The sequence below is a fragment of the Mercenaria mercenaria genome, chromosome 2, assembly GCF_021730395.1.
Source record: "Mercenaria mercenaria strain notata chromosome 2, MADL_Memer_1, whole genome shotgun sequence".
Lineage (NCBI taxonomy): Eukaryota > Metazoa > Mollusca > Bivalvia > Venerida > Veneridae > Mercenaria > Mercenaria mercenaria.
Window position 1 is genome coordinate 38,906,570 of NC_069362.1, and position 285,335 is coordinate 39,191,904.

A 285,335-nucleotide genomic window follows, 5' to 3' on the forward strand; every position below is an offset into this window, starting at 1 on the left:
GCAGTTGGCGGCTATGAAATATTCATCAGTATTTAAATTTTATATTACAAAGTTATAGCAATTTGAATATATTTCAGACTTTAAATTTCAACGATTATTAATAGACCATGGAGCATTATAGTGTGTGTAAAACCACGCCCTTTGATAAACCAAACACCATACATAGCCGTTACCCGAACTCACACCAGGAAGGCAGTTCACACTTAACTCTAATTTTGGTAAGTATTGCTCAGGTGGGCCTCGGCGAGAGGACCTTGCAGGTGAGTGGAGTTCAAGTGTCATATGCATAAACCCAACTTCGACTTATTTTTTTAAAATTTTCATTATACACATTTGAATGAATTTAGCGGATTATAACGGTGTTCAGAATGACAATAATTAACATCGAATGTGTGCAAAATTGCTGATCGTTATTTTCGTAGATGTATCTGGCCAGGTTGTCATGGCTTGTGCGTATGTTTGTCATTCCGTCCGGCTATTTGTTTCATTATACGTCCGTCCATTAGTCAGTCAATATACTAATCTGTTTTAGTAGAATGAAAATGTATTAAGTACGGTTTATTTTTCACTGAAATTGAAATTATTTATTATTTTAACTGAATTACAAAGCCAGCCTGCATTGCAAATGATTGATCGAGCCACTCCATTAGAAAACCCACACAGTGGCTTTGCGACCAGCATAGATCCAGATCACTCTGCGCATCCACGCAGTCTGGTCAGGACCCATGCTGTTTGCTTTCAAAGCCTATTGCAATTAGAGAAACTGTTAGCAAACAGCATGGATCCAGACCAGACTGCGCATAGACCCGGACCAGACTGCGCGGGCTGGTCTGGATCCATGCTGGTCGCAATGCCATTATGTTGGTTTTCTTATGGCGCGGCTCATATATCATTTTCCAATGCCATTTAAAAATAAGATTTAATAAAATATAGGTTTATGACGCATTACATTGGACGGAATTTTTCTCAGTATGAAATAACTGATTGCTTAATAGTTTGCATCAATTTAAATCTGGTCTTTTATTATTTTTTTCGTTTTTGTTGTCTTCAACAAAAGGTATAGAAAAAGAACACAATTACTTTTTTTCTAAAATAGTGAAAAATACCTTGCACAAATATATACTTTCGTTTTAAATACACACTTGACACCGTAGTCTTTCCTTCAAATGAATTAAACGTTGTAAATCTATTATCTTGCATTACAATATTGATATAATATTATAATGATATTTGAGAAACATTCAAGTGTCCTGAAGCCCTCCTTCAACATTCACTAACTTTGGGGAGTTGACTTGACTGTCACCCGCCTTTATGTCCTAAGTAAAGACTAACTGTGGTGTTGGAGAAAATGTATATGAATATAGCCCATGATATGTAAAGGTAATGAATTGTCTAACCACGGTCGAATGCAACTGCAGTTACGACAAGAGCTGCCACAGGATATGGCGAGCTCGACTATTTCGATGCTGGATATAGTGTCAGTGGGTACATCTGAGGAATCTGGAGCTTAACTGAAGTGTTTAATGGCTTCAGTGTGTATGAATATATTGGACAGTTTCAAATGTATTTAATAATAACAGAGATAGAGGAAATTGTGTATTAACACTATAATAATTCAGGGAAAATTTCTGCAATAGTACTGCAATATGTGTCATATCATGTGGTTAATAATGTAGAACAACTGTTTTAAGTTTGAATCATAATTATTCAGTGTAACTGAGATAGAGCAAAAGTGCATCAAAACTTTAACCTGAAATTCTAAGTAAAAAAGTGGGCACCAATCATAACATTACTGCAAGAGTTATGGACCTTTTTGTCACATGATGTGGGTGATGATGTGAAACAATCATTTTAAGCTTAAAGCATGTCCATTTAGTAACAACAAAAATTTGATCATAATCAAACTGAAATTTTAAGTAAAACAGGGACACAATTCATTGAATGTTGATGCAATAGTTATGGCCCTTGTGTTATATGATGCGGGTGGTGTCAAGTTTGAATCAAATCAATTTGGTAATAAGAGAAAGTGAAAATGCATCAAAACTGACACTGATAAAACAAGTGGAAATATGAACTCTAAAACTCCTTTCAGTACATTGTAGGATAGATGTATGAAAGAAGATAGGAAAAAATTAAGTCAGTCAAGAGCGGATACAGTCGTCCAGTGGTAACACTGTCTTGGCTACCAATCCAGGGGTCGTGAGTTCGAGCCCCCACTCCTCCAACTAAAAATTACTAACACTTGGATAAGAGCCCCATGTATGGCTGCTGTACTGTGATGCACCTGGCATGCTAAAGAATCAGGGAAGCTTCTGGAATCAGTGTCTTCTGTATCTTGCACTTTCCTGCAGCTAACATTACTAAGTCTTCTGGAGGAGTCGCTCGTATGGGTTACCAGTGGCGACTACATACACATGAAACTGAATGCATCGTTCATTTGATTTGAGAATGTGAAAACAGACTGGGAATTAATTAGTAATGATGAGAAACAAACAAGACCAAATGTATTCAGTGATGAAGGCCATAATGGGTCTTTAAACAGTGCCAATGTACTTCTTTTTTTAATTTCAGGTACATATTCTGTTTTGCCTCCTAATATTGTTGTTCCCTTTTACCTAATAAATTTGGTAAAATCTACCTAGCAAAACCTACTTTAACAAAATTTGTAAAACTGAACAAACATGTATATTTGTCAATAATATTCTTATAAACAGTTCAAGTTTTCTATTACTTTTTACATGAGTCATAGAAACATGTGGGAGTTACCAGGTACAGGGGATAAATAGCACAGTTTAGCTAAATTCTCAATTTCAATTTTGTTGCAAGTGTAACACCCTCATAGTAAACACAAACCCACACACTGGGCGACACATAAAAGATCACTGGCAGGATAAACAACATCAATCTATGATTTCAATTTTAATGCATTTTATTACAGAATACAAGGTACCATCATTATCAATTCATATTCAATGGCGTGACATATAAATATTCATAAGTTAGGATAAATATTCAAAAGTTTATCAAGATTTGCAATTACTGATCACTTATTGACCATAATTTAATAACAAACAATTAACATTTTGTTGAATATTCTGATATTTTACAATATTCTGATATTTTACAGTCAAAACCAGACCTTTAAACGTGTAATTTACCTACGTTGTTTTTGTTTTTGTGTGGTCTAAAATCACACCGGACACAATCATAGGTCATTATGGTGACTAAATTTATCTACATCAGGTAATATGACTAACTGTTGCTACACATGACAGAGATAATCCTTTGTAAACAACATTGCTGACCTGAAAAACACTGACCAAATTTGGATGTCAAATATTGGACCATACCTATAAATAGGTACTATTGAAAACAGTCTCCTGTTTTGAGATATTACCCTTTTGACAATAACATTGCTGACATGAAAATTGAACTATATATTATAATAACCTCATGGTTAAATACATTGCAATTATATCACCATGGTGTACAATTTTACAATCGATTATACAGTCAACTATAGTTGCTATTATTGTTTGAGTTCTACCTGTATTAAATACTGTCCATAAATTTTCATTTTCAGAAATATAAAGTAGGTCAATTTTTGAAAATCATCCTAATCCGATGTTACAAAAAAACAGATAAAATGAAATGAGCCATGCCATGGGAAAACCAACATAGTGGCTTTGCGACCAGCATGGATCCAGACCAGCCTGCGCATCCGCGCAGTCTGGTCAGGATCCATGCTGTTCGCTAACAGTTTCTCTAATTGCAATAGGCTTTGAAAGCGAACAGCATGGATCCTGACCAGACTGTGCGGATGGGCAGGCTGGTCTGGATCCATGCTGGTCGCAAAGCCACTATGTTGGTTTTCTCATGGCGTGGCTCAAATATACATAAATCAAACAAATCTCAAAAAGAAACAAAATTATTGAAAAAGTACAATCCGGAAGTAAACAGTATTGTGAAAATAAATTACGGTAAGTGCTTTGTACTTTCTGAATAAATTTCTGAAAATCTTTCACGATTTCTTCTTTTTAGAAAACACCCAACTAAAGACTTCAGCGTTAATCATCAGTGCAAGGGTGAAAATTCAGAATTTACAGAAATTAAGTGAAAAGTTCAAATTCAAAGATTTACGGAAATTAACAAAATAGTTCAAGTACTTTGTCTACATGTATACTTTTTGAACTTAAAGCACTTTGCACTTTTAAAATTACTCCACATCTGCAAAAAATATCAATTTTCAGAAATACATGAATAATGCATGATATGTATTATACACAATGGTAAAAAACAAGAATAAATAATTCTATCTGGAAACTAAAATTAATATATTGCACATTAGCCCTGACTAGCATGCAAATATCCATGCCCGCTAGGAACATGACTGTTCGCATACTAACATACAGTACCAAACTTTATAAAACTGGGTGCCATTGGCCAAATTCATCCCTATTTTGCCACATTACAACATATTACAGCGCACTGACAACTGTGGTAGCAATGATCTAGTTGTCAAGGTGTTGGCAGTTGCGGGTTCAAGCTCCACTGGGGTCCTCATAGTGATAATTTAACTATGACAGAAAATTTAGTATTTCTGTATTAACTAAGTACCGGTACAAATTTAAGACTTACAGCTCAGTGGATTAATCAACAACCCCACCCCCCCCCCCCACCCCCTCTCTTTTGTACATATTCAAGGTTTCTGTTTTTGGGTAGATTAGGGGCAGCAAACTCTAATTTTTGAATTACCTGTCCATTTCTTTTTTTTTTTCAAACATCTATTTCCTACTTGTCAGTATAACGGTTATATTGTAAAATGGCGATGCACTGCTATTTGTACATATGGCCACCGGTACAGTCAAACAATTGATTTTGCCGATCCTGTAAATTTAACACTACCAAGTTCACATAAAACATCCACCAATCAATAATGACAAAGTGCATGGTAGCTAAAAGCATACATCTTTCGGTAAAGGGCAGTCAGCTGACCAATACAAATCAAAGTACATGCAAGTCATTGTCTCAGGATCAACAGAATTGATTTTTTGTTAAAATATATCTTAAAAACTTTTTTTATGTGTTAATAAATTTTGTCTTTATTTGAAACTAAATTTCAAAATTTACAAGTATAATGAATATTTTACTTCACTTTGAGAAAGGATGATATTTTACAAATTTGAAATCACTGAACCTTGTAAAATTCTACACTTAATTATGATGGCCCACACACAAAAGAAATGTTTCTGAACACTTAACAAAACCATTGTTCAATTAATAAACTTCAAAAGACATTGTTCATTAAAAGTATCTGATACTGAGCTATGCACTAATTTTGTATAAAAAAACCTACTTAAAACAAAGGCTGTTTTGTGTATTTTTTTCTCTGTACTTGAAGAGAGATAGTGATTTCAATATCAAGTAAGGCAAGATCGTTAAGGAAATTTAAGATAACTTATTTTCTCAAAGATAGAAGACATATTTTTCACTTACCTATCAGCGAAGGGCAAACTGATCTTTTTTCAGGACATGTGACATGCATTGCATTCATATAGTCAAGAAAATTACAACAGCTTTTAAGAGCGATAACTTATTTTCCAAAAGACAGAGGACAAATTATTCATTTACCTAGCAACAAAGGACAAACTGATCAATTTTTAGGACATGGGACATGCACAAGAAAATTACTTGTGCAGATGAATGTGTAGGAATGAAAGTCGATAAATGTATTACGAATATTAAAGATATTTTCAGAGATTTCAGAAAACAAATATAATTTTTCACTTTACATGAACAAAGATGACCTTTGTGTTTTCAGTAAAAATGGTTAATTTGTGGGGACATCAATGTGTAGAGGTAAATGTGAATGGGAAATTTATCTTGAAATCCAAGAAAAATAGTCCTGGGCAATACAGCTGAAATTGCCTTAGCCACTACCTGTTTTAAGCAAACACTTGTCTTGTTCCTTTACCCTTCTGAGTTTCTAAAATGGACTGGTCAATCATTCAATTTGGGCAGTACCACTTCTTATTCAAAGGGGTGTCCACTGAAAATATACTGATTGAATAGCCAACAGTGCAGGCACGGATGTGCAGGCCGATCTTGGTCTGCACTCGTCGCAAAGGCAAAATTGCTTGCCGTCAGCAGGCTAAAGGTTAGGCAACCAGCAAGCAAACTTCCCTAACTGACTTTTTATTTCAACTAAATGTATTTACCGGCCACCTGCCTTAAGCAGAAAGTTTGTGTCATTCTCCTAGTTGGCTGCTTAATACAGGTTTGACAGTAGAAGAAGTAGTTTTTCCTAAAATTTCCTATAGACTCAAGAAATTTACAAGGGGAACAATAGATCAACATAATTTTCAAGTATCACAAAGTCACCTTGACTGGGGAAGCGGTATTTCTCAGGAAGAACATTACTGTGTATTTAATTTCTTTAATCACATTTCCTCAAGAACATGAATTTGGAGGTTAGAAATAGTATAACTACACACAGTTTCTCAGAAACAAATTATTTTAACATGGTAGAAAACCTACCTCTAAATATTTTCAACAGGCATAACTTTTTCTAAAGGGGCAAAGTCTAACTGTATCTCTCTAAAATGTAATACTGTCTATCCTGCCATAATGGCCACCTCCGAATAAAGGCTGCTACTGTAAACCCTGTTTATAATGGCCGATATTTTCTTTTCCCCGTTAAACAATTTATAGAGAAAATTTAAAAAAACTTGTGTTGAGTGACCACTTGTCAACAAAGACCATTATTTTTAATTCCCCAAGCGAGGTCAATACAGACTGGGTTGACTGTATTTCTGACCTGAAATCATTTACAACTTGCACTAAATAATTAATGTATATGTCTATGTATCATAATAACTGATGGAGAGCAAAGTTCACTTTTTCCACGTTTAACTTAAATAATTCATAATAATTGATGGATTTTCCATGTGGGGGTGGAGGGATGGCGGATAACATGCTTTTCACTCATTTTTTTATGCATTTGCTATAAAATGCAACAAAAGATCTGTATTCCATGTTAATTTTGACATTTATATGACTGTTCAAAACTACATTTATTTAGATTGCTATCTTTCCCAAATGTTCTCTAGGCATGGGAAATAGAGATCAATATAATTGCACCTTTACTAATCCTACCAGGTGTTCTGTATTACAAAAGTGGATCTATTGTGACATTTTGATACAAGCAAAACTGTATTATCTGCACTATAATTTACCTACTGGTACTTCGTTTTATTATTGGCTTGTTAAAAGTTAATTTTTTACCATATGTAAGTTGACAGAATTATAGGAACCATGTCTTGAGGGGTAAATCAAACACAAATGAATAAATCTTTAATGATTTTGTTGTGCAAAAAAGTATGATATTGTGTCTGAAACAGTTTTCATTTTCCACTTAATTGTGTAATTGCAAGGGAAGTAAACTAATAGATCTCTACTTATAAGTACTAGCCCAAGGCAAGAGTTGTCATTCTTTGTGGATCACAACTTTAAATTAAAAATTAAAACTTCTGTTATTGATATTAACAAAACTATCATAAACTTCACATTTGGGAAATCATTTTTGGTTATTTCAAGGACTTGGAAATTAATTTCTAGACTTTATTTAATGTAATACTATCATTGAAAATTATAGGGCCTATCTCTATGTTCTCTGATATTAAAATTAACAGTACACAATATAAATGCTTTCGAAAGTAACAAGTAATGGTAAACATAATTTTTATATTTTGATTAAATGCCATGTAGTTAAATGTTAAAGTAATATTATCTTTGACAGCAGGTGAAAGAGTGTGGGAGGCATTCTATTTTTGTATTAATTGCCTGCAAAAGGTTTTTGCAAAACAGACGATGTTATTTCATCTGTTGGCCCACACTTTAAAATATAATCACAAGAACTAAGAATTTGCATTTTTTTAAATAACAAAAAACAACAACAAAAAACAACAGCAACAAAACAACAACACCACATCACTGAAATCAAGGAATTTCATTTCACAGCCTAAATAAGTTTTAAAATGGCTTAAACTTGTACTTCTTGGAAGGTTAAAAGTATTCCTTATTAAGTATCTAATATCTCATTTATCTTTGTGTTTAAAACAATGCATCACCATAAAACAAAAGTTTTATCAGGCAGAAAATGCTTAGTTAATGTTGCTTGAAAAACAGCTGTCAATAATTCATGTCCCATGTGTATGTACATTCAAAATGCTATAAAAATGTTAATTGGCAGAATTTTATTTGTGCCTACAGAAAAAAATGGTTTACATGGTAATTCAAGGTGTTGGAATGGTTTATTTAAGAAATAATCATTAATGTAAAGGAAAAATGTGTTGCAACATTATCAATACATGAAAAAGACTGTTACAGGGCATAGCCCAAGTGAATTATTCTGGCAACATTATGACCAATTTTGAGTGTATTTATTTAAGTAAAACACAATTTTTCAGAGTTTAGATGTGCAGAAATTTAACCATAAGTGTTTGCCCGACAGTTAGATATCAAAGAATCTGAAAAAATGAACTGTTAAAAATCAGATGATAAAATGCAAGAAGGCATTGTTTATTTTCATTTTAGCATGCTCTGTAAAACATCATGATAAAATTATGCTTAATTTAATTAATCCAAGTTGTAATGAACTGGACATCATGGGTTATCTGACATAAAACAAACTTCATAACATTTTCAGTCATGTGCAGCAACCGTTGTTTATTGCGGATTTTACAATGCTTGACATCCTTCTTTCTTTAATAAACAAGAAAGAAACTGAGCAATTTTAGAATACCCTCAATCCAGTACAATAAGTCTGAACTAAGATATAAAAAATTTTATGCAAATTAAGCAGTGGGAATACAGGCTGCATAAATGTACTTTCCTTTTACATCCAGTATGACAGATCAGCAATTTGATATGTTTCTCTAATAAACAGATGTTACAAATGTATCAATTTATATTTCTTGGAAATTTGATAATACATTACTGAATTATATCATTTCTCGTATATCTTGGTGTACATAATACTGTAAAATAATTTAATTTCGTGGGCATAAAATTTCAGCTTTGGTCAAAAGTGTCATTTCGTGGGCATAAAATTTCATGGTTTTGGCCAAAAGTCCTATTTCAGGGGCATAAAATTTCACGGTTTTGGTCAAAAGTCCTATTTCAGGGGCATAAAATTTCATGGTTTTGGTCAAAAGTCCTATTTCAGGGGCATAAAATTTCATGGTTTTGGTCAAAAGTGCTATTTTGTGTGGATATGATCTCATGGATTTAAAATTCAGAAGATGAAATTAAATGGGAATATTACTTGCTTTTTAAAAAAAAAAAAAATCTTATTTGGTGGATTGAATCAACTATGAAATTTATGTAAATTAGTGTTCATAAAATTTCATGATTCTGCAATATATCATCCTAAACATTAAGAGATATATCATCATTTAGGGATGTAGAGTCTGAGATATGAAAATTATAACTATTTTTCAAGAATTTGTTATACCGGTAATATAAGAAAGACATACCTTCTCCTACAATAAAAACTCTTCTAAAGTATTTTGTGTATCGAGTACCCAATATTTTTAATCTAGCATATTACTCTTAATACATACACACAGGACATTACATTTTGCAAAAGGGGACTTTTTATTCAGGAGCCAAATTTCACACACACCAAACCCCTACGCCCAAACTTCTTATATTTTTAAAAAAAAATCCTAATAAATGTATCAGCTATAAATCAAACTTCTCATGAATGATACGGGGTAGGGAATGGAGTAATTATACAGATAATACGGTAAGTCTCAATCAATCAAATCAGTGGTAAGGGCAATGGATTGGATGTCTGTAAGACTGACTACTTCTAAAATTCTGAAACTTGATTAAAATGGACAATTACTTTTTCATTTTCAAAATGTTTAGAACTTGTATTACATGAACACTATTTATCAACAAGAGCTGTCACTAATGGTGACAAATGCCCCCGCAGCACCTTGACCTTTGACCTGGTGACCCCAAAGTCAATAGGGGTCATGTACTCAATAAGTACTATCAGCATGTGAAGTTTGAAGGCCCTGGGTGCAGTGGTTCGCAAGTAAAGTGCCTTCATGCAAAAAGTTAACATTGGCCCCTGTGACCTTGACCTTTGACCCCAAAGTCAGTAGGGGTCGTGTACTCAATAAGTACTATCAGCATGTGAAGTTTGAAGGTCCTGGGTGCAATGGTTCGCGAGTAAAGTGCCTTCATGCAAAAAGTTAACATTGGCCCCTGTGACCTTGACTTTTGACCTTTGACCCCAAAGTCAGTACGGGTCGTGTACTCAATAAGTACTATCAGCACGTGAAGTCTGAAGGTCCTGGGTGCAGTGGTTTGCAAGTAAAGTGCATTCATGCAAAAAGTTAACATTGTGACGAACTAACGAACAAACGAACGAATGGATGGACAGTTGAAAACTAATATGCCTCCCTTCGGAGGCATAACAAATTCACTTATTTGCTAGGAATGTGAGCTAATGATGTAAAATTTCACACAACACAATGGTGTATATATTTTAATCTGAATGAAATACTATCTGCTTTCTATAAGTTTCCAGAAACCCAGTACTCTGTACACAGAATATTTGAAATTTTTAGGTCCAAGTTTTAATTTCTGACGCTGAAATTTGATTAAAATCAATTAAGAGCAGTTAATATCTTCAGTTTTCCTTACAAACTTTTTTGACAATACAAGTGATAATACAATTTATATATACAGTGATTTTCAACAAAAAAAAGATTTTACATAAAAGCTCATATTTTGATTTCTTGGAAGGTCAAAAGTATTCCAAATGAAGTATCTTTTTCCTCATTTGTCTTTTTAATAAAATAAAACATCCTCGTAAGAAGTTGATTAATTACATGAAAATGAAGATCTCAAGGCTTTTGTTATAAAACAAGTTCTTCACTTAGAAAAATAAACACCATCCATTTATCAAAAAGTATAATTGAGCCGTGCCATGAGAAAACCAACATAGTGGCTTTGCGACCAGCATGGATCCAGACCAGCCTGCACATCCCAGAAGTCTGGTCTGGATCCATATTGTTCGCTAATGGTTTCTTCAATTGCAATAGGGTTTGAAAGCGAACAGCATGGATCCTGACCAGACTGCGCAGATGCGCAGGCTGGTCTGGATCCATGCTGGTCGCAAAGCCACTATGTTGGTTTTCCCATGGCACGGTTCAATTATAAAGACAAATTATACTATAAATCTGGTATGCAAGCAGCTACTTCCTTCATATGTTTGATTTAGAAATTCAGATATATGCAAAACCTTTATATGAAGTTTTTATGACTATTTTATTAGTCAGATTAATTTTGTGGTTTTGAGCTATCATTGCGGTATGTTACATTACAACAACAAGCTGTGTAGATCAAATGAGCTTGACACATCAATTTCTTAACGGAAATTACATAAAACGAGCAATTTCACTGTATATAAAAATCACTAGTTCCGTGAAAATTGACAAGATTATCTGTCATTTCCATGAAAATTGACATATATGTGCAATAAATGCATAGCCTTTCTTAGAAAATAGATGCAAAAGTTCAGAAACCTGTAACTTAAATGCCGAAGGTTGTTTGCATACATTATAGATATTCAAAATAGGTCATGGGTTAATTGCATTTATAATCACATGTATCAAAATATGACAATGAAATAATAGTTTCAAAATGAATCCTTAATATGCTTACCAAAAAAACAGGACACTGCACTAGAATGCTGATCTTGATGACACAAGTATTACAGTCAGTTTGGTTTGCCTAAGGTGGAACAACTTCATTCTGTTATTTACAGATACAGTTTTGTCTGTCTGTCTGTCTGTCTTACACTATTTTCAATATTATTTTAACCTTTAGCCTGCTGGTGGCAAGTGATTTTCCCTTCGCAATCAGTGCAGACCTCTAGAGTGCTTCAAACCTATTTATTTTTAACTTTCCACGTATGTTGCCCTAAAAATAGCCTAACACTAGATTATTGGCAAGTACTAAATCATTAAGTGCAGTTACAGCAGGACCATGATGAATGCTCAACAAAATATTTAAAACCCGTGTGCAACAAAAACCCCTCGTGCAGAAACATCTGCTTTTGTTTGAAATTTGTGACATTTTGCCTAAATAGTTCAATTTTCCGATTTCCGCACTTACAATGAAAAATTCAGGTATTTAAAGAGGTTTAAATGCTTACAGAGGCTTGTCTACAGACAGAAGATCATGGACAGAGGAAAAATAATGATCAGCCGATACGAGATGATCTGATAATATGACAGTAATCGAGAGACTGACATTTCGATTTCTTCTGCTGCCGACATTTTAGCGTCTTGCATTTCTGTTGGTCATGAAACTTTATGTGCAGATCAAATATATTGGATATTGGGTTAATAAACGTTTGATATGAATTTTCATTTTTAAACAAGACTGGCAGACTGTCACAAAATACGCCCATCATCGAAACTTGGCCTTATTCATGGGCCATAATCAAAGATTGCCTGAGACGATTTCTCTGGTTATCAAACTTGGCCAAGATATTATGCCCACAAACATTGTAAGCAAGTTTGGTGAAGATCAGATAAAAACTGTTCAACTTAGAGAGCAGACAAGGCTAATATATATTCCCAGATTTCGAGAAATTAAAGGGCCATAATCCAACAGTGCCTGGGGTGATTTGGCTGATTATTGAACTTGGCTGAGATATTATGCCCACAAACATTATCTGCAAGTTTGTGGAAGATCAAATGAAAATTGTTCGACTTAAGAGATCGGACAAGGCTAAATTTGCAGTTTTTCGAGTAATTCAAAGGCCATAATCCAAGAGTGCCCGAGGCGATTTTGCTGGTAATAGAACCTGGACGAGATATTATGCCCAAAAACATTGTCACCAAGTTTGGTGAAGATCAAATAAAAACCGTGTGACTTGGAGAGTGGACAAGGCCAAATTTGCAGATTTCGAGTAATTCAAGAGCCACAACCCAAGAGTGCCAGGTGTGTTTTTGCTGGTTATCGAACATGGCCGAGATATAATGCCCACAAACATTGTCACCAAGTTTGGTGAAGATCTGATGAAAACTATTTGACTTAAAGAGCATACATGCTTTTGGACACCACCCGCCCGCCTACCACAGGTGTTCACATAATACGCCTCGCTCTTTCATAGACGGACATATAACAAGAGCACCGCCTTTCTTTTTTTTTTGTATAATAGAAATATTGTCCTACAGTCTAAAAAGGGCCATCATTCTTGCAAAAAGCAGGATAGAGTTATGTTTCTTGATGTACAGTGTCCACTTATGATGGTGAAAAACTGTTGCAAGTTTTAAAGCGATAGCTTTGATAGTTTATGAGAAAAGTTGACTTAAACATAATATTCAACCAATAAAAGGTTTTTTCTAAGTCCAAAAGGGGCAATAATTATTGCAAAAAGCAGGATGGAGTTATGTTGCTTGCTGTACAGGGTCAGCTTATGATGGTAAACAAGATTTGCAAGTTTTAAAGCAATAGCTTTGATGGTTTAAGAGAAAAAGTTGACCTAAACATAAAACTTAACCAAGAAATCTGATATTTTCTAAGTCCAAAAGGGGCCATAAATCTTGCAAAAAGCAGGATGGAGTTATGTTTCTTGCTGTACAGGGTCAGCTTATGATGGTGAACAAGTGTTGCAAGTTTTAAAGCAATAGCTTTGATAGTTTAGGATAAAAGCTGACCTAAACATAAAATTTAACCAAGAAAACTGATTTTCTAAGTCCAAAAGGGGCAATAATTCTTGCAAAAAGCAAGATGGAGTTATGTTTCTTGATGTACAGGGTATGCTTATGATGGTGAACAAGTATTCCAAGTTTCAAAGCAATAGCTTTGATAGTTTAGGAGAAAAGTTGACCTAAACATAAAACTTAACCAAGAAATCTGATATTTTCTAAGTACAAAAGGGGCCATAAATCTTGCAAAAAGCAAGATGGAGTTATGTTTCTTGCTATACAGGGACAGCTTATGATGGTGAACAAGTATTCCAAGTTTCAAAGCAATAGCTTTGATAGTTTAGGAGAAAAGCTGACCTAAACATAAAACTTAACCAGGCAACACCGACGCTGACAACCGCTCAAGTGATGACAATAACTCATCATTTTTTTTCAAAAAATCAGATGAGCTAAAAATGGCTGACACATTGCTGGTATGGACCATCAATGAAAAAGTAAAATAACGGGTAATTGGCAAGATGAATCATAACACAATTTGTTGCTGACCATATACACGATATATTCTGTACAGAACTTTAGCTTCCCTTTCGTCCAATAGGTATTTCTTTGCTAGCTTATATCCTGTATCTTGTCATTAACCTTTAGCCTGCTGGCGGCAAGTTGCCTTTGCGACCGCACTGTTCGCTATTTAGTCAGTAAATTTATATAAACTCCCCTTTGAATAATAAGTGGTACAGCCCAAATTGAAGATGGACCAATCCAATTTAGAAATTTAGCAGGGTAAAGGTTAGTTAACCATACATCTAATAAATGTTTACCAGTACTTGTATACATGTAATGTAACTTATAAACTAGAAAATGCTTTTGTAAAAAAGCGCATGTCTCCCCAAATGCAAAGTCCTATAGGCAAGAAGTCAATAGGGGTCAGGAGGGAAAGTCAAAGAGACACTGATGGTTGGCTGCAATAGGGATCATCTACTTGGCATGTCCAGTCATCCCGCTAAATTTCAACACTCTTGGCCTAGTGGTTCTCAAGTCACTGTTCAGGCTCCTGTGACCTTGACCTTTGATCAAGTGACCTCAAAATAAATAGGGGTCATCTACTCTGCATGTCCAATCATCCTATTAAGTTTCAACATTGTAGGTCAAGTGGTTCTCAAATTATTTCCAAAAAATGATTTTACATGAACAGGCCACTGTGACCTTGACCTTTAATTGACTGACTCCAAAATCAATAGGAGTCATCTACTCTGCATGTTCAATCATCCTATGAAGTTTCAACATTCTGGGTCAAGTGGTTCTCAAGTTATTGATCGGAACTGGTTATCAATGTTCAGGCCCCTGTGACCTTGACCTTTAACGGCGTGACCCCAAAAACAATAGGGGTCATTTACTCTGTATGAACAATCATCCTATGAAGTTTCAAAATTCTGGGTCGAGAGGTTCTCAAGTTATTGATTGGAAATGGTTTTCCATGTTCAGGCCCCTGTGGCCTTGACCTTTAACAGAGTGACCCCAAAATCGTTAGGGGTCATCTACTCTGCCTGACCAATCATCCTATGAAGTTCCATCATTCTGGGTCAAGTGGTTCTCAAGTTACTGACCGGAAATGGTTTTCAATGTTCAGGCCCCTGTGACCTTGACCTTTAATGGAGTGACCCCAAAATCAATAGGGGTCATCTACTCTTCATGATCAATCATCCTATGAAGTTTCAACATTCTGGGTCAAGTGGTTCTCCAGTTATTGATCGGAAATGGTTTTCAATGTTCAGGCCCCTGTGACCTTGACCTTTGACGGAGTGACCCCAAAATCAATAGGGGTCATCTACTCTTCATGACCAATCATCCTATGAAGTTTCAACATTCTGGGTCAAGTGCTTCTCCAGTTATTGATCGGAAATGGTTTTCAATGTTCAGGCCCCTGTGACCTTGACCTTTGACGGAGTGACCCCAAAATCAATAGGGGTCATCTACTCTTCATGACCAATCATCCTATGAAGTTTCAACATTCTGGGTCAAGTGGTTCTCCAGTTATTGATCGGAAATGGTTTTCAATGTTCAGGCCCCTGTGACCTTGACCTTTAATGGAGTGACCCCAAAATCAATAGGGGTCATCTACTCTTCATGACCAATCATCCTATGAAGTTTCAACATTCTGGGTCAAGTGGTTCTCTAGTTATTGATCGGAAATGGTTTTCAATGTTCTGGCCCCTGTGACCTTGACCTTTGACGGAGTGACCCCAAAATCAATAGGGGTCATCTACTCTTCATGACCAATCATCCTATGAAGTTTCAACATTCTGGGTCAAATGGTTCTCTAGTTATTGATCGGAAATGGTTTTCAATGTTCAGGCCCCTGTGACCTTGACCTTTGACGGAGTGACCCCAAAAACAATAGGGGTCGTCTACTCCAGCAGCCCTACACCCCTATAAAGTTTGAAGGTTCTAGGTCAAATGGTTCTCCAGTTATTGCTCGGAAATGAAGTGTGACGTACGGACGGACGGACGGACAGACGGACGGATGGACAGGGCAAAAACAATATGTCTCCTGGGGGAGACATAATGATCAAACCTCTGCAAAAAATTAGCTACAATATCAAGCAAGTGGCTTAAAAATACAAGTAAAAGAACATCATTTAGGTTTTAGAAGTGTTTCATTACATTTGATGTCATATTCTAGAAAAAGAAATAGTAATGCACTGAATATAGCGTTTTTTCCCCACAACAAGCTGATGATGAAATTTATGGGTTTTGTATTACGCTGTTTTTAAATGCAGTTTGATCAAGAACAAGGTTTTTCTTTTCTTGGAAAATGAAAATTTCCTTATCCATTCATAAAATATTATGACACACATAACTATTGTATTACAAAATCCATTATACTTAAACATATGATACAAAGTATGTCAAATGAGAACAAAAAGGCTTGACATTGTTTGACGGACAAAATGTATTTCACTAAAATAATACTTAGTGGGTTAATTTTGACTTTTAAACTAGAGCTATCATTGGAAGTGATTAACTCCCCTGCAATATTGCTTTTGTGAAAGCAAAAAAAGAGCCCTTTACTAGGCAGCCTTTAGACTGACCCCTGGAAAAACTTCTAAACATCTACAGTACATTGTGATGTGTGCTGGAATTCCCTTGGAAGTGTGGAAGTTGTATGTACCACAATTTTTAGCAACAGACAAACTAACTGTTATCTGACTCCTATAATATACCAGCTTCAGACTTTGTTTGCATGTGTCCAAGTTACAGGATTAACATTTTAAATATAAAACTGCCCCATTGTCTACTTTTAAGATTGTGTTTGTTAAAAATTTTGAGTTGCAAAACAATATTTTCCATCAAACTTAGAAACTTTTTGAAACCTGACCCAGATCACAGTATATTCGTAACTTGTCACCAGAAGGTAAGTTTTTATCATGACAACTTGAAAATTTTAAAACTGATTATGAATTAAGTTTGTTTATCTATATCAGTTGTCACCTCTTCTTCCCCTTCAAAGTTATACTGTTGCACCATTTGAGCCAATTGTGTAAGTCTATCTGATGCTGTCTTACCTCCGGTAACTGAAGGTGGCTTCAGAGTTTCCACTGTAACAGTGGCATTGGTCATTTCTGCCCCAGCCCCCATTGGGGTATCCAGCCCCAGATTTGGGGGATTCAAACTGTCTGAACTCCTACCACTACTGCCTAACGATGACATATCGTTTTCACTACTTGTTTGCGAAACATCACTAAAACTTCTACCTCGATCTTTATCCACTGGTGGCATAAGTTTTGGTGAATCTTTAATCTGAGTTTCGAAATCTGTCTTCGGCACCAGTGACACAGGTGGTGAAGGTGCTGGTATTAATGTCTTTGGTGGATCTGCTTTGATACCACTAGAACTTTCATTAGAATCCACATGCAATGAATCTAAGTCTGCATTTAAACTAGTTTGGGTTTGGCTTTCTTTGGATTTTTTCTTTAATCTATAGGAATGGTTAGAACGGGAACTATACGGTAAGGGACTACTTTCACTATGTACACGTCTTTCTGGAGTGCCACTTCTGCTTCTACCACTGCTATCATGTGTATCAGTAAGAGATGTTGACCTTCCTCTAAGTTTGACCTTTGACAGATTCTCTGAGCTGGGTTTTCTTTTTGGACTCTGAGAACTACTTCTTGACTGATCTTGTTGTATTTTTAGCTCTGCTGCTAATCTCGACTTCGTAAGTTTTGCTCGAGTAAGCTGTTCTTTACGCTTTGATTTCATTTTCCTGGACATATCTTCCAGTGGTATCTCCTGAGGTGCAGGACTACCTTCATGTGAGCTGGAATCATGTCTGTTGGCAATTTCGCTTGGTGGCTGGTGCAAGGATTGGAAAGCCATTTCAGAAGTCGCTTCTTCCGCCACTTCTACCTCCTCGGCAGTAGTATCCTTATTCACTTCTGCATTTGAACGTGGAATGGTCGAACTTGATTCCGTACCCTGCTCAACGTAGATGGACTGGGTCCGTTCAATACGACGATCTTGCTGATCACTTGAAGCAGAGGAAAACTGACCAGGACTGGCTCCTGATTGGATGGAAGTATGATCATGTGACCTACTCTCTGATTGCACTGAAGTTGAGGACTGTGTCCTCCTTTCTGTGGTACTGCCTGATACCCTGACAGCATGAACCCGACCTGAAAGATCAAACAACCTTCTTATCAATTAGGTTTAATTAGAAAAAAAATATTTTGGAATTTTACTTTTAAGTCAACACTGGAAAACCTGGTTATCTTGAAGAAATGTTTAAGTCCCATCAAAACTCTGTCTTTATAATAATGTATTTTCACTCTAAGTCAAAGTCCATACATTGTGATTTTACACTGTATCATCGTGTGTTTATGTCCCTTCAATCAAATTCGTAAGTATGCAAATACATCTTGATGTGTGGAAGTAAAAAATGTTGCCTGCATAAAGGTGTGATCATGTGTTGAAGACATGAGTAAAAAAAACTGGAAAAAAAAAAATGTTTCAAACTACTTAATACTCTCAAAATGTATATTAAATGTACATGTCTTATCTGCATGTATATGAAGCTTTGGCAATAGATTCAGTTATCTTGAAGCAAATGGAATTCAAGATATCAAACTAAATAGGGATAATTTTGTAAAAACTGATTTTAACTTTGTCGAGTGAATTCTGTGAACAGTTCCCATAAAAACACTAAGACTTCTGTAAATAAAATGATATCTGTCAGAACAGATTTAAAGCCCTATACAGCTTTCCAAGCACAGCAAGATAACAATTTTTATAAAATTACCAACAACTATGTAAATCCTAAAATTTACATAAATGATGAAGCTCTGTGGTTCAGTTTTAATCAGCATGACAGTTTTATGTCTGGGTAACAGCAAACTAACCTGGTATAGGACCTGATCTACTGAATGTTCCATGGCTAGCTGCCTCCGACGGAATGTCCAACAATTTCTCAATCATCTGCATTTTCTGGTGTCTTGCCTTCATTCGACCTTTTGTCAGTCTCTGCTTCGCTGCCATGCAGCGTATGTGATCATCAAATATAAACCTTGCGGCAAGTAAGGGGACAGGACGCGCATGGTGGGACGAAGCGGGTTTATGCACAGTAATGTGTAGTGATCTGCTATCTTCTTTATCACCCGTAACTTCAATATTCTGAATAGACAAAAAAATTGTTATTTATCTGTTGTGTTTTCAAAAGAATTTTGGTAAGGTAAAGCAAGTTTCAAAATAATTCTGATCAGGTAAGGAGAGTTTCAAAACAATTTGATGAGGTAGTTGGGTTTCAAAACATATTTTGATTAGGTAAAATGGGTTTCAAAACAATTCTGGTGAGGTAAGGTGGGTTTTAACACAGTTTTGATTAAGTAAAGCTGGTTTCAAAACAATTATGATAAGGTTGGACAGGTTTCAAAACAATTTTGAGTTGAAAAGGTGGTAACTGTTATATATGGTATCTGTAGTGTTTTGAAAAGAATTTTGGTAAGGTAAAGCAAATTTCAAAATAATTTTGATTAGGTAAGAATGGTTTCAAATTATTTTGATGTGGTGAAGTGGGTTTAAAAACAATTTTGATAAAGTAGTTGGGTTTCAAAACAAATTTTGATTTTTAAACAATTTTTATGAGGTAAAGTGGGTTTCAAAACACTTTTGATTAGTTAAGGTGGGTCTGAGAAGGTATTAAGGTTGATTTTAACACAGTTTTGATTAAGTAAAGCTGGTTTCAAAACCATTTTAATAAGGTAAGGCAGGTTTCAAAACAATATTGAGTACTTAAGGCAGGATATCAAAAAAAATTAAAACTATTTTGATAAGGTAAGGCAAGTTTCAAAACAATTTTGATTAGGAAAGGAGGGTTTCAAAACAATTTTGATGAGATGAATTGTGTTTTAAAACAATTTTGTGAAGTAAGGTGGGTTTTGAAATTTTGATTTCTAAACAATTTTGATTAGGTAAGGTGGGTTTGAGGAGGTAAGGTGGGTTTTAACACAGTTTTGATTAAGTAAAGCTGGTTTCAAAACCATTTTAATAAGGTAAGGCAGTTTTCAAAACAATTTTGAGTAGTTAAGGTGGACATCAAAAACAAAAAAATTTTGATGAGGTAAAGTGGGTTTCAAAACAATTTTGATTAGGTAAGGTGGGTTTTAACACAGTTTTGATTAGGTAAAGCGGGTTTCAAAACAATTTTGATTAGGTTATGCAGATTTCAAAGTGATACTGATGGGATAAAGTTGGTTCCAAAACAAATTTGATTAGGTAAGGCAGGTTTCAAAGCAATTTTAATGAGGGAAGGTGGGTTTCAAAACGAACAAAAATTTAAACTTAATAAAGAAACCAACATTTTTTACTGTTGCCTTTTGTAAAGGACAACAAAGCGAGTATCTATTATCGGAGTTAATTAACAGTACTGGTATTGTTATCTACTAGTGCTTTTTTCTAGGAAATTGACTTAATCGGTCAAAGTCAGCCCTCCATAATAGCAAAACAAATCTACATTTTGAAGCGTTATTAGCCTTACAAATACGTAGAAATGTTCGCCTTCAAAGAATAAAGGTCATTTGATATATATCTTAGATGTACATGACCCCTCATAATGGTTATATACTTGCAAAACAATACAATTGTACATACAAATCTAACAAATTATCAGATATCTTTAAAACTGCTTCACTCGTCTAGTTTTTTTTTCAAAAGATTTTTTGTTTGTTTCATGTATAATAAAGTAATCTGTCTAATGGTATATTTTACCAGTGTGAATCAATTTTTTAAAAGACTGAAATATAATACATTCTTTTCTTTGTCACAGAAAATTGATATCAATTAATTTCATAGAAGTAAGTATTTCAAAGACTTCCCATAAAACAGTCACGGCAGTGATTCACTTAGGCCTAAAAAAAATTCTTTGTTTCCAGTAACATGCTCAAAAAAGTTAGGATAGGTAGGTCTGAAATTTTTTTGTTTTTTATTTATTTTTTTTTTATTAAGTGCGACTTCCCGGAAATTATTTTTGTGTAAAAGAATGAATACAAATAAGGGGGTTATGCCTTTAGAGCATCAGAAAGTTGATTTCTAAAATCACTGACTATGTTTAAAGCATAAAAAGTGCAGTTTTGCAACTTTTTGTTAAAATGTTGAAAAAAATATTCTCCAAGGCCATAAAAACATTTAGGGTCAGGCCAAAAATTTAGGGTAGGTCAGGATACCGGAAACAAATAATTCTTTTTTTTTGACACCTTATATTAGTTTTTCATGAAAAATAAACAAATTCCTAAATCATAAAATAAGAGTTGCAGAAAGACAGTCATAAAAAAATCAAAATGAAAAAAAAAAAAAAACAAACAAAAAACAACAAATTAAAGAAAAGGACATTACTTAATGGAAAAGCATAAGGTGTTATGGAACCTGTACACCGCAAGTCAGATCATTACACTGAAGTGTGTGTGTGAAGTTTCTACATGTAGTTATTCAGATATCAGTTTCCGTATAACTACATGTATTTACAAAAATCTGGATGCTGACAGGCAGGTCGGTGCAAAAACTCTACCTTATAATTGTTCAACTTGTTGCACTGAAAAACTGACTTTGGTACTAATAAATGAGCTGTGCCATGAGAAAACCGACATAGTAGCTTTGCGACCTGCATGGATCCAAACCAGCCTGCACATCCGCGCAGTCTGGTCAAGATCCATGCTGTTCGCTTTCAAATTTCAATTGCAATTACAGAAACCATTAGCGAACAGCATGGATTCTGACCAGACTGCGCGAATGCGCAGGCTGGTCTGGATCCATGCTGGTCGCAAAGCCACTGTGTTGGTTTTCTCATGGCGTGGCTCAATTTATAATAAGCTGTTGCAGGAAACTAAAATGAGGAATTCAAATGAACAAGTAGATGTTCAAGTCCTCAATTTGTAAAACACTCTCTTACAAATGTAACTGAGTGTTTTGTTTTATCTCATTAGGATCATTCAAGAGGCATATTTTTTTTTTCATGGAAATGACTCAATTTGTATGTACTCCTTAACATGTGTTCCATTTTTTTGTTTTTGTTAATTAACATCAGTATGCAATGAACATTCAAGAAAAAGAAAATATCATTTTGTTTTTATTTTGTTTCGGGGAAATTTTCATGAACGGTACCTTTTATTCAATTCCAATGAAAAGTGCAGTTTTTAATGTTTACCCTGCTAAATCTCTAAAATGGACTGGTCCATCAATCAATTTTGGCAGTTCCACTTCTTATTTAACCCTTAGCCTGCTGCAGGCGAATTTAACAGCCTTTGCAAACAGCTTGGAACCAGATCAGACGCCGATTAAATCGGCGTCTGATCAGGTTCCAAGCTGTTTGCTACTCTGACAATATTTCTTCCAATTTTGGAGCAAACTGAATGAACTTAACAATTTTAGCAGACGACATTTCCAGCAGACGACAATTTACCTAGCATGCTAAAGGTTAAAGAGGTGTTCACGGAAAATTAGCAAACAGAGCTGACTAAGATCAGCCTACACAGACATTGTCTGTACTGGTTGCAAAGGCAAAATCACTTGCCACCAGCAAGCTGAAGGTTTAGTACATTTGGGTCGGTCCTCAATTTGTGTATACACATTGACAAAATATCCGAACCACACCATGAGAAAACCAACAGTGTGTTTGAAACCAGCACGGATCAAGACCAGCTTGCGCATAAAATAATTCAAATTTGCATTTAAAAGTTACTTGAGCATCACTAAGTGATAATAAAATTTAAATAATTATTATTATGCAAGTTATGTGAATTCAATTTAAAAGCATATTAAAGGAAGTAAAAACACCATGATTTATTTTTCTTAGAAACATATGTCGTTTTCAATAAATATACCACCTCAGAATTATATCATTGAAGTTGAGGGTGCCAGGTGCAGATAGAAAATTTTGTCGAAGAGGGTTCCAGTGCTGGGTGCAGAGAGTCAAGCGGGATCCTGTGAGGCAAAATTGCACCAACTGAGAGGGGTCCCGTGCATTAACGAAATCGAAAATAGTAATGAAAATAACCACATAAAGTGTATTTACATGATTGTAAGATGGGATCAACGACTTCGCATCTTAGGTACTAGATATCTGCTATATTCAAGAAAAGTCGTATTTAAGTTTCATAAACATTGCATGATGTTCATCCAAGCCGATACCCTCCGTCTATATTCCATCTTCATTTGGACTTGTGTCAATTGATAAAACAAATGTAACTATAAAAAAGCTACGTCATTCCGTGGTTCATATGTTTTTTATGCACAAAACTGCGTTCAGGACAAAAAATTTGATTTTCCAAGCTCACTGCATTGTTTACCACAAAGACTATCCTGTGCGCGAACAGAGAGGGATCCGTTTTCTCATTTTCCACAGAGAGGGATCCAATATGCATATACACTTTGATACTGAAAAACTTTCTTTCGTTTTCATCATAAGACTAAAGCTGTACGAATATAACTTTATTTACTTCTGCAAAAATATTTATGTGATTATCGGAAACTGCTTTTTGTTTGTTTTGGGTTTAACGCCATTTTTCAACAGCATTTCAGTCATGTAACGGCTGGCAGTTAACCTAACCAGTGTTCCTTGATTCTGTACCAGTACAAACCTGTTCTCCGCAAGACTAACTGCCAACTTCCCAACATGAATCAGAGGTGGAGGACTAATGATTTCAGACATAGTGTTGTTTATCAAATAGTCACGGAGAACATACGCCCCGCCCGAGGATCGAACTCGCAAACCCGCGATCCGTAGACCAACCCTCTTACCTACTGAGCTAAGCAGGCAGGCTATCGGAAACTGCAGTATGCAGCTTGAAGTACATCCCTTTAATAATCATGCAAAAATAGTTGTGTGTGAAAATATGCTAAAACCTCTAAAAAGTGGAACCCATGAAAACCAGAAACCTATCAAAACTGGATATGTTTTACGCTTCTGACATTTTTTCTTCTTCTTTAAATACAACAAGAGCCATGTCAGACATGGCTAATCCCCCCGCCGGGCATATATTATTATTGAAGGATGTGGTCTGCATCAGGGGTTTTAAGATGTGGAAGAAAGAATAAGTCAGTAGTGAGGTGGTTTACTGCTAAATTTTATTAATTTTCATGAACACTAGTATAGCTACGATGTTTTTCTATATGGCTACTGTAAAAAGAAGGAATGGAAAGCTGACAGGGAATTAGAGTGCCAGAATGTCACAATATATGCCCGTCAAAGCGAATTTCTTTACTCTAGCAGCTGTATTTGCAAATGGAATGTTAATTCTGTGGTTGTTTAGTAATCATTGTAGGTCTTTTGCTTTTTAAAGTCCACAAAAAAACTCCTTACTAGGTAGAGATACCTTATATATAATAAAATTAATAAAATACACCTAAAACTGGAGAGTAACATCTATGTTGTACCACAGAAAAGTGGTCTTGTTTTTTCCCTAGGGTCAATTATAAAAATGTTACAATATAAGTTATTTATAGTAACAACTAAGGGAAGTTAATCTTTAAAAAAAAAAAAAAAAAATTATAAGTCCACACAGAAATCTTTATCAGGAAGAGATTGGTCAAAATACACCTCAAATTGGATTTTGCATGCTTGTTTGTACTACAGAAAAGTGGTCTCGATTTTTCCCTACGACTAGTAATGAAAAAGTTACAATAAAAGCTATTTAAAGTAACAACAAAGGGAAGTAATTCTAAAGAAGGGAACTGCGCATGACACTTCATCTCATGATGGTGTATAATTGTGCCAAGTAACATCAAAATCCCTCCATGCATGAAGAAGAAATGCTTCGGACAAAGTCATTCTTGTATCTGACCTTTGGCTTCTGTGACCTTGACCTTAGGACTAGTGACCTGGATCTTGCGCATGACACTCCGTCTCGTGGTGGTGAACATTTGTGCCAAGTTATATCAAAATCCCTCTATGCATGAAAAAGAAATGCTCGGGACAAGGTTTTTATTCTTGTATCCTTTGACCTCTAAGTGTGACCTTGACCTTAGACCTAGGGACCTGGTTCTTGCGCAGGACACTCCGCCACATGGTGGTAAACATTTGTGCCAAGATATATCAAAATCCCTCCATGCATGAAGAAGATATGCTCCGGACAATTTTTTTTAAGAAAATATGATAAAGGGGAATAACTCAAAAAATAGGCAAGGTAGAGTTATTGTTCTTGCACACTGCACTTCCTCCTAATGTGTTCTATCAGTGTATGAAGTTCGAAGAAAATCCCTCCAGTACTTTTGGGGTTATGCTCTGGACAAAATGTTTTAAGAAAATATGATAAAGGGGAATAACTCAAAAAATAGGCAAGGTAGAGTTATTGTTCTTGCACACTGCACTTCCTCCCAATGTGTTCTATCAGTGTATGAAGTTTGAAGAAAATCACTCCAGTACTTTTGGAGTTATGCTCCGAACAAATTTTTTTAAGAAAATATGATAAAGGGGAATAACTCAAAAAATAGGCAAGGTAGAGTTATTGTTCTTGCACACTGCACTTCTTCCCAATGTGTTCTATCAGTGTATGAAGTTTGAAGAAAATCCCTCCAGTACTTTTGGAGTTATGCTCCGGACAAAGATCGTTGCAGACGCACAGACGGACGGACAGACGCACGGACAGAGAGCATTTCTAATATCCCCTTCGCCTTTGGCGGTGGGATAAAAAATATCTCTGTAACGGTTCAGACCGAACATCTGTATATCAACACAAAGATGTCTCCCGATGAACAACCTTAAAGGACACTTGCCCTTAACAGGTATATTGAAACAATTATTGGTTGATATAGTAGTCGCAACTTGACCGCGATGGTTGACCTTAGGCTGATTATTCATATCGATTATTTCATTATAGAAATCAAGGGTGCTTTGGGTAGCCGTAAGGTCAACCATCGGGGTCAAGTTGCGTCCACTATATATTCAAACAAACTTGGACAACAATTAATCTGGCTCAGGATTTTAAATGTTTTAAAACTTTGGAGTGAATACGATAAATTAATTATACATTTCAATGACAAACCCTCTCTAATCCAACAGGGCCCCATTTGCAACAACTGTTTCATTGTTGGAAGAACAGCATGCTAGACCAGTTGAAAATGTTTACATTAATATAACCAAGTATTATTAAAGTGAGTGAGAACAAGAGCTGTCCGTAAGACAGCCAAGCTAGACTATTCGAAATATTGTCCCAGAAGCAGGAAAATATTACCCAAAAAGGTTAAATAATATCAAAAGAGTTTTAAGTTCAAAAGGGGACATGATTTGACCTAAATGCATATCAGAGTTATGGGACTTGCTGCTATCAACTAGTTTTATAACCCCAAAGGCACATGTGAAGTTTCAATTCAATATCTGCATTAGTTTTGGAGATAGTAACTTGAATGTAAAACTTAACTTTAACCAGAATTTTTTAAGTCCAAAAGGGGGCATAATTTGGTCAAAATACATGTCATAGTTATGGGACTTGACCCAGTGAGGTTGGTTATTGATCTAGAAAAAAAGTTTCAAATCTATATGCCTTTTAGTAATAGCTGTATGTACTTGCAAGCAAAACTTTAACCAGCATTTTCTAAGTCCAAAAGGGGGCATAATTTGGCAAAAATGAAGGTCAGAGTTATGGGACTTGGTGCTATCAACTAATTTTATAACCCCAAAGACACACTTGAAGTTTCAATTCAATATCTGCATTAGTTTTGGAGATAGTAACTTGCATGTAAAACTTTAACAAGAATTTTCTAAGTCCAAAAGGGGGCATAATTTGCTCAAAATACATGTCAGAGTTATGGGACTTGACCCAGTGAGGTTGGTAATTGATTTAGAAAAAGGAAAAGTAAGTTTCAAATCTATATGAATACTAAGGCAATGATAAAGCCGTGACCTACAGTCCAGCAAGAAGATTAAATTTCTTGGGTAGTATACTAAGTGGGTGGGATATAATTATGCATGTTATATTTTTTGATTGAGCTTCAAGCTCCTGCTCCTTAACCAAACCTTTTTTCTAGTGTGATGTTCACTTCTGAGGGCCTCCACCATTTAAATAACGGTCTATATAAATAACAGAATGTACTTACAACAATAGCATGTACAAAGAGAAAAAATAGATTGAAATTCTAGACAAGATTCTAAGAAAGAGTTTCTAAGAAACACAGAATTTACTGGAAATAGTTCACTGCTATAATACCTGCAAGAATCCTACAAAAGTAACGATTCCCCAGCCTAGCCGTCTGATATCCGGCTCAACTAAGATCATCTGCAGTGCATCTATTACCAGAAATCGTTTCTGCTTCCTGGAATTAAAACATAAATTTTCAAAATAAACTGTACAAAATAAAAGCAGGAAGCTTCCTCCTTGCTGTTTTTTTTTGTTTTTTTTTTGATATGTAAGTTGAGTTAAAACTATCAAACCAGCCTATAAATCCTCCTTTATAAAATGTAGTTATTCAACATCATGTGAGCAAAATAATGCCACGTCATATTTTTAATATTGCGTAAGCATTCTGATGTTGACATTGTTTCAAGTATAGAAGACATTGGTCGAATTAACTGTAATTTCATTGTTCAACAGAAAAAGCTTATGTTTTTGCATTAAATTATATTATTATTATTATACCAGATTTATATAGGACCCTTTTCATTATAAACATATTCAACAGAGCTTTACATATAGGAAACACTTCTTTTTTTTTTATATATATTATTTAAAATTCTTATGACAACCACACCGCGACTACGCCCTCATGTTTTGAGATAAATCATATGTCATTGTACCGACTTGGTCACGTAAGGTATCGACAGCCGGTTAGCTCAGTCGATAGGGCACATGCCCTGTAAGCGATGATGTCCTGGGTCTGAGCCCCGGACTGACTGACCACATTTTTCTCACCCTTTGACATTGGACACTATTTTGATGGTTCAGCCAAATGCTTGTTGACACAAGTCGTCTGATTGGTTCAAATAAAATAAATTTGTGAAAATAAAAATAGCAATATTGGAAATCCAAAATATACAGAACACGAATGTGAATGGGTCATTCTCAGATCCTCATTTAGAAGACCAAGTACTTAAGTCAGATTGGCTCAAGGATAATGTCCCTCTTCTTTCACTGGCTTTGCTATTCATCAGTGTAAGATATACATACCTGACATACATAATAAGGAGATTCAATTCAACTGTGAACAATTAACAATAGTTGAATGCTTATTAAGTCAAACAAAGAAAAAATTTAACATGTCAGATTTGCTTTCCTGTTAAGGGCTAAAAGTGAGATGTAAAAAGGTCATAAATTCATTGCAAATCTACTCTGCCATAAATGGACCCAATTTTAATGTCACTGACAAAAATTTGTAATTTGCTAATCAAAGCTATATATATCCCAGAACTGTTTTAGATACCATATACAGTGATTATAAAACAAGAGCTGTCTGTAAGACAGCCAAGCTCGACTATTCAAAATATTGTCCCAGAAGCAGGAAAAGATTACCCAAAATGTTAAATATCAAAAGAGTTTAAAGTTCAAAAGGGGACATAATTTGACCAAAATGCATATCAGAGTTATGGGACTTGCTGCTATCAACTTGTTTTATAACCCCGAAGGCACATGTGAAGTTTCAATTCAGTATCTGCATTAGTTTTGGAGAGTAACTTTTACTAGAATTTTCTATGTTCAAAAGGGGGCACAATTTGCCAAAAATAAGGCTGTTAAATTCGCCTGCAGCAGGCTAAGGGTTAAACTGATAAAACAATTCTTTGAAGAGTCAAGTATTACTTGCAAAGAAGACATAACCAGGACACTTGACCAAAATAATATAATCCATACTTACAAAGCTAGAGCTATCACTGAAGATGATGAATATACCCCCCTCCACCTACCCCTGCACACACTGACACAGTACATTGCAATTTGAGGCACACAAGATTGCGTAATTATGTGAAAGTACTAGCTGTATGTATTTTATTATAATAAAAAAACAACAAAAAAAACGAAGTCCAATAACTTTGCAGATTTTTTTTCTGAAAGAACATAACATGCACCATGCACAACTAGGGTTGGTACTGATCACTTGTGTGCAGTTTCATTAAATTATGTGCGATGGTTTGGGAGAGTAGGTTTGCACAATACTGCATATGCAGACTTTATGTATACAGATTAATTACAAAAAACAAAGTCCCATAACTCTGCAGATTTTTTTTTTCTGAAAGAACCTAACATGCACCATGCACAACTACTGTTGTTACTGATCACTTTTGTAAAGTTTCTTTAACTTGTGTGCATGGCTTCAGGAGATTAAAGGTGCGCACAAGACTGCATAATTATGTTGACTCTATGTATATAGTGTAGTAACAAAAACAAAGTCCCATAACTCTGCAATTTTTTTCCTGAAAGAATCTTACATGCACCATGCACAACTACTGTTGTTACTAATCACTTTCATAAAGTTTCATTAAATTGTTCCAAGGGGATGAGGAGAGTTAGTGTGCAAGATTGTGTCTACGGACAGACAGACAACCTGAAACCAGTATACCCCTCACCCCCTTACAACTTCATTGTCAGGGGGTACAATAATGTCTCCCACTACTATTTAACCCTTAGCCTGCTAAATTTCTAAAATGGACTGGCCCATCATTCAATTTGGGCAATACCATTTATTATTCGAAGGGGTGTTCACTGAAAATTTATTGACTGAATAGCGAACAGTGCAGACCATGATTAGCCTGGTCTGCACTGGTCGCAAAGGCAGAATAACTCGCCGCCAGCAGGCTAAAGGTTAAATTCTGCACATAATTATTATAATTATAAATAGAGGATTTGATAAACAATTTACAAGATTATAAATTATAAGGTTTTGCGGAGTATTTCATCATTTTTATTCAACAATTTTAATAAATTCCATATACTAGGAAGACACAAAATTTCATGAAACATGTAAACTCTTTTTTTTTACTTTTCATAGTAAGAAGAAGTCATTTTTTTTTACCAGTGTCTTGAACTAAGCTTCATAAGGCCAACATCATGATCAAAATGTTGTTATGCTACACCCATGACATAATTATGTGATAAATTCTTTTTTTTTAATTCTATTTAAATTTAAATTAATTAAAATATAAACTATACAGAGTGGTTTTCCAGCTTTTATGATGGAAGAAGATGCGAGGAATGGGGCAAATGATTGGAAGTTAGACAAAGTTTGGTGAAGATACATGAAGTGGTTCCTATAAAAGGAACTATCTTTCTTTTACTCTTAGCAGCCCAAAAATGCATTTGTGAGAGGTTCTTGCAAGAATTTTACACACAAAGTTTGGTGACTATCTATTTAGCAGTTCATAACAATTTAGCTCATTTGAAGGAAAAATTTGTAACACGTAGTGGTCAGTACAGATAATATGCAACCTCCAGCCTTTCCCAGGTAGGCAACATACTGTATCTTTTGGACATATAAATTAAATCTTTTGACTTATTTATTAACAACAAGACGCCATAGTTACAAAATACGCCCATCAAGAGCTTGTTAGAAGAAAAGTTTTTGTTACAGAACTGCCCATATGATTCAAATATGACAGATCGAGGGTTCAATGCAATAAGGGCGTATCTACATATAATAACTATATGTAGATATGCCCTTATTGCGTTGAACCCTCGAGATGGCAGCTGAAAACAAGGGCTGTCATTAAAAACAATGGATACTGCTCAAATTGCATATTTGTCAGTGAATTTATAGCTAAGAATTATCAAAATCCCTCCATGCATGAAGAAGAAATGCTCCAGACAAGTCATTCTTGTATATGACCTTTGGCCTCCAAGTGACCTTGACCTTATATTTAGAGACCATGTCCTTGCAAATGACACTGGTGGTGAAGATTTGTGTCATTAGTTACATCAAAATACCTCCATGCATGGAGAAGAAATGCTCCACACAAAGTTGTCATTTTTGTATCTGACCTTTGATTTCCAAGTGTTCCCATAATACACCCTAGCCCTCCATGCATGAAGAAGAAATGCCCTGGAAAAAGCTTATGGATGCCCCCTGCCCGCTTGAAGGGTGCTTCCATAGTAAGTCCGATCTTTCAGACGGACGTATAAAAACTTGATTTCATATAAAATTTAACAATACTCTGCTGATCTGCTTATTTTGGACAAATGATACTTTACCACATACTGAAGTTTAAATGAGATGAAAAATGTTCTTTGAGATTTAACCCTTATCATGCTGGACAAAATTCTACCTTTGCAACCAGTGTAGATCATGATCAGCCTGCACATCCATGCAGTCTGATCATGATCTGCACTGTTCGCTATTCAGTCTGTATTGTTTCTGGTAAGCACCCCTTGTAAGAGTTAATGGTACTGTCCAAACCAAAGATGGACAACTTCATAATAGAAATTTAGCAGCGTAAGGGTTAATTTAATGGACTGACACAACAAAGAATTCCACGAACAATAGTCCCCCATGAATATTAATGACTTAGTATTACATATGACCCCTTTTTCATAGAACTCAGACATTGCACCCTGAAATCGCATGGCATGCAGAGATTAGGTTAATGATCTGATCCGACCCACTGAAACTGTATTTGTTCTAATACATTAAATTTTAATCAATCTTTTTGGAAAAAAATTATTACACATTAGGTAAAGGAAATGTTTTTTGGAAGAAGATTAAGTAGCAATATTTTCCACCCTTTGTCTTTCTTGTTTATAGTACCGTGTCTATTCTTAACTATAATCTATATTTATGTTTTTCAGTTATTGAGCATTGGATAAATAAAATATTATAGTTTCAGTACTAAATTTTTATTGAACTTTTTGGATAAAAGAATATAACGCTTGCTTGAAAACTTTAAAGAATTCAGTACCCAAACGATGACCATTTGAAATCAACTATGTTCTTGTATTAACATGATGTTAGGTATGATTGAATTCTATGTATTTTTTTTACAGATCTTATTAACTATCACATTAGCAATCTTTATGTGGTGTATGGCAGCTGTAAAAAGTCTCCCCCATACTTAGATTCAGTGTTTTTATTTTTTCTGGTCATTTGGGATCAGGGAGTCCAGTCAACAGATGTGCAAAAAGAGTTTCGCTTAAGTCAGTGCTAGGGAGCGTGAGGTGTTGCCCATTTCATTACCACTAATGAACAGATTCAATCATACTGAGTCTGCTATTGTTCTTGGTTGCATTCTTTGCTTCCAAAGGCTCTTTTTACAGATTTTATTCAATATTTTTGTCAATGCAATTAAAGTTATTGCCCTATATTTTATGCAGGAAATCAGAGGAACATTTTGTTATCTTTATACAATTTCACTGAAGACAAAATCATTTTAGCAAACATTATGCCGTATTTAGCATTAGGTTAATCACTCAACCTCTAGCACTTCTGTTAAACATGTTAGCCATTTCCTAGAAGCCATAACACAAATCAAGATTCTTTTGCCTTATTTGGTTATTGAGATATTTTATCTGCAGGAATTTCGCAGAAATCTTGATTAGCGAGGGAACAGAAATTCCAGGAAGTTCCATGCAGTAATTGTCATTTTCGTTCTTCTCTCTTGTGGAAAACAAAAATAGAAACATGATTGTTATAATTATAGTAAATTGTATAAGAGAACGTCCTTAAATTGTTAACTTCTACCACTTTAATTAGAAAGCTAATATTAGTATAGAATATAGTTCTATTTTTTTCTGTTTTAAAGGTTAGTACAGTATTGGATTTTATAGCAATATAACCATCTTTGAGGTAAAATTAATAGTTTTTATAACAATCTGTAAAAACCTATTTATAAAACAAGAGGGTCCTGAAGCTCTTGCATCGCTCACCTGACCCAGTGCTTATCCTACATAGCATACTATGTAAAATGGCCTTGATTTCATTAAAACGGACATTCATACCAAGCTTTTTGGACATCAAATAGGTCATTAACCCTTACCCTGTGAAATTTCTGTAATGAACTGGTCTATCATTCAGTTTGGGCAGCATAACTTATTATTTAAAGAGGTGTTCACTGAAAATTTACTGACTGAATAGCAAACAGTTGAGACCATGATCAGCCTGCATAGACTGGTCACAAAGGCAAAATCGCTTGCCCCCAGCAGGCTAAAGGTTAAACAAGTTTTTCCATGATTTAACCTTGTGACCTAGTTTCCTTACTGAAGTGACCCAGTTACAAATTTATTACAGATTTTAAATAGCAAACCTCGTGAGGTCAGGCAGAAAATACAGCTTTTTGAATGTTAACAATAACAAGGATTTTTTATGATTTTAGCAATTTAAGTCTAAGATTTTAGATTAACGAGTTTCAAACTTATTAAGTAGGCACAGTTTACTATTTCCTAATCCTTTTCTATAATTAAAGTGGGGCCCTTATTCTTTTCCATACTTTTTTCTCCTTTTTTATAAATCAGTGTGACCCTTAATATTTTCTATACTTTCAAATATTCTCCACCTGCTTTTCTATATTTCAGTGTAACCCCTAATCGTTTCCATTATTTCACCACTTCCTATTCTGTAATTTCAGAGTGACCCTAATCTTTTCTATAATTTCCCCCTCCTCCTTTTCTCTAGAATCAGTGAGGCCCCTATCTATTTTTTTCCATAATTTCAGCATAGCCCTTGTTCTTTTCCAAACTTTCCCCTTTTCTGCACTTTGTGTTGCCCCTATTTTTTCCTGTAATCACTGAGGTTTTTAATTCTGTTCATTTAAATTTCAGGCAGGTTTACTTATTTCAGATTGCCATTCAAGAATCCTTTTTAAACCTTAGTTAAAGTCTATTATACTGCCAGCCATCAATGTATAAGGATTAGTAAATGAAACCCAAAAGCAGAGACATGTATGGGGTAGGGTCTAAAGTCAGTGTCCTTATCTATGACCTTGACCTTGGAGGCAAAAACAAGAGCTATGAGTGACAAACATCAACATGCTTAACATTGGAGTGAAGTTTCATTGAAACAACTCTGTAAACTGAGGCCCCTTCGATGATGTAACAAGAACAAGAGGGCCATGAAGGCCCTGTATCGCTCACCTGACCTACTGACCTAAAGATCATCAAGATTAACATTCTGATCAAGTTTTATTAAGATATGGTCATAAATGTGGCCTCTAAAGTGTTAACTAGCTTTTCCTTTGATTTGACCCCGTGACCTAGTTTTTGAACCGATATGACCCAGATTCGAACTTCACCTGAAGATCATCAAGTTTAACATTCTGACTAAGTTTCATGAAGATACAGTCATAAATATGGCCTCTAGAGTGTTAACAAGCTTTTCATTTGATATGACCTAGTTTTTGACCCCACCTGACCCAGATTTAAACTTGACCTAAAGATCATCAAGATTAACATTCTGACCAAGTTTCATTAAGATATGGTCATAAATGTGGCCTCTAAAGTGTTAACTAGCTTTTCCTTTGATTTGACCTGGTGACCTAGTTTTTGATCTGACATGACCTAGATTAGAAATTATCCTAAAGATCATCAAGTTTAACATTCTGACTAAGTTTCATGAAGATACAGTCATAAATATGGCCTCTAGAGTGTTAACAAGCTTTTCCTTTGATATGACCTAGTGACCTAGTTTTTGACCCCACCTGACCCAGATTTAAATTTGACCTAAAGATCATCAAGATTAACGTTCTGACCAAGTTCCATTAAGAAATGGTCATAAATGTGGCCTCTAAAGTGTTAACAAGCTTTTCCTTTGATTTGACCTGGTGACCTAGTTTTTGACCCAACATGACCCAGATTCGAACTTGAACTAAAGATCATCAAGTTTAACATTCTGACTAAGTTTCATGAAGATACAGTCATAAATGCGGTCTCTACAGTGTTAACAAGCTTTTCCTTTGATTTGACCAATATCGAATTCTTCCAAGATTTTATTTAGGGTAACATTCTGACCAAGTTTCATTATGATTGGGCCAAAAATGTGACCTCTAGAGTGTTAACAAGCTTTTCCTTTGATTTGACCTGGTGACCTAGTTTTTGACCCCAGATGACCCAATATCGAACTGGTTCAAGATTTTATTGAGTGTAACATTCTGACCAAGTTTCATTAAGATTGGGCCAAAAATGTGACCTCTAGAGTGTTAACAGTCAAATTGTTGACGAAGGACGGACAGACAGACGGTGACAGACACAGGGCGATCACTAAAGCTCACCTTTGAGCACTTTGTGCTCAGGTGAGCTAAAAAATTACAAACATAACCTGACAAGATTTTTTTTAATGCGGGTGTGGTTGGGGCAGGGGGTTAAAAGCTTACAAATGAACAGACAAAAAATACTACTCAGTGTATGCCTTTTTCTATGTGCATGTGTGCGTGCGTGCATGCGTGCGTGTGTGATGCAAAAAATGACACTGTTTTGTATACAGGACAGATATCTGACTTACTTGTCTTTGGTTACCACTGTACAGGCAATCAGGTCACTGTTATCTGAAAAAACAACAATCTAGTTAAAAGACATGACGCAGTATTAATGACATGTTACGTATACTGAAATTTAAGTAATAGATTCTATATCTGACACAGCAATATAAGTATATAACAAGATATCTGCACTTGATCGCTGCTTAAGATATATAATATCCAAAACCAAAATACAAGCATGCAGCAATCCTAAAAGATTGCAGCCATGTAATATAATGCTTGCGGATGCTAGCACAGAAACTAAGTTCGCAGAGTAGTCTTTCTTTGCAAGCTTGCAGCGGGGCATCCTGCGATCTTGATGCTATTTAAGATTGTGACTTAGCTTGCGATAGAAATTAAGTTTGCGGATAAGTCTTGCTTCGCAAGCTTGCAGCGGGCATCCTGCGATCTTAATACTATTTAAGATTGTGACTAGCTTGCCATCCTGTAACCTTTTTAAAACTCTTTTAGTTCACTGATTAAACATATAAAAGACAGGTAATATATTAAACCAAAATAGGAGAGATCGCCGTGACGTCACGCGTTAACATCTGTTTATCTGGTGGTTGGCAAAACAAATGATTTTAACACCGTTTGCGTACTGAATCAGAATTTTTACTTTTTAATAACTTTTTTGCTCATTTATGGATTTTCAAAATTCAAAAAGATTTGAAATACTAACAATCTTCATATTTTTGTTTCCAAATATCTTTTTTCAATGAATAACCGTTTTAAATGACATATAATTTTAAAAGCGGCGTAGTGATTTTCACAACCTTTAGAAAAACAGTGTAAGTTAAGCGTTCATAATTAATCCATTTTATTTCGAAATAACAATTAAAAGTAATCAATAAATTGCTTGTTTTATAACCTTTCCATTGATCAAAAAATTATTTATGTAATTTTTGTTTTAAGAAAGTTTAGACCGTTAGAAAAACATCACTGTTTACAAAAAACATGGACGGTCGGCTTCTGCCCACCTGATCACTGTCTTATCAGTTCTAAAAATAGAATTTGTATACAAACACGATCTCTCCTATATTAAATTTTTTATGTCAAAATACGTTGTTTTAAAAAATATTGTCCCTGATTTTTAAGTCTTTATCTACTGATCACAACAAATATTGTTTCATGGAAGTGCAGAAGATTGTGCAAGAATGCAATCTTAATAATAATATTTATGATTGTGCAAACTTGCAAGGTTGCAATTAAGATCCCTAAGGTTCTAAGCATGCACAACCTTACAAGCTTGTAAGATGTTAAATAGGTTGCAGGAAGCGCATGAATTAGTTTGCGCAAGATTATACTATGGTTGCGATGGTTTCAATCACAATCTTGCTGCATGCTTAAACAAGTTTGCCGCACTGCAATCTTGCTACGAACTTAATGCAAGCTTAGTTAAGCTCGCCATTTTGGTTTGTGTATTAACCCTTACCCTGCTAAATTTCTATAATGGACTTATCCATCTTTCAGTTTGGACAATACCATCAACTGTTTAAAGGGGTGCTTTATTACCTCAAATATCGTAACTGAATAGCGAACAGTGCAGATCATGATCAGACTGCAAAGATGTGCAGCCTGATTATGATCTACACTGGGTGCAAAGGCAGAATCAATCGTGTCTAGACGATTGTGGAGATTTTTGACATTCCCAACTTCTTTAGGACTTCAAACCTATGATCTCCAGATCCAGTGCAATTGTTGGAAACCAGTATCTGGACAGGACAAGTTTCGGACACAATTAATAACCACTTTTTTCGGGCATACTACAAAACATGGAGTGGAGTCATGGAGTGGAGTCGTGGAGTGGAGTCAAAATTGGAGTGGAGTCATGGAGTGGAGTCAAATTTGGAGTGGAGTGGAGTGGAGTGGAGTCAAACTTGGAGTGGAGTCATGAAGTGGAGTTATTCACGCAATATTGTTTCATCTGGATCATTTGGATGTTTTCTTCTCATGTCTACAACAATCCACTGTTTCACAAGTCTGTATAATGTTAGGTTTTATGCTGATACCTCACCTGTGTTTACAAAACACCATGACACCAGAACATCAACATATATATAAAATGCTGATTAAAGTTTGGTTGGGAGGAAATAACTTATTGATCCATTTAAGTACAGGGTAAGAGGATATACCTCTATCAGCATGTTTCACATCACTGTAGTCCTTCGCAGGCAATTAGGTACTTAATACGTCAGTAAAAACAATAGATCAACAGATTTCTTAGAAACAAAATTAAGGCACCGTGTAAAATATGGAGTGGAGTCGTGGAGTGGAGTGGTGGAGTGGAGTCTGGAGTCGATTTTGGAGTCAATTTTGGAGTCAAATTTGGAGTGGAGTCTTTTTTGGAGTCAAATTTGGAGTCGATTTTGGAGTGGAGTCTTTTTCGGAGTCAAATTTGGAGTCGATTTTGGAGTCAGTTTTGGAGTTGATTTTGGAGTCAAATTTGGAGTGGAGTCTTTTTTGGAGCCATTTTTGGATTGGAGGCATGCGGGTGATTTCTCTCAGGCCTGTAGTCACTAAATATATGTAATTGTCTCTTATTGAAACAGTCTTGATTGATAAAATGGGTCTTAAGACAAATGGTCTCTAATTTTATGTGGCCTCTCAAGCAGGATTTTTTTTTAAATGTTAAGGGATTTTGTGAGTGGAGTCTCATTGATGCTTAATGTTACTGAATTGTTTGGTCTATATTAATTATTATTATCATTTTTGTGGTGAATTTAGGAATGGAATTCCTTGATTTTATGGTCGAGGAAAAAAAACAACAACACTGGTTATAACTGTTTTCATCACGGTTTTCCTGGTTATAAAATTTCTGTTAGAGTCTGTGTTTTAAGACAATGGTCATGTCATTATTGGTAATATTATGGTTTACCAAGGGTATTAAAGTCCCAGAAACACTTTGGATATTATAATTTCAAGTAGCATTTATTTAACGAAGAAAGAATTCAAAGATATCAGCCTCTCTACAGATCTTGTTCGGTCTTTAGCATTGTTTTCATAAGAACGTCTGTAGAAATCTGATCAAACCATTAAATTAAGCATAGAAATTTCCAAACTACAAAAAACAACGAGGGTTATTGCAGGCTTAACGTGAAAGGGAACGTAATAGCAATAATTCTAAATAAACACTTAGAACATTTTTTCGATATCGCCCATCAATATGCCTTTGTTGATTTATTTTAAAGTTACAACAAAAGCCTGCGTTTTTTAAATGATCGGTCAGTTTGTATAGAAAAGGGATAGGTGATTTGCTCTGTTTTAGGGTGCATATTGGCTCGATCCTATTATATGTACTGAAAAATATCTGTAATAAAAATGTCTCTTTCACATGTGTGTAGGTCTACTAAAATAATACATTTTGTATGAAATTTATTAAAAACAAAACAAACAAAAAACAAGAGGGCCAAGATGGCCCTAGATCGCTCACCTAAGAAACACACCATAACAGTGTAAAACATGTTTGACCTAGTGATTTCATGGAAACAAATATTCTGACCAATTTTCATTAAGATTGGACCAAAAAATTGGTCTCTTGTGATAAAACAAGCATTTTCTTTGATTATGATATGACCTAGTTTTTGACCCTAGATGACCCATGTTCAAACTCGACCTAGATTTTATCAAGGCAATCATTCTGACCAAAATTCATGAAGATCAATTGAAAAATACAGCTTCTATCACATATACAAGTTTTTTCTTTGATTTGACCAAGTGACCTAGTTTTTGACCTCAGATGACCCATATTCAAATTCGACCTAGATTTCATTAAGACAATCATCCTCACCAAATTTCATAAAAATCAATTGAAAAAAACAGTCTCTATCGCATACACAAGATTTTTCTTTAATTTGACCTAGTGACCTAGTTTTTGACCTCAGATAACCCATATTCAAACTCGACCTAGATTTCATCAAGGCAATCACTCTGACCAAAATTCATGAAGTTCAATTGAAAACTACATCCTCCATTGCATACACAATGTTTTTCTTCGATTTGACCTAGTGACCTAGTTTTTGACCCCAGATGACCCATTTTCGAACTCGGCCTAGATTTTATCAAGGTAACCATTCTGGCTAAATTTCATGAAGATCAGTTGAAAAATACTGCCTCTATCGCATACACAAGGTTTTTCCTTGATTTGACCTAGTGACCTAGTTTTTAATCCCAGATAACCCATTTTCGAACTCGGCCTAGATTTCATCAAGGTAATCACTCTGACCAAAATTCATGAAGATCAATTGAAAAATACCGCCTCTATCGCATACACAAGGTTTTTCTTTGATTTGACCTAGTGACCTAGTTTTTGACCCGAGATGACCCATTTTCGAACTCATCCTAGATTTCATCAAGGCAATCATTCTGACCAATATTCATGAAGAATAATTGAAAAATACAGTCTCTATCGCATACACAAGGTTTCTCTTTGATTTGACCTAGTGACCTAGTTTTTGACCCGAGATGACCCATTTTCGAACTCGGCCCAGATTTCATCAAGGCAATCATTCTGACCAATATTCATGAAGATCAATTGAAAAATACAGCCTCTATCGCATACACAAGGTTTTTCTTTGATTTGACCTAGTGACCTAGTTTTTGACCCGAGATGACCCATTTTCGAACTCGGCCTAGATTTCATCAAGGTTATCATTCTGACCAATATTCATGAAGATTAGTTGAAAAATACAGCCTCTATCACATACACAAGGTTTTTCTTTGATTTGACCTAGTGACCTAGTTTTTGACCCGAGATGAGCCATTTTCAAACTCGGCCTAGATTTCATCAAGGTTATCATTCTGACCAATATTCATGAAGATTAATTGAAAAATACAGCCTCTATCGCATACACAAGCTAAATGTTGACAGACGACGGACGACAGAGGCCGGACGACAGACGACGGACATTGAGCGATCAGAAAAACTCACCTGAGCATTGCTCAGGTGAGCTAAAAAGAACAAGGTTTACGTTCACTGTATTTACTTCAAATATATCCAAAATGCACCATTTGCTGTTCTCATTTTAAAAAATTCTTGGGGGAGGATACCCCCGTACCCCCAACACCACCCCTGCATACTATGAACAAGGTCCTGGCTACTCGCCTGCAATCTTTATAGCTGACTCGAGAATAACATGGAAATTTATAAATTCTGACCTTGTTATTTTCACAATACGCCATTCATTATTTGATATAGGTATCGTTTATAAATTTTGGATTTTGACCAGCGAAGACCATGGCTGATCATGGTCTGCATTGTTTGCAGTAGGCAGACCTATTTACATGTTTACTATTTCACAGTCTGAACTTAAAATTTACAAAATGCAAATCTTTAAAAACGCAGATGTTTTGTCTTTATTCATAGTTGAGCCACATCATGAGAAAACCTACATAGTTTACTGCATTTGCATCGAACTAGATCAGCCTGCACTATTCTCATTCATCTGATGTTCGACATGGTACCCGAGAACGGTGGTAGAGCTCTTGAATGCGAGAATGGCCTGCACAGGCATGAAGTTGATCAGAATTCATATAGTTCTTTAACAATTTGTCTTACTCGAATATGGTTTGAAAGCAAATTTTGTATGGAATGAGCAGACGGATCAAGAACCAGACTAGTGCAAATGTATTTTTTTTTTTGTTAATTGTACTATCTTCTATTATAAACATATGCATAACACACAGTATTCTATCCTGCATTAATTTCATCAAGTAATATCATGTCTTATTATGTGTCTCATTATATTATGCCGTTTGTAGTAGATAGTAAATATTTAATTACCTAAGTTTTTTTTCTTGTTTTCATTTTCCGGATTCATTTTAAAAACTTAAAACAATACTTTCTCATTATTTCACATTTCAGGTAAGAAATGTTTATCAATTCTCTCTGAGTAATCTTCAGGCAACATCTGACCCAACATCATAAATAACAAACCATGAAGGAACTAGGGGTCAAGTCCTGATAAGAATGAGATATCATGCTGAGGTGCTGTACCAGTACCTTCTCCAGCAGAATTTTGTAGAAATCTGTCATACAGTAGAGAGTGATTTGTTGTAATTAACTATCCAATGTAATGACAAGTTATTCTTACCAATCTGATTAGGGTCATTTGAGAAAACATTAGTAACTGTTATTGTTATTTCTAGAGGAGTATGATATTGAGCCCATTTATGATTCAACAGTTTACTAGTACATGTAAGTGTGAAATACTTATGTGGATAATTATTTGGAGGTGACATATAAACGTAGGATCATTTAATGAATTTTTTAGGTTTTATTAACAATTGAAATAGTTCAATTAATGTTGTTGAGGTCAGTTTTTTTTTGACTCCAAAACTGACTCCAAATTTGACTCCAAAATTGACTCCAAAAGCAACTCCAAATTTGACTCCAAAATTGACTCCAAAATCGACTCCAGACTCCACTCCACCACTCCACTCCATGACTCCACTCCATATTTTACACGGTGCCCAAAATTAATGAAGCAAGTGCATACAGAGTTCAGGCATTACAAGCTGCCCTTTCCAAGGTCACAATCTCTCATAAAGTGTTTCTCTGATGCTTTCCAATTTAACTGCACTAAAATCTATCATATTTCATTACATATTAACCTTTAGCATGCTAGATAAATTGTCGTCTGCTGGAAATGTCCTCTGCTTAAATTGTAAAGTTCATCCAAAACTGGAAGAAATATTGTCAGAGTAGCAAACAGCTTGGAACCTGATCAGACGCCGATTTAATCGGCGTCTGATCTGGTTCCAAGCTGTTTGCAAAGGCTGTTAAATCCGCCTGCAGCAGGCTAAGGGTTAAAGCAACTTGCACACAGCTGTGGCAAGGTTTTTTTAAAACATGTTTCAAAATGTCAAAGTGAAAATAACAACAAATACTGACAAGTTATACAATTGAGCCGGTACCATGAGAAAACCAACCATGGATCCAGACCAGACTTCGTGGATGCATGATCAGGATCTATGCTGTTCGCTTTCATAGCCTATTGCAATTAGAGAAACTGTTAGCAAACAGGTCGCAAATGCACTATACACCATGCTGGTTGCAAATGCGATGTGTTGGTTTTCTCATGGCATGGCTCGTTTGTTATTTTTTGTACAAAGACTGTGAAACCTAGCTGAAAAAAAACAAACATACTTATTATAACAAACCTACAGAAAAGTATTTTTCAAAAGGAATGTTGATGTTTTTATTTAAATACTGATCTCCATCCCATTTCCAACACCCTTTCCTCAGAAAAATTGAAAAACCTTTATGACTACCAACTGTTCTCTGACTTGGGTGTAAGTATAACAGGGGCAATCACATGACTGTCACAGATCTGATGCAAGATTGTTGACACTGCACACTAGGGCCAGAGTTTTTTTATTTTTCGTTTTACGGGAGCGCCGGTCCTAAATATTGCAAAAGTGGAATAAAATTAAAATTCATTTTCCCGAGTTTTATTTTATTTTTTCCGCCGGTCGGCTGTTTACAGCCCCAAAGAAAATAAAATTAGTGTATTCACCTGGACGTAATTTCACAGGAAGGGAGTTTAACGCGTGCAAAATATCGTGTTTTGCCCCACATTTATCGGCATTAACAGGGTGTAAAATTCCACTCGCCTGCTCGCATTGGCGAGTTAAGTCTGAGTAGGACGAGTGGACCTCGCTGTGTACTCGGACGATCGGGCGAGTGGTTTTTTTACGTCCTTACTTTACCAAAATTCAGAAATTACATCTACAAAACGTCAACAAACTTCGAGATGGTTTAGTCGCTACCCGGATTGACTGGAATTTACCCGCGAATCGTAAAGATATCAAAACGTCATGCCGGTAATTTTCCATTCCATAAGCACGTGTGACCTTAGTATCGTAACATCTAATTTACATGGACACGTACACAAAAACCGTGCGTAGTGCATTCATTATTTAATATTTTCGCTTCAAGTTTTCAACACCCCTTGAGAAATAATACTTTTTGATTTCTATAATGATTTTAATAAGATATCGACAGAAATGTAGGCAAAATTCTATAAAAACGGTCGAATTTTCATATAATCATTTGTAAAAATTCAAACAGCGCGATCTTAGTTACTTATTTTTTTCTAAAAGTAAATAAATGATGAATACTATGGGCTTAAAATTCAGACTTTTGACCAGAAAGTACAAAAAACAGAATAAAAAATCTTAAATAATGAAAAAGCGGCTGCGATTACAATACATGGAGTAAGACGATTTTTGGCAAACAGATTTCTGTTAGTGCGGCAGAATAGGTTACGTGACCTCGTGAACGTAAGTAGAAATGCGATTTTAAAATAAAGCAATGTGATGTCACTGCGGGTTTTAATAAGTTTTAAATGAATCTTTGTACATGTATTTTTTGACCAACAATTTAAAACGGTTTTTCTTGTCAAACAATAATGTAAATTCCTCGAGGGCAAATAGGTCACAGAGGTAGGATATCCACTATAGTAACTATCGTTTGAGACATTTACCTTTTATACGGGATATAGCACATTCGCTTTTGATAACAAATTAAAGAAGAAATTTTTTATTGATTTCTATTTCTCAGCAATTTTAAGAACCGATGTGGTACGATCAGACAGTGATACATGCACATGGCGTGAAAACATGACGTAATGCCATGACAATCTCGAGCAAAAATACCGCTTTGATCTCCGCTTCAGATGTCAAGATACTGACACACTTCTTTTAGCTCTTAGAGGGGGTGTAAATTGATCATGAAAACAAGGTCAACATTACTTAGTTTATCACTGAATAATTACCGATAATCTTTAACGTTTTTTTCTCTCTCTTTCTACACGGGTGGATGGACGATGAATGTGTCCAAAATTTTTTAGACACTTTTCAAAATATATATTTTTCGGGAAATAATACTATTGTACATAATACTCATTTCATAAAAGTGACAATATTAAAAGTATTAAATTGTCTAAAGATTGTCTTACTCGCATTTTGTTTTCAATAGATTCAACTTACAAGTTTGCCATAGAAAGGTAATACAATATCAAAGGTGCTTTGACATTAAATTTTATTCAAAACTTTAATTAGTTGTTTGCAGAACAAATAAATGTTTGTAACAGCAGAATTTTTTTACATTTTTATTTCAATGGTGACCCCTCACACTTTACACAGGCTTGGGACTGTCTGGCATAAAGCAGCTGGTAGTGTTGGCAAAATCTCAGACAGATGGTCCATTTCTTTTGTAACTTCAATAGAATTCATAAGTGTATAAAGAATAATAAAGAATACTTTTTATTGGAGACAATATTTTGACAAAAAGTGATGCAACTTCAGTACTTGAACTTAGTGTAGTATAAAAAGGTGCAAATTACAGAAGCAACTTTAGTACTTGAACTAAGTGTATTAAAAAGGTGCACATGAGTTAAATGAGGTAAATTTTCAGATTACTTTTTGCTAGATTATCATTCGTTTTTCATCACTGAAAAAAAAATCTTGCCCTCTGCACTGTGACTGTTATTCAAAGTTATTAAATACTTTATTTTGCTGATAAAATCCAGTATATTATGAGCTGGCATAAACTGTAAAGTTAGCTCGTTAAAGATGATATTGGTGAAAGATACAATAAGTAAATATTATGTATAAAAAGCAGAGGTTACACAGCAGAAGATGCAAGCAAACCAAACCACCAAAACCACTACACTACTGGGCCACTTTACACCAGATGTGTTTAGTCTCTACTTGCTGTCACTGAAATTTACTGTGGCTGTTGTAACAGATAAAATAATTTTTGTCTTCCACTTAAATTAAGTAAAACAAGCTTTCTGAATTTTAAAGACTTGCCAGTGTGAGTTACAGTGCCTGAAGCAGTTTATTCACAAGTATGCATGAAACTTTTATTCAATGTTCATCCTGTATAAATGGCTTTTATAGTCTTAAAACATAACAATACATCACAATATTAAATACTGGACACAAACACAAGTAAACAAAACTTGAAACGAAAGTTCATCAAAATAAAAAAAATCTTAAAAAATTCTATTTTATTTTTATTTTTTTCAGAGATGCTGACTTTCAAGTTTTTTATTTTTATTTTTATTCCCTCCTCCCCCTGCTCATTTTTCAAAAATCTCCCGTAAAACGAAAGATAAAAAAACTCTGGCCTAGCCTGTTTTCACCAACATCTTGACAGTGACATCATGTGGTATACAAAACAGGTATTAAAGTTAGTGTATCAAATATCAATTGTATTAAAGTATTCAGTTGCAATGGTAGCAGGCATTTACTGTGCTTGTCACTTTTTAAAGTACACCTAAGCTCTGCAAATGGAAAAGACTCCGCCCAATAACACTGTACCTGTACCAGAGACTAACTGTAAGAAGGTCATAAGTTGAATACAGCAATTTTAAGATATTAACTTCGAGCGAGCGACTGACTTCGAGCGAGCGACTGAATATACAGTCAAACTTAGTTTGCTCAAACTCAGATAATTCAAACATCACCCTCTGCTTGAACTCATCTTCAGGTCCCAGCAAAATCCCTGTATAATGTATATTGCTTTATGACTCAAACTGCTGATAACTCGTACAAAATTTAATACTGACAGACAAATACTTTAAGTACAAGTGCAGAAAAATTCAGACATGTTAAGAATAATGTTATGCACCACAAACATTTTTTTTCTCATTTCCTGTGATGTTCGGCCAAATCTGGCACTTTTGACAGAAACCTTAACTTTGCCTTGGTTGTTCAAGGGAGGTAATCAATTGCACTTGAACTGCATTTAGTGTTCTTTGTTGTTATTATATGCATGTACTGAAAGACAATTTCTGCTGATGGAAAAATATGCTGACTTTGCACAATTATTACCACTCCAGGAAGGTAATTGCTCACAAGGAGGCAGTACTGAATCTTACTGGATAAAATACAGGGCAAACTTAAACAGTAAACTCAAACTTCTTCATATCTGTTTCACAACTGTACTGTATGCTGGACAAGATTCTTCAAGTGTTTATTTCGCTGTCACTGAAGATTACAGCCAAGTGCATGCAGCATCTGACCTTGAATCTCAAAAATAAAAATTAAAAACTAGAGATGCTTTTGAGAAAAGCACATGTCTCCCACAACTGCCTAATCATCTAAACAGTAAGTCAGTCTGCGCTTTCTTGGACCCAAACTGTACCCTATACTACTTGTGCATGCGCTTTCTTGCACCCAAAACACCCCTTATACTACTAATAAAAGTAGTATAGGGTACGGTTTGGGTGCACAAAAGCGCATGCGCTCCGAGGATTTTTCGGTAATTCAAGGGCCATAATTCCGAAGTGCCTGGGCCGATTTGGCTAGTTGTCGAACTTGGCCAAGGTCTTATGGTCAGACACATTTTGTTCAAGTTTGGTGAAGATCGGGTGAGAAATGTTTGACAGACAGACACACACACACTGGAGTAAATCAATATGTCTCCCACACCACTGTGTGGTGGGAGACGTAATTAACCAATACAAATTTGCTGCTCAGTTACCACTCAAAACTCTTTCTTTCTAAAGAACTTTCCTGAGGTATCCCATGCACATATATATGTAATATTTCTATGCCTGATGAACCCCATGTTTTTTGGTATCATTCGAAAGATGTTCGTCTGCCGAACAAGAATAAGAACATAAGATGACCATAATATTTACATGAATCCCTACAGTCATGTTTTTTGACTGCGAAATGATAAATCTTACACTGTATACAATAACTGGATTTCTTTTGAAGTATCACTGAAAACTGTTAAGTAAAAAAATAAAAATTCTGTAACATATTTTGTCACCCAATTTACATTTTCATCTTCAGTAGACAGTACACTTTCAAATGATACCAAAATTATATGAGCTTACCTGGCATCAATATTTGAGATGTTTTAAAAACATAATGTTGATTTATTATCCATTAATGTAGATGAGATAAAACTCTATTGTATATAAATATTAAATAAAAATATATAATTAATTCTAATTTCAGTTTTTCATTTTTTCTTGTGTTTTCATTCAGAATACAGAAATATCTCAAATAATTAAAAGAAATGTATTAACTAAGTAATAGCGCAATCACGGGTAATACCGACATTGGTCCAATTCCGACACCCTTACAATTAATTGAAAGAAAGAAACATAATTATTCTTTAATACAATGTAGACTAATTTGAATCATGACATCATATATCAGTATGACGTCACTTATCGCTCTGTGCTCCCGAGGCGCTTTCTTTTTTCCGAAAAAAATCGTCAGCGTTCGGTGACCAAATTATTTTTACGCAAAAAGTATCATCTTACAAGAATCCATAAGAGAGGACGATAACTGAGGTACGTAGATATCTTGTTGAATTTGCTATTTCGTTCCATCTCAAATTTTTGATATAAGTAATAAGGAATATTTCATGTTTCTAAACAATATTACTCCTATTTTATCAACGCTTGACACATAAAGGCGTGGTGTCGGAATAAGCCGACAAAATATCCCCCGAAGGGCAATTCCGACACACACATACAGAAAGCTGATCTTTTTACTTATGAGCATATTGTAACAACTTATTTCAATATAAAACAATTCATAGATAACCAACAGATGAAAAAATATTTCTTTTAAACATGATACTAATATCGCAGAAATATGTTAGTTCTATATAGATCTAATCAAAAACTTTTACAATTTGCAGGTAAACATGTCAAGACAAATAGGTGCTTCGAAAAATCGAAAGTACTCTCCATCTAAGATGGAGGCTGCCGTGCACATGGTGGAGTCCGGTAGTATGTCTAAGAAGAAAGCTGCGCTTACGTTCGGCGTTCCACGCACTACCTTGATAGATAAACTGTCTGGGAGGTACAAGCTTGGTTCCACACCTGGGAGAAGTACGGTGCTGACAAAAGCTGAAGAACAAAATTTAGTGGACTACTGTAAGCTAATGGCCAGTGTCGGCTATCCTTTGAAAAAGGATGAGCTTCTTCATGAAGTTAAGAAAGTGCTTGATCATGATAAACGCCCAACGCCATTTAACAATAACTTGCCTGGAAAAGACTGGTTTTACGGTTTTAAAAAACGGCACCCAGAAATTTCCCAAAGGACGGCCATGACCCTTGGCCACCAACGAGCTGGGATTAATGAGAGCATGATCAATGGTTGGTTTGATGGCCTACAAAGTTTTCTTCAACAGGAGGTGACCGACTGGAGGAATATGGTCAACGATCCACGGCGTTGTTTCAATGCCGATGAAAGTGGGGTTCCACTTTGCGTGAATACCGGAAAAGTCCTTGCTGAAAAGGGCGCAAGACATGTGTACCAAGTTACATCAAGTACGAAGCAGCAACTCACGGTCATGGTTTGCTTTAATGCGTTTGGTGATTATATCCCCACTCATCATATTTCCTGGTGAACGCTTCCGTGACTGTGGTATCCAAGACTTTCCAGAGGCCATTTACGGCCAAACATCAAACGGATGGATGGACAGTGAATTGTTCGTTGAATTCCTGAAACATCTCAACACATTTGTTATCGAGAAATGTATACAAAAGCCTGTTATCTTGTACGTAGATGGACACTCAACACATATGTCGCTGGAAGCAGCTACGTACTGTCACGACAATGATATTGTTCTCTACTGCCTTTTTCCAAATGCGACACACGTGCTACAACCCTGTGATGTGGGATTTTTCGGACCTATGAAGTCTGCTTGGAAAAAAGAAGTGAAGGAATGGCACTTAGCAAATATGGGACAGGCCTTTACGAAGCGGTATTTTCCAGCGGTGTTCAAGAAAGCTTGGCTGAGAGTTGCCAAACTAGAGAATGCAATCCACGGTTTCCAGCATTGTGGCCTGTTTCCGCTGTGTCCAAATAATGTTGACTTCACTAAGCTTAATCCTTCGAAATTGCACGAGCAAAGAAAAACCGAGTTATCCGACTCTGTTGAAACTGAAGCTGCTCCTGTGACGCCCAGTACAACTGCCACATTCAACTTACCTGCTGGATCCAGCCTCTCTGTGTCACCTACGCCTGTGAGCGTAGCCGTGACGCTTGCATCTCCTGAGAAGGAAAGTGCACCTGTGACGCCGGACTTACCTGTAACGGAAGGTTTACCTGACATTCACACCGTACCAGTGATCTCAGCCCCACATGTGACACCAACTGAGGTCGTGACTTCACCTGTTGTAAGTTATTTACCTGCTTCCTCTGCGTCTCCGCCTTGTCAACTTACCTCGTCCGCTAATGTGTTTTTCTCAACAGCTGCTCCGGCACCTACAAGTAGTGCACCCGTGACGGTTCTTGCTCCATGTGCTTCTCTTGAGGTTCCTGGACCAAGTGGTGCATGTACTTCACGCCAAGGTTTGAACTTTGTAAATGACAAGGAAAGTTACGTGTCACCATCATTTGCTCTTCTAGCTGTCCCGGAGATTGCAGCCAAAAAGAAAGCCAATAATATCAGACAGAAACTACCAAAGGCTTTGTCTGGGTCTGTGGCATTAAACATGCTGAAGGAAAGAGAAATTAAAAAGCGCACAGAGGAAGAGGCAAAGAAAAGGAGGAAAGAGGAAAGAGAGGCAAAGAAAAAACAGCGTGATGAAGAAAAACAACGAAAGAAGCAAGAGAGAAGAACAGAAAAGGTTGAAGAAAAAGAGAGACTTGAATAAAAATAAAAAATCAAAGAAGCGAAAGCTGGATGAGTCATCATCTGACTCCGACGGAGATGTCCCTCGGTACGCCGAGACCGATGATGATTACGACGAGATGTCAATGTGTCCAGGATGCCTCACTGATGATGGAGACCAAGATGAATGGTTATTATGCACAGCATGCCAAAGAAAATGGCATATTTCATGCACAGGAGATGCTGTTTTGCTTGAAATACCAGTTGAACAGATTGACCAATATCCATTCGTATGCGAATATTGTGTTGACAAATAAATAAAAATATTGTAGTCAGACGGTTAGGTACATTTACATGAATCATTATTTGTCAAAGTTAAAAAGTACAAGTAAAATGTTAAATGTTAAATGAATTTGATGGAATAATCAGTATAAATTGTATCCATTTCTGACAAAGCGAAAGCAAACATTAAGAAAATTTATTGTCTGTTTTGTAAAATTGTTCTCATTAGTTCATTTTGTGGAAATAAATGCCTTTTATATTACAGCGAGTGTTAGCCGCAAAACTATATTATACAGCTAGAATAGTTGTTTTGCCAACATTTGATCGTAATATTTTCAGACTGCATTTTTTTAAAACTCCGGTAGGGTGTCGGGTTTGTGCGAATGGTGTCGGTTTTAGCCGATAATACTCGAATGCGATAGTAAAATGTAATATGTAAACACTGAATGTTGAAAGCTTATGGAGTATACGGATGTGAAGTAATGGAATTATTCGGGTAATTCCGACACCCTTGATATCACTTAATGTTAAAGTATGTTGAAAATTATACTTTGTCTCTTAAAGTGTCGGAATTACCCGAAATTACTCTACTGATGTATAACGGAAATAAAATATATGTACACTGTCAATGCTTTAATTGTGGTGACGTATTCCTGCCAACAAAAACAGCTAAAATAACGATACAGAATATCAAATTGCGAAAATTAAATTGGTGCAAATAATGTTAGCTCAACAGTAGGAATCATAACTTCCTGGTTCCATTTAGTTTCATTTTTACGTTTTAATTTCCTGTTATCAATCAAGTTTAAACTTTCAAGGTCGCTAAATAAAAATACCAAAGGTAAGGATGAGATTATGTCTATTTAAAATAACTTGTTAGGTGATTTCCACTACTTTCAAGAGACGGATCAAGATTTACTCCATAAAATTATAATACTTGGATTATTTAACGTAACTGAAAAGGAAACAGACTTAGGCTAGAATCTTTATAATTACTTCCTAAACAAGATGGCCATGATGGTCCTAGAAAATGCTCACAATCAAGTCATGACTTTAATTCACAGCTGGTTTGAACACTTTTGGTTAACGGTCATGCAAGGAAAATATCCATGAATTATTTTGAAATAGAACCAGTGTATTGTGAAAGTTTCCATTACATTAAGATGGGTAATGTGAACATTGCGGACTGGGGTGGGAGTTTGGGGCATACATTGTGGACTGGGGACAGCGGGATAATGACTAAGAGAAATTAAGCAAATACAATCAAGAAACAAAATAAACTAAAAGCGTGGAGGGCACATGGGGGAGAGGGGTGCAGGTAGGGGATGATACTAGAAGATAATATAAAGAAACACAAGAAACTAAAACTTTAAACAAGACAGCATGATCCACTATTTGGGAATTTGATCGACATTAAAATGAATTTATGTCTCAAATATACTGTACTAAAGTTATATCCAGAAAGTCAAGTTTATCAAAAAACTTTATGCATGAAAGGGGCATAATTTTGTCAAAAATTCAATAAAAGTTATGGGGATTGTTACCACACAAGCAGATGATGGTTATAAAGAAATATTTTTAACTTTTAAGCCATTATCTTTTAAAATACCAAAGATATGTCTATAAAATGAAGCTTTCGAAAAATTAAACATGATAATAATTCCAAGTATAACACCTTGGTGACCTTGACCTTGGGTATAATTGGCCCAGTCCCTGCACATACTTTGTTTGTATGCTGGACAATGTTTATGTGAACTTACAGTAAGATATAGTGCATATTTTCTGACCTGGCTGAGATATTTATAGAAAGGTCATAAATGGGCCATTCTATCATTTAGTTTAGGGTAATCGGCTACATCATTAGATTTAGTTTCATTCCGTACGAATAAATCCGATATGCACCAAGTTACCTATTGATTATAATGCTACAGCCTGTGCTAAAAATATCTCCGCCAGGTCAGAAAATATGCACTATACAGGCAATGGTAACAAAGATATGACAGAAAAACAAAGGTTGCCAAAAACCTTTAACCTTAAAAACAATCCAATTTAAGTACAGTCGACATCGTACTTGTGACCACCTCTATTAAGCGATTTTTTTATTAAACGACCACATTAATGTAGTCCCGGCAGGTAAAATATTAGACAAAGTATCTATTAAGCAACCGTGTACCAAATTCCCGTCGGGCATTATTTCACCTGTGTAATTAGCGAGTACGTTTTGCATCTAACTAAATGTAATTAACCTTTGTAACAGCTGAACTGACAAACAATCCCGCTTTAATTTTCACTGTTTGTGGACTTGGAAAAATGTTAATGATCCTAAAACTGATTTTAGTTACATTAACAGTTAAAAATAACTTTTCTCTTCACCTGACTGAAATTTTGACCATTCCATTAAGGGACCACTTTTTAGCAGTCCCTTGGGCAGTCTCTTAATACAATGTCGACTGTATAACACCTTGGTGACCTTGACCTGATGTATAATGGGCCCAGCCCCTGCACATACTTTGTATGCTGGACAATGTTAATGTGAAGCTACAGTACAATATAAGCAATAGTAACAAAGTAATGATAGAATAATGAAGGTTGCCAAAAAACTTTAACCTTAAAAATAACCTAAGTACAACACCTTGGTGACCTTGACTTTGGGTATAATGGGCCCAGCACCTGCACATACTTTGTTTGCATGCTGAACAATGTTAACATGAAGTTACAGTAAGATATAAGCAATAGTAACAGAGAAAAACGAAGGTTGCCGAAAAACTTTAACCAAGAAAGCTCAAGCTGACACGGGGGCGATCAAGTAGAATAACACCCCTATTCTCCGAATAGTGGAGCTAAAAAGGGTGGGATAGGGGGCGGTAATGTGGACAGAAGCTTGAAGGAATTTTGCAAAGGAACATTTTGCATGAAATTATTTTGAATACAGGCCAGCAGTTTTAGATAAGAACATTTTCAGAGTTTCTTCCATATTGCAATATAAACTAGCCCACTCTTCCAGGCAACAATGTTTTTTTTCCACAAATCAATAAGGCTTAAAGGGTCACCCAAAGAATATTGCTGTCAAATGATGATAAACCAGTGGTTTCGGAGATTTTTAAACCTTTTCCTTTTGGTTGCCATGGCAATTAGAACTAGAAGGTGTTTTTGTCACAACAAGAGGGCCATGATGGCCCTATATCGCTCACCTGAATTTAATTGCTTTCTTGAAAAATATTCTTCGCTAAAGCTAAACAAGTAACATTTTCCTACATAAAACCAAGTGACCCCTGGGGTGGGGTCAATTTTAACCACAGGGGTCATGATTTGAACAAATTTTGTAGAGGTCCACTAGGCAATGCTACAAATGAAATATCTAAGCTCTTCTGGTTTATTTTGAAGATTTTTCTATGTACAATCAAGTAACCCCATGAGGCGGGGTCAATTTGACCCCGGGGGAATGATTTGAATAAATTTTGTAGAAGTCTACTAGGCAATGCTACATGTCAAATATCTAAGATCTAGGACTTCTGGTTTATTTTTAGAAATTTTTTGAAGATTTTCCTATGTAAAATCAAGTGACCCCTGGGGCGGGGTCAATTTTGACCCCGGGGTTCATGATTTGAACAAATTTTGTAGAGGTCCACTAGGCAATGCTACATGTGAAATATCTAAGCTCTAGGCCTTCTGGTTTATTTTTAGAATTTTTTTTAAGATTTTCCTATGTAAAATCAAGTGACCCATGGGGTGAGGTCAGTTTTGACCCCGGGGTATGATTTGAACAATTTTAGTAGAGGTCCACTAGGCAATGCTACATGTCAAATATCTAAGCTCTAGGGCTTCTGGTTTTTGAGAAGAAGATTTTTTAAGATTTTCCTATGTAAAATCAAGTGACCCCTGGGGCGGGGTCAATTTTGACCCTGGGGTCATGATTTGAAAAAATTTGATAGAGGTCCACTAGGCAATGCTTCACACCAAATATCTAAGCTCTAGGGCTTCTGGTTTTTGAGAAGAAGATTTTTAAAGTTTTTCCTTTTGGTTGCCATGGCAACCAGAATTCTGTATGGAATTCAATTCTTTGAACAATTATTAAAGAAGACCATCCAAGGAACATCCCTGTGAAGTTTCATCAAAATTGGCCTGTTGGTTTAGGAGGAGATGTTGTTTAAAGGAAAGTGTGGACGGACGGACGCCGGACGGTGAGCGATCACAATACCTCACCCTGAGCACTTTGTGCTCAGGTGAGCTAAAAACATAATCATGTCTCCTCCTATGTATTCTATTTTTAGCTCTGGTGGCCATTATGTGCAGTGAAGTGGAACATGCCAGCAATATGCACAACTGGGGTTGGTACTGATCACTCCTGTGAAGTTTCGTCGAAATCCAGCCCACAGTTTGACCTGTGAAAGACAAGAGTTTTCTTCCTTTAGCTCTTGTGGCCATTTTGTGCAGTGAAGTGGGACAAGTTGGCAATATGCATAACTAGGCTTGATACTGATCACTCCTGTGAAGTTTCATCGAAATCTGTCCAGCAGTTTGATGTGTGAAAGCCAGACAAGATTTTTCTATTTTTAGCTCTCCACGCCATTTTGTGAAGCAAAGCGGAACGTGCCAGAGAAATGTACAACTAGGATTGGTACCTGAATCACTCCTGTGAAGTTTCATCGAAAACCAGCCAGCAGTTTGAACTGTAAAAGACGGACAAGATTTTTCTATCTTAGCTCTGGTAGCCATTTTATGCACAACAAGGCTTGGTACTGATCACTCCTGTGAAGTTTCATCAAAATCTGTCCAGCAGTCTGACCTTTGAAAGTTGGACAAGCTTAATGCAGACAGACGGGCAGACAGCAAGGGCAAAAACAGTATGTCTCTCCCATAATTCTGCATGGATTAGCTAGATAGAAAGAAATATGAAAGAGGGCAACCAAAGGAACATTCCTGGCTTAGTGTTTTAGGAGAAAAACTGTTTTTTTTTTAAGAAACTGTGGATGATGGACAGACAGATGATGGAAAATCTACAATCACGAAAGCTCACCATGAGCTAAAAATGCATGTAAAATACAGCTCCTTAAATTAGGTTTAAGATAACACCTTTCTAGTTGGAGTCTGGGCAAGTGTTTTTTTTTTATAACTTTTTTAGTCATCCAAGTGCATATGTATGGCTACTTGTATAGTTCTGGCCTGAGTGGAATATCACACCACAGACAAATGACATGATAAGCCACACAGTTACATTATGCTGTCACCTTACTGAAAGATCCTATATAAACCTATCCTTTTTGTGTTGACAGCCCCAAGCCATGTTGCTGTTAAGTACCCATTTTTATAATTTAAAGTATTTAATGTACAAGTCTGTAAGGGGTTGAAACCTGGCCTACCGCAAAGCGATCAGTGTGATTCCCTTTGTCAGGCTGTCTAAATAACATTTGTTTCATTCACCAATATCCCCTTGATAAAAGAGAGAGCATTAAGTGATTGTGTATTTTATTCCTAAACTTTCCACAAAGGCATTACATTATCTTGTCTGCATTTTTACAATGGATTCAAAACCATAGTTCTAATTAATGCATTGTATCATTTCAGTTACAGGAAACTGACACAGAGGAACTGATTACAGATATAACATGTCTCACTCAAATAAACACAAAGAACATTCCAATCCCCCATCAACCCATTCAAAAAACACAATGAATGAACTTGCAACCTTTGAACTGGCAGTCTGATAACTCATTCATCAAAGTGACATTACTGTTAGGATAATTTACCTTTTTATAATCATGCTTTCCTTTAATGGACAGAGCCTAAAAAGATGTATTTTATATAATGCCTAGCATTGTGTGTAAGGAGTTCACACAATGCCTTATCCTTTCTTTTGAATATCAGCTTAACCTTAGACTAGCTCCAAGACTAAAAAAAAACTTTTATTTTTTATAATTTTTATTTTTTAAAATTGTGAATACAGCCAGTCTATATCCTGTGTCCAATATCATATATATAATATTACAGCCAGTTTTCTAAAATTGACTTGCACTAATGTCACTATCACATAAAATAAGAGAAAAATTACAAACGTTGAAATTTTGTGACAAATTCTTTATTATCAGTCTAGCAGCCAGTCTAGCTTAATCATTACCCTACTAAATTTCTAAAATGGACTGGCCATCACTCATTTTGGGGTGTACCACTTATTTATCAAAGGGGGTGTTCACTTAAAATTAATGTCCGTGCAGGTTGATCATGGTCTGCACTGGTTGCAAAGGCAGAATCACTTGCCACCAGCATGCTTCAGGTTCAGCAACTTTTAGGAGTTTAAACATCATGCATTTTCCAAATGGGTACTATGAAATTATAATTGTTGCTTTTGAAGGACAATGCTTTATAGATTTTCCGACGATGCAGTGATAGACACAAAAGTCAAATGAATCTCAGGGGCAAAAGTAAAAATCCCCTCAATTTTATCCTCAAAAATTTCATGTATTCCCCCTAAAACTGCCATTAGGTGCATGAGTTTAAACAAGACCTGCCAAACAAGTACACAACCGAAAAAACTTTTTGTTGATACAGGACCCATAAAAAAATTCTATATTCAATAGCTGAGATAATTTTCTCTTTCAGTTTATAATAGAAAGAATTTCTCTTTCAGTACATAAAAATATTTAAAGTACCGATGTCTCTATCTGTTTAAACCATTGAATTCATTCAATCATAGATATTTAACTTTAAACAGGAAGATTATTCAACGATTCAAATGGAAAACACCGATATCAATTAAATTTTAAAATAAGTTCAAGACGTACAGATTTCTTTGTGATAAAATATACATAATCTATAACAATACAACAATAAAGGCATAATATCAAATGCCTATTGCATGAATAAACTGAGACAGTATAATAAAAGTACACCTTTAACACTCTCATTGATAAATTCTAATGCATGAATTATTCAATGTATTAAGTAGTTTTAATGCTAATTAAAAACTTCAACATTTACGAGGATAAACCAACATGCAGTTATTTCTTTTTAACCAGTATCCTGCTGGATACGACTGATTCTGCCTTTGCCACCAGTGTAGATCATGACTGGCCTTAAATCCATGTAATCTGATCAAGATCTGCACTGCCAGTATCTTTTCGGTTAGCATCCCTTTTAACAGGTAATGGTACTGTCCAAATTGAAAGATGGACAAGTTCATTAATCATTATAGAAATTTAGTAGAGTTTTAAAGTAATGCACTAATTCAAAATTGTATGTAAAATTGTACCACGCTAAACAAACATGCAGTCATTTCTTTTCATAACCCTTATCATGCTGAAATCGATTGATTCTGTTTTTGCAACCAGTGTAGATCATGATCAGCCTGCACATCCGTGCAATATAACCGAGACCTTCACTGTGTTCACCATTCATTCAGTATCTTTTTGGTCTAAGCATCCCTTTTAACAGGTAATGGTACTGTCCAAATTGAAAGATGGGACAAGTTCATTATATAAATTTAGCAGGGTAAGGCAAACTTCTGCACTGAATAAACTCAGCAATCGCTTTGATTATATCACATCACACCAGAAATGATTAAGAATTGAAGACCTTGTGTTAGCTCCATTCTGAGAAATGTGAATTATGAGCCGCAGCATGAGAAAACCAAACATAGTGTATTTGCGACCAGCCTGCGCATTGCAATAGGGTTTGAAAGGCTGGTCTGGATCCATACTGGTCGCAAATGCACTATGTTGCTTTTCTCATGGTGCGGCTCAATTATTATATCAACAAGTGAGGTCATATTCTAACTTCAACCACAGCCAAAACTAATAAGGGGAGAAATTTTGTAATAAATGAAATGGGAGCATCCGCTTTATCTTAAATTAAATCTAAATGATACTTTCACAGCAGTTTTGTGTTAACCTTTAAGCAAACAAAATGTCATCGTAAATAAAATCTTATAAATTCTATAGCAATTTCTTCTAAAACCGGTTCACAAAATAATTCGGAGTTCTCAAAATTAAAAAACAAGTACCAGGAAATCGTATAAATTAAATTTTATCACTTAGTTATCTTGTATTGGTAGGTCAAATGCAATGGTTCAGGTCTTCTCAAAATTAAAACCTAGTTAACAAGAAATGGTATATTATTTCAATACATACAGTCATATATTTTAATCTTTTTTATAAAAAACTTCCTCCTCAATGACATTTTTATGAACTTCCTAACTAAGAATTTTTCAGGAGCTGAATCATTGATTAATAGTTAGACTAGTGGCCTGTAAAATTCCATGAAAATATTTTCGTTCCATGAAAACTGGCTTGATCGAATGGGGATTTATTTTTTGTCCATTGTGAGACCAGTTTTTATTCAAAACAGGCCCATACTGAATTCAAAGGTTAAATAAATGGTACAGCAGTACAAAATTTTCAAGTTCACAAACATTAAGAAAAGAATTCAACTCTTCAACTGAACTGTTACAGAAAACAAAGGCAAAAAAAAAAGAGGTCCATTTCCGGTCTCCTGTCAATAAAAAAGAGGGCAAGTAGGTGTAGGAATCTTTGAATCTTTTTTCTTTTTGAGACCTTGAAATTCTCCAACGATGTAGAGCTGCCAGGAAAGTCAAGATACTGGTGAAATATGTCATCAACTAATTTGTGATCTGGAACAATTGAAAAGTAAGTTTTTGGCCGTTTTATGATGCAAAAAAGCTTTATATCGAAGCCCCAAACCTCATGAAGCCGGCAGCACAGGCTTTGCCATCTTTGATATAACTGCTAACCAATCAGAATCGCATATTTCAGCAAAACGACGCAAAATTATGGTTTAAAATGAAACGGATATATTTTTCAAAAATCGAAAGGCGGAAAATTATCCCCGATAAAAGGTTTAGGGTAGGGGGTAAAAAATGAGGGTAGGTAGGAAGACTGGAAACAAACCTTTTTTTTTTTTGACCTTAACACATGACAATTTTCAATGAAAAACAACATCATAGTAGTCAGAATTTTTATGCCCATAAACAATGACCTTTAACTGTTACCCTGCTAAATTTCTAAAATAGACTTGTCTATCATTCAACTTGGACAGTACCATTTATTATTCAAAGGTGTGTTTACTGAAAATTTACTGACGCCTGCATGGATGTACAGGCTGTTCTAGATCTGCACTGGTCGCAAAGGCAAACCCCTTCCTTAACATATAGCCTGCTGGCGGCAAGTGATTTTGCCTTTGTGACCATTGCAGACCAAAACTAGAAGATGCTTTTCGAGGGTTCAACGCAATAAGGGCGTAACTACATTTTTGAAAACTTTACAAGAGAAGAAAAAAACTACTTTGTTTTCTTCTGTGTTCAGTCACATACAAATTTACCAAAGTTTTTCACTTAATATTAGACATGTTATATGAAACATTAAACAACATGAATGAAATTTTACAAAATAACAGTATATTTAAAAATATTTGACTTAAGCCCTTATTGCATGATTTTTCATGTAAATCTGGAGTAATTTTATATGCAAGATGGGCGTAAGTGGACTTACGCCTTTATTGCAGGAAATTTTCTGTTGAAGTTGGTAAAATTATGTCATGCAACAAGGTAGTATGTACAAAAAAGTAAATACAACTAAAGCATACTAGCACTTTATACTCATTTTAAATGAAACATTTAAGAACATAATTGAAACTGAAGAATGTAACAGCCTATTTTAAAGTATCAGACTTAACAGCAAGATTTTTTCATGTAAATCCGGAGAGATTGTATTTGCAAAATGGGCAAAAGTGTTCTTTTGCAGTAAAATTTCGATTAAAGTTTCTGGTGAATTTAATATTTTTTTCACGTAAAATGGTATTACTATACAACAGAATAGAATCATAAAAAAATAATTTATGTCTGCATTTTCTTTAATTAAACTTAATATTACACATCTCATTTTTTTTCCTCCAGACCTGAATGAATATCTTTCTATTTGGCACTATAATAAAGGGAAAACAACAATAACAAAAAAACTTTAAAATAGCAAAGCGGTATATAGGGAGTCTATCAAATATCAAATAGGACAAATGAAATCTGTCAGTCACTCTATTTCTTAAATTTCAGTCTTGCAAGCTTTATCAAAGACAAATGACATTAATTGTATATCTGACAAAATGAAAACACCACAAAATACAGGACATGACACACAGGAGATGGCCTCAGTTACCACAGCACAGTAACAGCATCTTTGCTGCATGTTATAACATGGCAATTTTCCTTGCCTATTAATTAATAAACTGAAATGGGGAGCGGTAGTCTAGTGGATAAGGTGTCAACCGCTCATTCATGGGGTTGTGGGTTTCAGCCCCACTGGGGTCACAACCATGACCTCTCATATGACACCAGTATTGGATTTTCCAGAAGCAGACACAAGAGTGGTTCCAAACTGAAAACTAGATGTGTATATAAAGGTCACAGGTGCCCCCACCTCCTGTCACTGTACATAATTATTATTATTATACCAGATTTATATAGCGCCCTTTTCATGATCAATTTCACATTCAAAGGCGCTTTACATAGTTCCAGTGCAGCCACACAGGGCGCATAATTCGTCCTCTACTAGTACAGACACAGAGCGATCTGACCAGAGGGACAGAGTGAGACAAAGTCCCTACGACAGAGAGATTTGAAATCAGATACAGGCTTGTCCGGCTAACTTAGCCTAGCTCATTGCGAATAGACAGCCTGGTTCTTTAACGTGCCCAGTGTATGGCACTGATACACGCAAGGATTGCCTGGGTTCCTGACCAGTACACCTCTAGTTGGGTGGTGTGTGTGTGTGTGTTTGGGTTTAACGTCTTTTTCAACAATTTTTCAGTCATATAAACGACGGTGTCTACTTGTAGCAGTGAGCACAATGCCCAACTTTATAGTGCTGCCTCACTGGAATATCATGCTGTAGACACGTGGCATGATACCCCACCCAGTCACATTATACTGACACCGGGCTGACCAGTCCTAGCATTATCCCCTTAATGCTGAGCGCCAAGCGAGGAAGCTGCTAGTACCATTTTTTTACGTCTTTGGTATGACGCGGCCGGGGATCGAACCCACGACCTCCCGCACTCGAAGCGGACGCTCTACCACTAGGCGGTCTAGTTGGGTGGGAAACACTGAAAAGCATTTCTGAAAATTCCAGAGTAGCTGCCGGAGATCGAACCCCCGACCTCAGAATTGGAAGGCCAGTGTGCAAACCATTGAGCTATCCGTCCACCTATACATCATGGTTTCATGACTCTGGGTGAAATATCTTAGATACATGCAACACAATTATGATAAATGTTTCACCACTTTATATAATGTGTATTTTTCGCTAAGTCAAAGACCATAACTCCTGACTGGCTGAATGAAATCCCAAACAGAACACCCAAATGTACAAGTTCACATGTTATAACAATCCCCTGCTGTTTTCTGACTCTAATTCAAATACTTCTTGAGATACAGGCATGAACACAAACTTGTTTGCACGTATGCATTTGTTTTTACTTAATCAAGGCCCATAACACTAGTATGACCAAAAGAAATCCTGAATGAAACCTTAGGTGCACAAATTTCCATGCTGAATAATATTCATCCTCTTTGACCCGTGGTCAAATACGTTTTAAGATAAAGTGTGACACAAACTTTTATATTCATTTTATGCATATTTTTTATTAAGTGAAGGGCCATAACTCTGGTCTGGCTGAATAAAATTACAAACAAAACCCAAGGGGGCAGGCACAGAACTTCTGAATAATAATCCTGTAATGTTTCATAATCTCTAATGTCAAATACTTTCTGAGTTACTGTTATATGACACAGACTCCATCCAACCCTTGCTTACGAAATTTTGGATGGCTCAAAAATCACACAGTGATTGTAACAATGTTAATACCAAAATAATCTGTATAGTTGCAGATTTAGCATGCCTATCATTTGACATATTCCATCTGAGCACAATGCAAGAACCACAAATTGGTTTATAAGTAAATATAAGAAGATAAAAACGCCCAGGAAATTTGCTGAAATGGCATAGAAAATATGTGGTAAGTACCAGTATACAAAACAAGAGCACAGCCTTGCGGGTGCAGACGCTCATCTGATTTTATTGTCTCTGTATAATAGAAATATTGTCTACCCATGATTTTCTAAGTTCAAAAGGGGCCATAATTCTTGCAAAAACAATTTAAAATTACGGTACTTGCTTTGCAGAGTCAGCGAATACCTTCACCAAGAATTAAAGCAATAGCTTTGACCTTTAAGGAGAAAAGTTGACCTAAATGCAAAATTTAACTAAAAAAAACAAACAAAAAAACTGATATTTTCCTATTCCAAAAGGGGGCATGATTCTTGCAAAAAGCAGGATGGAGTTATGTTTCTTGCTGTACATAGTCAGTTACTGATGTTGAACAAGTGTTGCAAGTTTTAAAGCATGCAGACACTGACGCAGACATTGACGCCTATCATGCGATGACAATAACTCATCAATTTTTAAAAAACAAAATCAGATAAGCTAAAAAGCTTCGAATATTACCAAACTGGCTTCATGTATTATTATGTTACTGAATAATACAGTCACACTTACATTTCAAAGAATGTATGCTGTATGTCTTAGGCTGTGGCTGTTCACTGTAAACTATAGCCTGAAGTACTGGCTTTTGATGTATGACACCTTTTTGATTTTCATTTTATTATTAAAGTAACTAAATTTTTAAAAAAATTGCAATTCTACCTCATTTTGAATATTTTGTTTCTTTTGGTGCCATACAACTAAAATTTTGGTACAGATTATTGAGGAGTTTTTCCTAGGCCAGACGCCTTTCATGTATTATCACATTTCATTGCTGGACTTCCCCTTTTATATGTATAATATGGAGTTTCACCTACAGTTTTCGTGGACTATAATCCTTTTGCAATACTGTACCGAGTAAGCAGGCACAAGTGTAAAAATCTTCAAGTAATTGGTACTGCAATTTATTTGTTTTCAAGAAAATCATTTTTTAACTCCCTTACATTTTTCAAGGGCATAAAAATATTTTTAAACCATGATACAACTTAAAAAGCCTGCAAGGATATAGAACATGGACTTACTTCGACCATGGTACAACTTTACAAAATTCAAGGAAATTGAAATATTTCCTACCATGATACACCTTTAAATATCTTTAAGAAAAAGGATACACCTTTAAAAATCTTTAAGAATACAGAATATAGACTTTCTTTAATCATGATACACCTGAAGTCTTCAAGAATAGAGTATAGCCTTTTTATAACCTAGCCCAATTAATATTTCAAACTGTTAATTTTGGATAAAATGTTAATATATTCATTTTATTTTACGAGTATAGAAATCTTTCTATTTGGCAATAATTATTGTGGGGCAAGTATGGCTTTCACTTTGAAAGTATGGGCTATTAGTGTATTAAGTAGCAGTAAGATGAATGGTGGTCTATCATTTAACTGTAGCTAAATTTGATATTAACATATCCATGCACACAGGATGAATCTACCATTTGTAAGTACTGACTCTCATAAGCATAAAAAAGCTTTTCTTGACTTCAATGTCATAAAATGTGACAATATTACATTTACTTTAAGGGTCATGCATCAGGATAATGCCCTTGATACCTTATGATGTCATCAGTATGTTATATTATGACATCACAGAAATTATCTGATTACACAAGCCTGTATTGCAGGATAAGATATTAAGACTACTGGATACATTTTTGCATGCAATAAGGCAGTAAGTCAACTTACTTCCATATTGCGCATAAAAATCAAGGCAATCTGAGATACGCCCTTATTGCAATATCAAAATAATGATATAAATAACTGAAACATCTGGTTTAAATTTTCACAGAATATAAATTAGGTCAAAATAAAGTGAAAAATCAAAAAAAGTGATTTTTGGTAAAATATGTAGATACGCCCCTATTGCGTTGAACCCTCGTTTTGTAAAAAAGCGCATGTCTCCCCCAATGCATAGTCGTATATGCAAGAAGTCAATAGGGGACAAGAGCAAAAGTCAAAGAGACACTGATGGTTGGCTGCAATAGAGATCACCTGCTTGACATGTCCAATCATCCCACCAAGTTTCAACATTCTGGGCCTAGTGGTTCTCAAGTTATGAATTTGATATTGTTTTCCATGTCTGGGCCCCTGTAACCTTGACCTTTGATCAAGTGACCCAAAAATCATTAGGGATCATCTTCTCTGCATGTCCAATCATACTATTAAGTTTCAACATTCTGGGTCAAGTCCTTCTCAAGTTACTGACCGGAAATGGTTTTCCATGTTCAGGCCCCTGTGACCTTGATCTTTAATAGAGTGATCCTAAAATCGATAGGGGTCATCTCTTCTGCATGACCAATCATCCTAAGAAGTTTCAACATTCTGGGTCAGGTGGTTCTCAAGTTACTGACCGGAAACGGTTTTCCATTTTCAGTCGCCTTTGACCCTGACCTTTGACCACTCAGCATGTCCAATCATCCTATAAAGTTACAACATTCTGGGTCAAGTGGTTCTCACGTTTCTGATCGGAAATGGTTTTCAATGTTCAGGCCCCTGTGTCCTTGATCTTTAACAGAGTGACACCAAAATCCATAGGGGTCATCTCTTCTGCATGACCAATCATCCTATGAAGTTTCAACATTCTAGGTCAGGTGGTTCTCAAGTTATTGATGGGAAATGGTTTTCCATTTTCAGCCCCCTGTGACCTTGACCTTTGATGGAGTGACCCCAAAATCAATAGGGGTCATCCACTCAGCATGTCCAATCACCCTATGAAGTTTCAACATTCTGGGTCAAGTGGTTCTCAAGTTATTGATGGGAAATGGTTTTTCATGTTCAGGCCCATGTGACCTTGACCTTTAACAGAATGACCCCAAAATCATTAAGGTTCATCTACTCTGCATGACCAATCATCCTATGAAGTTTCAACATTCTGGGTCAAGTGGTTCTCATGTTACTGACTGGAAATGGTTTTCCATGTTCGGGCCCCTGTGACCTTGACCTTTAATAGAGTGACCCCAAAATCGATAGGGGTCATTTCCTCTGCATGACCAATCATCCTGTGAAGTTTCAACATTCTGGGTCAAATGATTCTCAAGTTACTGACCGGAAATGGTTTTCCTTGTTCAGGCCCCTGTGACCTTGATCATTAATGCAGTGACCAAAGGCATCTACTCTGCATGAGCAATCATCCTATGAAGTTTTAACATTATGGGTCAAGTGGTTCTTAAGTTATTGTTCGCAAATTGTTTTCCATGTTCAGGCCCCTGTGACCTTGACCTTTGATGGAGTGATCCCAAAAGCAATAGGGGTCATCTAGTCAATAAGCCATGCCATACTATGAAGTTTGAAGATTCTAGGTCAAATGATTCTCCAGTTATTGATCGGAAATGAAGTGTGACTTACAGATGGACAGACAGGGTAAAACAATAATTATGTCTCCCTCATAGTCTGCACTGCTTGCTATTCAATCCGTAATAGTAATGGTACCCCCAAAATTGAATGATGGAGCAGTCCATTCTAGACATTTAGCAGGCTAAAGGTTAAGCAAACTTGATGTCTTTCTCACATGAAAGAATTCCATACCCAAAACAAGGTTTCCAACCCACAGAAGTGAGGAACAAGACTTAGTGAGCTGCGCCATGAGAAAACCAACATAGTGCGTTTTTTCTGGATCAAATTTGGCACAGTATAGCACTTATTTAAAGCTTTTTATATACCGGTAATGTAACAATAAAAAAACCCCAGTAATCATTAAAACTTACTTCCAGTTTTACTTACATCAGTTTAAATTATACTTTTTTCCCTTCATAGAATTGCCACGTTTTTACAACTTCCTAATTAAGAAAATGTTTGTGGTGAAATGAGGCCAAATTTTAAATTAATCCTGTTGGACGAATAACTTAACTGTCAATTATCCCAGCCAAACATCTCATAAACATTACCACAAAATTCCATGAAATACCAAAACGAAACCATTGCAACTTTATTTTGGAGATTATTTACCACTATGAAAACAACAGAAACACAGAAATTCAAGTTGACCATAACGTCTGTTACCTGCAACACAGGACTTTCACTTGAAACTAATTAGTTGCGCATTAAGGTGAACTGGAATGTGCATTATTAAAGATAATCCTGATGTCCAATCAAACTCATCAACATATATTACTGGTTTAATTCCCTCCATTTCTGCACTCTATTTATTTATTTTAAGAACTAAGAAACCATGTTTTGAACCATGCTTCTGTGCATACTGTGCTCAGTAGTTTGTACAAGCTGTGTGCAGTTTTGTTGCTACAGACCACGTTAATGCTAGTTACTGGACTTACCCGGTTTAAAAATTCAAAACAGAAATATTATAAGATTCTTTCACTTGCTGTAGGAGCAGATGGGAATATCTGGCTTGCGGGTAACTGTTTAAGCGGTAACGAGGCTCTGCCAAGTTTCCCAAAAGCCAGATATTCCCATCTGCACCTACATAGGGTGATTGAATCTTTTTCTTGCATACTATATTCAAGAAATTATTGTAACAAGAGGGTCATGATGACCCTGAATCGCTCACCTGAGTAATAAGAGCAACATGTTTAAAATGGCTAACTGATGCTAAAATATTAGAAAGTAGATCAGAAGTTCACATTCATGGTCAATGAAAGTCAGATTTAAGATAAGTGTGCAAACCTGAATATGTCATCCAAATTTCAAGGCTGTATAAAAAAACAAGAAAGTAGGTCAGTAGGTCAAGGTCACAGTCAAGTGACCCCCTAATAACTTGGGGTCATCAAGGAAAATAATGAACAACTTGAATCATTATCTCATTAGTGTCTGCAGACTTTATGACCCTTCTACAGGTAAGGCCATAAAAAACCAATTAACTACTTGGAGGGCCACTGGATATAAAATCATATTAGAAATCAAAACAAACAAGCAAATTTGATGAATTGGTATCCCCCCCACCCAAGCCGAAAGGGTTTGTGGTGAGGAATGGCAAAAAGATATATCCGGCAAAAAGTTAAGGATGTTAATAAGAAGCAAATAATTTCATTAGTCAAAATCAATTTAACAGAAAACAAATGTTTAATTAAAGAGTAGGAGGAAGGGGTGTGACCAAGGCAAGTGGGTGACCAGGTGTGGGTACACAACTTCACATGTTTACAATAAATGTTGATGGAAAAGAATGAAAGAAATTCAATGAAATTCTACCAGATGGTAAGTTTGTTATGTACAAATATGTGGATTTTTATACAATTAAAGGGCAATAACTCTTAATTTACAAATAAATTTGAATGAAATTGTGTGTACACAACCAAATTATGGTGATCTAAATTCTGTATAAGTTTCATAGTTCTAGGTCAAATATATCAAAAGTTATGATGCAGATATTGCCATATTTATAGTACCCTATATAGTTAACACTAGAAACTTCTAAGGGCCATAACTCTGGTGTTACTTGGGCAATCTGACTGAAACTTGATAGGCCGCAAGAACTCATAGTGGTGAACACGTATATGAAGTTTTAAATAAATATTCCCAACCATTTCCTAGATATGGCTCCGGACGGACGGAAGGACGGACAACGCCAAAACTATATCCCTCCGACTTTCGTTGGGGGGAAAACAAAGGGCCATAACTCACTCAAAAATTGTTGAACCAGTCTGATTTTCTGGGGGACAAAACTAGGGTACCAATACATCATTCTGACAAAGTTTGGTCAAAAACCCTCCAATAGTTTCTGAGGAGATGTGACAACGAGAAATTGTTAACGGGCTGACGGAAGGACGATGGACTACAGAGGCAGAGTGATTTGAATAGCCCACCATCTGATGATGGTGCGCTAAAAATGAGGAACTGTCAAGGTATTGCAATTTTATTACGTTTAATGAAATAAAATATAAATTTCTACAAGTCTTCTATATATATGTAGTTTGTAATACGTCATTTACAGCACAAGAGTCATCTTACTAGATGTATGTTTCCAGCACCAGCAAAAATACTGGACATCCCTGTCTGGTATGCCAGAAACCTATATAAAATGTTATAAAGAGTACCAAACTTTCACAATATATGCCTGTCACAGCATTAATTACTTTTAACATTTAAAATCGAATTTTTAATTTCAACTTATTCAAGGACAATAACTCCAGATTTACAAAGATTACCAAACTGTTTTCTGAACTTGAAACAAAATAATATACCAATAATCATTCTGACTGATTTTTGGTGAACACTGAATATGAGCACTGCATAAGTTATTAAACAGACGCTGTCAGTTAATGCAATTTTAAGTAAATCAAAGGCAATAACTTGTGAGTGACGTGGAGTATCCTGCTGGTTATCAAACTTATTGTAGATATTATGCCCCAAAAACATTGGAAGAATAATTTATTTATTCATTTGGGTTTTACGGCACACCAACACAGTATAGGTTATATGGTGCCGAACAGGAATACAAATTTTGGTTTCACATCTCATTTACATCGAAATAAAAACATGAGGTATGGAATGAGGCACACTGGATAAGAGACTATTAATTTTCACCATTTTTCGTAATTCAAAGGCAATTACCCAAGAGCCTCAGGAACAATCTGGCTGGTTATAGAACATGACCAAGATATACAGTTAATAAACATTCAAAAGTAACTAAAACAAGAGCTCGTCGAACACGAAATGCCCCCCTTGATGCATTCATAATTGCACAAGGAACAGAAATTATATGCTCACTGTAAACAAAAGTTCTACCATTATGGTTTAAACTGACCTTGACCTTTAACCTATTAACCTAACAAGAGATTACAGAATGATCTTGGCGCCATCCACTGAGCCATTTTTGAATGTTCCAAATTTCAATACTAGCTCAAGGTCAAAATCAAGGTCAAATTTCATTTAGGTACAAAACAATGTGTATGTGGTCCAAATTTGAAAGGGGTGGCTTAAAAAATGTGAAAGCAGGTCACTAGATCAATTTCAAGGTAAAGTTCATTTCGGTAGACAGAACTATGCATGTGCTTCAAATTTGGAGGCTGTAGCTTGAGAAATGTGAAAGTAGGTAATAGATAAAAATCAATGTAAAATTTCAATTCAGAACACAAAAATATGCATGCAGTCCAAATTTGAAGCATGTACCTTCAAAAATGTGACAGTAGGTCACTAGGTCAATAACAAGATCAAAGTTTTTTTCAGTACACAAACATATGCATGTCGTCCAAATTTTAAGGCTGTAGGTACAGAAATGTGAAAGTAGGTCACTAGGTCAAGATCAAGGTCAACTCATGTCAAGGTTCATCTTGCCACTCAAAACTATACATGTGGTCCAAATTTGAATGATGTAAGTTATGGACATGAAGATTCTAAGTTTTTCCCTATATAAGTCTATATGAACCATTTGACCTCTGAGGCAGGGCCATATTTGACCCAAGAGGAATAACTTGAACAAACTTGGTAGAGAACCACTAAATGATGCTACATTACAAAATACCAAAGCCACAGACTTTGTGGTTTGGACAAGATTTTCAAATTTTTTTCCTATATAAGTCTATATAAACCATGTGACCCTAGGGGTGGGGCCACATTTGACCCCAGGGAAATAATCTGAACAATCTTGGTAGAGGACCACTAGATTTTGCTACATACCAAATATCAAAGACCTAGGCCCTATGGTTTTGGACAAGAAGATCAGAAACCATTTAACTGTTCCTAGCCAATGTGACCTTGACCTCTGACCTAATGACCTCAAAATCAATAGGGGTCATCTGCTGGTCATGGCTAACCTAACAATCAATTTTCTTGACACTAGGCCCAAGCGTTCTTGAGTTATTGCCTGGAAACCATTTTACTGTTCCTGGTCACTGTGACCTTGACCTTTGACATACTGACCTCAAAATCAATAGGGGTCACCTGCTGGTCATGATTAAACTCCCTATCAACTTTCGTGACCCTAGGCCTAAGCGTTCTTGAGTTATCATCCGGAAACTGTTTTACTGTTCAGGGTCACTGTGACCTTGACCTTTAACATACTGACCTCAAAATCTATAGGGGTCATCCTCTGGTCATTACCAACCTCCCTATCAACTTTCATGATCCTAGGCCCGAGTGTTCTTGAGATATCATCCGGAAACCGTTTTACTATTCAGGGTCACTGTGACCTTGACCTTTGACATACAGACCTCAAAATCAATAGGGGTCATCTGCTGGTGATGACCAACCTCCCTATCAACTTTCGTGACCCTTGGCCCAAGCGTTCTTGAAATATCATCTGGAAACCGTTTTACTGTTCAGGGTCACTGTGACCTTGACCTTTGACATACAGACCTCAAAATCGATAGGGGTCATCTGCTGGTGATGACCAACCTCCCTATCAACTTTCGTGACCCTTGGCCCAAGCGTTCTTGAGTTATCATCCGGAAACCGTTTTACTGTTCAGGGTCACTGTGACCTTGACCTTTAACATACTGACCTCAAAATCAATAGGGGTCATCCAATTGTCATTACCAACCTCCCTATCAACTTTCATGATCCTAGGCCCAAGTGTTCTTGAGTTATCATCCGGAAACCGTTTTACTATTCAGGGTCACTGTGACCTTGACCTTTGACATACAGACCTCAAAATCAATAGGGGTCATCCAATTGTCATTACCAACCTTCCTATCAACTTTCATGATCCTAGGCCCAAGTGTTCTTGAGTTATCATCCGGAAACCGTTTTACTATTCAGGGTCACTGTGACCTTGACCTTTGACATACAGACCTCAAAATCAATAGCGGTTATCTGCTGGTGATGACCAACCTCCCTATCAACTTTCATGATCCTAGGCCTAAGCGTTCTTGAGTTATCATCCGGAAACGGATAGGTCTACATTCCGACCGACCGAGCGACAGACCTACCGACCGACCGACCGACATCTGCAAAACAATATACCCCTCCTTTTTCAAAGGGGGGCATAAATATCTTGCTGGTTATCAAACTGGTTATGTCTGTGAACATTGTGACTTAGTTGGTGAACACTTGATAAACAAGAGGACCATGATGGTCCTGAATCGCTCACCTCTTCCCACATGACCCAGTTTTGAGTATGACGTCGTTTTTTCTATTATTTGACATAGTGACCTAGTTTTTGAGCTCATGTGACCCAGTTTTAAACTTGACCTAGATATTATCAAGATAAAATTCTGACCAATTTTCATGAAGATCCATTAAAAAATATGGTCTCTAGAGAGGTCACAAGGTTTTTCTATTATTTGACCTATTGACCTAGTTTTCGAAGGTACGTGACCCTGTTTTGAACTTTACTTAGATATCATCAAGGTGAACATTCTCACTAATTTTCATGAAGATCACATGAAAAATATGGATTCTAGAGAGGTCACAACGTTTTTCTATTTTTATACCTACTGGCCTAGTTTTTGATCGCACGTGACCCAGTTTCGGAACTGACCTAGATATCATCAAGGTGAACATTCTGACCAATTTTCATGAAGATCCATTGAAAAATATGGCCTCTAGAGAGGTCAAAAGATTTTAATAATTTTAGACCTACTGACCTAGTTTTTGATCGCAGTTGACCCAGTTTCAAACTTGACCTAGATATAATCAAGCCGAACACTCAGACCAACTTTCATACAGATCCCATGAAAAGTATGGCCTCTAGAGAGGTCACAAGGTTTTTTTATTATTTGACCTACTGACCTAGTTTTTTAAGGCACCTGACCCAGTTTCAAACTTGACCTAGCTGTCATCAAGGTGAACATTCTGACCAATTTTTATGGAGATCCATTCACAAGTATGGCCTCTAGAGAGGTCACAAGGTTTTTCTATTTTTAGACCTACTGATCTAGTTTTTGACCGCACATGACCCTGTTTCGAATCTGACCTAGATATCATCAAGATGAACATTCAGACCAATTTTCATACAGATCCCATGAAAAATATGGCCTTTAGAGAGGTCACAAGATTTTTCTATTATTTGACCTTCTGACCTAGTTTTTGATGGCATGTGACCCACTTTCGAACTTGACCTAGATATCATCAAGATGAACATTCAGACCAACTTTCATACAGATCCCATGAAAAATATGGCCTCTAGAGAGGTCACAAGGTTTTTCTATTATTTGACCTACTGACCTAGTTTTTGAAGGCACATGACCCACTTTCAAACTTGACCTAGATATCATCGAGGTGAACATTCTGACCAATTTTCATGAAGATCTCATGAAATATATGGCCTCTAGAGAGGTCACATGGTTTTTCTATTTTTAGACCTACTGACCTAGTTTTTGACCGCACGTGACCCAGTTTTAAACTTGACCTAGATATCATCAAGATGAACATTCAGACCAACTTTCATACAGATCCCATGAAAAATATGGCCTCTAGAGAGGTCACAAGGTTTTTCTATTATTTGACCTACTGACCTAGTTTTTGAAGGCATGTGACCCAGTTTCGAACTTGACCTAGATATCATCAAGGTGAACGTTCTGACCAATTTTCATGAAGATCTTGTGAAATATATGGCCTCTAGAGAGGTCACAAGGTTTTTCTATTTTTAGACCTACTGACCTAGTTTTTGACGGCACGTGACCCAGTTTCGAACTTGACCTAGATATCATCAAGGTGAACATTCTGACCAATTTTCATGAAGATCTTGTGAAATATATGGCCTCTAGAGAGGTCACAAGGTTTTTCTATTTTTAGACCTACTGACCTAGTTTTTGATGGCACGTGACCCAGTTTCGAACTTGACCTAGATATCATCAAAATAAACATTCTGACCAACTTTCATAAAGATCCCATGAAAAATGTGACCTCTTTAGTGGTCACAAGCAAAAGTTTACGGACGGACGCACGCACGCACGCACGCACGCACGGACTGACGGACGGACGACGGACGACGGACACCGCGTGATCACAAAAGCTCACCTTGTCACTTTGTGACAGGTGAGCTAAAAAAGTATATATGCTTAGGAGTGAACAGTAAATTCTTGCAATTTTTTGTAATTAAAGTGTTGTAACTCCAGTGCTACTGTGACAATCCATATTGTTATCAAAACCTGGCCAACAGATTAGGACCACAGAAAGAATGGTAAGAACTTCGAAAAATTCAGGACAGTGACTCCAGAGAGACTTGAAGGATTCAGCTGGTTACAGGAATTGACTGAGATATTATGCCCAAAACAGCTGGTGAATATTGGCCATGAACTGCTCTGCTATGGGAGCAGACAGTTTTTGTGGAAACTGCCTGACTAGTCGCAGATGATAGGATTATATACTCTGTTTAGCAGGCATATGAAAATCATAATACAGGATCATCTAAGGAGTTTGATATAATATAGAAATACAAAACTAAATTTCTTCTATTTCACATCACAATTCTACTGTTCAACTAAAAGCTTCTGAGTGCCTTTCTCCACATTCCATAACTACCATAGGAACACTCTGCTGGAACATGACTGTGAAGTTTTCAAATAATCCAGAATTTCAGTGAGGCCATGTCAGATGCCATTTATTCACAATTCTTTAGCCACGTAAAAGGAAAAGTCTATGTGAAGGACAAAACTACTGCTAGCCAAACCCTCCAGATGTTATGTGACCTACTGGAGGCAAAAATTGAGCAGCACCAAGACAAAACCAACATAGTGCATTTGCAACCAATACTGACTCAGACCAGCCTGCGCTTCTGCGCAGTCTAGCTAGTAAGGATCCAATACTGTTCACTTTCAAACCCTACTGCAATTAGAAAAACCCTCAGTAAACAGTATGAATCCTGATCAGACTGCGCGGATGCACAGGCTGGTCTGGATCCATGCTGGTCACAAATGCACTATGTTACTTTCAGTGAAAACCTCTTCTAACAATGAACCAGGTATTGCCCAAATTGAATGACAGACCTGTCCAATTTTGAAATTTAGAAAGATAAAGGTCAAAAACTCATTGGAGGGGTTATGTCCATGAGATGTTTTATACTGGAAAGTGTACTTACTAAGATCAAGTATGTTGTCGATTCTAACGCAGTCCTTGTCTTTGGTAAGTGGTAATTGTTTCTCTTCCTCTTGTAAGAGTGACAGCGAGAGATCCCGTACCAGGAAAAATACACGTATTGCCTGAAATAAATGAAGAGGAAAAATCTGAAGAGGTTTATTCTTGAGTGAATATTGTAACTTAAATTGTAATAGATTTCATGACAGACAGAATACACTAATTCCCACTCCAACCCCATCCAACCTCCAGGTATATGTTTGTTTGTTTTGGGTTTAACAGCGTTTTTCAACAGTACTTCAGTCATGTAACGGCGGGCAGTTAACCTAACCAGTGTTCCTGGATTCTGTACCCGTACAAACCTATTCTCCGCAAGTAACTGCCAACTTCCCCACATGAATTATCAGCGGTGGAGGACAAATGATTTCAGACACATTGTCTTTTATCAAATCGTCACGGAGAACATACCCACCGACCGGGGATCGAACTCGTGACTCGCGATCCGTAGACCAACGCTCTCCCTACTGAGCTAAGTAGGCGGGCTTCCAGGTATATGTTTCATGAAGAAATATCTTGTACTTTTTAAGTTATACAGGTTCTCATTTTTCCTGAGAAACAGACAGATAGGTGTGTGAAACTGAAAGATGATGGTTGGGTGTGGAAGGGGTAAGGACTGGTGCGCAAGCACCAGTATAGGACTGAAAAAAAAAAAACAACAGAAAATTACTTTTGAAATATGTGAGAAAAAATGAAAAATAATGACAGTATACTCAAATGGCTGTCTTTGCAACTGATTTCACATTTTTTCCATTTCATATTAAAAACATATTCTATAAACTCCTGTGTGGCACACGTACAGTCTTAACTTTGAAATAAATGTCAGTATCAGGAATTTTTAAACAAAAATCGAACCTGTGCACTGGCACTGGTATTTGCGATAGAAAGAATTGCTATACTTATCATGGGGAAAACTAGAACAGGCAAAATACAACGCAAAACCAATAACCTACTGACACACATTTCATTCCTAGAAAACCAGGATATTCTTAATCTGTTCTGTGAATTTCTAATGTAGGGTTTTCTAAATGGAGTAATTGCATTAGCATCAGTATGGCTTAAGATATGTTTCATATGCAAAGTGTAGGTTTAGCTAATCTTTTAATTATACATTTTTATATCACTATGTATGTAAGTAAAGGTTTTGACATTTTTACAAAATGGATTAAAGAAATCCATTTAATTCCAAAATAATTCGATGTTAAAGACTTCTTGGTTTTTAACCCTTACCCTGCTATATTTCTATAATGGACTGGTTCATCTTTCAATTTGGACAGTACCACTTATTACTAAAAGGGGGTTTCACTGAAAATTTACTGACTGAATAGCGAACAGTGCAGACCATGATCAGACTGCACGGATGTGCAGGCTGATCTTCGTCTGCACTGGTCGCAAAGGCAGAATCATCTGCCGCCAGCAGACTAAGGGTTAAAGACATTGGAAGCAGCTTATGATAGTACTAATAACTTAATAGGTGACTGAGTATTGCAGTGGCAATACAGAAGTCCCCTACCAGTGGAAAACTTTGTTAGTGCTTGTTGTTGGCAACAGTGTTAGGATTAAAAATACTTAAATGCGTATCTTTTGAGGGAGATGTAATGAGAGTAGAATAATATTACTACTATAGGAGTTGGTAAAGCATACGACTTGCCAGCTGGTGGTCGTACTGTGAATTTTATTTATTTATTTATTTGGGTTTTACGGCTCACCAACACAGTATAGGTTATATGGCGCCAACAGGACTACAAATTTTGGTTTCACGTCTCATTTACATCGAAATAAAAACATGAGGTATGGAATCAAAATTTGCATACCTGCCGGAATCACAGAGTTACAGCAAAACCAAGTGTTAAGACCCTATTAGTCGCCTCTTACGATCATGCAAGGGTAAGGCAGTGGTTCCAATTCTATTCATACTGAGATTGTCCCAGAACCACATGAGGCTCGTACTATGAAATCATTGATATTTCTGGGGAACTAATTTTCCACGAACTTTAATCCCATTGCACACATAAAATTCCCATTATTTAATGTTCAAATGTTGAAATCCACAAATTCATATCCCCACAAAATTGCCCTTTTGACAAAAACCACGAGATTTCATGCCCATGAAATTAAAAGATTTTACAGAAGGTTAAAGTCCTACACTGGGTAAATGCTATTCAGACTAAAAATATAACATTGGCAACAGGGTAAACTGGAAAGTGTGGGCTACAGTGGCCAGGTTATGTAGAGCATGGAAATCAGGGGCACAGTGGTTAGCAGGTCGGACAGTAACACCAGCAGTCAGGTTCAATTCCCTGTCGCAGCTGATATCCCCACTAGTGTTCAGTGCTGGGTGATTTACTTAAATTGAAACCGTTTCCAGCATTATCGGCCTAGACTGGATGCTGGGGAGGTAAATATGACACCTGCAGTGGGCTCGGCTGGAAATAAATTTCTGTTCCATCCATTCCAGGTGGGGACTTTCGTTGACTACCCACTTTACCTTTTAAACTTTAATGCAGTTTGCAGAGGTTATACTCTGTTGGAAGCTGAACAACTGAAAGTACAGACCTTGTGGCCTTAAATGTACAGACCCTACTAAGTGTTGCAGTAGGACAAACTAACAATTTGAAACATGTCTCCCTAAACAGGCGTGAAAACAGGGTAATTAGAAAACAGGCAGCAACAAATGGTAATATTTTCATAAGAACAAAGTAGAAAGAAAGGCCGAAAAAAAAACACAGGTTGATATTTATCATTATTAAAAGAGCTGCCAAAAACCTAAATAATAAACATTACAAAAATTATAATGATGTGTAAAATATTAATCTGTTAAACCTGTAATCATATTTAGCAGCCAGACATTTGGATATATAGGTCAGAAGTATTAACTTCTAACAAACGGATTAACACATATTTGAAATAAGACCTTAATCCTGAACAATGTAGGTTTTGTTTTGAAGGAACAGATCCTGTGGCCTTGGAGGTAAAGATAGTGTGTTCCTGAAGGTACATACCCTGTGACCTGTAACTACAGACCCTGTGGAAGTGAAGGAGTGTAGCAGAATGACAAACTAACATATTAGTAGGTAATTATATGCCTCCCTAAAAAGGCATGAAAAATGGGTAATCTTACCTTACATAACGTTCTTTATGTATATAAGATACCAGATTTTAATATTAAAAAAAAAAAAAAAATTCATTTAAGACATTTATGCATAAGACTGTCAAATTAGAGGAGAATTAGCAAATACATGTAGATTTTACTCTGAACTGTTGGAGCAGGCATGGTAGAGGAACTACCTAAGGTGTAAGGGAGGCTATGTGGAAAATATTTTGAATAAAATTTTTTACAAGAATACAGCAATTAGCAATTTGATCAAATTAATGTGACAGCCTTATTGTTCACTGGTGAGTGACCTCAGTGGATTTAACAGTTGTCTTTATGCAAAAAATTAAATCTCAATAAATAAATAAAATTCCCACTAAACTAGAGTGTGGAAGGGGTAAGGACTGGTGCGCAAGCACCAGTATAGGACTGAAAAAAAAACAACAGAAAATTACTTTTGAAATATGTGAGAAAAAATGAAAAATAATGACAGTATACTCAAATGGCTGTCTTTGCAACTGATTTCACATTTTTTCCATTTCATATTAAAAACATATTCTATAAACTCCTGTGTGGCACACGTACAGTCTTAACTTTGAAATAAATGTCAGTATCAGGAATTTTTAAACAAAAATCGAACCTGTGCACTGGCACTGGTATTTGCGATAGAAAGAATTGCTATACTTATCATGGGGAAAACTAGAACAGGCAAAATACAACGCAAAACCAATAACCTACTGACACACATTTCATTCCTAGAAAACCAGGATATTCTTAATCTGTTCTGTGAATTTCTAATGTAGGGTTTTCTAAATGGAGTAATTGCATTAGCATCAGTATGGCTTAAGATATGTTTCATATGCAAAGTGTAGGTTTAGCTAATCTTTTAATTATACATTTTTATATCACTATGTATGTAAGTAAAGGTTTTGACATTTTTACAAAATGGATTAAAGAAATCCATTTAATTCCAAAATAATTCGATGTTAAAGACTTCTTGGTTTTTAACCCTTACCTGCTATATTTCTATAATGGACTGGTTCATCTTTCAATTTGGACAGTACCACTTATTACTAAAAGGGGGTTTCACTGAAAATTTACTGACTGAATAGCGAACAGTGCAGACCATGATCAGACTGCACGGATGTGCAGGCTGATCTTCGTCTGCACTGGTCGCAAAGGCAGAATCATCTGCCGCCAGCAGACTAAGGGTTAAAGACATTGGAAGCAGCTTATGATAGTACTAATAACTTAATAGGTGACTGAGTATTGCAGTGGCAATACAGAAGTCCCCTACCAGTGGAAAACTTTGTTAGTGCTTGTTGTTGGCAACAGTGTTAGGATTAAAAATACTTAAATGCGTATCTTTTGAGGGAGATGTAATGAGAGTAGAATAATATTACTACTATAGGAGTTGGTAAAGCATACGACTTGCCAGCTGGTGGTCGTACTGTGAATTTTATTTATTTATTTATTTGGGTTTTACGGCTCACCAACACAGTATAGGTTATATGGCGCCAACAGGACTACAAATTTTGGTTTCACGTCTCATTTACATCGAAATAAAAACATGAGGTATGGAATCAAAATTTGCATACCTGCCGGAATCACAGAGTTACAGCAAAACCAAGTGTTAAGACCCTATTAGTCGCCTCTTACGATCATGCAAGGGTAAGGCAGTGGTTCCAATTCTATTCATACTGAGATTGTCCCAGAACCACATGAGGCTCGTACTATGAAATCATTGATATTTCTGGGGAACTAATTTTCCACGAACTTTAATCCCATTGCACACATAAAATTCCCATTATTTAATGTTCAAATGTTGAAATCCACAAATTCATATCCCCACAAAATTGCCCTTTTGACAAAAAACCACGAGATTTCATGCCCATGAAATTAAAAGATTTTACAGAAGGTTTAAGTCCTACACTGGGTAAATGCTATTCAGACTAAAAATATAACATTGGCAACAGGGTAAACTGGAAAGTGTGGGCTACAGTGGCCAGGTTATGTAGAGCATGGAAATCAGGGGCACAGTGGTTAGCAGGTCGGACAGTAACACCAGCAGTCAGGTTCAATTCCCTGTCGCAGCTGATATCCCCACTAGTGTTCAGTGCTGGGTGATTTACTTAAATTGAAACCGTTTCCAGCATTATCGGCCTAGACTGGATGCTGGGGAGGTAAATATGACACCTGCAGTGGGCTCGGCTGGAAATAAATTTCTGTTCCATCCATTCCAGGTGGGGACTTTCGTTGACTACCCACTTTACCTTTTAAACTTTAATGCAGTTTGCAGAGGTTATACTCTGTTGGAAGCTGAACAACTGAAAGTACAGACCTTGTGGCCTTAAATGTACAGACCCTACTAAGTGTTGCAGTAGGACAAACTAACAATTTGAAACATGTCTCCCTAAACAGGCGTGAAAACAGGGTAATTAGAAAACAGGCAGCAACAAATGGTATATTTTCATAAGAACAAAGTAGAAAGAAAGGCCGAAAAAAAAAACACAGGTTGATATTTATCATTATTAAAAGAGCTGCCAAAAACCTAAATAATAAACATTACAAAAATTATAATGATGTGTAAAATATTAATCTGTTAAACCTGTAATCATATTTAGCAGCCAGACATTTGGATATATAGGTCAGAAGTATTAACTTCTAACAAACGGATTAACACATATTTGAAATAAGACCTTAATCCTGAACAATGTAGGTTTTGTTTTGAAGGAACAGATCCTGTGGCCTTGGAGGTAAAGATAGTGTGTTCCTGAAGGTACATACCCTGTGACCTGTAACTACAGACCCTGTGGAAGTGAAGGAGTGTAGCAGAATGACAAACTAACATATTAGTAGGTAATTATATGCCTCCCTAAAAAGGCATGAAAAATGGGTAATCTTACCTTACATAACGTTCTTTATGTATATAAGATACCAGATTTTAATATTAAAAAAAAAAAAAAATTCATTTAAGACATTTATGCATAAGACTGTCAAATTAGAGGAGAATTAGCAAATACATGTAGATTTTACTCTGAACTGTTGGAGCAGGCATGGTAGAGGAACTACCTAAGGTGTAAGGGAGGCTATGTGGAAAATATTTTGAATAAAATTTTTTACAAGAATACAGCAATTAGCAATTTGATCAAATTAATGTGACAGCCTTATTGTTCACTGGTGAGTGACCTCAGTGGATTTAACAGTTGTCTTTATGCAAAAAATTAAATCTCAATAAATAAATAAAATTCCCACTAAACTTTATCTTTAAAAATCTGAAATTCTTAAATTAATATCCCCCTAAATTAGTTAACAAAATTTTAATGCAAGGAAATCTGATGATTTGAAAGTATTAAAGGTATTTAATTCATGTCTTTGACTTTATAAAGTACATAGTCTGGCTTCAGTGTGTCTACTAATTCTACAGTATTTAGCCTGCTGGCGGCAAGTAATTCTGCCTTTGCGACCAGTGCAGACCAAGATCAGCCTGCACATCTAAGGTGGACAAACAGCAGACCTAAGGAAAGTGCCAATAAATTACTACTGAAGAAGCAAATTCGATGAATTGGTATCCCCTGCCAAAAGGATCTGTGGTGAGGAATGGCAAAAAAATATATCCGGCAAAAAGTTAAGGATGTTACTAAGAAGCAAATAATTTTATTTAATTAAGTCAAAATTAATTTAACAGAAAATGAAAGTTTTAAGTGACTAATGAAATTATTTTGAATGGAATTATGTTTACTGTAATAAGCTTAGCTTTTAGAATTAAATGGAGTTATTTGAAATGTGGGCTTGAAGTGTAACTAGAATGAAATAATTGTCCTCCAGTAGTTTGGCACCAAGTGTTGCTATTTAACATTAACTTTTGAACTTAAAAGAACAGATGTCCTTAAGAGAGCACAATCAAGTAAGATATCTTGAACATGGCTGGCAGCTAAGCAGGTGTGGAACATTTTTTTAAAAGAAGGAATGGATTTTTTTTTCCTTGGAGGGGGGTGGGGTGGGCTGGGGAGGTGCTGACAGGCTGAGGGTACAAAACTTCGTATGTTGACTATAAATATTGATGGAAAATTTAAAATTAAAAAAACAAACAAACTTATGGGGGGGGGGGGGGGGGGGGGGGGAATGCATGATCGGGATGGTGGGCATGACTGGGTGGAGTAGCAAGGTTGGGTGGGGAATGGTACAACTTTGCATATTGATAAAAATTCATGGAAGGTTTGAAAAAAAATTTAAAATTAGGAATGAAATTTTTGTATATATATATATATATATATATTATTTTTTTTTTTGGTGGGTGGGGGGTGGGGGGAGGGTATATGATCAAGGCAAGGTGACCAGGTGTGGGTACACAACTTCACATGTTTATAATAAATGTTCATGGTAAGGAATGAAAGAAGTTTAATGGAATTCTACCATTTGGTTATTTTGCTATGTACAGATTTGAGGATTTTTAAACAATTAAAGGGCAGTAACACTAAAGTTAGTTAAGAGATTCGGACAAAATTGTGTGTGCTCTACCACATTATGGTGATCTAAATTCAAATTAAGTTTCATAGTTCTAGGTCATATATATCACAAAATTGCCATATTTATAGTACCCTGTATAGTTAACACAAGAAACTTCTAAGGGCCATAACTCTGGTGTTTCTTAGGCAATCTAACTGAAACTTGACAAGCCACATAACCTCATAGTGGCGAACATGTACATGAAGTTTTATTTAAATATTCCCAACCACTTTCTAGATATGGCTCCGGACTGATGGATGGATGAATGGAAAGGCGGACGGACAATGCTTAAAACTATATCCCTCCGACTTCGTCGGGGGGATATTAATGTGCACAGATTTAAAAATATCTTTAACACTTTCAAATGGGTTACAAGTATTGACATAAGTTAACCACAAATACATAAATTACTCTATAACCAATAATATCAAGATTTATAGTTGCCAGTCTGAGAGTGACAAGTAATTAGAGAATAGGTAGCAACAAGCGGTGATAAATTTATAAGGGAGAAAGGCCGAAAGCCCACAGGTTGATATATATTGTTAAGGAGCTGCCAAAAACTTAAATTACTCATGTTAAAATAAACATTACAATATAATGATGTGTAAAACTTTAATCTGTTATGCCCATAATCACATTTAAAAGCCAGATGTTTAGGTATATAGGTCAAAAGTATTAAATTATTAAAGAAACGGATTGACACAGGTTTGAAATAAGACCTTTATCCTGAACAATGTAGGTTTTGTGTGCTGAAAAATGCATTTTAATACTTACTCTAAATTTGTTGATTAAAAATGAGTACATACTTTCACATTGATTTATTGGCTCTGTATGTAGGTTAATGTAACAGTTAGTCAATTAGATAAATAAAAATAACAATCAAAGAGACATAACCTTCTCAGATCTTGTTCTAAAGTTTTCACTTATTCCTTAACTTAGTTTGATTTGTATATTATCAAAAAAAGACCGAAATAACACTGTATTATCAGTAAAAAAATTGATCCTGAATTGCTGTAAGGTTTTGCACCTAAAGTTCATACTATTCATGTGTTCTGCACCTTCTACCCACACTGAACGACTGGAATCGAAGGGTTAAGTGTTAAGACTGTTCAGATTTGACTTTGGACTTGATTAAATGATTAAATTCATTCTGTTGATTTAAGCACCGCTTTTTGTAAGCTTTTCAGTTTAGAAGGTTTGGCTAACCTAGCAGTATATCACAACTTACATATATCGCGGACAAGGGACTCTAGAAGAACAGGCTTTACTGGAATTGGCAAGAAATACATCTATCTCTCTCAGTCTGTGACATACCTGTCAACCTTTTGACTATTCATACAGTTGCTAAAATTAGCATGGAAGAGTTCAAAACAATAGATTGAACATTATTAGTATCACTTGAATTTCATTTTTAAACAACAGCTGTCAGTGGAAAGCGCGCTCGACTATTCTCAGTGCTTGATAGTATAATATAAGCAATGAGTAAAACTTTAACATTACAATAAGCATATTCTAAGTCGAAAAGGGGCCATAATTCAGTCAAAATGCTTGATAGAGTTGCCACCTCCTTTTTACAGACTGGGGTCATGATGGTATACAAGTATGCAAAATATGAAAGCAATATCTCAATGGACTTTGAAAATATTTTGGGTGGTATGCAAACTTTAACATTTATTCTAAGTCGAAAAGGGGCCATAATTCAGTCAAAATGCTTGATAGAGTTGCCTCCTCCTTTTTACAGACTGGGGTCATGATGGTAAACAAGTATGCAAAATATGAAAGCAATATCTCAATTGACTTTGAAAATATTTGGGGTGGTACGCAAACTTTAACATTTGTGTGACGCTCACGCTAACGCTCAGGCCGACGCCGGGGATAGTAGGACAGCTCCCCTATTCTTTGAATAGACAAGCTAAAAAGTCTAAAGCCTTGTTCACTTATTAGAAATCTCGTGAAATGTTTGGACATAATTCTTGCTAACATTTTTGCTTATCTAAAATTCAGGAGTTGCTATTAAGGAATGATTTTCGAGATAAAATCATCACGAGAAATATCAAATCTAAAAGCAAGTCTATTTTTCAAAATACAAGGTCATGTACTAGATTTAAGCAGCATCATGAGAAAACCAACATAGTGCGTTTGCGCAGTCTGGTCAGGATCCATGCTGTTCGCTTTCAAAGCCTATTGCAATTAGAGAAACCGTTTGCGAACAGCATGGATCCTGACCAGACTGCGCAGATGCGCAGGCAGGTCTGGATCCACGCTGGTCACAAAGTCACTATGTTAATTTTCTCAAGGCGCGGCTCATTTGTTCTAACTACATATACATTGGACTGTATGCTAGACTTACCCTTCTTGCTCTCTCAACTTCCCCACATGGTAGCCTCTTGTTGAAGTCTATACCAGTCAGTGGAGTACCAGTGGGTGGTAGCAAAATAGAGGCATCCATTGTTAGGTACTCTACATTAAGGGGACGCGACTGTAAATGAAAATTACAAAAATACTATAGTATTAAGTAAAATTTAAACAAAAGATATGCTAAAGTATTTTTAACTGTTACTATCAATATTTGCCCAAGCCAATAAATCTATAGGCAGAACAAAACAAGAGGGCCAAGATGGCCCTAGGTCGTCCATCTGAGAAACACACCATTACAGTGTTAACATGTTTGACCTAGTGACTTCATGGAAACAAACATTCTGACCAATTTTCATTAAGAATGGACCAAAAATGTGGCATCTTAAGTGTAAACATGTACTTTCTTCCTTTTGACTTAGCCAAGATGACCTACATTTGAACTTGACCTAGATTTGATCAAGGTAATCATTCTGACCAAATTTCATCAACCTCAATTGAAAAATACAGCCTCTATCACATACAAATCGTTTTTATTTGATTTGTTCTTGCGATCTAGTTTTTGAACCAAGATGACCCATATTCAAACTTGACCTTAATTTTATCAAGGCTATCATTCTGACCAAATTTCATGAAGATCAACTGAGAAATACAGTCTCTACTGCATACACAAGTTTTTCTTTGATTTGACCTAGTGACCTAGTTTTTGACCCCAGATGACCCATCTCAAACTCGGCCTAGATTTCATCAAGGCAATCATTCTGACCAAATTTCATGAAGATCAATTGAAAAATACAGTCTCTATCGCATACACAAGGTTTTTCTTTGGTTTGAACTAGTCACCTACTTTTTGACCCCAGATGACCCATATTCAAACTCAACCTAGATTTTTTCAGGACAATCATTCTGACTAAATTTCATGAAAATCAATTGAAAACTACAGCCTCTATCAATACACTGAATTTTTCTATAATTTGACCTAGTTTTTGATGCTAGATGACCCATATTCAAACGCAACCTAGATTTCATCAAGGCAATCATTCCGACCAAATTTCATGAAGGTAAATTGAAAACTATAGCCTCTATTGCATACAAAAGGTTTTCTTTTGATTTGACCTAGTGACCTAGTTTTTGAACCAAGATGACCCATTTTCAAACCTGGTCTAAATTTTATCAAGGTTATCACTCTGACAAAATTTCATGAAGATTAACTGAAAAATACAGCCTCTATCATATACACAAGGTTTTTCTTTGATTTGACCTAGTAACCTAGTTTTTGAACCCAGAAGACCCATTTTCGAATACTTTCAAAGTATTTTGTTCACTCGGTTATGTTTAGTCTCTCCAATATGCAATGTGGCAACTTGTCAGCCTCAATGGCGGAGAAAAATGCTTTTTGTTTGGTTATTGTTGGTTTTAATGATGCACCGGCACAATTATAGGTTATATGGTGACTTTGCAGCTTTAATGAAAGAGGAAGACCTTCTTCGTCCATTATTTCATTGCAGACAGACACATCTGTAGAACCATCCACCTTCCGTAAGCCAGCTGGATGGCTTCCTCACATGAAGAATTCAATGCCCTGAGTGAGGCTTGACCCCACACTGGTGAATGGCAAGTGAATCGAAGTTAGCAACCTTAATCACTCGGCCATGGAGGCTTCTGGGTAGCCCTCTAAGTATTATTTCAGGCTTAGGGAGTCATGTGAGTACAACCAGCCACCTCTCTTAGATAAACTAGATGGATTCTTCACACAAAATAAATTCAACCTCAACAAAGCTCGAACCATCGGTAACGGGCAAATATACAAAATCTAGTCACCTTTATTACTTTGTCAGAGCACCTGATAACATTTCAGATGCATCAGTGAAACTGTTCATATGAAATTCAAAAAAATCTCTCATACTCAATTTGACAAATGCAGAAAAAATCCCTTCTTTGAATTTATTAAATAAAACTTTAAAAAAAAAAAAAAAAAAAAAAAAAGTATGATCTGAACCAGAGCTATCACTGAAGGTGATTAATACCCTCAGACACTGCTTTGATACAGGGAAAGTAAAATGTTGAGATCATAACCTTTGACCTTCAAGTGTGACCTTGACCTTGAATCTATTAACCTGGATTTTGTACTCTGTATGTTGTGAGGATAAGTTTAAACAATTGGTGCTAGTTTTATGAAAATTCCAATAGTTAGGTAAGAAGACCTGGAACTGACACAAATTTGAGCTAATTTATCTTTCATCTCTAAGTTTGACCTTGACTTTGGACCTAGTGACCTGGGTTGTGCAAACTGCATATCATCTTGATGAGGTTAATAATTACTCTTAATTCATGAAATTCAATCCTAATGGTTTAGAAGATATGGAGTGGACACACATTTAAGCTATTTAAACTTTGACCTCTGTGACCTTGGACCTAGTGAATCTGGATGTGTGCTCTGCACCTAGTCTTGAGGTAAATAATTAATGTTAGTTTTATGAAAATCATTTCAGTGGTTTAGATGATATGGAAAGGACATGAACTGAAGCTATTTGACCATTGACCTTCAAGTGTGACCTTTACCTTGTACCTGGTGATCTGATTCATGTGCTCTACATCTAGACTTGATGAGGCAAATATTTGATGCTAATTTATGAAAATCTTCCGAGTAATTTAGGAGACATGGAGTTGACACAAACTCTTTGAATTTTGACGTCCAAGAGTGCCCTAGATTTTTGACCTTGTGACCTTAATTGCATGCTCTGCATTTAACTTGATGAGGAAAACAAGAGCACCGCCTTGCGGGTGCTGACGCTCATCTGATTTTTTTTGTGTAATAGAAATATTGTCCTACCCATGATTTTCTAAGTCTAAAAAGGGCCATCATTCTTGCAAAAAGCAGTACAGAGTTATGTTTCTTGATGTACATTGTCCACTTATGATGGTGAAAAACTGTTGCAAGTTTTAAACACATAGCTTTGATAGTTTATGAGAAAAGTTGACTTAAACATATTACTCAACCAAGAAAATGATTTTCTAAGTCCAAAAGGGGCAATAATTATTGCAAAAAGCAGGATGGAGTTATGTTGCGTGCTGTACAGGGTCAGCTTATGATGGTGAACAAGTGTTGCAAGTTTCAAAGCAATAGCTTTGATAGTTTAAGAGAAAAAGTTGACCTAAACATAAAACTTAACCAAGAAATCTGATATTTTCTAAGTCCAAAAGGGGCCATAAATCTTGCAAAAAGCAGGACAGAGTTTTGTTTCTTGCACTACAGGGTCAACTTATGATGGTGAACAAGTGTTGCAAGTTTTAAAGCAATAGCTTTGATCGTTTAGGGTAAAAGCTGACCTAAACATAAAACTTAACCAAGAAAACTGATTTTCTAAGTCCAAAAGGGGCAATAAATCTTGCCAAAAGCAAGATGGAGTTATGTTTCTTGATGTACAGGGTCTGCTTATGATGGTGAACAAGTATTCCAAGTTTCAAAGCAATAGCTTTGATAGTTTAGGAGAAAAGTTGACCTAAACATAAAACTTAACCAAGAAATCTGATATTTTCTAAGTCCAAAAGGGGCCATAAATCTTGCAAAAAGCAAGATGGAGTTATGTTTCTTGCTATACAGGGTCAGCTTATGATGGTGAACAAGTATTCCAAGTTTCAAAGCAATAGCTTTGATAGTTTAGGAGAAAAGCTGACCTAAACATAAAACTTAACCAGGCAACGCGGACGCAGACGCCGACGCCGACAACCGCTCAAGTGATGACAATAACTCATCATTTTTTTTCAAAAAATCAGATGAGCTAAAAACTGATGCTAGCTTTAAGAAATTTTCCTAGAGGTTTAGACAATATGGAGCAGACACAAGGCTGAACTATTTAACCTTCGATCTCTGTGTGCCAATGACCTTGGAGTTTGGGACCTTGGTTGTGTGCTCTGCCCATCATGTTGATAAGGTTAATTGATACAAGACCTATGAAAATCTTGCAAAGAGTTAAGAAAATATTGAGCAGCAGGAATAGTGGACTGAAAGACATGCCAGACTCCAACACTGAACCACTATATTTGGTATCCAGGGGTATAATTAATTAAAAACTAGAAATTGCTTTTGTAAAAAAGCGCATGTCTCCCCAATGCAAAGTGCTATAGGCAAGAAGTCAATAGGGGTCAGAAGCGAAAGTCAAAGAGACACTGATGGTTGGCTGCAATAGGGATCATCTACTTGGCATGTCCAGTCATCCTGCTAAGTTTCAACACTCTTGGCCTAGTGGTTCTCAAGTCACTGTTCAGGCTCCTGTGACCCTGACCTTTGATCAAGTGACCCCAAAATAAATTGGGGTCGTCTACTCTGCATGTCCAATCATCCTATTAAGTTTCAACATTCTAGGTCAAGTGGTTCTCAAGTTATTTTCCGTAAATGATTTTACATGACCAGGCCCCCCTGTGACCTTGACCTTTAATAGACTGACCCAAAAATCAAAAGGGGTCATCTACTCTGCATGTTCAATCGTCCTATGAAGTTTCAACATTCTGGGTCAAGTGGTTCTCAAGTTATTGATCGGAAATTGTTTTCCATGTTCAGGCTCCTGTGACCTTGACCTTTAACAGAGTGACCCCAAAATCGATAGGGGTCATCTACTCTGCATGTTCAATCATCCTATGAAGTTTCAACAGTCTGGGTCAAGAGGTTCTCAAGTTATTGATTGGAAATGGTTTTCAATGTTCAGGCCCCTGTGACCTTGACCTTTAATGGAGTGACCCCAAAAACAAATAGAGGTCATTTACTCTGCAAGAACAATCATCCTATAAAGTTTCAACATTCTGGGTCGAGAGGTTCTCAAGTTATTGATCGGAAACGGTTTTCGATGTTCAGGCCCCTGTGACCTTGACCTTTAACAGAGTGACCCCAAAATCGATAGGGGTCATCTACTCTGCATGACCAATCATCCTATGAAGTTTCAACATTCTGGGTCAAGTGGTTCTCAAGTTATTTATCGGAAATGGTTTTCCATGTTCTGGCCCCTGTGACCTTGACCTTTGACGGAGTGACCCCAAAATCAATAGGGGTCATCTACTTTGCATGACCAATCATCCTATGAAGTTTCAACTTTCTGGGTCGGAAGGACGGACAGGGCAAAAACAATATGTCTCCCCCAGAGGGGGAGTAATTATAGGACAGTTTGTTTGTAAAATAACTGAAGGGGTATTATTCACATTTTTACAGCAGGGATATTTTTTTTAGAATTCCTATGGGGACACCTGCTTAAATTCCAGGTGTATTTAACAGTGGTATGATTATAACAGCATACTGTAACATGTGAAGCATATACAGCCACAGAAGAATTTTTCAACAGACGACCTAAACTAAAACAAGAGACCCAAATGGGCCTAAGTCGTCTCCAGACCTTGACATAATTAGATTTTGCTTGTGACAAAGTTTAGATGACATCATGAAGCAGTTTATGAAAATTTATTAACTGGTCCATGACTGATTCCGAAGACACTTGATTTACTGTTGCTGATGGTAAGCTAAAATGTGTGTACTTTTAGACAAGAGTAATCTTTGAGGCATTCATCTGCATAATTTAATGTATTATCAATATGTATTATTGACAGAAGTAATGGAGTTTAAAACAATTTAACACAGCAGGGAACTGTGCCTTTATATGGCGCAGAATGATGCTAGTGTATTTTACTTATGATTCAAGGGAATTAATTCTTACTTAGTAGAACAGGGCACTGTTTAGCAGTTATCTCCCTTGTTCAAAATGCATTTATCAAAGTTTATCTAGTTTTTTCTATTTTTAGCTCTAGCAGCCCCTAAAAGGGGCCAAGTGCACCCATTTGAACAAATTTGGGAGAGGGCCATATAGTTATGCTACAGACAAAGTTTAATGCAGATTTATCAAGCGATTCATGAGATAAAGACTTTTAAAGGTATTTCTCTTTTTAGCTCTAGCGGCCCGGCCCCTACAAGGGGCCAAGTGCCCCCATTTGAACAAATTTGATAGAGGACCTTGCCAGGATGCTACAGACCAAATCTGGTGTTATTCTGACACGTTGTTTCAGAGGAGAAGATGTTTAAGTGAAAATGTGGACGCCAGACCATCCACCTATACTAATAGCTCACCCTGAACATTTGGTTCATGTGAGCTAATAAAAGTGAATACAAATTCTTTTTATCTGATGGAGATAAAGATTTAATCATTGATAAACTGTGGCAATGCCATGATTATTTCTAAATATCAACATGAAACGTTCATATTTTCATGTATTATCAAAATCAACAATGTATGACAACTTACCTTCATTTCGTTGTACTCATCTTCAAACATATCCAGGAAAATCTCTTCACTCTGAAAAATATAACTTTTATTAAAGTGTGAGGTATATATATATATTTCTAAGATATCCACTTAATAAACAGTGGTCGGTTGCATTTAGGCAATGTTTTTGATCCCGATTAGCAGAAGTGAATATTTTATCAATATTCACCAATTTTAGGTTACATGTAATATCTCTGTTATAGTAGAATACTCTTGCAAAGTTTTGATTTAAACAAAATTTTCTGTCGCTGCCCTGTTTGACACTGATTATTTAACAGCAGTAATCTAGACTAACAAATGTTTTTGTACTTGTACTGTTTATAATTCATTCAATTTGAAGAACTGTACATATTTAGATTAAAGAGTCTGTTCGTTTGTTTTGGGGTTAACATTATTTTTTAACTGTATTTCAGTTATGTAATGGCGAGCAGTTAACCTAACCAGTGTTCCTGGATTCTGTACCAGTAATACAAAATTGTTCTCCAAAGGTAACTGCCAATTTCCCCACATGAATCTGTCGTGGAGGACAAATTATTTCAGACACAATGTCTTTTATCAAATCGTCACAGAGAACATACCCCTTACCCGGAAATCGAACGTACAACCCCGCTATCTGTAGATCTGAGCTCACCCTATTGAGCTAAGTGGGTGGACACTTATTTGCACTGAATGTAGAGGAAGTTCCCTATACTGCTTCCAAGACCTTTGACAAGTACTCGCAACTAGGTAAGGTATCAAGGAGACTGGTCAAATTCTGCTCTTGGCAGGACCGGCAGCCTGAAGTTCAAGTGCCTGGTATTCTACTCCTGCACCTCCCAAATGTTTCAAACTGATCAATATCAAAATATGATTTACCACGTTTTAATGAAACTGGTGTGAAGGATAGGTTTACCAACAGTTGTAAAGCAATTTTTTTTTTATTAATGTGTTAATGTATGGCAGTGACTAAACTCACCCACACTCAGCTCTAATAGCAGCTGCTGTGTTCTTAGATTTGATGTGATATCACACTTGTGAAATGCTTATGCAAAATCTGTCAGTGGACATAGATTTGCTATTTAAGAGCAAATAAGTTCCTAGTAGAACATTTTATCAGCAATTCTTACATGATTCCCAGCAACTGCTACATATGAGCCATGCCATGGGAAAACCAACATAGCGGCTTTGCGACCAGCATGGATCCAGACCATTCTGCGCATCTGCGCAGTCTGGTCAGGATCCATGCTGTTCGCTAACGGTTTCTCTAATTGCAGTAGGCTTTAAAAGCGAACAGCATGGATCCTGACCAGACTGTGCGGATGCGCAGGCTGGTCTGGATCCATGCTGGTCGCAAACCCACTATGTTGGTTTTCTCATGGCACAGCTCAATTATGTATATATTTAGCTACCATTCAGCAATGAATTCTCAAATAACAAGAGCTGTCACAGGAGACAGTGTGCTCGACTATTTCGATGCTGGATAGTGAAACTGGGCATATTTGAGGAAACTGGAGCTATCACTGGAGAGATTAATGACTCCAATGGTGGATGAAGATATTGCACACATAGCTTAAGTCTGTGTCAAACATATTAAGTAATAAGAGAGGTAAATATTTAGTGTATCAAAACACTATATAAGTATAATTTTTAGCAAAAAGGCGAATAACTCATAAAATATTGGTGCAAGGGTTATGCACCTTGTGTCATATGATGTGGGTGATGATGTGGAACAATACTTCAAGTTTGAATTAAATGCATTTCGTAATAACTGAGATATAGTGAAAATGCATCAAAACTAACCTTAAATTCTAAGTAAAAGTGGGCATAATTCATGAAAAATTGGTGCCTGAGTTATGCACCTTGTGTCATATGATATGGGTGATGACGTTGAACAACTATATTAAGTAGGAATCAAATCCATTCAGTAACTAGAGCTATCACTAAAGGTGATGAATGTACCCCCCGCATGCACTGACACAGTACATTGCAATTTGACGCACACAAGATTGCATAATTTGTGGACTGTACGATATAGACTGTATGTATACAGTATAGTAACAAAAAACAAAGTCCCATAACTATGCAGAATATTTATCTAAAAGAATGTAACATGCACCATGCACAACTAGGTTTGGTACTGATCACTTGTGTGAAGTTTCATTAAATTGTGTATAAGGGTTTGGTAGATTAGGCACGCACAAGATTGCATATGCAGACTGTATGTACATAGTATGTTAACAAGAAACAAAGTCCCATAACTCTGCAATTTTTGTCGCTGAAAGAACCTAACATGCCCCATGCACAACTACTGTTGTTACTGATCACTTGTGTGAAGTTTCATTAAATTGTGTCAAGGGGATGAGGAGAGATGGTGCGCACAAGATTGTGTCTATGTATACAGTATAGTAACAAAAAAACAAAGTCCCATAACTCTGCAAATTTTCTTCTGAAAGAACCTAACATGCCCCATGCACAACTACTGTTGGTACTGATCACTTGTGTGAAGTTTCATTAAATTGTGTCAAGGGGATGAGGAGAGATGGTGCGCACAAGATTGTGTCTATGTATATAGTATAGTAACAAAAAAACAAAGTCCACTAACTCTGCAAATTTTTTTTCTAAAAGAACCTAACATGCCCCATGCACAACTACTGTTGGTACTGATCACTTGTGTGAAGTTTCATTAAATTGTGTCAAGGGGATGAGGAGAGATGGTGCGCACAAAATTGTGTCTATGTATATAGTATAGTAACAAAAAAACAAAGTCCCATAACTCTGCAAATTTTTTTTCTAAAAGAACCTAACATGCCCATGCACAACTACTGTTGGTACTGATCACTTGTGTGAAGTTTCATTAAATTCTGTCAAGGGGATAAGGAGAGATGGTGCGCACAAGATTGCGTCTTCGGCCAGACGGACAGACGGCCAGACGGACAGACGGACAGACAGACAGACAGACAACCTGAAACCAGTATACCCCCCCTTACAACTTTGTTGTCGGGGGGTACAATAACATAGAGTGAAAGTGCATCAAAACTTTAACCTTAAAATCTAAGTGAAAAGGGGGATAAATCATGAAATACTGGTGCCAGAGTTATGGCCATTATGTCAGATGATGTGGGTGATGATGCGGAATAATATTTTAAGTTTGAATCAAATCAATCAAGTAATTACAGAGATAAGAAGAAAAATGAGAAAATGTAAAAAAACTTTAACCAAGGTGGGGACGCGTAGAGATGCTGATGCCAATGCCGGCTCAAGTAGGATAGATCTCCTTATACTTTATATAGTTGAGGTAAAAATGGGGCAGTTTGATTTGTTATACCTACTTTTCAGTTTCCGTTGATAATTTGTTATTTATATACTAATTAAAACAAAGTTCTAAAATTGTTCAAATTTCAGTAGAAAATGGTCTTTTCCTGAATTAAAGATATATTACCTATGTAAACTAGAGCTATCACTAAAGGTGATGAATGTACCCCCCACATGCACTGACACAGTACATTGCAATTTGACGCACACAAGATTGCATAATTATGTGGACTGTATGTATATAGACTGCATGTATACAGTATAGTAACAAAAAACAAAGTCCCATAACTATGCAGAATATTTATCTAAAGGAATATAACATGCACCATACACAACTAGGGTTGGTACTGATCACTTGTGTGAAGTTTCATTAAATTGTGTGCAATGGTTTGGTAGATTAGGCACGCACAAGATTGCATATGCAGACTGTATGTACATAGTATGTTAACAAGAAACAAAGTCCCATAACTGCAATTTTTGTCGCTGAAAGAACCAAACATGCCCCATGCACAACTACTGTTGTTACTGATCACTTGTGTGAAGTTTCATTAAATTGTGTCAAGGGGATGAGGAGAGATGGTGTGCACAAGATTGTGTCTATGTATATAGTATAGTAACAAAAAAACAAAGTCCCATAACTCTGCAATTTTTTTTCTAAAAGAACCTAACATGCCCATGCACAACTACTGTTGGTACTGATCACTTGTGTGAAGTTTCATTAAATTGTGTCAAGGGGATGAGGAGAGATGGTGCGCACAAGATTGTGTCTATGTATATAGTATAGTAACAAAAAAACGAAGTCCCATAACTCTGCAAATTTTTTTTCTAAAAGAACCTAACATGCCCCATGCACAACTACTGTTGGTACTGATCACTTGTGTGAAGTTTCATTAAATTCTGTCAAGGGGATGAGAGATGGTGCGCACAAGATTGCGTCTACGGACAGACAGACAACCTGAAACCAGTATACCCCCCCTTACAACTTTGTTGTCGGGGGGTACAACAAAGTATAATGTTTTAATGGCTGAATCTCTAGATAATTGTCAGAGGGTTTAAAATGTAACAGCCATGTATATTTCAGCTTTTTGTTCTCCTTGTTCAAAACTGTTACATTATACAATTATTGACTCTTGAGCCACTGGATATGATGCGATATTCACTGGAAGTGTTGCAACCTTTCTAATGTTTGAAAGGAAACAATTTCTGTGTGAAACTTTCATCTATTTTTAGAAAGTCATGTATACTGAGGAAATTCCACTAACCATTTAACATGAAATATATTTTGAAAGATGATGGGCAGTTTCGGCCAATGAAATTTAGGTTATTTTTAGAACGTACAATAAATCTGTTAATGTATACAGGTGACAAGGTTTGCTGTTTATTAGTAAGGATCTACCGAGATGAAAAATTCCTCCTGTACAAACCTTGTAAAAATTTCTCAACAATTGGTTACTACATTCTCTTGCATTTTCAATGCATGCTAGATGTCGATCCTGCAGGTACGACTTTCCTGGTGTATACACTAGCTGTTTTAATAGTCGTATACTAAGTTCTAATGTTGACAGCCTAACTTTACTGCCGGGTTGCGATGCGAGGGTGATTATACGTATCAGTCTCTCTACTAGTAGAATGTTGTAGTTATCTTTGGCCTGTAAAAAAGAAACATTTACTGTACATTTAAGCGGCATCACGAGAAAACCAACACAGTGCGTTTGCGACCAGCATGGATCAAGACCAGCCTGCACATCTGCGCGTATGCGCAGGCTAGACTGGATCCTGTGCTGGTCTGGATCCATGCTGTTCGCAGAGTCACTGTGTTGGTTTTCTAATGGCGTGACTCAAATATTCACTGTACATTTTAATTCTGGCTAATAACATTTTATTTCATACCTTTAAGCGAATTATTGTGAAAAATATATTTGATATTTAATTTGTACGGAATAAGAGGTCAGTGAATTATGGTTAATTCTATTGATAAAACATGAAATAACTCTTAGCATACTACATGTAGCAGCAATTGTATCTGCCTTTGCAACCAGAGCAGATCATGATCAGACTACACTGTTCAGTCAATAAATCTTCAGTGAATACCCCTATGAACTATAAATGGTAATGTCCAAATTGAAAGATAGAGTAGTTCATTTTAGAAACTCAGCAGGGTAAGAAATAAAAAGAATTCATATCCATGCAGTCTGATCATGGTCTGCACTATTCGCAATTCAGCCAGTAAATTTTCAGTGCCCAAACTGAATGATGAACCAGTCCATTTTAGAAATTTAGAAGGTTAAAGGTTAAAATATCGCAGCTTGTGTTCACTTCTAACCAAACTAAACAAGAGCTGTCTGTTGACAGCGCGCTCGACTATTTGAAGAATTGAGGGAAGTATGGGGTCAAAATATTACCAGAGATTTTCAGACAAAAGAAAAAAATAGATAAGACGAACAATGTTTCTGTATTTTTGGATTTGGATAAGTCTTGGACTATAATGTTCAAAACTTTCAAAGCCAAATATCAAACAGTTTAGACAAAATATGGAATGGTATGAGAAACTTGACTAATTTTTATGTCAAACAAGAGCTGTCTCCATAGGATGACACATGCCCCCGATGGCATTTTGAATGAATAGTTATGGCCGATGTAAGAGTTTAGGACCTTTGACCTACTGACCTGGGTCTTGTGCGTGACACGTTGTCTTACTGTGGTACACATTCATGCACAATAATTTTAAAATCCATGCATGAATGAAAAAGATATAAACCGGACACGCCCATAAATGCGCTATCATGAAATATGACCTTTAACGTCTAAGTGTGACCTTGACCTTTGAGCTACGGACCTGGGTCCTGTGCACGACACGTCGTCTTACTGTGGTACACATTCATGCCAAGTTATTTGAAAATCCATCCATGGATGACAAAGATATGGACCAGACACGAATGCACTATCATGAAAAATGACCTTTAACGTCTAAGTGTGACCTTGACCTTTGAGCTACGGATCTGGGTCTTGCGTGCGACATGTCGTCTTACTGTGGTACACATTCATGCCAAGTTATTTGAAAATCCATCCATGGATGACAAAGATATGGTCTGGACACGAAAGCACTATCATGAAAAATGACCTTTAACGTCTAAGTGTGACCTTGACCTTTGAGCTACGGACCTGGGTCTTGCGCGCGACATGTCGTCTTACTGTGGTACACATTCATGCCAAATTATTTGAAAATCCATCCAACCGATGACAAAGATATGGACCGGACATGCCCATCATTTGTACTTACAAATTTTCCCCTGAATGATCTCATTAATGTATACAAGTCCACGTGCATTCAGATAATAAGAATTTAAGATCCACTGTTTAATTTCAGATTGGATAAAATCTAACATAAATAAAGAGGTCGAATTTGTTTGGGTTGCATGTTGACCTTTGAAATGTTTTTCTTTGTAATACAGGTAATAGACCTTTCTAACGTGAACGTGATTACGAATGAATCTGTAGGGTTTTGGGCTAATTTGTGGTCTACGGGAGACAATTTCATCCAATAGTAATGCAATAGTTACCTCCCTTCGACCATTATGTGCAAATAACATTTGCGGATTCAGTGGTCGGTTTCCGATTTGCGTTGGAAATGTCTAATATACAGCTATACAAAGTTGTCAGGTGTACAATTTAGGCTGTTCCTGGATAAATTGGTTCGCGCAATGTTATTTGCAAACTTATTTATACAATATCTTTTCAGCATAGTTTTTAAAGGATAGATGAATAATTGCCTAATATTGGAGAAACAAAGAGTGATTGAAATGTAACCAAATACATGGATGTAGATCTACACACATATTGCTATATTAATTCAATAAAATGTTAAGACATTAAACACACTGTCTTGGCCTAGAATATGTCACGGTCAATTTCAAACTAATTCTTGTGTACCTTTTATTTTTCATGCAAATCGTGTATAGTTACTGTCATTGAATACAAACGAATACAGTTCTTTAATACATAGTTATAAATAGAAAATAATAACGTTATTAGAAAAGTTGATTATGCTTTTCTTTTCTTTATATTAAATCGGGTTTTTCTTTACAGTCAGTCAGTACGGTTCAAAAGTAGTACAACTGTTTTGTAATGGATAATTGTTTCAACATTCGATTCCCCTTTTATCAAAGATATCGTTACAAATAATCTTATTTTATCTTTTTATTCATATCGACGTCAAATGCTCACAAGAGGTATTAAAACAAAATGCATGCGGTCTTTTGTGTTAAGAAGTTGAAATGTATTTAACAGTTTCTTTTTGTTTGGTGTTTTGGACCCATCCGATACCGGAGAATGTTGCATTAGTGCGCTTTTGTTCTGGAGTTGGACAGGAATTTTTTTGTCAAAGCGCAAACTTTCGTACATGTATCCATTAGCTACATTAAATGTTTGAGAGGCTGTTTTGCATTTTCTGTAATACATAAAGTTTAAAGTAAACAACGCTCAATTGGCCTTAAACATTTCTTGGATAAAAAAAAAAAAAAATCTGGGGCGGACAGAGTTAGTAATGTTATGAACTTGTGGTCCGGCCCAACCATTTCATTATTCTTAGAATGTTTTGTTTTGTATATACAGTAAATGTATCTGTTTTTAAAAAAGGAAGGAAGGTTTAATTGAATTAAGTCAAATCACCTTAATTATATTAATTAATATAGCTTGGGATTATATCGGTATGACCGTGAGAATATTAGAGTAAAAATAAATAAATAAATAATGTGGTTAGCTTTTCTAAAAAATTTAAGGATTGTCATTAATTCTTGATAGACATTTGTTTCGAATTCTAACATACAGCTGTTACATATTTATTTTGAAGGGCTTTACTTCTAAGGTTACTTGTGTCAGGTAACATGTTATTTTGGATGGTATTCACGGGGGATAACAGCATATATAACTGTTTTTGGTGGCTGCTGCCACCAGTGTTAAAAAGAATACTCTGTTTGAGAATTCTTGTCAGTTCTTAAGACCATCCTAACAACACAACCAAAAATAGTTCCAGGCTTTCCAGGGAAATGATTATCTACACAACGTGCAGAATATGCAATGCTACAATATATGCCTTAATACCATTTTTAATGTAAATTCGGCAACTAAAATCAATACAAACTGAAATCAACATTTTAATTAAAACAACCACGTGTATGAATACAAATATGCAAATTTATGATCACGTGAATAAACGTTGACCTCATGTCACCTGAACTGAGCGATGATATTGATTAGCTATTGCAAGTACTGCCCTAGAGGTCACGTAGCTTATAACGTAGAAAAGATAGAAAGCTAGCCAGGAATCCAGACTGACAATTCAAACATGTTTCCTAACCGCATTGTCACATGTATAACTCCCGAAATATAAGACTGTATTTGATAAAGAACGATAACTTCTAATAGCAATAATCTACAGATAATCCACGGCTAAAAATAGAAATGGAATTTCAACGGAAAAGTTCCCGAACATTTCCGGTCTATAGACAATACCAGTTTGTACCTACCATAGCTTTTCCAGCAAGTTGTAACAATTTTCAAGAATGTCAGAATAAACATTGGCTTCATGACTGGCAATGAAAAAAGGATTAATTTTGAAACCAAAGCTGAATATTTTGCCCCCCCCCCCCCCCCCCCCCCCCCCCCCCCCCAAAAAAAAAAAAAAGTTCTTCTCAGGTTTATATTAAGAATTCCTCAAATGTCACTTTCTTTGTAATATTTTGCACATTGATTAGCAGCCACCATCAGCGCTTTGAGCGCTTTGATTTTTTTTTTTTTTTTTCAATTGTTCCCCATTGACAGTGTCACTGTTTGTTTTGTAATTAAAGATTATTATAAAATATCATAGTTGTAAATATAAGATTTATAAGCAGGTATGTTTTAGGCCAATTCCAACATCGCGTATCATATTGTTCTTAACAATTCTTTAAAATTATCAAATTGTATTACAACATACTTGGCTGTTCAGGACAAGTTTATCATTTGTGTAGCAAATTTAGAAGGTTGTCGCAGGAACAGGTAATACTGGGTTTAGCTGATCTATACCAGTTGTCCGTTAAGTTATATATATATCTATATTTTGAAAAAAAAAAGAAAAGAAATAAATAAAAAAAAAAAATTTCGTTGTCTTATTTTTGGTCTGGTCTGAGTAGGCGAATTGTCAACACCAAATCATATTCAAATAAATCATATAACACATGTCAACGATATAAATTTGTATCACGATAATCGGTATTCGATGCTTGTAAGTCACATCAGACATCAAAAGAGCAAACCAGTTTTAAGCTTCTGCTTAATAAAGGTCAATTGTAGCCGCAGTCTAAAACTTCTGGAATTCTTTTAGAAATGCGACACAACATTGTCTAAGTTTTGACAGGGTTACAACGGGTTTTTAAATCAGTGTATATAGAATTTACAAATTAGTCAAAATTATTCGATGTTCAGATTCTTTTATATTTATGACAGGGCAATCTTAGCGAGTAGGGATATTGCCTGTTATGAAAACTTATCTCAATAATTCCTGGGATCGCGCAAAATTTGTTGGATTAAGATCATCATTACCGAATTTGCTATATGAACAATTTAAGTCTAAATTCATTAAATATTTCTTTGAATTGACAAAACTTAACTGATACTTTTACTAAAGACAGACATGTCAACGTCATTTATAGGCATTGGATTGAATCTGTATTCGTGTGCGTGTTGAAGATTTTGAAACACCATAAGTTTCAAGTTTATTCATAAGTTCTCAGTTATATACATACAAAAATACGAGATAAATACAAGTTTTCAAAGAAAACATTTCATTTAGTCACGCAAATATGAAAGCAACACATTGACTTTGTTATGAGGAAACTATTTATAGATATTCAAACACTATTACAAGGTTTAAATTAGGTCAGATTATGTTAGTCAGAGAAGTGTGTCACTAACCGAAGCGAAGTGTAATATTGAAATAGACACGTGCTTGCCTGACCATTTATTCATAATGGGACTTCAGTGCGATTGTGCAATCTATTTATAGAATGGTTTGTTGGTGCTACTGGACCGAGGAAATCTATTGTATGTACTATTAAGATTTGTATAGAAGTGTACTGTATTATATGGTCATACCTAATACGACTAATTTCCGAACTCATTGAAAAGAGACAGTTTTTATCGCCTAAATTAATGGGGTAAAATGTTGGATTCAGATTTTAAATTGATTGATTGGGACATAATTCTTTAACTCAAATTTGTATTCAAAGGAAATAAATTTTACCTAATCTATTACTTATTTCGTTCAAAGTTTGAACCTGAGTTGTATTATACACCATTATCCTGAAAACAACGATTTGGTTAAAAGTTTTTTCTAGATGAAAAGGTCTCATACACAGGTTTAACGTGATTTAATTTAATCTGTACGTGATGTTGGCAAGATTTGCCGTGCATGTCATGCCTGTTAAGTTGCCAATTTATTTATATTTAAAGTTACATGGTTCAATTAGGTTCGTTTATAGAACAAATGTAATTGTGATAAAGGTACTATATTTGATTTAAAAAATCTTACTCAGAATTTTTGGGGGATAAATTTTGGCAAATTTATTGTGGCCGAGAAAAATTCTGTCGACCGCGGGGGCGATCGGGCGTGCTTAGGAACGTTGTCATAGTATGGATGTTACTGTGTAAAAGGTATTGCTCTAGTGCTCTGGCAATATCTGACTAGCCTTGCTTAAATGTGTCATAGCCTTGCTTATGTCATAGCCTTGCTCATTACAGCCTTGCTTAGAATTACAGTACGTTGCCTTGCTCCGTTGGTCCGCTAAATATTCCTTCATTACTTTGGCAGCCAACTGTCGAGTTATGGGGAATGTTTAATTATTGTGGTGTACTGTAGCCTTGCTCATTATAGTATTTGCCTTGTTTAGAATTAGAGTATGTTGCCTTGCTCCGTTGGTCCGCTAAATATTGTGGTGTACTGTAGCCTTGCTCGCTTTGCTTAGAATCACAGTACGTTGCCTTGCTCCGTTGGTCCGCTAAATATTGTGGTGTACTGTAGCCTTTTCCTCCCTTTGCTTAGAAACACAGTATGTTGCTTTGCTCCGTTGGTACGCTAAATATTCCTCATTACTTTGACAGCCAACCGTCGAGTTATGGGGGTGTTTGGTTTACTTTGGTGTACTGTGGTATCCCTTGCGTTCGTGTGGTGCTGATTGTTGCTTCCACAGCAAACCATGGAGTGATGATGTGGTGCTTTACGGGCGCGTCTGGTTTCCTCCCCGTCGACAGGGTTACTACAAACAATGGAGTGGCCAAACTTTGCCATACTATTTATAATAACTTTTATATATAAGTGTGAATTACATAATTAAAGTTGTTGCTTGCAGTATCATATGCACCTATAATCTGTATAGCCTATGTGAATGTCATAATACCTAAAATGTATAAATAAACATGTAGTAAACTGTGAATATTGCAGTTGTTTCTTGTGTAGAATTTCGGGTAGTAAAATAAATTACTATGAAAACTGCATTTTAGACATTTTCTATTTTGAGTTTTTCATGACAAATTGTATGTTGCTAAAAATATGGCAGCTGAGTATTCTACGTACAGGTGGCTACCCCTCAGAACACGATAAACCGTTCTGAGATCTTAACATTTGAGTACCAATATGAGAACTTATGTTTGTTTGTTTTTGACACAAGGGCAGGCATCAGATAATAAGCCATAGTTTGCTTCCTTGTTCAAAAATAAGATTTTTATAAATATTTGGGTCCCGTAATGTCCTGTCTCATTCAGACCTGGACGGTAATTAAAGCTTAATTTCCCTTACCTCTGATCTGTCTGTCGGCATGAATACAGAATCCATCAAGCCTTGGTGAATTCCTGAAATATATATAAAAATATATAATATTATCGAATATACAATGTACAAAGAACAGTTTTTGAACAAAATAGAAAATATATAAAAGTTAAGTGATCAACCGGTTATACATTGTGACATTTCGTCAATTAAATCTGTTCTAAGAGAAGTAAACTACAGTTTTATCATTTTTTAATATATTACAATTTTCAAAGACAAAACATTTCCTTTTATCTCCAGCAGCAGTAGGTAACTGAGCGCACCATGAGAAAACCAAAATAGTGCGTTTGCGACCAGCATGGATCCAGACCAGCCTGCACATCTGCGCAGTCTAATCAGGAGCCATGCTGTTTGCTAATGGTTTCTCTTATTGCAATAGGCTTTGAAAGCAAACAGCACGGATCCTAACCAGACTGCATGGATGCGCAGGCTGGTCTGGATCCATGCTGGTCACAAAGCCACTATGTAGGTTCTCTCATTTTTCCTGCGCATCCACTCAGTCTGGTCAGGATCCATGCTGGTCACAAAGCCAGTATGTTGGTTTTCTCATGTCGCGGCTCAAATGTTTCTGAGCTAAGTAAACTAAAACCTGGGTTTGCTTCTAAGCATAAGAATATGTAATCTAAATTGTACCCAAAGTAAAATAAATACCTCTATTACCAGGGTGGTCAATAAACTCCCAAGTGTTACTATTTTTATTTCCGAAGTCTATTTTAAGAAATATCTTTTAAGCATATTAAAAGAGATTTTATATTTGCTACCATACTGATCACCCTGCTATAACATGCATGTGTAAGAAAATTATGAAACAGATAATTGTGTATTACAAACACATTAAAAACACTACACAGAATAAGATAATGTCATAGCGATGTTCTATGGGTACACAAACAATAATTTCCATAGCAAATCTATGACCCTTTACAGGCTCCCATCCCTATGTTTGTTTATATGTACATATACCAGTTTTCTTCATTGAGAGGGAAGTAACTCCAGCAAGTTGTTTCTACATTGACGTTTTTACTGCCCCTGGCTCAAAACATAGGTAAAGTTCAGCAATCAGATCAAATTGTGCTATTTCAGAGGCTCAAAATTTTCTAATAAAATTTTTCCTGTATTTATATAAAAACAGTAAGAATGCAGCCAGGGAACCAGGCTAGAACTGAGCATGTAGTTATCACTTTTGAACAGCTTGTGATTATTACTCAAATAAAGATAAACAATTGATGAAAACTGTGATCCACCTAGTTATGTGAAATTTCAAAGCTTGCACGCTATTGCAAATGCATCAAAATGAACATTTGTAACAGTTCTTTGAAAATGGTAGGTTTTTTAAGTCACTTGACTGTCCGTAAGTTGGGCCCCTTTAGGCAGTCCTTTTCCCGGAATTCAATGTTTGTATCAGTATACTGACACTAGTCTTGTTGTGTAAAGTAATATACACATTTTACAAGCTGTTCAATTTTCATGTTTAACAACTCTTTCTTTCTATGATTTGATTTTTGTTTTTCAAAACGTAATTCTAAGCCTTAAGTACTGAAGAATACCATATTGTGATTTTTATGGTGTCTTCAGTCTTTCAACTATTGGAAATATGAAGCAAATTCATCAAGTAATTACACTAAAGAGATACAGTGAAAGTGCTTCAAAACTTCAAAAAATCAACGAGCTGCGTTCAATAAACGCTTGATGCCCCCAGTGGCATCTATGTTGATACAAAGCAAGTCCAAAACGAGGTCGAGGTCAAACTGAGGTCAGGCGATGTCTGAAGATGAGGAATGGTCACAGGTTTCATCTGTATTAGTATCAATTCATTCTTGTAAGTGGTATTGATGCTAGACGAAACAGTCCCATTTGGTTAACCAAGAGGTGGCCCATATTAAAGCAACCTAAGTCCAAAATGAGGTCAAGGTCAAATTGAGTCAGGTTATGTTTGAAGATGAGGAATGGTCACAGGTTACATCTGTATTAGTATCAATTCATTCTTGTAAGCGATACTGATGCTAGACGAAACGGTCCCATTTGGTTAACCAAGAGATGGCCCATATTAAAGCAACCCAAGTCCAAAATGAGGTCAAGGTCAAATTGAGGTCAGGTTATGTTTGAAGATGAGGAATGGTCACAGGTTACATCTGTATTAGTATCAATTCATTCTTGTAAGCGGTACTGATGCTAGACGAAACGGTCCCATTTGGTTAACCAAGAGATGGCCCATATTAAAGCAACCTAAGTCCAAAATGCGGTCAAGGTCAAATTGAGGTCAGGTTATGTTTGAAGATGAGGAATGGTCACAGGTTACATCTGTATTAGTATCAATTCATTCTTGTAAGCGGTACTGATGCTAGACGAAACAGTCCAATTTGGTTAACCAAGAGATGGCCCATATAAAGCAACTAAAGTCCAAAATAAGGTCAAAGTCAAACTGAGGTCAGCTGATGTCTGAAGATGAGGAATGGTCACAGGTTACATATGTATTAGTATCAAGTCATTCTAGTAAGGGGTACTGATGTTAGATGAAACGGTCCCATTTGGTTAACCTCGTATGTACGGACGGACAGGTCGATCACTATATGCCTCCTGCATCAGTAGATGCCGGGGGCATAAAAACAAGGGCATCAATGGAGATAGGGATACCTTGGACAGTAGGATAATTCTACATGTGCTGCACAGAGTGAGCTTTGTGAAACCTGCCACTAAAATAGCCTGAGAGTAAAAGTGAATGTGACTCCAACATCAAGGCAAAAACAGCAGTTCTTATTAAAGTTATACATTTGGAAACAAGAGTACCAAACTGTCAAGATATAATTTTGCCTGTCACAGATATTGACTTTCTACTTTTCTACCCAAATTTGGAGAGTACAGGACAAGAACTACTCAAGTTACAGAGCTGACACATAACTTGTGCAATTTTGAGTAATTAAAGGGCAATAACTCAAGAACACAGGCTTGATACAACATGTATCAAATCTGGACAAAATATTATGCCCATAAACACTGACAAGATTTGATTAGCACTTGATAAGAAATGCTCATACTGGGGAACAGATATAGTTTGTAGGCATCAGCATGTTACCAGCATACCCACCCCAGATAATCCCTTGTACCTCCCTTTTCACATATAAAATGGATATGTAATGGCCACTGGGGTAGAGTCAAGGGACAGTACACAAGAAAAAACTCAACATGCCTGTAAATACAATTTCTTCCCCTGTAGACCTCAAAACCACAAGAGGGTTTACTTCCTACAAAAAACATGTATTTCTTAGAGTAAGCACAGCAAAATATTATTCCCTAAATTGAGGAAATTGTAAGAACTTTATCCAGTCATGTAAGTATGAATACCAATAGAAAATACTGCATAATAATAATAATAATAATAATATTAATAATAGAAGTCAGATAAATGGTACATATATTTAAGTTCAAGTTTATTTTAATTTCGATCTTACAAAGTCTTAGTCTCTTACATATTTCATAGTGCTGTGGCTACAAAAATATCATTTCCTTAAGAAGTTTTGATTGAACACAGAGTTCAAGCTAAAAAGAGTGTAACTGAATGTTTGTATTGAAAATAGGCCTTACATAATGGCATATAGACATTTTAATAGTTGACAATTATACTGATTTTTTTTCAGTATGTATCATATTCCTGACTACCAAGAGAACCTGTCTCTGAGACTGTCTGAGGTTCTTGATGGTATTGGAGTAAATAAGCAAATGATACTCAAGAGGAGAAGGTCAGCCCTAGTGGAAGAAACTATGGAGACAATAACATACAGGCCTTTACTCAATCAGTCAATTCATAGGTTTGGCAGTCGTTCTGAGGGCACAACAACAACAGGACTTCATTCAGATTTTGACCATCTATACTGTAGACATGATTGTAATGTGATACAGGACTATGCAGAATGGAAACACAGCTTCACTAATCTGTTGATGATCCAGGATAATACAACATCCCCAGGTTACTGTCTACTTCAACAGATCCACAGTGATGTACCTCTTCCTGGTACATATGTTCCAGATAAGAACTCTGTTACAGACGCAAGTGGGAGGGTGTTGCTAAAGAATACTTTATGTAGAGATATTATGCCTGCAGGTGCTGTACAGCATGGTCCATCATGGGCTCAACAGGGAGGACCTGGATTTGCAGATGCCGACAGTGTTCCTGCCTTCCATTGTAATTCATGGCCATATGAAGCAAAAGCCTGGTTAGACAGACAAGGAATAGGAAATTGGCCTACTGCAGATATGAAGAGATTTGCAGCAAGTAATGGATGTTTTGTTGTTCCTGTTGGAAGTAAAGTCGGCCAATATCCCACCCTTGAATGGAGAATTTCTACCTCACAAGCAGAGAGATGTTTAATGTTTAGTTTAAACATTACACAAATACGCTCTTATGTGTTGATGAAAATGATTCTGAAAACATTTCTTCAACATGCTGGTGAAGGTCACATTTCAAGTTTTATGTGTAAAACAGTTCTGCTGCATTGCATTGAAAAAACACATTCAAATGCATGGCAGGAAAATAATTTATTTACATGTTTATCATGCTGTTTACATGTACTATACAACTGTTTACAACAAGGAAACTGCCCACATTTCATTACACCCAGAAATAACCTGATGGGAGGACAGTTTTCAGCTGAAGTCAAAGCTCTGTTGCTAGAAAGGCTCTTTCACTTAATACAAAGTGATGGTGAAGCATTGCTTGAGGTTCAGATTGATGACCTCGGTCAAAGACTACAAACCAAACTGAGCATGTTATATCAGATACCAGGAAATATTCCTTCTAAAAAGGAAAAATGTCTCAGGATTTCAGGAGGATTATTACGACAGACAGCTCAGACAATCACTCATTGTACTAGTGAAATGTTATCAAAAATAATTCATAACAGTCCTGTAACAACTGCACAGAACTTGCTCAATGTCTTAATGAATTACGAGAGATGCTATAGAGAAGGAAGTAAGTTAGAACAGAGAGCAAGCAGTCTACTAGTGCCGTCAATCTGCTCAACACTGGGAAATATAATAGCCTCTATAAATATTCAGACATACAACAACATACCTCCCAAAGCACTGGTATGGTTATTTGCAGGTTTGAATTCTGATGTCACTTCTGGTAAACTGAAACTTGCATCTGTTCTACACAGAGTGGGAAATATGTTAGAAACAGAATTAATATTAAGAGATACAGTGGGACATTATGTCCTCTATAAAGTTGAGCCTGTATGTGGCTGCTATGAATTTAGCAGATACACGTTGCTGAGAATGTTTGCAGAAGTGGCAAATCATGAAAGTGAAAAAGCTGTAAGAAATGTCTGTGCACTTTGTGTCAAGTTCATCCCTGCTGAGATTCATTGTGTTCCAAAGGAACTGCAGTATGAAATGTACCGATCAACTCAAGATGACTTGCTGCATAGAAATGAAGATGAGGACTACTGGATGGATTGGGCAGTGGTAGATTCTCTCCCTTACCTCTATTTTCTACAATACAAGACCTACAGACACCTTCAGAGGTTTGATGATCAGCAACTAGCACTTGCTAATCTTGCTAAAACAATTACTGAAACAGGGAGAAACCTTGGTCACAGGGAAACAATCCTGAATCTACTGGGACAGTGCATGGAGCAGGAGAACCAACCTAACAAAGCTTTATACTGCTATATGATGTCACTGAAGGTCAGAGAAAGAAATAACATAGCGAAAGTCCACATCTGTAGGCTTTTAGCAAATTTAGTGGGAGCCCAATCATGAGATTTTAGACTGACTTTAATCTAAATCTACCTATCACCTTTACTAGTGGGTCAAAATTTTGTTTCTAAGCTGCAATATCTAAGCATACCTTATGTTGGAAATAACGCGCTAACGTAAAGTACTTTGATGCCAATGTCTGCATTACGTTACATACGTCATATCCTATGTTTTTGTATGATGGTTAAAAGGGAGTAACAGAAGTAGAAAACAGCCACAATGTGTTGTACATTTTTTAGTAGTCCCATACCCAGCCGACACTGGTGAAGTGACGAAACAAACATGAAGATAGAGAAGTTGTGTTTGATCTGAGAGGGATATTACAGAGTTATTTCCAATCAGTTAGCAAAAATCGAAAGCAGCAAAGGAGAATGCGAAATGAATAGAGTTCAACAACATTATCGATGCGATATCGCAGAAACTAGAAGTAACCAAATCACTCAATGAGAAGATTCTAGATTCAAAGTTATTTAAGGATTTGCCCTTACACATGCAAACTACATTCAAGCAGTTGATTTGTCGAAAGAGATTTGGACATAAAATAATTCATACAAGCTTTGCTTAATCTACCAGCCCATGTCATACACTTCAGAGCATAAGAAACTATGTAGACAAGTAAGAGGCTAATATTTGAGGGCTAGAGTCACTTTGCCGATGCCAGAGTATGTACAGAACCCTATTAGAGCCAGTGATTATGGATAAACTTCCATTGGATGTGCGCAGATTTATTGCGAAGACATGGTCAGTGACAATCCTGCATTGTTGGAAATTTACAGAAAAGTTTATACTTCGTATGACATTAATGGAATGATGGCAGGCCCAAGGAGCAAGAGTTACTAGGAGCACAGCGTCTTATTCACGCCGACAATCTAAATCTAAAACTGAAATAGACAGAAACCGACATAAATTACATACAGGGATTATAAACAGTGTATTTACTGCAAAGAAAATCATCATGCCAAGGACCGTTCAAAGTCCCGGATGGAAAACGTTAAAAACATTTATAAGAAGAAAGTGGTGCTTGTTGCTATTTTAAAAATCATAAGTCGTAAGTGGCTGAACTTTTGATGTCTGAAATGTAAAAGGAAACACCACACTAGCATTTGTGAAAATAGTCCAGATACAAGAGTAAATATAGAGCAAGATAATAAAGCAGCCACATTTATGCCTGCGGCAGTATTTTGCATTCTACAATTGAAACCAACCACAATTTTATCAACTAGCACGCCGTTGCAACAACCGGTGCTGGAGGGAAATGCCATGCAAGCAATATGTTGTCGATGAAGGGGACACTACAGCGTTCATTCTATTGGAGAAGCTCGTCAAACACTAAAACTAAACCCATCGTAGCGTCATCGTCTAGCAATATTTGGGAGACCAATCACAGAGATCTGAGACACTTGAATCAACATTATATTACCTTAAGATGCTGGAGCCAATATTCCCTTCAAGTGATGATTTTCCTGACAATTGCTGTCTCCTTACGTGTATATTTGATATATGGTCTGCCTGTTACCACATCTAAGAAACCTGAAGTGTAGGCATAATCAAATAGATAAGACAGTTGATATTTATACTGATAGGAGCTGTACATTATACACGTAGTTAAACCAGATGAATTCGAGGTAACGAGCCTACAGATAAGTTCAACATAGTTATTAATGTTAGGTACCATTAATAACCAGAGTTAGACACAGTCTTTTTTTGCCTTGAACGTGAAACTGAGATAAAGACCGATTTGGAAAGAGTAATATAGACACTAAAGTACTTAAACTACCATTGGAATTAAGACCCAGCCACTCTCCATACAAACTATGAAGTAACCAAGAGAAGAACTGAATCCCTGATAAGATGATTACGATTAGAGTCCAAGATCCTTGAGAAGTATGCAGAGATAATACAAGAACAAGGAGAAAGATTTCATTGGAAAACTTGACAAAGAATCAGATATTCATCAAGAAAACAGTTCCCAATCATGCAGTTCTAGAAAGATTCCGCACCTGCCATTCCTATAGTAATACATGATAGTTGAGAATAAGATTCATTCACAGGGTTAGAACAGATGCTTGACTCAAACCACCACCTCAATGCCCTATCACGAATTCTAGTAAAATTTGACTTGAAAGTTGGAGCTTTTAGCAGTTATAGAGAAATCAATCCTGAATGTAGCTAGAAAAGAAGACACAGATTATATGCAAGATTTAATGGTTAGTGACAAAGTAAACCAGATAGCCCGTAAGGTTTAGAGTTATCACAAACCAACAGAAATTTTATAAAACGAACAACATCGTTAGATTTTGCCATGAACCATTACATGTTCTGTCCGTACTGTCCGTACTGAATATTTGAAAAGTTGTCCCCTTTGAAAATAAAGCCCATTTGTAAAGAATATAAATATAAACAATCGCTGAAAACTTGGTACAACCTAGTTATGGTTGTGAAATTTCAAACACTCGCTACGCTATTCTAATCATGCTACAAAAAAACATGAGTTAACATTCCTTGAAAATGGTGAGTTTTTAAAAGCGCTTGACTGTCTGAAGGGCCTGTTTAAACAGTTCTTTTTTCGGTAATTTAAATGGATTAATTATCAGTTATACGGTACACTTGTTTTGTTGAGTATATAAGTAATATAAGCATCATTACAAAACAAAAAAATGCCCTAGAATACTAATACATAAAATGAATTCCGAAATAAAAAAGACTGCCTTAAATGGACCCACTTGGCAGTCAAAGCCTTCAGAATTCCCAAATTTACAAAGAACTGTACACATGTAGTTTGATTCATTTGCAATCGAATGCGAGTGTTGAAAATTTCACATATTAAGTGGAAACAAGATTCGTCCCAGCAATTTTTATTTTTATTTTTTACAAATGATTCATTTTCAAGAGGGGACAACTTATCAAGATATTTTCAGTAAGAATTTGACTCGAAATGTATAGTATTAAGTTATAAATAGTAATCGATGTGATTCGTTATAAAAAATATTCTGTGTTTTGGTGATAACCATAAACCTACTTAATATAATCGGCATACAGATTCAAAGCAGCTTTATTCGATGTAACTTGCTTACCATTTATACTCAGTGCTACACTACTCAAGCATCTTGACAACACGCTAACAGCTGGGTCAGCAAATTCCTGAAGAGAGACTTATATGAAGACAACATATTATCCAGTTTCTTAACAGAAAATGAAGTTTTGTGGTACTTCTGAGACACAAGAGATCTGATGCTACAAGGAGGATTCAACCTGAGATCATGGGCATCAAATAGTTGATGTGTGCAATTAGCTGCTACAGAAGACAATGTCATTGACAGTGAAAAAGTAATGAAGATTCTAGGCATGCTTTGGACTACTGACACAGACGAGATATCATACCCGAACAGAGATGTTCCAATAGCACCAAATGTGACTAAATGCACTACTTTGCAGTGCACATCCCGAGTATACGACCCACTTGCCTTACTTAACCCAGACTGGTATTAATATGCACAAAAATTGTACCCAAAGACCTATGGAAAGGCAAGTACACATGGGATGAAGTTTTACCAGACGTCTATCAGAAATGGCTCCATATTGCATGTGACGTCAATGACATAATGGAAATGAGAATCCCACACCATCTCTTCAATTCATCCAATACAACTGAAAATACCCAACAGCAGATGACACTATCCTACACATTTTTGTTGATGCAAGTGTGCAAGCTTGCGGTGCGACAGCTAGCTTACCTTTGCAGACGACAAGAATCAACTCTAGTAATGGCAAAATCATATGTGGCGCCATTGAAGAAAATCACATTACTGAAGATAGAAGTAATGGCAACCGTGATCGGAGCATGTTTAGCGAGACACATTCTTCAAGCGATAGACGTACAAGATGTGACATTATGGTCGGACAGTCGAATCCTGTTACAATGGCTGAGCATCTCAAGACCAGTAAACAGATTCCTCCAAAATAGAGTTACAGAGATAAGAGACCTAACCTCGAACTGGAAGTGCAAATACTGTCCAACAAAACAAATCCTGCTGACCTTCTCAGAAGAAGTATCACAGCACTCCAGTTCAGAGACAATCAGCAATGGATGAATGTCCAGACTTGTAAACTAGCCAAACTCAGTAAACCCTCACCATGGCAACCTTGACAGACGAGACGCAGGAAAAAGATGAACACCCACTTCCAGGCAGTCCACTTCAAGATGGTCTACACAATTTAACAGACTTGTCTGGTCACAGCAGCTATATAAAACTTATTCGAGTCACTGCATAAATCCTTAGATTTACCAACTGCAGAGCCATTGCCACATGGCAAAGAAACCCTTTAAACATTACAGAACTACAGAACACAGAGCATATTTGGCTACAGAATTGCCAGCACACTGTATATGCCAGAGAAATATCCAGCTAGAAGACCACTGAGAAGACAGTACCCATAGTGCAACAGTTGAAACTACTTTTTGATGACAGAGGAGATTTACGTTGTGGCGGGAGAATACAAAATGCCCCATTAGAATATGCAACCAACTTCCTGTACTTACTTCTCCCCAAACACACCCTGACAAGCCTGATTGTTCAAGACCTCCATACCTGCCAGCTACATATGGGAGAGAACGCTACCATAACTTACCTATGTCAGAAGTACTGAATCCCTTCCATTTGCAGTTGTGTCCAGACAGAGATATGAAAATGTATGACCTGCAAAAGAATTAATGGTAAACCATACCCAGCCCCAGATCCCCCACCCCTACCAAAATTTCGACTAAAAGACCACCCAATTTATGGTTACAGGAGTGGATTTTACCAGTGCACTACATGTAAAAGATCAACATGGAAATATGAGTAAAGCATGCATATGCCTCTTCACATGCACTTCTACCAGAGCATTACATCTAGATGTCGTCCTGACTATGACTGAAAGTTCCTTCATGCAAGCATTCAGAAGATTTTGCATCACAAAATCATTACCAAACATAATGGTTTCTGACAATGTGGCTACATACCAGGCAGCATCAAGGCTCTGCATATTCGATTCCCAGTCCATGAAAGCAAGAAGGAACACAATGGTATTTCATCCCAGCTAGAGCCCCATGGTATGGTGGATAGTGGGAACGCCTGATAGGTTTAACAAAGAACATGCTAAAAAAGTTCTTGCACGTCGATGCATTAATTTAGAAGAACTTCAGACGATAACAACAGAAGTAAAAACTGAACTCAACAATAGACCGATTACATATGTGACATCAGATGATTCAGATCCACAACTATTAACGTCGGCACACTTATTATACGGTTGGCAGGTGAAGAGTTTACCAATAAAGAATGTACTTATCAAATCGGTATCAGATCAAGCAGTAGGCAACCATTCCAGTATTACCAGATGAGCCAGGGTACAGAAGGAACTAATTGAGCACTTCAGGGAACGGTGGCACCATGAGTATTTAATGGTGTTGCGTTAGTATCAATGAGTGATGGGTAACAACCAGCAGAAGATATCAAAAGGTGACGTGATACAGATCCATAATGACACACCCAGTGCATGGTGGAGATAAGGTGTGATACATGAACTTATATATTATGGGAAAGTCATCACGGACTAATTCTTGCAGCCAAAGTAAAATGGAATAGTGGAATTTCAGTGAGACCAATGGTAAAACTGTATCCGTTGGAAACTAGGTGACACCATGTCTATCGGTAAAAGACAAAGTGATTTAGTGTTCCAAATTCTTGAGTTTGAATGTCAGTGAAAGTTTAGCGAGACTCTGAGACTTTAAGATTTCTGTGAGCTTAAATAGTGATGAATTTTCATATCAGTGTTATCAAATGAGAGACATTAACATGACAGAGTTAAGATATAATTTATAGCAAAAGAGTGCTTTATCACTATTTATGTACGATGGGTGGTCATACATCGGGCGTAATAATTTCACAAGGGTGCAGCCCAAGTGAAATTATTTCGGACGACGTATAATCGCCCATGTGTATAAATAGTGATAAAGCACTCTTTTGCTATAAATTTTTTCATTCTTAAATGTTCTTTATTGTAAAATTTATATCAAATACAGTCGAGACTGCCTTAACAACCCCCTGAATTTAGCGACTCCCTGTCATATGCGACCCTATTTTATGCTCCGGAAGCAATTTACTATTAAAAGAGTCTGAATTAAGCAACCCCCTGCCTTACGCGACAAGCGACTGTGAAATCGGGCTCCCGAATCGATATTTAGACCGTTTTCAGTGACTTTGAGACGCTCCCTCGCAAGTTTTTACATGCTAGAGTTACCGTTCTTTATCTCGTGTGAAGTTGTCTGAGACGAGAACTTATTTGTTTACAAAAAATGGCTGATGAAAAACATAAAAAATAACTGTTTTGACATTAGAACAGCGCGTTAAGGCACTTGAATTGCTCGATTAGGGAAAACTAGCGTGTAAAGTCGCTGAAAAATTCGGAGTCGGTGCATAAATTAACTTTATTCCTAGTGAAACAAAAATATGGCAGTATTTAACAGGAAACGACGAAGTAAACACAGATTAAAGATGCAGTCAATAATCAAATAAATGTCAATGAACAATTAGTACACAAAAATATAAATATCATAAACCTCAGTGTGTAAACAGTTCAAATGGAACATTTATATTTTACTGCTCCCCTTTATTTTCTTGCCAGATCATGAGCTTAAATTTGTTTTATCAACATCATGCGAATGATGCAAATTATTTGAAATTTATATTTTATCAATATGCAATTAAAGAAATAGTATTTAATCATTTTCCACTCCTACCTTAAAAGAGGCCAATATATAAGTATCCGATATTCATGTACTCTAATTGGAAAAAAATATATGAAACCAGCGTCATCCTGTTAAGTGAGACTGTTTTAAGAGACTCCCTGTCATATGTGACCTTTTTCGCTGCTTCCCAAAGTCGGTCTCTTAAAACAGTCTCGACTGTATAATGGACCTGTCTCTTCGCGCAAGCATGACGCCAATAGTAGTCTTTGTTTATACACGTCAGGGCCAGAAATGGTAATACGTCTTGCAGCAGAGTTCAGTTCGGGTAAAAATTATTGCGAATTATTCAGCAAAGCGAATAACTAACACAGTATGTTTGTAAATTAATCAACACATTTATGCAATCTGACATTTGGTTTACTTTGTTCAGGCCCCTATGACCTTGACCTTTAATAGTGACCCCAAAATCAATTGGGCTCATCTCCTCTGCATGACCAACCATCCTATGAAGTTTCAACATTCTGGGTGAAATGGTTCTCAAGTTTTTTATTAGAAGTGGTTTTCCATGTACAGGCCCGTGACCTTGACCTTTAATGGAGTGACCCAAAAAGCAATAGGGGTTGTGTACTCCATAAACCTTGCCACCCTATAAAGTTTGAAGATTCTAGGTCTAATGGTTCTCCAGTTATTGATCGGAAATGAAGTGTGACGTACCTACGGACACATGGACGGGACAAAAAAAAAAATTCTTATCAGCACCAAGCACTGCATACGATAACAAGTTATGTTTGTGAAACCTTACACGAATGTTTGTGAAATATCTGTTTTTATTTAATTTGTGAAATTTAAAAATTTCAAAGAAAGTTCTGTATATCCTACTCCTATTTTAGAATAAGTTGACAACCCTTTTTCATTTTCACTAAAACTTTTTATTTTCATGAAAACTTCAAACTTAATAGTTATCATGTTATCTTTTCCCAGTAGTGGGCACTATTTTGACATTTTTTTCTCAATGACCAGATAATATTTTTTGTAAAAATTTTCAATAAAATAAAATAAAATAATTTTTTTTCGTGAAAATGTTCATTCTTTTCACCAAAGTTATCTGGTTTATATGATATGCAGACATATGCCACCATATATTATGGAATGATTGATGATAAATATCTGTTACAATCTCATCTGTTTCACACATATGATAAATGCATTGACAAATAAATGATAAAAAACAATATATTGGATTTAATTAAACTGTTAAAGTACATTTATTTAGTTGTTGGGTTTAACGTCACATCGACACAATTACTGGTAATATGGCAACTTTCCAGCTTTGGCAGTGTAGGAAGACCCCAGGTTTGAACCTTAACCGCTCGGCCACGGAGGCCCCCAACAAAACAAGAGGACCATGATGGTCCTGAATCACTCACCTGTCCCCACGTGACCCAGTTTTGAACCGAGTATGATGTCGTTTTTTCTATTACTTGACATAGAGACCTAGTTTTTGAGCTCATGTGACCCAGTTATGAACTTGATATCATCAAGATAAAAATTCTGACCAATTTTCATGAAGATCCATTGAAAAATATGGCCTCTAGAGAGGTCACAAGGTTTTTCTATTATTTCACCTAATGACCTAGTTTTTGAAAGCAAGTGACCCAGTTTTGAAGTTGACCTAGATATCATCAAGGTGAACATTCTCACCAATTATCATAAAGATCCATTGAAAACTAGAGATGCTTTTGAGAAAAGCGCATGTCTCCCACAACTGCCCCTATGAAAAATGTCTAGTGTCTCTAGATGGCTTAGATGAGTGGATCCAATCAGTAATTCAAGTGCCATAAATCAAAAAAGCCTGGGCGGATTTGGCTAGTTATCGAACTTGGCTAAGGTCTTATGGCCAAACACATTTTGTTTAAGTTTGGTGAAGTTCGGATGAGAAATGTTCGACTTAGAATGCGGACAAGAGTAAAAAGGCAGATTTTTCAGTAATTCAAGGGCCGTAACTCCAAAATGCCTAGACCGATTTGGCTAGTTATTGAACTTGACTGAGGTCTCATGGTCAAACCTTTGTTCAAGTTTGGAGAAGTCGATAAAATGTTCGACTAGAATGCGGACAAGAGTAAAAAGGCGATTTTTCAATAATTCAAGGGCTGTAACTCAAAATGCCTGGACGATTTGTAGTATTGAACTTGTGAGTCTCATGGTCAAACACATTTGTTCAAGTTTGGTGAGGATTGGATGAGAAATGTTTGACTTAGAGTGCGGACAAGCTTTGTGACAGACATACACACAGACTGGAGTAAATCAATATGTCTCCCACACCACTGTGTGGTGGGAGACATAAATATGGCCTCTAGAGAGGTCAAAAGGTTTTTCTATTTTTAGATATACTGACCTAGTTTTTGACCAAAGTTGACCCAGTTTCAAACTTGACCTAGATATCATCAAGATGAACACCCAGACCAATTTTCATACAGATCCCATGAAAAATATGGCCTCTAGAGAGGTCACAATTTTTTTTTATTATTTGACCTACTGACCTAGTTTTCGATGGCATGTGACACAGTTTCAAACTTGACCTAGATATCATCAAGGTGAACATTCCCACCAATTTTCATGAAGATCCATTCAAAAGTATGGCCTCTAGAGAGGTCACAAGGTTTTTCTATTTTTAGACCTACTGACCTAGTTTTTGACTGCAGTTGACCCAGTTTCGAACTTGAACTAGATATCATCAAGATGAACATTCAAACCAACTTTCATACAGATTCCATGAAAAATATGGCCTCTAGAGAGGTCACAAGGTTTTTATATTATTTGACCTAGTGACCTAGTTTTTGATGGCACGTGACCCAGTTTCGAACTTGACCTAGATATTATCAAGGTGAACATTCTGACCAATTTTCATGAAGATCTATTTTTAGACCTACTGACCTAGTTTTTGATCGCAAGTGACCCAGTTTTGAACTTGACCTAGATATCATCAAGGTGAACATTCTGACCAATTTTCATAAAGATCCCATGAAAAATGTGACCTCTAGAGTGGTCACAAGCGAAAGTTTACGGACGCAGGACGGACGATGGACGCTGCACGATCACAAAAGCTCACCTTGTCACTTTGTGACAGGTGAGCTAAAAAAGTGACAAAAACTGCCCTATCATGTGAAAACTTCCAAATTGTTGAGCTGAAAATACAACCATACCCTTTATCACTATGAAATTATCTTACACTATAGTATTAACCACTGTAACATCAAGCGTGCATGGACAAGTATGAAAACAGGAACAACAACAACAACAACAACTGATACTACCAACCTTCTGAGAGCAATACAAGGAAATAAATTTATATGTAAATTTTTGGGTAAAAAAAAAATCAGAATTATTATAACCTAATATAGCTACAAATGCCAGTCAGAGAAATTTATTTGATTTTGTAGGGTTTAATGTAACAATGACACAATTTTAGGTCATATGGCGACTTTCGAGCTTTTAATGGTGGAGGAAGACTCCAGTTGCCCCTCATGTGCATCATTTCATCAAAGGCAGGAACCTGGGTAGAACCACCAACCTCCCATTAGCCAGCTTGATAGCTTCCTCACAGTCATGAAGAATTGAAAACCCTCATTAAGGCTCAAAACCGCACTAGTGAGGGGCAAGTGATTCCAAGCCAGCGACCTTAACCACTCGGCCATGAAGGCCCCCATCAAAGGCATTAAACACAACAGTTTTTTGTATATTGCAGAAAATAGGCCAATAAGGTACTTGTTTTATGGGGAAAATACTGATGTCAATTAAACTTTCTTTCTTTATTTTGTCCAGTTTAAAGGTAGTTCTGCATAGTCAGCTAAATGTTTTTCTACAATTTAAAATTTGACTGATTAGAAAAATTTGGACCTCGAATGAGTTTTCATTATCGTCGACAATGGGAAAATCCCATTTTTTCGTCACATTTTCACATTAGAATTTTTTCCACAATGTAGATTTTAACTAGAAGATGCTTTTGAGGAAATCACATGTCTCCCCCAAAAGCACAGTCATAGGCAAGAAGTCAATAGCCCCAGGAGCCAAAGTCAAAATGACTCTGATGGTTGGCTAAGTGATTGAAATGTAATAGCGATCATCTAGGTCACCTATATATGGAAATGGTTTTCAATGTTCAGGTCTTTGTGGTCATGGAGGGGAGGGGGGTGGGGGCGGGGTAGACGTACTACTCAATAAGTCTAATCATCCAAGTAAGTGTCAAGGTTACTGGTCAAGTGGCTTTTCAAGTTATAGATCGGGAACAGTTTTCATGACTCAGGGCCCTGTGAGCTTGACCTTTGACCTACAAACATTAAAATCAATAGGGGTCATCTACTCTGCATGTCCAAACATCCTAAGAAGTTTCAAGGTTCTGGGTGTAGTGGTTTTCAAGTAATGGATCGGAAACTGTTTTCATGTTTCATGGCCCTGTGAGCTTAACCTTTGACCTTCTGATGCCAAAGTCATTTGGGATCATCTGCTTGGCATGTCAAATGATACTTTGAAGTTTCAAGGTTCTGAGTCAAGAGGTTCTCAAGTTATTATTCAGAAATGGTTTTCCGTGTTCTGGACCCTCTGACCTTGGCCTTTGACCAAGTGACTTCAAAGTCAACAGGGGTCACTCGGCATGTCCAATCAACGTGTGAAGTTTCAAGATTCTGGGTCAAGTGGTTCTTAAGTAATGAATCAGAATTGGTTTTCCATGTTCTGACCCCTTTGACCTTGAACTTTGAAATAGTGACCCCAAGATCAGTAGGAGTTATCTACTCTGCATGTTTAAACATTCTATCAAGTTTCAGTTTTCTGGGTCAAGTTGTTCTCAATTGATCGGAAATGGTTTTCTATATTCTTGCCCCTGTGACCTTGACCTACTGAGTGACCCCAAATATATAGGGGCCATCTACTTGGCATATCCAATCATCCTACGAAGTTTCAACCTATGCATAGAGCAGTTCTCAAGTTATTGATTGGAAATTGTTTTCCATGGTCTGGACCCTGTGACCTTGACCTTTGATGGAGTGACCTTCAATGCAATTGGGGTCATCTACTGTAAGCTATCACTTTATGAAATTTGAAGGTTCTGCATCAAACAGTTCTCAATTTATTAATTTGGAAAGGTGTTCTATGCTCTGGCCCTGAGACCCTGACCTTTGACCTACTGACCCCAAAATCAATAGAGGTTATCTACTCTGCGAGTACAATCATTTGTAACTTTCTATAATCTGGTGGAATAAAATGTTTTGGGTTGTGTACTTGGTTTTGAGATATTTGCCAATGATGAAAGAGATCTGTACATTACAAGCTGATTTTAAGACATTATTTGGAATTATTTAACATGTCAAACATTTTAATATCATATTCTACCTTCAGAAAGATGGACCTTTAAATACATTTACTCACCAGTTTCCATTGATTCATAAATCAATTTTCATTTCTGTATACTGAATCCAAGCTTTATTCTACATTATCTGGATAAATGATGCTTTGCCACTACTTCCAGTTTATAAAAGTGCAGAACTACCTTAAGTCACACGACACATTTCAGGCCATATGGGTACCTCGCAACTTCAATGGTTGATAAAGACTCAGTGTAAGCCTATGAAATTTATCTCAGGGCATGCACAGGCACTCAGTAAAACAATCAGCCTTCTCTAAATCAGCTGGATGGCTTCCTCACATGCAAGAATTCTACATCTTGTGTGTGATTTAAACCCACAGCTGTCAGGGTATAGATAGTTATTTATCAAACTGAACCGATACAGGTACCTTTACTGGCAAACGTCTGGCACAAGCATCAATTAAGGTAAAAAGACAAATAAATGTGCAGCCACATATCAAAGATGTGACATTTTATAACTAGAGGGTCATGATGACCCTGAATCGCTCACCTGAGTAATATGATCCACCTGTTTCAAATGTCAAACTGATGCTAAAATATAAAGAAAGTAGGTCACATTCATGGCCACTGAAAGTCAGTTTTAAGATCGGTTTGCAAAACTGTACATGTCATCCAAATTTCAAGACTGTATCTTAAAAAACAAGAAAGTAGGTCAGTATGTCAAGGTCAAAGTCAGATGACCCCTAATCACTATGATCTAACAAGGCAGTCTGAAAGACAGCTAAATCCCCCGCCACTGCTATGGATAGTGAAAGGGTAAACCTTTGATTTTAGCTGTGACCTTGACCTTGAACTGACATGGCTGACTCATAAATTCTGCACAACGTCTTAATGAGGTGATCATTTGACCAAAGTTCCATGAAAATCCTTCAAGGGGTTTAGGAGATACAGAGCTGAAACCTTTGACCTTCAGTTGTGACCTTGACCTTGAGTTGACATGGCTGACTCATGAGTTCTTGATGAGGTGATCATTTGACCCAAGTTTGATGAAAATCCTTCAAGGGGTTAAGGAGATACAGAATGGACACCAAATGGAAGGCTCAAACCTTCGACCCTTAGTTGTGACCTTGACCTTGAGCTGGCATGGTTGACTCATAATTTCTGCACATCGTTCTGATGAGGTAATCATTTGACCCAAGTTTTATAATATTCCTTCAAGGGGTTTAGGAGATATAGAGCGGACACAAAATGGAAGGCTTAAACCTTTGACCTTCAGTTGTGACCTTGACCTTGAGCCGACATGGCTGACTCATAAGTTCTGCAGATCGCCTTGATGAGGTGATCGTTTGCCCCAAGTTTGATGAAAATCCTTCAAGGGGTCTAGGAGATATAGAGCGGACACAAAATGGAAGGCTCAAACCTTTGACCCTAAGTTGTGACCTTGACCTTGAGCCGGCATGACTGACTCATGGGTTCTGCACATCGTCTTGATAAGGTGATCATTTGACCCAAGTTTTATAAAATTCCTTCAAGGGGTTTAAGAGATATAGAGCTGACACAAAATGGAAGGCTCAAACCTTTGACCTGGAGTTGTGACCTTTGACCTTGAGCCGGCATGGCTGACTCATGGGTTCTGCACATCGTCTTGATGAGGTGATCATTTGACCCAAGTTTTATAAAATTCCTTCAAGGGGTTTAGGAGATATAGAGCGGAAACAAAATGGCAGGCTCAAACCTTTGACCTTGAGTTGTGACCTTGACCTTGAACCGACAAGGCTGACTCATGGGTTCTGCACATCGTCTTGATGAGGTGATCATTTGACCCAAGTTTCATGAAAATCCTTCAAGGGGTTTAGGAGATATGGATTGGACACAATTTTGTTACGGATGGAAGGACGGATGGATGGATGGAAGGATGGCCGCAGATTAATAATTTTTAAGTACATTTTCCTATATAACTCGTATAACAAGTGACCCCAGGGCGGGGCCTCTTTTCTCCCTAGTGGTATAATTTGAAAATCTTATAAGAGATCCACTAGGCAATGTTACACACCAAATATCAAAGGCCTATGCCTTGCAGTTTCAGGCAAGAAGATTTTTAAAGTTTTTTTCCTATATAAGTCTATGTAAAACTTGAGACCCCCCGGGACAGGACCTCTTTTCGCCCAAGGGTAATAATTTGAACAACTTTGGTAGAGGACCACAAGGTAACACAACATATCAAATATCAAAAGCCTATGCCTTGCAGTTTCAGGCAAGAAGATTTTTAAAGTTTTTTCCTATATAAGTCTATGTAAAACTTGAGACCCCCCGGGACAGGGCCTCTTCTCATCCCAAGGTAATAATTTGAATAATTTTGGTAGAGGACCACAAGGCAATTCTACATACCAAATATCAAAGGCCTAGGTCTTGTGGTTTTAGACAAGAAGATTTTAAAAGTTTTTTCCTATTTAAGTCGATGCAAAACTTGGGACCCCCGGGGCGGGGCCTCTTCACCCCAAGGGCATAATTTGAACAATCTTCTTAGAGGACCATTAGATGATGTAACATGCCAAATATCAAGGCTCTAGGCCTTACGGTTTTGGACAAGAAGATTTTTAAAGTTTTTCCTTTTGGTTGCCATGGCAACCAAAGTTCTGCATGGAATTCAATTCTCTGAACAATTTTAAAAGGGGACCACCCAAGGATCATTCCTATGAAGTTTGGTGTAATTCTGCCCAGTGGTTTTCAAGAAGAAGATTTTTTAGAAAATGTTGACGGACGCACGACGCATGACAGACACTGAGCGGTCACAAAAGCTCACCATGAGCCTTTGGCTCAGGTGAGCTAAAAATGAGCAAGCAAAACAGAAAGACTCAAGCAGAGGAATGCAAGAAGAAAATTACCTTCATTATGTCCCATTGCATACAGCAGGCACAGCGCAAACAGAGCCTCATAATCATTCTCTGTACATTCTAGTGCATGGAATATAGCTTCTAGGTACGGCCTACAACAGAATGTAATGCATGGAATATAGCTTCTAGGTACGGCCTACAACAGAATGTAATGCATGGAATACAGCTTCTAGGTATGGCCTACAACAGAATGTAATGCATGGAATACAGCTTCTAGTACGGCCTACAACAGAATGTAATGCATGGAATATAGCTTCTAGGTACGGCCTACAACAGAATGTAATGCATGGAATATAGCTTCTAGGTAAGGCCTACAACAGAATGTAATGCATGGAATATAGCTTCCATGTAAGGCCTACAACAGAATGTAATGCATGGAATATAGCTTCTAGGTGCGGCCTACAACAGAATGTAATGCATGGAATATAGCTTCTAGGTACGGCCTACAACAGAATGTAATGCATGGAATATAGCTTCTAGTACGGCCTACAACAGAATGTAATGCATGGAATATAGCTCCTAGGTACGGCCTACAACAGAATGGAATACAGCTTTTAGGTATGGCCTAGAACAGAATGTAATGCATGGAATATAGCTTCTAGGTACGGCCTACAACAGAATATAATGCATGGAATACAGCTTCCAGGTATGGCCTACAACAGAATGTAATGCATGGAATATAGCTCCTAGGTACGGCCTACAACAGAATGGAATACAGCTTTTAGGTACGGCCTACAACAGAATGTAATGCATGGAATACAGCTTCTAGGTGCGGCCTACAACAGAATGTAATGCATGGAATACAGCTTCTAGGTATGGCCTACAACAGAATGTAATGCATGGAATATAGCTTCTAGGTACGGCCTACAACAGAATGTAATGCATGGAATATACCTTCTAGGTATGGCCTACAACAGAATGTAATGCACGGAATATAGCTTCTAGGTACGGCCTACAACAAAATAAAACAAGAGCTGTCAGTGGACAGCGCGCTCGACTATTCTCAGTGCTTGACAGTATAATATAAGCTATGAGTAAATCTTTAAAATTACAATAAGCATATTCTAAGTCGAAAAGGGGCCATAATTCAGTCAAAATGCTTGATAGAGTTGCCTCCTCCTTTTTACAGACTGGGATCATGATGGTAAACAAATATGCAAAATATGAAAGCAATATCTCAATGGACTTTGAAAATATTTGGGGTAGTACGCAAACTTTAACATTTATTTTAAGTCGAAAAGGAGCCATAATTCAGTCAAAATGCTTGAAAGAGTTGCCTCCTCCTTTTTACAGACTGGGGTCATGATGGTTAACAAATATGCAAAATATGAAAGCAATATCTCAATGGACTTTGAAAATATTTGGGATGGTACGCAAACATTAACATTTGTGTGACGCTCACGCTAACGCTAACGCCGACGCCGATGCCGGGGCAAGTAGGATAGCTCCCTTATTCTTCGAATAGTCGAGCTAAAAAACAACTAGAAATGTGTCACAGACAAGGATGCCCCCGCAACATGAGAAAGGTTACAGGCATAAGTTATTTATAGTAACAACTAAGGGAAGATAATCTTAAACAAGAGGGCCAAGATGGCCCATGGTTGCTCACCCGAGAAACACACCATTACAGTGTAAACATGTCTGACCTAGTGATTTAATGGAAACAAATATTCTGGCCAATTTTCATTTAAATTGGACCAAAATTGTGGTCTCTTGAGTTTAAGGTAGTATGCGCCCTTTCTGGAGATTTTTAAAACATCGTCCGATTCTACTCAAATCTGGATTAAATACATGTCACACAACTGCCGTTGCGTAAATATAGTTTTTATTTTATTTTGACATCGGTAACATAGCATACATGTGATCTCCCGCGCGGGAGGGTCAAAATCCCGATTTTTGCACCTTGCCTCCCGCCTCCCGACCAAAACCATATTTCTCCCGCTTTTCAAAAAAAAAAAAAAAATCAATTATGACTGGATTGATAATTACCAAGGAGTGCCAAACATGTTTACACAGTAAATCAAAGTGTCACCGACTGTTGCGTATTATACATGTTTGACACACATGTAGCTGGAGGAAAGAGCTGTTTTTCACAGGTGAATCATTAATTGTTTGTTTTGATAAGGGATTAGACAAGCAGGGCCTTTTCCACCTGTCTCACGGGGCCGAATATCTGCCCCTTATCAATGCCAATTAAGCTCCATTTTTTACCAATTTGAAGCAAGAAACTCCCAGTCATAAGAAGTAATTCCCAACTGAAATGAATTTTAATTATTCAAAGAAAAATTTTCCTCGGTAATAAAATCACATAAATGGAAAAACCAACCCATTACTATTTTTAGAACAGGAGTGTTATTTCCCCTTATGGAGTTACGCCATTTTCTTCCAATGTTTACCAAATTAATTTGCTACTAAATCAGACATATTTCATTGAAAATTGGATGAAAACACACACTCATTTATTTGATAATATCAATCTACATTATTTTGGTAAGGGTAAATACATGTTGATGCATTTCTGTTTTCCATTTTTCCTGTCAAAATCATCAGTATTTTTATACGAAAGTGGGTGGGGTAAGGAATTTACATAATTTATGAGTTGTGTTCAGACCAATTTAGAGCTTCGTTTTTTTTAAGTCCTCGAGCAGAATAATGTTAGTGTATGTTCACCTTCATTTCAGACCTAAATTGAGACTTTGTTTCTACAAATTTAATCTGTTAAGAAAGTTTAAAGTTAGAACAAGGGGGGGCTTCTGTAAGATAGCATGCTCGACTTTTCTCAGTGATTGACTCTGAATTAAAGCTTTGCCAGTAAAAGGGGCATAATAGTCAATAGCTTTGGTTGTAACAGAGATATTAGACATTATATAAAACTTTAACCAAAAAAAATGAAGTTAAAAAGTGGCATAACTCTGTCAATATTCAAATCAAGAGTTATGAGGATTGTTTCTTCTGGTGGAGACTTATATACATTTTTTGTGGCCAAAAATGTTGGATTTTGCCTCTAAGTTATGTGTCCGCGCGCTTAATTTATGTCAAGAAAAAACTCCAGTTCTGAGACCCCAACTCCAGCTGAAAAATGGCAAACCTCCAGTTTTGGGATTCTGAACTTATCACATGTATGAACATAGCAACATAATGACGTCAAAGCGCCATCTGGCAGCTCTTACTGAAATCGGGGTGTTTCTGTGTTTTTTCGTTGTATCTTTTTTATTAGTGCATCAAAATTTAAAATTCAAACTACACTGTAATCACGAAGAAAATATCTGTGAAAACATTACTATATATTTGTCGTTAATTCTTCGAGTGTGTGTAAATCAGTAAAAATGCAACGTGAAAACGTTATAAACGTACTGTTGCATCTTTGACTGCGTATAACGAAAAAACGGCGTGGTAATTTTTTTTCAGAAATTTGCTGTGAATTCCTCTATCATTTCTGCACTAAATGGATTAATAAAAAACATATCTTCTCGATTTAGATTTTTCAGCATTCAGCTCGATATGAAACGCGATGCATTGTTTGTGTAACGTCAAATATTTATCATGTCACTTGGCAGTGATTCATATCAGTTTAATTTCTTAAAATTTCGATATCCAAAGACTTAAACAAATGTTTAAAATGAAAACTTATGAAAACTGTTCACTTATGTTGGGTATAAACCAATGAAAACAACACACATACACTTCAATTTACGGACATTTCATTGTCGTTATAATATTTAAAAAAAGAAACAAAAAAAAAAACAAACAAAAAAATAGAATTATCTACTACAACCAGCTATTCTTGAAGCTGTTCATTTAGTAGTTGTAATCCATTGGAATAATTTTTTTTCACTACTAAAATATGTTTGTTATCATGACAATTTCGACAACGGTCTGTTGACTTCCTCAGATGTATCATACTACGAATATCGGCTATCTTCGGCCTTGTCCGTCAGTTTCCGTAATATGATTTATCTAATGAAGACAACAGACCATTGCCAATACTGTGATGGTAATAAACATATTTTAGAAGTGAAAAAAAACTTCCAATAATACCAGCTATTTCTATTTGTCATCCTTGTAGAGAGTAGAACAGTGCAAGAACAGTAGAACGCCTCTAAATTAGGCGTCCTTTTTGTAAAAATAAAATGCTAGTTAGTAAGTAACTGATTTACTGAAAAAATGATGATACAAGGCATAGGAAACATTTTTTCAAAAAAAAAAAAAAAAATTCGTCCGGTATCTGGGATACAAGGATAGCCAGTTCAGACGGATAAGTTTCGTATATTTATTCAAAGATGTGTATAACGATGCGCAGTGATATCTATTTTGAGGGTAACATTGAAATATCACATGCGCGAATTTTATGTGCTACGGCTCACTGATGAAAGTAATCTGAATCCCAGCGGTCGCTTGCATGGAGCGCTGGCTGATAAGAGAACATGCCCAAAGGGTACATAACAATAAAAGAAATTTTTCTTTGTTTCATATAAAATTCAGCTACTTCAAAACAATTTAAATACAATTTCTAGATTTTCACCCCGTCGTAGATCTATTCTTTCCACAAGATATCCACACAAGAAAACGAAAAGAAAAAGGGGTGTTGAATAGTTTGCAGTGAAATACAAGTCAACTGAAATCATGGTACCCTCATATTGCCGCATTTCAGAAAGCGAACTGCAAAATAAATACCCTGCTTTCATTTTCAAGGAAACAACTCGAAAACATGCATGAAAAGTTTCTTATTTCATGTAAAATTCAGTTCATGAGTTAAATAATGCGCATTTTGGCCCCGGTTGACGCGAAAATGCGCGAAAAATGGGAAAATCAGGATCAATTTGTTAGTTTATATTTCATTCACTGTTATAAATGTACACATACATCATAGTTTGAACAATGTAAGTAGGAAAAGATAAGAATGAAAGTCACATAGTCTTAATCTTAAATAATTCTTCTCTGATTAATCTATTAGAGACTTCTTTCGACTGAATCACGGAAGCACATTTTTCACCCAGTTACTGCTATATACCATATGGGTTTTGTTCGTCTCATAATTATTTTATGACGATTTCTGTCGGTATAATAAAATATTGCATTCGAAAGTGTGACATGAAAATCGTTCACCCCTCTGAACAAGAATATCAAGCCTTTATTTCACTTTTATGAGAAATAAAGAGGGAAAAAAATGAAATTTCCTTTAAAATCATTAATATACCTGTGTTATTTTTTTGTTGTTTTTTTTGGTTGTTTTTTTGTTGTCTTTTTTGTCATTTCATCGACGATCGGATTTTTTATATCACCCTCTCGTGAGAGCAAAATTTATATATTATTTTATCTCACATAAATATCTAATGCAAATTTTCCATTATATTTCCGTTAGCTTAACTCAATGATATATCATACCCACCAGTGATTTTTTAACTCCTGCGCAAAGCCGTTATTTTCAATTTATGCGCATGTGATATGATACATAATTTCATATCACATGCGCAACTACACTATTTTGGTTTGAGTGTAGGACAAAATCCCCTGCGGACAAAACCCCCTTTGCTCATTTTTGCATAGGCGGACAAAATCCCCTTCATGTTTTTTACAAGGAGGACAAAACCCCCTTCGCACTTTTTTCCAAGGAGGACAAAACCCCCTTCGCATTATCTATAGGGAGGACAAACCCCCCTTCATCCTAGAATGAAAAGAGCAAATTATATATTATATAATAATACATAACTAATCAAAGTATCTGAGAGTTATTTAAGAATTTACTTTAATGAACAGTTCAGTGAGAAAAACCTACAATTAACAGGTCAATTAATTATGAGATATTTTACACTTATTTATTTCAACAAACTAGTATAATTGTATATGTATAATCTGATTAATTTCAAAGTCATTATGGAACAAACTGTAATAATTGTATATAATAGGATAAATACATCAATTATCCATATTATAAACATTAATTATTATTATCTTCAAGACATCTCTTTCTATAAATAAAATGAAAAATCTTAATAATCTATATTATTGTTTTCCCTTTATTTCCTTATAATAAAAAAAGCAAAGGGGGTTTTGTCCTCCTTGTAAAATATGTGAAGGGGGGTATTGTCCTCCTTGTAAAATTCAGCAAAGGGGATTTTGTCCTCCTTGTAAAAAACATAAAGGGGGTTTTGTCCGCTAATGCAAAAATGAGCAAAGGGGGTTTTGTCCGCAGGGGATTTTGTCCGGATCCCTTTTGGTTTTCTATGCATGTGATATTATTTTTTCATATCTCCTATTGAGATATCTTTACTTTCACATTGATAAAAAGACTGAGATGATACATTTTCATACGAAGCGTTTATAGATATTTCAACCATCAACAATAACGTCACACGCACAATGCGCCGCGTTTCAAATTGAGTTGAATTATGCAAAATCTAAATCGGGAAGATATGTTTTTTATTAGTCCATTTAGTGCAGAAATGATAGAGAAATTCACAGCAAATTTCTAAAAAAAAAATTACCGCGCCGTTTTTTCGTTATACGCAGTCAAAGATACAACAGTGCGTTAAAAACAGGTACGTTTATAACGTTTTGACGTTGCATTTTTAGTGATTTACATACACTCGGAGAATTAACGACAAATATATAGTAATGTTTTCATAGATATTTTCTTCGTGATTACAGTGTAGTTTGAATTTTAAATTTTGATGCACTAATAAAAAAGATACAACGATAAAAGACAGAAACATCCCGATTTCAGTTAGAGCCGACAGATGGCGCTTTGATGTCATTATGCTGCTATGGTACCGACGTCAGAATAAAACAAAAAGTTCATAAAACCAATGGCAGTTGTATCAAGTTTATTTAATCCAAATTTGAAAGGAATCCGAGGACTTTTTAAAAATCTCAACAAAGGGCGCATACTACCTTAAACAAGTATTTTCTTAGATATGACCTAATGACGTAAACTTTGACTCCAGATGACCCATATTCAAACTTGACCTAGATTTTACCAAAGTAATCATTCTGACAAAATTTCATGAAGATCAATTGAAAAATACAGTCTCTAACGCATACACAAGGATTTTCTTTGATTTGATCTAGTGACCTAGTTTTTGACCCTAGATGACCCATATTCAAACCTGACCTAGATTTCCTCAAGGCAATCATACCGACTAAATTTCATGAAAATCAATTGAAAATTACAGTCTGTATAGCATACACAAGCTTTTTCTATAATTTGACCTATTGACCTACTTTTTGATCCCAGATGACCCATATTCAAACTCAACCTAGATTTCATCAAGGCAATCATTCTGACCAAATTTCACGCGGACCAATTGAAAAATACAGTCTCCATCGCATACACAAGGTTTTTCTTTGATTTGACCTAGTGACCTAGTTTTTGACCCTAGATGACCCATATTCAAACCTGACCTAGATTTCCTCAAGGCAATCATACCGACTAAATTTCATGAAAATCAATTGAAAATTACAGTCTGTATAGCATACACAAGCTTTTTCTATAATTTGACCTATTGACCTACTTTTTGATCTCAGATAACCCATATTCGAACTAGACCTAGATTTCATCAAGGCAATCATTCCGACCAAATTTCATGAAGATCAATTGAAAAATACAGCCTCTATTGCTTACACAAGGTTTATTTTTGATTTGACCTTGTGACCTAGTTTTTGACCCCAGATAACCCATTTTCGAATTCAGCCTAGATTCTATCAAGGTAATCATTCTGACAAAATTTCATGAAGATCAGTTGAAAAATACAGCCTCTATTGCATACACAAGGTTTTTCTTTGATTTGACCTAGTGACCTAGTTTTTGCTCCCAGATGACCCATTTTTGAACTTGGCCTAGATTTCATTAAGGCAATCATTCTGACCCAAATTTCATGATCAGTTGAAAAATACAGTCTCAATTGCATACACAAGGTTTTTCTTTGATTTGACCTAGTGACCTAGTTTTTGCTCCCAGACAAAATTTCATGAAGATAAGTTGAAAAATACAGAATCTATCACATACACAAGCTAAATTTGACAGACAGACAGACGACAGATGCCGGACATCGAGCCATCACAAAAACTCACCTGAGCAGGTGAGCTAAAAAAAGTCCACAAAAAAAGTTTTGCGCATGACACATCGCCTATCCATGCTTACTATTTGCATCAAATTATTTTGAAATCGGACCGGACACGAATACCATATTATCAGTATATATGTAATGAAAATTGTCTAAGTTCAACCAAGGACTGTGACATTGACCTTTGAGCTAGGGACCTGGTTTTTGCGCATGACACAACGTCTATCCATGCTTCTTATTTGTGTCAAATTATTTTGAAATTTGACCATGTATGTCAAAGTTATGGACCAGACACAAATATCACCCTTTCACGAACATACAAACGGACAAACTGACCAACGGACAAACACACACATGAACAGGGGTAACACTATATGCCCCCCATTTTATGTAACTATGTACAATACAAAGTAACCTGTATAATTTCTGATGATACTTATTTAGAGCTCTACATATTAAGCAAATGCTATACAGGACTCCTGCTTTGCCTTAGTCCTAGAAGTCTATTCCAAAACAATATCAATACTAACAAGGGTACCATAGTCACAAAATAAACGAGACCTTATTTGAAAAAAACGGGTGTCATGGGTGACCTACATATAAAGTTTGGTTACAACATGTGGAAGCATTCCCCTTTCATATGCAGTTTTATAATAAAGGTCACAGTGACCTTGACATTTTACATACTGACCTTGACCTCCAAATGGGTGTCATTGTTGACCTAACAAAGCTGTTAAAAAGGGGCATCACTCTGTCAAAATTCAAACCAGAGTTATGGGAATAGTTTCTCCTGGTGCAAACTTTGATAGCAAATAACTATTTCAAGTTTCAAGTAAACAGCTTTGATATTAACAGAAATATTTGACTTTATAGAATACTTAAACCAAAGTGACGCTAACACTGTGGCGAGTGCAATAGCTCTACTTTTTCTTCAAAAGTCGAGCTTAAAATGAACTCTGAAGTTAATAAGTGGAATCATTCACCTTTCATATGCATTCTAATAAAAGAAGTCACAGTGAACTTTACATATGACCTATTGAGCTTGACCTAGGAACCTGGTTCTAGACATGACAATCAATCTCATGATGGTGAACAATTGTGCCAAGTTACATCAAAATCCCTCCATGCACGAAGAAGAAATACTCCAGACAAAGTTTCAATTCTTGTATCAGAACTTTGACCTCTAAATATGACCTTTTCCTTAGACCTAGTGACCTGGTTCTAGACATGACATTCTGTCTCATAATGGTGAATAATTGTGCCAAGTTGCATCAAAATCTCTCCATGCATGAAGAAGAGATGCTCCAAAAAAAAGTCATTCTTGTATCTGACCTTTGGCCTCTAAGTGTGACACTGACCTTAAACCTAGGGACCTGTTTCTTGCATAAGACACTCCGCTCATTGTGGTGAACATTTGTGCCAAGCTACATCAAAATCCCTCCATGCATGAAGAAGAAATGCTGCAGACAAAGTTTTCATTCTTGTATCCAACCTTTGACCTCTAAGTGTGACCTTGACCTTAGACCTAGGGAACTGGTTCTTGCACATTACACTTTGTCCTATAATAGTGTACAAATGTGCCAAGTCACATCAAAATCCCTCCATGCATGAAGAAGAAAGTTTGTGGATGCTGCTCCCGCCCACACACCATGGGCGTTCCCATAATACGTCAGACCCTGTCTTTCAGATGGGCGTATCAAAAAATTGGTCACCAAACTTATTCTTTAGTCATGGTGACCTCAAAAATATTACCATTTACTCAATTATAAATTAAGTTGTGGCAAACTTGGGTTTTGGCTTAGGATAACTTTGCATTTTATGAATATATTTGTGAGTTACTGTTTTGAACTGGTTGATGGACAGTGACTTAGCGAGTATCTTATTACACAATTGTGGTGAAAGTTTTAATGTTATTCTGAATGACATTCATAAAGTTATAGGCAAAACAAACTGCATATTTGTCCTGACTAGGAACAGTTACTGTAAACAATTACAACTAGAAGATGCTTTTGTAAAAAAGTGCATGTCTCCCCCAATGCAAAGTTGTACAGGCAAGAAGTCAATAGGGGTCAGGAGCGAAAGTCAAAATAATGCTGATGGTTGGCTGCAATAGGGATCATCTACTTGGCATGTCCAGTCATCCCATTAAGTTTCAACATTCTTGGCCTAGTGGTTCTCAAGTTACTGTTCAGGCTCCTGTGACCTTGACCTTTGATCAAGTGATCCCAAAATAAATAGGGGTCATCTACTCTGCATGTCCAATCATCCTATTAAGTTTCAACATTCTAGGTCAAGTGGTTCTCAAGTTACTGTCTGGATATGATTTTACATGACCAGGCCCCTGTGACTTTGACCTTTAATAGACTGGCCCAAAAATCAATACGGGTCATCTACTCTGTATGTTCAATCATCCTTTGAAGTTTCAAAATTTTGGATCAAGTGGTTCTCAAGTTATTGATCTGAAATGGTTTTCAATGTGCAGGCCCCTGTGACCTTGACCTTTAATGGAGTGACCCCAAAAACAATAGGGGTCATCTCACTTCAGACCAATCATCCTATGAAGTTTCAAAATTCTTGGTCAAGTGGTTCTCAAGTTACTGACTGGAAATGGTTTTCCATGTTCACGCCTGTGACCTTGACCTTTAACAGTAACCCCAAAATCAATAGGGGTCATCTACTCTGCATGACCAATCATCCTTTGAAGTTTCAACATTCTGGGTCAAGTGGTACTCAAGTTATTGATCTAAAATGGTTTTCAATGTTCAGGCCCCTGTGACCTTGACCTTTAACGGAGTGACCCCAAAAACAATAGGGGTCATCTTCTCTGCATGATCAATCATCCTATGAAGTTTCAACACTCTGGGTCAAGTGGTTCTCAAGTTGTTGATTGGAAATGGTTTTCAATGTTCAGGCCCCTGTGACCTTGACCTTTAATGGTGTTACCCTAAAAACAATAGGGGTCTACTCCAGCAGCCCTACCACCTTAAGTTTGATAAGGGTTAACATTATTTGGGACAGTCTTATGCAGTGTGTGGAATTTTCTTACAGTACTGTCACTGTGTATAATGCAGCATTATAAAGGAAATTTGTGTATACAATTTAAATGACATTTTGTGACTGTTTATATTTACTGATATATATTAGACAAATTAGAACTTTGTAGTTATGAATATGTTTTGTGAGGAAAAAATAGATTTATAAAACTGCACTTATTATTGTGTGTTCATGTAAGAAATATGCTGTCTAATTTCTCAATATCAAAGTGATGTGATAATAGAATTTTCTCATCAAGGTAACTTACCAGTACTATTGTCTAATGAGAATGAACCAAGTGTAGCCAATCCTCAATGACTGGCCAAGCGTTAACAAAATCTTTTTCTCGTCTGTAAAATTCTGTGAAGGTAACTTACCTATTATCTAATGAGAATGAACCAAGTGTAGGAGAGGTCCCGCCTCCCATCCTCAATGACTGGCTACGTGTAGATAAAATCTTCTCCTCGTCTGTAGAGTTCTGTGAGGGCACAGTCTCATCAAAAACTTCATCCTGGTCCCCTGTAGCACCAGCTTCTGTAATGTATACAAAGTCATCTTTCAAACTTCAGAGAGAACATTTATGAATACCCAAGAAGGCACCTTTAAATATCCCCTTGAGGGTTCAAATAAGCAAACTAGGATTTTCAATTTATTAACAGGTTACAGAAAAGAAATTCATATACAGTTGAAAATTATTAATATTATTGTTTAAGCAACCATCTGTATAAAGTGAAGCTTTAAATTTCGCCAAAACGTTTTACTTTATGAGCCGTGCCATGAGAAAACCAACATAGTGCGTTTGCGACCAGCATGGATCCAGACCAGCCTGCGAATCCGCGCAGTCTGGTCAGATCCATCTTGTTCACTATTCAAGCCTATTGGAACTGGAGAAACTGTTACCGAACAGCACGGATCCTGACCAGACTGCACGGATGCGCAGGCTGGTCTGGATCCATGCTGGTCGCAAAGCCACTATGTTGATTTTTTCTATGGCACGGCTCATATATCAACAGTTGAACCTGCCTTAGTGGCCACCTGTATTAAGCGGCCACTTGTCTTAAGCAGCCTGTCAGTTTTCTTCAGATTTTATTCTAATTTCAACTGGTCTTAAGCGGCCATTAGTCTAAACCTTTAGCCCGCTTGTGGCAAGTGATTTTGCTTTTGTGACCAGTGCAGACCAAGATCAGCCTGCACATCTATGAATGAAACTGAATGACGGACCAGTCCATTTTAGAAATTTAGTAAGGTAAAGGTTAAGCAACCTGACTGGGTAGTTCAATTAGCTGGAAGGTTTGACTGTATATACAGTTAACTTTAATTACAGGACCATTCCCACCAGTGACCATACAAATCCTCAGCCCAAGCAGGTAAAATTGTAAATTTCTGCAAACTGTCTAATTGAAATGGATACAATTAACTTTTCTAACAGTCCAGCCAACAAAAAATATCACAGCCAGTGACTTTTGGAAGTGTTACCTTTAGCCTGTTGGCAGCTAGTGGGTTTGCCATTGTGACCACTGAAGACCAAGATCACCATGCACGTCTGTGCAGGCTGATCATGGTCTGCATTATTCGCTTTTCAGTCAGTAAATTTTCAGTGAACACCCCTTCAAATGACAAATGGTATTGCCCAAACTGAATGATAGATCAGAACATTTTAAAACTTTAGCAGGCTAAAGGTAAAACAATATCTATCAATTTCAAACTTTGATTCACATAGGTTATCAACAGTTCAACATATTTCTTGTCTTTCTAAATTTACTGAAATTTTTATTAGGAGGCTTTTCTATTAAGACTGAACAACTTTCTAGCAGTCTCTTCTGTGGTCTCTTCATACAATGTCGACTGTATTGTATTTGCTTTTCAACTGAGTATGAAACAAGAGCTGTCACAGAAGACAGCGCGCCTGACTATTTCGATACTGGATAGTGAAACTGGGCACATCTGAGGAAACTGGAGCTGTTACTGGAGTGTTTAATGACTCCAATGGTGGATGAAGGTATTGCACAATAGCTTGAGTCTGTGTAAAAAATATTAGGTAATAAAAAAGGTAAAGATAAAATGTATCAAAACACTACATAAGTATAATTCTAAGCAAAAAGTAGGCATAATTAATAAAATACTGGTGCAAGTGTTAAGCACCTTGTGTCATATGATGTGAGTGATGATGTGGAACAACTAGTTCAAGTTTGAATCAAATGCATATCGTAACTAGAGCTATCACTAAAGGTGATGAATGTACCCCCCACATGCACTGACACAGTACATTGCAATTTGACGCACACAAGATTGCATAATTATGTGGACTGTATGTATATAGACTGTATGTATACAGTATAGTAACAAAAAACAAAGTCCCATAACTATGCAGAATATTTATCTAAAAGAATGTAACATGCACCATGCACAACTAGGGTTGGTACTGATCACTTGTGTGAAGTTTCATTAAATTGTGTATAAGGGTTTGGTAGATTAGGCACGCACAAGATTGCATATGCAGACTGTATGTACATAGCATGTTAACAAGAAACAAAGTCCCATAACTCTGCAATTTTTGTCGCTGAAAGAACCTAACATGCCCCATGCACAACTACTGTTGTTACTGATCACTTGTGTGAAGTTTCATTAAATTGTGTCAAGGGGATGAGGAGAGATGGTGCGCACAAGTTTGTGTCTATGTATATAGTATAGTAACAAAAAAACAAAGTCCCATAACTCTGCAAATTTTTTTTCTGAAAGAATCTAACATGCCCAATGCACAACTACTGTTATTACTGATCACTTGTGTGAAGTTTCATTAAATTGTGTCAAGGGGATGAGGAGAGATGGTGCGCATAAGATTGTGTCTATGTATATAGAATAGTAACAAAAAAACAAAGTCCCATAACTCTGCAAATTTTTTTTCTAAAAGAACCTAACATGCCCCATGCACAACTACTGTTGGTACTGATCACTTGTGTGAAGTTTCATTAAATTGTGTCAAGGGGATGAGGAGAGATGGTGCGCACAAGATTGTGTCTATGTATATAGTATAGTAACAAAAAAACAAAGTCCCATAACTCTGCAAATTTTTTTTCTAAAAGAACCTAACATGCCCCATGCACAACTACTGTTGGTACTGATCACTTGTGTGAAGTTTCATTAAATTCTGTCAAGGGGATAAGGAAAGATGGTGCACACAAAACTGCGTCTACGGACAGATGGACAGACAGACAGACAGACAACCTGAAACCAGTATACCCCCCCTTACAACTTTGTTGTCGGGGGGTACAATAACTGAGATATAGTGAAAATGCATCAAAATTAACCTTGAATTCTAAGTATAAAGGTTTATAATTCATAAGAAAAGTCCCATAAGTATGCAGAATATTTATCTAAAAGAACATGCACCATGCACAACTAGGGTTGGTACTGTGAAGTTTCATTAAATTGTGTGCAAGGGTTCAGAAGATTAGGCGCGCACAAGATTGCATATGCAGACTGTATGTACATAGTATGTTAACAAGAAACAAAGTCCCATCACTCTGCAATTTTTGTTGTTGAAAGAACCTAACATACCCCATGCACAACTACTGTTTTTACTGATCACTTGTGTGAAGTTTCATTAAATTGTGTCAAGAGGATGAGGAGAGATGGTGCGCAAACTATTGAGACCAACAGCTGCTAGTTTTAAGTATCAATATAAACTCCTATCTTGAGATTTGTTTGTTTGTTTTGGGTTTAATGCCGTTTTTCAACAGTATTGCAGTTACATAACAGCGAGCAGTCAACCTAACCTGTGTGTCTGGATTCTGTACCAGTACAAACCTATTCTCAGTAAGTAACTGCCAACTTCCCCACATGAATCAGAAGGTGGAGGATGATAAATGATTTCAGACACACTGTCTTTTATCAAATCTTCACAGAGAACATTGGTCTCGCCCATAAATCGAACCCATGACCTCGCGAACCATAGATCTGTGTTCTCCTTTTTTAAGCTAAATGGGCGGGCTCCTCTCTTGAGATACTGGGACACTTGCAAGTAAAAGGCCTACTATGTTGGTACAAGAAATTTTAAGATATAGATAAGATGATACATGCTTGAAATCACACAATCATCACCAGGGAAGAAAAATGCCTGCAATGTTGAAACGGGAAATTTTACAAAACATATAACATAATGCTTCCTGTGTTAAAGCAGTTGACATCTCACACCGGGAAGTTAAACGCCTACAATGTTGGAACAGGAATTTTACAAAACATTAACATAATGCTTCCTGTGTTAACGAAGTTGACATCTCACATGGGGAAGTTAAACGGCTACAATGCTGGTACAGGAAGTTTTATAAAACGCACAATGCAATACTGAGATGCTTTGAAAACCCAAATGAATCACTATTCGAAGTATCATATTTCCATAATGGCATTATTTTTACTGAAGAGAAGGTAGTACTCTCGGTGGTCTATTTTCGCTACTTTATGTGTAAAATACCACTCGAGAGAGATTTCAACATATTCTTAAATAATAATCTGCAAGACATGACCTAAACCACCAACACTCTCGTTTTATCAATACTTTACACCAAGTTAGGCTTCTAACTATGACATCACTAAGTAAGCCTATAGAAAATTACCCAAACATTTTCGGTGGATAAAGTTTATTTTCCATGCAAGCTGATCATGGTCTGCACTGTTCGCTATTCAGTCAGTAAATTTTCATTGAACACCCTTTTGAATAATAAGTGGTATAACAACAAGAGCTGTCTGTGGACAGTGTGCTCGACTATTCTCAGTGCTTGATAGTAAAATATAAGCAATGAGTAAAACTTTAACTTTACAATAAGCATATTCTAAGTCAAAAAGGGGCCATAATTCAGTCAAAATGCTTGATAGAGTTGCCTTCTCCTTTTTACAGACTGGGGTCATGATGGTAAACAAGTATGCAAAATATGAAAGCAATATCTCAATGGACTTTGAAAATATTTGGGGGGTGGTACGCAAACTTTAACATTTATTCTAAGTTGAAAAGGGGCCATAATTCAGTCAAAATGCTTGATAGAGTTGCCTCCTCCTTTTTACAGACTGGGGTCATGATGGTAAACAAGTATGCAAAATATGAAAGCAATATCTCAATGAACTTTGAAAATGTTTGGGGTGGTAAGCAAACTTTAATATTTATTCTAAGTCGAAAAGGGGCCATAATTCAGTCAAAATGCTTGATAGAGTTGCCTCCTACCTTTTACAGACTGGGGTCATGATGGTAAACAAGTATGCAAAATATGAAAGCAATATCTCAATGGACTTTGAAAATATTTGGGGTGGTACGCAAACTTTAACATTTGTGTGACGCTCACGCTAACGCCGACACCGGGGCAAGTAGGATAGCTCCCCTATTATTCGAATAGTCAAGCTAAAAATTGAATGATAGACCAGTCCATTTTAAAAATTTAGCCGGGTATAGGTAAAAAGAAATCTTAAACATAAAATTTATGTCTGCACAAAGCAATAGAATGACACCATGATACTGTGTAACTTAATACTAGATGCCCACGGGCAACATGTCAAGCCTGCCAGCTGTCAAAAGGACTAACGTTTATAATACTATCTGGCTGCTACAGAACTGATTGCTGCAAACATTTCTGCCCAGATATTTGAGAACATGTCCATCCATGACTAAGATACAGCTCAGACAAGAGAAACTGCATCATATTTTGACCTTTGACCCCTAAGTGTGACCTTGACCTTTCAAATACTTATGTGACAGACTGTCTCATTGAGGCAAACAATTAAGCCAAGTTACCATATGATAGCGTGTTATTTCTGCGGTCAAAATATTCTGTTTTGGCTCAAAAAAATATGGAACAAATTTCTGTGCGTTTAATATCTGCATTTTCACATAAAAGGAAGAGAAATTTCTGCGTCTTCGATGCCAAGGAGCATGATCAGGCGGCGTGAAAATGATGGCGTATGAAAACAATAAACTAAATTACAGGTAACTGCTGTAAGGTAACTTTGCTTTTAATGAATACATTGTAGGATACAATAACATGTGAATTGAAAAAATATAAGTCCAACAATAATTGTACAAACTACAACAGTTACTGCAAACTACGGTATATCGACATAACGGTTACTCATGAAGTATAGTTCAGAAGATCTTCACAAGGGATTAATAAGAACAACTCAAGTGAAATTCACTCGGTTTATTTCATTCACAAAAAAACCCAACGTTTTCTGAGGGGTTAACAGTTAGGACTTTGACTGGCCATCACACCTAATTATACCATTATCGGTAATTGTTAGATGCCATTGTGAACTTCGGATTACCTCGGGTAACATATCGTGAAACAACGTTGGTGAAAAAAAATGCAGATTTTTGCGTTTTAAGTTTTTGCTGGATGAATATTCTGCTGGAAATATTTTGCGATTCTAACAAGAGACCGCAGAAACGCAGAAATATTCCCCCCCCCCCCCACCTTGATGCATTCAGTAATTGCACAAGGAACAGAAATTATTTGGTCACTGTACAGGGAAGTTCTACTGTTCTGGGTAAATGTGACTTTTACCTTTGACCTATTGAACTTAAAATAAATGAGGTCATCTGGTCATGACCAACCTCCCTACTAAGTTAGGTGATCCCAAGTGTTCTCAAGTTATCATTCAGAAACGGTTTAACTGTTTGGGTCACTGTGACCATGACCTTCTGCCTACTGACCTTAGAATCATTACCCGTCATCTACTAGTCATGACTAACCTTCATATCAACTTTCATGATCCTAGGCCGAAGTGTTCTCGAGTTATCATCTGGAAACTGTTTAACTGTTCCTGGTCACTGTGACCTTGATCTTTGACCTACTGACCTCAAAATCAATAGGAGTCATCTGCTGGTCATGACTAACCTCCCTATCAATTTTCATGATCCCAGGCCCAAGCATTCTTGAGTTATCATCTAGAAACTGTTAAACTGTTCAGAGTAACTGTGACCTTGACCTTTGACTTACTAATCTTAAAATCAATAGGGGTCATCTACCAGTCATGACCAACCTCCCTGTCAACTTTTATGATCCTAGGCCAAAGCATTCTTGAGTCATCACCCGGAAACCGTTTAACTATTCTGTGTCACTGTGACCTATTGATCTCAAAATCAACAGGGGTCAACTGCTGGTCATAATCAACCTTCCTGTCAATTTTAATGATATAAGGCTTAAGCATTCTTGAGTGATCACCCGGAAACCGTTTTACTGTTCTGGGTCACTGTGACTTGACCTTTGACAAGCGTTCTTGAGTTATCACTTGGAAAGGGATTGGTTTACATACTGATTAATCGACTGACATCTGCAAAACAATATAACCCTCCTTCCTCAAAGGGTGGCATAAAAAAGATTGCTCCATACTTATCAAAGTTCTGGCCTGGACTAGTTCTAAAATAACCTTTGACCCCAATCTGTGACTTGACCTTTGAGATAGGTACCTGAGGTTTGCACATGACACTCCGTCTCATTGAGGTTAACATTCATGCCAAACATAAACAAGATTACTCCATGAGTATCAAAGTTATGATCCAGACAAACAAATCCTGATGGATGCATGATACATGTACATGCACATTCACCAAACAGCCATTAGGACAACTATGTCTTCACTTCCGAAAGCGGACTTGACAAAAAATCAAACAAATTTGCTGTATCAGCATTTTTGATATTGGCATTATCATCAAATGTCATTGCTGTCAAAATATTTTTTGGTTGCCCCTCATTGAGGTTTTGAAATGTCAAATATAGAGGAAGGCATCAACTATCAAATACAAATCTAAATTGCATAGAATAACAACTGATTTAATACTTGAAGACAGCTATCTAGTAAAACTTTCAATTTACATAATAACATTGTCTGGGACTTTAAATTAAAAAACAATTTTGTGAAGAAAAAAAATTCCAGATGATGAAGCAAAATCGAAATAGCTGTGAAATTATAACATTTTTTACTTATTTGGATCTCTGTATTTATGCTTAGAGAAAGTATCAGTAAGTATTTATCTGCCTTGATTCCTAAACATGTACATAACAACAAACAAATACAAACATCTCTCAACAAGACTGTTTCACAAAAGGAATGAGAAACAAATAATACAGCGAGACTGTTTCACAACAGGACTGAGAAACAAATAATAGACTGAGAAACAAATAATACAGCAAGACTGTTTCACAAAAGGACTGAGAAACAAATAATACAGCAAGACTGTTTCACAACAGGAATGAGAAACAAACAATACAACGAGACTGTTTCACAAAAGAAATGAGAAACAAATAATACAGCGAGACTGTTTCACAAAAGGAATGAGAAACAAATAATACAGCCAGACTGTTTCACAAAGGAATGAAAAACAAATAATACAGCGAGACTGTTTCACAAAAGGAATGAGAAACAAGTAATACAGCGAGACTGTTTCACAAAAGGACTGAGAAACAAGTAATACAGCGAGACTGTTTCACAAAAGGACTGAGAAACAAGTAATACAGCGAGACTGTTTCACGTAAGGACTGAGAAATAAATATTTCAGCAAAACTGTTTCACAAATGGACTGAGAAATAAATATTACAATGAGACAGTTTCACAAATGGACTGAGAAAAAAATATTAAAGCGAGACTATTTCACAAATGGACTGAGAAACATATGTTAGACTATTTCACAAATGGACTGAGAAACATATATTACAGCGAGACTATTTCACAAATGGACTGAGAAACATATATTACAGCGAGACTGTTTCACAAAAGGAATGAGAAACAAATAATACAGCAAGACTGTTCCACAAAAGGACTGAGAAACAAGTAATACAGCGAGACGGTTTCACAAAAGGACTGAGAAACAAGTAATACAGCAAGACTGTTTCACAAAAGGACTTAGAAACAAGTAATACAGCGAGACTGTTTCATAACAGGAATCAGAAACAAGTAATACAACAAGACTGTTTCACGAAAGGACTGAGAAACATGTAATACAGCGAGACTGTTTCACAAAAGGAATGAGAAACAAATATTACAGCAAGACTGTTTCACAAAAGGACTGAGAAACAAGTAATACAGCGAGACTGTTTCACAAAAGGACTAAGAAACAAGTAATACAGTGAGACTGTTTCACAAAAGGACTGAGAAACAAGTAATACTACAAGATTGTTTCACAACAGGAATCAGAAACAAGTAATACAACAAGACTGTTTCACAAAAGGACTGAGAAACAAGTAATACAATGAGACTGTTTCACAAAAGGACTGAGAAATAAATATTTCAGCAAAACCGTTTCACAAATGGACTGAGGAATAAATATTACAATGAGACAGTTTAACAAATGGACTGAGAAATAAATATTAAAGCGAGACTATTTCACAAATGGACTGAGAAACATATATTACAGTTAGACTATTTCACAAATGGACTGAGAAATAAATATTACAGCGAGACTATTTCACAAATGGACTGAAAAACATATACTACAGCGAGACTATTTCACAAATGGACTGAGATACAAGAGGGCCATAATAGCCCTATATCGCTCACCTGTTATCATTGCACTTAAGGACAAGAAATCATAATCAAGATCAATCAAAAGAATTATGAGAAAATATCGTTGAAATTTTCTTAAAGTTACTTCAAATAAAACTTATTTTGAAATCAGGTCTGTAGTTTCATACAAGAAGTTTTTTAACCAAAAAAAAAAAAAAAAAAAAAAAATCTTACAAGGTACAGAATTATGTCAAAATACACCTAAAAATTGGAGCTACCATCCATGTTGTACCACAGAAGAATAGTGGTCTCTGTTTTTCCCTACGGCCAATAATAAAAAAAAGTTACTAAATAAGCTATTTATAGTAACATAAAAGGGAAGTATTTAAAAAAATTATTGTAAGTGACCAAAGAAGGATCTGCCAAATAAAAACAAGAGCACTGCAATGCAACACAAATGCAGAGCAATATACACACAAAACAAAGTCAAATGACCTTTGACCCCTAAGTGTGACCCTGACCTTGAAGTGAACCATCCAAAACATGCGCTCTGCAGGTTGTTTCGATGAGGTGAACATTTGTGTCTGGTTTCTTTGAAATCCTTCAAGGGGTTCAAGGGTTACAGAGCAGAAGGGAAATTGCTAGCCAACAGACAGACAGACAGACACAGAGGCAATAAAATAATACGTCCCTTTGAACGTATAAAAAAGAATCAAGATCTTATGGTGATACAAGTTGTGTGCAAGTTTGGTTAAAATCAAATCATAAATGAAGCTGCTATTGTGCAGACAAGGTCAAAATAGCTTATTCTGGCCCTTTCAGGGGCCATAACTCTGGAACCCATTATTGGATCTTGCCAATTCAAGAAAGGAACCAAGATCTTATAGTGATAGTTAAGTTTTGTGCAAGTTTGATAAAATCCAAATCATGCCAGTTCAGATCATCTGGCCAGTTCAATAAAGGAACCCAGATCTTATGGTGATACAAGTTGTGTGCAAGTTTGGTTAAAATCAAATCATAAATAAAGCTGCTATTGTGCAGACAATGTCAAAATAGCAAATTTTGGCCCTTTCAGGGGCCATAACTCTGGAACCCATAGTGGAATCTGGCTAGTTCAAGAAAGGAACCAAAATCTTATGGTGATACAATTTGTGTGCAAGTTTGGTTAAAATAAAATCATAAATGAAACCACTATTGTGCAGACAAGAAATTTTTGACGCAGGCAAATTTTGGCCCTTTAACTCTAATGGACTGAGAAACAAATATTACAGCGAGACTGTTAAAATGGACTGAGAAACAAATATAACAGCAAGAATATTTCTCAAATGGACTGAGAAATAAATATTACAGCGAGACTGTTTCACAAATGGACTGAGAAACAAATATTACAGCGAGACTGTTTCACAAATGGACTGAGAAACAAATATTACAGCGAGACTGTTTCATAAATGGACTGAGAAACAAATATAACAGCAAGAATATTTCACAAATGGACTGAGAAACAAATTTTACAGTGAGACTGTTTAACAAATGGACTGAGAAACAAATATTACAGCGAGACTGTTTCACAAATGGACTGAGAAACAAATATTACAGCGAGGCTGTTTCACAAATGGACTGAGAAATAAATATTACTATGAGACTGTTTCACAAATGGACTGAGAAATAAATATTGAAGCGAGACGTTTTCACAAATAGACTGAGAAACATATATTACAGTGAGACTGTTCACAAATGGACTGAGAAATAAATATTACAACGAGACCGTTTCACAAATGGACTGAGAAACATATATTACAGTCAGACTGTTTCTCAAATGGACTGAAAAATAACTAGAAAATGCTTTTGTAAAAAAGCGCATGTCTCCCCCAATGCAAAGTCCTATAGGCAAGAAGTCAATAGGGGTCAGGAGCGAAAGTCAAAGAGACACTGATGATTGGCTGCAATAGGGATTATCTACTTGGCATGTCCAGTCATCCTGCTAAATTTCAACACTCTTGGCCTAGTAGTTCTCAAGTCACTGTTCAGGCTCCTGTGACCTTGACCTTTGATCAAGTGACCCCAAAATAAACAGGGGTCATCTACTCTGCATGTCCAATCATCCTATTAAGTTTCAACATTGTGGGTCAAGTGGTTCTCAAGTTATTTCCAAAAAATGATTTTACATGAACAGGCCACTGTGACCTTGACCTTTAATAGACCGATCCCAAAATCAATAGGGGTCATCTACTCCGCATGTTCAATCATCCTATGAAGTTTCAACATTCTTGGTCAAGTGGTTCTCAAGTTATTGATCGGAACTGGTTATCAATGTTCTGGCCTCTGTGACCTTGACCTTTAACAGAGTGACCCTTAAATCGTTACGGGTCATCTACTCTGCATGATCAATCATCCTATGAAGTTTCATCATTCTCGGTTAAGTGGTTCTCAAGTTACTGACGGAGTGACCCCAAAAACAATATGGGTCATTTACTCTGCATGAACAATCATCCTATGAAGTTTCAACATTCTGGGTCGAGAGTTTCTCAAGTTATTGATTGGAAATGGTTTTCCATGTTCAGGCCCCTGTGACCTTGACCTTTTACAGAGTGACCCTTAAATCGTTAGGGGTTATCTACTCTGCAAGACCAATCATCCTATGAAGTTTCATCATTCTCGGTTAAGTGGTTCTCAAGTTACTGACCGGAAATGGTTTTCAATGTTCGGGCCCCTGTGACCTTGACCTTTAACAGAGTGACGCTAAAATCATTAGGGGTCATCTATATATATCTACTCTGCATGACCAATCATCCTATTAAGTTTCAACATTTTGGGTCAAGTGGTTCTCAAGTTACTGACAGGAAATGGTTTTCAATGTTCAGGCCCCTGTGACCTTGACCTTTAATGTAGTGACCCCAAAATCGATAGGGGTCATCTACTTTGCATGTACACTCATCCTGTGAAGTTTCAACAATCTGGGTCAAGTGGTTCTCTAGTTATTGATCGGAAATGGTTTTCAATGTTCAAACCCTGTGACCTTGACCTTTGACAGAGTGACCCCAAAATCAATAGGGGTCAACTACTCTGCAAGACCAATCATCCTATGAAGTTTCATCATTCTGGGTCAAGTGGTTCTCAAGTTACTGACCAGAAATTGTTTTCAATGTTCTGGCCCCTGTGACCTTGACCTTTAACAGAGTGACCCCAAAATCTTTAGGGGTCATCTACTTTGCATGTACAATCATCCTATGAAGTTTCAACATTCTGGGTCAAGTGGTTCTCTAGTTATTGATCGAAAATGGTTGTCAATGTTCAAGCCCCTATGACCTTGACCTTTGACAGAGTGACCCCAAAATCAATAGGGGTCATCTACTCTTCATGATCAATCATCCTATGAAGTTTCAACATTCTGGGTCAAGTGGTTCTCTAGTTATTGATCGGAAATGGTTTACAATTTTCAGGCCCCTGTGACCTTGACCTTTGACGGAGTGACCCCAAAATCAATAGGGGTCATCTACTCTTCATAACCAATCATCCTATGAAGTTTCAACATTCTGGGTCAAGTGGTTCTCTAGTTATTGATCGGAAATGGTTTTCAATGTTCAAGCCCCTGTGACCTTGACCTTTAACAGAGTGACCCCAAAATCGTCAGGGGTCATCTACTCTGCATGAACAATCATCCTTTGAAGTTTCAACATTCTAGGTCAAGTGGTTCTCAAGTTTCTGACCGGAAATGGTTTTCAATGTTCAGGCCCCTGTGACCTTGACCTTTAACGGAGTGACCCCAAAATCATTAGGGGTCATCTACTTCGCATGTACAATCATCCTATGAAGTTTCAACATTCTGGGTCAAGTGGTTCTCAAGTTATTGATGGGAAATGGTTTTCAATGTTCAAGCCCCTGTGACCTTGACCTTTGACGGAGTTACCCCAAAATCAATAGGGGTCATCTACTCTTCATGATCAATCATCCTATGAAGTTTCAACTTTCTGGGTCAAGGGATTCTCTAGTTATTGATTTGAAATGGTTTTCAATGTTCAGGCCCGTGACCTTGACCTTTGACGGAGTGACCCCAAAATCAATAGGGGTCATCTACTCTTCATAACCAATCACCCTATGAAGTTTCAACATTCTTGGTCAAGTGGTTCTCTAGTTATTGATCGGAAATGGTTTTCAATTTTCAGGCCCCTGTGACCTTGACCTTTGATGGAGTGACCCCAAAATCAATAGGGGTCAATTACTCCAGCAGCCCTACAAACCTATGAAGTTTGAAGGTTCGAGGTCAAATGGTTCTCCAGTTATTGCTCGGAAATGAAGTGTGACGTACAGACGGATGGACGGACGGACGGACGGACAGGGCAAAAACAATATGTCTCCCCCAGAGGTGGGGGAGACATATATATTGAAGCGAGACTGTTTCACTTATGGACTGAGAAATAAATATTACAACGACTTTTTAACAAATGGACTGAGAAACATATATTACAATGAGACTGTTTCACAAATGGACTGAGAAATAAATATTACGGGACTTTTTCCCATAGACTGAGAAACAAATATTACTGTAACAGCGACTGTTTCACAAAAGGACCGAGAAACAAATATTACAGTGAAAAAAATATTGAAGCGAGACTGTTTCACAAATGGACTGAGAAACAAATATTATAGTGAAAAGCAAAATGCTGCTAGAAAGTGTTAAGGAAATATTACTTCAGCGAAACTAATTCAGTTAAATGGAAAATTTGAATGTTTCAAGAATACAGTCAATTGTTCGTGAGGTCATGACCACTGGCATTAAGAGTTTCTGATTCCTGTTCCTGTTTGTAAATTGTGTTGTAGTGAGAGACCAGCTGAGTTCAGAGACCACTTTTTGTCCTTCCCGTATTGGTTTCTTAATCCATATTGCAGTGCACTGAGTAATAAATGTAACCAGAAAAGCACAATGTGTCACAGGAGAACAAAATGATTCATGTAACAGGGAAAAAACGTATGTTTCACAAAAGGACTGTAAGTTACAGCAAAAAAAAACAAGAGGGCAATGAAGGCCCTGTAGCGCTCACCTGACCTATTGACCTAAAGACCATCAAGATTAACATTCTGACCAAGTTTCATTAAGATATGGTATAAATGTGTCCTCTAAAGTGTAAACTAGCTTTTCTTTTAATTTGACCTAGTGACCAATTTTTTTACCTGACATGACCCAGATTCAAACTGGATCTTGAAGTCATCAAGATTACCATTCTGACCAAGTTTCATGAAGATACAGTCATAAATGTGGCCTCTAGAGTGTTAACAAGCTTTTCCTTTGATTTGACCTAGTGACCTAGTTTTTGACCCCACCTGACCCAGATTTGTTTTTGACCTGTAGATCATCAAAATTAACATTCTGACCTAGTTTCATTAAGATATGGTCATAAATGTGGCCTCTACAGTGTAAACTAGCTTTTCCTTTGATTTGACCTGGTGACCTAGTTTTTGATCCTACATGACCCAGGTTCGAACTGGACCTTGAGAATATCAAGATTACCATTTTGACCAAGTTTCATAAAGATACAGTCATAAATGAGGCCTCTACAGTGTTAACAAGCTTTACCTTTGATATGACTCAGTGACCTAGTTTTTGACCTGACATGACCCAGGTTCGATCTTGACCTAAAGATTATCAAGATTAACATTCTGACTAAGTTTCATAAAGATACAGTCATAAATGTGGCCTCTAGAGTGTAAACAAGCTTTTTCTTTGATTTGACCTATTGACCTAGTTTTTGACCCCACCTGACCGAGATTCAAACTTGACCTATACAGCCTCAAGACTAACATTCTGACCAAGTTTCATTAAGATATGGTCATAAATGTGGCCTCTACAGTGTAAACTAGCTTTTCCTTTGATTTGACCCGGTGACCTAAATTTTTACCACACATGACCCAGATTCAAACTGGACCTTGAGATCATCTAAATTATCATTCTGACCAAGTTTCATAAAGATACAGTCATAAATGTGGCCTCTACAGTGTTAACAAGCTTTTCCTTTGATTTGACCTGGTGACCTAGTTTTTGACCCCAGATGACCCAATATCAAACTCGTCCAAGACTTTATTGAGGGTAACATTCTGACCAAGTTTCATTAAGATTGGACCCAAATTGTGACCTCTAAAGTGTTAAAAAGCTTTTTCTTTGATTTGACCTGGTGACCTAGTTTTTGACCCCCAAATGACCCAGTATCAAACTCGTCCAAGATTTTATTGAGGGTTACATTCTGACCAAGTTTCATTAAGATTGGGCCAAAAATGTGTCCTCTAGAGTGTTAACAAGCTTTTCCTTTGATTTGACTTGGTGACCTAGTTTTTAACCCCAGATGACTAAATATCGAAATCGTCCAAGATTTTATTGAGGGTAACATTCTGACCAAGTTTCATTAAGATCGGCTCAAATTTGTGACCTGTAGAGTGTTAACAGTCAAATTGTTGACGCCGACAACAGTCATTGGGTGATCACAAAAGCTCACCTTTGAGCACTTCGTGAGCTAAAAACCACAGTGAAATCATAACCCTAGATTGAATAATATTCACAATGGTTTTATTTTCATTAATATTTACGAATAATGTCACTTGCAAATTTAAAATATTTGTGAATAATGTCACTGGCAATTCAAAATATTTGCTGCAATTCCAAATTATTCCTTAATATCGATTTGCACCATGTTCAAAACAAGAGCTGTCAGTGGACAGCGCGCTTGACTATTCTCAGTGCTTGATAGTATAATATAAGCAATGAGTAAAACTTAGACATTACAATAAGCATATTCTAAGTCGAAAAGGGGCCATAATTCAGTCAAAATGCTTGATAGAGTTGCCTCCTTCTTTTTACAGACTGGGGTCATGATGGTAAACAAGTATGCAAAATATGAAAGCAATATCTCAATGGACTTTGCAAATATTTGGGGTGGTACGCAAACTTTAACATTTATTCTAAGTCGAAAAGGGGCCATAATTCAGTCAAAATGCTTGATAGAGTTGCCTCCTACTTTTTACAGACTGGGGTCATGATGGTAAACAAGTATGCAAAATATGAAAGCAATATCTCAATGGACTTTGAATATATTTGGGGTGGTACGCAAATTAACATTTGTGTGACGCTCACGCTAACGCTAACGCCGATGCCGGGGCGAGTAGGATAGCTCCCCTATTCTTTGAATAGTCGAGCTAAAAATAAAAACCTGTGTTCCATGAAGTCTTAACATACTTATTGAGGCTGCTAAACATGTAACCACTAAACAAAACCCATGCAAAATTACCCAATATAAAGTTGTCATTTGAGCAAGACTAGTTTTTAGGTCTTTCTTTCATTTCATCAAATGTTATTTTTATTTACTGGTTCGAGTCGTAAATTCGGCCACTTTGTGTTTTTTCATAAATATTTCTTTCTTTACACAATAATATTGATTTGCACAAAATTTCTACCATATGTAATACATTTAATACAAGCAACATTGATTGTTATCATTACCGGTCATTTACAGTATGGTAAACAATAAAACAGCGCTTAAAATAACGGACAGGTTTAGCCTCCACATTTTACCTTCTAGAGGTTGAAAATATTCAGCCACTTTTTAAACATAAAGTTGATTATATTTTCAACATTGTCTTGGAAATAATTCGACACTGCATTGCAAATCGTTCTTTTTTCAACAAACTGCAGTCAATTTTTAATAGCATACCTCGTTGGAAATATTTGCCATCACAGATTTAAAAAGCACCTGTCATCCTTCTTACAGGAGCATGACGTAGTTTTAATTTTTACGTCACTGTTTATCACATATTCTAGCATAAAACTGCTGTCCTTGTCACATTCCGGGGGTATTTTAACAGGAGAGTAAAGAGATTCTCGCGCTCACGTGCTGTTATATATCACCTTTTTATATATGCGCGTTCCGTAGCAAAGCATAAACGTATTACGGCTCCGAAATGGATAATTCAAAAGGAAATGACGTCAACGTGAAACAAGAGCTGTCCGTAAGACAGCCAAGCTCGACTATTTGAAATACTGTCACAGAAGCAGGAAATTATTACCCAAAATGTTAAATATCAAAAGAGTTTTAAGTTCGAAAGGGGACATAATTTGACCAAAATGCATATCAGAGTTATGGGACTTGATGCTATCAACTAGTTTTATAACCCCGAAGAAACATGTTAAGTTTCAATTCCATATCTGCATTAATTTTGGAGATAGTAACTTGCATGTAAAACTTCAACCAGAATTTTCTAAGTCCAAAAGGGGGCATAATTTGCCCAAAATACATGTCAGAGTTATGAGACTTGACCCAGTGAGGTAGGTAATTGATCTAGAAAAAGAAAAAATAAGTTTTAAATCCATATGCCTTTTAGTAATAGCTGTATGTACTTGCACGCAAAACTTTAACCAGAATTTGCTTAGTCCAAAAGGGGGCATAATTTGGCCAAAATGAAGGTCAGAGTTATGGGACTTGCTGCTATCAACTAGTTTTATAACCCTGAAGACACATGTGAAGTTTCAATTCAATATCTACATTAGTTTTGGAGATAGTAACTTGCATGTCAAACTTTAACCAGAATTTTCTAAGTACAAAAGGGGGCATAATTTGCTCAAAATACGTTAGAGTTTTGGAACTTGACCCAGTGAGGTTGGTAATTGACCTAGAAAAAGAATAAATAAGTTTCAAAGCTATATGCCTTTAAATGATAGCTGTATGTACTTGTCGAGCTAAAAATGTAGACATGAAAATTCAATGACATTGAGGGACTATATACTCATTTACTTTGTTTTAAACGTGTTTTATGCTAGTTAGTGCATGTTCTTTTCATGTTATAAAGTTTAGAATTCAGTTAACTCTTTATATATCTTCAGAGTACACAATTTAGGAAAGGACAACTTTTTTTCTACTCACCTCAACTTGCTGTTTTTTGCCAACTTTGTTGCTCACGCAAGTGCTTGTGAAGACACAGATACTTTCTCAAGCATCTGGCTTGAAAAAAAGCTTTAAAGTGGGTGGCTGAATATTTACGACCTGGCTGAATTTACGACTTGAACCAGTACAGAAAAAATTCCATTTGGCAATAGACTCTAGTTTTTAGAATTTGAAATCCATAAATCTAGACTGCCATAGTGTAACCAGTTTAGTCCAGTTTTCCCCTGAACTTTTATGACTCTAAGTCAAAATTTTGTACAAGCTACAAAAACTTGTATCCCTTTTAAGCATATTTTTGACAATCAGAAGCCATAACTCTGGTATGACAGACAGAAATCTGAAACAAAATCTCACAACTTTGGGATCATGGAGTCCATTCAACATATGTGTAATAGAGTTCCGCTTAAGCCGGTGCTAGGGGGCGTGAGAGGTGTTGCATATTTCATTACTAGTCTGCTATTTTTCTTCGTGGTTGCATTCTTTGCTTCCAAAGGATCTTTTCACAGATTTTATTCATAATTATGCTGAATAATATTCTTATGACATTTCATGACCTTAGGTCAAAAACTTTGCACAAATTTTTATGCCCTTTTAAACAGATTTCTGACTTAGTCAAGGGCCATAACTTTTGTCTTACTTGGTGATATCTCTTACAAAACCCTAATTGCACAACATTTTCATAATCCTGGGTTAAAATGTTTTTTTGAGATACATTTGACACAAACTTTTTTATGCACATTTTTGACCTATTCAAAGGCCAGAACCAGATCAAAAGCCCTGTGGCACAATTTTTCATGATGAATTACAATCCTGTGAAGTTTGATGACTCTGGGTCAAATACTTTTTGAGATATGCATAATACAAAATCTGACAGACAGACAGACAGACGGACAAAGGCAACTCTAAATACCCACTAAAAGAACAAACAATCATTTTATGAGGCTGAGCAAACTATATCTAAAATTAATTATACCATAATACCCAGAAAAGCAAATTGTTACACTGGGAATGAATAATCCAATCTGCAAGATAGGCAAAATATGTCACAAAATAGAACGGAAATTTTCTATGAGTGCAAAAAAATGTTTCAAAAAAGCAGTTTATGGTTAAAAGGAAAAAACACAAAAGAATTAACTTTTGTTACTGTGAAAAGTAAAACAGTGAAAGTTGATTCACAGAGAAACTGAGCTTCAATACTTCCATGATTCAGTGTAGATGTTTTGTTTTGTATTTCAGTCTGCATCTCAGGTTCAAAATTTTTTAACTTTCTTTTTTATTAAGCTGATGCAAATTTAGGTCATATGATGACTTTCCAGCTTTTAATGTTGGAGAAAGACTCCTGGTGCCCCATCTGAGGCAGTTTCTCATGCACAGTGGATGAACCTCCAACCTGTATTAAGCAAGTTGTATGATTTCCTCAGGTCTGAGAATTTTACTCGCCAAGTGGGGTTTCGAATCCACCGAGGTAAGTGGCAAGTTATTCGAGGTAAGCAACTTTTACCATCTGACCACAGAGGCCCGTTTACTGACTTCAGACGTATGTATTTATAAAGCACATTAAAACTTTATTTTGCTGTTTAAAATCACATCATTCATGGGTTACCAGCCATACTATCAATTTATAGTACTATTTGAAGCAGAAAGATACTACTTTATTTAAGCATTTTCTATGTATTCAAATACATGTAAACATACTGAAATTTCAACATCTCTTTTATATATGGGTACAATCAGAAATATTTGCAAGGCTAAAATTTGCTATTTTTGACACTGGAACTGGTTTATGTATATTTATATGTTATTAGCTTTGTATCAGGAAATATTGTGTGACTCTATTAGGAGCACTATATTCTTCCGCTAAAGAATGAGTGCATATTTCCCAATGCAAAGATAATAACCTTTTTATTACATACGTACACGTATAAATGTAATGTAAATATTATGAATTTGTTTGATAGCCTGAATAAGATTGACAATACTGAACTAAATAAAAGAATTAATGCAACGACACACATTAAATTACGTCATGCACCCAATATGAAATTCAGACATCAGTATATGGAAAAATATTGACGTTTCCGGTACTATTTTAACTTTACAGGGAATAGAAACGAGTATGTAATAAATATAAATATCCATGATTAAGACTGAATTGTTATATTTAAATATAGAACAATTTATAATTATAATAGCTGTTTGCTAGTATTTATTTTTGCTTAGACTGAGAGTTAGATAATAAAGCAAAAATAAATCCCTTGCTAAAAGTTTTGGTTTTACACTTGGGGTAAGCAAGATTTTAGGAAAAGGGATAGTGATGCTGTCACAGGTAGTAAGTTAAGGTATGCATCTGTCACATACCAGTGACATTTTCACCAGGTACATCACTTCTCCGGTAGAACGTTGAGTTACCTTCTCGTACTCGCACAGACTCATTACGCGGCCTCAATCCTCGGCTACTTCCCAAGGTTTCTTCAAGAGTCTCGTCTGGGGCAGCAAACTCACGAACAAGCTGAAGTGATAAATGATAATGTAATTAACCCCTGCTAAATTTCTGTAATGAACTTGTCAATCTTTCAATTTGGACAATACCATGAACTGTGAAAAAAGGGTGTTTTTACCAAACTGATACTGACTGAATAGTGAACAGTGCAGATCATGATCCGAATGCATGGATGTGCAGGCTGATCACGATCTACACTGGTAGCAAAGGCAGAATTAATCATGTCCAGCATGGTTAAGTGTTAAATTTGCCCCATGATTTTTTGATATTAAGAAACTTAAGAAGTTTTCTAAAAGCCAATATTATGTTATTTGTAGTAAAAATTTTCAGTTTAGAAGCTTTTTGGTAAAATGATTTCATAATTACAGGCTTCTCTGCTTCACATTATAAGAATATTTTAGCAGCACCATTAGAAAATCAACATAATGCATTTGTGACCAGCATGGATCCAGACCAGCCTGCGCAAGCAAACAGCATGGATCCAGACCAGTCTGCACAAGCAAACAGCATGGATCCAGACCAGCCTGCACAACCAAACAGCATGGATCCAGACCAGCCTGCACAAGCAAACAGCATGGATCCAGACCAGCCTGCACAACCAAACAGCATGGATCCAGACCAGCCTGCACAACCAAACAGCATGGATCCAGACCAGACTGCGCAAGCAAACAGCATGGATCCAGACCAGCCTGCGCAAGCAAACAACATGGATCAAGACTAGACTGCGCAAGCAAACAGCATTGATCCAGACCAGCCTGCGCAAGCAAACAGCATCGATCCAGACCAGACTACGCAAGCAAACAGCATCGATCCAGACCAGCTGCACAACCAAACAGCATGGATCCAGACCAGACTGCGCAAGCAAACAGCATGGATCCAAACCAGCCTGCGCAAGCAAACAGCATGGATCCAGACCAGCCTGCACAAGCAAACAGCATGGATCCAGACCAGCCTGCACAAGCAAACAGCATGGATCCAGACCAGTCTGTGCAAGCAAACAGCATGGATCCAGACCAGACTGTGTGGAAGCTTCGTGCAGTAACAGAGACTAGTAATTACTTTTTCCTGCTTGTTATAAATGTTTTACAAACCATTCTGGGTGAATCTGAGGACTGGTCATCATGCCTTGTCTGTTCAACTTCACCTTGAAATATAATCTCTGCCAGCTGACGTACCAGCGGACCATGACGTATGATCAAAAACACCTGTAAAACATAATATGAACATATCTGCTAGAAGAGCATCAAAATAAACATTTTTTTTTAATCATGAATTTGAATAATTGACTGTCAAAATTTCTAAATTTTGTTATCTAATTTACAATTTTTTTCCTCAGCATACTTTGTATAATTGTTAGAGATCACTTTTCTTAAGTGGAAGGGAGGTAACTAAAAGAACTTTCACTGACAGATCAGACCTGCAAACCTGGCAGTATAGAGAAACATAGAACTGGCATGTGATTTGTGTTATAGGAATAAACACAAAGACCGAGCAATCCAGATACAGACACTTGGTTCAGGGAGGTATATAACAATGCACAATCCATCAAACAGTAGAGAGTTAAATCAATTGGCAATATAAAATGAGCCGTGCCATGGGAAAACCAACATAGTGGGTTTGCGACCAGCATGGATCCAGACCAGCCTGCGCATCTGTGCAGTCTGGTCAGGCTCCATGCTGTTCGCTTTTAAAGCCTATTGGAATTGGAGAAACTGTTAGCGAACAGCATGGATCCTGACCAGACTGCGCGGATGCGCAGGCTGGTCTGGATCCATGCTGGTCGCAAAGCCACTATGTTGGTTTTCTCATGGCACGGCTCAAATGTTCTCCAGGACAATCAGACTGAAGGCAATATTTTTGAGGTCTCCAACTCTGATACAGATGTGGAAGTTGTAAATTATTGTAGAGACATGGTCAGCTATGGCATGGAAACAAGAAATACTGGTTAAAAGTAGTTTCTTGTCATTACATAACTAAAAGAGCTGAAAAAGAGCTTGAAAACGTGTTTAAGACTTAAAAATAATAACATGGCATTAGAATACAAGTAAAACCCTATCACAGACAGTACGGATTCAGACATTTTAAGTAAACTGACCTTTACCCTGCTAAATTTCTGAAATGGACTGGTAAAACATTCAATTTGGACATTATCATTTGAGCCATGCCAAGAGAAAACAGACATAGTGTGTTTGTGACCAGCATAGACCCAGACCAGACTGCGCGGATCCATGCTAGTCGTAAACACACTATGTTGGTTTTCTCATGGCGCGATTTATTTATTTTTCAAATTGCTGTTAATGAAAATTTGCTGAATAGTGAACAGTGCAGACCATGATCAGCCTGTATGGATGTGCAAGCTGATCTTGGTCTACATTGGTCACAAAGGTAGAATCACTTGCCACCAGCAGGCTAAACGTTTATGCATGAATCTTTAAACAACTTCAACTTTACCTGGGACAGTAAGAAAAGGGAGACAACTGAGCTGACATATTTCCTGTTACTCTGAAAATGATAAAATAGATAAAATCAATGAATTTCCAATGATAAGAACATGATACATAAATCAGTTTCCATCATCAGATTCTGTAAATTTCATGAAATAATTAAATACTGCCGGCACAGAAAAAGTTATCCTCTTGAATCTAAACTAAATATCATTGAGAATGACATCCTCAGTTATAATGTTATGTTGCTCAACAGCAGCAGCAGCAGTCAATATAAGCTATAGGCTATCATGGTTATTTGCATTAATCCCTAATTTCTGAAAAAAACAGCAGAATATTATGCCCAAAGAAGTGTCAGTTTCTATTTTGTTTTTGTTTTGGTCGTTGTTGCATTTGAAGTCACAATGAAGCAATTTTAGGTCATATGCTGACCCAAGTGTTAATATAAGCATTACTTCGGATACAAACTGGCACCTGGGTAGAGCCACAAACCCTACATACTTGTTTTGATTGTTTCACTGACAACAACTATATGTCATATGATGATTACATAGCTACTGACGGCTGAAGATGACCTCAGGCGCAACTCAGAGCATTTTTTTGTTTGTTTAACATCACACCACCACAACTTTAGGTTATATGATGACTTTTTCAGCTTTTGGCGGTGGAGACAGACCCCAGGTGCCCCTCTGAGAATTTTTGCATGTGCAAGGATACCTGGGTAGACCCACAAGCCCTTCCATAAGCCGGCTAGATGACTTCCTCACATGACAGAACTCTACACACCAGTGAGAACTCTACACACCAACCGAGTTTTGAACCCACAGCAGTGAGAAACAAGTGACTCAAAGTGTGCAACCTTAACCATTTGAGCCGTGCCATGAGAAAACCAACATAGTGGGTTTGCGACCAGCATGGATCCAGACCAGTCTGCGCATCCACGCAGTCTGGTCAGGATCCATGCTGTTTGCTAACAGTTTCTCCAGTTTCAATAGGCTTTAAAAGCGAACAGCATGGATCCTGACCAGACTGCGCGGATGTGCAGGCTGGTCTGGATCCATGCTGGTCGCAAACCCACTATGTTGGTTTTCTCATGGCATGGCTCATTTGGTCATGGAGGCTTCCCAACCTTACATTAGCAAGCTGACTTATAAAGTTATAGTATATCAATGGTCGTACCTTTCTGAGATCATGGCGTTTCCTCTTGGTAAGGGAGTAAACATACAGTGGAATAAGGAGACGATTTAGGAGTTGATCCGATAACACGTCATTTAACGTATCGATGTTGATTAACAAAATATCATTGATATAATGTAGATGGTCCAAATGTTCTGCTACTAGTGTTCCCAACCGCCCTCTGCTCTGATGACTAAAATATGTAAAAAGTATACAATTATAAAAGTGGGATAGTGTTAAATTCTTTTAACCTTGAACACCTTTAATTTGCTTTAAAACTGTAATACGATATATCATATTTGTTTCTAAAATTACTACTTTTTTCCACGAACAAAGTAATTAAAGAGTATGATAACCAGATTCTTGACTGTAAGATTTGTTTTATTCCAGATTTCACATTCAATAATCATTCGCTTGAACTGGATGTGACAGGCAAATTTAATTCGAGTTATCGGTAGTTCGAACGTTTAATCAATATACAATTACATTATTCAGGAATTTTGCTGAGACCTCCGTTGAGTTCAATCGAAGGGTAGTCTTTGAATTATCTGAGTTCGAGCAAACGAAATTTGACTGTATGATCATACAGCAAATAAGGAAGCAGGATTCATTAAAAAACAAGAGGACCATGATGGTCCTGAATCGCTCACCTCTTCCCACATGACCCAGTTTTGAGTATGACGTCGTTTTTTCTATTATTTGACATAGTGACCTAGTTTTTGAGCTCATGTGACCCAGTTTTGACCTAGATATTATCAAGATATAAATTCTGACCAATTTTCAAGAAGATCCATTGAAAAATATGGTCTCTAGAGAGGTCACAAGGTTTTTCTATTATCTGACCTATTAACCTAGTTTTCGAAGGTATGTGACCCTGTTTTGAATTTTAACTAGATATCATCAAGGTGAACATTCTCACTAATTTTCATGAAGATCTCATGAAAAATATGGCCTCTAGAGAGGTCACAAGGTTTTTCTATTTTTAAACCTACTGGCCTAGTTTTTGACCGCACATGACCCAGTTTCGAAACTGACCTAGATATCATCAAGGTGAACATTCAGATTAATTTTCATGAAGATCCATTGAAAAATATGGCCTCTAGAGAGGTCAAAAGATTTTAATAATTTTAGACCTACTGACCTAGTTTTTGACCGCAGTTGACCCAGTTTCGATCTTTACCTAGATATCATCAAGATGAACATTCAGACCAACTTTCATACAGATCCCATGAAAAGTATGGCCTCTAGAGAGGTCACAAGGTTTTTTTATTATTTGACCTTCTGACCTAGTTTTTTAAGGCACATGACCCAGTTTCAAACTTGACCTAGATATCATCAAGGTGAACATTCTGACCAATTTTTATCCAGATCCATTCACAAGTATGGCCTCTAGAGAGGTCACAAGGTTTTTCTATTTTTAGACCTACTGACCTAGTTTTAGACCGTACATGACCCTGTTTCGAACTTGACCTAGATATCATCAAGATGAACATTCAAACCAACTTTCATACAGATCCCATGAAAACTATGGCCTTTAGAGAGGTCACAAGGTTTTTCTATTATTTGACCTACTGACCTAGTTTTTGAAGGCACGTGAACCACTTTTGAAACTGACCTAGATATCATCAAGATGAACATTCAGACCAACTTTCATACAGATCCCATGAAAAATATGGCCTTTAGAGAGGTCACAAGGTTTTTCTATTATTTGTCCTACTGACCTAGTTTTTGAAGGCACGTGACCCACTTTCGAACTTGACCTAGATATCATCAAGGTGAACATTCTGACCAATTTTCATGAAGATCTAATGAAATATATGGCCTCTAGAGAGGTCACAAAGTTTTTCTATTTTTAGACCTACTGACCTAGTTTTTGACCGCATGTGACCCAGTTTCGAACTTGACCTAGATATCATCAAGATGAACATTCAGACCAACTTTCATACAGATCCCATGAAAAATGTGGCCTTTAGAGAGGTCACAAGGTTTTTCTATTATTTGACCTACTGACCTAGTTTTTGAAGTCACGTGACCCAGTTTCGAACTTGACCTAGATATCATCAAGGTGAACGTTCTGACCAATTTTCATGAAGATCTTGTGATATATATGGCCTCTAGAGAGGTCACAAGGTTTTTCTATTTTTAGACCTACTGACCTAGTTTTTGATGGCATGTGACCCAGTTTCAAACTTGACCTAGATATCATCAAGGTGAACATTCTGACCAATTTTCATGAAGATCTTGTGAAATATATGGCCTCTAGAGAGGTCACAAAGTTTTTCTATTTTTAGACCTACTGACCTAGTTTTTGAAGGCACGTCACCCAGTTTCGAACTTGACCTAGATATCATCAAGATGAACATTCTGACCAACTTTCATAAAGATCCCATGAAAAATGTGACCTCTAGAGTGGTCACAAGCAAAAGTTTACGGACGGACGGACGCACGGACGCACGCACGGACGGACGACGGACGACGGACACCGCGCGATCACAAAAGCTCACCTTGTCACTTTGTGACAGGTGAGCTAAAAAAAAGCCTCTTTACCTTTCCTTTAACCCTTACCCTGCTAAATTTCTATAATGAACTTGTCCATTTTAACACTATAATACCTGCTTATCTACACTGACTATCGTTTGCAAATACCTGACATCGGGTATGAAAGGATAATTGCTTTTGTATTACCTGTATTGTTACAAAAACGTGAAACCCGAGATTTTCTCACCTTGACCAATTTTTATTAAATCTACTGAATACATGTAGTTGACAATCGGCAATTAGAATTTCGATATACTTACTGTACATGGCTGTCACAGTGTGAAAACAAGAGCACAGCCTTGCCGGTGCTGAAGCTCATCTGACTTTTTTGTATAATAGAACAAGAGCTGTCACTAATGGTGACAAATGCCCCCGCAGTGCCTTGACCTTTGACCTGGTGACCTTGACCTTTGACCTGGTGACCCCAAAGTCAATAGGGGTCATGTACTCAATAAGTACTATCAGCACGTGAAGTTTAAAGGGCCTGCAGGCAGTGTTTCGCGAGTAAAGTGCCTTCATGCAAAAAGTTAACATTGGCCCCTGTGACCTTTGACCTGGTGACCCCAGTCAGTAGGGGTCGTGTACTCAATAAGTACTATCAGCATGATGTGATATTTGAAGGTCCTGGGTGCAGTGGTTCGCGAGTAAAGTGCCTTCATGCAAAAAGTTAACACTGGCCCCTGTGACCTTGACCTTTGACCTGGTGACCCCAAAGTCAGTAGGGGTTGTGTACTCAGTAAGTACTATCAGCATGTGAAGTTTAAAGGTCCTGGGTGCAGTGGTTCGCAGGAAAAGTGCCTTCATGCAAAAAGTTAACATTGGCACCTGTGACCTTGACCTTTGACCTGGTGACCCCAAAGTCAGTAGGGGTCGTGTACTCAATAAGTACTATCAGCATGTGAAGTTTAAAGGTCCTGGGTGCAGTGGTTCGCGAGTAAAGTGCCTTCATGCAAAAAGTTAACATTGGCCCCTGTGACCATGACCTTTGACCTGGTGACCCCAATGTCAGTAGTGGTCGTGAACTCAGTAAGTACTATCAGGATGTGAAATTTGAAGGTCCTGGGTGCAGTCGTTCGCGAGTAAAGTGCCTTCATGCTAAAGTTAACGTTGGCCTTCATGCAAAAAGTTAACGTTGTGACGAACGAACGAATGGACGGACAGTTGAAAACTAATATGCCTCCCTTTGGGGGCATAAAAATTTTCCTACCCATGATTTTCTAAGGCAAAAAGGGCCATAATTCTTGCAAAAAGCAGGATGGAGTTATGTTTCTTGACGTACAGAGTCAGCTTATGATGGTAAACAACTGTTGCAAGTTTCAAAGCAATAGCTTTGATAGTTTAGGAGAAAAGTTTACCTAAACATAAAACTTAACCAATAAATCTGATATTTTCTAAGTCCAAAAGTGGCCATAATTCTTGCAAAAAGCAGAACAGAGTTATGTTCCTTGCTGAACATGGTCAGCTTATGATGGTAAACAAGTGTTGCAAGTTTTAAAGCAATAGCTTTGATAGTTTATGAGAAAAGCTGACCTAAACATAAAACTTTACCAAGAAATCTGATTTTCTAAGTCCAAAAGGGGCAATAATTCTTGAAAAAAGCAGGATGGAGTTATGTTTCTTGATGTACAGGGTCAGCTTATGATGATGAACAAGTGTTGCAAGTTTCAAAGCAATAGCTTTGATGGTTTAGGAGAAAAGTTGACCTAAACATAAAACTTAACCAAGAAGTGTGATATTTTCTAAGTCCAAAGGGGCCATAATTCTTGCAAATAGCAGGATGGAGTTATGTTTCTTGCTGTGCAGGGTCAACTATTGATGGTGAACAGGTGTTGCAAGTTTCAAAGCAATAACTTTGATAGTTTAGGAGAAAAGCTGACCTAAACATAAAACTTAACCAGGCAATGCTGATGCCGATGCCGACACCGATCAAGTGATGACAATAACTCATCATTTTTAAAAAAAAAAATCAGATGAGCTAATAAACATGTCTATTCTCAAATATTTTCAGCTGAAAGAAAAAGAAGTTCTTCTACCAGTAGAAATAAGCAGTGAGGACTGTAATTTATGCGAGTTGTGTAATGTGGAATATGAGAAATATACAATGAAACACCTGGCCACAAACATGGGAAGTATAACATTTTACATGTTCATGAACATTTTAACGAATTTTATTGCTTTTATATTTTAATACAATTTGCAATAAATTTCAGTATGTATACATCTATACCACATATAATAAAGTCACATGTATGCAGTTTGTGTTGTTGGATAATAGCAGAAAAGTAACCTCCCTTGGATACTCTTCAAAAATGCCAGTAATGTTGGATTTGATTAAGATGGCGAAAAATACACACGTCAAAAAAAACCCCACTACATTTTCGATTAAAAGAGCGAAAATTTGCTGACACGAAAATATCCCAAAGTACGGTATATTAATGCAGAAACTCTAAATACAGTTGAAACTCTGTATTGTAAATTCCAAGGGATCAAGCCCATTACTTTGAGATAAACCTAATCCGCCTTAAAAATGATACTCTGTGGACATTTTTTCTGGATAGTATTGGAAACTTGTCATCCAAGTAGCTGGAATTTTGAGTGAGGTCTAGATACTAAGTTTTAATCATATTTCACAAAGAAAGAAAGACATTAACTTAATTGAAGTAAGAGAAAAAAGTGGTTGTGTGGTTGTTTATTCTTTCATTTGTTGGGTTCGAAGTCATACCGACCCATTTTAAGTCATATGGCAGCTTCTTCCAGCTACCACAGTTTAGTACTGTTTTCACTGAAATAGTCAATGCTTTACACACACCATTTGATGACAAGATAAAATTCTCATAACGTTTCTCTGTAACAAAACTTACTCAGTGTCATTTCGAACACAGATATCTAGATCAAGAATATGGTTGCCGATAAACCATACAAGGTTGGAAAAATATGGCGCCGCTGTTCTATCTCTGATGTATCTCAACATTGCTCCATCTTGAACTGAAAATAAAAGACTATTGTCAAGTAAAAACAAGAGCACCATCCTACGGGTGCAGACACTCATCTGATTTTTTTGTCTCTGTATAACAGAAATATTGTCCTACCCATGTGTTTTTATGATATTTTCTAAGTCCAAAAGGGGCCATAATTCTTGCAAAAAGCAAGATTGAGTTACAGTACTTGCTGTGCAGAGTCAGCTTTAAATGGCGTATAACTGCTCCAAGTTTTAAAGCAATAGCTTTGACCGTAAAGGAGAAAAGTTGACCTAAACACAAAACTTAACCAAGAAATCTGGGGCCATAATTCTTGCAAAAAGCAGGATGGAGTTAAGTTTCTTGCTGTACAGAGTCAGCTAATGATGGTGAACAAATGTTGCAAGTTTTAAAGAAATAGCTTTGATAGTTTAAGAGAAAAGCTGACCTCAACATAAAACTTAACCAGGCAATGCCGATCAAGTGATGACAATAATTCATCTTTTTTTTTTTCAAAAAAATCAGATGAGCTAACAACATACCGTGGTAAACCTATAAAGAGAACAGTTGGAAATTTTTTTGGTCTTGAAATTCAAAGGAATTAATATTTCAATGAAGGTCTTTGGGTGTACATTTCCGACAATGAACTCAAGATTGAAGTGTGATAGTGAAATGTATACAATGTCAGCAACTCAAATGCGGAGGCAAAAAACACAACTGTCCCTCCTCATACTAAATTTTCAAAAAACTGACTCAAGCATGACTCAATAATCTTCAAACTTCTTTTTAAAGCTTTCATTATTTCAGTGTATAAAAGCCGCTTGAAAACAACTTGAGGGCTTTATTTTCTATATCAAGTTAAAATTATATTAACTCTTTCATTTAATATTCAAAAAGAAAAGCTGTGTCCTAAGTAATGACATAATTAACTTTACATACATTGTGGTAATTCTGGCCATCATCTTTAAAACATTAAGTGTGATAGTTCTTACAACAATTCTGACCATTACCTTTATAAACATCAAGTGTGATAGTTCTGACAGCAATTCTGACCATTACCTTTATAAACGTTAAGTGTGATAGTTCTTACAGCAATTCTGACTATTACCTTTATAAACGTTAAGTGTGATAGTTCTAACGGCAATCTGACCATTACTTTTATAAACATCAAGTGTGATAGTTCTTACAGCAATTCTGACCATTACTTCTATAAACATCAAGTGTGATAGTTCTTACAGCAATTCTGACCATTACTTTTATAAACATTAAGTGTGATAGTTCTAACAGCAATTCTGACCATTACCTTAATAAACCTCAAGTGTGATAGTTCTAACAGCAATTCTGACCATTACCTTTAGAAACGTTAAGTGTGTCAGTTTTAACAGCAATTCTGACCATTACCTTTATAAACATCAAGTGTGATAGTTCTAACAGCAATTCTGACCATTACCTTGATAAACGTTAAGTGTGATAGTTCTAACAGCAATTCTGACCATGCCCTCGGAGTGGTTGAAGAACTTTATTGCCTCTGTATATAAGGCAAAATCATTTGTATGCTGAAATACACAAAGATCTGTTTTGAACTTCACTGAAGCTAACTCAACAGCTAAAACATATAATTTGCTTTCGAAACCTATCAAGAACTAGACATGTCGAGCCCGCCAGCTGTCAAAAGGACTGGGAGTTGCACATGAAACTCTGTCTCACTGAGACAAACATTTGAGCCAAATAAAACAATTGTGCCAGGTTATTTTATAATCCCACATTCAATGACGAAGTTATTGTCCGGACAAGGTCAATTATAGCCATATTTGACCTTTAAACTCAAAGTGTGACCTTGACCTTTAAGATATTGACCTGGGTGTTGCGCATGACATGACGTCTCATGGTGGTGAACAACTGTGCCAGGTTATTTTAAAATCCCACAATCAATGACAAAGTTATTGTCCGGACAAGGTCAATCATAGCCATTTTGACCTTTAAACTCCAAATGTGACCTTGACCTTTAAGATACTGAAACCGTGTTGCACACGACACACCATCTTATGGTGGTAAACAATTGTGCCAAGTTATTTTATAATCCCACATGCAATGACGAAGTTATTGTCCTGACAAGGTCAATTATAGCCATATTTGACCTTTACACTCCAAGTGTGACCTTGACCTTTAAGATATTGACACCTGTGTTGCACGCGACACACCATCTCATGGTGGTGAACAATTATGCCAAGTTATTTTTAAATCCCACAATCAATGACAAACTTACAGTCCGGCAAGGAAATCTGGGCGGACGCACTGACAGACAGACAGATGGATGGATGCACACATGCACGCACGCACATACACTGAACAGCCATTTTGACAACTATGTCTTCGCTCCCTTACGGGCTGGACAAAAATTCAGAATTCACTACATTTTATTCAAATTTTATCAAGTCATACTTCATACTTTTAACTTGCAAGCAAGACATTATGTTAATATCTTTTATTTCAGAATTTGAAACAAAGAACATGAAATCAAAATAAATTTCTCTTGCAAGCAAATTGAAGTTATGTACGATGGCGACTGTGGAGATATTGCACGCTTATAAAAGGTTGTTCGTTTTGTTGTGTTTTATACAGATACATATATATAATTCAGGTTATATGGCTGCTTTTCAGCTTTTCATGCAGGCACCAGAGAAAAACTATCTACCTTCTATAAAAAAAAAAAACTTGCATTTTGAACCACAGCTTTGGGGGACACATTTAATCTTTAGCCTGCTGGTAGTAAGTGATTCTGCCTTTGTGACCAGTGCAGACCAAAATCAGCCTGCACATTCTGCATATGCAGGCAGATCATGGTCTGCCCTGTTCGCTATTCTGCCTGTAAATTTTCAGTGAACAGATGGACCAGTCTGTTTTAGAAATTTATCAGGCTAAAGGTTAAGCAAATAATATTATCCACTCTTCCCACAGGATCCTGCTTATAAGACATTGATGAAGATGGAAATAAAATACTTTTGCAGTCCACTCTCTGTATGCAACCTACAACTGCTAGAATAGTAATAATAATGTGATCCAACAACTTCTACTGATTACGTTATACTTACTTCGTTGTAGAAGAAATGAATGGTGTGTTTGTTCAGCTTCAGTGACAAGGTTTTCAAGAAGGATATGTAATATGCCATCACCTGTGAAAAATATAATCCTCTGTTAAAAGGCACATGACAAATACAAGGCTTACAAGTGTTAGCTGCATAAAATGGCAATTAACCTTTACCCTGCTGAATTTCTAAAATGGACTGGTCTATCATTCAATTTGGGCTGTAGCACTTATTATCAAAAGGGATTTTCAATGAAAACTTACTGACTGAACAGCAGACAGTGCAGACCAAGATGAGCCTGCAAGGAAGTGCAGGTACATCTTGATCTGCACAGGTCGCAACGGTAAAATTACTTGCCGCCAGCTCTCTGAAGGTTATAAAAATATCAAGGGTATTCTTTACTATTTCTGATACTGTGAAACATCCTTCACTTGAGCATTGAACTTGAGCATCGAGGGTCTCTTGAGGAGTTCATGTGATCCTTTACTGTTTCCCTTATAATTTTAGGTTTGGATTGTTCGTAACCTTACATAACACATGCATGTTGCTCATTCTCTTGTGACCTTGCGCGATAGGTGTTACAATGTAATTATAATATTATTATCTAGAATATAGACTGTATGTGCAAAAACAGTACCAACTGCAACACTGAGTACAGCATTTTAAAAGTTATCACATACAGAGCATTTTTCTTCATAAACCTTATGCAAAATTCATCATTGCACCTAATCCATAGTTTTGCTAAGCAAGAATTATGGTAATTTCATGCTAATGTAACGAAATTTCTTTTTATCAAGATCTGCATTTACAGACAAACAGTACAGACAGACCGTATTGCATTCTTTCGCTGAATCATGTAAACTTTATTTTGGGCCCTTCCAGTTATTAAAACAGGTTAAAGTATTTTGTCCAGCTGAATTTTGTTACTATTCATAGTAAACAGGGCTTCAGAAATTTGACCGAGAAAATGCTTGCAAGGATAAAATTGCCAAGGAGTTGTTTTCTTAGCACCGTGTTTACCTGACTTCTCGAAAAACCAATGCACGTGACTTCGGTACCATTTACTATCAATAAGGTATATGATAATATAACAAGAGCACCGCCTTGCGGGTGCTGACGCTCATCTGATTTTTTTTGTATAATAGAAATATTGTCCTACCCATGATTTCTAAGTCTAAAAAGGGCCATCATTCTTGCAAAAAGCAGGATAGAGTTATGTTTCTTGATGTATAGTGTCAGCTTATGATGGTGAAAAACTGTTGCAAGTTTTAAAGCAATAGCTTTGATAGTTCATGAGAAAAGTTGACTTAAACATAATACTCAACCAAGAAAATGATTTTCTAAGTCCAAAAGGGGCAATAATTATTGCAAAAAGCAGGATGGAGTTATGTTGCTTGCTGTACAGGGTCAGCTTATGATGGTGAACAAGTGTTGCAAATTTCAAAGCAATAGCTTTGATAGCTTAGGCATAAAAAAAAAATATGTTTGTTTCCTGTAACATGCTGAAAAAAATGGGGGTCGGTAGGTAGGGAATTTTTTTTTTTTTTTTTTTTTTTTTTAGTAGGTGTCAGAACATTTCAGTGTTTAGTAACCTTATTATCGCCAATTAACTGCCTAATCAGGCCTCAACCTTAACTTTTTTCAGCAGTTGCCAGCAGGTTCACCAACTGCTAAAATCTAGTAGACCTGCTCAGACTTTAGTGGACCTCCAATTCTATCTCATAAATTGTGATGCTGTAGACGTTATAACTTCATATGACTCAAAGAAACAGGACTTATTTCTAAATAATTAAAAATGGAAGACTGTAGCAATCTGTTATCCCGAAAAATAATTATTTTGAAAAGTGTTCCAAAATATGGACACAATCAGCACCAGTGTTGAAAGTGAAAAAAAAAAAACATCAACAATTATCGGTAATCATTCTGATGATAAACTAAGTAATTGGCCTCGTTTTCATCATCAATTAACACCCCCTCAAAGAGCTAAAAGAAGTATGTCGGTTATTGTGGCATCTGCAGTGGAGATCAAAGCGGTATAGTTTCCACGAGATTGTCATTGCATTACGTCATGTTTTCGCGCCATGTGACACATCACTGTCTGATCGTACTTTCTCGATTCCTTTAATTGTTGAGAAGAAATCAGTAAAAAAGTTTTTTCTTTAATGTTTTAAAAGCGAATGTGCAATATCCTGAATAAACTGACATGTAAATGTGTCAGACCGTGAACGATGCTGACCTATTTGCCCTCAAGAAATTTACATTATTGTTTGAGAAGAATATCTAACAAAGTGTTGTGTCAAAAAATATATGTACGAAGACATTTAAAACTTATTAAAAATCGCAACGACATCATACTGCCTCATTTTAAAACCACATTTCTATTTACGTTCATGAGGTCACGTAACCTATTCTGCAGTGCTAACAGAAATCTGTTTGCCAAAAAATCGTTTTACTCCATGTATTTAAATTGCTGCCGCTTTTTCATTATTTAAGATTTTTTAATTGTGTTTTTTGTACTTTCTGGTCAAAAGTCTGAATTTTATTACCATAGTATGTACCGTTTATTTACTTTAAAAAGGAAATAAATAATCAAGATCGCGCTGTTTGAAATTTTACAAAACATTATATGAAAATTTGATCGTTTTAAAAGAATTTTGCCTACATTCCTGTCGATATCTTATAAAAATTGTTATAGAATTCAAACTGTATTAGTTCTCAAGCGGTGTTGAATATCTGAAGCGATTATATTAAAAAATGAATGCACTACGCGTGTTTTTTGTGTCAAAAGTAACTGCGATGTAAATTAAGTATTACGATAGGGCGCACGTGCTTGTGGAATGGAAAATTACCAGCATGACGTTTTGATATTTTTACGACTCGCGGGTAAATTCCAGTCAATCCAGGTAATTTTGCCTGATGTAATTACTCAATTTGGTAAAGTTACCACGTAAAAACCACTCACCCAATCGGTGGAGTAGTCCATTGGTGCTATTCTGACTTTAACTCGCCAATGCTTATAACTGTAGAATGCCGTACTAAGGCAAAATCAACATTCGTTTTGTGAATTCGCCGATATGGATACGATCCCCCACCACCCCTAATTTTTCACTTTTAAGGGTTTTATTTTATTTGCAGACCGTGACTGAAAATTGGTTGACCGTAAGTCTACCCAACTTTTGATAGTGGACCTGCCGATATTTTTGGTTGCGTCAGTCCAACGGTCCACCGCTAAGGTAGAGGCCTGAATTTTAAATTACTAATCAAATAAAATTGTTGAAAATTTGTTCCCGCCTTTCAATAACAGATGTTGTTCATACAAGTTTTTTTTCTACACTGATTCCTTTTGTTCAGTAAACATTGTGTAACAGGCAAAGTTCATAGTTTTGCAGACAGACATAACTTCGGGCCGTTTTTGCCAATTAGAAATTTTCGGGGCCACAATTAATCTTTTGTCGCAAATGGCTCAAGTGCAACCGACAGCGTGACCCCTGAACAAGTGGTACAAACATGATAATAGACTGCTCTTCTACGAATTGTTTATCAATTAACGTTTACACCTTGATCAATAAACACCTTTCATAATGAAGTACTAAATACAAACCGCGAGATAACCACGTGTCAGCCGGCGCGTGGCGTGATTGACATCTGTCAGTAGCTAATTAGTATATGACGCTCCGCCTACTGTCATACTTCCGCTTGTGGCGGCGAACAGTATTGAAATTCACCGAGATTTTGATTGACAAGGGGCAGAACTTTTGAACTCGATATGCACCAAAGAAAACTTCTCGATTTTCGCAGGTGAAAACCCGGAACCTCGACAAACAGGCTTTTTGCCATGTTGTTTCATGTCGACAGAACCAGGAACGTTCGTGACTATGCGCGACGAGGTCGGGTACAACTAAATTATCCCTATAATCAATAAAGACATAAATCAGAATCTTGAATTTCAGCCCATAAAAAAATTGCAGTCGGCGGTAAAAACTTACGGTCGGTCGGGTTACAGGAAACAAACATATTTTTTTTTTAGGCCTTAAGAGAAAAAATTGACCTAAACATAAAACTTAACCAAGAAATCTGGTATTTTCTAAGTCCAAAAGGGGCCATAAATCTTGAAAAAAGCAGGATGGAGTTATGTTGCTTGCTGTACAGGGTCAGCTTATGATGGTGAAAAGCTGTTGCAAGTTTTAAAGCAATAGCTTTGATAGTTTAGGAGAAAAGCTGACCTAAACAGAAAACTTAACCAAGAAAACTGATTTTCTAAGTCAAAAAGGGGCAATAATTCTTGCAAAAAGCAGGATGGAGTTATGTTTCTTGATGTACAGGGTCTGCTTATGATGGTGAACAAGTATTCCAAGTTTCAAAGCAATAGCTTTGATAGTTTAGGAGAAAAGTTGACCTAAACATAAAACTTAACCAAAAAATCTGATATTTTTTAAGTCCAAAAGGGGCCATAAATCTTGCAAAAGGCAGGATGGAGTTATGTTTCTTGCTATACAGGGTCAGCTTATGATGGTGAACAAGTATTCCAAGTTTCAAAGCAACAGCTTTGATAGTTTAGGAGAAAAGTTGACCTAAACATAAAACTTAACCAGGCAACGCCGACGCAACTGACGCAGACAACCGCTCAAGTGATGACAGTAACTCATTATTTTTTTTCAAAAAATCAGATGAGCTAAAAATGTTCTAAAAAGTCTCATTTCAGAGACAAAGCTTTTGCCTTACCTCTTCATCGGAGAAGTCAAACTTGTGCACAATGATTGAGTTGATGTGGTTGTTGGACAGCAAGTAATCTGTAAAAAGCAAAACAGATAACAAAAATCAAGCAATGAAAAATCATTAACCTTTAACCTGCTGTCGGCAAGTGGTGCCTGCCTTTGCTACCAGTGCAGACCAAGATCAGCCTGCATATTCGCTTTTCACTTTGTAAATATTCATTGAACACCCCTTCAAATAATTAATGGTACTGTCCAGATTGAATGATGGGCCAGTCCATTTTAGAAATCTAGCAGGATAAAGGTTAATAGTCACGGGGGACGCAAACAATAAAATCCCAACAAACAAATAAAATGTCCTCTCATTCTATCTACAGAAGTTGAAAAATCTACAAATACAATACCCATTGAAATAATTGTTTTCATCATTGTATATGAAATTTCATGTCCTCAAAATTAAATACTTTAACACTATAAAACAAATTATCCAAAACGTCTTAAAGTACTTTTGCTAATTTCACAAACAGTCCAAATCGCAATTAACAGGCATTAATCTACATGTACATTATTACTATATTTAAACAAAGCCCGAGATATGTATTACTGCTATTACATTACAAACACGTGAAATATGCATAAAAGTAAAAAAAAAAAAAAAAATACAATTACATACAAGTACATGTAGGGTAAAAGCCTAACTCACTCTCCTACTGCATAAAAGAAACCATACAAATTATCCTCGAAGAAAAATGAATACTCAAAACGTGATCACCCTCAAGTGCCAGCACAATCAGTAGGTTTTGCCACAACCTTGATTTTATTTAGTGTTAATGTTTCAAATATTAATCCTTATCATGCTGAACATGATTAATTCTGCTTTTGCAGCCAGTGCAGATCAAGATCTGCCTGCACATCCATGCAGTCTGATCAAGATCTGCACTGTTCGCCATTCAGTCAGTATCGTTTTGGTAAACACCCCTTTTTACAGTAAATGGTACTATCCAAATTGAAAGATGGGCAAGTTCATTATAGAAATTTAGCAGGGTTAAACAGAAGCTTACACAGTGATGTCTCATTGCTGATGTTCTCAAACAGAATATTCAGCGTCTGTAGTAACTGTACACAGATAAATCGGCCATACTTCTGTCGCATGTAACGCAAGAAGAATGTCAGCATATTCTTTTCCAGGAAAAAACTGTAGAAGAAAGAAACAAGATTTATATTTCTAACATACTGTGTGAAATGCCAAATCATCGTATTATGTGCAATTCCTATTAAAGCATTAGAAGCTGAAGTTCAGGGCTTGACAAATTTTTTGAAAACAACTCATCCTGTAGGACAAGCTGTCTAGAATGTTCACTTGTCCTGCAGTTCACTAAAATATACTATTTTTACAGACAGCATCTTTTTAAAGTCTGATAAAAACGGTATATAATTATCAACTATCAAGCATACAGATAATGAGATCATACTGCAGTACTGGAACGGAGCCAGGGGATTTAATAGATGCAAATAACAATTTAACTTCTGTTTTAAAATCTTTCAGCTTTCAAGCTTCTGCTTGACTCTGCTTATATTTTGATTCATTATATTTTTAGTTACAAATGGCATTCATCCAGCAGGAAAAGTACTACAGCAATTTCCACTTGCCCGGAGCCAATTTCCACTCATTTTTGTGAGAGAACGAGCGGATTTGTTGAGCCCAGAAATTACACATAAAAGACTAATTGAGCCACACCATGAGAAAACCAACATAGTGCATTTGCAACCAGCATGGATCCAGACCAGCTTGCGCATCCGCGGAGTCTGGTCAGGATCCATGCTGTTCACTTTCAAAGCATATTGCAATTAGAGAAACCGTTAGCGAACAGCATGAACGCGCAGACTTGACAGATCCATACTGGTAGCAAACGCACTATGTTTGTTTTCTCATGGTGCGACTAAAAAGTTTGTGATGAACACCTGCAAAAAGGACATTAATATCCAACATTTGCTAGTATTGTCTGCTTTATTCTATTTAATGCCAAAGGCCCATTTCTAGTAAGAGTTCACTTATCAACTAATATAATTATAGTCATTTAAATGTCAATTCAGCATAATAAGTTGATAAGTGCATTGATACAAATACGCACATTTTCACTTTTTTTGTGCTTACTGTTGCCAAGGTGACAAAATATTTTTATTCAAAGTTATCTTAAATTTTTGTTTTGTTTAAAAATAATCAAAGGATAGATATTTTCTGCCTTGAATAAACTGGGCATGATGAATTGATGTCCCAGGGGATCTTATCCATGTTCAGAAACACCAGTTGTTTAAATAGGCAGATCATCCAAGCAAATGCTTCACAAGGGGATCAAATTCTAAATCTTGTGTGATTTCCAGCTTACTACAAGGGCCATGCATTATTCACGAGAAAGAGAGTGTTTTAAACGTACTCAAAAACACTGCTGTCATTTTGGTCTCCCCAAATTAAGATTTCTGATATAGATCTCAACGTCTCCACAAGCAGAACACGATTCTGTTCAGTCACTGTCTGATTCTTACATAAAACATTGTACAAGTACCTGCAAAATAAATAAAACATATTTAAATTAGCCTGCTGGTGGCAAGTGATTTTGCCTTTGCGACCAGTGCAGACCAAGGTCAGCCTGCATGTCCATGCTGGCTGATCATGGTCTGCACTGGTCACTATTTGGTCAGTAAATTTTCAGTGAACACATCTTCAAACAATAAGTGGTACTGCCCAAATTGAATGATGGAACAGTCCATAGCAGGGTAGATGCTAAGTACCTAAACAAGAGCACCATGATGGTCCTGAATCGCTCACCTCTTCCCACATGACCCAGTTTTGAGTATGACGTCGTTTTTTCTATTATTTGACATTGTGACCTAGTTTTTGAGCTCATGTGACCCAGTTTTGAACTTGACCTAGATATTATCAAGATAAACATTCTGACCAATTTTCATGAAGATCCATTGAAAAATATGGTCTCTAGAGAGGTCACAAGGTTTTTCTATTATTTGACCTATTGACCTAGTTTTCGAAGGTACGTGACCCTGTTTTGAATTTTATCTAGATATCATCAAGGTGAACATTCTCACTAATTTTCATGAAGATCTCATGAAAAATATGGCCTCTAGAGAGGTCACAAGGTTTTTCTATTTCAATACCTACTGGCCTAGTTTTTCACCGCATGTGACCCAGTTTAGAAACTGACCTAGATATCATCAAGGTGAACATTCAGATCAATTTTCATGAAGATCCATTGAAAAATATGGCCTCTAGAGAGGTCAAAAGATTTTAATAATTTTAGACCTACTGACCTAGTTTTTGACCGCAGTTGACCCAGTTTCAAACTTGACCTAGATATCATCAATGAACATTCAGACCAACTTTCATACAGATCCCATGAAAAGTATGGCCTCTAGAGAGGTCACAAGGTTTTTTTATTATTTGACCTACTGACCTAGTTTTTGAAGGCATGTGACCCAGTTTCAAACTTGACCTAGATATCATCAAGGTGAACATTCTGACCAATTTTCATGAAGATCCATTCAAGGGTATGGCCTCTAGAGAGGTCACAAGGTTTTTCTATTTCAAGACCTACTGACCTAGTTTTTGATCGCAGTTGACCCAGTTTCAAACTTGACCTATATATCATCAAGATAAATATTCAGACCAACTTTCATACAGATCCCATGAAAAATATGGCCTCAAGAGAGGTTACAACGTTTTTTCATTATTTGACCTACTTTTTGATGGCACGTGACCTACTTTCGAACTTGACCTTGATATCATCAAGATGAACATTCTGACCAATTTTTATAGAGATCCATTCACAAGTATGGCCTCTAGAGAGGTCACAAGGTTTTTCTATTTTTAGACCTACTGACCTAGTTTTTGACCGCACATGACCGTTTCGAACTTGGCCTAGATATCATCAAGATGAACATTCAGACCAACTTTTATACAGATCCCATGAAAAATATGGCCTTTAGAGAGGTCACAAGGTTTTTTTATTATTTGACCTACTGACCTAGTTTTTGAGGGCATGTGACCCACTTTCGAACTTGACCTAGATATCATCAAGGTGAACATTCTGACCAATTTTCATGAAGATCTCATGAAATATTAGCCTCTAGAGAGGTCACAAGGTTTCTCTATTTTTAGACCTACTGACCTAGTTTTTGACCGCACGTGACCCAGTTTTGAACTTGACCTAGATATCATCAAGATGAACATTCAGACCAACTTTCATACAGATCCCATGAAAAATATGGCCTTTAAAGAGGTCACAAGGTTTTTCTATTATTTGACCTACTGACCTAGTTTTTGATGGCACGTGACCCAGTTTCGAACTTGACCTAGATATCATCAAGGTGAACGATCTGACCAATTTTCATGAAGATCTTGTAAAATATATAGCCTCTAGAGAGGTCACAAGGTTTTTCTATTTTTAGAAAAACTGACCTAGTTTTTGAAGGCATGTGACCCAGTTTCAAACTTGACCTAGATATCATCAAGGTGAACATTCTGACCAATTTTCTATTTTTAGACCTACTGACCTAGTTTTTGACGGCACGTAACCCAGTTTCGAACTTGACCTAGATATCATCAAGACAAACATTCTGACCAACTTTCATAAAGATCCCACAAAAAATGTGACCTCTAGAGTGGTCACAAGCAAAAGTTTACGGACGGACGGACTGACGCATGGACGGACGCTGCGTGATCACAAAAGCTCACCTTGTCACTATGTGACAGGTGAGCTAAAAAACACATCCAGACCATCCAGACTGATACATAAGACACAAGAGCATTATTGTGTGGAAAGTTACAAATTGTAATAAATGTACTGATAAAATCATTGTTAATAAAATGTTGATTTTTACAATGTAATGTAAGGAACTTTGGACCATTGGTATGACCAACAGAGCCTTTTAATACTCTAACCCTTTTCTCTGTTTTATTTTGTAAGCCTAGACTGAGAATGAATTGATTTCAACATCTTTTAAAGACTTAATGGTAAATAATACAGAAGCATATAAGAGTATGGATCCGTACCTCTAAAATCAGTAATCTGATTCAAGAAGTACAGATCCACATCTTTAGACAAGTCTGTTAGGGATTGTATAGGAATACAGACCTTTTTCCAGATATTGTGATTTGTTTACATCTTAAAATTTTGTTGCAAATTAATTATTAAGATTTATTTGATATTCATCTAAAAAATTGCATCTAGATGGTTCACAGGTACCAACATAATTAAGTACTTGTTACAATTAAACGCAAAGTGTCAAAGACGTAACCGCGGCGCTAATTGGCTGAACACAATCGACTCTGGTGTATTGGATAATTTCATTTGCTTTCACACTTCTTGGGAAAATCTTGCAAGTACCTGAAGTAGACAGAGCTTAAATTATGCTATTGGTGTGTGTTTGTGTATTCAACACTCATTTTGACAGCGTGCAAATTGTCAACAGTCTGCAGTCAGAGGTGTAACTGTTTCAAGTTATCGCAGATTATAACCCATTTGAGTTATTGCTTTATTTTCATAACTTGTTTCAGTTATCATTAAATACTACAAAGCCCTCCTGTGCCAATTCCTCATTTTGAATGAGACTAATGCAATTATTTCCTGAATCCTTGAACTTTTATCTTTCCAGCTATACAGTAAAAATTTTTACACAAGGCTGAGTGATAAAGTTTTACGCAAAAGTTTTAAAGCTATAAAACTCTTAACATCCCATTATGATTACCAGGTCCTGATCAGACTAAAAGAGACTTTGATTAACAGGGCTTAGGAAATTTTGATAACTCTATCGGTCCGAAACGAAAATCCTGATTCCTGACATCGGCGCTACCGCACCCACCGCATTCCCAATATTACATAAAACGTGATAGAGTAATGAAATAAGCATGTCATACATTAAAACTGAGTTACCGGTCACCGCGAGTTACCATACAAGGAAGACAGTTATTCAGTGTGTGATCGTTACTTTGTTTAAATTTCGATGTTTTTCCGAGAAAATACTTGCAAGGATAAAATTGCCGAGGCATTGACACCGTGTACGTAACTAGTCTAAAAGCAAACGCACGTGACTTCGGCACCGTATACACGGCAGATACTTTGTGATGTTTCCTAATTCTTTGATGGAATTCTATAAAATACAATGCGTCAAAGTGAATTACACGACACATATTCTCTGCTAAACAGCCTCAGTATTTTAAGAATACTCTGCCGTGGACCAAATGTGTATGTTACGTGAACGCTGAGATCGAATTTCCCGCATGTATAGTACCAAAAGGTCACGCAGGTTGGCCATGGATATTTCATTTCACTTACGTTGTACTTCAATAAGCAACTACATTTTATAAAGTTATATGTTCTCTTCTGATGTAAACAAAATTTCATTTTGAAACGTTTTTTAAAAAGACCGATTTGATAAACAGCGCCACTCCAGTTTTCTTTATCATTCGTGTTTGCCAGTCCATTTTTTTCTTTTTCTTTTTTGTACACTCGGGTTGCAAAGGCGATTTTCTGCACTTGTTTCAACTGGAGCCCCAACAAATGAATCATGTAATTTTTTCAAATCAAGTAATTATAAAAATTATTTTTATCGGTTTTCCGTGTTATGTCTCATTAAATCAAACCCCTATAATGTACAAATGCTGCAGTGAGTGACCATTTGTTTTTACCGTGATCAAACATGGCCTTTTGAAATAAACCATCCGTCGGTTTCTAAATAACAGAAGTGGATCCCCCCCGAAATGATTTGGATCCAGTCAGAAACATTTGGAAACCAGTCAAAAATGTTTAATACATTGCAGCCGGCTGTCTGCAAACATTAAAGGATGTGCCGCGCGAGCACTGATTTTGTCACGTGCTAATTACGGACCGATTATCAAAGTGACAAGCAGACTGTTTGACACGTTTATTGATTATCTGAGGGTGCGACCAACAATTTCCTACTGGGCAGGTGATCGTGTATTGAGATATCAGACCGAAATTTATACTTTCCTCCATTTTTACGGGACCGATTTTTTTCGTTTTTTCACTTCACGAATCAGTCTGAAAAGTCAAAAATCGGTCCAAAACCAACAAATTTCCGAAGCCCTGTTGATTAACAGCAGTTTGCTACTAATTTCACTTTAAAGGTCACTTTGTGAGAACAGCAAAAAGACTTTTTTTGAGTAACTTACCTTGATCAGTTACACCCCTGACTGGTTTTGGTAGAGGTAATTAGTGAGTGCGGAAGTCAAAGAAATTCAGGCGACTTACATTTCGCTCTTACATTTAGCTTTGAGGTTAAATTTGAGCGAAGTTTGAAGTTCAGAAGCGACTATTTCGCTCAAGTCGCCCACTCGCGAGAGCCCTGTTATAATCAGTAAACGACTGCTGGGAGTAACCCCGTAGAAGTGTATATTAAATCATGAAAAATCAAACTGACACCATGAGGAATTAAACTGAAACACAAAGAAACCGGGTCCAGAGGTCCGGTTACTGGAAGCCTAGCCACTTCCTTCTCTACTTCAAGACTAGAATTGTTTCTGGCCACCTACATCAGCACATCCCAGGCTAGTCTAAATAATGAGACCTCGGGTAGACCGATTTTACATTTTGATATTTTACGTTGTCTACCTAGAGGTCTCAACCAGAAACAATCAAAACTGTGGTGGAAACTGTGGCTGACTGAAATTACGATTTATCAGTAGTCACGATTTTTCTTTAGCCCTAACAACTTGCTTGTTGTTTTAAATCATAAATAGTAAATAAAAAACATAAGAACAGGACATATTTATCAAGAATTTCTGTTGTAAGAAATTTAAACCTCTAACGTTTCAATCGTCTTCATGTAATGGCGGTCGGAGGCGTGACCAATGAAAACGCTTTGTGTAGCAATGTGTTTACCGGTGATCGGCCATTTTCCAATATGTAGTACACTCGTGTTAAACCTTGGCATTTTTTTAACTGCCATAGTTTGAATTTTTCTCAAGAAATCTCGGAAATATATATGTTACGCACATATAGCCAATCTGCGCATTTGGTAAATCGTGCAGCGCAAATAACCAATTTGTTATCTGCGCAACGATTTGTAAATCGGGCAACCTTATATATTTCTTATATGCGCAGGGTAACTGTCTTGCGCGTTTGGTAATTGAGTCTGCGCTTTTAACATATGGATGATATCTTCCGATAAAATTGAATATCATTAGAGGGTTAGACTTGTAGGCCTACATAAAACAGTTTAATTTTAAAACTGATGTGATCAGGCACGCGTAAAGGTGTGAATTGACTGTGCTTAATTCATAAAGAACAAGAAAAACATTTTTTTTTAAGTAAATGAGCGTATTTATGCGGTAATTTCAATGAGATGCTCACGTCCCTGGTAGTTTATGGACTAAAAATTTCTGTTGACGACGGTATTAAGAGTCATTTGTCATAGGTGTTAAAAAACTTTAAAATGATACAAAATATCCAAAGTATATTTCATAACACAAGTTTTTTTCATTTATTTATTTTTTTTTAACTTTTAAACGCCGTAGCCTGTGCGGGATGTCGATCCAGCGCTAATATCAAATCCTGAAATGACACCGATATTTCAAATATATATTGATTATTTCTTACAGATCGTATTGATATTTTTTAATGTTTGTAGTACAAAAGAGTAATTTTCGCCAGAACGTGAACGAAATTTTGTTGCTGCGCAAGATGTATCCTGCGCTAATAGAAAATCTGGAAATTACTCTGATAACATGAATAACTGCCATAAACCATGCTAACTTTTACATTGTTTAACAATTACAGACTGATATTGCAAATCTAGGTTTTAAAAATGTGTCATAAATTTATTTCAGCATCAGTAAATTCATGGGAGTCAGTCACCAGGTTTCAATATCTGCAGTATGATACAATATGCAATAAAGCTCAAACATGCGTGAAGGTGTGATTTCCTTCAGATAGACACATCGTCCTCTCTATTCTTTTTATAACTAAAGTATTTTTATTTCATTCGATCACACGTAGTCATTTTATACCGGATACAGAACATACAGGAGACTTACATAAAAGACTGAATTGCCACACACTTACCACAATTCACCATATCGCTTTTTTCATCATATTGAAAAAGCGCAATTCTTTTTTACCAACGTGAGCGTATCTCTTGACATGGCCAAGATTAAAAACAAAACAAAAATAAGTAGAATTAAAAGACGATTCTTGCAGATCTTTTATACTTATATCAATTTTTAATGTTTTATAGTGAGACAGGTAGAATAACTAATAAGTTTCGTGAAAATGTGAACGAAATTTTACATTTTGTAGGTGCGCAAGATGTGTGTCCTGCGTTAATAGAACTCTGAAAATTACTCCAATAACTTGAATATCTTTTATAAACCATTTTAACTTTTACTTCGTTTTTTTCGATTACAATCTAAAAATGTAGCTTTTGAAAATCTGAATATAATGTTTCACCCGTAGGCTGCGCGGGATGTTGTTCCTGCGCTAATAGCAAATTATGAACTGACGCTGATATTTCAAACATATTTCAATTCTAAAAGATACTATTTATGTAACTTCATAAAACTGTTTTGGGAGTAGAAAAAAAATAAAAAGAAGCATGATTTCCGTCATAACGAGAACGAAATATTACATTTATTATCTGCACAAGATGTGTTTGCCCTGCGCTAATAAAAAATCTGGAAATAATCCTGATAACTTGGATATCTTTCATAAACCATGCTAACTTTATCATTGTTTTATGATTACAGGCTGAAATTGTAGCTTTTGCCAAATGAATATTTTGTTACATCTGTATCCTGCGCGGGATATCGGCCCTGCGCTAATAATAAATCTGGAAATAATCCTGATAACTTGGACATCTTTCATAAACCATGCTAAATTTAATTCTGTTTTATAGTTACAGACTAAAGTTGTAGCTTTTGCAAAGACAAATGTAATTTTAATTCTGTAACCTGCGCGGTTATGACAGAAATCACTCTTTTTCTATTCATTTTTTTTTACAGTATTCATTTGAAAGTTACATAAATAGTATGTTTTATGAATGAAATATATTTGAAATACAGTGTAATTTCAAACTTTGCTATTAGCGCAGGACCGACCTCCCACGCAAGTTACAGGTGTAACATTATAGATCCATTAAGAATTGTAAAAAAACTATAGTTTTAGTCAGTAATCGTAAATCAAAGTAAAAGTTAATATGATTTCTAAAAGATATTCAAGTTATCAGAGTAATTTCCAGATTTATTATTAGCGCAGACACACATCTTGCGCGGATAAAAAATGTAATATTTCGTTCTCGTTATGACAGATATCACTCTTTTTCTAATCATTTTTTTTACAGTATTCATTTGAAAGTTACATAAATAGTATGTTTTATGAATGAAATATATTTGAAATACAGTGTAATTTCAAACTTTGCTAATAGCGCAGAACCGACCTCCCACGCAAGTTACAGGTGTAACATTATAGATCCATTAAGAATTGTAAAAAAACTATAGTTTTAGTCAGTAATCGTAAATCAAAGTAAAAGTTAATATGATTTCTAAAAGATATTCAAGTTATCAGAGTAACTTCCAGATTTATTATTAGCGCAGACATACATCTTGCGCAGATAAAAAATGTAATATTTCGTTCTCGTTATGACAGAAATCACTCTTTTTCTAATCATTCTTTTACAGTATTCATTTAAAAGTTACATAAATAGTATGTTTTATGAATGAAATATATTTGAAATACAGTGTAATTTCAAACTTTGCTATTAGCGCAGGACCGACCTCCCACGCAAGTTACAGGTGTAACATTATAGATCCGTTTAGATTTGTAAAAAAACAATAGTTTTAGTCTGTAATCGTAAATCTAAGTAAAAGTTAATATGATTTATAAAAGATAATTAAATTATCAGAGTAATTTCCAGATTTTCATTTAGCGCAGGGCACCGAACACATATCTTGTGCAGCTACAAAATATAAAATTTTGTTTACGTTTTGATGAAAATTAGGCCTACTCTTTATTCAATCGATTTTATATTATAAAATAATGATAATAATATAGATAAGATCTGTAAGAATTTTCTTTTAATTCTGTGACTTTTTTATTTCATCTTTTATCTTAGACATGTTGAGAGATATGCTCCCGTTGGTAAAAAGAATATTATTGTGAAATTTCAAGATATTTCAATATAATAAAAACGATATTTTGCTAAGTGTGTGCTCGGGTGAAGTAGAAAATTATAAAAATATCCTAAAACATACCAGAGGACGACGTGTGCAAGCTGGAGGAAATTACACCTTCACGCATGTTTGGGTTTTATTGCATCTTGTATAAGATCGGAGGTATTGAAACCTGGTGACCGACTGCCGTGAATTTACTGATGTAGAAACAATTTTATGACACATAATTTAAGTACAAAGATATTCAGCATTTGACATCTATATTTATTAATAAATTGACCAACTGCATGATTTATCAAATACGAAATGAAAATTTCTGATATATAAAGTTGCATTTGTTATTTGCGCTGCGCATTTGGTAAATCGCGCAGATTAAGTTTATCCTACGCAACGATTGGTAAATCGTTGCGCATATAACCAACGTACAAAAATTTGTTATATGCGCTGCGCGTTTGGTAAATAGCGCAGATTGGTTATTTGCGCTCAACATATACATCATTGAAAAGGAAAAAATACAGGCTTTCTATGTATGTATTTCTTTTTTTTATCCGTTGCATTATTATAACATAATTCCCGCCCAACGGATTCCATTGGATGTTACTTACACAAAGAAGAGGACAGTGCTATCACATTCTTTACCTTTTCTGGTTTGTACTCGGAGGCGGATATCGACAAGTCAATAAAAATTATATAACGATATTCAACTCTCGAGTACAATTTTTGGACTAATCCCAGGCATCAGAAACTGCACCAAATAAACCAGAGATAAGCTTAAGTTTACCTTTACAAAACGAAAACATTAATTAAGACGATATTATAAAAGTCATTGCTGTTAGTCATTTTGTGAGAAACTGTCAGGTGACACCTGTCAACTAATGTCAAACAAATATTGCAATTTCTCACTTTAAATGCTCCAGAGAATGTGGGTTTTTTGGCTTAGCTAGTAAGCCTGGCAGCCATCCTTTTCCCCTGTTGAACATTTTAGTATATATGTACAGTCAACTGCCAATATATAAGTTTATTTGTTATGTTTTCGTGTTGGAAATCTATCCAGTCGCCATCTTGTATAAATTGTATGGTGAGCAAAATAACGCAGATTTTGATTGGACAATAGGACATTAGTTAAGCCAATCAATATTCGTCTTATAATTTTCAGCTGTTTTAACACAATGTTATTCCCCTTTGATTATTATACGACATTTGTATTAGAGGACATACGTACGGTAATATCATATCTTGTGAGATACGATTTTATAGACTTTCATTTAGAATCTAACCTACGTCTACGAGCAGTATTCTCCCATTTAGATTTTGCGACCCATTGAAGGCCTTTTCACCCCTACTAACAGTCGTTCAATCAGTAAAATGTTTTGTTTCAAATTATTTCTACATGTTTTTTTTTTTCTGTAAACATTATCGTTTTTGAGATATTCAAGTTGGACGATATTTAAGAAAACATACTATTTTCAGCACTTTCCCGTTTTGAACATATATACTTTCCCAAATTTTTGATAAGCTGACATTTTACCACTTTGAAAGCATTCAGCAGTGTTCAGTAAAATATGTCCTACTTCATTTTGTAAATGACTAGATGCCCACGTGCAACATAACGAGCCCGCCCTTTGACTCCAAAGTGTGACCATGACCTTTGAGAAAGAAACCTAGAGTTTGCACAAGACACTCTGTATCACTGAGTTTAACATTCACGCCAAATATTAACACGTTTTCTCAACGCATGTCGAACTTATGGGCCAGACAAGATCTGACATGACCTTTGACCTCTAACTGTGACCTTGACCTTTGAAATAGGAACAAACAAAAAAAAACATGATTACATGCAAAACTTTCAAAACATGTCTATGTTAGAAAGGGGCATAATGGTGCTGAAACGAAACGTAAAGTTATTTAACTTGTTGTCACTGGTCGTCTCATGATGCTTAAGACATATAACAAGAAATATCTTTAAAAATGATAGTCGGCGAATTGTAATAAGGAAAGAAGTTTATGAATTTTTCATCTAACATTCAGCTTTCATCTAACATTTTTCAAATTGCAAAACTAAACACCGCACTTTAACAATTTAAATGGTTCTCTTTTAATTTTTCACAAAGGTTTCGTAGGGTTGCAATTTTGTTTTGTTTATCCTTAGACGAATAATTACAGCAGTAGTTTGATGAAGATTCATGAAGCGGTTCGTGAGAAGAGGACATTAAACGTGTTTATATTTTAGCTAAATTGGTCCCTATTCCCATTTGTAACAAAATAGCAGGAGACCTTACGATATTGTTACATATCGAGTTTGATAAAAATCCATTGCATTTTAGTGGTTAATGCGAAGAAAGGCATATCTACTTTTAGCTATAGTGGTCCCTAATAGGGCCCAAGTTCCTGTATAAATAACTTTGGAACCTTATAATGATGCTCCAGACCAAGTATGAGAAAGATCCACCAAGCTGTTCATGAGATGCTGTATAAAGGCATTTCTAGTTTTACCTCTAGCAGACCCTAAAAGGGGTCAAAATGTCCCAGCTGAACAAAGTTGGCTGCGGGCCTAATAAAGATGCTACAAATCAAGTTTGATTAGAATACATGAGAAAAAATCAATTAAAGGATTTTTTTATTTATTATTTTTATTTATTTTTAAAATAGGCCAACTGATCCCGCTTTAACAAATAGCATATTCGCTATTCATGAATCTTTGGACAATGATGTCACACCTATAAAAAAGTGAAGGTCGACAAGCAAAACATACAATTGTAATTATTTCAATATTTCTGTTTCATAAGCAAAGTTTGACCGTAGTCATATCACATAGATAAACTGTATGCAGCGTACCTTCATTTCAGTGTAATGAGATTCAGTCATTATGTAGCATATATATAATAAAACAGATTTCAACTGAGTTCAATATTTGCATACCATACTAAAAAAAATATTCATATATAATAAATCAGTTAAATAATTTATAACAAATATATCAAAGCAAACAAGTACTCATTTTAATATGCAATCTGAATAAGTCACAAAAGCAAGAAACCTTTTCATATACAGATGACAATTGTAACAAGGAAAATCTTTTAAAAAGCACTTCTGTACATAAAAGACTCTTATCACACCCTTTTTCATGTGATATGCAGACCGTATTAAGCGCTTTCTTCAATTTGATATATGTTGGTATTTGAACAGGTTTTTATCATATTTATTAAACTTGCTTATCATTTTGAGATATATCAATATTCTTGCTAAATATACTGAGCCAAAGTTAGCTTTAAATATGTGAACAGCGTCATTTAGGATAAACGCTTTGTCTACATTTCACTCAGCGTAGCACAATCAACAGAGTGAAAGAAATTGACACTCTCGTCCAATCAGGCAGAGTGTTGCATAAATCTTCCATTGTGATAAATTATCTATAATGCGTTATCAAGTAGTTTGATTTGCAAACTGAAGTCACGTGGCATAGGTAACGAAAAGGAATTTAGACGGCGTCGCCAAAAAAGTTTGAAAGCATTTAGAACTGTAGTTTTAGAGAACTCTGCTTACACGCAAAACTTTAAAGGCAGCATTTTTTTTGACAAAATGAAAGCAATTGAGATCTACAGCATGTTCTGCAAGGTCATGATGCAAGTGATCATCTGGCCAAGTCATTTCTGTAAAAATTGCTTACATGCAAAACTTTAACCCAAAACTCAAAATGTTAAAAAGGGGCAAAATTTTGACACAATAAAAGCTAGAATTATGTAACCTTGTGATGCCAATAACATGTGAGTTTGAAGTATTTGGCCAAGTACTTTCTGAGAAACCTCCAACAAAACTTTAAAACTTTTAAGTAGTCCAGGTAAAAATGTAATCTTAAGGTATTGGACCCCTAATAGTAATGTTTTAAAAATGGCATTTGCTTGGTATATTCATAAAGTTGACCATGTTTCACACTGTGTTGCAAATTTTAAAAAACTTTCACCGTGCCGTTTTTTGTAAATTTTGTATAATATAAGTTATTTCCTCACGCTCAGGAAGAGACAAAATTCAGTGTGATGGCCATTATTTAAAAACACTTGCAGAGAATTCATTACAACATTAATTTTGATAAAAGAAACATCAAACTATTGTTAAACAATTATAAAACACAAAATAAAACTTTAAAAATCATTTTTGTCTAGGGTGCCTCAAGTAAACAGATTTAATGAGACAGAATTCTAACTCCAACATTGAAAAACGAAGGTCGAATCCGGTGGCTCTGTTTTGAATTTTGCTCACTTCATTCAAAACTAACCAGTAAAACCTACCTGCATCTCTTCCACAACATGTAATCTAACGAATGAAGGCAAAATAGAGAACTTTTACCGCACGTAACTCAGTATTTTTGAAGATGTCTAACTCTACCCCTTCTGATTCAGAGGTAAATTCACATTAAACAGCAAAAAATCGCTTATAAAATGAAAATTTTCCGCTTTTGTACAATTCATCCATAATTAGTCTTGAAAGAAGTAAGAACTTATTAGAAAAAAGGAAAACATGGAGAAAAAAAATTGGTCCCAGTGGGGTTTGAACCTACGCCCCCCTAAAAATTGCAGTCAAAGTAGGTTTATGGTAGGAATTGAATACTCTTCAAAAAGGAGATACTCTATTACGGGTCCAATACCTTAATATAAAATACGAAGAAATACTCCACTTTATTACCAAATAATTATTATACTTTTTTTTTTAAATAATTAAGCTGACAAAAATATCAGGACCAGAGAAGCACACTGACAAATATATCCCAATTGTCTTTACTTTGAAAACTACTATAAATTACACTTGGTCTAAATCAGAATTTATTCTCCACTGAATTGTGATAGCACAGCCAGTCAGGGATGTAACTGTTTCAAGTTATTGCAGTTTATAACCCATTCGAGTTATTGCTTATACTTTCATAACTTGTTTCAGTTATCATAAAATATTACAAAGCCCTCCTGTGCCATTTCCTCATTTTAAATGAGACTAATGCCATTATTTCCTGAATCCTTGACCTTTTATCTTTCCAGCTATGCAGTGAAATTTTTTACACAAGGCTGATAAGTTTTACCAAAAGTTTTAAAGCTATAAAACTCTTAACATCCCATTATGCTTATCAGGTCATGATCAGTCTCAAAGAGAATTTGATTAGCCACAGTTTGCTACTAATTACACTTTTAAGGTCACTTTGTGAGAACAGCAAAAAGACTTTTTTTTTGAATAACTTACCCAAGTTAACTATATTTTATAACTAATACATGTTATTATTATTATTATTTACCAGATTTTTATAGCGCTCTTTTCGTCCATAAAATAAACGTTCAAAAGCGCTGAAAAGGTTATAAAATGCTTGAAAAAGTAACTGAAATAGGTTACATAACTTAAAATAGTTACACCCCTGACTGACAACTGAAATCAATGCTTTTAAAATTCCAAAAGGCTTTAAATTTTATGTAAAAAAAAAAAGACATAACAGCTATCCGAATGGATGTGATGGATAATTGTATGGTAAAAAATGCTACTTTAAATACTGCACAGTCATGAACTTTTACAGTTAGAATCATAAAGGGAGGTAATCAAAAACAATATATTAAATAAAACTTTCTACTTTGCTCATCAGTATTCAAACTTTTGACTAATATTAGAGAAAACAATTATGCAATTATGTTAAATAGGAAAGACACGAAACTGATATACTTTAAAAATTAATCCCTATTTTAAAACAATTTTGCACAATGTTGAGTGTGGTATCAGGGTTTGACTGCCTACCCATTAATTCATTCCCATTGATTGTTCAAATTATTGCTCTTGGTAAAAAAAAATGCCCATGCCCATGTGTGTGGCATGTATATAATATAGGCTGATATAAAAAAAACTTTAAATATCTTCTGCTCTTAATCTTTAATTACAGCTGGAGCCTTGATATCCATATAAATCTAACTCTCTACTTGTATCATTACATACAAACACACGTTCAGCCTTTTACACAGGTGAGTGCTTTAGGGTCAATGACCCTCCTGTTTCTATTTGATAAATACCGTTACTGTAAAATCATTTAATTCCTTGGGCATGAAATTTCATGGTTTTGGTCAAAACAGCAATTTTGAGGGGATATGAATTTGTGGATTTCAACTTTTGAACATAAAATGAATGGGAATTTTATATGTGTTTGTTGAGATTAAATTTCGTGGATTGACTCAATGACAAAATTGGCAAAAATTAGTCCCCAACGAATATTAATGATTTCACAGTATTGGAAATTTTAAGTAATTGGGTTGTCTTTTTTAATTTATTTAGATTCATATTTGTGCAGGTTTTTTTTTTAAATCAAGGATATGAAATGTCTGTGCCATTTTTCAGATTAATCCATGATGAGCCTCACCAGTAGAGGATTGGTTGGTTCCCTACCAGCTATGTGGCAAGCTTTGGAAATAGTTGGTTCCCAGCAGTTGAAATCAGTTGGTATTTTGCGAACAGTAGGTACAAAAATGAAAGTTTAAAATGTTGAAGATAAAGGTCATGGGAGTTTTAATTCAGCACTGATAAAGCAGGTCAGGCTAAATATCAAAGGATTATTGTGTTTGTAAGATCAGAGCAAGTTAAAAAATATTAGAACAGGTAATTGGGATTAAGAACACTAAAGTCTTGTTGACGTAATGCCGAAGTGAAGTTATCTAATTTTGTTCAGTAGTTTAAAGTTGCATGCTTATGCCCAAACAGTTATTTTGTGGAGAGATTTGTTGATTTCAGTGTTTTAACCCTTACCCTGCTAAATTTCGATAATGAACTTGTCTATCTTTCATTTTGAACAGTATCATTAGCTGTTAAAAGGGGTGCTTGCCAAAAAGATACTGACTGAAATGGGGAACAGTGCAGATCTTGATCAGACTGCCTGGATGTGGAGGCTGATCATGATCTACACTGTTCGCAAAGGCAGAATCAATCATGTCCAGTATGATAAAGATTAATAATAGAATGAATTTGAATTTTCTTGTTTTGTTATGATTTAATTGACACATCACAAAATTCCATGAAAAATTAGTCCCTGATTAAATATGACATTTTTCAAACTTGCGTCTGACTTATTTTGTCCTATTCTGCTCCAGTTAAGTTTTGTTAAGATTGTTTTTGCAAATGAAAAAATTGTGGCATGATTTTAGACATATATGTAAACATTTATAGTAAATCTTATTGAGCTTTCAAAATAGGTTGTTGGAGACATGTTTTAGTTCAGCAATAAGGTATTAGTATAGATGGATGGTCTGCATCCATCATCCTGTTTCAACATTTTTACTTATACATCTTCTCCTCTGAAACTACTGGTCAGATTTGTAGTATGGACCTCTATCAAGCTCATTCAATGGTTCACATTGGCCCTGATCTAAAAATAGAAAAAACTTTAAACAACTTCTTCTCATGAATCACCTGATGGATCTTCATCAAACTTGGTCAGTAACATCTTTGTAAGGTGTTCTCCAAAGTTTGTTCAAGTGGGGGCACTTGACACCTTTTAGGGGCCGCTACATCTAAAATTGGAGGAAAAAATACTGTTAAACGGCTTGTTTGGAAGTATCATTTAATCCAGATTTTTTCAAATAGGAGCAGTCAGCCCCTTTTAGAGGTAGCATTATTTTTATGGTCCTCTCCAAAATTTGTTCATGAGGGGCACTTGGCCCCTTTTAGTGGCCGATATTTCTCAAAATAGAAATAACATTAAACAGCTTCTTCCAGTGACGGTTCTTCACCAAACGTTGTCGCATCATTGCAGTTACAGTTGGTTCCTTTTTTAAGGGCCGCAAAGGCTTAAAAAAAACACCTTTAAAACAACTTCTCACGAACCACTTGATTAAACTTAACGTGTAGCATTATTATAATGTCTTCTCATCACTTCTTCTAATAGGGGTGATAGGCCCCTTTTTAGGGCCACCTGAACTAAAGTAGAAATACCTTTAAATGACTTCTCATGGAAAAACTTAGAAAAAAACTTCAAATAACTTCTTTTTTAATGAACTTCTTGAAGTATGTCCACCAAACTTGGTCAGAATGATCAAAGTCCCCTTCAGGTGAACGACTTTGGCCCATTCGGGCCGCTTGTACTGAATTTCATCTCTTTGTGTTCCCTTACAGTTATCCCAAAGTGATTGTTTAAAGGATGCTGATTGTATTTTGAATGGGTGTGAATGATTTTTTTAGCTCGACTTTTCAAAGAAAAAGTAAAGCTGTTGCAATCGCCCCAGCTTCGGCATCGCCGTCGACGTCCCCGTTGGTTAAAGTTTTTGATAACATCAAATATCTCTGTTACTATCAAAGACTTGAAACTTAAAATAGTTATTTACTATCAAAGTCTACACCAGGAGAAACAATCCCCATAACTCAGATTTGAATTTTGATGGAGTCATGCCCCTTTTTGACTTAGAATTTTTGGTTAAAGTTTTTGATAAAGTCAAATATCTCAGTTACTATCAAAGCTATTACTTGAAACTTAAAATATTTATTTACTATCAAAATCTACACCAGAAGAAACAAATCCCTTAACTCTGATTGACTTTTGACAGAGTAATGCCCATTTTAAATTTTTTGTCAATTTTTTTTTTACAACATCAAAGCTATTGACTTGAAACTTAAAATACTTATTTACTATCAAAATCTGTACCAGGGGAAACAAACTCCATAACACTGATTTGAAATTTGACAGAGCTATGCCCCTTTTTAACTTAGATTTTTTGGTTAAAGTTTTATAAAAATTTTACTGGCAAAGCTCTAATTCATAGTCAAGCACTGAGAAAAGTCGAGCGCTGTTTTAAGGACAGCTCTTGTTTGTATGGATATTTAAATTATCTACTGGAGCATAAAAGTGTGAAATCAGGTGTTAGTTATTGTGCAGTTGTAGCATATGCTTCAGACATAGTCTTGTGTAAATTTCAGGCATTTTCCAGGTATCACACAGGTGTTAAACCCAGCCCGGCTTACACAATGTCACAACAGCTGGCAGTAGAACCAAAGTTAGTTGATTTACGTAGTGACACCATCACGAAACCAGGCCCTGCTATGAGGAAGGCTATGGCCGAGGCAGAAGTTGGAGATGATGTATACGGTGAAGATCCAACTGTAAATGGTATACTGGTTAATGCTTATTTTGGATAGTTTTGTGCATTGACGATTTTTCTTCTGTTTGATGTATTAAATACCATGATTTTAAAATTTGAAAACTTGAATTGATTTTATAAAAATTACTTTCTATCAGTACGCTTCCTAGGCTAAAAAATACTGTGAAATAATTCATATTCTTTGGGGACTAATTTTGTTTTAAAAAGTGAAATCCAAAAATTAGTATCTTCTTGGTCTGAACTTAAAAATTTCATGCCCATAAAAGGTAAAATGGCTCCAAAATAATTTCATAACATTAACAATTTAACCTTTAGTCTGGTGGCGGCAAGTGTCTTTGTCTTTGCGAGCAGTGCAGATCAAGATCAGCCTGCACATCTGAGGAGGCTGACCATGGTCTGCACTGTTCGCTGTTCAGGCAGCAACTTATCAGTGGACACCCCTTTGAATACAAAGTGGTACTGCTGAAATTGAGTGATAGGCCAGTCCATTTTAGAAATTAAGCAGCGTAAAGGTTAATTTAGGGATGAGTTCTTCTACTTCCATAAAGTGACACAGGATTGTTGTCTTATTTTTTAAAAAAAATCAGAAAAGTTGTTATCATTATGTTTCAGAATTACAGAGACGCTGTGCAGAATTATTTGGAACAGAGGACGCCCTGCTTGTACCGACGGGGACAATGGGCAACCTTATCTCCAGTATGCGAATCACAAAATTTATATAGAAGTAAAAGTAAAGATTTAGAGGGTTTTTAGCTCGACTATTCGAAGAATAAGTAGAGCTATCCTACTCACCACGGCGTCGGCGTTGGCGTCGGTGTCGGCGTCGGCGTCGGCGTCGGCGTCACACCCTGGTTAAGTTTTTCGTACCAGTCCACATTTTGACAAAGTCTTTTGAGATAAAGCTTTGAAACTTTCAACACTTGTTTACCATCATCATGTCCAGTTATAGGCAAGAGTACATAACTCTGTCAAGCATTTTGACTGAATTATGGCCCCTTTTGACTTAGAAATCTTGGTTAAGTTTTTCGTACCAGTTCATATTTTGACAAAGTCTTTTGAGATAAAGCTTTGAAACTTTCAACACTTGTTTACCATCACATGTCCAGTTATAGGCAAGAGTACATAACTCTGTCAAGCATTTTGACTGAATTATGGCCCTTTTGACTTAGAAATCTTGGTTAAGTTTTTCGTACCAGTTCATATTTTGACAAAGTCTTTTGAGATAAAGCTTTGAAACTTTCAACACTTGTTTACCATCACCATGTCCAGTTGTAGGCAAGAGTACATAACTCCATCAAGCATTTTGACTGAATTATGGCCCCTTTTTGACTTAGAAATCCTGGTTAAGTTTTTCGTACCAGTCCACATTTTGACAAAGTCTTTTGAGATAAAGCTTTGAAACTTTCAACACTTGTTTACCATCACAATATCCAGTTGTAGGCAAGAGTACATAACTCCATCAAGCATTTTGACTGAATTATGGCCCTTTTGACTTAGAATCTTGGTTAAGTTTTTCGTACCAGTTATATTTTGTGTAAAGTGTTTGACATATGGCTTTGAAACTTTTATATCTTGTTCAGTATAATAGTCTCTATCATAGGCAAGAGTACGTAACTCTCTCCTCTTTTTTGGCTGAATTATGGCCCTTTTTGAACTTGGAAACTGGTTCTGTTTTGTATATGTCCATGTTTTGTCAAGACTATTTGACATATGTCTTTTAAACTTTAAACACTTGTTTATCATTATGATTTCCATCTCTAGGCAAGAGTACATAACTCTGACAACTATTTTGACTGAATTATGGCCCTTTTTGGACTTTCAAATTTGTTCAGTTTTTCCTACAAGTCAGTGTTTTGTCAAAACTATTTGAACTGTGGCTTTGAAACTTTTAACACTAGTTTATCAACATGATTTCCATCTGTAGGCAAGAGTACATAACTCTGTCAACTATTTTGACTGAATTATGGCCCCTTTTGGACTTGGAGATAAGTTAAATTTTTCATATAAGTCCATGTTTTGCCTAACATATAACTTAACATATTTGCCATCATGGTCACACATTGCCATTTAGTGCAAGACTAATCGAAATCCACAAATACAGGAACATTTTTTGTTTAATCCATTTTTTTGTTTAGTCTGAAAATCTATGGAAATATTTTGACCCCATTCTTCAATCAATTCTTCGAATAGTCGAGCGCGCTGTCATCCAACAGCTCTTGTAAGATATTGTTATCTAAAAGACGAACTTCTACAAAATGTATAGGACCTATTCAGTTTTTCAGTTTTTTATTCTCTTAACTTGTGTTGTTAGCTCACCAGAGCCAAAGGCTCAGGGTAAGCTATTCTGATCAGTCACCGTCCATCGTCCGTTGTCCGTAAACTTTTACTTTAAACAACATCTCCTCATAAACCGCTAGGCCAATTTCATCCAAACTTCACAGGAATGTTCCTTGGGTGAAGCTCTACAAAAATTATTCAAAGAATTGAATTCCATGCAGAACTCTGGTTGCCATGGCAACGGAAAGGAAAAACTTTAAAAATCTTCTTCTCAAAAGCTAGAAGCCCTAGAGCTTAGATATTTGGTGTGAAGCATTGCCTAGTGGACCTCTACCAAATTTGTTCAAATCATGACCCCGGGGGTCACTTGATTTTACATAGGAAAATCTTTAAAAATCTTCTTCTCAAAAACTAAAAGCCCTAGAGCTTAGATATTTGACATGTAGCATTGCCTAGTGGACCTCTACTAAAGTTGTTCAAAACATGACCCCGGGGTCAATATTGACCCCGCCCCAGGGGTCACTTGATTTTACATAGATTTCTATAGGAAAATCTTCAAACAATTTTAAAAAATAAACCAGAAGGCCTAGAGCTTAAATATTTAACATGTAGCATTGTCTAGTGGACATCTACAAAATTTGTTCAAATCATGACCCCGCCCCAGGGGTCACTTGATTTTACATAGGAAAATCTTCAAAAAATTTCTAAAAATAAACCAGAAGGCCTAGAGCTTAGATATTTGACATGTAGCATTGCCTAGTGGACCTTTACAAAATTTGTTCAAATTATAACCCCCAGAGTCAAAATTGACCCGCCCCATAGGGTTACTTGATTGTACATAGAAAAATCTTCAAAATTTTCTAAAAATAAACAAGAAGGCCTAGATCTTAGATATTTGACATGTAGCATTGCCTAGTAGACTTCTACAAAATTTGTTCAAATCATGACCCCCGGGGTCAAATTGACCCGCCCCAAGGTTACTTGATTGTACATAGAAAAATCTTCAAAATTTTCTAAAAATAAACCAGAAGGCCTAGAGCTTAGATATTTGACATATAGCATTGCCTAGTAGATTTCTACAAACTTTGTTCAAATCATGACCCCCGGGGTCAAATTGACCCCACCCCAGGGGTTACTTGATTGTACATAGAAAAATCTTCCAAAAATTTTCTAAAAATCATCAGTTTGACATTTGAAACATGTAGCTCATATTAGTCAGGTGAGCGATCCAGGGTCATCATGACCCTCTTGTTATTTATGATACTGAGAGCTGTTCATATTTTAGTTTTGGTACACTGTCGTGAGCGTGGCCAGGAGGCTATTATTGGGCACAAGTCACATATATTGTTGAATGAACAGGCTGGAATTGCACAGGTATTGTAAAAGAGACATTTTTTAATTTAGTTATATATCTGGAAAAAAAACCTCTTGTTACGGTTTTTGCCCCAATGAATCTACCTCATATAAAAGGAATCAGTCAGAAAACAAAAAAGTAATACTGTGGTTTCTTCCCAATGCGGATCTTTAAATTTACAGAATTAATGTTTGTTTACTTTTAGGGTTGTTTTGCTGTTTTACACTTGTTCTGCAAGTGTGAACATCTATTTAGGTTATGTAAATAGCAGTTTTAATACACTGTTGGACAGTTAACTTATTAAAATGCCATTATGCATTAAATATGACACACAGAAAGAAAAATTGAATACATTACAGTTATACTAGTTTTTTCACATAATTAAGACAGTTTCTGAGTGCATTTTTCTAATTTCATCTGTGTTGTTGGCATTCCCAAAATAAGACCTGGTACAGAGTGCTCAAAACAGGTCTGAGGAAAACATATAGCTTGAAAAATTGGTATATGCTTGTCCGAGAGAAGATTAAATTCAGGTCAAATTACATGATTTAATACCAAGATGGAACAGGTAACATACTTAGTGGGATGGTAATGAGAACAGTACCTTTTCAAGGTTACCTTCTGAATATAAGATTTTTCAATTGAATAAGATGATAAAATGCTCCTGCCAGAGACCAGTTCTGGTTATAGCCATGAAAGACTGCTTCCAGTGTATTGATGCCACACAGCAGGCACGTTTAAGAACTAGACTATTTTCACATAGAGCTAGGCTGTGCTGGTCAGATTGCTCTGCATCTGTACTCGTAAAGGATGAATGGCGCCCTGTGTGGCTGCCTTTGTATTTAAAGCACGTTTGAATGTGTTTATCATGAAAAGGGTGCTATTTAAATCTGGTATAATAATATATTATAATGTGTTTGGTATTCAGTCATAGTATTCAAGTAAGAACAAATTTTGTGCTATATTATAAGAATCTTTCACTGGTTGTGGGTAAAGATGGGAATATCCGGCACGAGGGTAACTGTTTAGGCGGTAACGAGGCTCCTGCCGAGTTACTTACTAAACAGTTACCCGAGTGCCGGATATTCCCATCTTTACCCACTGCCAGTGATTGATTCATTTTCTTACATACCTTATTCTTCAATTTGTAGAAGATATAAAGAAAAATGAAGGTTTTTCTTTAAGGCGCTATAGTAGCATATGAATTTATGCATTCATTTATAAATTACAGCACGTGAGTCATCTTACACCTGGGTGTAAGATGAGTTTTTCTAGCACCGGAAAAGCACAGGAAAATTCTGTCCGGCATGCAAGAAATATTTCACTGTGTTGGGGTAATGCTGTTTGGACAAGTCTTGATTTGATGAAGCTTCCTAGTTAATTTGCATGCTTGCTTACATTTCCAAGGATACTGGTATATAAAAATTCTTTGCAAGCAACTTACAACTGTCTCTGAAAGAACTAAGCAGGACAGTGAATGACCTCACTTTTTAAGTCACCAAGGGGTCTCTGTAAGCAGTAAAGGTCAGTCACCAAATCATTTGCTACTATGAGCTGTGGGCACCAAACTTGTCTTTAGGTGTAGACGTCTTTCATGTAAAGAAGCCATCCAGTTGTTTTGCGAAAAGTCGGTGGTTCTAACAAAGCACAAGCTTGTGCCAGAAATGGCGCCAAGGAGCGTCCAGAATCTTGTTCTACTATTAAAGTAGGAAGTCCGTATAATTATGACCTAATTTGTTTGTAGGGAAGCAGTAGATATTATGCAGTCTTTCTTAAATATGTTCTACAGTTTGCAGGTGTGATGCCACGGACAATTCGTAACAATGATGATGGTACATATGACCTAGACAAGCTCCGCAAAGCTATACGACCTTTAAGTGATGTCCACCAACCACACACTGGGCTTATTTGCCATGAAAACTCTCAGAACTTCTGTGGAGGAAAAGCACTTCCCTTATCATTTTTAAAAGAGGTACCTGATAGAAGGACAATCTTTAGATTTAAACAAAAATACAGGAAAAAATAAGAGAAAATGTTATAGCAGATTTTGTGTAGTAATCCCAAAATTTTCTTTTAATTTTTCCAAATGTAAACAAAAAGAGAAAAAATAAATCATATATTAATTAATTTTAATCTGAAACTAACCTTTACAAAGGCATGATCTTAAAAGCACTTGATTAAATGTATAATAATTATGCATTGCCCTTAATTTTTAGCTCACCTGAGCAATGCTCATTGTGATCACGCTGTGTTCGTCATCCGTCGTGCATGCGTCAAGTCATCCGTCCGTTGTCAACAATAATGAATTATTGAGTTTAAAAGACATCTCCAAAACCACTGAATGGATTTTGATGAAACTTGGCATGGGTGTTCCTTGGATGGTCCTCTACCAAAATTGTTCAAACGGTTCCGCTTGGTTACACATAGGGGCAAACAACATCTCCTCCAAACCATTAGTCTGTCTGAAAAAATTTCACACAAATGGTCCTTATGTAACCCTCTACCAAGTTTGTTCAAATTATTCCCATTCGTCAAAAAAACATGGGCACTAGGGGGTGTGGTCACTTTTCCCTATATGTATATAGTGAAAAAGACTTTTTGTATGAAACTGCTGGCCTGATTTTAGAGTAATTTTACACAAATGGTCCTTGTTTGACCCTCTACCAAGATTGTCTAAATTATTTGATTCGTCAAAAAACATGGCCACCAGAGGGCGTGATCACTTTTCCCTATATGTATAATATAAAATCTTGTGTAAAACTGTTTTAAGCCCGATTTTAAAATAATTTTACACAAATGGTTCTTGTGTGACCCTCTACCAAGATTGTTCAAATTATTCCGATTCGTCAGAAGACATGGCTGCCAGGTGTAGGGAGGGTGGGGAGGTGGTGGGGGAGGGAGGGCATGGTCACTTTTCCGCATATGTATATAGTAGAAACTTTAAAAATTTCTTGTATAAAACTGTTAGCCTGATTTTAAAATAATTTCACACAAATTGTCCTTGTGTGAGCCTGATTTTAAAATAATTTCACACAAATTGTCCTTGTGTGACCTTCTACAAGTATCATTCAAATTTTTCTGATTCATCAAAAAGCATGGCCGCCAGAGAGCGTGGTCACATTTTCATCAACAATTTCTTTAAACAACATCTTTTCCAAAACCAATGAATTGATTTTGGGTACAGTAAAATCTTGAGTTGATTGTACAAGACTTGTATCAATTTGTTTCATAAAGCCTGTGTTTTACAGGGAAAAGATTTAGATTGGCAGTAAGTATGGATAACAGTCGGGTTCCAGACTCTGATGTTATTTAAAAATACTTGTGTAAATGTTATGTTAAACTTGCAAAATTTTGTTTTAAGGTATGGCAGATAGCAAAAGAACACAATATAAAGGTACATACAGATGGTGCTCGGATCCTGAACTCCGCAGTGGCACTTGGCGTGCCCGTATCAGAAATAATGAAATACAGCGATAGTGTTAACATGTGCTTCTCCAAGGTAACCTGTTCGCATGTACTCCTAACATTCAGCATAACATATTGTAAAATCATTAATGTTTGTGGGCAACTAATTTTTGTGGATTCCATGCCCGAGTCAGTCCACAAATAAAATCCCTATTCAGTTTATATTCAAAAGCTGAAATCCATCATTCAACTCATATCCCCACAAAATAGCTATTTTGGTCAAAACAATGGAATTTCGTGCTCACATAATTGAATGGTTTTACAGCCATTTTCTTGCACACGCAGTAAGAGAATCAAATAGATTATATTTGCTTGTTGCTGGAAATTTATTGACAATATTAATTGTATTTTAAATTTGATTTTGATATTACTGGTATTCATGACCCCAGATGCACTGTAATATTAAAGCGGTTTTCCTACATGTCATAGAAAAGTAAGGGAAATTAGTAAAAACATTCAAGGTCAGGGAATCGTCGGGGAAATTTGAAAATTGTCAGGGCTTTAATATTGAAATTTTAAAAATATTGGGGATATTGCAGGGAATTTAATTTTATCTGGCTGTAAGTGGTCAATTTTTTGTGTGTAAAAACTGGATATAGGGGTAGATTAACATTTGGCCAACATTTGAAAACCCTGGGCATTTTTAAATTCAATTAAAAGTTTAATTGACAATATAGGCAAAGTCGAGTAAGAAAATGTTTTATAAGAAATACAAAATGTATCGCTTTGCTTTTGATTTCATATACTAGAAAAAAGAATATTAATATTTTTTTAAATCTGCAAAAAATTGTCAGGGAAAACTGCTTTTTGTCTAGGAACCATTTTAGGAAGGCCAGAAAATGAGAAGCACAAGCGAATACTGTTCATTGGGGGTTAGTTGACATGGACTTTGTGGTTATTTCTATCCAGGACATTGAATCCCAAGGAACACAGAAAATTCCTGTATTTCTGACATCCACAAATTAAGTCCCCCATGAAATAGCTGTTTTGGCCACAGACCACTAAATTTTATGCCCACAAATTGAATTATTCCACTGTATCAATTTTCCTTTCTCATTTACTTACATTGCATGCATATGTTTACATAGTGACTGTCTTCTCTTGTGAGTATTTATCAGAAATAACAACTTAGTGTGTAATATTTCAGGCTTACTTAATGTTGGCATATTTGTTATGCCAGCCATTTAGAATTCATTTTTAGATGAATAATTTTGTTTGTTTGTTGTGCATGACATATCCAGTAAGGTTATACTAATTCAGTTCCTTCTTTATTTTATATAAACAAGCCATGACATATCATTTTCTGTACTTGAGAATATTTCAAGTGATATGAAAGTCATACATATAATATAACATGTCTTCTTACCTCCAAAAAATATTGAGATGCTATTTTACATTAAAGGAAAATAATTGTTTTGAAAAACAACACCCAATAAAAATACTCCATAAAAATTGCTGTTGAGCAATTATGCATATGTAGACATTTACTCAATGAATTAAACTAAAACCTGGAAATTCACCAAAAACCTGGAAATTCACCAAAAACCTAAACCTGGAAATTCACCAAAAACCTGGAAATTCACCAAAAAAAAATTGAATGAAGGTGTTCAAGATTTTTTCTTGGTACAATCAGCAGTAAAACTAAACCAAAAAAATGGCCATATCCTTGTGTAACTCATTATACCATGTATTAATTCATCAGCAACATGGAACTACTTTTTGTAAACAGTCCTGTAAGGAAAAAAAAAGGAGGATTCTTTATCTCGTCACCAAATTCAGGGTCACGCCAGTTATGATAGCTTTTTGGGTGGGCAGATTTTTTTATTTCATCATAGCAATTGAATGATGGCGGCATTTTGCTATTTATCCTAATTGAATGTCTTGTCTAATAACTGGGTCACAGTGAACACAGTTCATTAAATGTATCTGAGAAATTAAACGCTTTCAGTTATAAAAAATCTCAAAATACCGTTACATATATCATAGCTGTTAAAGATTCAAGACCTTTCTTATTTGGAAAAGGTTTAGTCCAAGGATAAGACAACACATCGGAAGATGGTCACTTTTTGTAGTCTGTTGTACATAGTTATATGATAAATGTAACCTACCTGATTAACCTTTAGCCTGCTAAATTTCTAAAACGGACTGTCCCTCATTCAATTTGGACAGTTCCATTTATTATTAGAAGGGTGTTCACTGAAAATTTACCTACTGAATAGCGAACAGTGCAAACCATGATCAACCAACATGGCCATGCAGGCTGATCTTGGTCTGCACTGGTTGCAAAGGCAGAATGACTTGCCGCCAGCAGGCTAAAGATTAATTCTAATTTACTTATTCACATTAACTTTTACACTAACTTGCTACTACACAGGGATTGGCAGCACCTATAGGTTCTATAATAGCTGGCAGCAAAGACTTCATTGACATGTAAGTGCACATTTTTTAATGATAAAATCCCGTATTTATGTAATAGTAATGGACCTGTAATTAAAATTGGCAAATTACATATCCTCTTCACGTAATTTAGGCATTGTCCTTTTTTTTTGTGGAAATTGGAAAACCTTGTGCGCATTGAGCTTCTTTACGTCTGAAAAATGCCGAATTGCCTTACGAGAATATGATATTGTGCCAAAAATTGACAATTGTCATTACGGGTCCGCTACCTTAAAAATAATGCGCTGTTAACAGGTACCAATGCATATACCTTTAGACAGCGTTTTGAGATACAGATCTTTTTCTGTATACAGGTATTAGTTAAACTTGAACACAGACTTATAATACTTGGTGAAACTGATGCCTGTATTCACAATAACCCTATTCAGATCTTTCCATCTGGCAATTAGGAAGTCAGGAAGCTGTGTTTGAAATTAGGAAATAATGTGTGATAAATTCCATTTTTGGGAAAAGGGTGTCTATTGAAAAAGGGCGCTTTTTTCCTGCTGTAACAGATGCAAAAATTTGATGGCCTCCTTGTTAAAATTGACCCATATTTTATCATAGTTTATGAAAGATAATTCCCAAATTAAAACAAAATACAAATTGAGTAATTTCCCAGTCACAGAATGATTGAAAAAAAGTTTTGTGTTGTTTTTTTTTCAGTTGGTCAAAAAGATCAGCTATAAATTATTGCAGATTCTAGGGTTAGGTCTCTATACCTGCAGAAACTTTTTTTTAAAATGAAATCAAAGAAAACTTCCCAAACTAATTGTGTATCCAATGGTAATTGATTACAGCAACTAGAATATCCATGTGATATTCTAAATCATCTTACTGAGGTGAATGGAAGGGAAAATTGAAGCGAATGTCTGCAAGAAATTGAAAAGTGGGGTTACATAATACATATTAATTTTTCAGTCAAAACTGTAGTTGCCAAATATGAAATTTAACAAAGCCACAGAGGCCCCTTTACTGTCATATCAAGGAGATGAGACAAAATATTATCTTTAGGTTGCTGGTAGCAAGGGTTTCTGTCTCTGCGACAAATGCAGATTAAGATCAGCCTGCATATCTGCTCTGTTCACTATTCAGTCAGCGAACATCATTTAAAGGGATAAATGGTACTGCCCAAATTGAATTTACAGGCAAAATACGAGAGTTGATCCAAAAGTAATGTCACTGTAGCTGTAAAATCGTGTATAGTTAAAAAAAAATAAACAAAAATGCATACCGAAGTACCTTTATCTATTTGCAATATTGTCTAAAAATATCGATAAGACATGTTGCATAGTTTTAACGATACCGACATATATGGAAGGCATACTTGCAGCGATCGCCGACATCATTGACGTTATTGACGTCCGAGACGATGTTTCTTATTGACTGCTATCAATATTCATTGTCCTTTTCACAATCATTAGTCCTCTGATTTTTATGCAGGTCCATGCAACTTGCTGTTTGAGACACCTTTCGTATAGTAACAAAGTATTAGTCCTTTGAACAAGATGATAATACTTGTTACAAAAAGTTTCACAATAACCATAGATCCCTTGAAATAGGAACTCGGAGTGTTTGTCAATTAGGAAAAATGTGTGAAAATCCCAGTCTTTCGGGTTCTTGGCGGCACTATATTCCTTCCCTGAAACGATCATAAACTTTTACCACCCTGTTAAAATGTTTTTGTCATATTGTGAAGATTAATTCCCATGCTAACAAATACAGTTTGATTTCCAAATTAAACAATAAAAAAAAGTTTGATGTGTTTTTTGTTAGTTTGAAATGCTTCACATAAAAAGCGTTAATTATCGCAGATTAGGGTAGGTCTCTTTCAATATCGTTAATGAATCAAGAAATTTTCCTAAGTATGATGTGTATATAGTTATTGTTACAAAAATAGTAATAAATTTATTAAATCATCACTATTTGAATGAAGAAAATTTGACGGGTTTATAATGAATGAAAATGTTAATATAATTATTTTTCGTCGAAACTGATTGTTTAATTGTAGTCCCAATTTAAAAATTCAAGCCACAGAGCCCTTTATGCCATATTATCAGAGTTTGAATTTTTATTTTAATCTTTAGTGCTAGGTGAAGTTTTGTCTCTGCGACTTGAGTTAGATCAGCCTGCTATGTCTGTTAACATTTAGCTTGTTTTCAATGATAAGTGTATTTGCCAAATTGAATCTTACATGAAAATATGATCAAGTAAAGATTGCACTGATAAAATCTAGTATGAGTTCAAATATGGGTCATACGGGTCGAGAAACTAGTTATTAGGCAATATTCTAAAAAGATAACAATTGTGTATGACGATGAAGGGCTTACTTTGTTGCCAATTGACTTCATGGGAAATTTACTTGGTCAAATTATTGCCTTTATAAATCTAGGTTATTCGTATACTGGTTCATTTGTGTCACACATACGGGTCACAGACAAATCCAAAGAAAAAACCTTTGTATCAATAGAGCCATTTCAATGACCCTTCACTGGAAATGTTGGTCAGAAAAATGAATCACTGACGCAAATCAAGGTTTTCGTTATATGGTCATCTCATTACAGAGTAGGACTCATGCCGTCCTGAAAACAACACCTGTTTACTAGTCTAGTGCATGTATTTTTCAATTGATTTCATTAATGTTCTGTGGCTCTAACTGATTTGCCTATTTAAAAGCTAAAGGGCGCTACTTTTGTCAGAATTTGACATTCTCAGCATAAACAAGGTTAACACTGATAGATATTTAAAAGAGATGACATCATTAAATTCACAGAACGGGAGAAACATTATTGTCACATCTAAAAATTCATATGGCAGCAGTTATTTGTATTCAGGCACATTGAATTTATATAGGACAATAATGTTTACTTGCGACATAGTATATGGTATGTTGAATATTGTGATTTTCAAAAGTGAAGTGCATTTAGTGATTGACATTTGGCTTGTTTTATTATTATACTCAGATGAATAAGCGCACCATGGATGCAGTGACATTACTTTTGGATCCACCCTCAAATATAACATTTAACTATTGAGATACAAATATTGTACAACAAAATTAAAAAAATGTAAAAACATAACTCGGCTGAAATTCAGCCAGATTTATATGTGATGGCCTTATCTACTGTACAGATAAGAGGAAGTAACATTGTGTTGGAGTTTGCTCTTTTTCATTTCTATCAGTCTGTGTCTTACTGCATTTTAAATTTTAGGGCAAAAAGAATGCGTAAAGGTCTTGGTGGAGGGATGAGACAGGCGGGGGTTGTAGCAGCAGCAGCGATATATTCTCTTGACAATATCGTTCCAAGATTGCAGGAAGACAACGTTTGGGCTAAAAAAATTGCTAATGGTACTGTATTGCATATGTATCAAGAATTCATTCATACACTGATTCAGAAGTAGCTATGGTTGCTTTCTGTTTCCATGCCCTGTTAAAAATGTAAAGGCATATGGATTTGACCTTCAGTGTCTGTCCATATTCAGAAAAGTCTTGTGTGTCTTAGTTAAAGATTAGAAAACTTTTGTTTAAGGGGCAATAAAGGTCAAGGTCACTAGGGGTCACTTTGGGGGTTATTTTTGTCTTATTAGCTACTTATTTCATTACATATTCCTCCCTCGTAAAATTAAGAAAACCTGAAAATTTTCTTTATACAATATGCAATTTTCACTTCTCCTGGTAATGATAGTAATGATATTGAACAAATGCAATTTTCACTTCTCAAAGTGCAAGCTTTTTTAATATAGTAGAGTATTCTGTCCTTTTGACAGCTCTTGTAAGGTAATATTTTTACCAAATGTGTTTTCAGCAATAAAAGATTTGAACAGTAAAGCTATACATATACCAGAGGATGGCATAGACACCAACATGATTATGTTTGAGATGTTGAAACCGGGTCTGACAGCTGCACAGTTCTGTCAGAGAATGATGGAGGTTTGTCAAATATATTTTGTTGATTATTTTGTGATTTTAAATGTCATTTTGAAATGTAAGGATCTTACTTGCCTACCCATAAAAGATGAGAGTTTTCTAAATATGAGGGGTGCTCAATTAGCTCATTGGGTCTTGAGTTTGATGTGTGACAGTTTGATAAAAGACATTGTGTCTGAAATCATTCATCATCCACCTCTGATTCATATGTGGAAGTTGGCAGTTACTTACAGAGAACAAGTTTGTGCTGGTACAATATCTGGGGAAACTGGTTATTTTAATGTGAAGAGACTTGTCGAACATCATCGCCACTTGCTTCATATGAATGATATTACAGGAACAATGTGCTGTACAAATCGCGAAACTGGTTATTTAATGGCCCCTTCAAGAAAACGTGAAAAAGCATCAACCCAAACAAATAATGTAAGGGGCAGCTGAGAACGAGAAATCCAGTGTTGAGTATTTTTATCAACGCAGACTTGATGGTCTGGAAAACACTTGACTTGCACTGGCAGACGTGATGGATTATTTTTTTTACTTGCCTCCAGAATTTTCAAAAATATTTTGAATTTACAAATTACACATTGGCATTTTGTATATGGTTAATGACATCGTAATATGACTTTGTAATGAACACACTGTATAAAGTGATCTACAACATGAACGACCTTGACCTTCCCTTCTAAGTATGTAAGAATTAACAGCAAACTCTGAAGCATTTCCTTGGTTCTTCTCTGGCCAAGTGGCTAAGGTCACTGGCATTGAATCATTTACTCCTCACTGCTATGGGTTGGGTTCAAAACCACACTTGGGGGTCTTTGTGAGGAAGCCATCCAGCTGGCTTACCGAAGATTGGTTGTTCTACACTGGTGTTTGCTGATGCCTGAAATAATGCTGGAGGGGCACTTAGGGTTCTTCCTCAACAATCAAAAGCAGGAACGTCACTATATGGCCTATTTCTGTGTCAGTCTGATGATAAGCAGCTCCTGCACCCTCACTCCACCCCTACCCCGTCACAAGAGAAAATCAAAAAATACAAAAGAAAAAGATTTAAGCATTCTCTGGCAATTTGGACATAGCTACACTTCTTTTGTGATCACCCTTCGTTTGTCGTCCATCTGTCGTCCATCCGTTCACAATTTCCTTGTGAACATGATAGAGGCCACATTTTGTATTTGATTTTAATCAAACTTGCACACAACTTGTATAGGCATAATATTTTGGTTCCTTTCGAAAACTGGCCAGATCCCATCATGGGTTCCAGAGTTATGGACCCTTAAAGGGCCAAAATTTGTTATATTGGCTTGTGGACATGATAAAGACCACATTTTGCAATCAACTTTAATAGAACTTGCGCACGACTTGTATTGGCATGATATCTCGGTTCCTTTCGAAAACTGGTCAGATCCCATCATGGGTTCCAGAGTTATGGACCCTTAAAGGGCCAAAATTTGCTATTTTTTGCTTGTGAACACGATAGGTATCACATTTTGCTATCAATTTTAATCAAACTAACAAGCAACTTGTATTGGCATAATATCTCGGTTCCTTTCGAAAACTGGCCAGATTCCTTCATGGGTTCCAGAGTTTTTGCCCCTTAAATAAAAGGGCCAAAATATGCTATTTTTGGCTTGTGAACACTGTAGAGACAACATTTTGCAATCAACTTTAATCAGACTTGCACACAACTTTTATTGGCATAATATCTCGGTTCCTTACGAAAACTGGCCAGATCCCATGATGAGTTCCACAGTTATGGCCCCTGTTTGCTATTTTGGCTTTCGCAGCCATATAGAGACTTTATTTATGGTTCAATTTGATAGAAACTTGTAAAATGTCTTCAACAACAATGAATCTTGGTGAATCTTTCAGATCCAATCATAGGTTCTAGAGTGACGGCCCCTGATTGACCCCTAAAAGAACCCAAAAGTTAGTAATTTTTACCATGTGAACACGATAGAAGTGACATTTTATATTTGATTTTAACCACACTTACACACAACTAAAGTCACAAGATCTGGGTTCCTTTCGAAATCTGGCTTATTCCTAGGCCAAGTTTGAAACAGGGTTATATGGGGTCAGAAACTGGGTCACCCAGTCAAATCGAAGGAAAAGTGTGTTATCGCTCTTGTTCATTTGATGTGCATGAAACTTGGTCAAAATGTTTGTCTGCTTGAAATATCATATGAATTTTTATCTGTGTCATGTGGGGACAAAAACTAGATCACCAGGTCAGATCAAAGAATAAGCTTGTTTACACCCTAGGGGACACATAGATTTGCTCTTGTCCGTGCATCTGTACGTCCGTCCTTCCGTCCGTGCGTCCATCCGAAGTTCGTGACACGCCTAGCTCAAAAAGTATTTGAAATAAATTAATGAAACCTTGCATGAGATTTTATCATGATATGAACTTGCGCAACTTCTATTTTTCGTCTGGCTCCGCCCCCTAATTTTAGAGTTATGGCCTCTGAAATAGTAAAAAATGCACATTTTCACCTTGTGACACGCCTAGCTCAATAAGTATTTGATATAAAGTGATGAAACCTTGCATGAGTCTTTATCATGGTATGACCTTGCGCATCTCCTATTTTTCGTCTGGCTCCGCCCCCTAATTTTAGAGTTATGGCCCCTGAAATAGTCATAAATGCACATTTTCACCTTGTGACACGCCTAGCTCAAAAAGTATTTGATATAAATTGATGAAACCTTGCATGAATCTTTATCATGATGTGAACTTGCGCACCTCCTATTTTTCATCTGGGTCTGCCTCCTATTTCCAGAGTTATGGCCCCTGAAATAGTCAAAAATGCACATTTTCACCTAATTATATGCCTCACTCAAAAAGTATTTAATGTAAATTCATGAAACCTTGCTTGAGTCTTTATCATAATGTGACCTTGCACACTTGGCATTCTTCTTGAGAATTTTAGTGTTTATTACAGAGTTATGGCCCTTGAAATAGCCAAAATAGTGGATTTTTTGTTTGTGATGTTCATAGCTCAAAAAGTATATGATATAGAATAATGAATCCATTTCATAATTTTTTTTTTGAGGCTATATACATTAAGACTGCAAACATTTGAATGATTTCCCCTTATTTATGACAAATGTACCAGTGGGGGGCACACCCTGTGTCCAACAGACACATTCTAGTTTATTCTATCTTCATAAATTTTGGTCAGCGTTTGTTATCATGAAGTCTTGTTTACACTCAAGATGCCACATTTTTTGGCCCAATCTTACTGAAAATTGGTCAGAATATTTTTATACCCCCACCAAACATGTTTGAGGGGGGTATATAGGAGTCAGTTTTGTCGCGTTCCGTCGCGTCCCGTCGCGTCCCGTCCGGTCCCGTCCCGTCGCGTCCCGAAATCTATTATCTCAGTTATTACCAAATGGATTTGATTCAGACTTAAAATACATGTTCCACCTTATAACCCACATCATATGACACAAGGTGCATAACTCTTGACACCAAGTTTTCATGAATTATGTCCCCTTTTACTTAGAATTTAGGGTTAATTTTGCTGTATTTTCACTCTATCTCAGTTATTACTAAATGGATTTAATTCAAACTTAAAATAGATGTTCCACCTCATCACCCACATCATGTGACACAAGGTGCATAACTCTGACACCAATTTCTTTTATGAATTATGCCCCTTTTTACTTAGAATTTAAGGTTGATTTTGATGTATTTTCACTATATCTCAGTTACTACTGAATGGATTTGATTCAAACTTAAAATAGATGTTCCACCTCATCACCCACATCATGTGCCCACATCATGTGACACAAGGTGCATAACTCTGACACCAAGTTTTCATGAATTATGTCCCCTTTTACTTAGAATTTAAGGTTAATTTTGTTGTATTTTCACTATATCTCAGTTATTACTAAATGGATTTGATTCAAACTTAAAATAGTTGTTCCACCTCACCACCTACATCATGTGACATAAGGTGCTTAACTCTGACATAAATTTTTTATGAATTATGTCCCTTTTACTTTAAATTTAAGGTTGATTTTGATGTATTTTCTTTATATCTCAGTTATTACAAAATGGATTTGATTCAAACTTAAAATAGATATTCCACCTCATCACCCACATCATGTGACACAAGGTGCATAACTCTGACACCAATTTTTCATGAATTATGCCCCTTTTTACTTAGAATTTAAGGTTAATTTTTATGTATTTTCACTATATCTCAGTTACTACTGAATGGATTTGATTCAGACTTAAAATAGATGTTCCACCTCATCACCCACATCATGTGACACAAGGTGCATAACTCTGACACTAATTTTTCTTGAATTGTGTCCCCTTTTACCTAGAATTTAAGGTTAATTTGATGTATTTTCACTATATCTCATTCTGATTGGCTTAGAGCCTAAGGGAAGTAACCTTTTTTTAACTTTTGTATGGAGTTTCTTCACCTTAAATTCCAGGAATTGGTCTATTTTTAGAAATCCTATTTTTAGATTTTCAATATTTTAGGTATTTTTCTAACTTTTTTATTATAAGTCCTATGTAAAAAGTAAATACATTTTTCTGTGGTAACATGGGTCGGTAAGACACTTTCTTGTATTCACTTTTAGTGTATCTCTAATATTAGAGATTTAATATATTTACTAGTATTACTATACTAGTATTATACTAGTATTACTTACATGTGGAAGCCCAGGATGAAGTACTCCAAAGACTAAGTATTTTTAAGATTTCTTATGGTTGCCATTCTTCTGTGACAAGACTGTATGGTGGGGGTATGAGTCACTCCTGTGACAGTTCTAGTTTTCCATGTAATCACTAGGTAAAACATGTTTACACTGTTATGGCTTGTTACACAGGTGAGCGACCAAGGCCCATCTTGGCCCTCTTGTTAGTATTTATTGGTGTTAAGAATTGGATGACAGACATCGTTTGAAGAATGCCAGTAAGGTGAAGGAAAAGTGATAAGATATTTTTTGGTCTCGACTGAGAATCCATTTCTTGACCCATCTCTTTAGCAACAACAGGTCTGACCTTTTGATTTGTTGCCTAACATAGGGGTGAGTGCAAAAGAGGTCTAAGTATATATGAATCTTCTTCTTCTTTTCGTTCGCGACTACACTGTCAGACCAGTAGCCTTGATGAAACTTGTGGTTTGCCGCAGATCCTCAATGCCTCCATACAGTTTCTGGTGGATTGAGGTATCTATCGGCCAAGTTGCAGCTCGCTCCTGGTCATGCGTTTTACATCTCTGAAGTATTTGCTCCGCAGTCTGATCTTCTTCACCACATGGACAAGTTGGCGATGATGTCAGTCTGTATTTCTTGTACATGTGAGCAAGGAGATGAAAAGCATCTTCCTCCATCCTTGGTCTCGTTAGTGCCTTGATGATGGTGACTTTCTCCTTGTAACTCACAGGTTCTGTTGGTTGTTCTGACTGAGCTCCTAACTTAGCCAGTTTGCCTGCCTCTTCATTGCCTGCAAGTCTACAATGGGATGGAATCCACTGAAGTGCTACTTTGCAGGTTATACTCAGGCTCTGCATTCTCCTGGCTAGCTGCGGAGCTTAATTGTTGATCAGAGCTTCCATGACAGACAGTGCATCTGTGAGAAAGACGACTGGGGAGCTTTCTTCTGCCGAGTCTTCAACCATTGAGACGGCCTTCATGAGTGCTTCAGTCTCTGCCTTGTAATTGCTGCAGTGTTTTCCTGTGGCTGCATATAGTGTTTCTCTCTTGCCAGATGGGTATTGAATGAAAACTCCTGCTCCTCCATCTTTGACGGCGCATGTGGCTGATCCGTATGTATAGACATGAGTCTATGATTCCAGAGGATAGTCTTCATTGGTCATAGCAAGTGTGAGGCTCTTCCGAATGCCTTCATCCTCTTGCTTCCCGCGGTCAAGACGAGGAACAGCAAGTCTCACAGTCACTGAGGACAGAACATTCGCTAGTGGGTTTATAATGTCTTCACTACCTAGGGGAGTCGTTGGTTACAATGCTCAACTCAGTTTTGAACTCTCGATTGAGTTTCTTTGCCTCATGTACAAAGCTGCTACGTTTGAGCCAATTCTTTGTGTAGCCATCTAGCTTGGCTTTTATGGGATGGTCTTGAAAAGACCTGAACTTCTCTGCTTGAAGCAAAACCTTTGCATGTCTTCTGTCTTGTAATGGCTGTGTGCCTGTTAGCTTCTCCATGAAGGAGATTGGTGTAGACTTTGTAGCACCTGTCATGATCCTCAGTGCTTGGTTCTGAACCTTGTCTAAAGCCTGTTGGTTAGTTTTGGCAGTAGTGGACCAGGCAGTTAAGCTATACTCTAAATGGGGTCTCACTGTTCCCTGATATACTATCTTGAGTATTTGCTCATTTGCTCCCCACGTTGTTCCAGCAAGTTTGCGCATCATGGCAAGCTTCCTACGGGCCTTCCCTTCTGCTTGACTAATGTGGGGCTTCCAGGTTAGCTGTTTGTCAAAGGTCACTCCGAAGTATTTTGCCTCGTCTGCTTCAATCAGTGAAGTATTTCCCATCTTGATTTTACCCACCCTCTGCTTTGACGACAGGGAGAATAGTGTGGTGGACGATTTCTCTGTATTGATCGATACACACCAATCTTCAGCCCAAGCTGAAAGCTTGTTGATGGTTTCTTGTATCCTGTATGTGGCTGTAGTGGCATGTTCTTCCTTACACCATAACACCAGATCGTAAGCGTAGAGAGCAGCCTTAACTCCTTTTGGTAGTTCAGACACCAGATCATTTATGAAAAGCAAGAAGAGTGTAGGGGATAAGACTCCACCTTGTGGGACACCATGACGCAACAGGAACTTCCTACTGCTGGCATGTTCTAAACTGACTCTTGCTGTCCTGTTGTAGAGGTATGACTTAATCCACCTCAGCATGTGACCTCCTACTCCAGTCCTCATCAGCTTGACGAGGAGTCCATCAGTCCAGACTTTGTCAAATGTCCTCTGCAGATCAATCCATGCTGTAAGCACGACTTTCTGCTCTTGGAAGGCGTCCTCTATCTCTTGCGATAGATAAGTGGTCTAGTCCTTAGTGGAGCGGAATTGTCTGAAGCCAGCTTGTTGCGTTGCGAATAGGTTGTTAGTCTCCATGTACCACTTCAGGCGTGCATTCACAATCCCCTCCATGGTCTTTCCCACACAGCTGGTTAGGCTGATTGGGCGGTAGCTTGCAGCCTCCTTTGATCCTTCCCTTTCTTGTGGATGGGGATAATGACCGCCTCTTTCCATATCTGTGGAAGCAGTCCTTGTGTCCAGCTGTAGTTGTAAATTTCCAGGAGTTTGCAAATTGCTTCAGTGCCTAGATGGGTCAGCATTTCATTTGTGACTCCATCTGGTGCAGGAGACTTCTTTGTCTTCAACTGCCTAAGAGCTGTCTGTAGCTCATGCAGTTTAGGACTCTGCTTCATGCATTCTGGTGTCACTTGGCTTGTCTGCCTTTCCCTTTTTAGCTCACCTGTCACAAAGTGACAAGGTGAGCTTTTGTGATCGTGCGGTGTCCGTCGTCCGTCGTCCGTGCGTCAGTGCGTCCGTGCGTCCGTGCGTCCGTAAACTTTTGCTTGTGACCACTCTAGAGGTCACATTTTTCATGGGATCTTTATGAAAGTTGGTCAGAATGTTCACCTTGATGATATCTAGGTCAAGTTCGAAACTGGGTCACGTGCCTTCAAAAACTAGGTCAGTAGGTCTAAAAATAGAAAAACCTTGTGACCTCTCTAGAGGCCATAATTTTCAATGGATCTTCATGAAAATTGGTCAGAATGTTCATCTTGATGATATCTAGGTCAAGTTCGAAACTGGGTCACGTGCGGTCAAAAACTAGGTCAGTAGGCCTAAAAATAGAAAAACCTTGTGACCTCTCTAGAGGCCATATATTTCATAAGATCTTCATGAAAGTTGGTCAGAATGTTCACCTTGATGATATCTAGGTCAAGTTCGAAACTGGGTCAACTGTGATCAAAAACTAGGTCAGTAGGTCAAATAATAGAAAAACCTTGTGACCTCTCTAAAGGCCATATTTTTCAAGGGATCTGTATGAAAGTTGGTCTGAATGTTCATCTTGATGATATCTAGGTCAAGTTTGAAACTGGGTCACATGCGGTCAAAAACTAGGTCAGTAGGTCTAAAAATAGAAAAACCTTGTGACCTGTCTAGAGGCCATACTTTTGAATGGATCTTCATGAAAATTGGTCAGAACGTTCACTTTGATGATATCTAGGTCAAGTTCGAAACTGGGTCAAGTGCCATCAAAAACTAGGTCCGTAGGTCAAATAATAGAAAAACCTTGTGACCTCTCTAGAGTCCATATATTTCACAAGATCTTCATGAAAGTTGGTCAGAACGTTCACCTTGATGATATCTAGGTCAAGTTCGAAACTGGGTCACGTGCCATCAAAAACTAGGTCAGTAGGTCAACTAATAGAAAAACTTTGTGACCTCACACAAGGCAATAATTTTCATGGGATCTGCATGAAAGTTGGTCTGAATGTTCATCTTGATGATATCTAGGTCAGTTTCGAAACTGGGTCACGTGTGGTCAAAAACTAGGTCAGTAGGTCTAAAAATAGAAAAACCTTGTGACCTTTCTAGAGGCCATATATTTCACAAGATCTTCATGAAAATTGGTCAGAACGTTCACCTTGATGATATCTAGGTCAAGTTCGAAACTGGGTCACGTGCCATCAAAAACTAGGTCAGTAGGTCAAATAATAGAATAACCTTGTGACCTCCCTAAAGGCCATATTTTTCATGGGATCTGTATGAAAGTTGGTCTGAATGTTCATCTTGATGATATCTAGATCAGGTTCGAAACTGGGTCACGTGCCATCAAAAACTAGGTCAGTAGGTCAAATAATAGAAAAACCTTGTGACCTCTCTAGAGGCCATATTTTCCATGGGATCTGTATGAAAGTTGGTCTGAATGTTCATCTTGATGATATCTAGGTCAAGTTTGAAAGTGGGTTTCGTGCCTTCAAAAACTAGGTCAGTAGGTCAAATAATAGAAAAACCTTGTGACCTCTCTAAAGGCCATATTTTTCAATGGATCTTCATGAAAGTTGGTCTGAATGTTCATCTTGATGATATTTAGGTCAAGTTCGAAATAGGGTCATGTGCGGTCAAAAACTAGGTCAGTAGATCTAAAAATAGAAAAACCTTGTGACCTTTAGAGGCCATACTTGTGAATGGATCTCCATAAAAATTGGTCAGAATGTTCACCTTGATGATATCTAGGTCAAGTTTGAAACTGGGTCACGTGCCTTCAAAAAGTAGGTCAGTAGGTCAAATAATGAAAAAATGTGACCTCTCTAGAGGCCATATTTTTCATGGGATCTGTATGAAAGTTGGTCTGAATGTTTATCTTGATGATATCTAGGTCAAGTTTGAAACTGGGTCAACTGCGATCAAAAACTAGGTCAGTAGGTCTTGAAATAGAAAAACCTTGTGACCTCTCTAGAGGCCATACCCTTGAATGGATCTTCATGAAAATTGGTCAGAATGTTCACCTTGATGATATCTAGGTCAAGTTTGAAACTGGGTCACGTGCCTTAAAAAACTAGGTCAATAGGTCAAATAATAGAAAAACCTTGTGACCTCTCTAGAGACCATATTTTTCAATGGATCTTCATGAAAATTGGTCAGAATTTTTATCTTGATAATATCTAGGTCAAGTTCAAAACTGGGTCACATGAGCTCAAAAACTAGGTCACTATGTCAAATAATAGAAAAAACGACGTCATACTCAAAACTGGATCATGTGGGAAGAGGTGAGCGATTCAGGACCATCATGGTCCTCTTGTTTCTCTTTGGGCTTCCCTTTGCCATTCCTTGTTGATGGGGATTTTGGAAACATCTTTGTAGTTAGAGGCAAAAGTGTTTGCCGCTTGTTTACCCATCAACAGTTCACCATTCTCTTCCAAAGTTACTGAGCCTCTTCCTGTTTCTTCATCGTTCAGCTGTCTCGTCAATCTCCACAGGTTTTGGCCATCTCGCTCTAAGTTGAGTGAGGCTGTTTTGTTTCTCCAGCTCTTCCTCTGTATATATGAATAAAGAAGCATGTAGACTTCATTCACCCTTCAGTGTGCAAGCCCAGCATGCATGAGTGAGATAAGGGAATGTAAGACCATTTTACAGCATAAGTATATGTAGGAGGAAAATTGTATGCGTATTTAGCGAATGCTTTTGATACATTTTGTTCAGTTTTCATGTGCAAGCCTAGGCCTATGGTACATTAAGGAGGTAACCAGATTTTTTTATGGGTACCACAAATACTAGACTATTGAACTGTATTTTGTTACTATTTTAGGTAACAGACAAAGAGAGGGAGGAGCTTGGTGAAAGTATTGCAGTGCGGGGTGTGGCGATATACCCCCATATTACACGGATTGTCACACATAATGATCTAAACTCTGATATGATAGATAAGGCTATAAAAAAGCTAAAATATATTGTTAAAGAGTTAGACTAAATAACCTTAAGAGAAAACGGTATACATGTATAGATAGTGTACTGTTTAAATAAGTAATTTTATTTTAGGTGGTAGTCAAACAAAATTTTAAGATATATTATGCCAAAATTACATGTCTGAATATATGAACTACATGCCATTTCTTAACTGTAACTGTGTAAACATAGAATAAACATCTTCTTTTTTTAGCTCATCTGATTTTTTGAAAAAAAATGATGAGTTATTGTCATCACTTGAGCGGTTGTCGGCGTCGGCGTCGGCGTCGGCGTTGCCTGGTTAAGTTTTATGTTTAGGTCACCTTTTCTCCTAAACTATCAAAGCTATTGCTTTGAAACTTGGAATACTTGTTCACCATCATAAGCTGACCCTGTATAGCAAGAAACATAACTCCATCTTGCTTTTTGCAAGATTTATGGCCCCTTTTGTACTTAGAAAATATCAGATTTCTTGGTTAAGTTTTATGTTAGGTCAACTTTTCTCCTAAACTATCAAAGCTATTGCTTTGAAACTTGGAATACTTGTTCACCATCATAAGCAGACCCTGTACATCAAGAAACATAACTCCATCTTGCTTTTTGCAAGATTTATTGCCCCTTTTGGACTCGAAAATCAGTTTTCTTGGTTAAGTTTTATGTTTAGGTCAGCTTTTATCCTAAACTATCAAAGCTATTGCTTTAAAACTTGCAAAACTTGTTCACCATCATAAGTTGACCCTGTACAGCAAGAAACATAACTCCATCTTGCTTTTTGCAAGATTTATGGCCCCTTTTGGACTTAGAAAATATCAGATTTCTTGGTTAAGTTTAATGTTTAGGTCAACTTTTTCTCTTAAACTATCAAAGCTATTGCTTTGAAACTTGCAACACTTGTTGACCATCATAAGCTGACCCTGTACAGCAAGCAACATAACTCCATCCGGCTTTTTGCAATAATTATTGCCCTTTTTGGACTTAGAAAATAATTTTCTTGGTTGAGTATTATGTTTAAGTCATTTTCTCATAAACTATCAAAGCTATTGCTTTAAAACCTGCAACAGTTTTTCACCATCATAAGTGGACACTGAACATCAAGAAACATAACTCTAACCTGCTTTTTGCAAGAATGATGGCCCTTTTTAGACTTAGAAAATCATGGGTAGGACAATATTTCTATTACAAAAAAAAAATCAGATGAGCGTCAGCACCCGCAAGGCGGTGCTCTTGTTTCAGATTTGAATCAATATCTAATAATAAAATATTTTAGCAGAAGTTGAGCATAGTGTATCATTAACCTTTAGCCTGCTGGCAGCAGGTAATTTTGCCTTTGTGACTTTGTGTACATGCAGGCTGATCTTGGTTTGCACAGCTTGTTATTCAGTCAGTAAATTTTCAGTGAACACCTCTTTGAATGATAAATGGTATTGCCCAAATTGGAAGATGGACCAGTCCAATGTAAAAATTTAGCAGGTTGAAGGTTAAAAGCTAAATACAAAGAGGTAGGAAATAGAGGATTATGATATTAATTAAAGTGGCATTAAGTTATTAAAGAGTCTCACTGATTTAGATCTGAATGCATGAAAATATAATTACTGGTAGAATACTGTATGTTGTATAATATAGGAAAGGTTTTATTTTTGCTATTTTTTGCCAACTCAGGTACATGAAAGTTCAAATAATCTTGAATATTTAGCAGCAGAATCTCCAAAAGCATGAAGTGCAAATTAAAAAAAAGTAACCATGAAAATGTCTTCTGTCAGGTTATGAATAAAATTTGACATGAATATTATCAAGTCTACAACATATGAACATTATCAAGTCTATAACTTTTCATAACTTATGTAGTTATACCAGCTTTTAAATAGTCGGTGTTTGCATTGAAAAACTTTTATAGGTATTTTATTATAGGTTAGCTAAATCATGCACCATAAACTTTGCTTAAAAGCACATTTTCCAAATGTGTTTGTTATATTTAAAGCTCAGTAAGTCCAGGTTAAATTCATTTCTTTTGCATAAGTCCTATATGTATGTATTAAATAATGTATGTTGTAACTGAAGTTTACTGCTTGTATTAAAGACAATGTTTTCTGTATATTGTATACAGAAAATGCCTATTTTTAGCTCACCTGTCACAAAGTGACAAGGTGAGCTTTTGTGATCGCGCATCGTCCGTGCATGCGTGCGTGCGTGCGTCCCTAAACTTTTGCTTCAGACCACTCTAGAGGTCACATTTTTCATGGGATCTTTATGAAAGTTGGTCAGAATGTTCCCCTTGATGATATCTAAGTTCGAAACTGGGTCACGTGCGGTCCAAAACTAGGTCAGTAGGTCTAAAAATAGAAAAACCTTGTGACCTCTCTAGAGGCCATACTTTTCAATGGATCTACATGAAAATTGGTCAGAATGTTCATCTTGGTGATATCTAGGTCAAGTTCGAAACTTGGTCACGTGCGGTCCAAAACTAGGTCAGTAGGTCAAATAATAAAAAAAACTTTTGACCTCTCTAGAGGCCATATTTTTTAATGGATCTTCATGAAAATTGGTCAGAATGTTCACCTTAAAGATATCTAGGTCAAGTTCGAAACTGGGTCACGTGCGGTCAAAAACTAGGTCAGTAGGTCAGATAATAGAAAAACTTTGTGACCTCTCTATAGGCCATATTTTTCATGGGATCTGTATGAAAGTTGGTCTGAATGTTCATCTTGATGATATTTAGGTCAAGTTCGAAACTGGGTCACGTGCCATCAGAAACTAGGTCAGTAGGTCTAAAAATAGAAAAATCTTGTGACCTCTCTAGAGGCTATATTTTTCACAAGATGTTCATGAAAAATGGTCAGAATGTTCATCTTGATGATATCTAGGTCAAGTTTGAAACTGGATCATGTGCCTTCAAAAACTAGGTCAGTAGGTGAAATTATAGAAAAACTTGTGACCTCTCTAGAGGCCATATTTTTCATGGGATCTGTATGAAGGTTGGTCTGAATGTTTATCTTGATAATATCTAGGTCAAGTTCGAAACTGGATTAAGTGCCTCAAAAACTAGGTCAGTAGGTCTAAAAATAGGAAAACCTTGTGACCTGTCTAGAGGCCATACTTTTGAATGGATCTTCATGAAAATTGGTCAGAATGTTCACCTTGATGATATCTAGGTCGATTTCGAAACTGGGTCACGTGCCATCAATAACTAGGTCAGCAGGTCAAATAATAAAAAAACCTTCTGACCTCTCTAGAGTCCATATTTTTCATGGGATCTGTATGAAAATTGGTCTGAATGTTCATCTTGATGATATCTAGGTCAAGTTCGAAACTAGGTCAACTGCCGTCAGAAACTAGGTCAGTAGGTCTAAAAATAGAAAAACCTAGTGACCTCTATAGAGGCCATACTTTTCAATGGATCTTCATGAAAGTTGCTCAGAATGTTCAACTTTATGATATCTAGGTCAAGTTCGAAACTGGGTCACGTGCCATCAAAAACTAGGTCAGAAGGTCAAATAATAAAAAAACCTTGTGACCTGTCTAGAGGCCATATTTTTCATGGGATCTGTATGAAAATTGGTCTGAATGTTCATCTTGATGATATCTAGATCAATTTCAAAACTAGGTCAACTGCGGTCAAAAACTAGGTCAGTAGGTCTAAAAATAGAAAAACCTTGTGACCTCTCTAGAGGCCATACTTTTCAATGGAACTTCAAGAAAATTGGTGAGAATGTTCACCTTAATGATATCTAGGTCAAGTTCGAAACTTGGTCACATGCCGTTAAAAACTAGGTCAGTAGGTCAAATAATAAAAAAAAGACTTGTGACCTCTCTAGAGACCATATTTTTCATGGGATCTGTATGAAAGTTTGTCTGAATGTTCATCTTGATGATATATAGATCAAGTTCGAAACTGGATCAACTGCGTTCAAAAACTAGGTCAGTAGGTCTAAAAATAGAAAAACATTTTGACCACTCTAGAGGCCATATTTTTCAATGGATCTTCATGAGAATTGGTCTGAATGTTCACCTTGATGATATCTAGATAAAGTTTGAAACTGGGTCAGGTGTGGTCAAAACTAGGTCAGTAGGTATAAAAATAGAAAAACCTTGTGACCTCTCTAGAAGCCATACTCTTCATGAGATCTTCATGAAAATTGGTGAGAATGTTCACCTTGATGATATCTAGGTCGAGTTCAAAACTGGGTCATGTGCCTTTAAAAACTAGGTCATTAGGTCAAATAATAGAAAAACCTTGTGACCTCTCTAGAGGCCATATTTTTCAATGGATCTTCATGAAAATTGGGTCATGTGGGGACAGGTGAGCGATTCAGGACCATCATGGTCCTCTTGTTACACATTCTCGCATACCAGATGTCTACCATGTCTCAGGATTTTGACAAACTTCTGATGGATGAGAATGATTTTTAGCTAACCTGTCACAAAGTGACAAGGTGAGTTTTTGTGATCGCGCGGTGTCCGTGTGTGCGTAAACTTTCGCTTGTGACCACTCATTTTTCATGGGATCTTTATGAAAGTTTGTCAGAATGTTCATCTTGATGATATCTAGGTCAAGTTCGAAACTGGGTCACATGCCTTCAAAAACTAGGTCAGTAGGTCTAAAACTAGAAAAACCTTGTGACCTCTCTAGAGGTCATATATTTCACAAAATCTTCATGAAAATTGGTCAGAATGTTCACCTTGATGATATCTAGGTCAGTCCAAAACTAGGTCAGTAGGTCTAAAAGTAGAAAATTCTTGTGATCTCTCTAGAGGCTATATTTTTCAATGGATCTTCATGAAAAATGGTCAGAATGTTCACCTTGATGATATCTAGGTCAGTTTCGGAACTAGGTCAGTAGGTCTAAAAATAAAAAACCTTGTGACCTCTCTAGAGGCGATATTTATCATGGGATCTGTATGGAAGTTGGTCAGAATATTCATCTTGATGATATTTAGATCAAGTTTGAAACTGGGTCAACTATGGACAAAAACTAGGTCAGTAGGTCTAAAAATAGAAAAACCTTGTGACCTCCCTAGAGGCCATATTTTTCAATGGAACTTCATGAAAATTAGTCAGAATGTTCACCTTGATGATATCTAGGTCAGTTTTGAAACTGGGTCATGCGGTCAAAAACTAGGACAGTAGGTCTTAAAATAGAAAAACCTTGTGACGTCTCTGGAGGCCATATTTTTCATGAGATCTTCATGAAAATTGGCGAGAATGTTCACCTTGATGATATCTAGGTCAAGTTCAAAACTGGGTCACGTGCCTTCAAAAACTAGGTCATTAGGTCAAATAATAGAAAAACCTTGGGACCTCTCTAGAGGCCATGGATCTTCATAAATTGGTTAGAATTTTTATCTTGGTGATATCTAGGTCGAGTTCAAAACTGGGTCACATGAGCTCAAAAACTAGGTCACTATGTCAAATAATAGAAAAAAACGAGGTCATACTCAGTTCAAAACTGGGTCATGTGGGGACAGGTGAGCGATTCAGGACCATCATGGTACTCTTGTTACACAAACTCGGAGTCTTTTTTTTTGTTGTTGAAAATGCAATTATGCTTTTATTGGAATATTTCCTGTTATTGTGTATGTTCATTTTTTAAATGTCCAGGACAGGTGTTTTATATGTTATATGTGTGAAACAATCAGTTTAATGGGTCAGGTCGCCATCAGATAGGAAAAATAATAGAAAACCCTATGGAGCATTTAGAATGTCAAATATAATTATGTTATTTGATCTTTTTAAGGTAAAATGTTACTACGCAGAGATAAATTTCTACTTTATCACATCAAAATTTGTTTGCGTGATTTGCTTTTGTGAGAAATTATTTACATATTTTTACAGAATATGTATGCATTTTTTTACACCCATGTTATGGGATGTATTTTTTAGAACACATGCAGCATTGGACAGTGTCCACAAATGTTGTCTGCTCGTTTACCTTAGCAGTTTTTATCCTGTGTTCACTAAACATAATAACAATGTATATGGGCATAGTACATGTATTTTGCTGAATGCTGATAACCAGCTGGATCCTTCAAGTGTGTCTGGAGTTACGGGCCTTGAATTACTCAAAATTGTGAGAATGAAGTGTCTGCTCTCTGACTTAGGCAGTATTTATCCAATGCTGACTGAATTGGTTCACAATGTTTACTGGTATAATGTGTTGGCCAAGTTTAATAACTGAACCAATTGTCCCAGTGACTGGAGTTGTAGCCCTTGAATTACTCAAAATTGCATAAATTGGCACTGTCCACTCTCTGACTTGAGTAGTTCTTATCACCAAATTTGTTCACAATGTTATGGACATAATTTCTTGGACATGTTTGTGATTGCCCTTGAACTAGTCAAAGTTGAGAAAATTGACATTAAAGGCACTGAACTCCAGATTTGGCTAACAATAATCTTTTTTCAAATTGAACTTTGTTCATATTATGAACATTAGAATATGAGTTTTTGTTTCTAAAATATTTTAAAACTTCCAAATGAAGAAAAAAAGATGACTGCGTCAGGAATCGAACCCCAGACTGCTGCGGCAATAAAGACATCCCGTTGTCGTAACCAATAGCCCTATAACAGAATTAGTGAGTTATGACTACACAATATAGATATTTATAATCGAGATAGTTTACATGGAGTAAAGCATTACAAATGCTTTTTCGATTTTCATCATAAATGGTAGTAAAAACAGCAAATTCTGATGCGTTTTTGTAACATATAGTTTGTCAGTAATTAAGTTTTAAAGCCTTCTTAAGAAATATAGTATTTGTTTCCAGATATCTAAAAAAATGTTTGTTGTTGTCGAATGATCTGGAGGCCAGTTCCTTTAAAGAGAATTCCTATAGTTTTTTTCCTTTCATAGAATTTATTCAAATTCACATTTATGATAGGAAAATTTGTGCTGAAAACAATAAACAAATAAAAACAATGGGTCACCAGGCGTGTTTTTGTGAGAAATATTTTTGAACACACCCACTGTTGCTGAAACTGCCAGGGATTTTTCAATATTTTCATAATTTTCTGCTTTTTAGCTCACCTGTCACAAAGTGACAAGGTGAGCTTTTGTGATCGCGCAGTGTCCGTCGTCCGTGCGTATGTGCATCCGTGCGTCCGTAAACTTTTGCTTGTGACATCTCTAGAGGTCACATTTTTCATGGGATCTTTATGAAAGTTGGTCAGAATGTTTATCTTGATGATATCTAGGTCAAGTTCGAAACTGGGTCATGTGCCTTCAAAAACTAGGTCAGTAGGTCTAAAAATAGAAAAACCTTGTGACCTCTCTAGAGGCCATATATTTCACAAGATCTTCATGAAAATTGGTCAGAATGTTCACCTTGATGATATCTAGGTCAAGTTTGAAACTGGGTCAAGTGCCATCAAAAACTAGGTCAGTAGGTCTAAAAATAGAAAAATCTTGTGACCTCTCTAGAGGCCATATTTTTCACAAGATCTTCATGAAAATTGGTCAGAACGTTCACCTTGATGATATCTAGGTCAAGTTTGAAAGTGGGTCACGTGCTTTCAAAAACTAGGTCATTAGGTCAAATAATAGAAAAACCTTGTGACCTCTCTTAAGGCCATATTTTTCATGGGATCTGTATGAAAGTTGGTCTGATTGTTCATCATGATGATATCTAGGTCAAGTTCAAAACTGGGTCACGTGCGGTCAAAAACTAGGTCAGTAGATCTAAAAACAGAAAAACCTTGTTACCTCTCTAGAGGCCATATATTTCATGAGATCTTCATGAAAATTTCTCAGAATGTTCACCTTGATGATATCTAGGTCAAATTCGAAAGTGGGTCACATGCCTTGAAAAACTAGGTCAGTAGGTCAAATAATAGAAAAACCTTGTGACCTCTCTAGAGGCCAAATTTTTTATGGGATCTGTATGAAAGTTGGTCTGAATGTTCATCTTGATGATATCTAGGTCAAGTTCGAAAGTGGGTCACGTACCTTCAAAAACTAGGTTAATAGGTCAAATAATAGAAAAACCTCGTGACCTCTCTAAAGGCCATATTTTTCATGGGATCTGTATGAAAATTGGTCTGAATGTTCATCTGGATGATATCTAGGTCAAGTTGGAAACAGGATCATGTGAGGTCAAAAACTAGGTCAGTAGGTCTAAAAATAGAAAAACCTTGTGACCTCTCTAGAGGCCAGACTTTTGAATAGATCTCCATAAAAATTGGTCAGAATGTTCACCATGATGATATCTATGTCAGGTTTGAAACTGGGTCACGTGCCTTAGAAAACTAGGTCAGTAGATCAATTAAAAAAAAACCTTGTGACCTCTGTAGAGGCCATATTTTTCAATGGATCTTCATGAAAATTGATCTGAATGTTCACCTTGATGATATCTAGGTCAATTTCGAAACTGGGTCACTGCGGTCAAAAACTAGGCCAGTAAGTATAAAAATAGAAAAACTTGTGACCTCCTTAGAGGCCTATTTTTAATGAGATCTTCAGAATTAGTGAGAATGTTCACCTTGATGATATCGAGGTAAAGTTCAAAACAGGGTCACGTACCTTTGAAAACTAGGTTAATAGGTCAAATAATAGAAAAACCTTGTGACCTCTCTAGAGACCATATTTTTCAATGAATCTTCATGAAAATTGGTCAGAATTTTTATCTTGATAATATCTAGGTCAAGTTCAAAACTGGGTGACATGAGCTCAAAAACTAGGTCACTATGTCAAATAATAGAAAAAACGACGTCATACTCAAAACTGGGTCATGTGGGAAGAGATGAGCGATTCAGGACCATCATGGTCCTCTTGTTTATAAATACCAAGCAAAATATACATCAGGACAGCACAATAAGGTTTATTCTTTTTACAGATTATATTATATACTTATTTGATATCATAGTCATATTTGTAATACTATATCTTCAATATCCTTACAATAATGGGTACAAATTAAAAAAAAAAATTGTTTCATATTCACTTTTTGAACTTTTTTCAATGAAAAATACCTATAGTGAAGAATATTTTTTTAGATTTTGAAAAAACTCTTTCATAGAATTTTTTCCTGTTTTTAGCTCACCTGTCACAAAGTGACAAGGTGAGCTTTTGTGATCGCACGGTGTCCGTCGTCCGTCCGTGCATGCATGCGTCCGTCCGTAAACTTTTGCTTGTGACCACTCTAGAGGTCACATTTTTCATTGGATCTTTATGAAAGTTGGTCAGAATGTTCATCTTGATAATATCTAGGTCAAGTTCGAAACTGGGTCACGTGCCTTCAAAAACTAGGTCAGTAGGTCTAAAAATAGAAAAACCTTGTGACCTCTCTAGAGGCTATATATTTCACAAGATCTTCATGAAAATTGGTCAGAATGTTCACCTTGATGATATCTAGGACAGGTTCGAAACTGGGTCACTTGCCATCAAAAACTAGGTCAGTAGGTCTAAAAATTGAAAAACCTTGTGACCTCTCTAGAGGCCAAATATTTCAAAAGATCTTCATGAAAATTGGTCAGAATTTTTATCTTGATAATATCTAGGTCAAGTTCAAAACTGGGTGACATGAGCTCAAAAACTAGGTCACTATGTCAAATAATAGAAAAAACGACGTCATACTCAAAACTGGGTCATGTGTTGGAAGAGATGAGCGATTCAGGACCATCAGGTCCTCTTGTTTATAAATACCAAGCAAAATATAACATCAGGACAGCACAATAAGGTTTATTCTTTTTACAGAATATTATATATTATATGATACATAGTCATATTTGTAAATACTATCTTCAATATCCTTACAATAATGGGTACAAATTAAAAAAAAAAATTGTTTCATATTCACTTTTTGAACTTTTTTCAATGAAAAATACCTATAGTGAAGAATATTTTTTTAGATTTTGAAAAAACTCTTTCATAGAATTTTTTCCTGTTTTTAGCTCACCTGTCACAAAGTGACAAGGTGAGCTTTTGTGATCGCACGGTGTCCGTCGTCCGTCCGTGCATGCATGCGTCCGTCCGTAAACTTTTGCTTGTGACCACTCTAGAGGTCACATTTTTCATTGGATCTTTAATGAAGTTGGTCAGAAGGTTCATCTTGATAATATCTAGGTCAAGTTCGAAACTGGGTCACATGCCTTCAAAAACTAGGTCAGTAGGTCTAAAAATAGAAAAACCTTGTGACCTCTCTAGAGGCTATATATTTCACAAGATCTTCATGAAAATTGGTCAGAATGTTCACCTTGATGATATCTAGGACAGGTTCGAAACTGGGTCACTTGCCATCAAAAACTAGTTCAGTAGGTCTAAAAATTGAAAAACCTTGTGACCTCTCTAGAGGCCAAATATTTCACAAGATCTTCATGAAAATTGGTCTGAACGTTCACCTTGATGATATCTAGGTCAGGTTCGAAACTGGGTCACATGCCGACAAAAACTAGGTCAGTAGGTCAAATAATAGAAAAATCTTGTGACCTCTCTAAAGGCCATATTTTTCATGGGATCTGTATGAAAGTTGGTCTGAATGTTCATCTTGATGTTATCTAGGTCAAGTTCGAAACTGGGTCATGTGCGGTCAAGAACTAGGTCAGTAGGTCTAAAAATAGAAAAATCTTGTGACCTCTCTAGAGGCCATATATTTCATGAGATCTTCATAACAATTGGTCAGAATGTTCACCTTGATGATATCTAGGTCAAGTTCGAAAGCAGTTCATATGCCTTCAAAAACTAGGTCAGTTAGGTCAAATAAATAGAAAAACCTTGTGACCTCTCTAGAGGCCATATTTTTATGGGATCTGTATGAAAGTTGGTCTGAATGTTCATCTTGATGATATCTAGGTCAAGTTCGAAAGTGGATCATGTGCCGTCAAAAACTAGGTCAGTAGGTCAAATAATAGAAAAACCTTGTGACCTCTCTAAAGGCCATATTTTTCATGGGATCTGTATGAAAATTGGTCTGAATGTTCATCTTGTTGATATCTAGGTCAGTTTGAAATAGGTCATGTGCGGACAAAAACTAGGTCAGCAGGTCTAAAAAAGAAAAAACTTGTGACCTCTCTAGAGGCCATACTTGTGAATGGATCTCCATTAAAAATTGGTCAGAATTTTCACCTTGATGATATCTAGGTCAGGTTTGAAACTGGGTCACATGCCTTAAAAAACTAGGTCAGTAGGTCAAATAATAAAAAAACCTTGTGACCTCTCTAGAGGCCATACTTTCAATGGATCTGTATGAAAGTTGGTCTGAATGTTCACATGATGATATCTAGGTCAAGTTTGAAACTGGGTCCAACTGCGGTCAAAAACAGGTCAGTAGGTCTAAAATTATTAAAATCTTTTGACCACTCTAGAGACCATATTTTTCAATGGATCTTCATGAAAATTGATCTGAATGTTACCTTGATGATATCTAGTCATTTCGAAACTGGTCACGTGCGGTCAAAAACTAGGCCAGTAGGTATAAAAATAGAAAAACCTTGTGACCTCTCTAGAGGCCATATTTTTCATGAGATCTTCATGAAATTAGTGAGAATGTTCACCTTGATGATATCTAGGTAAGTTCAAAACAGGGTCACGTTACCTTCAAAAACTAGGTCAATAGGTCAAATAATAGAAAAAACCTTGTGACCTCTTAGAGACCATATTTTTCAATGGATCTTCATGAAAATTGGTCAGAATTTTTATTCTGATAATATCTAGGTCAAGTTCAAAACTGGGTCACAATGAGCTTAAAAACTAGGTCACTATGTCAAATAATGAAAAAACGAGTCATACTCAAACTGGGTCATGTGGGAAGAGATGAGCGATTCAGGACCATCATGGTCCTCTTGTTCTTTAAATACATTGTAAATATGAGCATAAAAATGGCTAAATAAGTGTATGGGTCACCAGACTAATATTTTTTGTTAAGATCGATATGAATACAACACTTCTTCGGATGAAATATGGCGTCAAACTTGCAAAAAATTGATTTCATAAGTCACTTTCTGCTTTCAAGTAAAACAAGTAACTATTAAAAATTTTTTTTTTTTAAAAAAAATTTCAAAAATTTTTTTCCTTTTTTTTTAAGTATTGTTTTGAGTTTTAAAATTAAATTTTTTTTTAAATTTTTTTTAAATTTTAAAAAATAATATTAAAAAATTCTTAATTCTTTCTATTATTGAATACTAAATAATCTGAAAGGTAATATTATCTTATCAGTACTAAGTCAATTGTCTTACATAATATGCACAACACTGTCTTTATACTAAAATGCAATGTGAAAACACAACCATAAAAATGTCAAGATACCTGTCAGGTATGATGCTTGTCAATATAACATAAACCAGTATCAACATTTGATAACTGATAAAAACTTGCCAAAAATGTTTTTTTCATTCAAGATTCCTCATATTTAAGATTGTCTGTCACATGTTTCAACAAATGTTGACTTCATTTTAGTTTTCCATAGAAAGTGTCGGCTGCGCAGAAAGATGCACATAAAAAACTATAGGAATTCCCTTTAAGTCTGCTCAGTAATTAGAGTATTTTAAAATGTCATAATTACCAATGTATATTTGGACAGTTTGGCACGCTTCTTTATTGATAGTACTGAACCAGAGCAATTTCGTATTTAAAAAAAAAATCACAGACACAAAGCTGGAGGCATGTCCCATTAAAACATGATAAGCACAAAATGGGTGAAGGATTCACATTGGGGTAATGTGGAGTTTGTTTTATATTATTATGTCTTAATTAACTTTTAATTATGCTTTTTATTCTTTAATGTTATTATGATTCTGTTATGTTTTCACAAGATTGTCTCATCATAGAAATGTCTTCAATTTTGTATTTGTCTAGTTCAGGAGATTTTTTCAGGTGTTTAAAAGATAATGTGTCTCACTCATGTACAAATTTGAAATAGTTTTTTTGTTACCATAACAAAAATGATATTTATTTGAAATGTTACAGTAAGATATAGGCATTAGTTTGCATTTTATGAGCTGTACTGCAAAGCATGTTGAGTTTGTGACTAATTTGAACCCTTAAAGATCTTTTGTGAATTAAAGTGTCAGTTTACAAGTTCATTTTGAATGAAAAAAACAACTAATTTTATAGCTGAGCTGAGAATTTCCAATCAGACCCTGGAGTTTTGAGGTCAGTCTATAACCTCAGAGTATGCTTTGCAAAATTACAGCTTTTACTCGAGTGAACTAATTAGCAGACTTGTTAAATTTATTACTAGAATTATGTTGTATCTTATTTGTTCGCATTATTTTTCAGTATTATTTACAATGTTGAATTTATATTCTTGACCAAAACTGTTTCAAGGTATTTAAGGTATCCCATCCACAAATAAGCAATTTCTATAAAACATTGCTATTAAAATATCTCAAATATTGATGCCTCGTAAGCTCATATAATTTTGGTATCATTTGAAAGTTTACTGTCTATACTGAAGATGAAAATGTAAATTAGATGACAAAATATGTTATAGAATTTTTATTTTTTTACTTAATAGTTTTCAATGATACTTCAAAATCCAGTTATTATACAGTATAAGATTTATCATTTTTGCAGTCAAAAAACATTACTGTAGGGATTCATGCAAATTATTATGGTCATCTTATTTACTTATTCTTGTTCAAAACTCTTCCACATGATACCAAAAAAACATGGGGTCACCAGCCATCAAAATGTTATCTATTTGTGGGTAGGATACCTTAATGTTATGGTATAAGTTTTAGAAAATAGCTATTACAAATTAACCCTTACTCTGCTAAATTTCTATAATGGACTTGTCCATCTTCCAATTTGGACAGTACCATTAACTGTTAAAAGGGGTGCTTACCAAAAAGTTACTGAGTAACAAACAGTGCAGATCATGATCAGACTGCATGGACAGACTGCACGGATGTGCGCCCCATGTGGTTCTAGGACGATCTGTATATGAAAAGAATTTGAACCACTGCCTTATCCTTGCATGATCGTAAGAGGCGATAATAGGGTCTTAACACTCGGTTTTGCAGTAACTTTGTGATTCCAGCAGGTATGCAAATTTTGATTCCATACCTCATGCTTTTATTTCGACGTAAATGAGATGTGGAACCAAAATTTGTAGTCCTGTTTGGCGCTGTATAACCTATACTGTGTTGGTGCGCCGTAAAACCTAAATAAATAAATAAATGCACGGATGTGCAGGCTGATCATGATCTTCACTGGTCGCAAAGGCAGAACCAATCATGTCCAGCTTGGTGAGGGTTAAGCAGTGTGAAACAATGTTGTTGTTTTTTTCACTCATTGTGTATAGTTTAGGATGTTTTAGCATTGTTATGAATGTACATCTATCAGTTTAAATTTTATTGTTGACCAAAGATGTTTTACAGTGTAACAGAATGTTTTAGGAGGATTTAAATTCCATATCAAAGATATTTTATAATATGAAGAATAAATCAGTATTAAGATTTTTTTTTTTGTGTTTCAGAATATATATGACCTGAATAAATGTATTGTCAGTCTAGCTGTGCAAATTTGAAAAAATGAAAGTTTTAGTCCAAGAGTATTTTGTGTCTTGGATCTAGAATGTATATACACCTTGAGGTTTCAGGTATATCTTTCATTTAATGAATGATTTTTATGTGCATAATGAGAATATATGTATACTCAACAACTCTTCTAACTCCAAACCTGGTTATTAAGGTAGATCTGCATGTTTGAGTCGAAATTTTTTCTTCAATGTAGAATTTGATTAAACTCTGAAAATGGGTCATCTGGGGTAAAAAACTAGGTCACTAGGTCAAATCAAAGAAAAACCTTTTGTATGCGATAGAGACTGTTTTTTTCAACTGATCTTTATGAAATTTGGTCAGAATGATTACCTTGATGAAATCTAGGCCGAGTTTGAAAGTGGGTCATCTGGGATCAAAAACTAGGTCACTAGGTCAAATCAAAGAAAAACCTTGTGTATGCGATAGAGGCTGTATTTTTCAATTAATCTTCATGAATTTTGGTCAGAATTATTACCTTGATGAAATCTAGGCCGAGTTCGAAAATGGGTCATCTGGGGTCAAAAACTAGGTCACTAGGTCAAATCAAAGAAAAACCTTGTGTATGCGATAGAGGCTGTATTTTTCAATTAATCTTCATGAATTTTGGTCAGAATGATAACCTTGATGACATCTAGGCCGAGTACGAAAATGGGTCATCTGGGGTCAAAAACTAGGTCACTAGGTCAAATCAAAGAAAATCCTTGTGTATGCGATATAGAGGCTGTATTTTTCAATTAATCTTGATGAATTTTGGTCAGAATGATTGCCTTGATGAAATCTAGGTCAAGTTCGAATATGGGTCCTCTGGGGTCAAAAAGTAGGTCACTAGGTCAAATCAAAGGAAAAGCTTGTATATGCGATAGAGGCTGTATTTTTCAATTGATCTTCCTGAAATTAAGTCCAAAATGATAACCTTAATGAAATCTAGGCCGAGTTTGAAAATGAATCATCTTGGGTCAAAAAGTAGGTCACTAAGTCCAATCAAAGAAAAACCTTTTGTATGCGATAGAGGCTGTATTTTTCAATTGATCTTCATGAAATTTGGTCAGAATGATAGTCTTGATGAAATCTAGGTCAAGTTTGAATATGGGTCTCGTGCTCTGGGGTTAAAAATTAGGTCACAGGTCGAATCAAAGAAAATACTTATTTATACTCAAGATTTTTGCTCCAATTTTAATGATAATTGGTCAGAGTATTTATTTCCATGAAATCACTAGGTCAAACATGTTTATAACACTGTTATGGTGTGTTATGGTGTGTTTCTCAGGTGAGCGACCTAGGGCCATCTTGGCCCTCTTGTTTGCTAGACTGATTTGAAAAATTTGGACCTCATGCAATTTTTCATAATGGGAGTCTATGGAAAAATAACTTTCATAACATTTTCGCGAATAGAAATTTTTCTACAATGTAGATTTTCATGAAACTTCTCACAGTTGTAAATAAACATATGGCCTATAATGTGGTGAAATAAAATGTATAGGTCCATGTGCTTATTTTTGAGATATTTGACCATGATTAAAGTGAATCGCACAGTTTACGCTAATTTAAAGACATTGTTTTGAATTATTTAATGTGTCAGTTGTTTTGATATCATATTTTAACTTTCGAAAGATGGTAACAGTGCCACTGTTATAAATTTACTCACAGATTGACATTAATTCATAAAATGATATTCATATCCATATGCCGAATCAAGGCTTTATTCTACATTTTGCGGATAAATGACGTTACGCCATCACTTCCAGTTTATCAAACATGCCCAACTACCTTAATATTCTATCTCTACAAAATTTTGACAGATTTTAATGAAATTTAGCAGGGTAAAGGTTAAACATGCTCATCAGGTCAGGTCAGTGAAAACTTGTTTACATTATATCTTTTTGTAATTTTGATCATTTATACTGATTGGTTATTATTATGATTATCACATGCTTGTCATTTCATTGTTTACTTTTGTATTGTGTGATTAATATCTGGATTTAGGTAGTCCATTTATCAGACCAGTAATCAGGGCAAACAAATACTGTATTGTCTGTCATTTACATTCTCAGGTATCATTCATCGGAATTGTGTCTTGTGATTTTTATGTCTCCCAAAGGGCGGTATATAGTAATTCTACTGCCTTTAGTTCAGTTGAACATCCAAAACACTGCATTCCAATAAAACTTTGCACATTAAGCTTGATATGAAGTTGTAACACATGAAATGTATTCGGTCTAAACATTAAAGGACAAGATAACAAATCCTAAATCTTATCTCGAGCCAAGAGTAGGGCATTTTTTGGCAGTGGGAAGGAGTGTGAGCAGGGTCAGATCTAAACATTTAAGATCAAGGTCGCGGATCCGAAACCCTACCCCAAGCCAAGAGCACTACATTTGGCCTGGGAGCGTATGAGTCAGGTCTTTTTAAGGTCAGAGCCTTAGATCCTAAACCCTATCCCAAGCCAAGTGCACTCCATTTCAGGGGGAGGGGGTGCATGAGTCAGGACTAAGAATCTAAGGTCAAGGTCATGGATTCTATACCCTATCCCAAGCCAAGAACACTCAAATTCAGGTCTAAACCATGGTCAAGGCGATGGATCCTTAACCCTATCCCAAGCCAGAAACACTCCATTTCTGGGTTTGGGTCATTTTTTAAGATCAAGATCACATGCGTGGACCCAAAATCCTACCTCAAGCCAGGAGGGCTCCAGTTCCTGGGCATTCGTCACTTACCAGTGACTTCTCTGTTTTATAAAAGCATACATTGTCGGGCATTACATGAAACGATTTTGTTTCATGATCCTGCATACCTCCTTGTAGATCTTATTGTAGTTACTGTTCAGAATTTTGATTTACCAAATATGATCTTTCACATTATTAAGATTTTATCAGTATTAGAGTCATTGCTATTATTGATTTCATTTATCTACAATGTAGTGTCAGTATACGTGAACACTGTAGTCTAAGGCAGAAACAATTTGCAGGGTAAGTTTGATAAAAAAACTGAAACTGAATAGATTCTTTTACAGATCCTAATATTTTTTGATACAACATTCATGTTTTTAAAGATATTTTTATGTTATCCTGTTCACTACATAGCGAGAAAAGGAATAAATCAGTATTTTGCTTTATGAATATATATTAATTAAATTATAACCGAACAGTTGTTTGTCCTTCTCTGTAGTATAGAAAGTTATTATGAAACAGTCGAATATGTTTATAAAATCATGCTCGAGTAGTCTATACTCTGCAGCTGAAAGACTGCATTTAGCGGCCTCCGAGGCCGAATGGTTAAGGTGGCTGGCATCAAATCACTTGTCCCTCACCAATGTGGGTTCGAACCTCGCCGGAGGCATTGAATTCTTCATGTAAGGAAATATCCAGCTGACATATTCTACCTAGGTGTCCGCCTGCGATGAAATGATGCATGGAAGTGCACTTGGGGTCTTCCGCAACCATCAGAAGCTGGCAAGCTGCCATGTGATGTATGATTTTGCCGTTGTGACATAGAGATGGAGCAAATGGTTGGTGAGACAGATGGTCTATATCCATCGATTGGTTTTTAGCCCACCGTCATCATATGGTGGGCTATTCAAATCACTCTGCGTCCGTGGTCCGTCCGTCATTCCGTCCGTCAACAATTTCTCGTTATTGCATCTCCTCAGAAACTACTGGGGGGATTTTGACCAAACTTTGTCAGAATGATGTATTGTTACCCTAGTTGTGTCCCCCTGAAAATCAGACTGGTTCAACAATTTTTGGGTGAGTTATGGCCCTTTGTTTATTTCTATAATTTACATAGATTTATATAGGGAAAAAAATTTGAAAATCTTCTTGTCCAAAACCACAGAGCCCAGGGGTTTGATATTTGGTATGAAGCATCAAACTAGTGGTCCTCTACCAAGATGATTCAAATTATTTCCCTGGGTCAAATATGGCCCCGCCCCGGGGGTCACATGGTTTATATAGACTTATATAGGGAAAAACTTTGAAAAACCTCTTGTCCAAAACCACAGGGCCTAGGGCTTTGATATTTTGTATGTGACATCATCTAGTGGTCTTCAACTAAGATTGTCCAAATTATCCCCCAAGGGTCAAATATGGCCACGCCCTGGGCGTATAGATTTATATAGGGAAAAACTTTGAAAATCTTCTTGTCCAAACAACAAAGCCTAGGGCTTTGATATTTGTAATGTAGCATCATCTAGTTGTTCTCTACCAAGTTTCTTCAAATTATCCCCCTAGGGTCAAATATGGCCCCGCCCCGGGGGTCACATGGTTCATATAGACTTATATAGGGAAAAGCTTTAAAAATCTTCTTGTCAATAACTCCAACATTCAAATTTGGACCACATGTATATTTTTGAGTGGCAAGATGAACCTTGACATGAGTTGACCTTGATTTTGACCTAGTGACCTACTTTCACATTTCTGTAGCTACAGCCTTCAAATTTGGACCACATGTATAGTTTTGTGCACCGGAAAAAAATTTGACCTTGACATTGACCTAGTGACCTACTTTCACATTTTTGAAGGTACAGGCGTCAAATTTGGACCATATGCATAGTTCCGTGTTCCGAAATGAAATTTGACTTTGATTTTGACCTAGTGACCTACTTTCACATTTCTCAAGCTACAGCCTTCAAATTTGGACCACACATGCATAGTTTTGTGTACCGAAAAAAAAAACTTTGACCTTGACATTGACCTAGTGACCTACTTTCACATTTTTGAAGGTACAGGGCTTCAAATTTGGACCACATGCATAGTTTTGTGTTTCGAAATGAAATTTCACCTTGATTTTGACCTAGTGACCTACTTTCACATTTCTCAAGCTACAGCCTCAAATTTGGACCACATGCATACCATTTGTGTACCAAAATGAACTTTGATCTTGAGAATGACCTAGTGACCTACTTTCACATTTCTGAAGCTACAGGCTTCAAATTTAGACCACATGCTTATTTTTGTGTTCAGAATTAAAATTTGACATTGATTTTCACCTATACCTACTTTCACATTTCTCAAGCTGCACCCCAGATTTGAAGGCACATGCATATTTTGTATACTGAAATGAACTTTGACCTTGAAATTTGATCTTGTGACCTACTTCCAAAATTTCTAAAAGCTTTCCCAAATTGGACCACATGCATGGACCACATGCACAGTGTTGTTTTACCGAAATAAAATTTTTGACCTTGATTTTGACCTTGGGCTAGTCTTGAAATTGGAACAGTCAAAATGGCTCAGTGTCGGGCGCCAAGACCACTCTGTGATCTCTTGTTAACCTTATATCATTTGTGGGTCGGTCTGTCAGAGTTGACGATCCTTCGATGTTGCGTAAGACAAAGATTAAACATATTGCGGAAATGATTTCTGTAGATAGAAAAACAAGAAAAGTTTGACAGCACAAGTTAAGGGAGTATGGAACATCATTACGGGTTTAAAATTCACCGTAAGTTCGTATTCCTTCATTTTAAAAAGCACAGGTTGGTGTTTCGACGAAGTTAACTGCCGGTTCCGAGTGTTCCTCTTTCATTTGCTGTTTCTGTAAACTAACCTGTTGTTCATGACTGAGGTAGGCCTGATGTCCGCACGCGGTTTGCATATAAACTAACATAATAGGCGCTGACTGTATCCCGTATTTGCGACAACTATATAAAAAAACTTACTAGCAAGTCATTATAGTCTATGAAATATGAAACGGGGGTGGGGGTCAAATCCACGATCCCTAGTTTTTCAATTCGACGTTTCTACATCAAATGGTAATGAGGTCTTCCATGATAGTAGCTGTATAACCTCGTGACTTTACTTTCTGTATGTGCGTTATTCAAAATGGCCAAATAGAATTATGTGATAGTCCATCCAATGTTTAAACGAAAAATATGAACACCCAAATATATTGTTTCGCTGGGGTAGACCGTCATTTGATGAGCATATATACCTATAAATTGTACAAATCCATTGATCCGTACGCTTTGACGGTATTGTTGGAATTAACAAAAAAAAAAAAAAAATTCTGCATTATTCAGCATACGTTACTGATTCCAAGCCCCACCACCGTTACAGAAAGATTTTGAAAATTCTTTCACTGCATATGAATAAGCGGCAAAAGTTAACATTGCGTTCTAAGTACCTGTGAAGATAACATATTTTGATACAAAATAAATCTGATAAACTAATTCTGAAAAAAAAAATACTTTAATGCCAAATATTTATGGAAAAATTGGGATGTTTACGTTGAACTCGAGCTAACTAGTACGTGGAGTAATGAAACTAATACATTCTTCCCATGCAGTAACTTACCTTGTTAATTCACCGAATTACAAATTATTTATGGGGGTGATTGTCCTCATATATCAAAACGTCCAGAGCTGCACTTTTACAACATTAAATGTTTCACACCGTCCGATTTCTGTTTGACGAGACACAGCTGTGCTTGCTTGCTTGCCGAAGGTCGCGTCACGTAACGTTTGTTATGCATACATTGTTTTATTTTTATTAATTGTTTGTTATTCGTGCGCTTGATATATAAGGTCATTGTCGTCTTCCTACAATATATCAGTTTATCAAGAGACCAAGTAGTTAAAGTCTTGCGCATCACCTCTGCGGGTTAGAGCCTCGCCGGAGGCCTTTTTCTTTTTTATTGGGGAGGGGGGAACTAGTCGATCGGTTTGCGGAATATCGACGGTTCTATTCATGTGCACGCTCGTGTCTGAATTAAATCCCGGATTGTGTAAAATCTTCCTTTCCCATAAAAGCTGAAATTTCGCCCATACGACCTGAACTGTGTCGTTGTAACCTAAAACACAACACAAACCGTCAAAAACATTACGACGGACAGTCGGCAGATCAAGTCTTCCGTCACTAGCTTGTTCTCAGTAAACAACCGACCGCATTCCTCTGCTTCCCCCGTGGAGTAGAAAATACTTCAAACGTGCTGGCTTTCGTCAAATTGCAATGCGTAACAATTTTTGTCGTTTCAGTTGGCCGGATTTCTATATATATAACCAAGTGGGATTCGTAAATCGTTCAGGCACAGGTGGCTCGTTCTTATTTTGACGAAAAGGCACCTCTCTATATGACGCTTTGGTCCAATGTTGGAAGCCTTTCCCAGAACGACACTTCACCATTATGCACTTTCAAGCGAGACTGCTTTTGTCACCTTGGACTAAAGACTTCGTCGGCTCGGACTGAACACTTTGTCGCCTCGGACTGAACACTTCGTCGCCTCGGACTGAACACTTTGTCGCCTCGGACTGAACGCTTTGTCGCCTCGGACTGAACGCTTTGTCGCCTCGGACTGAAAACGGTCACATCGGACTGAACACTTTGTTGCCTCGGACTGAACACTTTATCATCTCGAACTGAACAATTTGTCGCCTCGGACTGAACGCTTTATCACCTCGCACTGAACAATTTTTCGCCTCGGACTGAACACTTTATCATCTCGGACTGAACACTTTGTCGCTTCGGACTAAACAATGTCACATCGGACTGAACACTTTGTCGCCTCGGACTGGACACTATCATCTCCAACTGAGCACTTTGTCGCCTCGGACTGAACGCTTTATCACCTCGCACTGAACATTTTGTCGCCTCGGACTGAACGCTTTATCACCTCGAACTGAACAATTTGTCGCCTCGGACTGAACGCTTTATCACCTCGGACTGAACACTTTGTCGCCTCGGACTGAACGCTTTTGTCGCCTCGGACTGAACGCTTTATCACCTCGGACTGAACACTTTATCATCTCGGACTGAACACTTTTCGGAGTTGGTCGACTAGTAAAAGAATGGTTACCGACTGTCTTCCTGAATGGTGTTACCGACTGCCTTCCTGAATGGTGTTATCGACTGCCTTCCTGAATGGGTGCAAAGATTCGGGAGGTACTGAATGTGTAGAAGACAATGGTGTCTCATAAGTCAAAATGTTTGTTTATTTTGTTTGGTTTAAGGTCACACCGACACAATTATAGGTCATATAGTGATTTTCCAGCTTTGATGGCGGAGGAAGACCTCAGGTGTCCCTCCTTGTGTTATTTCATCACTGGAGGAAAACTGGGTAAAACCACCGACCTTCCATAAAGCCAGCTGGATGGCTTCCTCACACGAAGAATTCAACACCCCGAGTGAAGCTCGAACCCACATCGGTGAGGGGCAAGTGATTTGAAGTCAGCGACCTTAACCACTCGGCCACGGAGGCCCGCCATAATAGATAGACCTTTAAATAGGGGTGACGTTATAATAAACGAAAACTTTACTTTTGGCTTTGTACTAAAGACAGCACAGGTTACAATTCGTCCAATTTAAACACATGGCGACAGTGTTTGCAACTGTCTGACCGTTAGATCAGTTTAGATTTTTTTATTACTTCCATTATAAATCTTGTACGTATTTAAAACGGAGAAATTGAAACTTCCAAAGTTGTATTGACTGCACTGTGAACATTAAAACTTAAAGCAGCATGCCTTCAGATTTGGCAAAAAAATAATCTTTCTTTCAAATTGAAGTTTGATCATATTATGAATATAAGAATATGAATTTTTGTTTCTAACATATTTTAAAAGTTTCAAATAAAAAAAAAGATGACCGCGTCGGGAATCGAACCCCGGACCGCCGCGGCAATAAAGACATTTTCCCGTCGTCGTAACCAGTAGCTGAAGTAGTGAATAATGACTTCAAAATATAGATATTTTTAATCGAGACAGTTTACCTTGAGTAAAAGCGTTTGCTTTTCGATTTTCATCATAAAAAGAAGTAAAAACAGCAAATTCTCAAGTGTTTCCGTAATAGAAAGTTTGTCAGTAATTAAGTTTTAAAGCCTTCTTAAGAAATATAGCATTTATTTCAAGATATCTAAAAAACTTTTTTTGTTTTGTTGTCGAACGATCTGGAGGCATGCTGCTTTAAAGCGCCGTGGGTCCTTCTAATACAAATGATCATCGTTGTAGACACATTTTTTGCAAATTTGTATTAAATTACACAAATACACAAAATGCTATTTTTAGTTCCATCGTATAAACATCAAGATGACTTGTGAAATCATGCAGCAAGGCTGTTAACATCTGACTTAATTATAGGGTTACATGATGCAGAAAGGTAATATCATACTTAAATAAGCATACAAAACTATAATTTCGAGTGACGAGGCAAAAACAGTATAACTTGAAATCAGTGTAAATGTACGCTAAGTACATCAACAGCCTGAAAAGTATATTTAACACTTGATCTATGAGATATCTTATTTATAAAGCATTGCGTGTTTGAATGTCATTATGCGAATCGGGTATCATATCCAATTACATATACATATAATTTCGCATTCACTCCCGTTGTACTGCGATGTATATATTTTCAGAAGAAAAATAACAAACTGAAAAACGACTACCTTGAACGTAAATTGAGCCGCGCCATGAGAAAACCAACATAGTGCTTTTGCGACTAGCATGGATCCAAACCAGCCTGCGCATCCGCACAGTCTGGTCAGGATCCATGCTGTTCGCTAACGGTTTTTCTAACTGCAAAGGCTTTGAAAGCGAACAGCATGGTCGCAAACACACTATGTTGGTTTTCTCATGGTGCGGCTCAATTATTACATTGTTTTAAACATCAATCTGACTTTTAATAACCACCTTTTCCGCAACACTACCAATGTAACTAAGAGTATCCGTGACTGATTATACTGATTTTAGTATTGAGGCGAAGTTGTTGCACACTTCGAATGTTGTCTCAACGGCGAGCAGTTGTGTGCCTAGGTGGGGAAGTATCTACATAGTAACTTTATACTCTGATGATAATTTTTGTATCAAATTTACGGACTTCTTTTTCTGTATTCGTAAACGTTTTGGATTTCATTTACCTCTTTAATGTCTTGCCGAGTTTGTTTTTTTTTTTCAATTTATTTTGTGCCGGGAGCTTTCAACGCTTTTCCAGTCTAACAGAAAAAGGTAAAGGTTTGTACACTGTACTGAGCACCCCTTTATCATCTGGAAGTTTCCCATCTTCTGCAGGTAATAGTTTAAACTTCTGCACTATTGCCGAAATTATCATGAACAACTGCATTCTGGCTAAAGATTCGCCAAGACATGATCTTGGACCCATGGAAAACGGAATCAATTCCTCAATATGGATCATTTCACTTCTGTCCGAATTGAGAAATCGTTCGGGTTTAAACGAATGTGGATCTTTGAAAACTTTAGGATCTTTTAGGACAGATGTTAAATTTACCAACACCGTGCAGTCTTTTGGAAAGAAATAACTGTTGAAAAACACATCTTCCGCAACTGAATGTGGAAGAGCAAATGGCGTGGAATTCGATATCCGCATGCCCTCTAAAATCACAGCTTGCGTGTATGGCAGTCCCTTTCTATCACAAAGCATGGGTTCAGACTCAGTTCCAAGCGTTTCTTTTATCTCATTGAACATTTTTTCTTGGACCTCTGGTTCTCTTACTAAGTGCAGCAGTATCCAGACAATGGCGTTTGCAGTTGTGTCACTGGCTGCTCCGATCAAGTCTGAACAACTGTGAACCATACGAAGCTCCGAAAACGAATGTCCAATATCTTTTTCTCCATTTTTAGACTGCTTAAGCTCTTCATTATAAGCATCCGTATACGACTTTGCACACCGCTCAGTTTTCTTAATTGCGTTATGAATAAACTGTTTTGTAACTGATTCTAATTTATTTCTCATCGTCTCTAGCCGCTGTATACCCAAGCTGTCGCCAGGTAGTCTTTGCAGAAAAGGAAAACAGTTCACCATAACTTGCATTTTTGCGACTTCCATTCCTATGTCATGATAGGCATCAATAAGATAAGCAGTGTTTTCGTTATCCCCTTTTAATTCATCACCATAAACCACTCTGATAATAACATTTAGCGAGTAAACATGAATCAGATGACGTATGTCCAACGCACAATGTCCAATTTCGTCCAGTTTTTGCAATACTCGATCAGTTTCCTCTCGAAGCACAGCTTCAATATGATGATTACCATCATCAAAGCAAATTTCTTTCAAAGTTTTCTGCGCAAATGACCTCTGCTCCTTCCAAATTTTACCATTGCTGAATAAAATTCCAGTGAAGGGCATAATAACCTTTTGAAATGCTGACTCAGGCCGATGGGAAAACAAACGTCCCCTCCTGACCAAAGCGTTTTGGATAGTATCATAACCATTCAAAACAATAACAAGTTCTTTTCCAATATACAAGCTAAATATATCACCATACTTATCCCTAAGTTTCTTCATAGCCCCTTGTATGTCTTTTGCTGATAATGTCAGAATGTTTCCAATCACCGGAAGTAATGGCGGACCTGGCGGGATTCCGCGTGGTCTGCGACAATTTACGAATAACAATAAAACAAAACACAAACAGATTATGTAAGTTGTATAAGAATATCCAAATGTCAAATTATTCAGACTTAAAACTTCAAAAATAATCAGCTGAATCATTTTTGTTTGCAATATTTTTTTTTAATTGTGCAATAGGTTATTAACACCGTAGACAGTCACAAGTTTTACACTATTGACTAAATAACTACATTCGTGAAATAAATATCCAGAGTCACCTATATCTTGATCACGCCTCAGTGAAAATGTATGGTTGCCCAAACAATATTATGGAGTGTTCATTACCAAATATGCTAATGATATTTTGGTGTATATATAATATGTAAACAAACGTGCTTAATTCATAGCGCATTTTACAACATATATCATTTTTATGATCAAATAGATCTTTTGACAGTTGACATCAATATGGTCCGTCTCCAAAATTCAATTGACACAACTTACAAAAGTTAGTCAACGAAAAGTACATTTTTAACTTCGAAGATTTTATACCCCATCGGAGGTGAAACATATTTGTTTTACAAATATGCCGCGCAGTTACATGATCAAGTTCCTATTCTTTATTGGAAACGTATTGAGTTTTTTTCTCTCATCAAATTCCAAAGTTAATTAACTGTCACATTTTTTTATATCTTTTTTGACTTGGATATCTACAACAACTAAGACTATTAGACTTAACTTCATAACTGGGACACATCTTTTGTTTTCGAAGTAACTGTTAAGAAAAAATATGTATAACCACTACCTCATATTATAGTCAGAATGTATTTTAGAACAACCTTTAACTCACTAGTACAGAATGGGTTCCGATTCACTCGGGTTCAGCAACTGACGGAGGATATTGACCTCCCCGTTCCTACCGAGCCGTAAAGCTTTAAGAAGTGTTATTTTTACATGATCGAGCTGTAATCTCTGTATTCAACTTTACACAACTTTACACAATTGGTGAGATATCTGAATTTTGATATCCTGACCTTTCCGGTCAATTAATTTCTTTTTTTAGTTCGCCATATGTATATAGGTCTTAACTTACAAAAATGACGATTATCGCCTAAACTGATCAATCAGCAGGTTACAGACACAACTGAAGATTTTGCACAAGGTGTACCGGAAAAATAAATAGATAAACCGACAATTCATAAATACACATTTGAGAATGCGAGATGAGAATTAATGCACATCATCCTTTATATTTTATGTATTCGGATGGGGTTATTGCAAAAAGATGATATGCACTGAGCTTATATCAATCTATTTGCAATATATGGCATTAAAGTTAGATCCCCACCTAACGATCTTGCTGAGATGTCTGTTGGTAGTGATTCTATCGATCAATGTGTGAAACAATTCGGAGACGAAATTAAGAGACTTCTTGATATACACGCGCCCATGAAAGAAAAAATGCAAATATAGAGCTCCGAAACCCTGGTTCAGTGAAGAGATTCATTCCATGAAACGACTGGTACGTATATAGATCCGAGAAATTGTGGAGGAAATTTCGCCAACCCAGTGATTATGAAATTTTCAAGTCACGACTAAATAAATATCACTATTCTCTTAAACGTGAGAAAGAAGTAACTCTGAGCCATAAAGTACTTGAATCCAAAGGAGATTAAAAAAAAACTCTATCGGTTTGTTAAAGATCTAACTGGAATCAAGTCGGAAACCTCAATGTCAACTGTTGAGGACGGAAGTAGTCCCGCTGATAAGTTTGTCGACCATTTTTTGGCTAAGATCAAACAGATTAGAGAGTCCCTGGAAGATTTTGATAACTATAAGCCAGCTGCGAAAGACGTGCCATATTTCGAAAATTTTGAGGAACTTTCAAAGGATGAAATCAGCAAGCTTATCTGTCAATTACAAACAAAGGCCTCTGAACTTGACATTTTTCCTACACAAGTGTTAAAGTCATTTCTAAACGTGCTGTTGCCTCCTATTACTAGGCTAGTGAATCTTTCCCTAACTCGCGGAGTTTTTCCAACTAGATGGAAAAGGGCGATTGTAAGACCACTTTTGAAAAAGTCTGGCCTTGAATGAAAATTTGCCAATTATCGTCCAGTCAGCAATTTGTCATTTTTGACAAAGTTAATTGAAAAATCAGCATTGTATAGACTTAATAAGCATGTTAATGAGCATAACCTCCTCCCAAAGAACAACGAACCAATCCGCTTATAGACAGTTCAACTCATGTGAGTCTGCTCTACTCAGGCTTGTGAACGATTTACTTTAGGGAATGGAACGGCAAGAGGTTACAGCACAAATAGCTATAGACCTTAATGCTGCGTTTGACACGATCGGTCATGACATTCTCATTGATGTGTTAATTATCCAACATGGCATTCGTGGTTCAGCATTTGAATGGGTTGACTCGTACCTGCGACCGCGAAGCTGTTGTGTGAGGGAGAATGAAACATTGTCATCTCAACGTGAACTGAAATTTAGTGTTCACAAGGAAGTTGTTTGGGCCCCTAGCTCTATCTGACGTATGCGGGAACTCATTTTGACATTATGCCACCATTTATCTCCGTCTTTGGATTTGCAGATGATCACACGGCCAATACGCGTTTCAGACCAACAGCAATCACAGAAGAGGCCGCATTTCACGATCTCCTTATCGGAGATTGGATGAACAAGAATAAACAAAAAATGAATGCATCTAAAACAGAGTTTATCATGTTTGGCAGTCGCCCCCAACTGAATAATTGTAACACCAAAAAAATGATATAAAGTGGGGATAAAATTGAATTTCCAGAATTGTATCAGATAAATTTGGGGCCTTTTCTCGATGGCACTTTTAAGAGCATGTGAAAAGAAAGTGCCAAACTGCAATGTTTAACTATTTTAAGATCAAAAGTATTCGGAAATATTTAATTTAAGTAGCCACAGAGGTTTTAATTCTTTCATTGGTGATTTCCCACTTAGTTTATTGCAACGTTATTCTCTATGGAATCACTCAGAACGAATTAAGTAATTACAACGTATCCAGAATATGTGTGCTAAACTTGTTCTTGGTCGCAGTAGGTACGAAAGTTCAAATGAGCCGTGCCATGGGAAAACCAACATAGTGGGTTTGCGACCAACATGGATCCAGACCAGCCTGCGCATTCGCGCAGTCTGGTCAGGATCCATGCTGTTCGCTTTTAAAGCCTACTGCAATTAGAGAAACCGTTAGCGAACAGCATGGATCCTGACCAGACTGCACGGATGCGCAGGCTGGTCTGGATCCATGCTGGTCGCAAACCCACTATGTTGGTTTTCCCATGGCACGGCTCAAATCAGGCATTGTATGATCTGCACTGGTTACCCAATCAAGGTAAGAATTAACTTTAAGATTTTTACTTATATGTACAACTGTTTTGTTGGAAATGCCCCTCAATACCTGATTGATCTGTTGACTAGTAAAGTCCCGAAACGCACACTGCGATCTTCAGAATCATCAGCAAGTTGCTATGTTGTTCCTTACAACAAGAGAAAGACCTTCAGTGACAAAAGTTTCAGCACTGTCGGACATAAGCTCTGGAATGAACTGCCTTTGAACTTAAGACAAACTGTATCAGTGAACATATTCAAGAAACATTTGAAAACTTATTTCTTCAGAGATTACTTTACATTATTTTAAAATTGTAGTCATAGTAGAGCAATGACGTTGACATTACTATAATATTATGTTGTGCATGTTAGCTTTCACGACTGACTATTTGAGGCTTACATGTGTATTAATGTAATAATTGTTGTTTTATTATCATTTACCTGTTTATTATTGTACAACGTCGCTGAATGTTTTATATGTAGATGCAGGCGTTTAAGTAAATAAACAAGTTTCAAGTTTCAAGTTTCTTGGACAGCATTTGACAAAGACCTGCGAGTTTTAAACTGAGGTATAAGCTTGAAAATAGCCTGATAGGGTACATACAAACATTAATATATTATATGTCGATGTTGGAAATATAGAAATTCACAACGCACCCGAAAGATTTCTTATACTGACGTGGCAAGTACAATGGCCAATCAAAGATGGTGAAGATTTGTCTGACCGTTTTGTTTGGCAGAGACTGGTAAATCATATGGCTTGATTGAAAAAATATTATGCTGGTAAATGCTAATGACTGTCAAACAATACAGAATCGTTTAAATATCATATTGAAGCATTACTACTCAGTGTTTTCTGAGGACACTAGGAAAGTTAAAGGTAAGCAAGCTTACATACCACTTGACAGGTTATAGGAACAAAGAACAATTTCAATGGCCGTGGCAAGTATAGGAGCTTTGCATTTCGAAACGCGAGATTTAATTGTTTTTGTTACGGTGTCGTAACACACCACACATTACAATCAACGAGTCTCCCGCGAAACGTTTCCTGGGTAGAAATGTGAGATGTAGGCTAGATCTTGTCAGACCTGAAACAAAACGATATGTGTCTGATAAGCAAATTACATCTTCAATTTTTGATGACGGAAATACCGTGATTTCGAAATCGACGAAATGAGTTAATGCGTGGTTACTGATTACCGGGATAAGGTGTCTCCCCGGTATTGAAGTATTTCCGGGTCGTTGTATCCTAGGAAGTAGTTCACAATTTGAAGCCAATTCTATTTTGACTTGTTTTAATAAATTCCAAGTGTTTTTATTGGCACTATATACACTTTGTGTCATTTCTGATGTTTTTAACAGTTGTTTTGTCTGTGTTTTTCAGGACTATATTTCTGTGCAGAAGGATTAAAAAACTACTCCAGACCGGCGGCTATGGCAGATGTGTGTGGGAAATTTAATTTGAACATTGACTGAATACGTTGATGTGTAGCAAAAAAAGTTCATCGTTGATGATAGCGTTTTTCTATGCTATATTGACCGGGACAGTGTTAATCTTCAGAATGCTGTAATTTTGTTGTGAATTCACAATCCATGTCCAAAAGAGCTTATACAGATATTACAGAGACATGTAAAAAAAAAAAAAAAAAAAAAAAACAACAAAAAAAAAAAAAAAACAGAATCCTTATTGCGTTGAAAATTCGAATTTCAGTATTGCCTTAAAACACGAACCAAACCCAAGTGATAAATCTTAAGTGTTTCTCATAGAATATATCCGATCCGAATATACATTAAAAACGTTTGACCCTACTTTAAATTAATCTCTTGTATTACGTAACCATCCGCAAGACTTTGTTTTCGTACAAATACATTAAGAAAATATTATCTGAGCATTTAAAAGTGTATTTTATATCGATACGTTTTTACAATTTTGAATATCCGTTTTAAAGTTTCATAAACTTCTCAGATTCAGAAATTAAATATTTGGCAAGCACACCCGTGCATACTAAACATTTGAATGTAGGTTTGTCTATACGCAGTTGCACATTCACACTTAACAGTATAGATTTTAAAAACATTTTGACTGGACATGATAAAGAACGAAATAGCTGGTGAAACGTGAGTACCAAATTTCTAATATTTGAATATAATCAGACTTGAAGTATGAACTTTACTTGTAACGGTAAATTTGATTAAGCAAAGAGTGTATTAATAGAGCAAGCTAGAAAAGCCATGTTTGGTGTTCTACAAAAACCCAGGAAGTTGGCATTACCTTTAAATATGCAAGTACAGTTATTTGACAGTATGGTAGCGCCAATAACATTTTATGGTCCTGAAGATTATGGATTTGAAAAGTGTGATGTAATAGAGTCTCTATCCATTCAGTTTTACAAATATATACTTTATTTTAAGAAAACCACACCAACCTGTATACTTATAGTGAGTTGGGTAGATATCCAGCTGAAATTCTTATCAAAGCCAGAATGGTTGGTTTCTGGAAAAGTAAGTGGTAAACAAGGTAAGATATCTGCTATTTAATATATAAACTCCTGTTACATTTACATACTTCTGATGTTTTTCACTCAAAATTGTAGATGCTTTGAATTATTGTGGTTTTTCGGGTTACTGGCTAAACCAGTTTGTAGATAAAAATTGCAATCTTGCAAAAATGGTGAAGAACAGGTTATGTGATCAGTTTAAGCAAAATTGGTATAACTCTATATATGTAATGCCTAAGTGTTTAAATTATAGTATATTTAAAACATCTCATTGTTTTGAATATAATGTGAGTATACTGCCGACTGGTCTTAGAATAAGTTTGAGTAAGTTTAGATGTGTTTATCATAAACTACCAGTAGAAAAAAGGTCGTTTTCTTGGTATCATAAGGGATGATCGCATATGTGAGTTATGTAGTATTAACAAATTTGGGGATGAGTACCACTACATTTTGAATGTCATTATTTTAGAAAAGAAAGAAAGAAATATATTCCTACTGATTTTATTAAAAACCAAAACACTGATAAAATGAATGCTCTGTTTAATTCGGAAAATGTAAGTATATTATTCAGGTTGGCAAAATTCTGTAAAATTATACTATCTAAATTTCAATAATGTCTTCCTGTTAATAACACACCTATCTGTAATTTTATTTAAAAGTAAACCTTAACACTATTAAGTGAGAACATTATTGTAATTCAGGAAATATAGGTATATTACTGAGGTTAACAAAATTCTGCAAATAATGCTAATATCTGATTTCAACAGTGTCTTCCTTTTAATTACAAACTTGTCTTTAAATGTTAATTGACTGATTCTTATTAAAAATGTAACGTTATAAAAGTGAAAGTTTTGTTTAATTCTGGAAATGTCTCAGCCTCCATGCATGTTGATTTACTGTAGAACTATATATAATAATACGAGCAGCTGGTGTGTCTATTTTACGGATTTCATAAAATCAAAGAATATGCGATAGTTTTTTATATTGTCTAAGCATAAGTATAATTACATTGTATGTAATACCTACTCTGGAAGCCGTTCAGTACATATATCATTGTTTGCCCCACTACAGAGCTAACGTCTTACTATGACGGCCAGAATGTTGTTTGAATGCAATGGTAAAATTAAGAAATAATATATCTCATCCAGTGATTTGTCGTTGAATAAATCATTGTTTGGAGTTCAGATGCGAAGGAATTATATCACGAGGGCGCAGCCCGAACGATATAATACTACGCATCTGAACGACAAACAATGATTTATTCAAGAGCAAATCACTAAATGAGATGTATTATTTCGATTCTAACACGTTACAAAAGATTTTTAAATACATCCTTGACGACATTCATTAAATATTTGCCCGTTTTCAATCGGTTTCTTTTCCAGCGCGCAGCTATGCCATTTTTACGCCATGACGTAATAATTTTTGACGTCATAAAAAGTGATTGTTGTATAAAAATTCCCCTGTTTTCTGCCTTCTTTGTTTAATAGGAAAATGAATCTGATCGTGTCAGAATGTTGTTTAAGCGCAGTGGTAAAATTGTCTTACAAGCAGTAGATACACAATGTAAGTGAAAGTATATTCAATGCAATTTTCGTTTGGGTGTATTGCTAGATGAAATTACTCATATAAGCACAACAACTTTCTAAAAAAAGATATTTCGGCTACTTTAAACCCTATCAAAATTTTCTATTTGAAAAATATGTATTATTTTGTAACCTGTGATAAAATGTTTGAGGTGATGTCGTATCCCTATAAAGATATGCGTGGAGTTTGAAAACATTCAAGTCAAGTATGTAGTTACCAAAACACTTTCACAGAATTTATAGAAATCTATGTTAAACAGGGGAATAATTTTGACAAAATAAAATTTAGAGTTTTGTAACATGCCCTATTTGGTAATCTCATGTTTTTAGTTTCCGAGCTCCGGCTTACATGCAAAAATTTAACCAATCTTTCTATGTAACAAGAGGCATAATTTTAACAAAACTTAAATAGAGTTATGTAACCTGTCCTGTGAGGTACTCCCATGGTGACAATAGTGGAGTTCGAAAGCATTTAGTGCAGTAATTACTTGTAAATCTGCAGACATGCCAAGCTTTTATCGCACATACGCCAACGCGGACACAGAGTCCGGTGAAAGGGAGAAAGGTGACAAAAATTTATATTGGTCGACCTTGTACAGACATTACAGCTGAAATAGTTATAGAAAAAATGTTACATATATAGAAACAAACAAAAAGTATTTAAAAGAAAAAAAAAAAAAAAAAAAAAAAAAAAAAAAAAAAAAAAAAAAACACACACACACAATAAAAAAAAAGATAAAACAAATAAAAATAAAAATTAAACACAAAACTGTTATTCTAAATTCTAACGATGATACATTACATTTGTATCATTTGTCATTTCAAAGATTAAATTTTTATTCCTTTACAGATTTAGAACGAACAAAAATTGAAATATCTACCCCTTTTTGCAATAACGGGTATCTGGAAACATTTTGGAAATGCAAAATGTGCACTTTTACAAAAAGGTCTTAACGTAGTGTAACTTTCTGTTAGGGTAAGTAGGGGCACCTGGGGTCTTCCTCCACATCGGGAAACAGGGAAAAGGGTATGACCATAATTGTGTCGGTGCGACATTAAAACCAGACACAAAACGAAATCAAGCGGGCAAAAATAACAGCAGACTCTATTTAATAGTCTTTTCATGAGGTTTAACACTCATAACCACCCCCAGCACAAGCGTTAGCGGTTCTCCATGATAAAAATCATTGAATGGACCTCATAATCCCAAAGGACCAGGTAATACAATAACGTTGTCTCCTTGCTAAAGAAAACAATGTGTCTGCAATCGTTTGTCCGTGATCCCGGACATTGGCCCGTGAAAAATTAACATATTTGCACGAGTGTGTGAGTGGAGGCCAATAACAGGTTCTCTAATCTCTGTGTATGTTTCATATGTTAAATAGTATCAAGTTCCTGTTACGTTTCCTCTTTATGCTCTTAAATCTAACAAGAAATATCTTTAAAAATGATGGTCGGCGAATTGTAATAAGGAAAGAAGTTTATGAATTTTTCATCTAACATTCATCTTTCATCTAACATTTTTCAAATTACAAAACTAAACACCGCACTTTAACAATTTAAATGGTTCTCTTTTAATTTTTCGCAAAGGTTTCGTAGGGTTGCAATTTTGTTTCGTTTATCCTTAGACGAATAATTACAGCAGTAGGCCTAATTTGATGAAGATTCATGAAGCGGTTCATGAGAAGAGGTCATTAAACGCGTTTATATTTTTAGCTAAATTGATCCCTATCCCCATTTGTAACAAAATAGCAGGAGACCTTACGATATTGTTACACATCGAGTTTGATAAAATCCATTACATTTTAGTGGTTAATGCGAAGAAAGGCATATCTACTTTTAGCTATAGTGGTCCCTAATAGGGCCCAAGTTCCTATATAAAATAATTTGGAAGAGGACCTTATAATGATGCTCCAGACCAAGTATGACAAAGATCCACCAAGCTGTTCATGAGACGCTGTATAAAGGCATTTCTAGTTTTAGCTCTAGCAGCCCCTAAAAGGGGTTAAATGTACCAGCTGAACAAAGTTGGCTGCGGGCCTAATAAAGATGCTACAAATCAAGTTTGATTAGAATACATGAGAAAAAATCAATTAAAGGATTTTTTTATTATTTATTTTTATTTATTTCTGAAATAGGCAAACTGATCCCGCTTTAACAAATGCATATTCGCTATTCATGAATCTTTGGACAATGACGTCACACCTATAAAAAAGTGAAGGTCAAGCAAAACATACAATTGTAATTATTTCAATATTTCTGTTTCATAAGCAAAGTTTGACCGTAGTCATACCACATAGATAAACTGTATGCAGCGTACCTTCATTTCAGAGTAATGAGATTCAGTCATTATATAGCATATATATAATAAAACAGATTTCAACTGAGTTCAATATTTGCATACCATACTAAAGAAAAATATTCATATATAATAAATCAGTTAAATAATTTATAACAAATATATCAAAGCAATCAAGTACTCATTTTAATATGCAATCTGAATAAGTCACAAAAGCAAGAAACCTTTTCATATACAGACGACAATTGTAACAAAGAAAATCTTTTAAAAAGCACTTCTCTACATAAAAGACTCTTATCACACCCTTATTCATGTGATACGAAGACCGTATTCAGCTCTTTCTTTAATTTGATATATGTTGGTATTTGAACAGGTTTTTATCATATTTATTAAACTTACTTATCATTTTGAGATATATCAATATTCTTGCTAAATATACTGAGCCAAAGTTAGCTTTAAAACTGTGAACAGCGTCGTTTAGGATAAACGCTTTGTCTACATTTCACTCAGCGTAGCACAATCAACAGAGTGAAAAAAATTGACACTCTCGTCCAATCAGGCAGAGTGTTGCATAAATCTTCCATTTTGATAAATTATCTATAATGCGTTATCAAGTAGTTTGATTTGCAAACTGAAGTCACGTGGCATAGGTAACGAAAACGAATTTAGACGGCGTCGCCGAAAAACAGTGTGTAAAGTTCATATCTTAAGAAAGAGTAACCTAACTGACTCTGCATTAAAAGGTAACCTGATGCAAATTTAAGAAATATTTTTTCGTGATATTTAAGAATGTTGTTGCACATAACTAAATCCTTATTATTGCATTAACAAATTTAATGATATATTTTTCATTTGATATTCCGTCTAGCGTTCTATTTAACTTATTCATACAGAAAAGTACTGATTTTTTCTCCAGTATGTGGCGACGTTCTTAAACACAACAAAGACACCCAGACATTGTAAAAAATTAAACAATTTCTGAAACGTATTTAAATATAATATTTTTGATAGATTGTTGCGAAAAATGGTTTAAGATAAAGTTAATATAATTTCATTTAACGTTTTTTCCCCATTCATTTTTCACGGTGCATTAACTGCATCGCACGATGAAAGAAAAGTTGTACATCCCGTATATTTACTGTTTCATGACTGAAAAATTTTTAGACACCAAGGAATATGTACTACACAATGTAGAAATCTAAAACACGAAATATTATATATATATAACTGCCTGAAGATATGTACAGTTGAAAGCGCTTGCAGTGAAAATTAAAATTATTGCAAAAAAAATCCTCTCAGAAGTCTAATGCTGTTTTTCCTTGGAAATTGAACTATATATATATAACTATATAGTTAATTAGCGGTTTAGTAAATATTTTCCGTGACAATTTGAAAGAAGACAATTAGCCTTACTTCATTCACAAGATAATACTGCTGATTAACCAAAACTGCAATCTATCAAATCTGTAATTATATTCCAGTAAGGGAAAATCGAACACCATGGTTGGTACTGTCGCAAGCATACCAAGTGAAACCAAAGTCCGGAAGGTAAAGGCCCCTGACGGTGGAAGAGGCTGGTTTGTCGTGTTCGCTGCACTCGCTTTTAATATCATTTTCGACGGATGCTGTAATTCATTTGGAATCCTCTTTATAAAAATTCTAGAAGAGTTTAATGAAACAAAAAGTAATACAGCATGGACAGGTTCCTTATTTTTCTCTACGCCATTATTGCTCGCACCAATAGCAGGAATGATAACAAGAAACATCGGTTCTCGTTTGGCAACGATGTTGGGAGGACTGATTGCCACAGTTGGGTTTGCAGTTGGATCACTATCTAATTCCATACCTATGTTGCTGATATTCTATGGATTAGTAGGCGGAACTAGAATGTCATTGCCCTACTTTAACTCCATCAAGGTAGTGACAGATTATTTCGATAAAAGGCTGGTTCTTGCGTCTGGTATAGCAGAGTGTGGTTCTGGACTCGGAACACTCATATTTGGTCCTTTAACAGAGTACCTCGTCACAGCGTATGAATGGAGGGGTGCTCTCTTTATAATAAGTGGGATAGCATCAAACATTATTGTTTGTGGTGCTTTGTTTTGTCCGGTAAGGCCAAATAAAAAGAAACCTAGCAGTTACAAATGTACTTCACTGTATTTCCCATGTAGTTGCTGCTTCAGTTCAAGATATCCAGAGGATATATCGGAATATACTGTCGCTGATGTACCGAATGATTGGAAACCCCGTGCCAAATTACGGCGTTTGTACTTATCCAAACTGAAAAACGTTCCGTTTTTAGTGTTTGCATTTTCAAATTTTATAGTTACTTTCTGGTATGACGTAACTTACATTTTCATAGTTTCAAACACCGTCGACATTGGAATAAGTTTGCGAAAGACGTCTTACCTTTTGTTAATTATCGGATTCGCCCATTTGTTTGGTATAATCGGTTATGGCGTCCTTTGTAACAGGGAGTGGATTAACCGTACGGTGGTTTATGGGCTATCTAGCGTTGTGAGCGGTGCATCTGTTCTACTAGTTCCTATATTTAAGGGATACGTTCCACTTGTAATTTTGTCGGGGTGTTTTGGATTATTTTCCGCAGCAACGGAAGCTCTGTTTTCATATGTATTGATAGATGTAGTTGGAAAGAAAGCGTTTAATTTAAACATATTTTATTTCAAACATATGTGCATATTACATTTTACAATTTACAATATCGATATTAAACATGTTGAAAAAGGATAAGATCCGAAAGCTAAGCTTATAAAGAAAGCGTTTGACAATTTCTTCTGCGTATTCATTCTATTCACGGAAGGTGTCGCAAATCTACTCGGACCACCATTTGCCGGTATGTGTTAATTAAGAAAAAAAAAATAGATTTTGAAGTTTAATTTTGCCGAAAGTTGAAAACAATTTTTAATATTAAAAGCTGTATTTTGAGATACTGTTTGCATTGTATATGCAATGCACACTTATGGAGAAATTATCAGTGCGAATACATAAAAAGATCGCATGATATATGGTAACAGTGATCGAATTCAGAAATTATTTTCTAACATTGGCATTTTGTGCAAACATATTGACATATGCTCCCTGTTAAGTAGAAAATCAAAATTTCTAAATAAATAAAGAATCTAAGGAACGTTTAAAATCATGAAAAAAATCAAAATTTTTCACTTCACATGATTTTCGTATTTATCATTTTACAATAAACACCGTTAGCGGCATATCTTATTATGTGTAAATGAAGATTATCTCATTTAGTTCTCAGATTTAGACAATCAAACTGAAAACGATCAGCTTTAGGGGTGTCTTTTTTCAATTTATATAAAAGGACCGTGCAAGTACTTGTAAATTAAAAGTAAATTCAAAGGTATTCAGACAGGTGTTGATTCACTAATGTATTCGTAGTGTGGAAAATGTAGAAATTCCGGGGGCCTCTGTGGCCGAGTGGTTAAGGTCGCTGACTTCAAATCACTTGCCCCTCATCGATGTGGGTACGAGCCCCACTCGGGGCGTTGAATTCTTCATGTGAGGAAGCCACCCAGCTGGCTTACGGAAGGTCGGTGGTTCTACCCAGGTGCCCGCTCGTGATGAAATAATGCACGGAGGGGCAAATGGGGTCTTCCTCCACCATTAAAGCTGGAAAGTCGCCATATGAACTATCATGTGTCGGTGCGACATTAAATCCAACCAAAATATGTAGAAATTCCACCTACCCGCTCAGTGCAAAATTTGATATAAATCAAGTAATTTGACATTACTATGTACATCTGATGTACCCTTTTGTCTTGTATATATCGATGGCGATTACTTTATTAATAAGTAAATAAACAATCCATCTATTAGCTAGCAAGTTAGAGAAGTGTATATCAACGCTGTCGAGTTTAAAACTCTATCCCGTCCACTCAATTGTATTTAGGTACAAAACGTTCCGACATTCATTTAACATGATAAAATGTGTCATTCGACGCCGCCCTGAAGGCGGTGTCGAGTATATGGGATACACTTTTATTTCGGACCCTGTAAAGATGGTAATGAATAGTTTCGGAGTGATAAACTGAACACAGTGAATAGTTTGTAAAAGGATCAACGATATTGCACAATACATTTTAGTAAATAAACAAAAAATGGCAAAAAGAAAACATAAAAAATGTATGTAATGCAACTTATTATGTGATTTAAAACAATGCTATCTGTCTTTCCTCTCCTTATTTGTAGAGCAGAACATATTTTTTTATTTACAATTTCGTCTAAAAGGACGGATTACACCAAACCGGAAGTGACTACTCAGTGTTACATGTGAAGTAGTCCAAAATGTAGTTCCATGCTATGGATGAAATCTGGTATAATGAGTGACATGAGGAGGTGACAGTTAAATTTTTGGCTTATGTTTATTGCTTATAGTATTGAGAATAGATCTAGACCATTTTCATTGTAAATTTCTTGGAATAAGTTTTATTCTTTGCGAAAAATGTCTACCTACGCGTAACTGCTAAACGGCTGTTTTCATGGGGGCATTTTTAGAGGGTGATGTTTCTCAGAACAGATTATTTTTCTTATATTCAACATAACATGTCAATATTTTTCTATTTTTGATAAGAAGACATGTTATACTAAATGACCATATATGGTTTTTATATCATTGAAATGCTCTAAAGTGCTGAAAATGAGGTCTGAATGTTTTGTTATTAATATGAAATAAATAAGGACTTGAATTGGTAGAGTGTAAGCTAAAATGTTGATCCGATTTATTGATAAGGGAGGTTACTCTGTAAGTCAAGTTTTCTATTCTATTCTTAGCAGGACCTACTTACCTATCTCATTTTCTATAAATAGAACACACCGCAGATATACCATAATCGCCTGGACAAGGGAGCGTTCGTGTATTTTACAACTTCGAAGAGAATATTAAAAAAAAATACGGAAAATTACAATTTGCCTGCATAAAAATTCTTTGGAAGAAAAACGTATTTACAAAGTAAATAAAGGAATCAATAAGCATAGATATGTTGAAATGAACGAAGGATGTGCCGCTGTTAACTTATTTTTAACCTTTTTGTCTTATTTTCTTTGTTGATAGGTACAGTGATGTAATTTCAGAATGCGCACACTTTTGCAAATTCCTATAAGTTCTATTTGTTGTTTTTTGGGTTTTTTTTTCTTTCTTTTTTTTTTTTTGCTTATGTGTCATATAAATCTACTCATTGTTTACAGACTAAGACACTGTCAACTAAGGTGTGCAATAGGCTAAAGAGCATTTGGCTGAATTTGTCAGTGACAAGTTAATACTTCTTTAAATGTGGTTAGATCGAAATATCAAAAGCCATGGGACCATAACTTATCAAAGCATCAGTGACCTTAAAACAGAATTCCTTGTTGAATTTATATGTTTATTGATCTTATATGACTATTCAGTTGCTCTGGTTTTATTATATCTTGTAACTTGCTTCTTTTTTTTCTTTTTAGTTTTTAATTTAATAGATAGTTTTTGTATTTGTCCATTCCTGACAAAAAAACAAAACATTTTCATTGAAATATTTTCTACACTTTGGCAGTGGGTTATTATGCTTGCTAAATTTCTTGTAATATTAGATTTGAACTAGACACTGACATACTCCTAGTAACCTAACAGTTCAACGAGGACTTCAAGTTTATCGTTCGTCCGAAAAAAAAAATGAATTCTATGATATTCAAAAGTATATAAGACAGATTCATGCTTTGTGAATAGGGGCAATATAGAGATAATTTATGTTATATCATTCTTTTCTTGGACAAAATTTTTGGTTGTTTTTGGCAAGGGAAACAGTAAATGGCTGTGTATAATCTGCATTCTGAAATCTATAATGTAGGTGACTAAGGTCCATAAAACTTCATCAGTAAATAGAAAACACTCAATACATTTCATGATAATAAAAATAATGGTTTCTGTGAACCACAACTTTGAAATAATTTCAACATTTCCTCATTTCCCAACAAACTGCATTTCTGTGAAACTTCATACACACGCTCCTGCATATAAGAACTTTTTACAGGAGGTGACCTTAGTTAGTGAATTAATTACTTTAATTTTATATGTAAAGGGACCACCTACTCGCAATGTTAATGTCATTGCAGGTAGAGGATTTGTATTGCATGGTAAAACTTTTCTATCATGGTTATTCTTCATGTTTTAAACAGTTTATAACATATATTGTTTTATGTGCTAATGTTGATAACTTGTAGCCAGTCAGACTAATAAAGTAATGATTAGGTGATTTCTCATATTGCAATAAATGTACTTCAGACACAACACTTGGCGGCGTCTTTGATGCTTGCATCAATGAATTTCCTTGTACCGTAATTACATACATGTAATGTGTTTCAGGTTTCCTAGCCGACTATACGGGATCTTATAACACTACATTATACGTGGCAGGAGCTTGTGTTTCAGCAGCTGGTAGTTTATACTTGACGCTGCTTTGTAGGAGCAAGACAGAACATACAAATTGTGAAGTTAAAATTACATCGTAACTTTGTATGTAAAACTTGCAAGAGACAGAACAGAGCCACCGAATGAATGACTTTCTGAATTAATTTTCTGTATGTGAACTTGTATAGAATGTGCATTGAATGTTCCAATACAGATAAGAAAGACAATAAAGTCACAGGGTGTGACTCGGTTTGAATAAGTCTGTTCGCGCGAGGTAATGAAATATATAAGCCGTTCCTTGACAAAACCTGGAATAGTGGCAAAAGATCAAATTTGAGATACTAGTAACTAAACATTTATAAAGAATATTCTATTTTACCTTTCAGATATAAACGTTTAAAAAGAAATTATCTTCACTATTTCAAAACTTACAATGCTTTTAAGAAAGTCACCGAAGGTATTTAGAAACGTCAAAAAAGCAGCCGTGCGTGTATTTTCATGTCATTTATGCGTGTCACTGACTAAACATCATGGAATTGATTATTTTAGAAACAGTTTTAAATGATTTCACTGAAAAATAACTTAACCGTGTATTTTTGGTTTCATCATAGACCTATTATCTATACACCTTTATATTTCCATGGTGCGTGGGTGCTGCCATGACAACACAATTAATATTTATTTGTAAAATATGGTAGAATTTGATTGCCTTAGATAACTTAATTACAATATACTAGATTTTACTTTCTTCATGAACGTAAGAAGCATAACGATTTTCCAGTATTTTAAACTATTCATTATACAATAATTATATCATGTGACTAATACATGTTTTCTCATGGAACGGCCCATATATTTCTGAAGCCCCTAATACTCCTTCAGCAAAACTCTATTATGCAGAAATAGTGAACGCACACAATGATGCCAAAGGACTTTTCAGTTTTCCAATAATTGATACTTTCATATATTTGACGGATTCAATAAAGAAAGATAAATTTAATTTATATGTTATTTCTTTAAGACAGTCTAAAATATCAGTTTTGCTTTTATGGCAAATGTCTGTTTATGATAAAATTATCAGTAGGCAAATATAGCAGGCACATACATTAGGATAAGATGTAAAAGCTCTGTTAGTTTTGCCATAGGTATGAGAATTAATAGAACCTGAGTGTGAAAAAGAACCAGACTATATTAAACACAGATGAGAACAGAAACAAGAGCTAAGAAAAAGAGGATACAACAGTAAAGAACTTGAACAACAGCTGCAACAGGTCGATAAATTACACAGGCAGGAATTATTACAAACAAAAAAGAAAACTGAATCAAACGTTTTTACAAACAGATAGTAGAGCAGGAATGGATATTCTTGCATAAAAACTACTTTTTTTTCACTGGATCCGCCCATGTATAAACGGGAGAAAAATCGTGTGCAAACAAGGCAATTCACGTGCTGTTAATACATGATTTTTATTTTTGAAATGCTTTGCCAGGGATATATGTATGTATTTTTGCGCACACTGATATTTGGCATCTGCGTCTTGTTTCTTCCATAACAACCTCTTCTTGTAGCATTATAGATACAATGTAATCCATAGTATGTTTAGCTGTATCTGTTTCCAACCTCAAACGTACTGCCCCCATCAATGTACGCACTAGCTTCACTTAGAGTTCACTCCCTTTACAAAGCGTCTGTTCAGTTATTGTAAATAACTGTGAATAAATAAGTATCGCGTGTAACTTGTGCTATTGTTCGTTTTTAGGTATTATATTTATGATTTTGGTAAGTATCAGTCGGTATGTTTTTATCTAATTTCTCGAAGAATTTATATAAACAGCTTGGAAACTTGACACTACGTTCGTACTCATCCGTACTCCAACCGCGTGTCCGTACTCAATATAACTCGAATGTAAAGTTATTATTCTTGAAATTGTGACCGAGTCTACCAAATTGTGAATTGATATGAACAATTATTGGTAATTTTATATTTGTAATAATGAGAGATAAAAAAATCGCTTAAAACCTTCAGGATGTGCTTTTGATAGTGTTGTTTATTTCCGGGCACTGGATACGGATATTTAAAACATGTTTACCGTTTCCAAGAACAACAGGAATGGTAAATAAAAAATGTACCGGAATCGTCAAGTCATCACATATGAAAACAATATATAAATCGTCGTGAAATATTTTTTTATGCAAGAATAGCGACAATACACGTTTGTTTTTTGTATTAACGTTTGCAGAAGCCCTTGGTATATGTTTGTGACCTCGACCGTCGGTCTCGGTCACAAACAATCCCGCGGGCTTCTGCAGACGTTAATACACAAAAAAAACGTGTATTATCCCTACAAAGAAGCTTGCAACAAAATTTCCACACCGCAGCAATGTTAAATATAACACATTCATCACATGTTTGACGTCGCGGGAGTGTAATAAAGCCATTAAATACAAGGCAGTCTGAAAGACAGCTATATCCCCCGCCACTGCTATGGATAGTGAAAGGGTAAACCTTTGATTTTAGCTGTGACCTTGACCTTGAACTGACATGGCTGACTCATGAATTCTGCACAACGTCTTGATGAGGTGATCATTTGACCCAAGTTTCATGAAACTCCTTCAAGGGGTTTAGGAGATACAGAGCTGAAACCTTTGACCTTCAGTTGTGACCTTGACCTTGAGTTGACATGGCTGACTCATGAGTTCTTGATGAGGTGATCATTTGACCCAAGTTTGATGAAAATCCTTCAAGGGGTTTAGGAGATACAGAGTGGACACAAATGGAAGGCTCAAACCTTCGACCCTTAGTTGTGACCTTGACCTTGAGCTGGCATGGTTGACTCATAATTTCTGCACATCGTTCTGATGAGGTAATCATTTTACCCAAGTTTTATAAAATTCCTTCAAGGGGTTTAGGAGATATAGAGCGGACACGAAATGGAGGGCTCAAACCTTTGACCCTAAGCTGTGACCTTGACCTTGAGCCGGCATGACTGACTCATGGGTTCTGCATATCGTCTAGATGAGGTGATCATTTGACCCAAGTTTGATAAAATTCCTTCAAGGGGTTTAGGAGATATAGAGCGGACAGAAAATGGAAGGCTCAAACCTTTGACCTTGAGTTGTGACCTTGACCTTGAGCCGACAAGGCTGACCCATGGGTTCTGCACATCGTCTTGATGAGGTGATCATTTGACCCAAGTTTCATGAAAATCCTTCAAGGAGTTTAGAAGATATAGAGCGGACACAAAATGGAAGGCTCAAAACCTTTGACCCTAAGTTGTGACCTTGACCTTGAGCCGGCATGGCTGACTCATGGGTTCTGCACATCGTCTTGATGAGGTGATCATTTGACACAAGTTTTATAAAATTCCTTCAAGGGGTTTATGAGATATAGAGCGGACACAAAATGGCAGGCTCAAACCTTTGACCTTGAGTTGTGACCTTGACCTTGAACCGACAAGGCTGACTCATGGGTTCTGCACATTGTCTTGATGAGGTGATCATTTGACCCAAGTTTCATGAAAATCCTTCAAGGGGTTTAGGAGATATGGACCGGACACGATTTTGTTACGGACGGAAGGACGGACGGACGGAAAGACGGAAGGACGGAAGGACGGACGGACGCAGACCATTCCTATAATCCCTCCGCCACGGCGGGGGATTAAAAAATGATAATACACTAGTGTAATAAAGCTTTGACGTCGACGTCATTTACCGTATAGGAGACGTTGGTTAAATTGGCTTGTTTATATAGTAAAAGAAAGTTGAATTTTTGATGTTTCGGCAGGAATAGCTAACATGTGATAAAAAGAATATTACATTTGTGACTTTCCACATTTAATTTATTAAACTCGTTGAATAAAATTGATAAAATGCTCGGCAGAGCCTCATTTTATTCAACTCGTTTAATATGAACTAAGGCAAAGCCTCAAAGCGAGCTCAAAGAAATCGGATTTATCTAAAAATATTATGCATCATTTATTTGTCACAAAGAAACTATTCACTAGTCACAAGAATTCAGGAGAACCTATTCACTTGAATAAGTCTACATTTAGTGTCACCATGCCTATAACAGTGAATATCATACGTTGCAAAATTTATGGGAGCCGGTGTCACGGTGACGTCATTACCGCCGCGTTCCCGTTTCTTTCTGCTTATTAATGACATTTTTTCCATTTTCTGGCCGATGCTTGATCTTTTAAATGCAAATAATTTTTTTTCAAACAACTGGAAATCATTCTTTCATTATTGTTGAGTGATGAATAATTTTTAGCAATTGAATGAAGTTCTGTATTCACTCCGGAAAGAAGTACTTCCTGTGAGCACCAGTCCGCTAGGGTGCGCTTTTTTAAAACTTCCGACGAAACTTTTGAAATCCATCACCAAGTGTGAAAGTATACTTGCGTTACCGTAAAGCTCGATTCTCGAGCAGGCCCTTCGGGCCTGCTCTTCGAGCTCGCTAATAAATTCAATATGAAAAGACACTCATGTAATATCCTCTATATATTGACTGATAGACACATGTGAAATAATATGGGAAGTGAGGTTACGTCGTTTGACGTCGTATTTAAAGTAAATGACGTCACGTCATTAAGACAAAGCAAGTACATGTATTGTGAAATGGATGTTACATAGCTGTATTAATGACTTTTCATATTTTGATAAAGGGCAGGTGGTCGAAAATTCAATAACGTATTATTATATCTACTTCCCTGTGGAAGATGTTTGAACGAATAACACGTTATAGTTCTTGATTAATTACGTACACAAGCTTGATAATTTTAAAACCTAATGATATTTCTACTGAACGAGCCGACTTGTTTCTTACAAGTAAATGACTCATTTTTTTACAGTTTTATCTACTGAACAAAAATATATATTTCACGGGTCGTGTCACATAGTGTAGGTGTCTACAGTAGTATACACTGATTTCAGACGATCATGTGCAAAGGATGTCAGACAATGATATTAAACCAAAATAGATGAAATTATCAAATTACTTTGAGAAAAATGGAGGCATTTCATTACATGCTAAGAGAAATAAATATCCAAAGACAGCTTTAATCTCTTGCACATTGTTTTACCTCCAGGTATGGGAAAGACATATATAATTACAATTTATTTATTCGAAGATAGTCTTTAAAGATTAGTATCCAGCCTATTAATTATAATTGCTTTTCGCATGACGCTAGTGGGTTTACTGACTGACATGGAATATAACCAGAGCAAAATTTGGTGCCCTGTAATTCTCAATATTACAGAGACTCTGGAATCCATTCTTTAGGAACGAATAAATCGGTGAAATCGACTTTTCTACTTTTAAAGATTTTATGATGATCCAGTTTAGATATATTGACGCGGTAATTCGACGGGTGCTATATTTTTCATCGTTTTCCACCGGAGAAAGACTCTAGGCACACCTTTACCAAACAACAGAATGTAAAGTTTTCTTTTAATTGTTTTTTTCTTCTTTGAAAACGGTTCTAAAACACGACTTGAGCCCAAGTGATGAATTTTGAAACAAAAGAATGAAGTTTAGCGATCTTCAGATTCCCTCGGACTTTGAGAGGCATCACACTCCATGTCCAACTAAGTAGAATGTTAGCCTCATCGGAAATAAAAAGAACTTTTCCAAATCCAAATGTATACTTTCTAACTCGCTTTGCGCTTGTTGATTTGAATAGTGCTGAGCTGACGAACCTTGTGTTTTTTTTTTTGTAATTTTCATTCTAAACTTTAGAAAATAAAACTGTTTGTGGCAACGTTAAATGTCGCAACGCCGCTAAATGTCGCAACCACCGTTAAATGTCGCAAGGTTGACGTTAAATGTCGCAACCACCGCCAAATGTCGCAAATTCGTCTGCCGCTAAATGTCGCACCCTTAACGTTAAATGTCGCAAAAATTTGCCCACCGTTATATGTCGCAACACCAACGCTAAATGTCGCAATTCCTATTTGACACTATGACTATCAATTCCTTGTGTATATTTACTTTTTTGAGGGAAGAAAAATTAGCAGGTTTATGTTATACAAATAATTATCTTAATGATAAAAGCTGTTACGTATAGCAACAAGAGGGCCTTGTTGGCCCTAGATCGCTCACCTGAGTTCCACACCTTGCTTGAACAGTCGCGCCAGAAAAATATTTGTGAAATTATTTTGTAATAGGGCCAGTATTTTAGGACAGAAATATTCTGAGGTTTCTTCTAACTAAATACGATTTGGTAATAGTGTTGTATGTTTGTGGGGGTTGGGTATGGGTGGGGAACGGTGTGAATACTGTGACGACACAGAAATCTAAGACACAAACACACAGCACCAAGACAATTAATAGAAAATATAAATATTTACATGTTTGAAGGGGTGGGGGTGGGGAGAGGGGGATATGTGTGGGTAGGCGGAAAAGTAGGATAATGAGGGGAATGAGACTAAACCAAACAATTTTAAGAGACTAAAAGTAAAATAATATCAAAATTCCCGCTTTACCAGAAAGAATGTACAGAGGGCCACATAGGATCTTTTTCCGCCATTGAAGCTTGATAGTCACCTTATGGCTTTAAATGTAAACCTCCAAACAAAGAAATAGAACCCATGGCTGATTAATAGAAAATCTTCGTTTTCTACAGCTGGTACAAAACACGTGTCGCGTAGTTGCACATCCTGTTGTGTAACAGGCCTGGATTGTTGCCCAAGCCGATTCCTCCACCCCAGACCCCACCTTTGTTGGCTTACTAGTGATTTATACTCATCAAAGTTGCACCCAACTATTTTGGAAATAATATTTTCTCAAAATATAGACCCAAAACGCCCCAGAGGCGAACATTTTATACTTATATTTCAAAATTCCCCAGGGGGAAGAACCCTTGACCCCTTAAAATGGGGTGAGTACCCCTCCAGTACCTTAAAATTAAGAAAAAAATGCACCAGAGGCAACCAGTTTATACCTGTTTTTCAAACTTTCCCGGGGAGAGACCCTGAGCCCTCGAAAATGACAGGGATAACCCCTCCCATACACCGAAATTTTGAACAAAAAATGCAATAAAAGTCCAGCATTCCACACTTGTATTTCAAAATTGTCCACGGGAAAAGACCCTAACCACCTAAAACAAGGGGAGTGCCCGTCTAGTACGTACCTAAAAAATAGACAAAAATGCATCACAGGCCAACATTTCATACCTGTATATAAAAATCTTTCCCACAAATACGGACAGAGGAACCCCGTACCTACCGCACGTCGCCGGTGACGCTTTAGTTTAAAACTGGTGCCCCCCACCCACCTCCCATCCTCCATCAACAATTTCTGGCCCCCGGCCTGTTGTGTAACGAAATTCAGGTCGACTAAAGACATGCGATACAACGCGCGACAATACGGAGCCCGAGCTTAATGTCTCATGAGCTAAACAGGACTCCACAGAATTACATAGTTCAGACCTGAAGTAAATCTAGTACTGTGGCGAGTACCACGTTAGTGCTCAAACCTTTACATATGAAATATAACGTATGTATGGTGCGGTACCACTGAAAAGCAAACGTGCAGATTAGAGTGGAAGGTCAATTCAGCCCTTCCCAAATCAAGCATGCATTACCCAGTCTTATCTCTAAGTTTTAAAGACTGTTTAACTTACCTTATTTTGCTGTGCGACATTTAGCGTTGGTGTTGCGACATATAACGGTGGGCAAATTTTTGCGACATTTAACGTTAAAGGTGCGACATTTAGCGGCAGACGATTTTGCGAAATTTAGCGTGGTTGCGACATTTAACGTCAACCTTGCGACATTTAATGGTGACTGCGACATTTAGCGGCGTTGCGACATTTAACGTTGCCACACTGTTAAAAGGTTTGAAAGAAACATCTAAAAAATATGACATCATCATTTTTTTTCAATTGACTGACTTCATACAAAAACATTTCAGCTTTAAACTGGATTTTATGCCTATACTAGTTTCTGCTTTCAAGTTGCATAAACTTCTCAAATTCAGAAATAAAATACTTTGTTAGCATACCTATGAATGCTAAACATTTGAATTTAGGTGTACTTATCACAATCGCAGTTGATGCATTTACACAAAACAGTATGGATTTTAAAAAGTTTTGAATGGAATGACTAGTGAAACGTGAGTATAAAATTTCGAATATTTGATTTAAATGAGACTTTAAAATATAGATGTTATAAGAGTAATGAATGGCGAAAAACGTATTTCTTTAAGATTACTAAACTGTTCTATATGTTTTGGATATTTTTTGAATGGAATTACGTTCCACGGAATGTAAATATTTCATGTACAAAACACAATAAGTTTCTTGTTCAAAATACTCATTGTAAAATTATGGTGACTGTCATATTTCTGGGAATCTATCGCGATACTTCAAAAAATTATCTTGATAAAGCGCAATAATATTCTTAATAGTCGAAAGGTTTCCTGAAAATATTATTGCGATAATTTACATTATTATCTCGATACCTTTTGTGTAAGTGCCCACAGCTGCCATGTATTAGCTAGCTGGCTATCTCGATACTTTCAGAAACTATCTTGATATTTCGAAGTTTTCTGAAAAGTTTATCTCAACAGCCTAATGGTTTCCTGGCACAAAAAGCATATCTAGGAAAAATAATTTATTGCGATAATGTTTTCAGAAAAATGCACAACTTTGCTGGACAGTTTAAAATGTTATCGTGATAGCTACCCAGCATCTCGTGCGAAATTTTGCGCTGAAACTTTTTCAGGAAATAGATAAAATATCTAGAATATCTTATTTAATGCTGAAATGTTTTCAGAAAAATGAACACATTTCCTGGAAAGTTTAAAATGCTATCGTGATAGCTACCTAGCCTTCTCGAGGCAGACATATGCCACCATATAAAATATGCCCTCAAAAATAAACAAAAACTTACTACAGCCCCTAAAAATCAATTCTCGTTGACAAAATGTCATTTCTAGCCATGACAGAGGAGTACAAAATACATCTATTTGTAAAATTACAGGAGCTGCATATTATACTTAAACAGAATATTCAATAAGAATGATTTACAGTTTAAAGTGTATATCAATCGTTGCTTTTTAGAATAAGCCTCACTGCGAATATTCAAAAATTTTAAAAGATTCCTTAGGCAATATGTCATTGCTATAAATTATTCATAAATATCAATAATAAAGTTAAACATCAGAAGCAGAATGAAAAACTTAGGTTCTAACTACTTTGCTGATTCTTGGTACAACAGAAAATAGGAAATACATCTAGTCAGGATAAACATATTTTCAAACGAAAAGGTAGCAACACAGAGTGATCTAATCCACTACACATGCCATGTTATCCATGTATTGTCGTTTCAACTTTTTTACCGGTTGCATACAATCAAAGTATATGTGATAGTGTTTAGGCTTGCGAACTTGTTCGCTAGACTATTATTGCCACAAATAGAAAGTCACAAAGACTGCTGAGACTAGCTGACAACACAAAATGCGCAGTTCAAATAGTTCCATGCTGTATATCAATTTTACCATGAATTTGTTTAAAGATTGTTAAACTTGCCTATTTCAATAAAGCTATTTTTTTCGATCATTTTATAATCATGTTTTCTTTTAAAGGATACATATTTGAAAGTAAAAACAGATCTTTATAAAGGCGTTGCTAATTACATATTCAAACTTACTACGTGTTTCACTCACTTTTGTACAGACTGTTACATTATGCATGCAAACAAGTTTATTTAGTCCGTTTTAAACACCGGGTTCTACCTGGCTGATACAGCGGTAGTAAAGCGGTTAAGCATGTTTAGAGAGTAGGCTGGGCTTATCTGACAGATGATGGGTGATAACATTGAAACTTTATCTCTAGTAAACAGAACCATGTGTGCTTTTGTATAAAGAGGAACACTAGATATTCAACCACAATTAAAAAGACAGTATCTGGCAGTGTATCTACAAATATTTTCCATTGTTGGAATATTAATAATTTATATGACTAGAGGAATTGTATCAGTAACAGAGCAATCGTACACAGGAATAAGCATTTCATGCAATAAATATATATAATGCGGAAATAGTTTAGCTTACTTACATAATTCTTTGAAACATATTCCATAGAATTGTTGAATCTCTCAGAATTATAGCAATGTCAGTATGTATATTACATAATGAATGTAAAGATTAAACATCAAATTTCACAAATTGTTAAGTAGTCTTGTAAACTGTGTATTTTAGTTTGAAAATTTGTTTTTACATTTACATCTCCTGGAAATTCATTGTTGAAACTACTGGCCCTGTTATCCATATTTTATATACATGTTAACACTAACAAACTGGACTAAAATATACACCTGGTGACTAAATATCCTGGCAATGTTTACGTTCAGCAGAATACCCCATTTTATAATGTCGGTACATCAGAGTTGATTACTCTGACCAGAATTACTAATTTCAATACATCAAAAATACTGACCTGGTCATAAGAGCAATATATTTTTTACTGTTGCAGTTCCAAACTATATAGTTACTATTCATTTGTTTGAAGAAGGTCAATATGGAAGCTAGTCAAATAACCTACTAGCCTAACATTTTTGTACAGTGGGTCAACCCAATGTTTTGGGAACTAGATATAAATCACTTCTATCTAAAGCTTTCAAGTGGTTTACACAAATATGTTTAGCTAATTAACTGTAACGTGTGCAATGCAAAGATGCAGGGAATCGAAGCTAAGGGATTTCTCTTGATAATTGAATGGAACAAATGTAGAACATGTGAACAATTCATCATTGTGATATCTAACCAAAGAGGTAAAAAAACTTCTTTGAACTAACACAGAAGTACTGCGCTCAACTATCATATACGGAGTAAATCTAGATTGTTTTTAGAAAAAGCAGAAGATTTTATTTCTTTTTTTTTCATCTAAATGCTGGATGGAGTTTTTTTTATCTCCCGTCATCTGTCAGATCAAGATATTACTCATGTAAACTTCCCTATTCTGTTACTGGCTGCAAGGGAGGTCATAACCTTAATGCGGGCTGGCTTTAGCAAGTAGAGGTAAATTTGAATTTTCTAGCAGACAAACAACAGAACATTTTTTTCAGAAGAGCAGTAATTACTTGATAAATTTCATCAAAATCTTACACACTAAATTCAGTCATACTAGAGAAACATATGTTCCAAATTAAAAAAGAAAGTTCAATAAAAGTAGAGATATTTAGATTTCTGTTGTTCACAGCACTTTGTCAAACTGACATGGTCTAAGCCTGTCTGCCTTTTATACTTTTACCTTGGTAAGCAGAAATAGTGCGTCAAGTTCTTACACAAACTAACGCACTTAAAATCTTGCAGTTAGACTCTTATCAACAACTTTATACCTATATAGCTTTTTACGAATCTAAGTTTTTTCAGCCTGATTAATGTTTATACATAATTTTGGGGATGGTATATCGAAGTTTAGATGTTGTGTTTGTTACTTATATATTTTCTCTGATATTATAAATGTCCCTAAACTTGTTCTTTTTTAAAAGTAAAATATCATTATAAAAATCGCGAGTAAAAGCAGTGAGCTTCTTTCATACATATATTAACGTTGATTTAATCTACCAAATCGATGTCAAAATGTGCAATACCGTTATCAAAATTCAATAGTAGAATAGAGAAAAGTAGGAACTTCACAGGTCGCTCAACACGACAAAAACGAAAATGTTGCAGGCTCGGTTTGATTGAGCCTGTTCATGGACGGTAGTGGAAATACATGCCACCGTCCACGCCCTCTAGCCCCGGGTTGAGCAGAACTCAACATTTACACATGCTAAAAGTACAAAAAGCAATTTAGAGACATCCGCAGATGTATTCAAACGGCGGTGAACATGGAACTTTCAATGATAAACGTGTTGATGCGTGTAATTCCATGAAGAGCGGCGTTTGGTCCCCAGATAAAATAAAGGGTTTGCACTAAACGAGAAAACAATGGGCAGAACTAAACAAACTGGAATTTAGGAAGAGGGTCTGAGGTTATGGAGCCTGCGTATCACAGGAAGTCAATAGTTTATGCATAAACGGAGACTTAATTTGGCAACGTAGGGTAATTTTTGTCATATTCTTTACTTTTTCCTTCTTAGTTCTTCTGTTTCTAGTTATTGTTCTTTATAATACCTCATTTCTGTTAGCAATGTTCCTAACCAGTAGGAAGTCGTGTATTGCTTTGCAATACTTCTCTCGTTTGTACCCCTTACAACTTACACATTGTAAGCAATTTCATTGTTCTTTGGACAGTTTCCTAAACATGTGATTGCTTCTCGGTATATTAACAGGATCTTTTTTTTCTACAAAAAGTACTTATTTATATGCAAGTCTATATTAAAGACAATGTCTCAACTTGGTTTTAAGAGTTGACTTTGGAACAATGGTGGGGGCCAAGTATAAGGATACAAACGCAGCATAAAGGTTTAAATTTACTTTTAGTAATACACAAATCGAAGTACTGAAAGTACAGGAAGGCTTAGGTTTAGCTTTACTTAGATTACAAGACGGTGCCCGATTGTGTTCCTTTCGTTGTTCATTTTGTCTTTGTCGTCTATAAGTTTTACTTCATCTATATTTTGTCAGATTCCCAAGTGAGAGTTACGTTCTGTTTGTCTCACTAACTGTGTTATCCCCTATGCAGCAAACACTATTTATATTCTGTAATATCCTAACAATACCTTTCTCAAGTTAATTAAGATGATTACTCTCAACAGTACCATATGCTCGCCTTAGTTTGATACTGAAAGCCCATGATATTTCAGATTTTGCAAACAGTTTTCCCACAGTGTATTGTGGTAGATAGCCCTTTTGTACTTTCAGTACTTTGATTATATTCCGTAAGCATATGATGTATTTACCTATTGTGGAAGTCTTGTGATACATAGATTTTTGTTATATTTTGTGACATGCTCCATGTAACGCCTTAACCTTACTATGACAGCCAATATTTTTGTTTGAATGCAATGGTAAAATGTTCTTACATGCAGTGGAGAAGCGAAAGTATATTCAATACAATTTTCATTGGGTGTATTGTTAGACGAAGTTATTTATGAAAGAGCAAGAACTGTCTAAAACAGATATATTCGATTATGTGAAACATTTCTATGAAAGCTTTATCATTTTTCTAAGTTGAAAAATGTGCATAAATTTGTAAACTGTGACAAAATATTTGAGGTCATCTCTTAACCCTAAAGATGTGTGTGGAGTTTGAAAACAATAAGTCTAGTCCCGCAAGAAAGGGACATGATTTTGATAAAATTAAACCTAGAGTTATGTAACATGCCCTGTTAGGTTACTACATGACACCTGCTTACAGACAAAACTCGACTTGTGTGAAATTCGCAGTAATTACTTAGACACCTTATATGCAGAGCTTTTATGATACAGACGCCAACGCGACTGACACTATCACCGATGAAAGGGTACAAAACTTTACAAAAGTCAAGCTAAAAATCCGTAATTCTGGATCACCTTTTCTTGTTCTTTCTTTAGCGCTTTTCAAAGTGAAAGAGTCCTGGTTTCAATTCTATTCGGTCAACGACATTAAAGCTGAAATAGTTTAGAATTATATATTTCGATCTCTTCAGATCGTTCAACACGACATTTATGTTATGTAAGTTTACTGTTTAATTTTTCAGCGTGAACATTTCGGGTTGGATGGTTCCAATACTCCGCTTTAATAGCTTTGGGTATGGTTAAATCACCCCAGGATATGTTGACTGCATTTAAATTTTGTATTTTGGCAGTTTCTGTGATATACGGGCTCCATAACCTCAGATCCCCTATCTAAATTCCAGTTTGTTTAGTTCTGCTCATTGTTTTCTCGTTTAGGACAAAGCTATTATTTTAACTGGGGGCCATATGCCGCTTTTCATGGAATTGCACTCTGTGTATCATTGAAGCTTCCTTGTATGAATACAACTGCGGATGTCTCTAAATTATATCCTGGTACTTATAACATGTGTAAATGCTGAGTGGGAGTATGAAACAACTGAATTATGGTAGATAGGTTTTAATGACATGGCCCAGTTCTGCATGTGGACATATATCAACAAAGAAGATAAACCCTTAATCTCATCGTTTAGTTCAGCAGCAAAAGGCTGTAAAGCAGAATGTACTATGTTCGACTTCATAACGAGGAAAGTGTTTTCTGTCACGAATCGTAATAAAATCTGTAAGAATCTCCTTTGGTGTCATAGAAAGCAACCTAACAAAATTACCAGCAGACTCTGTTTGACTGAGTTTTCATGAGAGGTATTGAAATGTGCAACATCCCTTATGCGCCCTTAGCTCCGGCTTGAGCGGTTCATACTGAATGGGCTCGATGATCCCAAAGAACCAGAAAATACAGTAACATTGTCTTCTTCTAAAGTAGACTTTATGACTGAAATCACTTGTCCGTGATCCCGGACATAATTTTCGAGAAGGGGCAAGAAAGATTGATATAATACATGTTATTTTATGCTACATGTTTATGTTCTAAGGTGGCTAAGTACTAATGTACCAAAATTGTAATCACTAAAATGGCTAATAATAGGCCCTCGAACCATCTTTTCTATATGAAAGCCTTTTAAGTTAAATGCTTTCAAGTTCCTATCAACTTACCTCTTTATGTTCAAATATGGAAAACAATATGTAACCCGAGACAAAAGTACATATTTTATAATAGAGTGACCTTACTTATCTTGCATTAAACAGTAACCAGATGCAAATTTTAAGTAACATTATTTTTGTGATATGGATGACTTTCAAAATAATAGAGAAAAAGTTTGACATCGGGGTTGAAAATTCAAACATATTTTTTTTGTGTTAGTCACCTATTTATAGGATAGCAACTAATTCAAATTACAAAATTGTTGATAAAGACCAACCAGAAAATATTTCAACCTTGAGTTCGAAACTGCAGCGAATTTCCAGTAAGATGGATGATATATGCTTTAGTGTTTTATGACAAAAAATATGTATAACAATATTTTATTCTACATATATGATTAGTAACAGGTGTGTTTCGTTTGAGGCATATTTATTGAAATGTTCGTGGACAGTAATTTTTAAAATCACACATTTGCACAAATTTTACAAAAAAAAATAAAGAAAAAAAAAAATTACATGACAAAGTATTTGCTGCATGGAAAATAATAAGCATATTATCATAAAACCTACTTTGTTTCCACTCTCTTACGTTTATAAACCACATGCATAATTTCAAGAATGTCCAGTTGTCTTAAGCACTTCAGAAGCTATAAAATTGTTGTTTCAACTTTTTAATCCCCCGCCACAAGTGGTGGGAGTTATAGGAATGGTCTCCGTCCGTAACACTTTCGTGTCCGCTCCATATCTCCTAAACCCCTTGAAGGATTTTCATGAAACTTGGGTCAAATGATCACCTCATCAAGACGATGTGCAGAACCCATAAGTCAGCCTTGTCGGCTCAAGGTCAAGGTTACAACTCAAGGTCAAAAGTTTGAGCCTTCCATTTTGTGTCCGCTCTATATCTCCTAAACCCCTTGAAGAAATTTAATAAAACTTGGGGGTCAAATGATCACCTCATCAAGACAATGTGCAGAAACCATGAGTCAGCCATGCCGGCTCAAGGTCAGGTTCACAACTTGGGGTGAAAGGTTTGAGCCTTCCATTTTGTGTCCGCTTTATATCTCCTAAACCCCTGGAAGGATTTTCATCAAACTTGGGTCAAATGATTACCTCATCAAGATGATGTGCAGAACTTATGAGTCAGCCATGCCGGCTCAAAGTCAATGTCACAACTGAAGGTCAAAGGTTTTAGCCTTTCATTTCGTGTCCGCTCTATATCTCCTAAACCCCTTGAAGAAATTTTATAAAACTTTGATCAAATGATCACCTCATCAAAACGATGTGCAGAACTTATGAGTCAGCCATACCGGCTCAAGGTCAAGGTCACAACTTAGGATGAATGGTTTGAGCCTTCCATTTTGTGTCCACTCTGTATCTCCAAAACCCCTTGAAGGATGTTCATCAAACTTGGGTCATCAAGAACTCATGAGTCAGCCATGTCAACTCAAGGTAAAGGTCACAACTGAAGGTCAAAGGTTTGAGCTCTGTATCTCCTAAACCCCTTGAAGGATTTTCATGAAACTTGGGTCAAATGATCACCTCATCAAGACGTTGTGCAGAATTCATGAGTCAGCAATGTCAGTTCAAGGTCAAGGTCACAGCTATAGGTCAAAGGTTTACCCTTGCACTATCCATAGCAGTAGCGGGGGTTTTAGCTATCTTTCAGACTGCCTTGTTACCTGGAATATTGCCCCCACCCACCTCGGGAAAGATGCAAACAGAATTTTTAAATCGTCCAGTGCTTCCAGTTTAACCCTTACGGAAATATTATAGTTTGCCGCGAACATTTATTGCGATCATGACGCGAATATCAGGCGAACATGCCACGAACACTTTTGATACAATTGATGCAATGTTCGCGGGATGTTCATTTGGTGTTCACTTTTCACATGTAAATTAACTTCCCGCGAACAAGTAGCTGTGAGCTTATCGCGAACAAGTTGCTGCGATCATCCCGCGAACTAGTTGCTGTGATCATCCCGCAAACTAGTTGCTGCGAATTTGCCGCGAACTAGCTGAAAACCATGACTAACAAGCAAAACCTGCCTCGAAATTGCCCACGAAATAGCATGCACAGAAAAAGTGCAAAAACAAATAAATTAATAGGAATCAAAGATATAAATTTATTGAATAAATCCATTGAGGCTGTAACAAATTCAAATTGTCAATGTCTGAACTTATTCAAATCATGATACTTGGTATATCTTGAATTTTAATGATAAAATATGTATGAATTTTAACTGTTAGTTGTAATTTAAATAGCAGTGTCTCTGAGAATGTATTCATTTCATCCAAATATTTTCTTCACACTGCTTATAAGTCATATGTATGACTACAAATATGTCATAGTTTTACTTTTACATCTTAATTATCAAACTTATGAAGCTAAAATTGTCATTTTTATATTTCCTTTTAGATAATCTGATTCAGCTCTGCAAAAGTTTAAGCACCTATTTCATTTTCAAAATTCCTCATATTTATTCTGACATATGAGTATAGATATTAATCATAAATTTTCTGACTTACCACAAATAAGAATATATTCTTATCGTCCTTTAATAATTACCATTCACATTTGAAAAATATCTGTAATGCATACGGATTTCCCTCTAAACATGTCCAAAATATCTGGTTGCAATTAACTTATCAAACTCATACTGAGACCTTACAGATAATGTTACAAATTAATTGATCTACAATTACCTGCTCTTATCAAAGCTCTTCATGAACAGTTTACCAGAAGATAACAATCTTCTAAGTTCTTCTCGCGATCATGCCGCGATCATTGGTCTTCCTGCGGATATCCCGCGAACTAGTATCAAATCAATTACGGCTTAATCGCGGCTAGCAGCGAATATCCCGCGAATACTTCCTGCGAATAGGTATGTTCGCGGCATGTTCGCATCTTTTTGTCCATTTCGTAAGGGTACGCTAAATTTTTAAGTAATACCTTAATTTTGTTTACACATTGCTTATAATATAGAAATGCCAACACATATTACAGTAATGCCATGAGAATTGATGAATGTCAAAAAGAGTACACCGGGGATATCACTTTTTGTTTGTCAATGTTTTACAGTCCTGTATTTATGAAGCTAACAGCTGCTTTCGTTTCCTATGAAACTCTTTTTCCAAGAAAATATGTAAACCCCCTCCCCACAAAAGAAAACAACATTTTATTTACAGAATTAAAAATATGATACTTAACAATTGAAAATGTGCACAGGGGGCATTTTAGGGTCTATAGATATGCGCCAAGTTTCTGAGAAAGTGAATATATTAACCAAAATAGAACTAAGCTCTGTCTTCAAAACTGAAAGGTTGAAGGGCATAGAAAAATAAAAAGTAATATAGTTATGAAATTATAGTGTTGTGTTCAACATTTAAATTTAGAATTGAATTCGCGATTTTTTCGTGAAGTGGGTTCCATAACATTATGTGAAATATTTTTTTTTAATTTTAAATACGATGCAATTTACGAAGAAAAGGATATTGTGTAAAAAATAGTTTAAGGTACAACAAAAAAAGCGATAACTAGAACTTAATTTGAAAAAACACCCCAACAAATATCACACTTTTTTGTGCGCACAGGGGACAAATTCAGCTATGTGAAAAAAATATATGTATAAATCTGCTTGAGTCCGTTAGCTGAAAGTTCACATATTTATTGACAGCATTGACTTGGGTATGGATTTTCCAAGCACACTCTCTACACATGAACTGAATTAAAGTAAGTTGGTAGAAAAGAAAAAGAAAATCTTTATTTTGAAACAACCAGTATGTAAGAATGTTGTTGCACAAATCTAACATCATAAATATTGCAATACAGGAAGCTAATGTTGCTATATTCAATTGAATTTCAATTCGATTATTCTAAAGTTTTCAAATAGTTGAGCGTTTGTAATCACCCTTTCGTCGGTGTCGGCGTCGGCGCCGGCGCCGGCGCCGGCGTTACAAAACTTTTTCATGTAAGCAAGTGTCTCAACAATTGCTAGGCCAAATGCTTTCAAACTTCACACATATCTTTGGCATTATTAGATAAGCTCCCAGGACAAGTTACATAAGTCAATATTTTAGTTTTTCAAAATTAGTCTTTTTAATTTAGAATATTAGTTAAAAGTTTTGCATGTAAGCAGGTATCTTAAAATCTGCTAGGCAGAATGCTTTCAAAGCTCATACATGTCTTTAGCATTATGAATGACCTCACGGGGTAAGTTACATAATTCAGGGTTTTCTTTTGTCAAATTATGCCCATTTTTAACTTAAAGACATTTTGGTTTAAGTTTTGCAAGTAAGCAAGTTTCTCAAAAACCGCTCTCGAATGCTTTCAAACTTTACACATGACTTTGGCATCATGAGATGACATGATGAGGCAAGTTACATAACTCTTGCTTTGTTTTGTAAAATTATGCCCAACGTTACATAGCAATTTTGTGGCAGCTTTGCATGTAAGCATGTTTCTCAGGAATAACTTGACCAAATGCTTTCAGATACTCCTCACGTCTTTAGCATCACGGGATGACCTCACATGGCAAGTTTCATAATTCTGGTTTACATTTTAGCAAAATTACGCCCCTTTTCCAACTTAGAAAATTTTGCTAAAGCTTTTGTATGTAAGCTAGTATTAGATGGAAGGGCTTCAAATTTCTTGTTATAATGTACTGCCTGTTTCAGTATGCGACCACATTCTCCCAGATAACAAAGACTTGCAGACATTATTCCGAAAATAAAGCAGCTTCCGAAAGGTAAAAATAACATTTTTGATAGACATTTGAAAACAAAATACCGCCTGCGTTACGGGATAACATTTTCATGTAAAGTTTTCTCATTCAGTTGTCAAGATGCAATTAACTGCACTAAACGATGTAATTAACATTCAACTACATGTGCATTTATTGCTCTTTTGATTGAAAAAATGTAAGACAGCATGGAAGATATACCACAAAATGTTTAAGCCCTAAACACGATATATACATATACAGTCCAACTTGTTCAAGGGACCACGACCATTGAGATAAATTTTAAGTCGGGAAAAAAGAAATTATGCTGTATCAAAACCGTTTGTATTAAGAGGCCACTTTTTGTCCTTCCATTTGCTGGTCTCATAATGCAGGTTGCACTGTATATATAACGGCATAGTTAATTCTGTATGCACATTAAATGATCCACAATTTATCAAAAATATCCAGCAACTGTGTTTTTACTATAAGCCCACCCGTAAGAGCACAGGTATATATATTTTGAACTCTGTGTGAGCAAACATTTTCCGTAACAATTTGACAGGATAAAATATTTCCAGTTTCATTCACCAGATGATACTACTGATAAAACAAAACCGCAATCTAACAAATCTGTACTTATATTCCAGTAAGGGAAAATCAAACACTATGGCTGGCACTGCCGCAAGCATGCAAAGTGAAACCAAAGTCCGGAAGGTGAAGGCCCCTGACGGTGGAGGAGGCTGGATCGTTGTATTTGCTGTGCTCGCTTTTAATATCATTTTCGACGGATGCTGTTACTCATTTGGAATCCTCTATATAAAAATTCTAGAAGAGTTTAATGAAACAAAAAGTAATACAGCATGGACAGGTTCCTTATTTTTCTCTACGCCATTATTACTCGCACCAATAGCAGGGATAATAACAAGAAAAATCGGTTCTCGTTTGGCAACGATGTTGGGAGGACTGATTGCCACAGTTGGGTTTGCAATTGGATCACTATCTAATTCCCTAGCCATGCTTATGGTATTCTATGGATTAGTAGGTGGCATTGGCATGTCATTGCCTTACTTTAACTCCATCAAGATTGTGACAGATTATTTCGATAAAAGGCTCGCTCTTGCATCTGGAATTGCCGAGTGTGGTGCTGGACTCGGAACAATCATATTTGGTCCTTTAACAGAATACCTCGTTTCAACGTATGAATGGAGGGGTGCTCTCTTTATTATAAGTGGGATAGTTTCAAATATTATTGTCTGTGGTGCTTTGTTTTGTCCGGTAAAACGAAATAAAAACAAAACTTGCAATAAAAACTGTACTTCACATTATTTGCCATGTAGTTGCTGCTTCAAGTCACGATATTCAATGGATGTATCGGAACATTCAGTCTCGCATGTACCAGATGGTTGCGAAACCACACCAGAAACGGAAGTGCGATGTATATACGTATCTCAACTGAAAAACATACAATTTTTAATGTTTGCCATTTCAAATTTTGTCATGTACTTTTGGAACCACATTCCTTACATTTTCATAGTTTCAAACGCTGTTGACATTGGGATAAGTTTGCAAAAGGCGTCATACTTTTTATCAATTATTGGATTCGTCCATATGTTTGGTATTATTGGCTATGGCGTCCTTTGCAACCGGAAGTGCGTTAACCGTATGGTGGTTTATGGGATATCTAACGGTATGTGCGGTGTGTCTATTTTACTAGTTCCCGTATTTCAGGAATACGTTCCTTTTGCAATTTTGTCGGGGTGTTTTGGATTATTTTCAGCCGCCACGGAAGCATTGCTGTCATGTGTTTTGATTGATATTGTTGGGAAGAAAGCGTTTGACAATTTCTTTTGTGGGCTTATTCTCTTCACGGAAGGTGTCGCAGATCTGCTCGGGACACCATTTGCCGGTAGGTGTTTTAAGTAAAATCAAATTTTGATACACCTAAAGTTAGAAACATTTTTTTAAAAGGGCTTTACTTTTCATTGGATATCTAGATTTTACACTCATGTAGAAATTATCTATGTGTAGAGAAAGAAATATTGACCAAATTAATCAATCTTCTTCGGAATAATTATCTAACATTTGTATTTTCAAAAGTAGATTGTATTACACGCTCGAACTATTTCAACATTTACATATATAGCTTATATTTTCTAATATTATGTGTCTCAAAAATTAGCAGCATTTTAACAGTTATGGTCCAAAAACGCTATGGGTTCCAACTGAGAATGTTCACAGGGATGAAATTAATTTATGAAGATACTGTGCATACATGGAAATAATTAATATTATATATATATTTTTAGGTTTCTTAGTTGACAATACGAGATCATACGACACTACATTTTACGTGGCAGGAGGTTGTGTTACAGCGACTGGTTTTTTATACTTGATACTTTCTAGAAACAGGACAGAACATACCGATTGTGAAGTAACAGTCCAATCTTAGCATCGACCTTACAAGAGGCGGAACAGCGTCTAGAAACCGGACTGATTATACTTATTGTGAAGTAACAGTCCAGTCTTAGCATCGACCTTACAAGAGGCGGAACAGCGTCGTCTTTTGAAGTACTTTCTCTATTAATTTTCTGTATGTAAAATTGTATAGCGTGTATATTAGTCCATTATAGGTAAGAAAGACAATAAATTCACAGTTTGCAATTAATTACTAAGAAGTAAAATTAATAGACGTTCTTAATACATTTGTTGAATGTTTTGTTTTAGATAATGTATGATTAATAAACGAATTGATCGATATGTTGATATTGATTGTTCAGATAAGCCTTTTGATGAACAAGAAATAAGCAAAACAATATCTTCTTTGAATAGAAATAAATCTCAAGGGTATGATCTTGTTGTTGCATATATTTTTATAGATGCCAAACAATTTATAACACCGTATCTGGTTAAAATTTTTAATAAAATTTATCATAATGGCATATATCCGATATCATGGACAAAAGGAAAATTTTGTCCCACTTACTTAGTTATAGTATCGAAAAGATGACACAAAGTTGGACAACAATACCACCGACTTAACTAATACAGGATATAAACGGAAATTAACAGATACATATGACAGAAAAGTAACAAAGATATGAAGATAAACATTATGTTCAAACAAAAAAACCCAAATTTTTACAGAGAATGTACAAAAAAAGCAAGTCTAAAAGTACAGGTTACCAGGTGGGTGGAGGGGCGGAAAGGGAAAAAGTTTTTTAAAAAGAGTAAAAGATACAAATACAAATCTAAATCCTGATCAAAAAGGAAATATCCGTTTCATGTATTCACAAGCGCTTCCTTGATTGAAATGGCTACCTATGCTAACGGAACGGTTCCGTCTCATCATAATTTAATCAAGCTATTTCATTGGTTGCTGCTAATGTGTTGTGCAGACTGCATGCATCCTGTCCCTGATGAATGCGTGTTTGACCACAGGTAGAAACAAAGGGAGAAAGAAATGATGTCTGCACATCTTAATCCAATTAACGATACAAGAAAGAAATATGTAGACTGGCCACCTGTACTTTGGTTGTAAGAAGGGATTAATGTTATAGTAAAACATAAATCAATTTATATACAATATAAATTATGATTATATATAACTAATTAACAGAACAATACTTGCTTAAACTATCTATTTATATGTTGTTGTCTGCAGATGATGTGGTACTATTTACTATTGACCAGAGCAGTCTTCAGGCATCGCTAGATAGCTGGTATGTTTACTCCCTTAAAAATGAGGACTCAAGAGAAATACTGATAAAACGAAAATATCTATTTTCAGAAAAAAAGATGACAGAATATTAATAATCAATAACACATTAATAATACACAAGTTGAAACTGTGAACATTTTCGCTATCTTGGTGTAAACATTATTGTAATAGAGCCTTATCTGAAGCTATTGAAGCACTGTCTGATCATGCGCTGTTAATGGTTTATATTCGCTATTTTTAGGTTAAAATTTGATGTTAAGACTAAATTGACACTCTTCGATCGTATGGTTGAGCTAATGCGATTACACTGTGCTGAAGTATAGGGCGTATGCGATACAAGTTGCATAGATAGAATACATATGAAATTTTGTAAAAAAAAATACTTTGTGTAAAAAGGCAAACCCCAAATATGGAGTGTTGGGGAAACTTGGAAGGTATTATCTCTAAATACTTTGCAAAGAGAGAGTTTTAAGATACTGGTTGAATCTTACAAATCCTGAATCTATCATGACTGATATTTTTAAAGACCACTTTAACAATGTCAGTTCGCCGAGATGTACAAACTAGTCCAGACTTGTTAACTCTTTCAGAAATTCTAGAATATGGATATTTATGGAGCCATATGGTGCCAAATATAAATTATTTTCCAATACTGCATAAAAGGTTAAGAGACCAACTTATACAGGAATGGCATGGTAGTATAACAAACATGCCAAAACTAGAATACTGTTCAAGATTTAAAACGCTTTTTATTTTTTAACCGTATCTCACAAATGCGGTAATGAATACTTAAGGAAATTATTCAGTAGTTTTGGAATGTCTTCACATGGTTAAGCTATCGAAACTGGAAGGCATAGTGGTATAGCTAGGAATCAAAGAAAATGTCAGAACTATAACTTAAATGTAATAGAATCTGAGTATCATGTGTAATCGACTTGTCCTAAATATAAAAACTTACGTTTAAAATATCTGCCAAAAATATCATAGCCATATTTGTGATAAAATTTGTTGACATCTGCTAAGAAAAAAATCCAATTAAATATATGTTAATATTTGAAAGAAGTTTATGTATTAAGGTTTGAATTTTTACTTACATTTATTTATACGCATGATGCGCATTTTTGAAATAATTATTTTTTTTGTACACTGTTCATTAGCCAAAGACATGTATATGTCGATTATGCTAATAAATGTTGTTGTTGTTTTCTTGCAGCATAGAATGCTATCAAACAAAGCGGAAGTAGGCTCGGTTTAACTGAGTCTGTTCATGGGAGGTAATGGAATTTAAAACACCCGGTGCCCTCTAGCACCGTCTTAAGCTGAACTCTATTATTCAGAAATAGAAACTAGACTCACAATGACCATACTCTTGTTAGCGTAGCAATTTAAGTTAAGGCATCAATACTTGGCAAAGAGTATGTTGAAAAGAAGACTAAACTAAAAGTTGCACAAAATAGCCGGTTTCCCGTATTCGGAATTAATTTTTCGAAATCATCACACTTAAAACACATATTGGTGGTCTTAAAACTGCACCCTATTAAACAATGATCGTATATTTCAACAAGAACTTGGAGGAAAACTTGCATTTTAGATAAGAATGACGTCACAACAGTAAACGTCCGCTACACGTGTTTTTAAACCTGCAAAGTAATTAGCAAGTTGTATTAATAATTTACCTCAGTCACATGGGATGTAAGTCTTATCGACTTTTCATAACCATTTACCATTGACAGGGTAACTGCAATAATCACTATTTATAATTATTAAAAGTGAACTTAATACCATTCAATCTGTTATAAGTATTTGCATGATTTTACTGCCACTGCGTTGTGAGATACGTTGTCTACGGAAGCAGATCTTGGATAGTCGAGTATTATTATTAATAAAATAAATAACGGATATTACATGAGTATCTTTCATACTGAATTAATTAAACAAGTAAATAAAATATTAAAATGCGAGGCTCGCTCTGCCGATCATTTAATCAATTTCATTCAACTCGTTTAATAACTTCAATGTGGAAAGACACAAAAATAATAATCTTTTTGTTACATGTACTGGTTGGGAACCATTTTCCGGACACATTTTCATATTTCGGCTCCATTATTCCCTAAAAATATATTTGACATAAATGAAGCCCACGCTGCACAAACTTCAGCTCCTTCCACATCCGATGTTGTAATTAGCATCGCGTTGTGACGTAAAATATGGGTTCCATGGGGCCTCAAATGGGGTCACTAAAATAAGTTATTTTTCCCGTCAGGTAAACCAGTATCCGGACAAATATTTTGACGGTGTTTTGTTGTTAATTTGATATCAAAATAAAAAATTAAACTATTTCTACACATTTCTTTATCATTCATCTCTTCAAAATTGCACACGAAACATAACCCGACGTTCAATAGCAGCCGCGAAAGCAAACCGAGGTTGACTATAAAAAAACTCGAATTTCGTCTTATACGAATTCTTGATAATTTCAATAGAAATAGAATAAAATTAGTGCAAACATCGACAGCCCTGCATCTTACGTAACTTTTAGCGTTAAATTAAAAGTAGAACATGTTATCAGCAGACAGTCATTATGTAGTTTGATTATTTCTTCCCCACTTGATACCTCGGCATGTGTGAACTATTGCGCATGCGCAATGCTATCTTCATGCCCCGTTGAGACAGAAAGTTGTTTTGTAAACGCAGGTGAGTTATCATCAAAAATCCAAACATTATACAGCCTTATAAAATAGTGGTTTGTTGTAGACATGAAGAACAAACATCAAAATGATCTAGATGAAACAGTTACATGAATAACAACAAAATAAAGCGGATATTACATGTGTCCGGAAACTGGTCCTGTCTGGAAAATTGTTCCCAACCAATAAACTTTTCCTGCTGAAACATCAAATTATTTCTTTTTTGAATTATCGACTTTGGTATTAACTTAATTTATGCTAACTTTTTTTACACTTACCTCTCCATGAAAATGTACAGAATATTCCTCATAATTTGAACGCAAATAAATTTTATTAAAATAGAGAAAAGTGGAAACTTCACAGGTCGCTCGACACGACAAAAACGAAATTGTTGCAGGGTCGGTTTGATTGAACCTGTTCACCCTTACCCTGCTAAATTTCAATAATGAGCTTGTCAGTCTTTCAATTTGGACATTACCATTAACTGTCACAAGGTCTGTTTACCAAAAAGATACTAACTGAATGGCGAAGAGTGCAGATCTTGATCAGCCTGCACTGGGCAACCATACCGTACTTATAATAAGTTTTACGTCATTGAACTGGAAATTTTGCGCGTGAAGAATGGCTAGTTGGTCAATGTCCAGACCAAGATGAATGAATAAATAAATAAATAAATAAATAAATAAATAAATAAATAAATAAACTAGATGCACACCAATAAGACACTGGTTTCCCCCATTCTGTCACTGTACATGGGTTAGATATATGCAACACAAACGTTTAAGCACTTTATGTATATTAAGTCAAGAAAAAATTACTCTGGTCCACAAACAGAAAACATGTTACACAGCTTCACGTAATATGTAACAATCCTCTAATGTTTTATAACTCTAGGTC

At 36.1% G+C, this 285,335-nt stretch overlaps 5 protein-coding genes across 8 annotated transcripts; 3 read left to right on the forward strand and 2 right to left on the reverse strand.

Annotated features, from left to right (window-relative positions):
- Nucleotides 1-2,906: 2,906 nt before the first annotated feature.
- On the reverse strand, nucleotides 2,907-184,851 carry LOC128554415 (protein CLEC16A-like). Of its 2 annotated transcripts, none has more exons than XM_053535705.1 (22): nucleotides 184,702-184,851; nucleotides 175,037-175,165; nucleotides 173,663-173,796; nucleotides 172,612-172,679; nucleotides 167,896-167,976; nucleotides 166,254-166,359; nucleotides 164,708-164,831; nucleotides 159,312-159,501; nucleotides 158,140-158,190; nucleotides 156,780-156,893; nucleotides 155,598-155,697; nucleotides 135,159-135,315; nucleotides 123,677-123,777; nucleotides 102,916-102,968; nucleotides 95,510-95,734; nucleotides 90,774-90,824; nucleotides 84,485-84,613; nucleotides 74,479-74,599; nucleotides 35,628-35,670; nucleotides 27,428-27,533; nucleotides 19,136-19,406; nucleotides 2,907-18,412 (listed from the first exon to the last, which is right to left on the reverse strand). In XM_053535705.1, exons 1-22 carry the CDS (start codon nucleotides 184,776-184,778, stop codon nucleotides 17,199-17,201), a joined length of 3,645 nt encoding a protein of 1,214 aa, XP_053391680.1. In that variant the 5' UTR covers nucleotides 184,779-184,851; the 3' UTR covers nucleotides 2,907-17,198. The 2 variants fall into 2 exon arrangements, with proteins under 2 accessions (XP_053391680.1, XP_053391676.1); XM_053535701.1 differs by having other exon boundaries at nucleotides 155,547-155,697.
- Nucleotides 184,852-189,915: 5,064 nt separating this feature from the next.
- On the forward strand, nucleotides 189,916-217,026 carry LOC128554429 (uncharacterized). 2 transcript variants are annotated; one of them, XM_053535714.1, is made up of 10 exons: nucleotides 189,916-190,271; nucleotides 192,721-192,910; nucleotides 193,515-193,598; nucleotides 196,465-196,553; nucleotides 198,323-198,505; nucleotides 199,895-200,032; nucleotides 202,373-202,428; nucleotides 205,647-205,783; nucleotides 206,241-206,365; nucleotides 216,678-217,026. In XM_053535714.1, exons 1-10 carry the CDS (start codon nucleotides 190,164-190,166, stop codon nucleotides 216,837-216,839), a joined length of 1,272 nt encoding a protein of 423 aa, XP_053391689.1. In that variant the 5' UTR covers nucleotides 189,916-190,163; the 3' UTR covers nucleotides 216,840-217,026. The 2 variants fall into 2 exon arrangements, with proteins under 2 accessions (XP_053391689.1, XP_053391697.1); XM_053535722.1 differs by lacking the exon at nucleotides 189,916-190,271 and adding an exon at nucleotides 190,279-190,413.
- A 24,121-nt stretch (nucleotides 217,027-241,147) lies between these two features.
- On the reverse strand, nucleotides 241,148-242,859 carry LOC128554443 (cytochrome P450 2H1-like). The gene has a single exon (XM_053535730.1). It carries the CDS (start codon nucleotides 242,717-242,719, stop codon nucleotides 241,187-241,189), a length of 1,533 nt encoding a protein of 510 aa, XP_053391705.1. The 5' UTR covers nucleotides 242,720-242,859; the 3' UTR covers nucleotides 241,148-241,186.
- Nucleotides 242,860-253,809: 10,950 nt separating this feature from the next.
- On the forward strand, nucleotides 253,810-255,621 carry LOC128549085 (monocarboxylate transporter 12-B-like). The gene is made up of 2 exons (XM_053525296.1): nucleotides 253,810-254,952; nucleotides 255,580-255,621. The coding sequence occupies exons 1-2, from the start codon at nucleotides 253,810-253,812 to the stop codon at nucleotides 255,619-255,621; spliced, it is 1,185 nt and encodes a 394-aa protein (XP_053381271.1).
- Nucleotides 255,622-266,741: 11,120 nt separating this feature from the next.
- Nucleotides 266,742-280,880, forward strand: LOC128554455 (monocarboxylate transporter 12-B-like). Of its 2 annotated transcripts, XM_053535741.1 has the most exons (4): nucleotides 266,742-266,841; nucleotides 277,987-278,057; nucleotides 278,681-279,939; nucleotides 280,340-280,880. In XM_053535741.1, exons 3-4 carry the CDS (start codon nucleotides 278,700-278,702, stop codon nucleotides 280,480-280,482), a joined length of 1,383 nt encoding a protein of 460 aa, XP_053391716.1. In that variant the 5' UTR covers nucleotides 266,742-266,841; nucleotides 277,987-278,057; nucleotides 278,681-278,699; the 3' UTR covers nucleotides 280,483-280,880. The 2 variants fall into 2 exon arrangements, with proteins under 2 accessions (XP_053391716.1, XP_053391712.1); XM_053535737.1 differs by lacking the exon at nucleotides 277,987-278,057 and having other exon boundaries at nucleotides 266,774-266,841.
- Nucleotides 280,881-285,335: the final 4,455 nt, after the last annotated feature.

What these genes read in the sequence shown, in the direction of transcription:
- LOC128554415 (XM_053535701.1), bottom strand. Translation starts at nt 184,778, where the DNA reads ATGTTCAACAGGGGAAAAGGATGGCTGCCAGGCTTACTAGCTAAGCCA. An exon ending in ACCTGGTGAAAATGTCACTG is followed by an intron (nt 135,316 to 155,546) that starts GTATGTGACAGA and finishes TATACATTACAG; the next exon opens with AAGCTGGTGCTACAGGGGAC. An exon ending in CTTTTGTAGGATTCTTGCAG is followed by an intron (nt 19,407 to 27,427) that starts GTATTATAGCAG and finishes TTGTCTATTCAG; the next exon opens with AATATTGAAGTTACGGGTGA.
- LOC128554429 (XM_053535714.1), top strand. Translation starts at nt 190,164, where the DNA reads ATGATGAGCCTCACCAGTAGAGGATTGGTTGGTTCCCTACCAGCTATG. An exon ending in TTAACATGTGCTTCTCCAAG is followed by an intron (nt 200,033 to 202,372) that starts GTAACCTGTTCG and finishes GCTACTACACAG; the next exon opens with GGATTGGCAGCACCTATAGG. An exon ending in GGCTAAAAAAATTGCTAATG is followed by an intron (nt 205,784 to 206,240) that starts GTACTGTATTGC and finishes ATGTGTTTTCAG; the next exon opens with CAATAAAAGATTTGAACAGT.
- LOC128554443 (XM_053535730.1), bottom strand. Translation starts at nt 242,719, where the DNA reads ATGATTCAGCTGATTATTTTTGAAGTTTTAAGTCTGAATAATTTGACA.
- LOC128549085 (XM_053525296.1), top strand. Translation starts at nt 253,810, where the DNA reads ATGGTTGGTACTGTCGCAAGCATACCAAGTGAAACCAAAGTCCGGAAG. An exon ending in TTTCATATGTATTGATAGAT is followed by an intron (nt 254,953 to 255,579) that starts GTAGTTGGAAAG and finishes TATCTCATTTAG; the next exon opens with TTCTCAGATTTAGACAATCA.
- LOC128554455 (XM_053535737.1), top strand. An exon ending in GCTCGGGACACCATTTGCCG is followed by an intron (nt 279,940 to 280,339) that starts GTAGGTGTTTTA and finishes ATATATTTTTAG; the next exon opens with GTTTCTTAGTTGACAATACG.